This window comes from Hyperolius riggenbachi, chromosome 12, assembly GCF_040937935.1.
Source record: "Hyperolius riggenbachi isolate aHypRig1 chromosome 12, aHypRig1.pri, whole genome shotgun sequence".
Taxonomy (NCBI): Eukaryota; Metazoa; Chordata; class Amphibia; order Anura; family Hyperoliidae; genus Hyperolius; species Hyperolius riggenbachi.
The window spans coordinates 98,243,985-98,531,348 of NC_090657.1; the positions used below are offsets into that span (position 1 = coordinate 98,243,985).

At 44.7% G+C, this 287,364-nt stretch overlaps 3 protein-coding genes, 2 long non-coding RNA genes and 4 other non-coding genes across 11 annotated transcripts in view; 7 read left to right on the plus strand and 2 right to left on the minus strand.

The window, feature by feature from the left end:
• Positions 1–6,871, plus strand: part of FBXO47 (F-box protein 47) — a 274,591-nt gene extending 267,720 nt beyond the window's left edge. For all 3 annotated transcript variants that reach the window (XM_068262737.1, XM_068262736.1, XM_068262738.1), the window contains one exon: positions 6,137–6,871. In XM_068262737.1, coding sequence (XP_068118838.1) covers positions 6,137–6,249 — 113 coding nt within the window. In that variant the 3' untranslated portion in view covers positions 6,250–6,871. The remainder of the gene's footprint in view (positions 1–6,136) is intronic.
• A 16,797-nt stretch (positions 6,872–23,668) lies between these two features.
• On the minus strand, positions 23,669–47,144 carry LOC137541688 (uncharacterized). The gene is made up of 2 exons (XR_011025254.1): positions 46,955–47,144; positions 23,669–23,917 (listed from the first exon to the last, which is right to left on the minus strand). It is a non-coding gene; the product is annotated as an uncharacterized lncRNA (long non-coding RNA).
• Positions 47,145–78,506: 31,362 nt separating this feature from the next.
• Positions 78,507–113,916, plus strand: LOC137541869 (uncharacterized). The gene is made up of 3 exons (XR_011025293.1): positions 78,507–78,638; positions 111,613–111,871; positions 113,682–113,916. It is a non-coding gene; the product is annotated as an uncharacterized lncRNA (long non-coding RNA).
• On the minus strand, positions 97,532–215,033 carry LASP1 (LIM and SH3 protein 1). Its single transcript, XM_068263416.1, has 7 exons — positions 214,817–215,033; positions 177,272–177,366; positions 126,540–126,624; positions 112,270–112,377; positions 111,699–111,855; positions 106,613–106,716; positions 97,532–100,671 (listed from the first exon to the last, which is right to left on the minus strand). Exons 1-7 carry the CDS (start codon positions 214,883–214,885, stop codon positions 100,498–100,500), a joined length of 792 nt encoding a protein of 263 aa, XP_068119517.1. The 5' UTR covers positions 214,886–215,033; the 3' UTR covers positions 97,532–100,497.
• Positions 215,034–215,169: 136 nt separating this feature from the next.
• Positions 215,170–215,241, plus strand: TRNAC-GCA (transfer RNA cysteine (anticodon GCA)). Its single transcript has one exon. It is a non-coding gene; the product is annotated as a tRNA-Cys (tRNA).
• A 273-nt stretch (positions 215,242–215,514) lies between these two features.
• TRNAC-GCA (transfer RNA cysteine (anticodon GCA)) lies at positions 215,515–215,586 on the plus strand. Its single transcript has one exon. It is a non-coding gene; the product is annotated as a tRNA-Cys (tRNA).
• Positions 215,587–246,900: 31,314 nt separating this feature from the next.
• RPL23 (ribosomal protein L23) lies at positions 246,901–263,549 on the plus strand. The gene is made up of 5 exons (XM_068263417.1): positions 246,901–247,002; positions 248,567–248,650; positions 251,822–251,950; positions 253,151–253,264; positions 263,429–263,549. The coding sequence occupies exons 1-5, from the start codon at positions 246,990–246,992 to the stop codon at positions 263,509–263,511; spliced, it is 423 nt and encodes a 140-aa protein (XP_068119518.1). The 5' UTR covers positions 246,901–246,989; the 3' UTR covers positions 263,512–263,549.
• LOC137542617 (small nucleolar RNA SNORA21) lies at positions 251,593–251,725 on the plus strand. The gene has a single exon (XR_011025496.1). It is a non-coding gene; the product is annotated as a small nucleolar RNA SNORA21 (small nucleolar RNA).
• Positions 261,605–261,737, plus strand: LOC137542618 (small nucleolar RNA SNORA21). Its single transcript, XR_011025497.1, has one exon. It is a non-coding gene; the product is annotated as a small nucleolar RNA SNORA21 (small nucleolar RNA).
• Positions 263,550–287,364: the final 23,815 nt, after the last annotated feature.

Genomic DNA, 287,364 nt, shown 5'->3' on the forward strand with positions numbered 1-287,364 from the left:
TATTTGGGCTCCAAGGTAAGTATTAATGGTTAATTAAGAATATTAAAGGACTTTTTTCGTGGTTATGTTTTTTGTTCAATTAAAATACTTTTTCTAAGTGTCTGTGTGTTTATTTACTTTTAACTCTTAAAGGAAATGGGTAAGGGGTACAAGTACCTCTATACTCATTTCTCCTGGGAGGGGGGGTGGGCAAACTTTAACATCGATTTTCTCAAAAACTATAAGGTCTTTTTGAAAAAAAAAAATTTCCTCTTATTCCTCCTGATCTCCTTAATATATTCTCCAAATTTGAGGCTCTTAGCATTTAAGGGGACTTTGCTATTAACCCTTAAAGTCGGCGGCTTTTTTATATTATACGGAGCGTTACGGTTTAACGCGAAATTACGGTAGCGTTTAATGCGAAATTACGGCATGAACCCACTGTAATGCGAAAATTACGCGAAAATTACGCTTACGCGAAATTTCGCGAAATCCTTCTTCATTACGAATATGTACTTACGGCCATAATCGTAATTACACTAATTACGCGAAATTTCGCGAAATCGTAATTAGGTCATTACGCTCATCTCTAGTGAGGGGGCTGTGTAGTCCCTCACCTGAGCATATACAGTGGAATGCGAAAGTTTGGGCAACGTTGTCTATCGTCATGATTTTCTTGTATAAATCGTTGGTTGTTACGGTAAAAAATGTCAGTTAAATATATCATATAGGAGACACACACAGTGATATTTGAGAAGTGAAATGAAGTTTATTGCATTTACAGAAAGTGTGCAATAATTGTTTAAATAAAGTTAGGCAGGTGCATAAATTTGGGCTGTGCTGTCATTTTATTGATTCCAAAACCTTTAGAACTAATTATTGGAGCTCAAATTGGCTTGGTAAGCTCAGTGACCCCTGACCTACATACACAGATGAATCCAATTATAAGAAAGAGAATTTAAGGGGGTAAGTTGTACGTTTCCCTCCTCTTTTAAATTTATCTGAAGAGTAGCAACATAGGGTTCTCAAAACAATTCTCAAATGACCTCAAGACAAAGAGTGTTCACCATCATAGTTTAGGAAAAGGATACAGAAAGCTGTCTCAGAGATTTCAGCTGTCTGTTTTTCACAGTTAGGAACATATTGAGGAAATAGAAGACCACAGGTTCACTTCAAGTTAAGGCTCGAAGTGGCAGACCAAGAAAAATCTCGGATAAACAGAAGCGACAAATAGTGAGAACAGTCAGAGTCATCCCACAGACCAGCACCAAAGATCTACAACATCATCTAGCTGCAGATGGAGTCCCTGTGCATCGTTCAACCATTTGGCGCACTTTACACAAGGAGATGCTGTATGCAGAGGAAGCCTTTTTGCTGCCCACAGCACAAACAGAGCTGCTTGAGGTATGCTAAAGCACATTTGGACAAGCCAGCTTCATTTTGGAATAAGGTGCTGTGGACTGATGAAACTAAAATTGAGTTATTTGGGCATAACAAGAGGCTTATGCATGGAGGAAAAACAACACAGCATATAAAAAAAAAACACCTGCTACCTACAGTAAAATATGGTGGTGGTTCCATCATACTGTGGGGCTGTGTGGCTAGTGCAGGGACTGGGAATCTTGTCAAAGTTGAGGGATGCATGGATTCCACTCAGTATCAGCAGATTCTGGAGACGAATGTCCAGGAATCAGTGATGACCCTAAACACTGCTCAAAATCCACTAAAGCAATCATGCAGAGGAACAAGTACAACATTCTGGAATGGCCATCTCAGTCCCCAGACCTGAATATAATTGAAAATCTGTGGTGTGAGTGAAGGTGCGTACACACATGCGACTATAGTCGTTTGTAACGATCGTTCCCCGATCTTTACCAACGACGATCGTTACAAAAAATGAACCACCGACTATTAAGGCAAATGACGAACGAGCCAAATCGCTACAAAAGAAAGTTCTGTCTCGGCGGATTCTAACCAACGACGATCGTTTGCAAAAGTAGTACATCATTGGAAACGGTCGTTCGTACTAGGCTTGACATGCGCATTTCACTATTTCTCTGTGAAACTTCTCATTTTTATGCGCAGGCGCAATAGTTGCTTTACGTGATGTAACGTTCATTCTAACGATCAGATCGTTACACACCTTTTAAAACTATCTTTACATAGGTCGTTCTTTCATCAATTAAAAGTTCGTTCGTCGTTCTCAATGAACGATCGTTGTCGCATGTGTGTACGTAGCATTAAAGAGAGCTGTCCATGCTCGGAAGTCATCAAACCTGAATGAACTAGAGATATTTTGTAAAGAGGAATGGTCCAAAATACCTTCAACCAGAATCCAGACTCTCATTAGAACCTACAGGAAGTGTTTAGAGGCTGTAATTTCTGCAAAAGGAGGATCTACTAAATATTGATTTCATTTCTTTTTTGTGGTGCCCAAATTTTTATGCACCTGCCTAATTTTGTTTAAACAATTATTGTGCACTCTCTGTAAATCCAATAAACTTCATTTCACTTCTCAAATATCACTGTGTGTGTCTCCTATATGATATATTTAACTGACATTTTTTACTGTAACAACCAGCGATTTATTCAGGAAAATCATGACAATTAACAATGTTGCCCAAACTTTCGCATTCCTCTGTGTATGTTTTACATCTTCCTTAGTGCCAAAAATTAATCACCCTAGGTTTTGCATCAAGTTGTTACCCGTTAAGAAAATCTTTGTCCAGACCAGGACTAAATTCCGGATTTCCCAAGATTAAACCCTCCTGAGATTAGATCATTTTTGCAGCAGTGGTAAAATGCTTTTGCTTTTAAAGTAGTGCTAATGAGTGGATACATTTCTATACGTCTGCTAGCTTTTGAAGGCTTTATCCACGGTAGTGTTTCTATGGGGTATGAACAAAAGGCCTGCTCTATTTTTACCTATTCTTTATTTTTGTATGATTAGCCTAGCCCGGTCCATCAGTCAAACTAAATGGGAGGCTAGCCAGTATTTATGAAAGTTAGGGAGGTCTACTCCACCTCTTGATTTGTGCAGTGTCAGGTTGTTTCATTTAATTTTAGGTAACTTTTGATCAGTGGCGTAGCTAAGGCGCTGTGGGCCCCAATGCAAGTTTTACAGTGGGGCCCCCCAAACACTCTATACATGACAATTGATATGGCGCACCAAAACCTTCCAATGGCAACTACAGTGTCAGAGGTGCAAGAAGGGGATGGGGAACAGTTTGCTAATGATTACCACTATTCAAAGCATCTATAGAAGTGATTATTATGAGTACAGGACCAATAGAGAGCTAATACTGTAGTTGAGGAAGGGCCCTATAGGGCCCCTCTGGCCCAAGGGCCCCGATGCGGTCGCTACCTCTGCACCCCCTATTGCTACGCCCCTGCTTTTGATTCCAAATGAATCTGGATATTTAAGTTTGGAGATTCACTAAGCATGGGGAAGGGATGCTTCCAATTCTACCAGAACAAAGGGTTAACTGGGTAGGAAATGCATGGCTGAAATGTATTACACTGATTGGGTAGGTGGCATCCTATGTCAGCCAAGTTGAAAGCAACTAAAGTCCTCAGGATGATTCTGCTACAGTAATTTTTACATTGCATAATCAACCCTCTCTGTTTCATAATGATGTTCATATGATCTTGAACAATGCCTTTACTTCCCAGTAGAGGGCTCCCTAGTCTTGTTTACATTTCTTAGAGAGATGATAATTTGATGTTTTAGCATAAAATAAAGTTATTAAAAGAAAAGTTCAGTAATCTCAGTCTGCTGCGAGGTATTGTAGCATAATTTATGGATTGGTTTTTATGCCATTAAATCTGCCTACAGATTTTCAGAATATTAAACATCTCCCCGGTTTCTTCGTTCCAAAATGTTTGGCTAGTAGTACTTGAGGGGCTCCCTGTAATACAAAAATGTTAACCAACCTTAACTTTACTCTACATAAAATATTCAGAGAAAGCTTGTTTTGCTGACTGTGGCAGAAAAAAAGAAGAAACCGCATAATTTGCCAAATAGTTCTAATGAGATTATCATGCAATGTCACAGCACCAGGAATTATGTTGTCATAAGCATAAAAGGAATCCCGTCCACTTCCAGAGATTGCACCTTCAGTCTGCGTTCCTATAGTGCAGCCTAATGCACCCAAACAGAGAAGCAGAGAGGGGATTCTTTCAGTGGATATAAAGTCAACTTTTATTCAAACAAGGCACATCCTTTACAGAAAAAGATCACTCACATAACAAGGGTCCTATGCCTGTATAGGACCCTCTCCGGAAATTTTGCTTCCCACCCTTGTGGTACTTTTACACATGAAAAGTGATCAGTGGTGTTCAGCCCGCTCTCGTCCCGACTAGATTTGTATCCCTCGAGAGCCTACGAGGGATACGAGAGCGAGCAGCGAGCTCTCGTATCCCGATGACAGCGAAAAGCCGAAACTAGTCGGGACGAGAGCGGGCTGGACACCACTGATCGCTTTTCATGTGTAAGAGTACCACAAGGGTGGGAAGCAAAATTTCCGGAGAGGGTCCTATACAGGCATAGGACCCTCGTTATGTGAGTGATCTTATTCTGTACCTGATGTGCCTTGTTTGAATAAAAGTTGACTTTATATCCACTGAGAGAATCCCCTCTCTGCTTCTCTGTTTGGGTGCATTAAGCTGCACTATAGGAACGCAGACTGAAGGTGCAATCTCTGGAAGTGGATGAAATTCCTTTTATGCTTATGACAACATAATTCCTGGCGCTGTGACTTTGCATGATTACTTATGTGAAGGTGAAGAGGATCTATCCTGGTCATCATAGCAGCAGAGGTGGTTGCTGAGCAGCATAATTTTTGTCATCATCTTGTATGGAGCGCCTCTAACCACATACCTACAAAATCTAATGAGGTTATATTAGGATAGCCATACATTATAACTAAACCTGTTTTCAGACATGGCAAACTATTACGTTCCCTAGGGCACCACCTATTGGAGCGAGGCCAAAAGAAACAGGACAGACACACAGATTTGTATGAAAATAACAGTTGGGGGGATGGGTGGGAAGTAGTGTAAATCTGGCTACCTATATTTGGGGGTGTGGGGATGAATCTGGGTACTTATACCAAGGGGGAGAAGGCATTAGGCTGCCTATACTGGGAAGGATATTTGGCTAACAATATGGGGGAATCTGTCTACCTACACTGCAGCGCATTAGGCTTCCTATACTGGGAAGGGGGGAATCTGGCTATCTATACTGGGGGAGCATCAAGCTACCCACACTGGGGAGGTGAATCGGACTTTCTATGAAAATGATAGGATGTAACCAGGCGAAGCTACATAGGATGTGCTAAAAACCCAGGAAAACCTAAATCTTAATTTCTTATTAGTATATCACTGGTGCGGCCGGTGCAGAGGTGTACCAATCATGAATTACGACCCCCCCCCCCCCCTCCCTTCCTCCCGAAGAACTTAAAAATGACAAATGCAAATGCTCAGCACTTTTTGAAGTGATTTTTTTAGGCGATTTTAGGCATATGCCTAGCGATTTTTGGAGCGTTTTGGTGTAGCGTTTTTTATTTTTTGTTACAGTAGAGCTGTAACTGAACAGCTTCTGTAACAAAAATGCTTGGAAAATTGCTCTGATCTAGCGCTTTTCAGAGCGATTCTCCACTTTCCTTTACATAACATTGAGGCTGAATCACCTCAGAAAGCAGCAGAAATGCTGCAGGACCCGTGCTTGGTTTGGAAGAAAATAAAATCGCTTTTTTGTTGTTGTTTTGTTTTTTTGCATTGTTTCTTTAGATGTTTGGATGTCTGATGGAAAATGAACAGTTTGTAATTTTCCTTCTGTTCACCAGAAATCTCCTTTAGAAAACCTGCTCCAATTACTTACAGGCTTTAAACTGAAAAAATTTAATTAGTGTCTCTCATTTATTCTTTTGGAAACCATGCCTTCTAGTGGGATAAAGTGAGCACTACATGTCTTTATTTTTTTGTGACTACTGAGTGTACATGTTCAGACATGTGTGTCACTGTACTGCCACCTGATCTTCTATTGTACCTGTGCAGAATACATGAACCACAAATGCTTTCTGCCATAATTCATTACGCTGAAAAGATAGAATGGTCCATCTGCCCTTCTCCTGAGTTTTGTGTTGTTGTTTTTCAGTGGGCCGCAATGAGGACGACAGCACCTTCCTGGACCTTTTCCATCTGGTCAATGCTCAGGCAAATTTACACAAGGAGATCCTATATCTAACTCTCACTTCATCTTCTGCCTGAAGTAGAAAATATCTCCTGGTCTCTGCATAAGGTTTGGAGGCATCAGGTGGCATATTTGATTTTGTGTACATGGTGAAATTTAGGCTCTAATTGTGCCTTGATGTTGTAGCAATTACCGCACCCTAATTTTTGTGTATAAAAATGTTATAGGTGTATAAAAACTATTGCATTTTTCATTGTTTTCCATGCAATGAGCACGGATATCAGTACTTTAAATCGGTGTTCCCCAACCCTGTCCCCTCAAGGCCCACCAACAGTGCAAATTCTGTAGAGTTCTTCAGAGCAGCACCTGTAAATGCTTGTGGTTATCTGCAAGACGTACTGCTGATGGGCCTTGAGGACAGGTTTGGGGAACACGACTTTAAATTACATCTGATAATTAAATTAATTAAATCTTACATCAGTTTTAGTCATTGAAACAGCTGATCTATTTCCTAGTGTATAGTAGCTGGCACAGTGGGCCCTGACCATTGTTTTAGAGATACCAATATATCCTGCTGAATTTCCGACTGCCTTAATTCTGTGTAGACTATAGGAACACGTTAAAGATAAAGACATCTAATGGCTTATTTGTTGTTTGTGTCTATTTTAGAAATATTATAAAGGTTTTCCTTCCATAAAAGCTGCAGAGTCTTCATTTTAATAAATGCAGTTTCTTATTTGCTACAGGAGCTTTATGTCAGTTCTGATGCAAAGGGAAAATGCCATCATCAGACAGTTTGGCATTCTTGCTGTAATCACAAACAGAATTCGAAGGGTCCCACTTCTAATTAACCAAAAAGTTGCCACAGCATCAATAGAAGCTTTTACTGTTTATAGGCATCTTTAACCCTTTGGGGACCGCCTGCCTAACCTCCCTTAAGGATCATGCCATTTTACACGGGGGAGGGGGGGCGCATTTGGGGGTCAGGCAGCCGGATCCCCAGTATAGCTAGCCATTGGTGCCCCCCTTGTAGCCAGGCGTCCACTCTGTAGCCAGCAGCCTTTACTCACCTCCCAGGCTCCAGCGATGAGCAGCTTTAGACCGCCCCACTCTGGCCGGTGTCCCTGCTCGCACTGGTGTTAAGTCCCGGGTCCCGGCTTGATGACGTCCTCAAGCCGGGACCCGACACTTATGTCAGAGCGAGCGGGGTGCCGGCCAGAGGGGAGGGGAACCGTTAAGAAGGTGAGTGGATCTTCTTCTTCCTCTCCTACCACTGCTGCTGTAAATGTGATCACTACAATCCTCCGGCGATCGTAGTGATCACGTGATCAGGAGCCATACGTGATGGCTGCTGATCACTGAGGGGAAATGTCAGCTGTCATATGCCAGCTTAATCTTCCCTCTCGGGTGTGCAAGATCACGGCGGGATGCTTCGTTAACGACAACGTTGAATCTACGTCCGGTCGGGGAGACAACACCACCTGCTGGACGTAGATTTGTACTGCGTCTGTCCCCATTTGGTTAATGGCTGAATAGCAACTGAATGTCAAAATGTACACAGTTGTTTACTGTAATGGATTGCAGAGATTCCGCCGCACGGTCTGACAGCGAGGCGGTTAAGACCGGCGGTTTCTCCGCAGCAACATGCGCTTGGGTTGTCTGAGCCTAGTAGTGCACACAGATGGAGAGCTACGCGCACGCGCACTAACAGGCAAGCCCTTTATGCCAATAGGAGAAGGATCAGCTTATCTGGACGATCAGCTGATCCCAGAACAGCGGGTGATTGGCTGACTGGGACTGGGTGGTGCTGAGGAGCACCTTGCTATATATACTTCCTCCCAGTCAGTTGCCAGTTGTCTGCCGTTGTGAATGCTTATTCATGCCAAAGGGGAGGGATAGTAATGGAGTCCAGAGACACCGCCGCGCGGTCTGACAATGAGGCGGCTGGTGCCGCGTTCAGACCGGCGGTTTCTCCGCAACAACATGCGCCTGGTTTGTCTGAACCTAGTAGTGCACACAGATGGAGAGCTACGCGCGCGCGCACTAACAGGCAAGCCCTTTATGCCAATAGGAGAAGGATCAGCTGATCTGGACGATCAGCTGATCCCAGAACAGCGGGTGATTGGCTGACTGGGACTGGGTGGTGCTGAGGAGCACCTTGCTATATATACTTCCTCCCAGTCAGTTGCCAGTTGTCTGCCGTTGCGAATGCTTATGTGTTAGCACTCAGACCTTAGTCAGATCCTCCAGTGTGGTGGAACCAGGTGGACCTGGGAATCCACACTTAGCCAGAATTCTGTGTTATTATTGTGTTATACTTAATACTAGTTCCAGGGTGTTACGACCACGGACCTCACACCCAAGACTAGGGATACTGTATCATCATTGTGTATATCTTAGACCAGTCCCTGGGTGTTGAGACCACGGACCTCACACTCTAGACTAGGCATCTGTTTGATATCTGTTATGACCTATTGCTCTCTTGACTCTGCTCCTGCTCTCTGATTCGGTACCTTTGCACATCTGATTTCCTGTTGCCAACTGTGCCTGTCCCTCGTTACCGAATCAGCCTTCTGTCTTTGTACTTTATCTGCTCGTGTGTTGCCGACCCGGCCTGACCGACCCTTCTACCTGTGACACCCCCCAGTGGGGTGCCCAGTAGCTGCAGGGACTCCCTGTCTCTCAGAGGGACCTCTCTGCAATCCAGTCAGGGACTCAATCTCACAGGAGTCCTTTGACTGCAGTAGAGTCTGTTTCCCAACAGTTCAGGGAAACATTGACACTCTGTGTACTCCAAGACCATCAGGAGATACTCATTATACAGTCTGGGGTCACTTGCTCCTCAGGTGGTCCAGACTCACTTACTGTTGCACCAAACATTTACATTATCAGGTGTCCAGAGGTTAGTTATATATCTGTATTATTGGTGATTCTGCAGATCATCAATAATCAGGTATATATCTGTATTGTTGGTAATACTGCAGATCACCAATAATCAGATGCTCTCTGTGGGCTGACACCGTTCGTTACAGAGCGGCAGACCCGAAAAACAAAATGGACGCACTTAACAGCCGTCTTGATACACTCACCACCTTGGTGGAGAATTTCATCAGAGTGCTGGATGGTCAGCAGGCCCAGATCTCTGCTTTATCTGGGTCTCTGCAGGTCCTTCAGACGGCTGTAAATTCAGTGCGATCTCCTCCAGTTACAGACTTACGTATGTCTGTACCAGAAAGGTTTTCTGGCCATAGATCTGACTTTCAGAATTTCAAGAATCGTATAATGTCGTATTTTGAACTAAGACCTAACTTGTCAGGAACAGAGGCACAGAGAATTACCTTTATTAAGACCCTGCTGTCAGGGGATGCTCAAACTTGGGCCTATAGCCTGCAGACAGGGCACGAGGCACTGACATCAGTAGAGGAGTTTTTTAAGTCTATGGCCATAATTTATGACGATCCGGACATTGCCTCTACTGCTGAGCGGAAGCTAAAGACCTTGCGTCAAGGCAGGGATCCTGTAGAAGTTTATGCAGCTGAATTCAGGAAGTGGTCTGTTTCAGCTAGGTGGGGCCCTTTTGCACTGTTAGATTGTTTTCTATCAGGGTTGTCAGACGCAGTTTCTGAATTGATGTTGGGACACCCTGAACCTAAAACTATCGATGAGGCAATCTCCTTAGCAGTACGGGTTGATTGCCGTTTACGGTATCAGAAGCAAACCCGTAGTAGGAACACGATCAGATATGTCTCTTACGCCTCTCCTCCACCCGTCTCACCTCCGCCAGAACCAATGCAAATTGGTCATTCCCGGTTGACACGGACAGAGAGGAGTCGCAGGAAAGCAGAACAGCTCTGTTTGTACTGTGCAGAGGAGAGCCATAGAGTGCAAAATTGTCCCAAGAAGTCGGGAAACGCCGCCGCCTAGGTGTAATCAGGGGTAAAACCCTAGGCCCGCAGTCTTTACCCCTAGACAACAATCATTTGCTCCTTCCTTGTTCTGTCACATGGAAGGGTCAGACTGTTAACGCTGAGGCTTTTGTTGACTCTGGTTCAGCGGCTAACTTTATAGATTACGAGTTTGCAAAGAAATTGGGTATTCCGATACTTCCATTGGACCAACCAATATTGGTCACTGCTGTAGATGACTCTCCTCTGCAGAGTAAACATCCTCTGTCTCGGAGTACTGCATGAGGAGAATCTGCAATTTCTGGTCTTGCGTATGGCAACCTCCACCGTCATTCTTGGCATGCCCTGGTTACAACTTCACTCCCCTCAGATAGACTGGGTTTCAGGTCAGCTAACGAGCTGGTCGACCCATTGTTATCATCATTGTTTAGCGAAAGTAACCATGGGTAATACCAGCATTCAGGTTGCAGGTGTGCCAAGACAATACGCAGAATTTGCGGACGTTTTCTGTCCCAAGTCGGCAGATAAACTTCCTCCCCATCGTACCTTTGATTGTCCCATTGATTTGAGATCTGGTTGTATGCCACCCAGGGGCCACTTCTATAATCTGTCTGGGCCTGAGAAACTAGCTATGCAGGAATACATCAGAGAAAACTTGGCTAAAGGGTTCATCCGTCCCTCCTGTTCACCAGCAGGGGCAGAATTCTTTTTTGTAAAAAAAAAAGATGGAGGCCTTCGTCCTTGCATTGATTATAGAGGCCTGAATAAGATCACGGTAATAAATCGCTACCCTCTACCTTTAATTGATGATTTATTCACTCAGGTGACCAACGCCAAGATTTTCTCAAAGCTAGATCTGAGAGGTGCATACAACCTGGTGCGTATCAGAGATGGTGACGAATGGAAGACGGCCTTTAACACGCCCGACAGGTATTACGAGTACCTAGTGATGCCCTTCGGGTTGTGTAACGCTCCGGCTGTCTTCCAGGAGTTAAGTAACGAGGTGTTCAGGAAGGTGTTGGGGAAGTTCGTCTTAGTCTATCTGGATGATATACTGATCTTTTCATCCAATCTTTCTGAACATCGCAGACACGTTAAGTTTGTGCTAGAGAAATTAAGACAGAATCAACTTTACTCCAAACTGGAGAAATGCCTCTTTGAAGTAACCTCAGTTGCCTTCTTGGGGTACATTATCTCCACCTCTGGTCTCTCAATGGATCCAGGGAAGGTTTCTGCTGTCCTGGAGTGGCCTCAGCCTGTGGGACTGAAGGCACTCCAGATATTTCTGGGTTTCGCTAACTACTACAGAAGGTTCATAAAGGGGTACTGTGAAGAAACTTGGAAAAGCCGCCATCTCTCAGGGTGAGGCGGCTGTCTCCGCGTCCAGCATGGCGTCACAACGCGGAAAAACCGCCGCATAGGCAGAGCGGCGGAATCCGCATTGGGAACAGCGGAATCCGCATTGGAAACGGCGGAATCCGCATTGGAACTGGATACATTGCAAGACAGTTCTAGTGTGGCTGGGACTGATAGTCCACCAGGATTCAGAGTAACGCGCGCGCACAGAGACAGAGCTTATATAACAGCCAGAAGTGAGTCAGTTGACCAGGCTGGTCAGCTGACATTTTCCACAACTCTCATTGGTCCAGCAATTAGGGAGGTCCTGGAAAGGTCCTTGGGTATATATACTGCTGGCTGTTCACTTGTTCCTTGTCTGGCGTTGCGATCACATACGTGGGAGCACCCAGATCCGTAGTCAGATCCGCAAGTGTGCCGGGACCAGCTGGAGCTGTAATCCTACACTTAGCTAGATTCTGTTGATAGCTAAAGTACTAGTTTGATTGTGATTATCTGTTATGACGCTTTGCCTGCCTGACTATCCTCCTGAACTCTGATCTTGCACCTCGATATTTCTGATACTCTGTTGCCGAACCCCGGCTCGTTCCTAGACTCTGCTTCTGCCTCCTGATTTTGTACCTCGATATTTCTTATACCCCGTTGCCGATACCCTGCCTGTACTTAGACTCCGCCTTTGCCTCCTGATCTTGTACTTTATCTGTCCGTGTGTGTACGACCTGGCTTGTCCGACCTCGAGAACCGACCTTACTATTGGAGGCGGTTCCCCGTCCTGTCAGTGACACCTCCTCCTGAGTGTCACTTTCAGACCATCCTTCTTACTGTCAGTCTGACTCCTCCCGTCTTGGAGAGCTCAGGTCTGCGGAAGGAATCTGTGCAGTACTCCTTGCTGCACTGAGGCCTAGTCCTCTAAGTGTTACCGTTACACCAAACACTACACTCTATTCAGGTGAACAGAGGTTAGCGAGTATATCGGATTATCGGTGATACTGCAGATCACTTATAATCTGGTATACATCTGTATTCCCAGTGATACTGCAGATCACCGGTAATCAGATCCTCTCTGTGCTTCACCGATCGTTACAGAACGCCAGACCAATAAACAGATGGACGCACGCGCTGACCCTCTGACTGTGCTCGCCACTTCGGTGGATACTATCCATCAAGCACTGGGCCAGCACAAAGCTTTAATTGATGCCCTAACAGGCTCTGTGCAAACCCTTCAGACGTCAGTTGATTCGGTGCGATCCCCTCCTAGTGATGACATACGTATGCCCGTACCAGACAAATTTTCCGGCCACAAGTCTGACTTCCGGAATTTTAAGAGTAGAGTGTTATCATATTTCGAGTTGAGACCCCGATCCTCGGGGACTGAGACCCAACGGGTCATTTTTATTAAAACCTTGTTAACTGGTGATTCCCAGTCCTGGGCATACAACCTGCCTCCCACAGATACAGCTCTGACCTCGGTAGAGGAATTTTTTAAGGCCATAGCAGTGATATACGACGACCCTGACCTTGCGGCAACCTCTGAGCGGAAGCTCAAACTTTTGCGGCAAGGCAGAGGCTCGGTCGAGGATTACGCGGCAGAATTTCGTAGGTGGTCAGTTACCGCCAGATTTGACACCTATGCCCTGTTAGATTACTTCCTGTCTGGGTTGTCGGATGAGGTCTCTGACCTAATGTTAAGCCAACCTGAACCCAAAACAGTCGACGAGGCCATTTCATCGGCCATTCGAATCGACCGTAGGCTACGCCATCAGAGACAGACTAGGGGCAGTCATCGGGTTAGGTCGACCTCTTACGCAGTGCCTCCCGCTGCACCCCTAGTAACTCCGTCTCCTTCTGTCTCATCGCCTCCGGTCTTGCCTCCACCTGAGCCGATGCAGATCGGTCGGTCTAAGTTGACCCAAGTGGAGAGAAGACGGAGATTGTCGGAACAACTATGTTTATACTGTGGTGAAGGGGGGCATAGGGTACGAGACTGTCCCATTAAGCCTAATAGGGATAAGCCGGGAAACGCTACCGCCTAGGAGTGATAAGGGGTGACACCCTAGGCGCCCAGCTCACACCCCTGAAAGAAAGACGATTGCTCCTCCCCTGTACGATTACATGGGGGGACAAATCTGAAGCCACGGAGGCCTTTATTGATTCAGGCTCCGCGGCTAATTTCATGAGTTCCGAATTTGCAGAGAAGTTGGACATTCCTCTCACCCCAGTAATACCACCTATCCAGGTTACTGCCGTGGACGACTCCCCGTTACAAAGGGACCGTCCGCTGTCCCAGACACCAGAGGTGGAAGTCATTACTGGGGTACTGCATAGGGAGAGTTTACGTTTTTTTGTGTTACATATGACCACCTCCACCATTGTCCTAGGTATGCCCTGGCTGCAGCTTCATTCGCCACAGATTAATTGGGCGACAGGACAACTAACCAGTTGGTCAGACTTCTGTTCCCAACAGTGTCTAGGGAAAGTGATATTAGGTCAGACCAAGGTTCATGTGGAGGGTATTCCCGAGCAATACTCAGAATTCTCGGATGTATTCTGCCCCAAGGCTGCTGATAGGTTACCTCCTCATCGCCCTTTCGATTGCCCCATCGATCTCCGTGCCGGTTGTATGCCCCCTAGGGGTCACCTGTATAATTTGTCTGGACCAGAGAAAGTGGCTATGCAGGAGTACATCCGTGACAATCTGGCCAAGGGGTTCATTCGCCCCTCCCGCTCGCCTGCGGGGGCCGGTTTCTTTTTTGTTAAGAAAAAAGACGGAGGTCTTCGACCTTGCATCGATTATCGGGGCCTAAATAAAATCACGGTGAAGAATCGTTATCCGTTGCCATTAATAGACGATTTATTCACGCAGGTCACAGACGCTAACATCTTTTCAAAATTGGATCTGAGGGGTGCATACAACCTGATCCGCATTAGAAAGGGCGATGAATGGAAGACGGCCTTCAACACACCCGACGGGCATTACGAGTACTTAGTGATGCCCTTCGGGTTGTGCAATGCACCAGCCATCTTCCAGGAATTAATTAACGAGGTATTCAGGGAGGTGTTGGGTAGATTTGTGCTTGTATACCTTGACGATATACTAATCTACTCCAACAACCTCTCCAAGCACAGGGTCCATGTCAGATTTGTGCTAAACAAGCTGAGACAAAATCTGCTGTACGCCAAGTTGGAAAAATGTATTTTTGAAGTTACATCTGTCGCCTTTCTGGGGTACATAGTCTCCACCTCGGGCCTGTCTATGGACCCTGCCAAGGTATCCGCTGTTCTGGAGTGGCCTCAGCCGGTGGGGTTAAAGTCGTTGCAACGTTTTCTGGGCTTTGCAAACTATTATAGAAGGTTCATAAAGGGGTACTCCACAGTTATTGCACCTCTCACCAGTCTCACTAGGAAAGCGGCAGATACTACTCACTGGTCGCCTGAGGCCCTACAGGCATTTTCGACCTTGAAGGAGCTGTTCTGCACGGCACCCATACTAAGACACGTAGACACTTCCTTCCCTTTTATTGTTGAGGTAGACGCCTCAGAAGTCGGGGTGGGGGCTGTGCTGTCTCAACGTTCAGGTTTACAGGGTAGATTGCACCCGTGTGCCTATTTTTCTCGGAGATTCTCTCCAGCAGAGAGAAACTACGATATAGGCAACAGGGAGCTCTTAGCCATTAAACTAGCCTTTGAAGAATGGCGTCATTGGTTAGAAGGAGCAGAGCATACTATCACGGTTTTTACCGACCACAAGAATCTACAATACATCGAGGGGGCTAAGAGGTTAAGCCCTCGTCAGGCTCGATGGTCCCTGTTTTTTTCAAGGTTCACATTTGTGATTACGTACACCCCGGGCAGTAAGAATACTAAGGCAGATGCGCTATCCAGGTGCTTTGAGCCAGAGACAGCACATTCCTCCGTCCCTGAGACAATTGTTCCGCGAAAATTGGTGCTGGCTGCAATGGATACTTGGGAAGACTGGAAGGAGAAGTTGAGCCCCTTCCAGCAGGACATCCCAGAAGGGAAGCCTGAAGGGGTCATGTTCATTCCCTTGCCCTTTTGTCTTCAGATCCTTGAAATGTTCCACGCACATAAAAATGCTGGACATCCCGGAGTCACCAGAACACAGGATCTTGTAGCCAGGTGTGCCTGGTGGCCCTCCCTGTCTGTTGATTGCAGGGAATTTGTTAGGGAATGTGCAATATGTGCTAAGAGTAAACCCTCCCGACTGGCACCTGTCGGTACCTTACAGCCTTTGCCCGCCCCGAGTGAGCCATGGACCCACTTGTCCATGGATTTCGTGGGTGAGCTCCCCAGGTCTGAGGGCATGTCGGTCATTTGGGTGGTAGTCGACCGCTTCAGCAAGATGGCCCATTTCGTGCCCTTGAAAGGACTCCCCTCGGCCCAGGAATTGGCCGACCTATTCATCATCCACATTTTCCGGCTGCATGGCATTCCGGAAAACATAGTGTCGGATAGGGGAGTCCAATTCATTTCTAGATTCTGGAGGGCATTTTGCAACCAAATGGGCATGAAGCTGTCTTTCTCGTCCGGCTACCACCCACAGACCAATGGGCAGACTGAACGGATTAATCAGTCTTTGGAGCAGTTCTTAAGATGTTATGTTGCGGAGGCGCAGAATGACTGGGTAAAATTTCTGGCCTTTGCAGAGTTCGCTCAGAACAATTTGAAAAATTCGTCGTCTGGTTTTTCTCCGTTCCAGATTGTAACTGGGAGATCGCCCAAATTTTCCCCCTTGCCAGTTGCCTCTTCTCCGTTTCCAACCCTGGAAGTCTGGCAGAGGGCATTGAAAGGCATCTGGGGGACGGTGAAGAGTAATCTGGAAAAAGCATTCCAGAGTCAAAAGGGTCAGGCTGACAAAAGACGCTCGTTGGAGTGGAAGTTCCAGCCAGGAGACTTGGTCTGGGTGTCCACACGTCACTTGACCCTGAGACAGCCTTCAGATAAATTGGGCCCCAGGTTTGTGGGTCCATTTGCGGTGGCTAAGAAGATCAATAACGTTACTTATTCCATTGATCTTCCCGCCAGCATGCGTGGGGTAAGGTCCTTCCATGTGTCCCTCCTTAAGCCAGCGGTCCCATGGGTCCCACTCCTCCTCCTCCTGTGTTGGTAGATGATCAGCCTGAGTACGAGGTAGAAAGGATTTTAGATTCACGCATTGTACAAAACTCGGTACAATATCTCGTACATTGGAAAGGGTACGGCATTGAGGAGAGACAATGGGTACCGGGGAATCGCATGCATGCGGACGAATTAAGGAGGGAGTTTCACGCCTTACATCCCGAGAAACCTGGTAGGAGTTGTCCGGAGTCCACTCCTCGGGAGGGGGGTACTGTGAAGAAACGCGGAAAAGCCGCCATCTCTCAGGGTGAGGCGGCTGTCTCCGCGTCCAGCATGGCGTCACAACGCGGAAAAACCGCCGCATGCCGCATAGGCAGAGCGGCGGAATCCGCATTGGGAACAGCGGAATCCGCATTGGAAACGGCGGAATCCGCATTGGAACTGGATACATTGCAAGACAGTTCTAGTGTGGCTGGGACTGATAGTCCACCAGGATTCAGAGTAACATGCGCGCGCGCACAGAGACAGAGCTTATATAACAGCCAGAAGTGAGTCAGCTGACCAGGCTGGTCAGCTGACATTTTCCACAACTCTCATTGGTCCAGCAATTAGAGAGGTCCTGGAAAGGTCCTTGGGTATATATACTGCTGGCTGTTCACTTGTTCCTTGTCTGGCGTTGCGATCACATACGTGGGAGCACCCAGATCCGTAGTCAGATCCGCAAGTGTGCTGGGACCAGCTGGAGCTGTAATCCTACACTTAGCTAGATTCTGTTGATAGCTAAAGTACTAGTTTGATTGTGATTATCTGTTATGACCCTTTGCCTGCCTGACTATCCTCCTGAACTCTGATCTTGCACCTCGATATTTCTGATACTCTGTTGCCGAACCCCGGCTCGTTCCTAGACTCTGCTTCTGCCTCCTGATTTTGTACCTCGATATTTCTGATACCCCGTTGCCAATACCCTGCCTGTACTTAGACTCCGCCTTTGCCTCCTGATCTTATACTTTATCTGTCCGTGTGTGTACGACCTGGCTTGTCCGACCTCGAGAACCGACCTTACTATTGGAGGCGGTTCCCCGTCCTGTCAGTGACACCTCCTCCTGAGTGTCACTTTCAGACCATCCTTCTTACTGTCAGTCTGACTCCTCCCGTCTTGGAGAGCTCAGGTCTGCGGAAGGAATCTGTGCAGTACTCCTTGCTGCACTGAGGCCTAGTCCTCTAAGTGTTACCGTTACACCAAACACTACACTCTATTCAGGTAAACAGAGGTTAGCGAGTATATCGGATTATCGGTGATACTGCAGATCACTTATAATCTGGTATACATCTGTATTCCCAGTGATACTGCAGATCACCGGTAATCAGATCCTCTCTGTGCTTCACCGATCGTTACAGAACGCCAGACCAATAAACAGATGGACGCACGCGCTGACCCTCTGACTGTGCTCGCCACTTCGGTGGATACTATCCATCAAGCACTGGGCCAGCACAAAGCTTTAATTGATGCCCTAACAGGCTCTGTGCAAACCCTTCAGACGTCAGTTGATTCGGTGCGATCCCCTCCTAGTGATGACATACGTATGCCCGTACCAGACAAATTTTCCGGCCACAAGTCTGACTTCCGGAATTTTAAGAGTAGAGTGTTATCATATTTCGAGTTGAGACCCCGATCCTCGGGGACTGAGACCCAACGGGTCATTTTTATTAAAACCTTGTTAACTGGTGATTCCCAGTCCTGGGCATACAACCTGCCTCCCACAGATACAGCTCTGACCTCGGTAGAGGAATTTTTTAAGGCCATAGCAGTGATATACGACGACCCTGACCTTGCGGCAACCTCTGAGCGGAAGCTCAAACTTTTGCGGCAAGGCAGAGGCTCGGTCGAGGATTACGCGGCAGAATTTCGTAGGTGGTCAGTTACCGCCAGATTTGACACCTATGCCCTGTTAGATTACTTCCTGTCTGGGTTGTCGGATGAGGTCTCTGACCTAATGTTAAGCCAACCTGAACCCAAAACAGTCGACGAGGCCATTTCATCGGCCATTCGAATCGACCGTAGGCTACGCCATCAGAGACAGACGAGTATATTAGCGAGTATATCGGATTATCGGTGATACTGCAGATCACTTATAATCTGGTATACATCTCTATTCCCAGTGATACTGCAGATCACCGGTAATCAGATCCTCTCTGTGCTTCACCAATCGTTACAGGTACTCCACCATTATCTCGCCCCTTACCAATCTCACCAAAAAAGGGGCTGATACTCATCACTGGTCAACAGAGGCTCAGGCAGCCTTTTCCACACTGAAAAAACTGTTCTGTTCCACACCTATTTTGAGACATGTCGATACCACCTTTCCATTCATTGTAGAGGTTGATGCTTCAGAAGTGGGGGTGGGAACTGTATTGTCTCAGAGATCGGGCTTGCAGGGCAAACTCCACCCATGCGCCTACTTTTCCCGTAGATTTTCACCTGCAGAGAAAAACTACGACCGGGAGCTTTTGGCCATCAAGTTAGCCTTTGAGGAATGGCGACACTGGCTAGATGGTGCAGAACACACTATCACAGTTTACACAGATCATAAGAATCTGGAGTACATAGAGGGGGCTAAGAGACTTAGTCCTCGCCAGGCCCGCTGGTCACTCTTTTTCGCAAGATTCAGATTTGTAATTACGTATACCCCTGGTAGTAAAAACATCAAAGCTGATGCTTTATCCAGATGTTTTGAACCTGAGACAGTACAGCCCTCAGCCCCAGAGACCATTCTACCTAAGAAGGTAGTCCTGGCAGCTACTGAGACCTGGAGGGATTGGTCAGTCACCCTAAGTCCTTACCAACAGGACGTTCCAGAGGGGAAGCCTGATGGGGTCATGTTTGTACCACTACCCTTCCGTTTACAACTCTTACAACTATTCCATTCTCACAAGAATGCTGGTCATCCCGGGGCCACCAGAACTCAGGAGTTACTAGCTAGATGTGCATGGTGGCCTACATTAGCAACAGATTGTAAGGAATTTGTAAGAGAGTGTGCGGTGTGTGCAAGGAGTAAACCCTCTCATCTGGCCCCTGTTGGCACTTTACAACCTTTGCCAGTTCCAAGTGAACCATGGACCCATGTCTCCATGGATTTTGTAGGTGAGCTCCCTCGGTCTGAGGGCAAGACGGTCATTTGGGTGGTAGTGGACAGATTCAGTAAGATGGCTCATTTTGTTCCTTTGAAAGGACTCCCCTCGGCCCAGGAATTGGCTGATCTCTTCATCCAGCACATTTTCCGGCTGCATGGCATTCCGGAACGTAAATGTGAAGGAAAAAGGGGGGGCTGGGGAGCATATGTCACAAATCACAAAATCAAAAAATAAGTGAAAAATTACAAAATTTATTAATGTTATAATTAAACATATTAAAAAGCACCAATGTAACCTGCCAAGAGACCACGCTCAGCAACCAATCACACCTCAAACACACCACTACCTAGGACCACCTAATGTGATCAGGGATCCCAAATGTCATGTAAAAAGTAGGCCTAGACAAATATATTGCATCAAAAATAGAGACAATGGGAAAATGGTAGTTGGAGCAGGCCGGTACAAATGACAGAGGCAGAGTGAGTCAATGCATCCAGCAAAGGCCAGGGAGCCAATGTAGCATCTGCAGAGAAACAGTTCAATGAAACAGCACAGCCAGCATGGACAGATGGAATGCAAGTTGCAACAAGCACAGATCAGAAGAATGGCATAAAGCATAAGCCATACTATGCCCAATCCTGGTACAGCAATGCGGAGTCCAGTTAGCTCCTGAAGGCTGTCTGGTCTTTCAACCAGCATGGCATTCCGGAAAATGTAGTGTCAGATCGGGGAGTCCAATTTGTTTCAAAGTTTTGGAAAGCTTTCTGCCATCAGTTAGACATGGATCTCGCATTTTCATCAGGCTACCACCCACAGACCAACGGCCAGACCGAGAGAGTTAACCAATCCCTGGAACAATTTCTCAGGTGCTATGTTGCAGATGCGCAATCCGAGTGGGTAAAATTCTTGCCATTTGCGGAATTTGCGCACAACAACCTGAAAAGCTCCTCTTCTGGGTTTTCCCCATTTCAGGTAGTGTCAGGAAGGTCACCTAAGTTTGCTCCTTTGCCGGTCGCATCTACACCGTTCCCAGCTCTGGAAGATTGGCACACGGCTCTAAAGGAGATCTGGGGAATGGTTAAGAGGAATATGGAGAAAGCCGTCCAATCGGAGAAAAGACAGTCAGATAAAAGACGGTCCGTAGAGTGGAAGTTCTCTCCAGGAGATTTGGTGTGGGTATCCACTCGACATCTGGCCTTGAAACAACTGTCACCTAAATTGGGTCCTAGATTTGCAGGACCATTTCCAATGCCCAAGAAAATCAATAATGTCACTTACGCGATTGATCTCCCAGCCGGTATGAGAGGTGTGAGATCGTTCCATGTGTCTCTTTTAAAGCAAGCAGTACACGTGGATTCCTCTCCCCCCCGTGTTGGTGGATGACCAACCAGAGTATGAAATTGAAAAGATTATGGACTCTCACTTAGTGCAGAACTCCATGCAGTATCTAGTCCACTGGAAGGGATATGGCATAGAGGAAATATCTTGTGTGCCAGATTCCCACATGCATGCGGAGGAGTTAAAGAAGGAGTTTCATGACTTACATCCTGGGAAGCCTGGTGGCAAGTGTCGGGGGGGGGGGGGGGGGGATGGGGTACTGTAATGGATTGCGGAGATTCCGCCGCACGGTCTGACAGCGAGGCGGCAGGTGCCACGTTCAGACCGACGGTTTCTCCGCAGCAACATGCGCTTGGGTTGTCTGAGCCTAGTAGTGCATACAGATGGAGAGCTACGCGCGCACGCACTAACAGGCAAGCCCTTCATGCCAATAGGGGAGGGATTGTAATGGAGTCCAGAGACACCGCCGCGCGGTCTGACAATGAGGCGGCTGGTGCCGCGTTCAGACCGGCGGTTTCTCCGCAACAACATGCGCCTGGTTTGTCTGAACCTAGTAGTGCACACAGATGGAGAGCTACGCGCGCGCGCGCTAACAGGCAAGCCCTTTATGCCAATAGGAGAAGGATCAGCTGATCTGGACGATCAGCTGATCCCAGAACAGTGGGTGATTGGCTGACTGGGACTGGGTGGTGCTGAGGAGCATCTTGCTATATATACTTCCTCCCTGTCAGTTGCCAGTTGTCTGCCGTTGCGAATGCTTATGTGTTAGCACTCAGACCTTAGTCAGATCCTCCAGTGTGGTGGAACCAGGGGGACCTGGGAATCCACACTTAGCCAGAATTCTGTGTTATTATTGTGTTATACTTAAGACTAGTTCCAGGGTGTTGAGACCACGGACCTCACACCCAAGACTAGGGATACTGTATCATCATTGTGTATATCTTAGACCAGTCCCTGGGTGTGGAGACCACGGACCTCAGACTCTAGACTAGGCATCTTTTTGAAAGCAGTCGCCAACCAGCTAGAAGCCAGGCTTACAGATAACAACATCTTTGATACTTTTCAGTCAGGATTCAGGAAAAGGCACAGCACTGAAACAGCATTAGTCCGAGTAAAGAATGATCTACTTACTGCAAGGGACAAGGGTGATTGCTCAATTCTGATTCTTCTTGACTTGTCAGCAGCATTTGATACTGTGGACCATGAAATACTAATCCAGCGACTGAAGAATTACTGTGGCCTAAGGGGTACTGTTCTTAGCTGGTTTCAGACCTTCCTATCTGGCAGGACACAGCAAGTATGTCTGGGCACACACTACTCTAATCCAGTGCCACTTGCCTATGGAGTTCCACAGGGTTCTGTACTATCACCATTACCCTTTGCAGTCTACATGCTCCCACTGGGCAAAATAATCCAGAACTATGGTTTAGGATACCATTGTTATGCAGATGACACACAACTGTATCTGTCCTTCAAGCCTGGCACCCAAGACCCATCAGCATCCATAAATGCGTGTCTAGTGGATTTACAAAATTGGATGAACACCAGCTGGCTGAGGCTGAACTCTGACAAAACAGAGGTGTTGGTGGTAGGTGGTCCACACATGATGGATAAAGTTCAAAACGCTCACCACCTCAAACTAGCAATTGGGGGAGATACTGTACAGTATAAAGACTCTGTGCGAAACCTTGGGGTGATCCTGGATGGAAATCTAAAACTCAGACAGCAGGTATCAGCTGTCGTCAAGTCTTCCTTCTTCCATCTAAGAAATATAGCGAAAATAAAACACCTAATCCCAGCTGAAGACCTACCTGCCCTGGTTCACGCATTTGTATCCTCCCGCCTAGACTACTGCAACGCCCTGTTAATCGGATCTACAGATAAGGTTCTGCGCCCCTTACAGCTAGTAAAGAATGCTGCAGCCAGACTCCTAGCCAATGCCCCCCGCAGCTCACACATCACCCCAGTACTGCAAACTCTTCACTGGTTGCCAGTAAAATGGAGAATCAATTTTAAGATCTGCCTGCTGACATTCAAGGCTCTACACCACATGGGACCCAAATACATAGCGGATCTATTGGAACTTTATGCCCCTCCACGCACCCTCCGCTCTGCCAACAAGATGAAGCTGATTATTCCCAGGATACACTTAACATTTGGTGCTCGGGCCTTTTCCTATGCAGCCCCTACTCTATGGAACTCACTTCCACAATCAGTACGAGAGGCTCCTTCTCTGGACAGCTTTAAAAAAAGGCTAAAAACTCACCTCTTTTCCCTAGCCTTTGAGACTGCATAATGCAGGGTCACAGCGCTTTGAGTCCCCAGGGAGAAAAGCGCTATATAAATATTATTGTTATTGTTATTGTTGTTATCTGTTATGACCTATTGCTCTCTTGACTCTGCTCCTGCTCTCTGGATCGGTACCTTTGCACATCTGATTTATTGTTGCCAACCCTGCCTGTCCCTGGTTACTGAATCAGCCTTCTGTCTCTGTACTTTATCTGCTCATGTGTTGCCGACCCGGCCTGACTGACCCTTCTACCTGTGACACCCCCCAGTGGGGTGCCCAGTAGTAGATAGTACTATCTTCTTGGGACATCCTCTATTATTTATATTGCACTACAAAATGTTTTGTCATCTGCAAACATAGAAGGTTTAATCTTCTCCAAAGCGAGAACTAATATTGACATTTATTTGCAAACACATTTATTTTGCATAATTGAGTCAGTGTACTTAACGAATATACATTTTAATTGTAATATCTTTTACAAAGGTGTTTCTGCCTTCTCCTGGAGGTTTCTCCTGAACAGCTCCTTGATAACATTCTTCAGTATCCCATAGTTGTTTTTGCCTGCAAAGGCACTCCTCTGGTATACCATAGGTTAAAGAGCTTCCTGTTCCAGAACCTTGGCTTAGTGGTGTCAGCACATCCATTCACCTGAACAAATAAGATAAACAGAAGCCAGTCAGTCAGACAGAAGCTAAATATGCAACTCAGTCAATAGTCAATCACAGTTCTGCATGTTTACATACTTACAGCAAATACCATAATCAAAAAATTGGTGCTACAGTTATTGACTTATTTTGCAAGATGCCATTTTCCAGGTTTTTTTTTGCTCATGTTGTGGATTTATTCTTCATGTGAGTGACTATGTATTTGCTGCAGTTAGTTTAATGACTCACTGAGCAATTAAAGCAAATAACTGGTAAAACAGGCAGGGACCTACCAACTTTGCTCAAAGAGTAACTGTTAGCAGTAAATACACAATTAGTTCTACACTGCAGGCTGATATATTAGTAAAAAGGATGTTAATCAGGCAATTGAAAAGTTTAAAATCATTCTTAATTTTTTTTATGTGCAGTTTCTCTATCTATGCCCCCAGGCTCTAAGAGCGTCCGCACGTCCGCAGAAGAGAAGTGACAGGCATGCTGAATCAGTCTGATTGGCTGATGCCCCTGTCACTCACACCTCTGCTCTTTGATTGGCCGCCTTGGTCTCCCCTTCTCTCCGTGGTCCAGCCGCGGTAAGAGAGCAGGGAGGGGGGCCAGAGGCAATCTACTGTCACTGTCCTCTGCCCCCCTCCTCCAGTAGCATGTCCGCGACCCCCCTCAGCCCTTCTGCTGCCCACAGCTGCCGGATTCTCTCTCTTCCCTGCACTGAACATCGGGGAAGGATAAAGGCGGCACACACAGAGTCCCTGAATAATGGTTCCAGGCACTGCAGTATCCTTTTATACTCTCTGCACTGCCTCCGGTGGTAGTGCAAACAATAGATGGGAATGGCAGAGCTTGGATAGCAGGTGAGTCTGTGGTTGCTGCATTTATTCCTCCCCGCTGTGCACAGAAACAGTGCGGGGAGGAGGGGGATGCAGGGGGGGGGGGGGAGGATCCAGCCAGAGCACACAAGATGGCCCCTGCCAGCAACAGGAGTCATCTAATTTTACATGACAGAAATCACAGAAATCAAAACGTGGTCACTACAACAACATCTGTTATGTAAGTAGAGCAAGTATTTATCTAATTACATATGTGTTTTGGGCGGGGGCATTTTTTAGCTAATAGTTCCTCTTTAATATGCGATGCCATGGCAGTACTCAAATTTCTGTCAAGGCTGGTGCACTTTAATAATCCACATGTATGTGCACCATTAGTGTTAGCTGTCCAAATTAAGCTTGATACTGTGGAGAACAAACTGTAGATTGTAAGCCTTTGGCAGGGTCCTTCCTTCCCTAGTGTATTCTACATGATTGTATGCCCATCATCATTGTGCCCCTTTCCTATGATCGCCTTGTACTTTTATTACTGGGCCTACCTAACCAGCCCAAAATCGCGGAGTGGCTTCCGATGGTCCGGCTTCCAGCAGGCACAGTATGAAGGAAACTACACTTGGCTGTTGGTGTGGCTTAGTGATCCAGTATACCAGTGACAAGTGGTTATTGGAGAAGATTGTGCTTATCCCCTAAATACATTATATAGGCTGGAGGGAGGGAAGTGCTAAAAATGATGCAATCAAGCACAGCAGATATCCATATTAACCAGCTCCCAACCGCCTAACTAAAAGGGATGCAATCAAACACAGCAGATATCCACAGAGGCGTAGCAATAGGGGTTGCAGAGGTTGTAACCGCATCGGGGCCTTTGGGCCAGAGGGGCCCCTAAAGGGCCCTGCCTCAATTGCAGTATTAGCTCTCTATTGGTCCTGTGTTCATAATAATCACTTTTTATAGATACTTTGAATAGTAGTAATCATTAACAAGCTGTTCCCCATCCCCTTCTTGCACCTCTGACACTGTAGTTGCCATTGGCAGGTTTTGGTGTGCCGTATCAATTGTTATGTATAGAGTGCTTAGGGGGGCCCAATGTAAAACTTGCATCGGGGTCCACAGCTCCTTAGCTACGCCACTGGATATCCATATTAACCTGCTAACAACGATCGGTGATGGGGCGTTGCTCTCTGGGGACCACCTAATGCCAATTGGCGTCAAAGAGCGGAGTCACGTGTTCCTTGCTAGTAAACAAAGCAGGGATCCGTCATCAGCCTGCCAGCCGTGATTGGAGCTGGCAGGCTTAAATAAGGAAAAGAAAGGCAATAAACATGTGTACATCGCTGCAATCTAGCGCAGCGCTGTACAGGGGACAGCTCTGTCACTTAACTGTCCCTCCTAACGGCTCCCAATCTAATCACATACATAGGCTGATGCTTATATGTATGTGTACTGTATGGATCACAGTCTAGGGCCAATTTAGGGGGAAGGGTAAATTAAAAGAAATGGAGATTTTTATTTAAAAAAAAATATTCAATTTTAATTAATTTAAAAAAAAAATCGCAGCAGCAATCAGAGTTCATCAAAAGAATGCTCTATTAGTGGCAAGAAAAGGAGGTAAAATTCATTGTATGACCGAGCAATAGATTGTTATAGTGGCGAAGTGCTGAACTGTAAAAAATGGCCTGGTCACTAGGGGGTATAAACCACTGGTCCTCAAGAGGTTAACCCTTTGTACATGGAAACTCATGCAATATTCTTTCTTATAAACATCCTTTACATAAACAGCTAGTAGTATTGTATAAAACAGAGAATCTTTACAAAAGACTGCAGGAATTTTCTTGTCCCAATATCGCACGCTGTTACTGCTGCACACTCCATTGACCACGTTGGCCCAAGATTTCCCAGCATGTTTCATCAATATATTTGGCCGATTTCGGTCCAAAAACGGTTGAATCGTTGATGGGGAAAGCCTGTTGCCCGGTTTAATAATAATTACCGAAGCGGATGGTCGATCGGCCGCAAAATTGACAGATGTATTGCCCCCATAATTGTGTTAATGAGTAATATTCCTCTTACCCAGAGAGTGATAGAGAGCAAAAGGTTAGCTATGAGATAACAAGGAGGTCCCATAGAACAAAAGTACATCTGTCAGTACAGTATACATTCTTGCCATGGGGCAGTCCCATCTATCTGAACAATTATGCATATTTAAAGAGGACATTTATGGTATTTAGAAAAGAAGACAAGAACTACAACATAATAATCCTGTGAAAATGGTTAGTTTTATACAATTCAGATCTGTTTGCTTTTAAATCGGTTAATTATATGGAACAAATCTTCCTGGGTTATTATTTGTGTAATTATTACTATAATATCCTTTCTCCTTGTTCTGAGTAAGTGCTGGAGTGTATTTAGTTTTCTCCCATGAATTAACCCCCTGCTGCTAGAAGAATTCAATTACAGTCATTTCTCTACAACTCATCGCTTGTATTGTGTTAATCCTATAATCTATCATTTTACATAAGTAAAATTACACTTCACGGCATGCTGTGAAATTTACACATAAATAATGGCATATTGGCAGAGATATATATAAAACATATGTACCGCACCCTTAAAACTCACATTTACTGACAAGCGCACGCTCTAACTTAGGCCACTCCCCTTCAACCTTTGATTAAGTTGTGCTCCCTACTAGATATAATATATAACCTAAAAACACACTGGGCCTGATCTAATTCATTTTTTACTCCTAAGTTTTCTCCTCCTATTTTCAAATCTCATCAATAAAATGCCTTTTAAGCCAACATCAAACAAGAAAATGCTCAAAATAATGTACAGTAATGACAGTACACTTTCATCTACTTTTTGGTACTTTTCAGTTGCAGGGTCCTGAAAAGTTAACTTAATCAGAAGATGAACATTATTTCCTATCAGAAAACTTGGAAGAAAGAGCGCATTGGATCAGGCCCACTGTCTGTATACTACTCCCACCTCGTTTCCTCCCTATTCCTTTAGATTGTAAGATCGCAAGGGCTGTGCTCTCTCCGTCTTGTGTCTTTGAATTTACTGTACATTTGTTCAATTTTACATCTATCACCGTAATAACTTAAGTCTACCAAATCTGTACTGTATTATGTACCTATGTCTATATTTGGTGTACACCATTGTCTGTATTATTATGTACCCCATGTTTATTACTTAGTTTGCACAGCACAACGGAATATGTTGGTGCTTTATAAATTGATAATTATAATAAATACCGGTTAGTTATATAAGGCATGTAGGTCATATGAGAGCTGTGAAGCCCCATTCACACTGGAAGCACTAAAAAATGCTATTGATTAGTGCGTTTACAGGAGTAAGGGCCTATTTCCACTCGGAGCCATGTCAGTTTCCGAATTGGACATGACACCCAAGCTGCTGCAAAGCCACAGTGGAATCGCAATAGCCATGCACGGCTAAAGGGAAGTGGATGCGTGCTATGGAAAACTGTTGCCTTCCATCCAGAATCGCACCGCTTGTGAATGGGATGGCAAGTTATTGTCTGAATAGGTATCATTACCCTGTCCAACTTGCATGAGGAGAAACGCTACGTATTCAGACTTAGTGGAAATCCTTAGAGCTAGTTCACGCAACAAGTGAGTCATGGCAGTAACGCTAGGACATCATAACCTTCATTGTTCTTTTGGAGGCTAGTTGCACTACAAATCTGGTACCGGCTGGCTTATCCAAAGACATCTGCAGCAGGACTTTTACAAAAGCCAGCTAAGCTTGTGGCATAAATTAACCTCTCAAGGTGGCCATACATTTATTGAGTTGGCGGCTTATTGACCATCCGATTAGATAATTATTAAAATGTTCAATAACTGGGGGACAGCGTCAGGCAAGCAAAAGATCAGATTCGATCAGAGAGAGATCTTTCTCTTGGTCGATCTGCCCATACATTGCTTGATGTATGGGCACCTTAAGAGAACAATGGAGTTTACAGTGCTGTAGCATTTTGATAAAGCAGTTAAATGCCACAGAATTGCCAGAAATATCTTGCAGTATGACCTAAAGTTGTGTACACACACTAGATTAATGAACTGTGAGGCATAGAAAAAAGAAGTCTGGCACTATAGTATTTATTGTGCAGTATGTGACACAGAGATGCAAATTCAGGGCATCAGCAGGATATGGTAGTATACAAAAAGTCATGTGACAGTTCAAAAAATCATACCGATGGCATCTTTGGTGGCGTCTGGGTGCGGATGGAGACAGCAGCGGTGGGTGCCAGAGGGTTCAATCCCTTGTAAACATAACCTAACCGTAAGAAGTGTGATACAGATACAGTGTTGTGCACAATTGTCATTTACCAAAAATAGCTACTTTCAGAGAGTACCCAGTGTCACGGAACAGCCGTGAGAAACGTGGGTGAATTGGAAGGATCCGCGCAGTCCAATTTCTGATCGTTTTCTGGCTAAATTTGTGCAGCCATTACAAGAATCAGAACTGGGTTTTTTGGTTTTTTTTTTTCTCTTTCCCTCCTTCCACCAAAAGGGCACTAGCCTGCTGCAGAGTGTCCCTGGCTTCAAGCTGTGCTGATGGTCCATCCATCAGGTATAGTTGATAAGCACGATGCCAGAAGCAATCTAGTTGGGGGAAAAGTCAGACACTCTGGCTCCCTCCCAGCAGGGGAGCTGACACGTAGCTGGCTGCCCCCAAACTTCAAAGAGCCTTTGCCTGGGAATGACCTGCTATAAATCCCAGAGGTATCTCATATTCCATAAACTGCTATATGTGTCATATTTTCTGTGTTGCCAGGCTGGCAGACCCTCCAAACTAACAGAGCATGCTTGGCCCTATCTGGCGCTGGTTCTGAAGAAGTTTCAGAACATTCTGAGGTAAAGACTGCCAGTTAGGCAGTTCGAAAGTGCCCTGATGATACCACAGGGGTCCCACCCCTCATGTTTGGTATCAGGCTGCTGGGTAAATCGAGACAGACCTGAAAATGTTAGTAAATCTGCCCTGACCTGTACGGTTCTGTGAGATAGAGCCCATATATGGTTAGATATGATTTCTGGTCCCCAGGACAAGGGGAGGACTCATCTCATATTCTAAGGGGGTGTGTGGCCCCCGCCCTCAATCCCTCCTACTGGATCAGCGGCATAAGAATGGCAGAGGAGACAAACTCAGTGTCCTCCATCCTGAAACATCATCCTGATTTCATCTGTGCCAGCTTGAGGATATGCTGGCATCCACCTGGTCTGAACTCTGAACTTTGATTGAAACCAAGAACTTTACACGTTTTCCCACAAAAGGACATCTTTCCAAGAACTAAGTATTTTTTCCTCCCCTTTATTTTCATACTGTGTTATCTCATGTCTCAATAATTGTTGATTTTAATAATTTTCTGTATATATTAATTATTTATATTGCCGTGAATAAAGACTTTACCAAAGTCATTCACTGTCCCGCTACCCTATTATTCAGCATACACAGGAACTGAACTCAGATCTCTGAAGAGACGCTACTATTGTTGATATCTAGACAGAATAGAGTGTGTAATTAGTGTGGCTACTCCCAACCTAGTAACTGCATCAGAGGCTGGCAGAAGGGGCCTGGAGCTCCGGGTCTAGCTTGGGAGTCAGTCCTTGGTTCCGCCACAACTGGGGAGAGTTGCGGGAGTGATAGTCACACCCCTGGCTGTTGCTGTGATATGGTAAGATGATACAGAAGGGAGCATACCGTAGTCATATGAGCAATATAAAAATAAAATGTATCATACTCCTCCACCGTGAAGCTCTGAAAATTAGGTTGTTTTACCATGTAGTAAACTGTAAACATATAGTATGTTCCCCTGGTTTACGCGGGGGGAAACCACAAATAAAATACATAATTAACTTAATTGGTCCCCACACAAGTTGGCTGTAGAATGTATATGACTGCAGAAGAGACCTAAGATTGTGAATGTCTGTGGAAGAGGGAACTGAATCCCCCATTCAATGTTCTGTGCAAAGTCTTCTGGAATATATCAGCTCTGTAGAAATGAAATAGTATAATTTAAAAAGAAAAAACTTTGCACACTGTGAAATCTGGAATTCATTACACACTATGGCTTTCCACAAAGCGTTTTGTGAGGCTTCCATGGTTGTCCTTGGGGAATGGCTGATAACGAGGCAGATAATCCTAGGGCATTTTGCCATATTGTACATATTGGATTAATCAGATATTGCACAATCTCATTGCATATCCTCTACATAACTATTTCATTATTTGACTTTGGCTCACATTATATTGTTTCCACTAGTGTTCAGGAAGTAGAAAATGTGACTGCACTGCATGACACTGCTGAATCCGTTTTTATGTATGCTGTTTTTTCCCAAATGCCCTGGTTCAGTGCACACATAGCCGGCCTTTGACCTGAGCGACCGGAGCGGTCGCTCAGAGCGCCGGCTTCCAAGGGGGCGCCTATAGCTGATTGCCTATACTGAGGGCACCTACACCTTATTTCCTATACTGGTGGCACATATAGCTGGCTACCTTTACTGAGGGCACCAACACCTGGCTACCTATACTGAAGGCACCTACGCCCGGCTACCTAGGGAGGGGATGGAGACCTTCAACTGACTTCCTATACTGGTGGTACCTGTGCTTGGCAACCTATATTGAGGGCACCTACACATGAGATCCTATACTGGGGGCACCTATACCTAGCTACCTACCTATACCGAGTCTGATGGCGTTTTTTGGGGGGGCGCACTGCGGCTAGAACGTGTGGTGCAAATTTCGGTGCTGTGCTATCATTCTAAAAGGGGGGGGCTAACTGTTCCTCTGATTGTTTTTATTAATATTTCCGAAAGGTTGTAGCCTTCATTTTTAAGTGCATTAAGGATAATGCACTCTTTCCATCTATTCGTGGTTTTTAATAGTATTTTTTCTATTATACATATGAGATGTGTCACGGAGATCTGAGCATTTGGCGTGATGTGTCACAACGTCAAAAAGTTTGAGAACCACTGTCCTAGGAGATATCTCAGGAGAAAAGGTGAATTGCATATGTGCCTGTGTGTGTGCGTGCGTGCTTGCGTGTGTGCGCATGTGGGAAGAGGATGAAGGGGGGGGGGGGGGGGACAAAAATCAGGTTTCGCTCAGGGCACCTAAGGCCGGCCCTGCATGCAAATGCCACAGTACTGACTTGCTTGTTGTGCCAGAAGTACCCAGCCCTACAGTTCCTGACTGCATTACAAGTGCCAATTATGAGGTAGCTTCTGTCCTCTTTATATATGCACCATACTTACTTCTATGTCAAACCTGGCTCAACCAGTAATACGTTCACTATCACTTTCTGTATATTTGCTTCTCAGTTGAGTTGCTAATACCTAAATGTCCTTGAAAACAGGTATATCCTGTTTATGTTTTCCCACTACCTAGCTTATAATATAACTACTCTACTTGTCATATTTTCATATAAAAAATAACAGAACAATAGTAATACTAAGCGGCCAGGTGCAGGCTGCAACAACATTCTATACGGTCTTAATATACAGCAATGTTGCCATTCTTTGGTACAATATGGAATGACTGCCACTGAATACAACTAAAAACACTTATCAGCTAAGAACCGCACTTGGTCTGCTATCTCCCCCAGAAACCTCTCCGTGATGTAATAGCAATTCTTGAGTCCAGTACAGAAATAGAGATGGCTCGAACCTCCGATTTTAGGTTCGCGAACCTTGAATGCGAACCTCCGCAAAAAGTTTGGTTCGCGCAAACTTTTTGAACCGCAATAGACTTCAATGGGGAGACGAACTTTGAAAACTAGAGACAATTTTTGCTGGCCACAAAAGTGATGGAAAAGATGTTTTAAGGGATCTAACATCTGAGTTTTTGCATGGAGGAGTGGGATACACACCAAAAGTCCCCGGGAAAAATCTGGATTTGACGCACAGCAGCGTTTTAAGGGCAGAAATCACATTGCATGCTAAATTGGAGGCCTAAAGTGCTTTAAAACATCTTGCATGTGTATACATCAATCAGGTATTGTAATTGTAGTAGTGTACTGCTTCACACTGAAAGACCAAACTCACTGTGTAATGCACCGCACACAGCTGTTTGTGTAGTAAAGGCCGTGCTGGACTGGTACGTACCATGACGAGAGTGCAGGTGATGGCGGCTTTCCAGCCCATATGGTCGCCGGGCTGAGGTAGCTCAATGACAGAACAGTGACTGTCCAGCTGATCGAATTTGGTCTGTCCACAATGAAGCAACAACCTTATTATCTTGGGTGTGCCCCCCCCCCCCCTCCCCCCGAGACACTCATATAGCCGTCGGTCATTGCTTCATTGTGATACGCAAGCCCCTTCACCGCGGCAGAAAAATTATTCTAGCAGCGGCTTTAAAAATTCAGGAATCCGCCTGGAGTCCTGGACCCTGTTGGTGGTGGCGGAGAAGGAAGTCAAGCGGCCTGCAGGCAGAGATGCTGTGTGGGGAGCGACTTAGTCTTGGGGCAGGCAATCACACGGCGTGCAGGCAGAGATGCTGTGCGTGAGGACTGACTTAGTCTTTCGGTTGGCCTGACTGTGCTTTGCAGACCATGTGGTCAGATGGACCCTTGACTTAATGCTGTGTGCCAGAGATGACACAACTTGCCTTTCAACATCACGGTACAGTTTGAGTATCGCCTTTTTTGAGAAATAATTGCGGCCTGGTATCTTCCACTGCGGTGTGTGGCTTTGCTTTTGTGTGCGCTTTTCCTCAGGTGGTCATCCCATTGCAGTTTGTGCTTTGTCATCATGTGCCTCCATAAGGAAGTTTTCCCTACGCAGGTCTTGGTCTTTCCACGGCTCAGTTTTTGGTGGCAGAGAGTAAAGATGGCATTGCTCTCATCTGAGGCAGGCACAGAAAAAAATTTCCACACCGCTGAGCCCTGGGTGATGGCACTTTGGTGGTGGCGGCCGACTGAGTGTTAAGTGGGGTGCCAGAATCAGAGCAGGAGGAGGAAGATATGTCACGCTTCCGTGCAGAAGCTGAAGAAGATGAGGTGTTCTGTGTTAAATAGTCAACTACTTCCTGACAATCTTGGGGGTTGATGGCACACGCCTTCTGAACACTGTACTTTGGTCCGGGGCCGCACAAAATCACGACAGCGCGACCTCGAACAGACCTGCCGGGTGGCCTGCCTCTGCCTGTTTTGCCCATATTGAGGGGGATAAAGCGAAAGGTATGCACTTACTTGACTAATACAATGTGCAGTCACACAGGTGCAGTGAACAGATATGCAGTGACTGGTATCTATACAATGTGTAGCTGTCACACACACAGGTACCGTGAACAGGTGCAGCGACTGGTGGTATATAACACTGCGTGCGCGCACGTACGTAGGTAGGTGCACTGAACAGGTGGGTATGCAGTGATTGGTATTATAAATGTGCAGCTGTTACACACACAGGTAGTCAGTGAATGTGCTGGGCCTGGCAGTGGCATAGTAGGAATTACCAAGGGGCCAAGGTCCGACAGGGCTGTATATGCAACACAAGTGTCCACACACACAAAAAAAAAATAGATCACAAGAACAACATTAGCTCTCAAAAGAGCTGAGGAATGCTTTTTAGCAATAAGTATCAGCAAGAAGGAGCCGCCTAACAAGCTTAACACAAGAGCCTAACTAAGCTTTCCCTATGTCAGCAGGTTCTCTCCCTTCTCTAATTACTGCAGCCACACAAGTGAGTGAAAAGGCTGACGCTGCCTGCGTTTTATAAGGGGGGGGGGGGGGGGGGCTCCAGGAGGGAGTGTAGCCTGATTGGCTACCCTGTGTCTGCTGACTGTGATGTATAGGGTCAAAGTTGACCCTAACGATGTAGTATAGGAGGCGAGTCGAACTCGCATATAGTTTGTGGTTCACCGCGAACGCGAACCACCGAAGTTCGCGCGAATAAGTTCGCGGTCGAACCGTTCGGGCCATCTCTATACAGAAATCACTTAATTTCAGAATAATGAATGCAATCCAACAGCCTCACGTTTTGAAACTTTTTGTGGCACTTTCTTTTGTTATAAATATGCTTCAGCCAAATCAACTCTTTATGTACATATGGCACACAGTCCCCTTTTGCTAGTTGAATATATTTCACAGTTTAATTCAGAAAGTTTGATCTGACTTCCTTTACATGGGCCACATTGGTACTTTGTTTTCAGTTCCACCTAAAATAAAGCTGACTAGTCTTTATAATAAATCCCATAAAAATGAACAAAAAAGAATTGATTGCAAGAAAATGAAAAATGCCCATGTTTATCTTCGTTAATATAGATCTGACCAAAGTGTGTAAAATATCGGATCAGACAGGTGTCTAAACCGGCCACCCAGCATTTCACTCAAATGCTTTTTCTGCAAGCATGCAGAAAAGCATTTTGTAGCTTTCGGTGACTTCTGGCAGCGTCACACAGGGGACATGGAAAAGCGATCCTGGAAGCAACATATCGCCAAAGTGCTGTGAAGATGATCCATAAAATAAGGATAAAAACGCAGCATTTGCGTAAAGGCACTGCCCATTCATTTGATTCAGAGGACAGGAATACCGACAGCTCTGTACTGGAGATATTTTGCTTGGGAGACAGTATGCAAACGTGCATATTTTGATACTTTTAACGCACACTTAATAATCCATTACCTCAAACTGAACATTCGATATCGATTAACTTCAGTGAATGAAGAAATGAGAGATGTGTCTCCTCGGCTATCCCCCTTGAGTCCTATAGCAACACATCCGGGCTTTAAACAAGATCACATGGGTGCTCTTGGTAGGATAAGGGGTAACCTAGTGGATCTTTTTTTTTTTTTTGCTAAAATGTGTGATTGGGGAAATTGGTTACCGATAGAGGAGTTAAGGGTAGACCAGATCTTTACTGGTGGACGTATTGCTAGCTATGTTACTTCCTGGTAGATTTGAGGGCACGTCCATCACAGTTATGGACACCATCTAATTTTTATGTAAAGGGGAAAAGCCACTTAAGGAGACCTATCCATCATTTATGTGCTACTCAACTCCCAGGTTGACCCAACCTTGTCATATTTTACTCACTGGGTAGCAGAATTGGGACACAATCTCTCCAGTGTTGAGCAACATAGAATATGCATATTTCTGCATAAATCTTCCTTATCTTTCAGAGTACATGAGATTAACTATAAAGTAAGCTAGAAACTTTTTCATTTTCGATAATTTATTACGTTTCATAACACGTTTATAACACGTTTCGACAATCTCTTGCATGCTTAATCCTCTCTCTCCCAGCTGACTTTTGCCTGTGTGTATGTGCTGAACTTTTAATCAAATCTTCAATTAGGGCTGGAACCCACAGGAGCGCTTTTGGCAGCGTTTTGGCAGCACTGCGATACGCTAGCAGTTTGCCAAAACGCTGGGCTAATGTTAATGGATGGGGCAACTTCCACAGGAGCGTTTGCGTTTCTCAGAAACGCAAACGCAGGACATGCAGCATTTTGGGAGCGTTAGCGCTTCAATGCAAAGTATTGAAACGCTAGCAGAAACGCTCAGCAAAACCTAAACTGAGCGGTTCTGCTAGCGTTTTGCGGTTCAGCACACTGTAACAAAATTAAAAATTATTCACAGGACCAATCAGGATAAAAACGCGAAACGCAAAACGCTACACAACCGCTGAGGAAAAAAATACACTGTTGCAAAACGCGACCGAAAACTCGCATGAATCAGCTTGCAAACCGCTCAGGCAAAACGCTAGCGGTTGCGTTTAGCGTTTGCGGTTTGCAGTGGGTTCCAGGCCTAAAGGTCTGTTTTACTGGATGTGCCCAGCCGCTCCTATCTCTTCAGCAACAAGCCGTGTGATATTGCTTTTTGGGCTTTGAGCACTCTGGAGTGACCTGGTTGGCGGTCCTGTGCACCTCCTTTCTACTTATTTGCTGGCATAACACGTTTATTGTCTGATATGCTTGCTACCCTTGTAGTTGTCATGGCGAATATATGGTTATATTGGTCTCTTGTGGCTCAGGGGGATGGCCAGATCTGTGACCATGCCACTTGCTTGTGCCCGGCTCAGTTCCGTGGCTGTGTCTGTATAGCCCCTCCATTCGCCATTTTCTTTGCCATCATTAGAGCAGAAAAGAGGTGTGGTAATCAACCCCTGTCCTACGCATTTGCATGTTAACAGTTCAGTTTCCTATCCCGGTCTAATAACGGAGGCTGGTGGAGAGATACACCTCCTGGCTTCTTTGCCATTATTGGAGCAGGATGGAGGTGTGGTGATCATTGCCCACCCTCCGCATTTGCATGTTAATAGTTCAGTTTCCCATCACAGAGCCGGCCTTTGGGGGGGGGGGGGGCAACTGGGGCAAACGCCCCAGGCCCCGCGCTTGAAGAGGCCCCGCGCCACCTGACCGCCCGCTGCCCCCCCCCCTTCCCGGCCGCGTGCTCGTGCGGCCAGCAGGAGGAGAGCAGCACAGTGGAAGGAGAGCTGTGGGCAGCGGCAGAGAAGGGGGGCCATCTCCCCCCCCTTCCCTCACCTTAGTGCTTTCCCTCCCTCGCTCTCTCCTCCAGAAGTAATGTGCGGGTGGCTGGCAGTGGGCGGAACTTACCTTCCGTCTCACTCCAGCGCCATAAGTTCTGGTGCCGCTTCTCTGGTCTGGACCAGACCAGAGTAGCGGCAAATCCATCCCGCCCGGCCCTGCATCGAGACGGAGGTAAGTTCTGCCCGCTGCCTGCCAGCCACCGCACATTAGTTCTGGAGGGGAGAGCGAGGGAGGGAGAGCACTAAGGTGAAGGAAGGGGAGGAGACGTCCGCCCTTCCCCGCTGTCCCCACAGCTCTCCCTCTTCTCTGCGCTGCTCTCCTCCTGCTGGGGGCACACCTGGCTACCTATTCTGGGACATATACCCCCGACTACATATACTTGGGACATATACCCCTGCCTACATATACTGGGTACATATACCCCTGGCTACATATACTGGGCACATATACCCCTGCCTACATATACTGGGCACATATACCCCTGCCTATACTGGGCACATATACCCCTGGCAACATATACTGGGGACATATACTCCTGACTACATATACTGGGCACATATACCTCTGGCTATATATACTGGGGACATATACCCCTGACTACATATACTGGGCACATATACTCCTGGCTACCTGTTCTCGGGACATCTCTACCCCTGGCTACCTGTTCTGGGGACATCTATACAGCTGGCCACCTATTCTGGGGACATCTATACCGCTGGCCACCTATTCTGGGGATACCTATAGACCTGGGGCTACCTATTTTTGGGGAACCACTGCTGTCAGATTGAGTTTGGGGAACTGCTGCCAGGTGAGAGGTGAATACCATATTAAGGGGGCATTCTGCCTATTTATGTGAAATGCTGTCTATTTATGTGCCTCATGACTGCTGAATTTGTCTTGTTGGGGGCCTCATGGTTACTGAATTTGTCTTGTTGGGGGCCTCATGATTTGTTGGGGGCCTCAAGATCACTGAATTTGTCTTGTTGGGGGCCTCATGATTGCTGAATTTGTCTTGTTGGGGGCCTCATGATTGCTGAATTTGTCTTGTTGGGGGCCTCATGATTGCTGAGTTGGTCATGTTGGGGGCCTCATGATTGCTGAATTTTGCAAGACAAAAGTTACTACAACAATGTGAATTTTGTGAAACATGAACCATCGAATTTCCAAATTAATTAAAGCATGAGCTCCCCCACCCCCACACTTAAAACCACCATGCAAATGTTTGTTTTTATATTGGTTGGCTTAGTGGCCTTTACATGACATAACTGTTTTCAAACAATAATAATAAGGAATACTGCATTAAAGGCGGACAAGCCCATGAACGTGGCGATACGGTATATGGCCTACACTTATGGCTCTAGGCCCCGCATGTGACACTCGCCCCAGGCCCCGCATACTCTAAGGCAGCCTCTGCCCATCAGGTCCGCAAATGGAGAGGTCAAGTGGGATGCAGCAGCTTGGATTCCGCTGCTGTGATTTTTTTGTATTTACATTCAATTATCATGATAAATAGCTGCAAGTGGTAGCGTTACATTGTACATGTCAAAAGCACTGCAACTTAAGAAAAAGATGGTTATCTCGAAACGTCATAGTACAAGCTTCATGCAACTTGAAAATAAAAGAGTGAGGCATGGCTTGGTTCTGCAAGGAGATGGCCTCCTGAACCTCAGCTCCCGCACTTAGTCCACTCAAAGTTTCAAGTTTAGCAACCATCAGCTGACCCTTCCCTGTTATGAGGAGTTCCAGCAGACAGCAGACCACCCCAGCTGATCCTGGACCCTCACAGACCCAGCTCCAGAAGACTGTGCCGGAAATATTCCGTACACAGCGAACAACCTACAGGCCTCAAAGATGGCGCTGCCAAAAGACACGCAAGCATCCCAGATTCCCAGTCCTCCCCGCAAACATCGGCGAGGGCAAATTCCCAGATCAGTGATAAACACTGCAAACCACCCACACTTACGGAAAAAAAAAGCTATGGCAGAAAACATAAAATCCCCCCTACACCAGCGATAGCAGAGGTTCGCAACCATGTGGTAGCAATTGGTAGCAGAGTGCTTACCTTGGAGGTTGCAGGTTCTAAGCAAGACTCTAGGATTTCTGCACTCCATCAGATGGCAGATCGGCACAGCGAGAGGCTGGCAGAGCACTCGTTACTTAGAGGACCTTGACAATCACAAGTGGAAATGCAGCATTCGAGTTAACAGTATCCCACAGTTGGTGGCCCCAGACCAAATACAACAGGCTTTAACCGCCATCTTTGATGACCTTTTGGAGCACCCCTCTGATTCCACAATTTGGTTTGATCGAGCACACAGGGCTTTGAGACCACGTACAGTGGATGGTTATCAACCAAGAGACATGGGGCTTGATTCATCAAGCTGCGGAGCTAAAGCAGCGCAGCTTAATGAGAGAAGTGCAAGTTCAGTGCATGCTATGCTGCGGTGGTGCAGTGTAGCGAATGCTGGTAACTTACGCGCACTCCTTGTAACTAATGGTCACTCCACTCATCCTGCGGGTTCAGTGGTTTTCTAGGACGTGATCCCCGATTGTTGATTGGCCCAATAGGCTGCCTGTCACTTGCTTTAGCAGCGCAGCTTGATGAATCAAGCCCTTTATTAGCTGTCTTTCATCTTTTCCCTTAAAGGAGGATATGCGGGCTACAAGGGGACAGGAGGAGATACTATTTAATGAAAGTCCAGTGCATCTGCTTTGAGATCTTTCTGCATTTACACTGTCTGAATGGAGGCTACTGAAACCCTTGCTACAGGCTCTGAGAGAGAATTGCTTGGTCTATTGATGGAAGTTGCATTTGCATTAACTGTGCACACTGGAGGCAAAATGTATACGCTTCCCACTGCTGCTGGATTCCCTGACCTTTGTATGGATCTGGGTCTGCCTCTGATAGACATTCCTAATAGGTTCCTGAGTTGGAGGGAATTGTGTTACCCATTGGACTCACCATTGTCATTTTCAGTTATAGTATGGATTTGGACTTAGATTGTTAACATTTCCTGATACACTGCTCTTGATTAATGTAGCCTGAATATATTTGTTTTCTGTTATCAGTGATTCTACTGCTGCCTCTGCATAGGCTGTTTGATAACGTCATCTATTGTTCTACATTGTCTTTCATGTGTTTTCAATAAATCTTTAATAGTGAAAAAAAGCTTTACTGAAATTCATTATGGTCCTATATCTGAAAACTCACACTGTGAAAAATGTTTTTTTTTTTTTTTAAACTTTTGCAAAGGCAAAAACGACATTTTCACATCAAAGATTTGTGATCATCTTAACAAAATGTAGTACCCTTATGCAAGTTTCTAAACTGCATGGATAGCATGTGCAGTGGGTTACAAAACATGCGGGCCTACTACACTCATAATTAAAATGGACCTGAATTCAGAACGTCCTCTCTGCGCTAAAATATACGCAACAGCATAATAACCTTTAAACAAAAAACATTTCTTTGTTACAGCTAAATCTCCAGTGTTTTTACTTCCTTATTCGTGGAAGCAGACATATTGTTAACATCCTGTGCTTTCTGGTAAGCTTAACTGCCATCTCTGCTGTGGCAGTCATGTGACACAGGGGAAAGTTAAAATTAAAATAACTTGTAATTAGACACAAATGAGGGGGAATTGAACAGGGTAAACTTTCTAAATACATACAGGGTACATTTCACTATATTTTCCTTCTGTCCTGAGCAAGAGTTCAGGTCCACTTTAAGTTAATCAGTGAGTTAATCCTGCCCATAGACACTAGATGGCAGTCCAGTGTAAGAAATAAACTGAGCTTTTGTACCATATTTCTACAAACACATTAAAGAGAATCTGTATTGTTAAAATCGCACAAAAGTAAACACACCAGTGCGTTAGGGGACATCTCCTATTACCCTCTGTCACAATTTCGCCGCTCCTCGCCGCATTAAAAGTGGTTAAAAACAGTTTTAAAAAGTTTGTTTATAAACAAACAAAATGGCCACCAAAACAGGAAGTAGGTTGATGTAAAGTATGTCCACACATAGAAAATACATTCATACACAAGCAGGCTGTATACACCCTTCCTTTTGACTCTCAAGAGATCATTTGTGTGTTTCTTTCCCCCTGCAGCTATCTTCTACTGAAGTGTCAGGCTGTTTCTTCCTGCAGAGTGCAGACAGCTCTGCCTGTATGTAATTCCTCAGTATGTGAAAGCCCAGCCAGCTCAGAGGAGGATTTATCCAGCTTGTAAAAGATAAGAGAGCAGAGAGAAGCTGCTCTAATCTAAATAACACACAGGCAGTGTGCAGAGAGGGGCCTGGAGGGGGGAGCTGCATCACAGAACCACAACACTGAAGAACTTGGCAGCCTTCCAGACACAGGCTGACAAGTCTGACAAGAGAGAGATAAGTTGATTTATTACAGAGATGGTGATAGTAGAACGCGCTGCAGTAAGCCAGAACACATTAGAATAGCTTTTGGAACTTTTAGGATGATAAAAAACAGGATGCAATTTTTGTTACGGAGTCTCTTTAAGTATGCATTCCATATTCCAGCACCCAGTGTATTAGGTACAGCATGTTGTTAAAGTTTCTGCTTTGTATTTCCTGTTGACGCTTCTTCATACTAACTCTGTGACCTGACACAAACCTGGTACAGTCCCTTAAACTAAGGTCAAATACTCCCTTTCATTTGCCTAGTGCTGCATACAGATGATAGTCACCCGAAACAATCCTTTTTAGTGACAGTTTATAATTACTAGGGATGGGACAGATCACATATTGTTGTGATCCTAGTTATGCCCCTGAAGGAAAGGGTCTGGAAATATTTTACCGTGTGCAAACACTGACTAAATATTGTAAAAACTAAGCAATTTTATTTATGACATTATTCTTAGTACAGATCCTCTTTAGTAGCCCGATCAATGCTCTTTATAACCCTAACCAAATGCAATAAACTATCTCTAAGCTTTTCATTCTTTCCCCTGAATACTATCAATAGCAGAACTGATAATTACTATGGATGCATCTCATGCCCAGGCCAGCAGGTGCCAAAAATAACTCAAATATTATTATTTCACATCCATGTGTGGAACCCCAGGTGAGAGACATAAGGAGGCTGACATATTTATTTCCTTTTAAACAATACATATTGCATGGCTGTCCTGCTGATCTACTGCCTCTAATACTTTAGCCATATACCCTGAACAAGCATGCAAATCAGATGTTACTGACAAAAATCTGACAAGTTTAGCTGCATACTTGTTTAGGGTGTGTGATTCAGACACCATCATAGCTAGAGATCAGCAGGACTGATTAAAAGGAAACAATTATGGCAGCCTCCATATCCCTGTCACCTCGGGTTCCTTTTATGCATGGTTATCCTGTGTCATCTATTCACTACAATATAATCTGTTTTTTTTTAAGCATTATTTTCCCTGAACTCATCCTTGTATTGTAGAGAGAACAGAGGCGCCAAAAGAATGAAAGCATATATCTAAAAGTTATACAATTCTTAGGGAGGCGGTGGTGGATGCACCTCCCCAAAGTAGACAGGATACTGTAGATTTAGATACAAGAAATTTTATTTATATACTCCAACAAACAGTGCAATGCGTTTCGCGGGTATATTCCCACTTCTTCAGGCAATAACAAACAGGAGTACACACAGTGCAGTCTTAAGGTTACGATAAGCGCCTCTTATCGTGACCTTAAAACTGCACCGTGTGTACTCCTGTTCGTTATTGCACCGTTTGTTGGAGTATATAAATAAATTTTCTTGGGCTCTCTGTGTCCCTTTTTTCCCTTTTTCATCCTTGTATTAATTACCTCACTTATTTAGCAGTGATCCATGAAATAACATAAGGTATTTCATGAAAGCACCTGTGTCTACCTCTACAAAGGCAGATGCTCTCAGAATGTTGTCATTATTTGGTTCCAAAAGCTTTAATACCTCAATTCACTGGTACAAGCATTCAAATTAGTCTCTTTCTACCACCATGGTTGTTCAAGACCAGTGGACACAAAGTTCTGAATCCACAGACTGGCCAGGAAATTACTGTATTCAGGAGATCAGAGTTAAAATAACTATTTATTTTCTATTAAAAGGAACCCGAGGTGTGCGACCTATGAAGGCTGCCATATTTATTTACTTTTAATCAATACCAGTAGCCTGGCAGCCCTGCTGATCTTTCTGGTCAGTAGTATCTGAATCACACACCTGCAACAAGCATGCAGCTAATTTTGTCATTGACATCTGATCTGCATGCTTGTTCAGGGTCTTTGGCTTAAAGTATTAGAGGCAAAGGATCAGCAGGACAGCCAGGCAATGTGCATTGTTTAAAATTAAACAAACATGTCAGCCTCCATATCCCTCTCGCCTTGGGTTCCCTTTAAACAATACCAGTTGCCTAGTGTCCAGCTGATCTCTTTGGCTTCAGTAGGTTCTGAAGCTCACACCGGTAACAAGCATGCGGCTAATCCAGTTTAACTTCAGTGAGAGTGTAACGATTGCGGAACTTTCTCCGTGATCAGCGCACAACGCGTGCGCTGACACGGCGGAAATCCTCCACAAGCGTATATTTGCAGGCACCCAGTAAAAGGTGCTACGCACCCGTAGAGGGAAAATTCCTGTCGGCAGATGGCGCTGGGGAGTGCAGAGGAACCAATCCTCTGTACCTCCACAAATGCCAGACAGGAATTGTACGAAGCACAGAACGCAATCGCAAGAGAGGCGATTGCGAATGAGACGAGCTAAGGGACAGGTTGTATGTGTGTGCGCCAACCTAGTCGCCACCCCGCGACAGTGCACACACAACAGCAGATATGAAACAGGAACGCGATCGCGAGAGGTGCGATCGCCAGACGTGACACAAGGCTACAGCAAGGCGGAGCACGAGAGTAGCAAAGGCACAGCAAATCATACAATGAGGAGATACGGAAAATAACAAACGCTAGCTAACCGCGAACACCGCACTCATTCGCAACAGTGTACGCGGTTATGCGCGCTCTCCACGTGATAAGCACAATAGAGACAAGCATGCCTAACTAACCATCGACAGACAAACATGAAACAGAGGACGCGAACGCTTGCTTAACGGTTACCTCACCGAGCCTCCAGCAAGCGTCCGTAGCAGACAAGACAGACACACGAAAACAGGGACAAGCGAGAGATAGGATCCACAGCACTAGCAAAAGTGGCTAGCGCGATCCAGGTACAGAGTAGCAGAACAGAAGGATCCACAGCACTAGCGAAAAGTGGCTAGCGCGATCCCAGAAGACAGAACAGAAGGATCCACAGCGCTAGCAAAAAGTGGCTAGCGCGATCCCAGGAGACAGAACAGAAGGATCCACAGCGCTAGCAAAAAGTGGCTAGCGCGATCCCAGGAGACAGAACAGAAGGATCCACAGCGCTAGCGAAAAGTGGCTAGCGCGATCCAAGGAGACAGAACAGAAGAGATAGCTGGTAGCAACCGCTGCACCAGCTATACTCCAAGAACAGAGATCAGAACCATTTCCTGTCGACCACCGCTGGGACAGGACAACAGCAACAGAACAAACAAACGGATAAACAATCCTAACTGCATTAGGGAATCTGCATAGCACAGTTTCCAGGAATTACTCTAAGCTGATCTTCAAACAAAGAGCATGGCTGACACTCTCCAGAGTGTTTCACAGGAAGACTCCTTATCACCAGCCAAGCATTGTGGGAAAGACATAGTATTTATAGTACACGCCTCCAATGAATGTGGCCAGGCCATTTGCATGACAACGTATGCAAATTCCTCTGCAAGCACAAGCTGCAAAACTGACAGAAGCTCTTCTTTCCAGAGTCCTGCAGCATGCAAACCTACACAATGGTCAAAAAGCTGCCTGCCTGCACAGGCAGCTGAGCAAATCATCACAGAGAGCACCTGATCTGCATGCTAAGGCCAGGGTCAAACTTAGCAGAATCGCATGAGCTTTTCACTATGTGCTATGGGGAGAACTGATGCGATTCTGCTAAGTGTAACCCTGGCCTAAAATTATGGAACAGCAGGACTGCCAGGAAATGTCATTGTTTAAATTGTACCTAAGATGTGTTAATATAAGAAATGTATACATACCTGGGTCTTCCAGCCCCCTTCAGGCTGATTGGTCCCTCTCGGTCCTCCTGCGCCACCTGGTCCCTCCGCTATGGGTCCCAGTAATTCCATCAGTCGGTACAGGCGCAGTCAGACCACGCACCCTCCCTTGTCACTCTCCCATGGCCGGGAGCGTTCTATGCCTGTGCAGTAGTAAGCAAGCGTACAGAACTCTCTCAGTGATGGGAACGCGATGTGGGGCATGCGGAGGACCACACATGCACATTACCCCCCCCCCCCCCCCGACTGACTGAATTACCGGGACCCATAGCAAAAGATCCAGGAGGTGGAGGGCAAGGGACCGATAAGCCTGAAGGAGGCTGAGGAAGACTGAGGTGTGTATACATTTCTTATTTTAACTCATCTCAGGTACACTTTAAAGGGAAATAAATATGTCAGGCACTATATGCCTTTCACCTTAGTTTCCCCTTAATTGGCTTAAAGAAATAGGGAAAGTCCGCACTTCCAGCTAATAATAACAGTGGGATGTGCCTGGATCTGGAGTTGTCAGCAAGCAATTCCAATCTTGTATAAATAAAGATGAGTCCGGCACCATCCACTTAATGCTCTTTTTTCTTTATTGTCAGATCACCGACATCTCCAACAGATGGAGATGTCGGTGATCTGACAATAAAGAAAAAAGAGCATTAAGTGGATGGTGCCGGACTCATCTTTATTTAATTGGCTTAAAGAGGAACGCCAGTGAAGATAATGTAATAAAAAAAAGTGCTTAATTTTTACAATAATTATGTATAAATGATTTAGTCAATGTTTTCCTTGTTGTAAAATCTTTCCTCTCCTGACTTACATTGACATTTATCACATGGTGACATCTTTACTACTGGCAGGTGATGTCACTGGAAGGAGATGCTGCTTGCTTTTTTGGCAGTTGGAAACAGCTGTAAACAGCTGTTATTTCCCACAATGCAACAAGGCTCCCACAGTGTGATGTCAGGACCTCAGAGCTGTGAGGTGCTGACATCACATGTGGGAGGGGTTTCACCACAAAACCAGCCATACAGAGCCCCCTGATGATCCGTTTGAGAAAAGAAATAGATTTCTCATGGTAAAGGGGGTATCAGCTACTGATTGGGATGAAGCTCAATTATTGGTTACGGTTTCTCTTTAAATTCTTTCTGTTAACCTGCATGCACAGCCTTAGATTGAGAATGTGCTCCCAGCATGCACCACTCCTACAAGGTTGTGTGAATGGTAACACTAATAAGCACCAGGCTCTGCCTTGTCTCATCTTGTACTGAAGAGAAAAGAACAACCTGTACATTTCTGGAGAATTTTATAGAAAACCGAACAAAATTTGTAAAATAAAGACTAATTAAAATATTATGGTCATTTTATTGTGACAAAGGAATTAGAAGTTTGTTTGAAGGGACTGTGACAGCTAATAACACATTGGGCAATGTCACTATTCAGCTCTAGATGCTTTGTACCTATGATGAATGTGCATCTAAAAGAGTCGCATGTAGCAACAGGAACACAGCAAATACAGAGACATGAGAGTAAGGGGGAGGCTGTAGCCTGAAATGACTGGAGATGGAAGGGGAAATAGGAGGAATGACGACAGACTTACCTGCAAGCAAAGAGTTAACAGCGTCCCTTGCCCCAGCATGGTTCCTCACAGTATATAGATAATATAGGACAGGAGGACTAGACCAATAATGGCAAAAAACATCAGGATGAAAATGTCCAGCATCTTGGAGGCCGTGGATGCAGGAAGGTAGTCTGGGAGAGGGGGGCTGGGAGAGATGTGAAGGGAGGGCTCCAGCTGCTCATCCTGCTACTCTCTCCTCCTCTCACATTCATGCTGTACTGTCACCAATTGCTGAGCACTGCTGTGACATCAGCTCTGTGACCACACACAAAACAGGTCAATTCTTCTAGGATTCCTGACATTCAACAACAAATGGAAACCAAGAGAGGTTGTCACAGTTCAACCAGTATGATCAAAAAGAGCATCATTATCGATTGCACGTGTGTACACAAAAGGAAGCAACCGTTTGAATGAGTCTGCATTTTCCAACTCTAAATTGATGCATTATTTTTCAGAAAACCGGTCAGAAAAAAAACATACCTGAATTGAAAAATTAAATAAAAATGAGATCCTGCTTGATCCATTCCATTCCAGCAATGGGTCTCTATGAACATATTCAACAAGAGCTTGTGGAAGATGCTCTTGTTACCATACAGTTTGTGTATGAGCGCATTTGTACTGCATCCTTACACTGTTCATGTATGAGCGTATTTGTGCTGGATCCATACACTGTTCATATATCCATATACTGTTTATGTATGAGCGCATTTGTGCTGCATCCTTACACTGTTCATGTATGAGCGCATTTGTGCTGGATCCATACACTGTTTGTGTAGGATTATTTGTGCTGGATCCATACACTGTGTATGATTGCATTCGTGCTGGATCCATACACTGTTAGTGTATGAGCGCATTCGTGCTGGATCCATACACTGTTCCTATATGAGTGAATTCCTGCTGGATCCATACACTGTGTATGAGCGCATTCCTGCTGGATCCATATACTGTTTATATATGAGCGCATTCCTGCTGGATCCATACACTGTTTGTGTATGAGCGCATTTGTGCTGGATCCATACACTGTTTATATATGAGCGCATTCGTGCTGGATCCATACACTGTTTATATATGAGCGCATTTGTGCTGGATCCATACACTGTTTGTGTAGGATTATTTGTGCTGGATCCATACACTGTGTATGATTGCATTCGTGCTGGATCCATACACTGTTTGTGTATAAGCGCATTTGTGCTGGATCCATACACTGTTCCTATATGAGTGAATTCCTGCTGGATCCATACACTGTGTATGAGCGCATTCCTGCTGGATCCATATACTGTTTATATATGAGCGCATTCCTGCTGGATCCATACACTGTTTGTGTATGAGCGCATTTGTGCTGGATCCATACACTGTTTATATATGAGCGCATTCGTGCTGGATCCATACACTGTTTATATATGAGCGCATTTGTGCTGGATCCATACACTGTTTGCGTATGAGCGCATTCGTGCTGGATCCATACACTGTTTGTGTATGAGCGCATTCGTGCTGGATTCATACACTGTTTGTGTATGAGCGCATTCGTGCTGGATCCATACACTGTTTGTGTATGAGCGCATTCCTGCTGGATCCATACACTGTTTGTGTATGAGCGCATTTGTGCTGGATCCATACACTGTTTGTGTATGAGCGCATTCCTGCTGGATCCATACACTGTTTGTGTATGAGCGCATTCGTGCTGGATCCATACACTGTGTATGAGCGCATTCCTGCTGGATCCATACACTGTTTGTGTATGAGCGCATTTGTGCTGAATCCATACACTGTTTGTGTATGAGCGCATTCGTGCTGGATCCATACACTGTTTGTGTATGATTGCATTCGTGCTGGATCCATACACTGTTTGTGTATGAGGGCATTCCTGCTGGATCCATACACTGTTTGTGTATGATCGCATTCCTGCTGGATCCATACACTGTTTGCGTATGAGCGCATTTGTGCTGGATTCATACACTGTTTGTGTATGAGCGCATTGGTGCTGGATCCATACACTGTTTGTGTATGAGCGCATTCCTGCTGGATTCATACACTGTTTGCGTATGAGCGCATTCCTGCTGGACCCATACACTGTTTGTGTATGAGCGCATTCCTGCTGGATCCATACACTGTTTGTGTATGAGCGCATTCCTGCTGGATCCATACACTGTTTGCGTATGAGCGCATTCATGCTGCATCCATACACTGTTTGTGTATGATTGCATTCGTGCCGGATCCATACACTGTTAGTGTATGGATCCAGCAGGAATGCGCTCATACACAAACAGTGTATGGATCCGGCACGAATGCAATCATACACAAACAGTGTATGGATGCAGCATGAATGCGCTCATACGCAAACAGTGTATGGATCCAGCAGGAATGCGCTCATACACAGTTTGCGTATGAGCGTATTCCTGCTGAACCCATACACTGTTTGTGTATGAGCGCATTCCTGCTGGATCCATACACTGTTTGTGTATGAGCGCATTCCTGCTGGATCCATACACTGTTTGCGTATGAGCGCATTTGTGCTGGATCCATACACTGTTTGCGTATGAGCGCATTCGTGCTGGATCCATACACTGTTTGTGTATGAGCGCATTCGTGCTGGATCCATACACTGTTTGTGTATGAGCGCATTCCTGCTGGATTCATACACTGTTTGCGTATGAGCGCATTCCTGCTGGACCCATACACTGTTTGTGTATGAGCGCATTCCTGCTGGATCCATACACTGTTTGTGTATGAGCGCATTCCTGCTAGATCCATACACTGTTTGTGTATGAGCGCATTCCTGCTGGATCCATACACTGTTGGCGTATGAGCGCATTCATGCTGCATCCATACACTGTTTGTGTATGATTGCATTCGTGCCGGATCCATACACTGTTTGTGTATGAGCGCATTTGTGCTGGATCCATACACTGTTTGCGTATGAGCGCATTCGTGCTGGATCCATGCACTGTTTGTGTATGAGCGCATTCGTGCTGGATCCATACACTGTTTGTGTATGATTGCATTCGTGCCGGATCCATACACTGTTTGTGTATGCGCGCATTCCTGCTGGATCCATACACTGTTTGTGTATGAGCGCATTCCTGCTGGATCCATACACTGTTTGCGTATGAGCGCATTCCTGCTGGATTCATACACTGTTTGCGTATGAGCGCATTTGTGCTGGATCCATACACTGTTTGCGTATGAGCGCATTCGTGCTGGATCCACACTGTTTGCGTATGAGCGCATTTGTGCTGGATCCATGCACTGTTTGCGTATGAGCGCATTCCTGCTGGACCCATACACTGTTTGTGTATGAGCGCATTCCTGCTGGATCCATACACTGTTTGTGTATGAGCGCATTCCTGCTGGATCCATACACTGTTTGTGTATGAGCGCATTCCTGCTGGATCCATACACTGTTTGTGTATGAGCGCATTTGTGCTGGATCCATGCACTGTTTGCGTATGAGCGCATTCGTGCTGGATCCATGCACTGTTTGTGTATGAGCGCATTCGTGCTGGATCCATACACTGTTTGTGTATGAGCGCATTTGTGCTGGATCCATACACTGTTTGTGTATGAGCGCATTCGTGCTAGATCCATACACTGTTTGTGTATGAGCGCATTCGTGCTGGATCCATACACTGTTTGTGTATGAGCGCATTCCTGCTGGATCCATACACTGTTTGCGTATGAGCGCATTCCTGCTGGACCCATACACTGTTTGTGTATGAGCGCATTCCTGCTGGATCCATACACTGTTTGTGTATGAGCGCATTCCTGCTGGATCCATACACTGTTTGCGTATGAGCGCATTCATGCTGCATCCATACACTGTTTGTGTATGATTGCATTCGTGCCGGATCCATACACTGTTTGTGTATGAGCGCATTCCTGCTGGATCCATACACTGTTTGTGTATGAGCGCATTCCTGCTGGATCCATACACTGTTTGCGTATGAGCGCATTTGTGCTGGATCCATACACTGTTTGCGTATGAGCGCATTCGTGCTGGATCCATACACTGTTTGCGTATGAGCGCATTCGTGCTGGATCCATACACTGTTTGTGTATGAGCGCATTTGTGCTGGATCCATACACTGTTTGTGTATGAGCGCATTCCTGCTGGATCCATACACTGTTTGCGTATGAGCGCATTCCTGCTGGACCCATACACTGTTTGTGTATGAGCGCATTCCTGCTGGATCCATACACTGTTTGTGTATGAGCGCATTCCTGCTGGATCCATACACTGTTTGCGTATGAGCGCATTCATGCTGCATCCATACACTGTTTGTGTATGATTGCATTCGTGCCGGATCCATACACTGTTTGTGTATGAGCGCATTCCTGCTGGATCCATACACTGTTTGTGTATGAGCGCATTCCTGCTGGATCCATACACTGTTTGCGTATGAGCGCATTTGTGCTGGATCCATACACTGTTTGCGTATGAGCGCATTCGTGCTGGATCCATACACTGTTTGCGTATGAGCGCATTCGTGCTGGATCCATACACTGTTTGTGTATGAGCGCATTTGTGCTGGATCCATACACTGTTTGTGTATGAGCGCATTCCTGCTGGATCCATACACTGTTTGTGTATGAGCGCATTCCTGCTGGATCCATACACTGTTGGCGTATGAGCGCATTCATGCTGCATCCATACACTGTTTGTGTATGATTGCATTCGTGCCGGATCCATACACTGTTTGTGTATGAGCGCATTCCTGCTGGATCCATACACTGTTTGCGTATGAGCGCATTCCTGCTGGACCCATACACTGTTTGTGTATGAGCGCATTCCTGCTGGATCCATACACTGTTTATGTATGAGCGCATTCCTGCTGGATCCATACACTGTTTGTGTATGAGCGCATTTGTGCTGGATCCATACACTGTTTGCATATGAGCGCATTCGTGCTGGATCCATGCACTGTTTGTGTATGAGCGCATTCGTGCTGGATCCATACACTGTTTGTGTATGAGCGCATTCGTGCTGGATCCATACACTGTTTGTGTATGAGCGCATTCCTGCTGGATCCATACACTGTTTGTGTATGAGCGCATTCCTGCTGGATCCATACACTGTTTGTGTATGAGCGCATTCCTGCTGGATCCATACACTGTTGGCGTATGAGCGCATTCATGCTGCATCCATACACTGTTTGTGTATGATTGCATTCGTGCCGGATCCATACACTGTTTGTGTATGAGCGCATTCCTGCTGGATCCATACACTGTTTGCGTATGAGCGCATTCCTGCTGGACCCATACACTGTTTGTGTATGAGCGCATTCCTGCTGGATCCATACACTGTTTGTGTATGAGCGCATTCCTGCTGGATCCATACACTGTTTGTGTATGAGCGCATTTGTGCTGGATCCATACACTGTTTGCATATGAGCGCATTCGTGCTGGATCCATGCACTGTTTGTGTATGAGCGCATTCGTGCTGGATCCATACACTGTTTGTGTATGAGCGCATTCGTGCTGGATCCATACACTGTTTGTGTATGAGCACATTCGTGCTGGATCCATACACTGTTTGTGTATGAGCGCATTCGTGCTGGATCCATACACTGTTTGTGTATGAGCGCATTCCTGCTGGATCCATACACTGTTTGCGTATGAGCGCATTCCTGCTGGACCCATACACTGTTTGCGTATGAGCGCATTCCTGCTGGATCCATACACTGTTTGTGTATGAGCGCATTCCTGCTGGATCCATACACTGTTTGCGTATGAGCGCATTCATGCTGCATCCATACACTGTTTGTGTATGATTGCATTCGTGCCGGATCCATACACTGTTTGCATATGAGCGCATTTGTGCTGGATCCATACACTGTTTGCGTATGAGCGCATTCGTGCTGGATCCATACACTGTTTGTGTATGAGCGCATTCGTGCTGGATCCATACACTGTTTGTGTATGAGCGCATTCGTGCTGGATCCATACACTGTTTGTGTATGAGCGCATTCCTGCTGGATCCATACACTGTTTGTGTATGAGCGCATTCGTGCTGGATCCATACACTGTTTGCGTATGAGCGCATTCATGCTGGATCCATACACTGTTTGCGTATGAGCGCATTCCTGCTGGATCCATACACTGTTTGTGTATGAGCGTATTTGTGCTGGATCCATACACTGTTTGCGTATGAGCGCATTCGTGCTGGATCCATACACTGTTTGCGTATGAGCGCATTCGTGCTGGATCCATACACTGTTTGCGCATGAGCGCATTCGTGCTGGATCCATACACTGTTTGCGTATGAGCGCATTTGTGCTGGATCCATACACTGTTTGCGTATGAGCGCATTCGTGCTGGATCCATACACTGTTTGCGTATGAGCGCATTCCTGCTGGATCCATACACTGTTTGCGTATGAGCGCATTCCTGCTGGATCCATACACTGTTTGCCTATGAGCGCATTCCTGCTGGATCCATACACTGTTTGTGTATGAGCGCATTCGTGCTGGATCCATACACTGTTTGTGTATGAGCGCATTCGTGCTGGACCCATACACTGTTTGCGTATGAGCGCATTCGTGCTGGATCCATACACTGTTTGCGTATGAGCGCATTCGTGCTGGATCCATACACTGTTTGCGTATGAGCGCATTCGTGCTGGATCCATACACTGTTTGCGTATGAGCGCATTCGTGCTGGATCCATACACTGTTTGTGTATGAGCGCATTCGTGCTGGATCCATACACTGTTTGTGTATGAGCGCATTCGTGCTGGATCCATACACTGTTTGTGTATGAGCGCATTCGTGCTGGATCCATACACTGTTTGTGTATGAGCGCATTCCTGCTGGATCCGTACACTGTTAGTGTATGAGCGCATTCGTGCTGGATCCATACACTGTTTGCGTATGAGCGCATTCCTGCTGGATCCATACACTGTTTGCGTATGAGCGCATTCCTGCTGGACCCATACACTGTTTGTGTATGAGCGCATTCCTGCTGGATCCATACACTGTTTGCGTATGAGCGCATTCCTGCTGGATCCATACACTGTTTGCGTATGAGCGCATTCATGCTGCATCCATACACTGTTTGTGTATGATTGCATTCGTGCCGGATCCATACACTGTTTGTGTATGAGCGCATTCCTGCTGGATCCATACACTGTTTGTGTATGAGCGCATTCCTGCTGGATCCATACACTGTTTGTGTATGAGCGCATTCCTGCTGGATTCATACACTGTTTGCGTATGAGCGCATTTGTGCTGGATCCATACACTGTTTGCGTATGAGCGCATTCGTGCTGGATCCATACACTGTTTGTGTATGAGCGCATTCGTGCTGGATCCATACAGGGTTTGTGTATGAGCGCATTCGTGCTGGATCCATACACTGTTTGCGTATGAGCGCATTCGTGCTGGATCCATACACTGTTTGCGTATGAGCGCATTCGTGCTGGATCCATACACTGTTTGCGTATGAGCGCATTCGTGCTGGATCCATACACTGTTTGCGTATGAGCGCATTCGTGCTGGATCCATACACTGTTTGCGTATGAGCGCATTCGTGCTGGATCCATACACTGTTTGCGTATGAGCGCATTCGTGCGGGATCCATACACTGTTTGCGTATGAGCGCATTCGTGCTGGATCCATACACTGTTTGCGTATGAGCGCATTCATGCTGGATCCATACACTGTTTGCGTATGAGCGCATTCCTGCTTTATCCATACACTGTTTGCGTATGAGCGCATTCCTGCTGGATCCATACACTGTTTGTGTATGAGCGCATTTGTGCTGGATCCATACACTGTTTGCGTATGAGCGCATTCGTGCTGGATCCATACACTGTTTGTGTATGAGCGCATTCGTGCTGGATCCATACACTGTTTGTGTATGAGCGCATTCGTGCTGGATCCATACACTGTTTGTGTATGAGCGCATTTGTGCTGGATCCATACACTGTTTGTGTATGAGCGCATTCGTGCTGGATCCATACACTGTTTGTGTATGAGCGCATTTGTGCTGGATCCATACACTGTTTGCGTATGAGCGCATTCGTGCTGGATCCATACACTGTTTGTGTATGAGCGCATTTGTGCTGGATCCATACACTGTTTGCGTATGAGCGTATTCGTGCTGGATCCATACACTGTTTGTGTATGAGCGCATTTGACTTCCAAAACCCAAAAACATACAGTTTTTCCTGGGACATCCAATAATACCAAATTGAAAGTAAATACAAAAAATTGGTCTGGATACACTATAAAAATAGTTATAGGTAAAAAAAATACATGTTGCCTCCCCTTTTAAAACATTTTTTGTTGCATCAAAGTAAAAAAGTAGTTTTTTTTTTTTTCAAAATTGTACCTAGTTTTCTGATACTTATATTCAGCTAGCTAGCCAGTGAGTGATTACTTAGTTGTAGTCAGTGTAGTTGTCAGTGAGAGAGTGTACTGATTGCTGTGCTTACTGCACTGCTCTATTACTGACTGTATACTTGTATTTAGCTAGCCAGTGAGTGATTAACTTAAGTTCGCTGTAGTCAGTGTAGTAGTCAGGGACAGTGTACTGATTTGCTGTGCTTCGTGCAGGCAGGTTCAACTTCACACTGATTCTACTGCTCTATTACTGTATACTTGTTAGCTAGCTAAGACAGCCAGCCAGTGATCAACTCCAGTCAGTTGCAGTCACTGCCACTGATCCATCACTAAGTTTAGTTAGTAGTGTTGTACTTTGCTACTAGCGTGCAGTCGGTTAGTTTGCTGTGCGCATAGTGCAGGCAGACTGTAGTGCTGTCCACTGATTTTCGTGTTCTATTACTGTATTCAGTGTTTGTTTGTTTTTCTTTTCTGAAAAAGCAATAAAAGTCCCCTGTTATATTCCATCCGTCTGTCCCCAGGCCCACACACACGTATTGACTGTAAAAATCAGCACTCTTTCTCCACCTTGAAATCTTGTGCATACAACATGTCTGGCAGGGGTCGTGGTAGGAGAGGGAGTGCCATTGCCTCCACTACTTCTGGGACTGGTCCATGGCCAGAGAGAGGGCGCTCAGCTGTAGGGGGTGCAGCAGAAAGGCGTCTATCAGCAGCACAGCCTGGGCCGTGTCAGCCAACGCAGGTAGCACCCATTTTCAGCACCTTGGGTCGCCATGTGGTCATTGAGGAGAGTCACTCACAAGCATTGATGGAAATGATGACGGAGGTGCAGCCATGACTTTATCCCAGACCTCCACTATGAGCAGCACTCCCAAGCAGCAGCAGCACATGACTCCTCCTGCTGTGGTGCCTTGGTCTTTCTTTGCTGCCGCTGAGTTTTACCGCCAGGGGCCATTGATGCATGTAATTTTCTGGGCAGCATTATCATGCTGTGGTACCACCAGTGAGGTGCCATGGTCGTTCTATGCTGCTGCACTGACCAGTGGCGGACATACGGCCGTGCAGGCCGTGCCGCCGCACGAGGGCCCCTGAAGTTCTGCTGCTTCAGGGGCCCATTAAGTATTGCAGGTTTTTTTTTTTTTTTATTTTTTTTTTATTTTTATTTTTTTTAACCTGGGGGGCCCAACTTCTGTCCTCCCCCCTCACCTCGCCCCCCCCCCCCCCCATGCGGCGGGAGAGCGGAAAATACAAGAAGTCTCCGGCCGGGGCGGCAGCTGCCGCTTGGTCTCCAACTTTGGAGACATATCGGAAACTAAGCAGCAGCTGCCTCTAGCGTCTGCTGCAGCCCCGGCCGGAGACTTCCTGTATTTTCTGCTCTCCCGCCGGCTGCAGCGCATACCGGGAGGGGGGCCCCGAGGTGAGTGAGGGAGGATAGGAGTCGGGCCCCCCACCCGGATAGCTACCCACCCGGCTACCTTACCCACCCACCCGGCTACCTACCCCGCTACCTAACCATCCACCCGGCTACCTACCCGGCTACCTAACCAGGCTACCTACCCACCCACCCGGCTACCTAACCACCCTGCCGGCTATCTACCTGGCTACCTACCCACCCGGCTACCTAACCACCCGGCTACCTAGCTACCCACCCGGCTACCTAACCACCCTGCCGGCTATCTACCTGGCTACCTACCCACCCGGCTACCTACCCACCCGGCTACCTAGCTACCCACCCGGCTACCTAACCACCCTGCCGGCTACCTACCTGGCTACCTACCCACCCGGCTACCTAGCTACCCACCCGGCTACCTGACCACCCTGCCGGCTATCTACCTGGCTACCTACCCACCCGGCTACCTACCCACCCGGCTACCTAGCTACCCACCCGGCTACCTAACCACCCTGCCGGCTACCTACCTGGCTACCTACCCACCCGGCTACCTAGCTACCCACCTGGCTACCTAACCACCCTGCCGGCTATCTACCTGGCTACCTACCCACCCGGCTACCTAGCTACCCACCCGGCTACCTAACCACCCTGCCGGCTATCTACCTGGCTACCTACCCACCCGGCTACCTACCCACCCTGCTGGCTACCTACCCACCCGGCTACCTACCCACCCACCCGGCTACCTACCCACCCACCCGGCTACCTACCCACCCGGATACCTACCTACCCACCCGGCTACCTACCCACCCACCCGGCTACCTACCCACCCGGCTACCTAACCACCCTGCCGGCTATCTACCTGGCTACCTACCCACCCGGCTACCTACCCACCCGGCTACCTACCCACCCACCCGGATACCTACCTACCCACCCGGCTACCTACCCACCCGGCTACCTAACCACCCACCCGGCTACCTACACACCCACCCGGCTACCTACCTACCCACCAGGCTACCTACCTACCTACCCACCCGGCTACCTACCAACCCACCAGGCTACCTACCCACCCACCCAGCTACCTAACCACCCACCTACCCACCCACCAGGCTACCTACCCACCCGCCTACCCAGCCACCCACCAGGCTACCCACCCAGCTACCCAGCCACCCACCAGGCTACTTACCCACCCGGCTAAGGGCTACCTACCTACCCACCCGGCTGCCTACCTACCCACCAGGCTACCTATCCACCCAACCACCCATGGGAGCTGCGCGCCGGATGGAGGCTGGGACAGGAGGTCTGCTGCTGCAGGTGAGTAAATGTTTTTTTTTTATTATTTATTTTAGCAGGTGTATGTTCTGGGCAGGTCTGCCACATGATTGCGTGTATGTTCTGGGCAGGTCTGCCACATGATTGCGTGTATGTTCTGGGCAGGTCTGCCACATGATTGCATGTATGTTCTGGGCAAATTTGCTACATGATTGCATGTGTTTTCTGGGCAAATCTGCCGACATGATTGCACGTATTTTCTGGGCATATCTGCCGACATGATTGCAGGTATTTTCTGGGCATATCTGCCGACATGATTGCAGGTATTTTCTGGGCATATCTGCCGACATGATTGCAGGTATTTTCTGGGCATATCTGCCGACATGATTGCAGGTATTTTCTGGGCATATCTGCCGACATGATTGCACGTATTTTCTGGGCATATCTGCCGACATGATTGCACGTATTTTCTGGGCATATCTGCCGACATGATTGCACGTATTTTCTGGGCATATCTGCCGACATGATTGCACGTATTTTCTGGGCATATCTGCCGACATGATTGCACGTATTTTCTGGGCATATCTGCCGACATGATTGCACGTATTTTCTGGGCATATCTGCCGACATGATTGCACGTATTTTCTGGGCATATCTGCCGACATGATTGCACGTATTTTCTGGGCATATCTGCCGACATGATTGCACGTATTTTCTGGGCATATCTGCCGACATGATTGCACGTATTTTCTGGGCATATCTGCCGACATGATTGCACGTATTTTCTGGGCATATCTGCCGACATGATTGCACGTATTTTCTGGGCATATCTGCCGACATCATTGCACGTATTTTCTGGGCATATCTGCCGACATCATTGCACGTATTTTCTGGGCATATCTGCCGACATGATTGAATGTATTTTCTGGGCAAATCTGCTCACATTATGTGTATTTTCTTGAGAAAACCTGCACAATTATGTGAATTTTCTGGGGAAAGGGTCACCAAAACTTGGGCCCACTGTCTTTGCGTTGCACTTTTCAAGGGAACCTGAGGTGAGAATAATATTGAGGCTGCCATATTTCTCTCCTTTTAAGCAATACCAGTTGCCTGGTTGCCGTTCTGGTCCTCTGCCTCTTATTCTTTCAACCATAGACCCTGAACAAGCATGCAGCAGGTCAGGGGTTTCTGACAATATTGTCAGAACTGAGAAGATTAAGCTGCATGCTTGTTGCTGGTGTAATTCAGTTTATTACTGCAGCCAAATAGATCAGCAGGGCCGCCAGGCAACTAGTATTGTTTAAAAGGAAATAAATATGGCAGCCTCCATATCACTCTCACCCCGGGATCACTTTAAATTAGTTAGCTCCGCCCTTATCCGGTCATTGCCACGCCCATTTTTTGCCGCGGCGCGCTTCGCGCGCCGCAGGTTATAGCTGCACCCATTTTTTGACGCGGCGCGCTTTGCGCGCCGCAGGTGGCGCGCTTTGCGCGCCGCAGGTCAGGGGGGCCCACAATTGATATTTTGCACAGGGGCCCACTGCTGCCTGTGTCCGCCACTGGCACTGACCGCTTAGTCCTCCTCCTGCTGCCACTAATGTTCTATTTCACTACTTAAGTCTGCGTTCCTATCCCCAGCGGCCACGGACAACTCTGCTGCCATGTCATTGCTATCGTTACAAGGAAAAAAAAAAAATTACAAAAGCCTCTCTGGTTGTTTTTGTGGTGTCGGCCATGCATCCTCCTCCAGTGGTACCATCACCGCCAGGTGCCATTGGGACTCACCATCACCTCTGTGATTGCTTAAAGTGTATTTCCCTGTTTAAAACCAATTAATTGCCGCATTTAAAGTGTAGATTTAACTTTAAAAATCCATTTTCTCAAAAAGTTAAAGTTATTTTTCGAATTTCTTTGTTTAAGTTGTAGCCCCGTATCACCTTTATAATCCATGCAATTTGTGGAATTGTAGCATGTATGGGGGCCTTGCTATTGGCTAAAACAATTTTCTGTGATCATGGCCGTGAATTTCCGTGATTGCCTTATTCACAGGAATTATCTGGGTCGATTTCGTGAGTCCGTTTCAAAATTTTTTTCCACTACGGCCGAATAGGTCGAATCCGTGATTGGGGGTATCCGAGCATCAGTACTTAAAGGACACCTGAAGTGAGGGATATGGAGGCTAACATATTTATTTCCTTTTAATACCAGTTGCCTGGCAGTCCTGCTGATCATTCTGGCAGGAGTAGTGTCTGAATCACACACCTGAAACAAGCATGCAGCTAATCTTGTCAGACTTCAGTCAGAATCACCTGTAAGGCCTTGTTCACATTGCGTTCGGCTCACGTGTCTGTCCGCAGGGGGCTTTTTTTTGTGTTTTCTGGCAATTTTCTGAGCGTTCGCTCGTTTTTGTGGGCATTTTTGTAAGTGCTTTGCAGAGCGTTTTTAATCTGGAAAAAATAAATGCGATTTTGTGAGCATTTTGCGTTTTTGCTATACCTTCCATTGAGGCAAATAGCCTCAAAAATGGCCCAAGCACCACTTTTCTAAGCAGATCGCAAACGAACCGCTCAGATATAAACTCTCTCATAGAGAATCATTGCACAAGTGCTTTCAGGGTGATTTTGAAAATCGCCCGCGCTTAAAATTTTACAAAAACGCCTATAATGTGAACAAGGCCTCGTGCATGGTTGTTTAGGGTCTGTGACTAAAGGTATTAGAGGCTGGGGATCAGCAGGACTGCCAGGCAGCAATATGCATTGTTTAAAAGGAAATAAATATGGCAACCTCCTTATCCCTCTCAATTCAAGTCTTTTAAAAGTGAAGCTAAGGGGGGATTCAGGTATTTTAAATATAGTGTCTGTAATTTGGTTGCCAAGGTATTTATTTGCTGTTATCACAAATGCAGTGCAGTGTGATCCCTGGAACTGTCTCAGCTGAGAATTTCCCAAGTCAGATGACATGTAATACTGTGAGTCTGTGGCGGCTGCTGCCTCTGCCAGGTCAGAAATTCAGGACCAGACAGTGCTTTGAGCTGATGGATGCAGGAAGCTGGAACCACAATGACAGCCATATGAAAGTTATCAACAACCCATAAAGGCAAGCTTAGGGCTCCCAAATTATGCATGCTCTCTCCGCTTCCAATTGCAAAACCATTGCCGGATGCGTTTTAGTTACCACAAGTGCTTTTCTTTAAGTGTGATAGCATTCATAACATACACAGTGTTTAAAAAAATCAATGCTCTGCACTTATTACCTCATATACCTCTCACCTTTTCCAGCATTGTCTTTCCTTTCCTCTTTGCTAAGCCTTGCTATGTATGGATGGGATGTCTCTTTAATCATGAGTATCAGGAAATAAGGTAAGTTGGAGCTAGCCACTCAGTGGCGTAGCAATAGGGGGTGCAGAAGTTGCGACTACAATGGGGGCCTTGGGCCAGAGGGGCCTCAAGGAGCCCTCCCTCAATTGAAGTATTAATCTTTATTGGTCCTGTGGTGGTAATAATCACTTCTATAGATGCTTTGAATAATGGGAATCATTAACAAAGTGTTCCCCATCCTATGCTTGCACCTCTGACGCTACAGCTGTTCTTGGCAGGTTTGGTGCTCCATATTGATTGTTATATAGAGAGTCCATTGGGGGGGGGGGGGGGGGGAGGAAGGTCAATGTAAAACTTACACCGGGGCCTTAGCCACTGCTATTAGAACTGCCTGTACCTAGAAATTCAGATCAGTGAGACTTTCTGCAAGATATGTACAGGCAGGTTCTTGTGGATAATGCAGGCAAGTCTTGTTTACTTGATTGCCAGAGATGGATTAAGATGTAGGGCCCCCTTTCAGTCCTTTTGGTAAGCTGAAGTAGAGAGAGGTCAAAGAAAGGTGGCAGGTAGGCCCCTTGTCACCCACTAGGCCCCAAGCACCTGCCTAGGTTGCCTGGTGGATGATCCTGCTCTGCTGATCGCAACACAGCTGTGGTCAAAAGTCGCTTCACGTGTTAGGACTACGATCTGAAACATGTAGTACATTGAATGTATGCTTCACTACCACTGTAAACACACATCCTGAAATGCAAAGCATGCTGCGCATTATTCAGATGGAACCTGCCGCACCACACCACCAATGTTTACAAACCATTCAAGTATAATTGCATTGTGTTGAGATGAGATTATATCGTCTATAGCAATGGAAGCAGCGTGGAAGGAGCCTTACATCAAAACCATAGTCACCATGTATACTGTGCCTATTCATATTTATTTTGAACCTTAAAGAACTTACAGTAATTTTCTCCTGAGCTGGTTTTCACATGAAGACACAATGGGGCTCATTATGGCCATTGCCTGATGCTAAATTGCAGGTTACTGTAGGCATGACCACATCCCTGGGAAAATCAAAGTAATGGGATCCATTGGGACATTTTTTTTTCCTCAGAATTCCACACACAGACACACACAGACACACACACACACAACACCCCATAATGGCAAGGTGCAGAAAGTTTACTTGAGGTTTATGAAAATGTATTTAAAATAAGGATTCACAGCCTTTGCCATGAAGCTCAAAATCACGCTCAGGCGCAATCTTGTGTCCCCTTACCATCCTTGAGATGTTTCTGCAGTTTAGTTGAGTCCACTTGTGGTAAATTCAGTTGAGTGGACAGGACACACCTGTCTATACAAGGTTACTCAGTTGTCAGTCAGATGTCAGTGCACAAACAAAGCATGAAGTCAAAAGAATTGTCTGTAGACCTCCGAGACAGGATTGTTTTGAGGCACAAATCTGGGGAAGGTTACAGGAACATTTCTGCTGCTTTGAAAGTCCCAATGAGCACAGTAGTTTCCATCATCAGTGAGGTGAAGAAGTTCAAAACCAGGGTCAAAGTTTAGCACAATGATGTAGTATAGGTGCGGGTCGAACTCGCCATAAAGTTCACGTTTCGACTCGAACGTGAACCACCTATGTTCGTGTGAATATGTTCGCGGCTGAACCGTTCGGGACAACTCTATACTTATGTACATGTAATTTTTTTTTCATTTTTAATAAATTTGCCAAACCTCAGGCTGTTAGACGGAGAAACCACCATCTATTTACAGCCCCTGCGATCTAATGCAGCAATGTCCTGGAGACCACCTGCTCACTTGGCTCAGGAGCGATCGTCTGTCATAGGCTGATGCCTATGACAGCCAATTGCTGTCATTGGCAGGCGGGGGGAGAAAGGGAGGGTGGGAAAAAATTAGATAAATTAATTAAAAAATATATATATATAAACAAATAAAAAATAAATAAACATGCCAGCAGCGATAAGAACCCACCAACAGAAAAGGGTGGTGGGGGGGGGGGGGGGGGATCACTGTGCTGAGTTGTACAGCCCTGCAGCGAGCAGTGGCCCGAAGTGTCAAAAATTCAAAAATGGCCTGGTCACTTTTTTAAGCTTACGGTCCTGAAGTGGTTAAATGACAGATAATGTATCTACCCATCCATATTGAAAATATACATATATCCCCCAAAAGCAGCAGTGAATTTCCTGCCGGGGTACGCGGGGCAAGTTGCAAAGCCTTTGCCAGGGATCGCTGTACAGCTGCAATTACTATTGTATAAGGATCCCTTGCAAATATACCTAATTTCTGCATTACAAAACTATTAAAAGAAAACATGAGGTCCCTCCCCCAGCTCCTTTAACCCCTTGTCACCCATGCAGGCTCGTATATCCAAAATTCACTACATGAGATCAATTTTGTGGCTTTTCTCTGCACCTGCTCCAAAACTGCAATGTCTCCCCCCCCCCCCCCCCCCCCCCATAATGCGATGCTCATAACTGTATTCACTATTTCAGATGTAGCTTACAAGAGAGCTAAACAGGGTTATGCTGGCATCCTGAGCTTTTATTTCCCTTTTAATGCATACTAAAATTTTATTAGCTTTAGCTGCAGCTGCTTGCCATTGAATATGATTATTTAACTTGTCAACCAGTACTCCTAAGTCCCTCTCCAAGTTTTGTATTCTGTTTATTTTGTATGGTGCTAGACCATTGGTATGACCAAGATGCATGACATTTTTCAACATTGAATTTCCATTTACTTGTCCATATAGCCATTCTCTCCAGATCCTTCTGTAATATGTAACTGCGTTAGTGAAAACAAGGAAACCAATAACTAGAGCAGAACACAACTCTATGCACAATCAATGCCCCAAATAACCAAGGTGATATAGACTAAGGGTGGTGTGCTTTTGTGTGTGTATATAAAAACAAACAAAAAAAGCCTTTCCAGTAGGTCCAAGGGAAAGGCGATATAGCAACACCATCACACTGCTTAGCTAACTATCGCAACGATTCGTAAAGCTTTTACACCAGTTTTCTCTGTTTTCACCTAATCGATGTTACTTTTTTAAGCTCCCAAAGAGCAAAAGTATATTTAAACCATTTCTGCCACCTGGACGTGATCCTCACGTCCAGGTGGCTGCTCTGCTGCGGTGCCATGCTTCAGCGTGCTACCGCGCGCGATCGCGCCCCCCCTGTGCTGTCCCCCCGGTAGCCCTGGGATCAGTGAACGGGAAACATGGTTCCCAATCACCGATCCGTGTCCCCAGCAGAAAAACCGAAGCGCTCTTACTAGAGGCTTCAGTCCCTTCTGCAAAAAAAAATTTCCCCGTCCCCCCTGTGCTTTTGGTGATCGAGAAGCACAAGGAGAAAAAAATAAACTCATCTTGTGGCCAAATAGTAAAACTACTTCTACATATTTTTTTTACATTACAATTTACACATATAGTAACATTAAAAATTAACTGTTTATTTCCCACACCAAAATATTACCCCAAATAAAATTTTTAATGGAAAAAAAAATTACAATAAAAAAAACAAAACATAAATAGTTACCTAAGGGTCTGAACTTTTTAAATATGCATTTGAAGGGGGTATACTACGACTATTTTTAAATTATACGCTTGTAAATAGTGATGGACGCAAAACGGAAAAAATGCACCTTTATTTCCAAATAAAATATTGGCGCCATACATTGTGATAGGGACAACATTTAAATGGTGTCATAACCGAGATAAATAGATAGGTTTTAATTATGGTAGCGTGGATTATTTTAAAGCTATAAGGTGGCCATCTTGTGGCCAAATAGTAAAACTACATCTACATACTGAGAAAACTGAGAAATAATGAATTTTTTCCATTTTTTTTTATTAATCCTGTTAAAATGCATTTATAAAAAATAATTCTTAGCAAAATGTACCACCCAAAGAAAGTCTAATTAGTGGCGGAAAAATCAAGATATAGATCAATAAATTGTGTTAAGTAGTGATAAAGTTATTAGCGAATGAATGGGAGGTGAAAATTGCTCTGATGCACAAGGTGAAAAATCCCTGCGGGCTGAAATGGTTAAAGAAAACCTGTAACAAAAAAAAGAGCCCCTGGGGGATAGTTACCACGGGACGGGGAAGCCTCTGGATCCTATTCTATTCCCCCGTCCTCCTTCGTTCCACGATGGTCTCGCTGTGCCCCTCCAAACAGCGAGCATGTAAATATCTATCTTCCACACAGTAGCAGCTCTCTGCTTGGGATAAGGCGGAAATAGCCGATCCCAGTCGGGTCCGCTCTACTGCACAGAGCAGCGCCGACTGGGATCGGCTATTTCCACCTTATCCCAAGCCTAGAGCTGCTACTGCGCCTGCACTGGAGAAAGTAAATACTGCGGGCACGCCTGCGCCACAGCCTGACAAATTATCGGCTGTGGCTTTGGAGGGGCCCAGCGAGACCACCGTTGGACGGAGGAGGATGGGGGAAGCCTCGATAGGATCCAGAGGCTTCCCCCTCCCTAGGTAAGTACCCCCCCCCCCCGGGGCACTTTTTTTTGTTACAGGGTCTCTTTATGGTAAGAAGAGTAATATTGAAATTAAGTTAAGGAACAACTCACTTTTAATGATTATTTTGTTTGTAAATGTGCAGAAATTTTTTTTATTTTTTTTTTTTATCAAGGAGTGACATTTATGAGAAGTTTTGTGAATAGAGCCCAATGTGCATAGTGTGTCAGCTGCTTTGCAGTGTAATGCCAGAATATGAAGTGACAGAAATTGTTGAAGATGGGGACACCAAAGAACAATAAAACTTGAAGAAAAGTTCAAGCTCCCAACACATCACACTCTACAAACTGAAATATTTTTCGTTCAGAACTCAGCAGAATGCAGGATCGTATGAATTAAGAAAAACAACTGACTACAGATGTCTTCATTTACTAACCTTTCAGCGACTCTTACACAAATGCCCATGGTTGCTGCATAACTTGTATTCTCTAACCTTACTAAATCAAGTCCATTGTTTTCTGTCACAGTTTCTGAAGTGCTTTCTAATGATTCATTTTTATTTATTTATTTTTTTGCTTTATGATAATTTATCACTAACCATTCAGATAAAGATTGACAAAAGTGCTAACATCTGCCGATGCATGTGGCCATCAGGCAATTACTGCTATTGTGTTGCAGCAGAAGTGTAGTGCGCACAGCTAGCTAGACCTCTTTCAGAAATGCTCCTAGCTTCAGCATCCATGCTGGATATGTTTCATCCAGTGAGAACAAGGAACCTCCATCTACTGCAAGTTCAGATCATTTGAAGCCTTATGATGGGGAAAAATTGGGAACATTGGGTTGGAACTGTGTTCAACTTAAAGGGAATCTGAAGTGAAAATAAGCTTATGAGGTAATAATTTGTATGTGTAGCTAATATTTGCAAATATGACGCGAGGGGCGGGGTCCAACAGTGTGCGGAAGTTTGCATACGTAGTGGCATTCCCATAGGTTCTCACCCCTCTGCCAATGTGAAGTGAGGGGCGGGACTGAACAGTGCGGTGAGCGGCGGAACGGCCAATTACAGTTGCAGACAACGGGCTGTCTGTCGCCGCGAGCATTCAAATCGCTGGGGCAATTATCCACATTTTTAGCACAGGATGTGAACCGCGGATCCTCTGACAGGCATGAAAGTGCAGGTACAGTAGCGCTGCGCGCACTGAGTAGCATTACCATTTTGATAGGCACCTTGATTGTAAGACAGGATTAATATTAGAGCATATTTGATATGTAAACAATGGAGATGACATCACTGTTTGGTCTCACTGTGGGTGGGGAAATAAGGGATTATGTTACTATATAATGTTTGTTGAATTCTCATGCAGTTGTAACCACACGCCTTGAAGAAGGGGGACCCTGTGTGGCCCCCGAAACACTTGTCAGTCTTTACCTTTGTGGTAACGCATGGCTCAATAAAAGAGCGCGAACTATTGATACATCGGTGTGCCGATACATTTGTCTACTGTCTTTCTGGAGATACAGCCTATATCTCAGTGTCAAGCACCCGACCGATTTCTTGATGGTGTGCCCTTCATGATCCTTCAAATACTTCTTTAGCAGGAAGACACAATTTACATTTCTGAAATGTTAATGTCTGGAAACTGAACAACCTGTTTTCCAGGAGTGAGGTTATGGCTAAGTGAGTGACAGATCTTAATGGACCTTCTTGGGGGATATAAGGAAGGCAACTCAGAACTGTAGCTCCTTCCCGATTACCTGGACAATAAATGACAGTTGGATATGACATACCGTTGGTGGTAATATTGAGACAGCCTCCTGCTGTCACTGGAGACATCCTATTATTTATTTTTTGTGGATTCCATTAAAGGCCACATTCACAGTGGTGCATTGTGGTGTAACTGGCGCTTTTTATAACGCAGCATGCCGCACCGCAATGCATGACCTATTTGTGGTGACTGTAGTGGCGTGTGGCACGCCAACGCAATGCATGCAGTGCATTACCGCAAAACCCATGCATGACCAGTTAAAGAGAAACTCCGACCAAGAATTGAACTTTATCCCAATCAGTAGCTGATACCCCCTTTTACATGAGAAATCTATTCCTTTTCACAAACAGACCATCAGGGGGCGCTGTATGACTGATATTGTGGCGAAACCCTTCCCACAAGAAACTCTTGAGTACGTACTCCTGGCAGTTTCCTGTCTGGGAACCTTGCTGCATTGTGGGCAATAGTTGTTTACAGCTGTTTTCAACTGCCAAAAAACCAAGCAGCAGCTACATCACCTGCCAACAGTAAAAATGTCGCCATGTAATAAATGTCAGAATGTAAATCAGGGATTTAAAAGATTGTACAATGAGCAAACTAACTAAATCATTTATACATAATTATTGTAAAAATGAAGCACTTTTTTTTATTACATTATTTTCACTGGAGTTCCTCTTTAAGCATACTTTTCATCTACTGTAAGCTTCACTGCATCTAACGCAACGAGTGGTTAACATGCGGGCACCGGTATCCCATTCTGTTGTGTTTGTGCTGTTACAGGAAACACAATGCCCACTGTGAACCTAGGCTAAGACTGGGTAGGAATGGGGGGTGGGGTGTGAACAGACAAATGGGTGTTGCGGAGTAGCTTATAAGAATCTATGCATTGCTTCAGAACGTATTTTTCATTATCTTGTAAAAATGGCAACTTTGTTTTCATACACAACACTTTCTGCATACTGGTAATTCATTTTAAATAAGGCTCTATTACATGGATATAAAAATTGTGCCTGACCATTGGCTTTAAAGGCCCATACACACGCTCAACACAACTGTATGATTTTGGCAGGGCAGTTTGTAGGCAAAAATGCACCTAGGGTGAGGGTGTAAAAATCCCCCCCCCCCCCCCCCTCGGAGACAGGTATAGGTGCCCGCAGTATAGGTTAGCCAGGTCTAGTTACGCTCAGTATAGGTAGCCAGCTATAGTTCCCCCCCAGTATAGGTAGCCCCAGTATAGGTAGCCAGCTACAGGTCCCCCCAGTATAGGTAGCCAGGCATAGGTGCCCCAGTATAGGTTAGCCAGGTACAGGGGCGTAGCAATAGGGGGTGCAGAGGTAGCGACCGCATCGGGGCCCTTGGGCCCTCCCTCAATTACAGTATTAGCTCTGTATTGGTCATGTGCTCATAATAATCACTTCTATAGATACTTTGAATTGTGGTAATCGTTAAACTGCTCCCCATCCCCTTCTTGCACCTCAGACACTGTAGTTGCCATTGGCAGGTTTTGGTGCGCCGTATCAATTATGTATAGAGTGCTTGGGGGGCCCCATTGTAAAACTTGCATCAGGGCCCACAGCTCCTTAGCTACGCCACTGGCCAGGTAGGTGCCTGCAGTATAGGTGGCAGTATAGTTGCCACCAGTATAGGTTAAATAGGCAGGTGTCCCGCTGTAGGTTAGATAGGTAGGTGCCCCCAGTACAGGTTAGCTAGGTGGGTGCCTCCGATATAGGTAGCCAGAATAGTTGCCCCCAGTATAGGCTAGCTAGGTAGGCGCCCCCAGTATAGGTTAGCTAAGTAGGTGCCCGCAGTATAGGCTAGATAGGTAGCTGCCCCCATATAGGTTAGATAGGTAGGTGCCCCCAGTACAGGTTAGATAGGTAGGTGCCCCAAGTATAAATTGGATAGGTAGGTGCCCCCAGTATAGGCTAGATAGGTAGGAGCCCTCAGTATAGGCTAGATAGGTAGCTGCCCCTAGTATAAGTTAGATAGGTAGGTGCCCTCCCCCCATAATGGAGGGGGGAGTCAGTCGTGGGAAGGGCGGACCGACTTCTCCCTCACTTCCTCTCCAAGGCCGCGCTCCATGCTCCCACCTCCACAGCAGAGTGAACGCAGCAGGAAGCGCTGTATACAGCACCTCACCTTCCTGCGTTCCAATCGCCGATCACTTGCCACTGGTCTCCTCTGCATAGCCGCTTATACACGCTCTACTTCCTGCTATGCAGATGAGGAGACCAGCAGCAAGTGATCGGAAATTGGAACGCAGGAAGGTGAGTTGCTGTATACAGCGCTTCCTGCTGCGCTCACTCTGTAGCGGACCGCCCTCCCCACTGCTGCAGCTCCCCCTCCATCATGGCACGGCCCTAGAAAAAGGACTGAATTTTGGTTCGGCTTTATTCCGTTTTAGACTGTTGGACGACAATCAGGCGTGTGTACGCAGGCAAACGACTTGACGAGCGACTGATAACAGGCGTTGCACCCGTTCCAACTGTCGGATATATGTTGGCCTAGAGGTGTCTGATATTGTGCAGTTGGTCTGTGTGTACAAGTCGTTTGAACAACTGTGATTTACTCGTCCAGACGTGTGGACATACAGGTCGTGCGGTACGTCAGGTCATGCAGTTCGTCGTGTCGTGCGGGTGGTCGTTTGCACGATGTGCACTTGTTGAACATGTGTATGTAGCTTAACCACTTCACGACCGCCCCCAGCCGATGGGCGGCGGCAAAGTCCGGGCCCAAACGACCGCAATACGCCCACCGGCGGGGGCGGCTGCGGGAGTGGCTATGCGGCGATCGCGTCATTCGTGACGCGATCAGCCGCCGAGGACTGGCTCCGCCCCCCGTTCGCTGTAACCCGCCGGCCGTTCGGAAGCGCCGGCAGGTTACTAGCACCCGGATCGCCGCGTGTACTGTGTATAATAGGCTTTGTAATGTATACAAAGCCTATTATACTGGCTGCCTCCTGCCCTGGTGGTCCCAGTGTCCGAGGGACCACCAGGGCAGGCTGCAGCCACCCTAGTCTGCACCCAAGCACACTGATTTCCCCCCCCCCCCTGCCCCCTGATCGCCCACAGCACCCCTCAGACCCCCCCCTGCCCACCCCCCAGACCACTGTTTGCACCCAGTCACCCCCCTAATCACCTATCAATCACTCCCTGTCACTATCTGTCAACGCTATTTTTTTTTTTAGTCCCTAATCTGCCCCCTACTCCCTCCTGATCACCCCCCCACCCCTCAGATTCTCCCCAGACCCCCCCCCCCCCCGTGTACTGTATGCATCTATCCCCCCTGATCACCTGTCAATCACCTGTCAATCACCCGTCAATCACCCGTCAATCACCCCCTGTCACTGCCACCCATCAATCAGCCCCTAACCTGCCCCTTGCGGGCAATCTGATCACCCACCCACTCCAATAGATCGCCCGCAGATCCGACATCAGATCACCTCCCAAATCCATTGTTTACATCTATTCTCTCCTCTAAACACCCACTAATTACCCATCAATCACCCCCTATCACCACCTGTCACTGTTACCCATCAGATTAGACCCTAATCTGCCCCTTGCGGGCACCCAATCACCTGCCCACACGCTCAGATTGCCCTCAGACCCCCCCCACCTTATCAATTCGCCCGTGCAATATTTACATCTGTTATTCCCTGTAATAACCCACTTATCACCTGTCAATCACCCATCAATCACCCCCTGTCACTGCCACCCATCAATCACCCCCTGTTACTGCCACCCATCAATCAGCCCCTAACCTGACCCTTGCGGGCAATCTGATCACCCACCCACACCAATAGATCGCCCGCAGATCCGACATTAGATCACCCCCCAAGTGCAGTGTTTACATCTCTTCTCTCTTTTAAACACCCACTAATTACCCATCAATCACCCCCTATCACCACCTGTCACTGTTACCCATCAGATTAGACCCTAATCTGGCCCTTGCGGGCACCCAATCACCCACCCACACGCTCAGATTGCCCTCAGACCCCCCCTTATCAATTCGCCAGTGCAATATTTACATCTGTTATTCCCTGTAATAAGCCACTGATCACCTGTCAATCACCCATCAATCACCCCCTGTCACTGCCACCCACCAATCACCCCCTGTTACTGCCACCCATCAATCAGCCCCTAACCTGACCCTTGCGGGCAATCTGATCACCCACCCACACCAATACATCGCCTGCAGATCCGACATTAGATCACCTCCCAAGTGCAGTGTTTACATCTCTTCTCTCTTTTAAACACCCACTAATTACCCATCAATCACCCCCTATCACCACCTGTCACTGTTACCCATCAGATTAGACCCTAATCTGGCCCTTGCGGGCACCCAATCACCCGCCCACACGCTCAGATTGCCCTCAGACCCCCCCTTATCAATTCGCCAGTGCAATATTTACATCTGTTATTCCCTGTAATAAGCCACTGATCACCTGTCAATCACCCATCAATCACCCCCTGTCACTGCCACCCACCAATCACCCCCTGTCACTGCCACCCATCAAACAGCCCCTAACCTGCCCCTTGCGGGCAGTCTGATCACCCACCCACACCAATAGATCGCCCGCAGATCCGACATCAGATCACCTCCCAAGTGCAGTGTTTACATCTCTTCTCTCCTCTAAACACCCACTAATTACCCATCAATCACCCATCAATCACCCCCTATCACCACCTGTCACTGTTACCCATCAGATTAGACCCTAATCTGCCCCTTGCGGGCACCCAATCACCCGCCCACACCTCAGAACGCCCTCAGACCCCAGCCCCGATCACCTCGCCAGTGCATTGCTTGCATCTATTTCCCCCCTCTAATCACACCTTGAGACACCCATCAATCACCTCCTGTCACCCCCTAGCACACTTACCCATCAGATCAGGCCCTAATTTGCCCCGTGTGGGCTCCTGATCACTCGGCCAAACCCTCAGATCCCCCTCAGACCCCCTTCCGATCACCTCCCCAGTGCATTGATTGCATCTATTTTCCCCTCTAACCGCCCCCTAAAACACACATCAATCACCTCCTGTCACCCCCCCTAGCACTCCTATCCATCAGATCAGGCCCAATACATCCTGTCATCTAAGAGGCCACCCTGCTTATGACCGATTCCACAAAATTTGCCCCCTCATAGACCACCTGTCATCAAAATTTGCAGATGCTTATACCCCTGAACAGTCATTTTGAGAAATTTGGTTTCCAGACTACTCACAGTTTTGGGCCCGTAAAATGCCAGGGCAGTATAGGAACCCCACAAGTGACCCCATTTTAGAAAGAAGACACCCCAAGGTATTCTGTTAGGTGTATGATGAGTTCATATAATATTTTATTTTTTGTCAAAAGTTAGCGGAAATTGGATTTTTATTGTTTTTTTCACAAAGTGTCATTTTTCACTAACTTGTGACAAAAAATAAAATCTTCTATGAACTCACCATAGCCCTAACAGAATACCTTGGGGTGTCTTCTTTCTAAAATGGGGTCACTTGTGGGGTTCCTATACTGCCCTGGCATTTTAGGGGCCCTAAACCGTGAGGAGTAGTCTAGAAAACAAATGCCTCAAAATGACCTGTGAATAGGACGTTGGGCCCCTTAGCGCACCTAGGCTGCAAAAAAGTGTCACACGTGGTATCGCCATACTCAGGAGAAGTAGTATAATGTGTTTTGTGGTGTATTTTTACACATACCCATGCTGGGTGGGAGAAATCTCTCTGTAAATGGACAATTGTGTGTAAAAAAAATCAAATAATTGTCATTTACAGAGATATTTCTCCCACCCAGCATGGGTATGTGTAAAAATACACCCCAAAACACATTATACTACTTCTCCTGAGTACGGCGGTACCACATGTGTGGCACTTTTTTGCACCCTAAGTGCGCTAAGGGGCCCAAAGTCCAATGAGTACCTTTAGGATTTCACAGGTCATTTTGCGACATTTGGTTTCAAGACTACTCCTCACAGTTTAGGGCCCCTAAAATGCCAGGGCAGTATAGGAACCCCACAAATGACCCCATTTTAGAAAGAAGACACCCCAAGGTATTCCGTTAGGAGTATGGTGAGTTCATAGAAGATTTTATTTTTTGTCACAAGTTAGCGGAAAATGACACTTTGTGAAAAAAAACAATTAAAATCAATTTCCGCTAACTTGTGACAAAAAAAAAAAATCTTCTATGAACTCACCATACATCTAACGGAATACCTTGGGGTGTCTTCTTTCTAAAATGGGGTAATTTGTGGGGTTCCTATACTGTCCTGGCATTTTAGGGGCCCTAAACCGTGAGGAGTAGTCTTGAAACGAAATTTCTCAAAATGACCTGTGAAATCCTAAAGGTACTCATTGGACTTTGGGCCCCTTAGCGCAGTTAGGGTGCAAAAAAGTGCCACACATGTGGTATCGCCGTACTCAGGAGAAGTAGTATAATGTGTTTTGGGGTGTATTTTTCCACATACCCATGCTGAGTGGGAGAAATATCTCTATAAATAGACAATTGTGTGTAAACAAAATAAAAAAATTGTCATTTACGGAGATATTTCTCCCACCCAGCATGGGTATGTGTAAAAATACACCCCAAAACACATTATACTACTTTTCCTGAGTACGGCAATACCACATGTGTGGCACTTTTTTGCAGCCTAACTGCGCTAAGGGGCCCAAAGTCCAATGAGCATCTTTAGGTTTACAGGGGTGCTTACAATTAGGCACCCCCCAAAATGCCAGGACAGTGAACACACCCCACAAATGACCCCATTTTGGAAAGTAGACACTTCAAGGTATTCAGAGAGGAGCATAGTGAGTCCGTGGCAGATTTCATTTTTTTTTGTCGCAAGTTAGAAGAAATGGAAACTTTTTTTTTTTTTTTTCACAAAGTGTCATTTTCCGCTAACTTGTGACAAAAAATAAAATCTTCTATGAACTCACCATGCCTCTCACTGAATACTTTGGGATGTCTTCTTTCCAAAATGGGGTCATTTGGCGGGTATTTGTACTATCCTGGAATTTTAGCCCCTCATGAAACCTGACAGGTGCGCAGAAAAGTCAGAGATGCTTGAAAATGGGAAAATTCACTTTTGGCACCATAGTTTGTAAACGCTATAACTTTTACCCAATCCAATAAATATACACTGAATGGTTTTTTTTTTATCAAAGACATGTAGCAGAATAACTTTCGCGCTCAAGTGTATAGGAAATTTTACTTTATTTGAAAAATGTCAGCACAGAAAGTTAAAAAAGTCATTTTTTTGACAAAATTCATGTCTTTTTTGATGAATATAATAAAAAGTAAAACTCGCAGCAGCAATCAAATATCATCAAAAGAAAGCTGTATTAGTGACAAGAAAAGGAGGTAAAATTCATTTAGGTGGTAGGTTGTATGACCGAGCATTAAACCGTGAAAGCTGCAGTGGTCTGAATGGAGAAAAAGGCTCTGGTCCTTAAAGAGAATCTGTACTCTGAAATTCTTACAATAAAAAGCATACCATTCTATTCATTATGTGCTCCTGGTCCCCTCTGTGCTGTTTCTGCCATTCTCTGCTGCAAACCTGGCTTGTAATTGCCAGTTTTAGGCAGTGTTTACAAACAAACTAACCAGCTTCTAATAGGCTCAGCTAAGCAGAGTGTGTTAGTCACACAGAGCCTGCAGGGGGTGTGTACAGCTTCTAGCTAATCACAAGCAGCCCTGCACATTCCAGTCTGACTGCCTCAGCCTGACTGTGCCGACTATAGAGAGAAGATTAGATCATATAACAGAGATAACACAGCTACTGTGCAATTAGGAAAAGCTGCAGTAAGCCAGACCACATTAGAAAAGGCATAGGAACTTATAGCATAGAAGAAATAAAGATAAACAATTTGTTACAGAGTCTCTTTAAGGGGCGAAAAGACTGTGGTCCTCAAGTGGTTAAGAAGCGCAGTGATAATAGTGGAGTACAACCTGGCTATTCGCTTTATTCTGTGGAGCTGCCCCATTATACCTTCTGGCTGTGCTAAGCCAAGCTGCATCTATTGCACTAACAGTGGAGCAAGGCACTTATCACCCGATTCAGGGATTCATACAGAAGTATCACAGACATTTTATGTAGTTGATTGCTATGCCCCTAAGCAGAGTTGGGGGCAGAAGGCTGAGGATGGCTGTATGCACACTAAGCTATCACCTGGTACAATATGGGCAACAGGAGTCTAACATCTGTGTAATGTCTATAGGGAAAACTTGTGCAGCTTCTGAGAAGTAAAGGTATTTAACATTACGGACACACACACACCTCTATTAGGAAGAAGGATTTGACGAGCTCCAAACTTTAATAGCAGAGAGAAATTACGTGAACCACTTCAGATAAATGCTTTAACCTCTAACTGTTCCAATAATAATCTACTACCACTTATAATAAAATTATTATCAATATTATGCGGAACATGGAAAATTTACTGGAGGGTATTAAACACACTCTGGACCAGGGCTGCAAAGATATGAAATATTCACAGTATGATAACGTATATGGTACTACCCCCTTACATTAATGTGCTCCCCCCCCCCTCCACCAGTATGGTAGCTAGATGTGCCCCACTCCCTCAGTATACATTAAGCCGCCGGGAGATGGCGCACAGGGTAAATCCATAAAACGGTTCACCCTGCTACGGCAAAAGTCCTGGCGGCAGTTAATACTATTCCCACTCCAGGCCATCATGGATACTGGGGAAAGATGTAATTCGGCTTCCAGCTATTGCTGGCGGCCAAATTACAGTGTTCTTATAGTAATTTGTGCGCTGTCTTTTGAGGACACCCAAAGTACTCACTGAGCGCCGCTATAGCCTTAATTCCTATTACAGCCAAATCTCCAGCACTGTTTGTGCAGCGCTCCACTCTCTTACCCTCCCCCGTATAGTAGCAAGGAATAGGTGCCCCTAGTATAGGTAGCCAGTAATAGGAGCCCTTAGTATAGGTAGCCAGGAATGGGTGCCTGGAGTGTAGGTAGCCAGGAATAGGTGCTCCCAGTATAGGTAGCCTGGAATAGGTGCCCCCAGTATAAGTAGCCAGGAATAGGTGCTCCCAGTATAGGTAGCCAAGAATAGGTGCTCCTAGTATAGGTAGCCAGGAATAGGTGCTCCCAGTATAGGTAGCCAAGAATAGGTGCTCCTAGTATAGGTAGCCAGGAATGGCTGCCTGGAGTGTGGGTAGCCAGCTATGGGTGCCCCCAGTATAGGTGGCCAAGAATAGGTGCCCCCGGTATAGGTGGCCAAGAATAGGTGCCCCCAGTATAGGTAGCCAGGAATAGGTGTCCCCAGTATAGATAGCCAGTAATAAGTGTCCCCAGTATAGATAGCCAGGAATAAGTGTCCCCAGTATAGATAGCCAGGAATAAGTGTCCCCAGTATAGATGGCCAGGAATAGGTGCTCCAGTATAGGTAGCCAATAATAGGTACCCCTAGTATAGATAGCTAGGGATAGGTGCTCCCAGGCTAGATAGCAAGGTGGAGGATAGGGGGGACGCAGCGGCTGGCACACAAATAGCGGCGGGGGTAATCGGATCCTCACATTGCCGGGATCCATTGCAGTATGTACAGTTTACTTCTTCCTGCTCTTGCGTTCCATTTCACTGTAACAGCGTCCCCTAGAGACACCAACAATAAATGAAAAAGTTCCTACGGGGTCAGGAAGACTACAAACTAGTCCAAAATCTATCTGGCAGGTAAATGTAACAGAAAATTGTATGGTGTGTACCTAGCATAAGACACTCCTGACCATAAGACGCACCTAGGTTTAGAGGACAAAAACCAGGGGGCAAAATTACCAGTATATATACTAAACCTGGTGCATCCATGGTGAAGGGGCATCTGGTGGATTATGCTGCCTTTGTACCTCATGCCCCTTTGTACCTCTTGTGTCTCCGGCCTACTGCACACCAAAAACCGCTAGCAGATCCGCAAAACACTAGAGATTTTTGAAGCATTTTTTTTCTTATTATGAAGCGTTTTGCGGTTTTGTGTAGCGTTTTTTGTGTAGCAGATTACAGATATTGTTACAGTAAAGCTGTTACTGAACAGCTACTGTAACAAAAACGCCTGGAAAACCGCTCTGATCTGGCGTTTTATCAAGCGTTTTGCGTATACTTAACATTGAAGGCAGAAATGCCTCCGAAATCCAAAAAATGCTGCAGCCCGGGAGTTTGCTTTTCAGCTAAAACCGACCCGCTCTGGTGTGCACCAGCCCATTGAAATAATTACCCAAGCGTTTCCTCAGCCACAAGCGTCCCTAAAAACGCGACCGAACCGCTCTGGTGTGCACTAGGCCTCCATGTGTCCTCCTCTATGCCCCTTTTTGTCCCCCTCTCTGTTCATTTGTGTCCTACATTTGTCCTCGTGTGCTCCTCTGCATGGGCAAAGTACAGGGAGTCCCTAACATTGCAGCGGGTTGGAGGTTCTTATTGGCAGGCGTTCACAAGTCAGGAACTTCCTGCATTTGGACTATAAGACCAGTGACTTTTTCCCCCACTTTTGGGGGAGAAAAAGTGAGTCTTATAGTCCAAAAAATACAGTATATGTGTATGCGTTTATCAGTACACCTAGATCTATTTTCATGTTTTTGCAATGTTATGTCTGTTTTAATGAATTCATTATGTTCCTTTAATATGCACCGAAGGACTATGGGTAACTTTTCATTTGCATAGACTTGAGTTTGGGTCACCCACAATGGGCTGATACCCAACATGAATGTAAGATTTTCTAACAAAATGTTTGCCTGATGAAGCAAGGGCACTATACCCTTGGAAAACGTGTTGTGAAATAAACCCTAAATGTATCCATTGATACACTAGTTGCTTTCTTCAAGATTGACAGGTTCTTGTCCTGCCTCCACTTGCACACAGACTGCATACAACCACATTCACCGCCACATGCTCTCCCCCACTCTGAGACAGCTGCAGCTGTTCACCCTACTCGCTGCACAGCAGAGCACGCCGTTGCACACAGCATATCAGCTAATCCACCCTGCAGACGGACACAGGCTGGAAGGAGGACCTCGCCCAGTTCCCAGCTTAGTGGGACAAAGCGAGCTTGCTGGGTAACCCATATGGGTTTTATCAGCTTACCACCACACAGGTGAGAGCATTCCACCAGTGGTTGTATTCAACGTTTGTGGTTCTTCTGTTTTACAGGGAACCTTTAGGGCCCATTTACACTTACTCAGTTGGTATGCGTTAGGGCCTGTACACACTGCTGCGCTTTTAAAATCGCATGAGAGAGGGCTAGGGGAAAACCCAGGTAAGTGAAACTATTTTTTTTGAGCAGTTAAGGTTCCCTTTAACCATTTCAGGACCATAGGCTTACACTATCCTAGTGACCAGGCTATTTTTCACTAATTAGGCCACTACAGCTTTAAGGGCTCGCTGCAGGGCCGCACAACTCAGCACACAAGTGACCCCCCCCCCCCCCCCTTTTCTGCCCACCAACAGAGCTTTCTGTTGGTCGGCTGTGACTGCTCCTGTTATATTTATTTTTGTATAAATATTTCTTTGTTTATTCGTTAAATAAATGTTGCTATTTTATGTATTCATTTTTGTAATGCCTGCCCTCCCTCACCCTGCTACCCAATGACAGCGAACGGCTGACATAGGCTTCAGCCTATGAGAGCTGATCTCTTTTGTGCTGCCAGAGGGGATAGCCGCTGCCTTAGATCGCAGTGCTGTACATTGTAAATAGATGGCGGTTTAGCCGTCTAAGTCTCCTAGCGGCGATCACCACTAGGAGACTGATGTGGAAATGCATGCGCATGGGCGCACACAATCTCCTGCAAAACCCCACCCCAGGACTTGACGCCTAATGGCATTAGGCGGTCCTGGGGCTGCTGCCACGTTCACGCCCATTGGCGTTACGTGGACGTTGAGTGGTTAAAGGACAACTTAACCACTTGAGGACCTAGGGCTTTCTACCCCTTAAGGACCGGCCACTTTTTTTCCATTCAGACCACTGCAGCTTTCACGGTTTATTGCTCGCTCATACAACCTACCACCTAAATGAATTTTGGCTCCTTTTCTTGTCACTAATAAAGCTTTCTTTTGGTGCTATTTGATTGCTCCTGCGATTTTTACTTTTTATTATATTCATCAAAAAAGACATGAATTTTGGCAAAAAAATGATTTTTTTAACTTTCTGTGCCGACATTTTTCAAATAAAGTAAAATTTCTGTATACATGCAGCGTGAAAAATGTGGATAAACATGTTTTTTATTAAAAAAACCCCATTCAGTGTATATTGGTTTGGGTAAAAGTTATAGCGTTTACAAACTATGGTGCAAAAAGTGAATTTTCTCATTTTCAAGCATCTATGACTTTTCTGACCCCCTGTCATGTTTCATGAGGGGCTAGAATTCCAAGATAGTATAAATACCCCCCAAATTACCCCATTTTGGAAAGAAGACATCCCAAAGTATTCACTGAGAGGCATAGTGAGTTCATAGAAGATATTTTTTGTCACAAGTAAGCGGAAAATGACACTTTGTGAGAAAAAAAAAAAAAAAAAAGTTTCCATTTCTTCTAACTTGCGACAAAAAAAAAATGAAATCTGCCAGGGACTCACCATCCCCCTCTCTGAATACCTTGAAGGGTCTACTTTCCAAAATGGGGTCATTTGTGGGGTGTGTTTACTGTCCTGACATTTTGGGGGGTGCTAAATTGTAAGCACCCCTGTAAAGCCTAAAGGTGCTCATTGGACTTTGGACCCCTTAGCGCAGTTAGGCTGCAAAAAAGTGCCACACATGTGGTATTGCCGTACTCGGGAGAAGTAGTATAATGTGTTTTGGGGTGTATTTTTACACATACCCATGCTGGGTGGGAGAAATATCTCTGTAAATGACAATTTGTTAATTTTTTTTACACACAATTGTCCATTTACAGAGATCTTTCTCCCACTCAGCATGGGTATGTGTAAAAATACACCACAAAACACATTATACTACTTCTCCTGAGTACGGCGATACCACATGTGTGGCACTTTTTTGCACCCTAACTGCGCTAAAGGGCCCAAAGTCCACTGAGTACCTTTAGGATTTCATAGGTCATTTTGAGAAATTTCGTTTCAAGACTACTCCTCACGTTTTAGGGCCCCTAAAATGCCAGGGCAGTATAGAAACCCCACAAATGACCCCATTTTAGAAAGAAGACACCCCAAGGTATTCCGTTAGTAGTATGGTGAGTTCATAGAAGATTTTATTTTTTGTCAAAAGTTAGCGGAAAATGACACTTTGTGAAAAAACACAATTAAAATCAATTTCCGCTAACTTGTGACAAAAAATAAAATCTTCTATGAACTCGCCATACTACTAACGGAATACCTTGGGGTGTCTTCTTTCTAAAATGGGGTCATTTGTGGGGTTCCTATACTGCCCTGGCATTTTAGGGGCCCTAAACCGTGAGGAGTAGTCTTGAAACGAAATTTCGCAAAATGACCTGTGAAATCCTAAAGGTACTCATTGGACTTTGGGCCCTTTAGCGCAGTTAGGGTGCAAAAAAGTGCCACACATGTGGTATCGCCATACTCGGGAGAAGTAGTACAATGTGTTTTGGGGTGTATTTTTACACATACCCATGCTGGGGGGGAGAAATACCTCTGTAAATGGACAATTGTGTGTAAAAAAATCAAAAGATTGTCATTTACAGAAGTATTTCTCCCACTCAGCATCGGTATGTGTAAAAATACACCCCAAAACACATTATACTACTTCTCCCGAGTACGGCGATACCACATGTGTGGCACTTTTTTGCACCCTAACTGCACTAAGGGGCCCAAAGTCCAATGAGTACCTTTAGGATTTCACAGGTCATTTTTGTTTCAAGACTACTCCTCACGGTTTAGGGCCCCTAAAATGCCAGGGCAGTATTGGAACCCCACTAATGACCCCATTTTAGAAAGAAGACACCCCAAGGTATTCCGTTAGGAGTATGGTGAGTTCATAGAAGTTTTTATTTTTTTGTCACAAGTTAGCGGAAATTGATTTTAATTGTTTTTTTTCACAAAGTGTCATTTTCTGCTAACTTGTGACAAAAATTAAAATCTTCTATGACCTCACCATACTCCGTACGGAATACCTTTGGGTGTCTTCTTTCTAGAATGGGGTCATTTGTGGGGTTCCTATACTGCCCTGGCATTTTAGGGGCCCTAAACCGTGAGGAGTAGTCTTGAAACCAAATGTCGCAAAATGACCTGCGAAATCCTAAAGGTACTCATTGGACTTTGGGCCCCTTAGCGTACTTAGGGTGTAAAAAAAAGTGCCACACATGTGGTACCGCCGTACTCAGGAGAAGTAGTATAATGCGTTTTGAGGTGTATTTTTACACATACCCATGCTAAGTGGGAGAAATATCTCTGTAAATGACAATTGTTTGATTTTTTTTACACACAATTGGCCATTTACATAGAAATTTCTCCCACCCAGCATGGGTATGTGTAAAAATACACCCCAAAACACATTATACTACTTTTCCTGAGTACGGCGGTACCACGTGTGACACTTTTTTGCAGCCTAGGTGCGCTAAGGGGCCCAACGTCCTATTCACAGGTCATTTTGAGGCATTTGTTTTCTAGACTACTCCTCGCAGTTTAGGGCCCCTAAAATGCAAGGGCAGTATAGGAACCCCACAAGTGACCCCATTTTAGAAAGAAGACACCCCAAGGTATTCCGTTAGATGTATGGCGAGTTCATAGAAGATTTTATTTTTTGTCACAAGTTAGTGAAAAATGACACTTTGTGAAAAAAAACCAATAAAAATCAATTTCCGCTAACTTTTGACAAAAAATAAAATCTTCTATGAACTCGTCATACACCTAACAGAATACCTTGGGGTGTCTTTTTTTCTAAAATGGGGTCACTTGTGGGGTTCCTATACCGCCCTGGCATTTTACAGGCCCAAAACCGTGAGTAGTCTGGAAACCAAATGTCTCAAAATGACTGTTCAGGGGTATAAGCATCTGCAAATTTTGATGACAGGTGGTCTATGAGGGGGTGAATTTTGTGGAACCGGTCATAAGCAGGGTGGCCTTTTAGATGACAGGTTGTATTGGGCCTGATCTGATGGATAGGAGTGCTAGGGGGGTGACAGGAGGTGATTGATGGGTGTCTCGGGGTGGTTAGAGGGGAAAATAGATGCAATCAATGCACTGGGGAGGTGATCGGAAGGTGGTCTGAGGGGGATCTGAGGGTTTGGCCGAGTGATCAGGAGCCCACACGGGGCAAATTGGGGCCTGATCTGATGGGTAGGTGTGCTAGGGGGTGACAGGAGGTGATTGATGGGTGTCTCAAGGTGTGATTAGAGGGGGGAATAGATGCAAGCAATGCACTGGCGAGGTGATCAGGGCTGGGGTCTGAGGGCATTCTGAGGGTGTGGGCGGGTGATTGAGTGCCCTAGGGGCAGATAGGGGTCTAATCTGATAGGTAGCAGTGACAGGGGGTGATTGATGGGTAATTAGTGGGTGTTTAGGGTAGAGAACAGATGTAAACACTGCACTTGGGAGGTGATCGGACGTCGGATCTGCGGGCGATCTATTGGTATGGGTGGGTGATCAGATTGCCCGCAAGGGGCAGGTAAGGGGCTGATTGATGGGTGGCAGTGACAGCGGGTGATTGATGGGCGGCAGTGACAGGGGGTGATTGATGGGTGGCAGTGACAGGGGGTGATTGATGGGTGATTGATAGGTGATTGACAGGTAATCAGTGGGTTATTACAGGGGAGAACAGATGTAAATATTGCACTGGCGAATTGATAAGGGGGGGTCTGAGGGCAATCTGAGCGTGTAGGCGGGCGATTGGGTGCCCGCAAGGGGCAGATTAGGGTCTGATCTGATGGGTAACAGTGACAGGTGGTGATAGGGGGTGATTGATGGGTGATTGATGGGTAATTAGTGGGTGTTTAGAGGAGAGAATAGATGGAAACACTGCGCTTGGGTGGTGATCTGATGTCGGATCTGCGGGCGATCTATTGGTGTGGGTGGGTGATCAGTTTGCCCGCAAGGGGCAGGTTAGGGGCTGATTGTTGGGTGGCAGTGACAGGGGGTGATTGATGGGTGATAGGTGATTGGCAGGTGATTGACAGGTGATCAGTGGGTTATTACAGGGAAGGCCAGATGTAATTAATGCACTGGCGAATTTATAAGGGGGGGTCTGAGGGCAATCTGAGCGTGTGGGCGGGTGATTGGGTGCCCGCAAGGGGCAGATTAGGGTCTGATCTGATAGGTAAAAGTGACAGGTGGTGATAGGGGGTGATTGATGGGTAATTAGTGGGTGTTTAGAGGAGAGAATAGATGTAAACAATGGATTTGGGAGGTGATCTGATGTCGGATCTGCGGGCGATCTATTGGTGTGGGGGGGTGATCAGATTGCCCGCAAGGGGCAGGTTAGGGGCTGATCTGATAGGTAACAGTGACGGTTGGTGATAGGGGGTGATTGATGGGTAATTAGTGGGTGTTTAGAGAAGATAACAGATGTAAACAATACATTTGGGAGGTAATCTGACGGCGGGTTTGCGGGCGATCTAATGGTGTGGGTGGGTGATCAGATTGCCCGCAAGGGGCAGGTTAGGGGCTGATTGATGGGTGGCAGTGACAGGGGGTGATTGATGGGTGATAGGTGATTGGCAGGTGATTGACAGGTGATCAGTGGGTTATTACAGGGAAGAACAGATGTAATTAATTCACTGGTGAATTGATAAGGGGGGGTCAGAGGGCAATCTGAGCGTGTGGGCGGGTGATTGGGTGCCCGCAAGGGGCAGATTAGGGTCTGATCTGATAGGTAAAAGTGACAGGTGGTGATAGGGGGTGATTGATGGGTGATTGATGGGTAATTAGTGGGTGTTTAGAGGAGAGAATAGATGTAAACAATGGATTTGGGAGGTGATCTGATGTCGGATCTGCGGGCGATCTATTGGTGTGGGGGGGTGATCAGATTGCCCGCAAGGGGCAGGTTAGGGGCTGATTGATGGGTGGCAGTGACAGGGGGTGATTGACGGGTGATTGACAGGTGATCAGGGGGGATAGATGCATACAGTACATGGGGGGGGGGGGGGGTCTGGGGAGAATCTGAGGGGTGGGGGGGGTGATCAGGAGGGAGCGGGGGGCAGGGGGGGGAATAAAAAAAAAAATAGTGTTGACAGATAGTGACAGGGAGTGATTGATGGGTGATTAGGGGGGTGATTGGGTGCAAACAGGGGTCTGGGGGGTGGGCAGGGGGGGGTCTGATGGGTGCTGTGGGTGATCTGGGGCAGGGGGGAAATCAGTGTGCTTGGTGCAGACTAGGGTGGCTGCAGCCTGCCCTGGTGGTCCCTCGGACATTGGGACCACCAGGGCAGGAGGCAGCCTGTATAATACACTTTGTAAAAATTACAAAGTGTACTATACACTTTGTATGCGGCGATCGTCGGGTTAACATCCCGCCGGCGCTTCCGTATGGCCGGCGGGATGTTGCGGCGGGTGAGCGGCGCCAGGCGGAGGATCGCGTCACGGATGACGCGATCGCTCCGCCCATGCCCATACAAGGACCGCCGCGAATTGTCAATACGGCGGTCCTTGCGGCGTCCACTTCCCGGCCGCCAATCGTATACACGGCGGTCGGGAAGTGGTTAAGCAAGAGGAATATGGATTAGCTGCATGCTTGTTTCTGGTGTTAACCACTTAACGACCGCCCCCAGCCGATGGGCGGCGGCAAAGTCCGGGCCCAAACGACCGCAATACGCCCATCGGCGGGGGCGGCATCAGCGGTGGCTGTGCGGCGATCGCGTCATCAATGACGCGATCGCCGCCGGCAATAGGCTCCGCCCACTCTGCACGGAAACCCGCCGGCCAATTAGCAGCGCCGGCGGGTTTCAAATGCGGCGATCCGGCCAATCAGAGGAGTATAATACACTTTGTTATTGTAACAAAGTGTATTATACTGGCTGCCTCCTCCGCTGATGGTCACTCGTCGTGCGACCATCAGAGAGGACGGCAGCCATTAGCTAGGTGAAAGCAAAACACACTTTGCCCCACACAGACCCCCCGATCGCCCACCCCAGCCCTCAGAACCCCCCCTGACCACCCCAGCACACCAGCATCTGCACCCCACCACCCACCTAAAAACCCATCAATCACTCCCTGTCACTATCTAGGGACGCTATCCCCTAGGTTAGGTCCCTAACTGCCTCCTAGGGTCCCCTGATCACCCCCCCTACCCTCAGATCCCCCCCAGACCCCCCCTCCCAGACCACCCCCCTGTATGCTGTATACAGCTATATAGCTGTCTTACCCACTGATCACCTGTCTATCACCCATCTATCACCTGTCTATCACCCCTTGTCACCACCACCCATCAGCGCAGACCCTAAACTGTCCCTTGGGGGCACCTGATCACCCACCCAGACCCTCAGATTGCCCTCAGACCCCCCCCTCCTGATAACCTCCCCAGTGCATTGTTTACATCTATTCTCCCCTGTAATCCCTCACTGATCTCCTATCGTCACCCCCTGTGTCTGCCACCCACCAGATCAGGACCCAGTCTGCCCCGTGCGGGCACCTAATCAACCCCCCACACCCTTAGATCGCCCTCAGCCCCCCCCCCCCCCCCCAATCACCTTCCCAGTGCATTGTATTTGATTGTGCTGCAATTGTATTTGATTGTGCTGACATTCAATTTCATTGTGCTGACATTCAATTTCATTGTGCTGTAATTGTATTTGATTGTCCCGTGATTTTTTTGATTGTCCCGTGATTGCCCTTTGATTGGCCTGTGATCGTCTTTGATTGTCCCGTGATCGGCTTTGATTGTCCCGTGATCGGCTTTGATTGTCCCGTGATCGGCTTTGATTGCCCTGTGATTGCCCTGTGATTGGCCTGTGATCGGCTTTGATTGTGTCGTGATTGGTTTGATTGCCCTGTGATTGGCCTGTGATTGGCCTGTGATTTGCTTTGATTGGCCTGTGATCGGCTTTGATTGTGTCGTGATTGGTTTGATTGCCCTGTGATTGACTTTGATTGTCCCGGGAATTGAGTGCCCTGTGATTGGCCTGCGATTGCCCTGTGATTGCCTTTGATTGTCCTGTGATTGTTTCTGATTGCCTCCGATTCCCCACTCGCCACCACCCCCCTGTCACTATCCAAGTGATCTAAAAACAGTGAAAACTGTCACTTTTTTAGTATCACTAGTGTTAGCAGTTAGGCCAGTTAGCTAGGCCCCTTTGTAAGTGTCAGTTAGTGCTCAGCCCACTGCACCACAGTCACTAATTAGCGTCATCACTGTCGCTAATCAACATTGGTACTATATAGTATCTGTAAGTGATCATTACTGATCGCAGTCAGATCTATTAGGGTCACTAGGATCCACAAAAAAAAAACGCAGTGTTTGCCCGATCAGGCCTGATCGTTCGCCTGCACTTGCGTTCAGCCCGCCCCACCGCAGTGACAGAATTTTTTTTCTGATCACTGCAAAAAACACTGTACAATAGCTGTGGCACTGTAAACCTCAGTTTTGATTTATTTTTTTTATCAAAACTCAGTGAGCACAGCTTTCTACCTCTCAAATACTCCCTTTTGCTAGGTAGGTGCTCTTTTTTCTGCGTAGTCTCAGAGGAATACCCCCTAAATTTAGCAGCCCACCATGGCAAGAAAGGGGTATTCCGATGATGAGGTTCTCAGGTACATGGCCCAGTCGGATGAGGACGATTGGGACGCCTCATTCGACGAATCTTCCGGGTCAGAGTTTGAACCTGAATTGAGCAGTGGCTCACTGACCGATAGTGATGACGAGGTTGAGGTCCCGGCTAAAGCCAGGCGTACCACACCCCATGTTGTTGGACCGCAGGTGGCGCAGGATCAGCCTCAAGGGCAGCAGAGTGGTGTTCGTGCTGGTCTGAGATTTCATAGTGGGGCAGGCACCAGCAGCACAACATCTCCTGGACCTAGCACCAGTACTGTGGACCCTGGTGAAGTGGCGAGCACCAGCATGGAAGTTGAAACTGGTTCGGTGGCACGTGCAGTAAGATCCCAGTCGCAGCCACCAAGAAGATGGGCCCGTACTACCCCTAATTTACCAGAGGTGCTGGCAAACCCAAATTGGCAATCCCCTGATTCCGCCGCACCCGTACTTCCCCCTTTCACCGCCCAGTCTGGAGTCCAGGTGGAGACAGATAATCTAGGATCGGCCCTAGACTTTTTCTATCTGTTCTTCACCCAGGATCTCTTGGACTTAATTGTGGCAGAGACCAACCGTAAGGCCACACAATATATAACCGCCAATCCAGAAAAGTACCTTGCCCAGCCTTTTCGGTGGAAACCAGTCCAAGTTTCCGAAATGAAAATTTTTTTGGGCCTTCTCCTTCACACGGGACTAGTAAAGCAGAATGTGTTGCGGTCTTATTGGTCTACGGACCCAGCACATCATGTTCCCCTGTACTCTGCTGCCATGTCCAGGACACGATTTGAGAACATCCTGAGCTTCCTGCACTTCAATGACAACGAAACCTGTCATCGAAGTGACCACCCTGCTTTTGACCGGCTCCACAAAATTCGACCCCTCATAGACCACCCGTCATCCAGATTTGCAGATGCTTATACCCCTGACCAGGACATCTGCGTAGACGAGTCCCTCATACGCTTTACCGGGCGACTTCGCATCAAACAGTACATCCCAAACAAGCGCGCCCGGTATGGGGTGAAACTGTATAAGCTCTGTGAAAGGGCCACAGGCTATACATCTTATTTTAGGGTCTATGAGGGAAAAGACTCAAAATTGGAGCCGGTCGGATGCCCTGACTACCTGGGGAGCAGTGGAAAGGTTGTGTGGGACTTGGTGTCACCCTTGTTCCAGAAGGGGTACCATCTTTTTGTGGACAATTATTACACAAGTGTGGCCCTCTTTCAGCACTTAAAAATAGAAAAAATCCGATGCTGTGGCACCGTGCGGCCTAGTCGCCGGGGCTTCCCCCAACGGCTCATTACCACCAAACTTCAACGGGGGCAGAGGGCCGCCTTGTGTGCTGACGACCTGCTCGCGGTGAAATGGAAGGACAAGAGGGAGGTTTACTTCCTGTCCACCATTCACGCAGACACGACAGTTGAAATTCAACGGCGAACTAAGGTCATTGAAAAACCCCTTGTCGTCCACGAGTATAATACTAACATGGGAGGGGTGGACTTCAATGACCAGAGGTTAGCGCCCTATTTAGTTGCCCGAAAAACAAGACGCTGGTATAAAAAAGTGTCTTTTTACCTCATTCAATTGGCAATTTACAACAGCTTTGTTCTCTACAGTAAGGCCACATACAGACATCAGACCATAGTCTTTGGAAAATGAAAGATCACAAACCAATCTTACCACCCTTCCTGTAGTATAAGAGCCATACTCTACACAGTCTTTTCTATGGAGCTGAACTCCACATCAGAAAAAAATCATTGCAAGATGCTGCACACACAGATGCTGTACAGACACAAAAGATCAGTATCTGCAAAAGATCTGTTCCTGCCAAAAATCCATTCCTGCAAATTGCAATGATAGTCTATGAGATCTGCAGATCATCATACACACATGATTTAACTGACATTCATCTGCAGATCAGATCCACCAGGATGGATTTTCAGATCTGCAGATCTGCAGATGAATGTCAGTTAAATCATGTGTGTATGATGATCTGCAGATCTCATAGACTATCATTGCAATTTGCAGAAATGGATTTTTGGCAGGAACAGATCTTTTGCAGATACTGATCTTTTGTGTCTGCAAGATGCTGCACACACAGATTCTGTACAATGATTTTTTTCTGATGTGGAGTTCAGCTCCATAGAAAAGACTGTGTAGAGAATGGCTCTTATACTACAGGAAGGGTGGTAAGATTGGTCTGTGATCTTTCATTTTCCAAAGACTATGGTCTGATGTCTGTATGTGGCCTTAGGCTGGGAGAACTGGCTCGTTTATTCAATTTAATAAACAGATCGTGATGGAACTCCTGTATCCAGGAGGTGCCGTGGCCCAACCCCAAGATGCAACTAGCCGGCTACATGGAAGGCATTACGCCTATCCAATTCCGACTACCCCAGGTCAACGAATCCGAAGAAAACGCTGTCGTGTCTGCAGCAGGGCTGGAATAAGGCGTGACACCACTGTTTATTGTCCCACCTGTCCTGACCAGCCTGGCCTATGCCTAGGGGAGTGTTTTGAGAGGTACCACGAGCAGGTACACTATTAGAGAATAGGGAACTCCACACACAGCGGTAGGCACACAAGGGTCTCTCAGTGCTATTTCACACTGCTGCGATGCGTTAGGGCAAAATGCCTAGCAAAAGTCACACTTTGCGGTCCCCCCCCTACGCCGGAAGTGCTTGACTTAACGCTAGTGCATGCCTACGTTACTGCGTGGCTTCTGTGGCAATATCGATCGGCGCGGAAGTCATGTTAGTCTATGGCGACGCAGTTCATTACTAGGCCGAATGCTACTCTTGTGGTATTGCCTGAAGGTCTGTTTTGGACGATACGGTGCGGCGGGCTCGACCCACCGGATATGTCAATATGCAGTGTGAAACCAAACATCAGGTTTCCAGAGACCCTAATACACAGGGCTGCCAGAAACCTCTCCTTTCACTTGGGACAAATTGCGTAATGTATTTCGCCACAACTCTGTGCGATTTGCACTTCGCACATTGTTCCATGGGGGAGGAGAGGTTTGTCCTCGGGAGGTAAGTTAAAAAAAAACAAAAAACAGGTAAGCAAAGAAGTTAATGTTTGGTTTGCAATGTTAAGTTTTTTATTAAAAAAGTTCAAAGGTTATTAATGTTAATGAAGTAATTGCTTTGCTGCTTGCTTGTTTTTTGGGGGTTTTTTTCTCTTTTTCCATCCAATAACCTTCCAGGTGGACCGAGCGAACGACTAACCAGCTGCAGTACTGATGGTGCATCCTGACAGAACGTTGCGCGTCTGTCAGCTTACACACAAGTCGGTGCATGCAGCGCTGCAGGACGAGATTTCTCCTCCGCAGTCAAAAAGATACGTTTGCCGAGGCATATGGGCCGAGGCGTGGTGTTGGGGATTCATATGCTTTGGCAAACACTTTGTATCAAAAAAGAACTCTGGCAATGATTTGTTCATCCACATCGATCGGTGTGAATGGATAAATCAGGTTTGCCAGGGCATACGAGCTGGTGGGTTTGGATTTTTGGGGCGGCAGCTCCTATGTCCTGGCAGACGCCTTCCCCTCCTTTTTGTATTGTTTTGTCTTTTTTTCTATCCAGACCGACCAATCAGCTGCAGCACTGATGGTGCATCCTGACAGAACATTGCGCGCCTGTCAGCTTACACACAAGTCGGTGCATGCAGCGCTGCAGGACGAGATTTCTCCTCCGCAGTCAAAAAGATACGTTTGCCGAGGCATATGGGCCGAGGAGTGGTGTTGGGGATTCATATGCTTTGGCAAACACTTTGTATCAAAAAAGAACTCTGGCAATGATTTGTTCATCCACATCGATCAGTGTGAATGGATAAATCAGGTTTGCCAGGGCATACGAGCTGGTGGGTTTGGATTTTTGGGGCGGCAGCTCCTATGTCCTGGCAGACGCCTTCCTCCTCTTTTTTTTTTTCAAAATTTTTTGGCATCCACATTGATTGATTGTTTGACGTTCATTTTTCCTTTCAGCCCACAGTGCATTACCCTTATGCCCAATATAAGGAGTATAGCAGAAACTCCTAATACTGGCCATACATGTAATGATTGCAGAGACCCTAAAATGCCAGGACAGACCCCACGAATGATGCCATTTTGGAAAGAGGACACCCCAAAGTATTCCGTGAGGTGCATGGTGAGTTCATAGAATGTTTTATTTTTTGTCACAAGTTAGCAGAAATTGTGGTTTTGTGTTTTTGTTTTTTTTTTCACAAAATGTCATTTTCCGCTAACTTGTGACAAAAATTAAAATTTTCTATGAACTCACCATGGCCCTCATGGAATACCTTAGCGTGTATTCTTTCCAAAATGGGGTCATTTGTGGGGTTTTTTAACTGTCCTGGCAAGTGGGCGGGGTGCTAAATTTTGAGCACCCCTGTAAAGCCTAAAGGTACTCATTGGACTCTGGGCCCCTTAGCGCAGTTAGGGTGCAAAAAAGTGCCACACATGTGGTATCGCCGTACTCGGGAGAAGTAGTATAATGTGTTTTGGGGTGTATTTTTACACATACCTATGCTGGGTGGGAGAAATACCTCTGTAAATGACAATCTTTTGATTTTTTTTACACACAATTGTCCATTTACAGAGTTATTTCTCCCACCCAGCATGGGTATGTGTAAAAATACACCCCAAAACACATTGTACTACTTCTCGCGAGTACGGCGATACCACATGTGTGGCACTTTTTTGCACCCTAACTGCGCTAAAGGGCCCAAAGTCCAATGAGTACCTTTAGGATTTCACAGGTCATTTTGCGGAATTTGATTTCCAGACTACTCCTCACGGTTTAGGGCCCCTAAAATGCCAGGGCAGTATAGGAACCCCACAAATGACCCCATTTTAGAAAGAAGACACCCCAAGGTATTCAGTTAGGAGTATGGGGAATTCATAGAAGATTTTATTTTTTTGTCACAAGTTAGCAGAAATTGATTTTAATTGTTTTTTTCCACAAAGTGTCATGTTCCGCTAACTTGTGACAAAAAATAAAATCTTCTATGAACTCACCATACTCCTAACGGAATACCTTGGGGTGTCTTCTTTCTAAAATGGGGTCATTTGTGGGGTTCCTATACTGCCCTGGCATTCTAGGGGCCCTAAACCGTGAGGAGTAGTCTTGAAACCAAATGTCGCAAAATGACCTGTGAAATCCTAAAGGTACTCATTGGACTTTGGGCCCTTTAGCGCAGTTAGGGTGCAAAAAAGTGCCACACATGTGGTATTGCCGTACTCGGGAGAAGTAGTATAATGTGTTTTGTGGTGTATTTTTACACATACCCATGCTGGGTGGGAGAAATACCTCTGTAAATGACAATCTTTTGATTTTTTTACACACGATTGTCCATTTACAGAGTTATTTCTCCCACCCAGCATGGGTATGTGTAAAAATACACCCCAAAACACATTATACTACTTCTCCCGAGTACGGCAATACCACATGTGTGGCACTTTTTTGCACCCTAATTGCGCTAAAGGGCCCAAAGTCCAATGAGTACCTTTAGGATTTCACAGGTCATTTTGCGGAATTTGATTTCCAGACTACTCCTCACGGTTTAGGGCCCCTAAAATGCCAGGGCAGTATAGGAACCCCACAAATGACCCCATTTTAGAAAGAAGACACCCCAAGGTATTCAGTTAGGAGTATGGGGAATTCATAGAAGATTTTATTTTTTTGTCACAAGTTAGCAGAAATTGATTTTAATTGTTTTTTTCCACAAAGTGTCATGTTCCGCTAACTTGTGACAAAAAATAAAATCTTCTATGAACTCACCATACTCCTAACGGAATACCTTGGGGTGTCTTCTTTCTAAAATGGGGTCATTTGTGGGGTTCCTATACTGCCCTGGCATTCTAGGGGCCCTAAACCGTGAGGAGTAGTCTTGAAACCAAATGTCGCAAAATGACCTGTGAAATCCTAAAGGTACTCATTGGACTTTGGGCCCTTTAGCGCAGTTAGGGTGCAAAAAAGTGCCACACATGTGGTATTGCCGTACTCGGGAGAAGTAGTATAATGTGTTTTGTGGTGTATTTTTACACATACCCATGCTGGGTGGGAGAAATACCTCTGTAAATGACAATCTTTTGATTTTTTTACACACGATTGTCCATTTACAGAGTTATTTCTCCCACCCAGCATGGGTATGTGTAAAAATACACCCCAAAACACATTATACTACTTCTCCCGAGTACGGCAATACCACATGTGTGGCACTTTTTTGCACCCTAACTGCGCTAAAGGGCCCAAAGTCCAATGAGTACCTTTAGGATTTCACAGGTCATTTTGCGGAATTTGATTTCCAGACTACTCCTCGCGGTTTAGGGCCCCTAAAATGCCAGGGCAGTATAGGAACCCCACAAATGACCCCATTTTAGAAAGAAGACACCCCAAGGTATTCAGTTAGGAGTATGGGAAGTTCATAGAAGATTTTATTTTTTTGTCACAAGTTAGCGGAAATTGATTTTAATTGTTTTTTCCCACAAAGTGTCATGTTCCGCTAACTTGTGACAAAAAATAAAATCTTCTATGAACTCACCATACTCCTAACGGAATACCTTGGGGTGTCTTCTTTCTAAAATGGGGTCATTTGTGGGGTTCCTATACTGCCCTGGCATTTTAGGGGCCCTAAACCGTGAGGAGTAGTCTGAAAATCAAATTCCGCAAAATGACCTGTGAAATCCTAAAGGTACTCATTGGACTTTGGGCCCTTTACCGCAGTTAGGGTGCAAAAAAGTGCCACACATGTGGTATTGCCGTACTCGGGAGAAGTAGTATAATGTGTTTTGGGGTGTATTTTTACACATACCCATGCTGGGTGGGAGAAATACCTCTGTAAATGACAATCTTTTGATTTTTTTACACGCGATTGTCCATTTACAGAGTTATTTCTCCCACCCAGCATGGGTATGTGTAAAAATACACCCCAAAACACATTATACTACATGAAACATGACAGGGGGTCAGAAAAGTCATAGATGCTTGAAAATGGGAAAATTCACTTTTTGCACCATAGTTTGTAAACGCTATAACTTTTACCCAAACCAATAAATATACACTGAATGGGTTTTTTTTTATCCAAAACATGTTTGTCCACATTTTTCGCGCTGTATGTATACAGAAATTTTACTTTATTTGAAAAATGTCAGCACAGAAAGTGAAAAAAATCATTTTTTTGCCAAAATTCATGTCTTTTTTGATGAATATAATAAAAAGTAAAAATCGCAGGAGCAATCAAATAGCAGCAAAAGAAAGCTTTATTAGTGACAAGAAAAGGAGGTAAAATTCATTTAGGTGGTAGGTTGTATGAGCGAGCAATAAACCGTGAAAGCTGCAGTGGTCTGAATGGAGAAAAAGGCTCTGGTCCTTAAGGGGCGAAAAGACTGTGGTCCTGAAGTGGTTAAGACACTACTGCTGCCAAATAGATCAGCAGCGCTGCCAGGCAACTGGTATGGTTTAAAAGGAAATAAAAATTGGTAGCCTCCATATTCTTCTCACTACAGTTGTCCTTTAACCTCTTAAGGACTACGGGGGCTTAAACCCCCTAAAGATCAGGCCAAGAAAATAGGCCTTTAAGACCAAACTGCAGTGCCACACAGCACACCCCTTTCTCCGCACTAACAAAGCTCTCTGTTGGTGGGGTCTGATCGCCCCCGTAGTTTTTTAATAAATATTTATGTCTTTATTTTTTTACTATTTCTTTCTTTATTTTTCCCCCAAACTCCTTTCTCCCCCCCAGCCAGCCAATCCTGGCGATCAGCTGTCATAAGCTTCTGCCTATGAGAGCCGATTGCTCTCTAGTGTCCCAGGCCAGTACAGTGCTGCTGCAGGTCGCAGCGCTGTACACAGTTATTAGACGGTGGTTTCGCCATCTAACAGTCTCCAGAGCGGCGATCGCCGCTTGGATACTGAAGGCGGAGCTCTGCTACCAACAGGAGATGCGTACGCAGCCTGCGCGCGATCTCCTGCACTGCGAGCCCCAAGGGCCTTAGAGCGTTAGGCGGTCCTGGGGCTGCCGCCACGGTCACGCCCTTCAGCGTTCCGCGGTCAGCAAGCAGTTATATGTGAACCTAAGGTGAAAAACTGATGAGATAAACAATTGTATTTATACTCCTACTCAATATCGGCGGGTCGGGAGCGCGCCGTTAACGGCGTTTGATTCTGCGGCCTTCAAACTGGTAGCAATCGACCAGTGTATGGCAGCCTTTACATTCTGACATTTATCACATGGTGACATATTTACTGCTGGCAGGTGATGTCTGTGGAAGGAGATGCTGTTTTTTTGGCAGTTGTAAACCGCTATTTCCCACAATGCAACAAGGCTCCCACAGTGTGATGTCAGCACCCTGGTGCTTACATCACACACTGTGGGAGGGGTTTCACCACTATCAGCCATACGGAGCCCCTGATGATCAGTTTGAGAAAAGGAAAAGATTTTTCTTGGAATAGGAGGTATCAGCTACTAATTGTGATGAAGTTCAATTATTGGTTAGGGTTCCTCTTTAACATGTTTTGCACTGTATATTCACGTTTATCTCATCATGTTGCTTCAGGTATACGTCAACCACTTCAGGACCATAGGCTTACACCCCCCTAATGACCAGGCTATGTTTTTTACAATTTAGGGCTCTGTAGCTTTAAGAGCTCACTGCAGAGCCATACAACCGTGCACACACGAATCCCTTCCCCTTTTCTGCCCACCAACAGAGCTGTCTGTTGGTGTTGGCTCTGATCGCTGCTTGGTTATTTTTTTAAATATTTTTTTTATATTTTATTTCCTGCCCCTCCCTCCCCAGCGAATGACAGCGATCGGCTGTCATAGGCATCAGCCTATGAGAGCCGATCACTCCTAAGCCTCCCAAGGGGACAGCCAGGTGACATGGCTGTCCCTAGTATAGCGCTGCCTTAGATCGCAGTGCTGTACATTGTAAATAGATGGCGGTTTAGCCATCTAACAGTCTCCTAGCGGCGATCACCCCAGGACTTCACGCCAATTGGCGTTGAGGCGGCCGTCAAGTAGTTAAAGAGACACAAACCTCCTAAAAATCACGTTAATTAAAAAGTGTTTAACATCTTTGCCCTACCTAAACCGCTGCTGAAATCTATCTAAACCCCCCCCAATTCCCCCGCAAAATCCACGACTTTCTTGGTCGTGGATTTTGCTGCTGTTGGAGGCAGAGCTATGAGCCGCAGCTCTGCCTGCATGCCCGTCTATCAGCGGTGGATCTCCGCCTCTCCCCCACCCCTCAGTGAAGAAAGACTGAGAGGGGCGGGGGAGAGGCGGCGATCCGGGCTGACAGACGCGCTGAGAGGCAGAGCTACGCCTCATAGCTCTGCCTCTCACGGAAGCGCTGCCCAGATTGCCCCCTGGGTAGTTTGGGGGGATTTAGTTATAGAGTACAGCGGCGGGGATGTGGCGGTTTAGGTAGGGCAAAGATGTTAAACACATGTTTTAATTAAAAACAATTTTTACGAGACTTCAGAGTCTCTTTAAGAAGCAAATTTCTGTTTTTGGTTAGCATTATAGTAAGGAGGATTTTTGGCCCATTTCAGCCCCCTTACACACTCCTAGGAGTTGTGGATCACCATGAGCTTGCTGGGCGATCTGTAACTCTGGGTGTTTCAAGTCCTACTCCATAGAGCCACATTAATCTGATGAAGCACTGATGAAGATCAACCAGTGTGAGGCCCCGTTCACATCACAAACGCGGACGGCCACGCGTGCGGACCGCAACGCGTACGAACGCACGCCATCCGCGTTTGTGTGCGTTGCGTGGCTGATCCCATCACTGAAAAGTGAATAGGACAGCCACGCGTTTTTACAAAAAATGCGTGCAGCATGCGTTCCCGGACCGCACAGGTCCGGAACGCATGCAGTGTGAACATCAGACAGTGCACTCTATGCACTGTCTGATGTCGTGCGTGTCTGTCTCCTGCACGCGTTTCCAAATGCGTCTGGAAACGCGTGCAGTGTGAACGGGGCCTGAAACAGCCTGTATGTATGTTGTATTATTGTGGCTCTGTACAATTACCAAGAAGACACATCATGGCATTCAAGCAGTTTTTTTTTGGGGGGGGGGGGGGGGGTTTAGCTTTCTTGGACAACAAAGGGACAAGATCCATATTCATCAGTGATGCACTGTGGGACACCTCATGTGCTCACTCCAACCTAAATAACAAATACCTTATGTTTTAAGAGGACAAATTTCTGTTCTTCCGAAGTGACATGACACAAATCATACACCCAGGCCTTGTATACCGGCGGCAAGTGCACACAAACTCAACCACGCAATACACACCAGCTGCAACCAAATGAATGCAAAGTGACATCATGGTTAAAAATGATACCTTTATTTTTAAATTTAAACTGAGAAAGCTTTTCTTGGTAGCTGCATGATTGATTTCTTTCTTTAAATGATTATAGGCCCAAGCAATCTGATACAAAGGCTTTTCCAGCTGGGGGAAGGGGGCTATAATAAGAAAACAAAAAAAAAAATAAAACAAACAATGTAAAAAGTGAGGGTAAGGAATGGTTGACACATACACAAGACAGTAAGGCTGCAGAATGACGGAGATGGCAAGTTTTGGGGACTTCGTTTCTGCTATCCCCATACCTATGCTGGAGCAAAAGTGAAAGTGCATCCAATGTGGGGGGAGGAGGGGACAGAGGAGTTTGGTCCAGTTTGAACAAAAATGATTGGTCCTAGGAGGAGATAAAGAATGCAGAAAAAATAGTCTTCATCCCACCATTTCCAATATGCTCTTCACATAGTGCCACCGTGTCCTTGCAGTGCTATAGATCCTCTATAGTATACTCATAAGCCTGTGCCGCACTTTGTACCTCTCACAATAGGACTACAGTATAAGGAATGTACAAAGTATCTTAAGAGTTCTGTGGAATTTCCCATCCCTCCCCAGGTATTCACATTGAGTTCCAGTTACTTCTGCTCTAATTGTGCTTTATTTATGAAATCAGGAGTCCTGGAATGATTTGTGCTTGGTCCCCAATATTAGTCTGCCTCTCCTACGTCCTGCTTCCCACCTTTCATGTGTGAGCACTGCTGTAATACAAGGCACAGGACACGGCCTACAGAGCACGGCTTGTCTGTGCCTGGGGGGAGAGGAATGAGCTAGAGCGCGTAAGGCAGATAAAGTAAAAGGCAGCGGAGATTTGGCCCAAGGTGCATTTGGTAAGATAAATGTGTGTGGTGGGTTGGCACCAGGAGATTGCTCCCTCCTCCTGAGGAAATGATTGCACCAAGTAACTCTTCGACAGAAATGAATCAGCAGCTTTGTGTGGAGAGGAAATGTAGCAGACAGCACTGGCTCAGATTAGGCTCTGCGTCACAACAAGTCAATGCAACTCGGACACAAGACAACCTAAACACATATTCAGCTCTTCCACTACAAGACTTACAGAGCACTGAGAGCCGCCACTATGGAAAAGGCTGATATGTTAATGAATATGCAAGGATAGAAAGAGAGGAGATGCTGCTATGGAACTCTTCATACAGGCATAAGATCTACGGCGGACCAATCTGATGCTGGCTTTGCTACCTTGTTCCTTCCTGACCTAAAACTGGGAGGCGAGCAGTATTGTTTGTTCCACAATTAGGATGGCAGCCACAGAGCTTGTACCTTACAAAAAATTGCAGCAACTGCTCTCACATTTCTGTCCTTACAAATTCTCTTTAGAGCATAACTTTACTTATGAAGAGAAATACAGTTGTCCATTTGTCCTTCAAATGACTTAAAAAAAACAACTATTCAGGACTTACAGTACAAAGGACATCTGAAGCAACAGCATGGTAGAGCCACTCCCACTCCAGCCATAAGGGCACAGTCTCCCCTCTACCCAAAGAATGTGGTGGCAGGGCTATGGCTGGACTGTCAGAAGCCCCACCACGATTAACAGAAGCTCTGCCTCAATGTTTCTCCCACCTCCTAGCTTCTTTGGAGTAGACTGCAGATTATGCTATTATTGTGTAAACTGTCAGAATGAAGGGATGGCAGTAGGAGCTCTTACTTAGTCCTCTCATGCAATTTGGGAGTAAACTGACAACTGTACTTGTGTTAAAATACAGTTAAAGGTAAAATAGTCTCAAGCAAAACAAAAAGAAAAACAAAAAAAAAAAACTTTCAATATTTATCAAACACTGCCATCTTACTATGGCAACCATAATGAAATGTCCCCTCTTGTTATCACTTCCTAATTCTACGATGGCCTTTCCAGTACACAAAATGGGGGAAAAATGTATATATATATTAATAAAATATATTGAGAAGGAAGGAAAAAAATGAAAAAAATTAAGTCTTCAATGTAAAAATATTATAATTAAATCTTTTCGCCTTACTAATTCACTAAGCTAAATATATATTTAAAATATCTGGATTTCATGAGCGTGTATGGCACGTTTCGGACAGGGCAGGAATGAACTGCAGCAGATGTTACTGGGGACCGTTTGGGGTGGATGGAGAGAATGGCGGGTGCAGACACCCACTTTTCACACACACAAGAAATCCCAGTCAGTAATTCTGCAGCAGCCGAGCACCATAACTTCAGCCCTCATAAATGGTTCTGTGCCAACGAAACTGGTTGGGAGACTGATTATCTCGGATACAAAACACGAAGGCCGATTGACCCTATTTAGGTTATGCTAAACCCGGATATGGAATCTTTTGCAGATGGATATGACGTTATCAAATTGCCGAAAGGCTGTCTGAGGAGATGATATGAAAGGTGGAGTCAATAAACATCACATGACCCTGCAGAATTTCCACACTCTACATCTCAATTTAGTTGATGTAAACTGAGCACTGCTAACCATTTACCTAAAAAAACCAACAGAGAAACCATTTAATGGAAAGGAGCGGAAAGATTTCTCTCAAATGAATGGCCAGAAAGTCCTGCAATAAGTAAGGTTAACAGAGGAGGGGAAAGCACGGAAATATTAGGGAGAAAATTATCACTGTTGCCTGGCTCGCTCCTTCTAGCTTGTAAAAATGTATATATACCAGTGCAAAGCGCATAGACAAGTCAATCAGACATAAAAGGAAGGGGAGAAAAACGGGGCGGGTGGGGGGCAGTTGAAAGAGGGAGACCTCTCCCCAAAGTGGTCCCTCCAGTGACTAAAGATGAAGCAAGAGGTAATTTTCCCTTCTGCCACCAGAGGGCAGCAGAGAGGCATTTGAGAGAGAATGCTGTAGAGGGAGAGTTGGAGCCCACCCTTCCCAAAGTTGGGAGAGGGCTGCACTGGAATGATTCATGATTGTGTGAGAAACATGAAGTGAGTTCCTCTGTTCAGATGGCTTCCACGTAATTGGCAGGAAGCATGCCTGTGTCTCCTGTGCGCTCCACAGTTCCGTACATCCAGCCTTCATCAATCTGCTGCACGTTGATAATAGTGTCACCGTCCTGGAAGGATACCTCATCTTCATCCGCTGCATTATAATCATAGACTGCTCGGAAGCGCTTCTGTGGAGAAGGAGGAGAAGACATCACATAGTGGGGTGCCTTCGCACAGCACTGTATTACAGTAAGCAGCCTACATCAACAGGCTAGATCAGGGATCACTGCATAGTGAAAAGCTAGGTGCACACCCTGAATCACTGCCAGAGATTTTAGTTCAGTTTAGACACAATTGCTATAGACATGCTTGCTTGGCTCCTGGCTGGACACTGTTCAGTTCTATGGAATGGAGAGGGACAATAATAGTCCTGGCCAGGGATTTTACAGCCTGGCTGATATCAGATATACGAACATGGTTCATCAACACACTGGCCGTAGTTAGATGCAAAGCACTTTTATTTGTGCAATAAGCCACATAAAGTCCCGACAATTGTTGTTTCGGGGGGCCTCGCAGAGTTACCGTATCTAAATGCGTGTGGTATGCACAATAGAAGTGTGTTGCGTCTAACTACGGCTGGTGTGCAGATGAACCATATACGTATGTTGTATGGAGTGACACTGCCTATGTCACCATTGAGCACCCAGAACCTGATGGTGTGCCTGCTTCACTCTATGTACTGACTGATATCAGGGACACCTCTACTCATTTAAAATTTTCACTGGAAAGGATCATAAACAAGCGTGTCAGATGACAAAAATTTAGGGTGTGTACATAGCTGAAGCGTACTGTATATACACATAAAGTGACCCAGGACCCGTAGCATAAGATCCAAGAGGCAGGAGGATGGCGAGGGACCCATTAGCCTGAAGGGGGCTGGAGAAAGCCCCAGGTATAATTTTTTTTTTTCATTTTTCCCATCTCTGAAACACTAACTATATTTCATTGCCGCGATAGCCACCAATAGCCGGTGTTTCGTGGCAGTCGCTAACCAGGCTACATGCAGCATTTTCCCGCGATTCTAGAGTGATCGCGATTAGAATGCTAAAAAGCACTAATTGCGGTTGCTCAAAAATCGCCACAGTGTACAGTGATTTTACTGCATTAATTGTGGTAAAAATCACCAGCGCAAAACGCTATTGCTAATCACTAGCGTTTTGCGATTCCAAGTGAGAACAGGCCCTAATGGTTGATCAAGTGAAGTGGGGGAACTATGTTACCCATCACAAGCTCTACTTAGACAACAAAAAGTTGTCAAATATTGAAAAGTTGCTTTTAAAAAAATCTTTATTTTATTGTACTTTCCAATGTTGTATCCAAGTAAAAGAATAAGTACAGCATTTTCATACCAATATTTGCGCAACGATACTTTCAACCAGTTTACATTTAGTGGTACATATGCCTAAGAAACAAATTGGTTCCAATTTAAATAGGAACACCCCAACCCACCCCACCGCTCCCCATGTTGTTAGACATCCTTTAGTGGCTTGTTCCTCTATGCATCCATCAAATTTCTAAGCGGCCTAGCGTGCCTCTAAGTTGCTCGTAGGCATACCACGAGGAGTATTTAAAGTGAACCAGAGACGAAGTACCCTCATGTATTTTACTATATATATATCAGTGGGAACATTAGAGAAAACACCTACCCTGCTCTGTTTCAATTTTCACTGCACAGTCTGCCTGTTATCAGCTCTGATAACATCCCCGACTGAGCATTCAGTCTGTCTTTGCCCCTTAATGATTATAGCTGAGTCAGTCTTCTGTGATGTCTTTTCAAGCCCAAGCCTGCCCCCTTGTGGCTCTGATTTCCTGCTATGTATCCTCATAGCAGGAAAGCACAGCCAGGAGGGGGCGGGTGTGGGCTTGAAAAGACATCAGAGAAGACTGACCCAGCTATGATTCCTGAGCAAAGCCAGACTGAATGCTCAGTCGGGATTCTTATCAGAGCAGATTCTTAACAGGCAGACTGTGCAGTGAAAAATGAAACAGAGCAGAGTAGGTGTTTACGGTCATGTTCTCATTGATATATATGGTAATATACATGAGGGTGCTTCGTGTCTGGTTCTCTTTAAATGGCTCCATGTAGTCTTTTAGATCATCCTGTGACAACATGAGTATAATATATGGCTTCCATCTTCAGAACAGTATTCTGGTTTATTTTTCAATATTTAGGGTTGCATCAAGCTTGTCAAGATGTAATATAGGACAGTTCATAAAAGGCGTGATCATCTCCCTTAAAATTAGCCTGTGCTTTTGTCTTTAACCATTTACCGCCATCCTAACGTATTAAAACGTCATGCTTACCGCTATTAACAGCAACATGACGTTTTAATACGTCGCGCATTCCCGCCGCTGCTACCGCCGTGTGTCCGCCGCTACCGCCGCCATTACCGTCGGGATCCCGTGCTGGGCGATTGGGGAAGAGGACTGAACAGTCCTCTACCCAATCGCAGTGCCTGGAGTGAATGGACGTGACCGCGAACAGCGGCTACGTCCATTCACATAAACAGGAAATGTAACAGTTTAATAAAGTGTGTAAAAAAAAAAAAAAAAAAAAAAAAGTGAACACGTCCTATGAGTGTTCACCAGCACCATCTTGTGGCCAAAAAGTATATTACACTTACAAAATACATACATTTTCAAGTATATACACATCATTAATAAAATTACACTTCCAACCCTCCCCCCCAAAAAAAACACTTGTAAAAAAAAAAAAATCAGCTTAAAAAAAATAAATAAATAGTTGCCTTAGGGACTCAGCTTTTTTTATTCTATATTTTATGGGGGAAAATTAATTTTAATTTATTACATAGGGGCTTGTAATTATGGCCAGAACAAACAGAAAAATAACCACTTATATTTCAAAATAATATACTGTCGCCATACATTGTGGTAGGGACATAATCTAAACGGTTTAATTATCGGGACCACTGGGCAAATACAACGTGTTTGTTTTATCCACAGGAGAATGTTTAATTTTAAAACTATAAAGGCTGAACACAGAGAAATAATGATTTTTTTTCTTTTTTTTTCTGTTTTTCTCATTAAAATGCATTTAGAATAAAAAAATTCTTAGCAAAATGTACTATCCACAGAAAGCCTAATTGGTGGCGAAAAAAACGAGGTATAGATCATTTTCTTGTGATAAGTAGTAATAAAGTTATTAGGGAATAAAAGGGAGGAGCGCTGACAACTGAAAATTGCTCTGGTCCGTTAGGATAAAAACCCTTGGGGGTGAACTGGTTAAGCTGTGCTTCCATTATTGTTTTCTGAAGTTATGAGAGTGGGTCTCCTCCTTCCTGGTCTCAAAATATAATCAAAACAGCATCAGTTGAGCATTCTCTCAAATGCGTGTTTATAAATTATTTGACTTCAGAAACTGCTGCATTGGTAGGCCATATTCCTGTTGTAATTCCCTAAAGGATATCCAATTGTGGTCATGAAGGTTTAGTAAATTGCTCAGTTTGCTCACCCCCTATCCTCCCACTGTATGAAAACCTTGTGCATCATCCCAGGAACAAAGCCCTGGGGGAATATACTTTGACACTCCAGGGTAATGAAAATGTCTGCAGCTCCTTCCATGCTACTATGGTATCCCTGAGTAACTGACTCCGCCGTCAACATAAGGGTTGTGTAGCCCAGGGGGCATGGAGTACACCCTTCAGGGACCAGGGTTCCACCAGTGCTTTCTTTTACACTACATTTGAAAAGTAAATAGTGTCCGACACCCATTCCTTTAAATGTTTAGCCAGACATGCCATATTTGTTTTTCTAATTTCCGGCATCCCCAGCCCACCCAAGTCGTTGGGTACCTGCAACATTTTTAGCTGTATTCTTTCTCTATTCCCTCTCCACAAAAAGTGGGTAAAGACCTTATTAAGTTTGATAATGTCTGCATGTTTTATCAAAAGGGGTAGAGTCTGCATGGCATATAAGAGTTTGCTAAAGCTAATCATTTTTATGATGGCTGCCACACCTGTCAATCTTACTGTGATTTTATCCCAGGCATCTAGTTTTTGAATAATTATATTTATAAGTGGAGTGAAGTTTAGCCACTTTACCCCCGCCCGTACGGATTTCTCCGTCCCTTTTTCCATCCTTTAACCCCCAGGGACGGAGAAATCCGTACTTTGCGCACTCCCACCGCTGCCCGTGCTCCCGCTCGTAAACACGCCGCCCGCCGCTAGTAAACACGCCGCCGCCCGCTCGGAGATCAATGAACGGGAAAATCCATTCCCGTTCGTTGATCTAAGCCCCACAATGATCCGCTGCTCTCCTATGGGCAGCGCGATCATTGTGAGAAAAAACAAACACTCACAGCCTCCTTGTACTTCCTGCGAGCGTCCGGAAGGTCGCAATAAACAAAAAGTTACTGTTGCCATCTTGTGGCCAAACAGTAAAACTACACCCTTAGCATTTTTTACATAGAAATAAATTAGTTTTACACTAAAAATTAACTCATTACCTCCCACACTCCCCATTTTTTTTTTTTTTTTGTAATTAAAAAAAAAATTAAAAAATTTACAATTAAAAAAATACATAAATAGTTACCTTAGGGACTGAACTTTTTAAATATTTACGTCAAGAGGGTATAACACTGTTACTTTATAAACTATGGGCTTGTAATTAGGGATGGACGCAAAACTGAAAAAAATGCACCTTTATTTCCAAATAAAATATTGGCGACAAACATTGTGATAGGGACATAATTTAAACGGTTTTATAACCGGGACAAAAGGGCACATACATTTCATGGGTTTTAATTACAGTAGCATGCATTATTTAAAAACTATAATGGCCGGAAACTGAAAAATAATTAATTTTTTTCCCACATTTTTCCTATTTTCCCATTAAAACACATTTAGAATAAAATAATTCTTGGCATAATGTCCCTCCTAAAGAAAGCCTAATTGGTGGCGGAAAAAACAAGATATAGTTCATTTCATTGTGATAAGTTATGATAAAGTTATAGACGAATGAATGGAAGGAGCGCTGAAAGGTGAAAATTGCTCTGGTGGTCAGGGGGTAAAACCCCTCAGTGGTGACGTGGTTAGCTCATATTAGAGTTAGGGGTCTCGATTCATTTTTTGGCCCAGGTATGTAATCTCCTTTGGGAGTTGCCTTAACTCCAAGTGGTTATGGGTTTCCATTTTCTTGCAGAGGTAATGGATCTCTCTCCTCTGTGCATTTATCCTAAAGCCCGATGCCTTTCCCATCTCCTGTATAGCTGGAGGTACCTGCTCACTCAACTGCTGACTTATTCATGAAAAGCAGAATGTCATCTGTGAAAAGAGCAGATACCACCATCTGCCCACCTATAACTTTACCTTATACAGCACATATCTGGCTAGTGGTTCTTAGGCTAAGTTGAAGAGCAGCGGAGACATGAAGGTCTTGATTTGAGGGAAATTGGTCTGTTATGCTAGGCATACATGGTGAGTATTTGCCTCATCAATCGAGCCGCTGATGGCTCGATTGATAATATCCAACAGGTCCGATGACCTGCCGGATAGATTCCCTGCTCGATCCCCGCGGGCGGACAATAGCGGGGAATCGAGCGGCTGATAAGGAGCGCCGGCGGGGACGAGCGGGGATCGATCCGCGCGGACGAGCGTCGACGCGCTGGCTCGATACCGGCGCATAAACTCACCGTGTATGCCCAGCATAAGATGCTAGGTCCAGGGGATCTTTCCCCTCTTTATAAATCAGTACTATATAGGCATCATGCCAGATGGTAGAAATCCTTTTCCATGGAGGTAAAAGATTGTTAGTCGCTCAATCAGTCTGATAACCATCATATGAGGAACTCACAAGGCTGGGCAAATACACAGAACAAAGATTAAAGGGTCCTGGGCTCAAAACTCCCAGATAGCCAATCTCCTAGGAGAGGGGCTTGCAGGGGGCCCAGGGATTTCTAGTTACGCTCCTGGCAAGGGCCTTATAGTATTCCCTATGAACTCGCGGGACTAAAGACAGACTGAGACCAAAGTTCCCATGAATCTCATTAAAGCGCAAAGAACAAATGCATCTACGTGTAATCATTGGGTACAGCTGAAAAGCTCTACTTACTCCGCCACCTGCAGGTGCTGTGTGCTGGGTAGTGACAGGGGTCACTGGCTCTGGGTAACCGTATTTGGGCTGCTGCTGTTGTGGCTGTCGCTGATGTTGATAAGCTGCAAAAACAAGAGAAACAAAGTCAGCAACTATATATTTGGATAATTGCTTTAACCGCCTCACCATTCGAGGGTTTTTTCCCCTTACGGACCAGAGCAATTTTCACCTTTCAACGCTCCTCCCATTCATTTGCCAATCATTTTATCACTACTTATAACAAAATGATCTATAGTTTGTTTTTTTGCCACCAATTAGGCTTCCTTTGGGTTTTGTTATGATTTTTTTCCTTCTAAATGCATACTAACAGGAAGAAAAAATGGAGAAAATGTATTACTGTATTTCTCGGCCATTATATTTTTAAAATAAAACATGCTACTGTGTATAAAACCCACACATTTTACTTGCCCATTTTGTCCCTGTTATTACATTTAAAATATGCCCCTAGTACAATGTATGCTGACAATATTTTATTTGGAAATAAAGGTGGATTTTTTTTAGATTTGTATTCAACATTAATTACAAGCCCTTATTTGCAAAAATAACAGTAATATACCCTCATGACATACATATAAACACCCCCCCCCCCCCGTGGTTCCTAAGGTAACTATATATATATATATATATATATATATATATATATATATATATATATATATATATATATATATATACACATACACACACACATATATATATATATATATATATATATATATATATATACATACATACACATACACAGTGTGTGTGTGTGTGTGTGTGTGTGTGTGTGTGTGTGTGTGTGTGTGTGTGTGTGTGTGTGTGTGTGTGTGTGTGTGTGTGTGTGTGTGTGTGTGTGTGTGTGTGTGTGTGTGTGTGTGTGTGTGTGTGTGTGTGTGTGTGTGTGTATACATATACACACACACACATATATATATATATACATATATACACACACACACATACATACATACATACATACATACATACATACATATATATATATATATATATATAGTCCAGGGGGGGTCAGCAGCTGTCACAGGCTGGAGGTTGAGGGTGCTCGCAACTGGGGATGCCCAGGCCCCCTTGAAGTATACAAAAAAAGCACAAGGAGTTGCAGCACACAGCTCTTTATTTAGAGCAAACAAAATTTCAATCAGCAAACAGTTTCGGTCGTCCCCGACCTTTGTCAATGCCAAACAACAAATGAATGCATGGTCATATATATACCCGCCCCACAGGATATGACATCATGACAAACTGGGGTCCACCCCTTAGTTACATCACCAAGTGGTGGTAAACACATAATATAAATAGTGTCAATCATATACACTTATCTCATTTATCATAAATCAGTCCATGATCCAAATCACGTAGTAATATTCTCTCTACCAGTGTAACAGTCAGTTTCTTTATATAACCCTAAGAGAGGAGAGATTATAAAAACAGATGTAAGTCAAAATCTTTATTTAGGCCACCTGGGCTTAAGCTGCCTAATTTGTGAATCCACATAACTTCCCGGCGTTTTAACATCAAGATCATGTCACCCCCACGTCTAGGTTTTGGAATGTGGTCTATAACCATATATCTCAGGTCCACGTCTCTATGTCCAGCCTCCCTCCAATGTTTGGCAACCGGAAGGTCAGAGCTCACTGACCTGACAGAGCTCCTATGTTGTGAGATACGATCCCGTACCTTTTGTGTGGTTTCACCCACATAAAGCAGCTCTGACCTTCCGGTTGCCAAACATTGGAGGGAGGCTGGACATAGAGACGTGGACCTGAGATATATGGTTATAGACCACATTCCAAAACCTAGACGTGGGGGTGACAGGATCTTGATGTTAAAACGCCGGGAAGTTCTGTGGATTCACAAATTAGGCAGCTTAAGCCCAGGTGGCCTAAATAAAGATTTTGACTTACATCTGTTTTTATAATCTCTCCTCTCTTAGGGTTATATAAAGAAACTGACTGTTACACTGGTAGAGAGAATATTACTACGTGATTTGGATCATGGACTGATTTATGATAAATGAGATAAGTGTATATGATTGACACTATGTATATTATGTGTTTACCACCACTTGGTGATGTAACTAAGGGGTGGACCCCAGTTTGTCATGATGTCATATCCTGTGGGGCGGGTATATATATGACCATGCATTCATTTGTTGTTTGGCATTGACAAAGGTCGGGGACGACCGAAACTGTTTGCTGATTGAAATTTTGTTTGCTCTAAATAAAGAGCTGTGTGCTGCAACTCCTTGTGCTTTATATATATATATATATATATATATATTATATATATATGTACTGTACATACACACAATTTTTTTTATTTTTTTTTCGGGGGGGGGGGGGGGGGGGGGGTGTAACTATGGGAGAGTGGGGGAGGTAACGAGCAGCTACGAGATGAAGGAGAAGACTGGCAGCAGTGGAACAATCATGCCTGTTTGGCCCCTTTTAGAGTTAGGGGACAGCAGCAGTTATGTTACACAGGCTGAGCAACAGATGAAAACTTTGGAAATAAGTTTGAAGTTGCTTTGGTGGTTTCCACCTTGATGAATAAGCACGTAATCATCAGTATGAATCAGCTTTATCTACTATTACTGTCAGTGTTCTCCCCAGGGCTGTGGAGTCGGTCCAAAAATCCACCGACTCCTCAGTTTAGGATTCCACCGACTCAGACTCCTATAATTTGCATATTACAATTTTGTTGATTAAAAGTATGTAACATGAAATTCGTCTCTTAACTGCCAACACTTAGGAATTTTACAAGACAACTGAAGTGAGAAGGATATGTAGACTACTATATTTATTCCCTTTAGACTAAAACTAGTCCTTGGTAAGAGTACTTGTAAAAGGTACAAACCGGAACAAAGAACATCTATCAGGCCCTAGGCAATGTAAGTGTGGGTACATGTAAGAATGATGTGCAGGTACTCTGCAGGGGAATGAGGAGATTCTTCCTCTATTACACATTCTTCATGCACAATCTGAACAAGGTCTATGGGTGACAGACAACACCTCTGTGTTCAATGTGCACAGCATTCTCAGTGGATTCCCTGCAGCTCTGTGGGGAGTGCATATGTAGAGTATAGTACTACTGTGTAACAAAGTAAACCTGAGACAGATGAAATTAAAGTTTTATACATAACTGGGGCTTCCTCCAGCCGCCTTCAGGATAATCAGTCCCTCGTTGTCCTTCTCCACCACCTGGATCTTCTGCTATGAGTCCAGGTACTTGAGCCAGTCGGGCGTAGTGCACATGCACACACTCCGCCGCCAGGAGCATACTACACCTGTGCAGCACTATTGCGCAGGTGCAGAATGCTCCTGGCTGTGGGAGCGGCATGCGGCCGGACAGCGCTGACTGGCTGAATTACCAGGACTCATATCAGAAGATCCGGGTGGTGGAGGACAGCGAAGGACTGATCAGCCTGAAGGGGGCTGGAGGAAGCCCCAGGTATGTATAAAACTTCACTTTTCATCCGTCTCAGGTACCCTTTAATTTGTAGTCACCAAACCAAATTTTAACAACATATCAAATTATTTGATTTTATCAGCAAAGAGAGTGCGTACATTTGCATAAATCAGCATCAGTGCAGAATTATTTCCATCTCATTGCCCATCTCTATTAGTGACACAGCTACACATCAGGCTTTATTCTTACAGCATAGATGTTATTTAGTATATATAAGAGATTCCTGTGTACACATCATATATACAGTCACAATCAGATATGTATATTTGACCTTAAAAATACGGGGACTGCTTTATTGAAGCAGCACAAGTAACTAATTTTGATTGGTTTATTTCATTTTTGTGGACTAAGCACAGCTTTTACTGTATATATACTGTATATATACATTATTTTTAATGACTATTATCTAAGAAATAGAACATTTTATCATATTCTATTTTAATTACAGTTACAAATTCATTAGGAGTCGGTGCATTTTTTCCCGACTCCGACTCCAGGCACCCAAAATTGCCCGACTCCACAGCCCTGGTTTTCCCCAGGCTCTTTTAGCCAGGTGCTCCACCCGGCTAGTTTTGTAGAACACCCGGCTGTCATCGGCTCATCACCTCGTCCTCCTCCTATGCTGTAAGCAGGGAAGCAACGGCCCTGCATTCTGTCATCTCGCCCCAGCCGGCTACTTTTTCACGCCACCCGGCTGTAAAAAAAATTCTGGGGAGAACACTGACTGTTGTTGAGGTATAAATGAGCTATTCATATCTCACGCAAATAGCTCTGCTTTCCATCTCCGCATTAGGGCTTGTTGTAGGGGCGCTGCTGGATTTGTGGATGAAAGTGTCAGAAAAAGTCAGACGCTCTGATCCCCTCCCAGAACACTGTGCATTAATATTATGCTGGCGCTCGTGCAAGGGGAATCTGTACTGTGCTAGAATAAATCTGTTTAACAGACTGAGGCGAGTATCAATTTAATTTTTTTAACGTGCAGTAATGTTAATCAGTATAACCGCTGCTAAAACGCCGCTATCCCGCGGCAAAACGAGGGGTCTTTACTCCCCAAATCCCCTCTGTAAGCTTGGGGGGAGCGCTTCCTGAAGAGGCAGAGCTAAGCCCTGTAGCTCTGCCTCTCAGCGCGTCAATCCCCGCTGGTCGCTGCCTCTCCCCGCCCCTCTCAATCTGCCTTCACAGAGGGGCGGGGGAGAGGCGGAGATCCGTGCGGCGATTAACGCGCATGGAGGCAGAGCTGCAGCTCATAGCTCTGCCTCCATGAGCAGCAAAATCCACGACCAAGAAAGTCGTGGATTTTGCAGGGGGGATTTGGGGGGTAAAGACCCCTTGTTTTGCACGCGGGGTAGCGGCATTTTAGCAGCGGTTATACTGATTAACATAACTACATGTTAAAAAAGTAAATTGATACTCGCCTCAGAGTCTCTTTAAAAGGTATACAACAGAGGAACAAGTTAATTTAAGGATCTTATTTCAATTTTTATAACTAGGTCTTGCCCTCTGAAAGGACAACCGGAATATGCATCATTGCTGTGGGTATCTCAGATGTTTTCCTTTCGCAGATTATTCCTCTTACCTGAGCTACCAACAGGGGGCAAATGGGGCGGCCCACTTTCCGAGGGGGTTCTGCGGAAAACGGCACCATCTTCAGAGCCTCTGCGTCCTCCCTCGTCACCTGCATCCATGGATACACTTCCCATCCGGCTCTTTTCGAAGTCTTCATGATATTTAATCTAACAAACAAACAAGGTATTTACAAACTCCGACCTGCCTGGTGCAGAAAGTACCTGTCAATAATTTAATTTACAAAAACTACAGTAATGATCATGTTCTAAAAGCTGCAGCACCTGTCTGGATAGGAACAAATTGGCCAAAAAGGTCAGCTGCTACTTGCCTGGTTTTAAAACATGGGGGGGTAATTATGTTAACCTCTATTCATATATTTAGCTGTCTATATATAAAGGCACACAAGGCCCCTAGATAATCTGAAGCCCCAGGACTTTTGCAGGCCCATTTTGCCAGGTAGTCCTTAATGGTTGGTTCTCATGCCTGTCTTTGGCAAATTAACTGCTAAAGGAGAGGACTCAGACATGATTTGCAAAGGCTCCAGAAACCGGTCTAAAAATCAGCTGTCTCAGAGCACTCACATTACTGATTTGATCCTGTGTCTTCTTAATTCTCTGCAGTTCGGGTGTATCGGCCACCACGCTGAATCCTTTGCCCTTGTTCTTTTCAAAGTCTTCCTTGTAACGAATCTGAGGAGAAGTAAATAGAAGCACATAAAAATATTGGTAAACAAATAACCTCTTCTGGCTGTTGGAAATGATGTGGCACTTCTCTGATCTTACAGGGAACTTTTATTGACCTTCCACTGCATAAGCAAATAAGGCCGTAGCAGACACACACCCCTCATATGTTTCTAGTTCACTCTAGGGGCTGATTCATAGCCAAGTAATAACTATATATAATCTGATAGGCCTGGCTATGCTACACTGTGGGCCAAGTACTTCTCTAGCAGTATACCACAAAGGCTCCATGATAGTAGAAGAGACTGGAATGTTGTGCTTTTCTATAGAAACAAACACATATACTGGGTTTGGCTAATACAGCATAATTTCAATTGTTTTTCACAGACATTTTTTAAAAACTATGATCTGACTGGACGTTGATTGTGTCTGTAGCCTTGTAGTGCAATGCTGTAGTTCAATAGATTTTCAACAGGTTTCATGCTGAGGTCTATTGAACATCTGTCTGCAGTGTGTGGAAGGAGTAGGTCCCTCTCTGATCAGATTTGGAACAGAGCCCTCTCTATCTTATTGCCACATTAAGTGGCAATCTATAAATGTGTGGCTACCTTTACAACCAGGCTAAAGACAGAAAGCATAAATGAAGAAATGGAACTTCAGAGATAAATTAAGTACAAAAGCCCCCCCCCCAAAAAAAAAAACATCTAGAATTTAGGTGCAGGTATTAGGAGGTAAGGTCACAGACTGTCAGACTGTCTGGCTTAACAGTCAGCATGATAACCCTGGAAACAGAAACTATAATATGATTTGGTTTCATTTATGAAGCACCAGCCTAGAGGGCAACTGCTGAAATGCTGTTTCCTTAGATACTGTGTCCATGACAACCCCAAACGCTTTTAACCACCTCATGGCTGAAGGTATTCTGAAACCAAGAAATTGCAGAATGATGATCGGTTTCCACAAAATAAAATAATACATTGAGATGTCTGCTTGAAACCAGCTCCCCTGATAAGTGTAGCAAATTTAAATTGATTATCAGGAGTCTCAATGACTGTTAAAGGAATGTCATCTCTAAAAATAAAGTCTCCAGACTTGATGATTGTTCCCTCCACAGAGTAAATAGTACAGTAGGTTTGGTTATATTTTTATTCAGGAATATATGACTGACTCGGTCAAACCAGCAGATGGAGCCCCTCAAATACCAGATTTTCATTTGTGTATTGAACATTTTCTGATTAAAAAATAAGCAACAATCCAAACTCTTCCCTCCAATTCTGATCATAACTTACTCAATTCTCTCTTCTTCCATCCAGCCTCTACTCACACCACCTACAGACCTCAATACAGGTTTAAAGAGGAACGCCAGTGAAAATAATGTAGTAAAAAAGTGCTTCATTTTTACAATAATTATGTATAAATGATTCAGTCAGTGTTTGCACATTGTAAAATCTTTGAAAGAGAATCTGTACTCTAAAATTCTTACAATAAAAAGCATACCATTCTATTCATTATGTTCTCCTGGGCCCCACTGTGCTGTTTCTGCCACTCCCTGCTGCGATCCTGGTATGCAAAACCAAGAGTCAGCAACAGATCTGCCCACAGAGCCTGCTGTTACTTCTTCCTGCTGGCCTGCTTCAAGTCAACCCGTATTTAAGAAAGATTTTTATATTCAGACTCTTGCATTGTGCTTAGTAAGTTATTAAAGGTTGTATATGCATATATGAGCATGAATTTGGGCTTTAAAGGGAACCAGAACTAGGTGAATGTGCAAGGAGCTATTTATGAAAACATTACTTGCTTTTAAAAACTTCAATAGTCAATACACTAAAATACACGGACCCAAAAGAGGTATGCAACTATGCAAATCCTGAAAACCGATTCCAGGGGCTGCATGATTTTTCCAGGTGTGTAACCCACACATTGCTTCAACAAAATATTAAAATATAAGCCCAAAAACCCAGTGGCTGCATTTATTTAAAAAAAGATATATAAAAGAAATGGCAGCCCCAAGATTTCCCTTACTTGAGAATGGAGAAACTGACGGAGCACTGAGTCCAGGGAAGGTCCAGACTCTCGGCAGGGGAAAGATTACAGAATGCTTTTACACTCTGCACAGCTGAGTGGGCAATGCAGATTATATGGTACGAACATCTTTTGCATGCAAGGTCCACTTCAGCACTCAAGAGTGAATTATGAGTCATCAAAAAGATTTGTGAAAAAAACGCAGGAATTTGGACCTGCCTGGTGACAGGAGGGTTAGAGCACAGCTATCGCCATGGCAACATAAAGCTTCTAGTAGAATGACATTTAGAAGGCTGCAGTCACAACGGCTGGGACTAGGTGGCCTGAAACAGGTAATATTCATGAAAGGCAAGGGCCATGATCTGAAATAACTCCAAAAGGAAAAAGATTCAATTTAATGCCTGTTCTTAAAGTATAACGGAAAATTTGTATTAATTTATAATCAAAACCTATAACATCCCAAGCATGTTGCAGGATTGTGTAGCAAGCTGCTGTGAGTTACTGTACTCTATTACCATGTGATATACACTGGTAATGACAATCTTCTACCAACATAACATTTCCATTATACAGCTTACGCAACAAACTCTGCTTTCCATTATCCTACAGCTGAACTGCAGCCATGATACAAACAAACTGCAGGCCACAGCATCTCTATGCAGAGAAAGGAACACATTTATCAAGCAGTTGTCATACGCTGACAGATCTTCACTTCTTTGCTCTCCACTGTTAAAAGTCAGATAGTCACTTTTGTAACAATATTTACCGAAGGGTGTTAACAGTGGTTATGGGTGCTTTCATGTTCTACTGTAATTACCCTAAAGTAGTGATGTCAAGCAGTTTTGGAATGTGAGAGCTTAACACTGGTGCTTAACATTGCAAAAACTGTTGAGCTAATCATTGACTTCAGGAAGTCTGCCCCGCCCCTGCCCCCTATTTATATTGACGGCACCGAGGTAGCCAGGGTGCCTTGTGCCCGGCTTCTGGGTACTATAATTTCCAGTGATCTCAGGTGGAAGCCCAACATCACTGCCACCCAACGGAAAGCCCAGCAGAGACTCTTCTTCCTCCGCCAGCTGAGAAAGTTTGGCATGACTCAAAAAATCCTAACCAGCTTCTACACAGCCACCATTGAGTCAATCCTCTGCTCCTCCATCTTGGTCTGGTATGCTGGGGCCACCGCCAATGACAAACTTCAGAGGGTCATTAGGTCAGTGGAGAGGATCGTTGGCTGCCCCCTCCCCTCTCTTGCCCTGCTACACAACAGACTGAAATCCAGGGCTCTGAGGATTGCCAATGATCCTTCTAACCCAGGCCACCGCTACTTCAGCCTGCTGCCATTGGGCCGGAGGCTTCGGGTCATCTCCACAAAGACCACGAGACACAGGAACTCGTTCTTCCCCTCGGCGGTCAACCTCCTCAACTCCCTCCACATACTACCATCAATGCAAGCCCCGACGAGCTGCAGGGCGGCCTGTGCCATGGCGGATCGTTCAACCAACCAACGCACCAGACTAACCATCTCGGTGTCACACTAGGGACTGTGATGCTTTAAGGATGTATAGGGAAATGCAATACTACGTATAGTGAAATTCAATTGTATAGAGCAATGCAATGTGTAGTGGAATGCAATGAAATGTAACGCTAACCGATGCCTCTACGGTTCGCTGCTATCTATCTATGTCTCTACCTAGGTCTTTCTCTCCGAGCCGAATGTATTGTGCCAAAAACAATTCCGGGCATGACCCAGTCATGCTTGGCGAAATAAAGTTTTCTGATTTCTGAATCGGCTGAGCATCCAAGAAACAAAGTGGCAACTCGCTGCCCACTGACTGACAGTGTGGCTACAGATTGCTAACAGGTTGACTGCCATATATGGCGTTCATTACTGCTTATACCTGGAGATCCCACAGAATTTGTTAGTCCCTTATAAAAGTGGAAATCATTTAAAGGGAACTTGAGATGAGAGAGATATCGAGGCTGCCAATTTTATTTCCTTGTAAACAATGCCAGTTGCCTGGCAGCCCTGTTGATCTTCTGGCATACGTAGTGTCCGAGTCAAAACCCTGGAACAAGCATATGGCTAATCCAGTAAAACATCTGAGTCAGATTACCTGATATGCAGATGCTTGTTCAGAATCTATGGCTAAAAGTATTATGCTGGGAATACGCGGTTCGTTTCTGGCACTCGATTCTCCTCTCGATAATTTTTGCCACTCAATTCTGCAGTCGATTCTCTTATTTTTCCATTCACTTTATCAGACATTGAGCGGCGAAAGAGTCAAAAGGGAGATCGACATGTCGGAAATTATCGAACCATCTAATCACCTAAAAAACGAACCGTGTATTCCCAGCATTAGAGAGACAGGATCAGGAGGACTGCCAGGCAGATAAATAAGGCAGCCTATGTATCCCTCTCACCTGAGGTTCCCTTTAACCACTTGAGGACCTAGGGCTTTCTACCCCTTAAGGACCGGCCACTTTTTTTCCATTCAGACCACTGCAGCTTTCACGGTTTATTGCTCGCTCATACAACCTACCACGTAAATGAATTTTGGCTCCTTTTCTTGTCACTAATAAAGCTTTCTTTTGATGCTATTTGATTGCTCCTGCGATTTTTACTTTTTATTATATTCATCAAAAAAGACATGAATTTTGGCAAAAAAATGATTTTTTTAACTTTCTGTGCTGACATTTTTCAAATAAAGTAAAATTTCTGTATACATGCAGCGCGAAAAATGTGGACAAACATGTTTTTGATAAAAAAAAACCCATTCAGTGTATATTTATTGGTTTGGGTAAAAGTTATAGCGTTTACAAACTATGGTGCAAAAAGTGAATTTTCCCATTTTCAAGCATCTCTGACTTTTCTGACCCCCTGTCATGTTTCATGAGGGGCTAGAATTCCAGGATAGTATAAATACCCCCCAAATGACCCCATTTTGGAAAGAAGACATCCCAAAGTATTCACTGAGAGGCATAGTGAGTTCATAGAAGATATTATTTTTTGTCACAAGTAAGCGGAAAAAGACACTTTGTGAGAAAAAAAAAAAAAAAAAAAGTTTCCATTTCTTCTAACTTGCGACAAAAAAAAATGAAATCTGCCACGGACTCACCATGCCCCTCTCTGAATACCTTGAAGGGTCTACTTTCCAAAATGGGTCATTTGTGGGGTGTGTTTACTGTCCTGACATTTTGGGGGGTGCTAAATTGTAAGCACCCCTGTAAAGCCTAAAGGTGCTCATTGGACTTTGGACCCCTTAGCGCAGTTAGGCTGCAAAAAAGTGCCACACATGTGGTATTGCCGTACTCAGGAGAAGTAGTATAATGTGTTTTGGGGTGTATTTTTACACATACCCATGCTGGGTGGGAGAAATATCTCTGTAAATGACAATTTGTTAATTTTTTTTACACACAATTGTCCATTTACAGAGATCTTTCTCCCACTCAGCATGGGTATGTGTAAAAATACACCACAAAACACATTATACTACTTCTCCTGAGTACGGCGATACCACATGTGTGGCACTTTTTTGCACCCTAACTGCGCTAAAGGGTCCAAAGTCCAATGAGTACCTTTAGGATTTCACAGGTCATTTTGAGAAATTTTGTTTCAAGACTACTCCTCACGGTTTAGGGCCCCTAAAATGCCAGGGCAGTATAGGAACCCCACAAATGACCCTATTTTAGAAAGAAGACACCCCAAGGTATTCCGTTAGGAGTATGGTGAGTTCATAGAAGATTTTATTTTTTGTCAAAAGTTAGCGGAAAATGACACTTTGTGAAAAAACACAATTAAAATCAATTTCCGCTAACTTGTGACAAAAAATAAAATCTTCTATGAACTCGCCATACTACTAACGGAATACCTTGGGGTGTCTTCTTTCTAAAATGGGGTCATTTGTGGGGTTCCTATACTGCCCTGGCATTTTAGGGGCCCTAAACCGTGAGGAGTAGTCTTGAAACGAAATTTCTCAAAATGACCTGTAAAATCCTAAAGGTACTCATTGGACTTTGGGCCCTTTAGCGCAGTTAGGGTGCAAAAAAGTGCCACACATGTGGTATCGCCATACTCGGGAGAAGTAGTACAATGTGTTTTGGGGTGTATTTTTACACATACCCATGCTGGGTGGGAGAAATACCTCTGTAAATGGACAATTGTGTGTAAAAAAATCAAAAGATTGTCATTTACAGAGGTATTTCTCCCACCCAGCATGGGTATGTGTAAAAATACACCCCAAAACACATTATACTACTTCTCCCGAGTACGGCGATACCACATGTGTGGCACTTTTTTGCACCCTAACTGCACTAAGGGGCCCAAAGTCCAATGAGTACCTTTAGGATTTCACAGGTCATTTTTGTTTCAAGACTACTCCTCGCGGTTTAGGGCCCCTAAAATGCCAGGGCAGTATAGGAACCCCACTAATGACCCCATTTTAGAAAGAAGACACCCCAAGGTATTCCGTTAGGAGTATGGTGAGTTCATAGAAGTTTTTATTTTTTTGTCACAAGTTAGCGGAAATTGATTTTAATAGTTTTTTTTCACAAAGTGTCTTTTTCCGCTAACTTGTGACAAAAAATAAAATCTTCTATGAACTCACCATACCCCTAACGGAATACCTTGGGGTGTCTTCTTTCTAGAATGGGGTCATTTGTGGGGTTCCTATACTGCCCTGGCATTTTAGGGGCCCTAAACCGTGAGGAGTAGTCTTGAAACCAAATGTCGCAAAATGACCTGTGAAATCCTAAAGGTACTCATTGGACTTTGGGCCCCTTAGCGTACTTAGGGTGTAAAAAAGTGCCACACATGTGGTACCGCCGTACTCAGGAGAAGTAGTATAATGCGTTTTGGGGTGTATTTTTACACATACCCATGCTAAGTGGGAGAAATATCTCTGTAAATGACAATTGTTTGATTTTTTTACACACAATTGTCCATTTACATAGAAATTTCTCCCACCCAGCATGGGTATGTGTAAAAATACACCCCAAAACACATTATACTACTTTTCCTGAGTACGGCGGTACCACATGTGACACTTTTTTGCAGCCTAGGTGCGCTAAGGGGCCCAACGTCCTATTCACAGGTCATTTTGAGGCATTTGTTTTCTAGACTACTCCTCGCGGTTTAGGGCCCCTAAAATGCCAGGGCAGTATAGGAACCCCACAAGTGACCCCATTTTAGAAAGAAGACACCCCAAGGTATTCTGTTAGGAGTATGGTGAGTTCATAGAAGATTTTATTTTTTGTCAAAAGTTAGCGGAAAGTGACACTTTGTGGAAAAAAACCAATAAAAATCAATTTCCGCTAACTTTTGACAAAAAATAAAATCTTCTATGAACTCGTCATACACCTAACAGAATACCTTGGGGTGTCTTTTTTTCTAAAATGGGGTCACTTGTGGGGTTCCTATACCGCCCTGGCATTTTACGGGCCCAAAACCGTGAGTAGTCTGGAAACCAAATGTCTCAAAATGACTGTTCAGGGGTATAAGCATCTGCAAATTTTGATGACAGGTGGTCTATGAGGGGGCGAATTTTGTGGAACCGGTCATAAGCAGGGTGGCCTTTTAGATGACAGGTTGTATTGGGCCTGATCTGATGGATAGGAGTGCTAGGGGGGTGACAGGAGGTGATTGATGGGTGTCTCAGGGGGTGGTTAGAGGGGAAAATAGATGCAATCAATGCACTGGGGAGGTGATCGGAAGGGGGTCTGAGGGGGATCTGAGGGTTTGGCCGAGTGATCAGGAGCTCACACGGGGCAAATTAGGGCCTGATCTGATGGGTAGGTGTGCTAGGGGGTGACAGGAGGTGATTGATGGGTGTCTCAAGGTGTGATTAGAGGGGGGAATAGATGCAAGCAATGCACTGGCGAGGTGATCAGGGCTGGGGTCTGAGGGCATTCTGAGGGTGTGGGCGGGTGATTGAGTGCCCTAGGGGCAGATAGGGGTCTAATCTGATAGGTAGCAGTGACAGGGGGTGATTGATGGGTAATTAGTGGGTGTTTATTGTAGAGAACAGATGTAAACACTGCACTTGGGAGGTGATCGGACGTCGGATCTGCGGGCGATCTATTGGTGTGGGTGGGTGATCAGATTGCCCGCAAGGGGCAGGTTAGGGGCTGATTGATGGGTGGCAGTGACAGCGGGTGATTGATGGGTGGCAGTGACAGGGGGTGATTGATGGGTGGCAGTGACAGGGGGTGATTGATGGGTGATTGATAGGTGATTGACAGGTAATCAGTGGGTTATTACAGGGGAGAACAGATGTAAATATTGCACTGGCGAATTGATAAGGGGGGGTCTGAGGGTAATCTGAGCGAGTAGGCGGGTGATTGGGTGCCCGCAAGGGGCAGATTAGGGTCTGATCTGATGGGTAACAGTGACAGGTGGTGATAGGGGGTGATTTATGGGTGATTGATGGGTAATTAGTGGGTGTTTAGAGGAGAGTAAACGCTGCGCTTGGGTGGTGATCTGATGTCGCATCTGCGGGCGATCTATTGGTGTGGGTGGGTAATCAGATTGCCCGCAAGGGGCAGGTTAGGGGCTGATTGTTGGGTGGCAGTGACAGGGGGTGACAGGGGGTGATTGATGGGTGATAGGTGATTGGCAGGTGATTGACAGGTGATCAGTGGGTTATTACAGGGAAGGATAGATGTAAATAATGCCCTGGCGAATTGATAAGGGGGGGTCTGAGGGTAATCTGAGCGTGTAGGCGGGTGATTGGGTGCCCGCAAGGGGCAGATTAGGGTCTGATCTGATAGGTAACAGTGATAGGGGGTGATTGATGGGTAATTAGTGGGTGTTTAGAGAAGATAACAGATGTAAACAATACATTTGGGAGGTAATCTGACGGCGGGTTTGCGGGCGATCTAATGGTGTGGGTGGGTGATCAGATTGCCCGCAAGGGGCAGGTTAGGGGCTGATTGATGGGTGGCAGTGACAGGGGGTGACAGGGGGTGATTGATGGGTGATAGGTGATTGGCAGGTGATTGACAGGTGATCAGTGGGTTATTACAGGGAAGAACAGATGTAATGAATGCACTGGTGAATTGATAAGGGGGGGTCTGAGGGCAATCTGAGCGTGTGGGCGGGTGATTGGGTGCCCGCAAGGGGCAGATTAGGGTCTGATCTGATAGGTAAAAGTGACAGGTGGTGATAGGGGGTGATTGATGGGTGATTGATGGGTAATTAGTGTGTGTTTAGAGGAGAGAATAGATGTAAACAATGGATTTGGGAGGTGATCTGATGTCGGATCTGCGGGCGATCTATTGGTGTGGGGGGGTGATCAGATTGCCCGCAAGGGGCAGGTTAGGGGCTGATTGATGGGTGGCAGTGACAGGGGGTGATTGATGGGTGATTGACGGGTGATTGACAGGTGATCAGGGGGGATAGATGCATACAGTACATTGGGGGGGGTGGTCTGGGGGGGGTCTGGGGAGAATCTGGGGGGTTGGGGGGTGATCAGGAGGGAGCAGGGGGCAGGGGGGGGGGGGGGGTATTAAAAAAAATAGCATTGACAGATAGTGACAGGGAGTGATTGATGGGTGATTAGGGGGGTGATTGGGTGCAAACAGGGGTCTGGGGGGTGGGCAGGGGGGGGGTCTGATGGGTGCTGTGGGCGATCTGGGGCGGGGGGGGGAGAAAATCAGTGTGCTTGGTGCAGACTAGGGTGGCTGCAGCCTGCCCTGGTGGTCCCTCGGACACTGGGACCACCAGGGCAGGAGGCAGCCTGTATAATACACTTTGTAAACATTACAAAGTGTATTATACACTTTGTATGCGGCGATCGTCGGGTTAACATCCCGCCGGCGCTTCCGTATGGCCGGCGGGATGTTGCGGCGAGTGAGCGGCGACAGGCGGAGGCGGAGGATCGCGTCACGGATGACGCGATCGCTCCGCCCATGCCCAAACAAGGACCGCCGCATTTTGTCAATACGGCGGTCCTTGCGGCGTCTGCTTCCCGGCCGCCATTTGTCTATACGGCGGTCGGGAAGTAGTTAAGCTGATCATCATTTTAATAGAGTCAGGCCATCTGAAAAGTGCTAGAATCTCTGCAAAAGTAATGGCACTTTATGTTAAGTGGGAAATACAGCTGCTGTTGGGAGAAATCATGCAGGTCGGATTTGAACTGACAAGTGTGAACAGATGCCATTAACATAGGATCTGTCGACTGTCCGTTTTTTGGGTTGCGATCCGGCAAAAAGGATTAAAGAAGGTCCGTTTTGCATTGTAATATGAACCAAGCCTAATGTTGGGAATACACGATGAGATTTGTCAGTAAATTTATTGTCCGATCTTATTTTCAATCAATTTTGTTATCTTTTCTTATCAATTTCCATTCACTTTTATGAGAAATCGATCCGAAACACGATCGAAAATGAGATCAGACATGTCGGAAATTATCTATCGAACCATCTATCTGCTGAAAAACAATGATGGTGTATTCCCAGCATAACAGAGGAAAGGTTTTCCTTTGTATGGCTGCCTTCCTGTTAGTGATTCCATACAATAAAACTGCCCTTGTTAAGGTACTTTTGATGGCAGAATTTGCTCTATTCATATTTAAACCTATAGTTGCCACAACATATCTGGGCAGTACAAACTCAGCACGATGAGAATACGCAAAAGGATTGGCAGTTCAGGGATACAGGTTCCAGAAGCAACCCCCCCCCCCCCCCCCAAATCCTCTGAAGCCTCCCTATTGGTTTCTAAAGTAATAGGTCAATTCACTATCCAATAAGAGATCTCAAGAGCTCAACTTCACCTTGCTATCAGCAGCCAGTCTCCCCTGAACTACTGATTATTACTACTATTTTACATACAGCTTTCACTGAAAGTGTTTTTAGGAAGATATCAATCTTTAATTTTAAGAGCTTTAATAAGCTTGCCATAACAGTACTTGCCATAACAATACGCCAGCCAGCTGAAGCAGAGAAGCCTCCAGCATACTTAAGCCCACAAAACATGCACAGGAATGTAGGCAGGAGTTTTTTTTGTAGCATTGTAGACATAGCTGTAGGTAAATTGTGAAAGCCCTCACTAGTCACATTGTAAGAACCCCCTGGGGGGCATTCAGTGCATACCTTCACACTACTCAGGTGAATAGGCTGCGACTAGTCTATAACAAAAACACAACCTCAGTCTGCAACTGTACTAACATAAATCCAGAAATTGTTAGCCTAAACCCTATTCACAATTTTATTTAATTACGTTATTTCTCCCTTCAGCCCCATTAAGTATGGTTTCAGCTAACTCAACTCATTCTGGGGCTTACAGGCCTGACCACCATCTTCTGAAGGATTATCATAGCAGCCTGGCCACCAGTCACTTCTTGGAGGGGAGGCATGTTATGCTGGGTACACGATGCAATTTCATGCCCGGTCGACAGGTGAATGGATGGGAATCTGCATCGTGTGTACATGTCCAAAGTGCACCCAATCGTTAAAACTATCAATTTTCCAATTAAAAGTGCGCAAAATTGATCACTTTATCGTTCTGGAGCCGAGGGGGGACAGGTGCCGGATTAGCAAGTGACAAAAAAAAGTATTATCCAAAAAACAGTGTGACTGGTCCGTAGGCCATACCTTCTCCTAGAAGTAATAGTAGGAGGCAAGGCCACTCCAAAAAGGACTACTGACTTTGCTATTAACCACTTAAGCCCTCAGTCGTTTTCACTTTATGCATCCGAGCAATGTTCACCTCCCATTCATTAGCCTATAACTTTATCACTACTTATCACAATGAACTGATCTATATCTTGTTCTTTCCACCACCAATTAGGCTTTCTTTGGGTGGTACATTTTGCTAAGAGCTACCTTACTGTAAATGCATTTTAACAGTAAGAATAAGAAAAAAAACGGAAAAATTATTTCTCAGTTTTTGGCCATTATAGTTTTAAAATAATACATGCCTCCATAATTAAAACCCACGTATTGTATTGGCCCATTTTTCCCGGTTATTTCACCGTTTAAATTATGTCCCTATCACAATGTATGGCGACAATATTTTATTTGTAAATAAAAGAGCATTTTTTCCGTTTTGCATCCGTCACTATTTACAAGCTTATAAAAAAAATATATATATATAGAAATATTTCATCTTTACATAGATATTTAAAAAGTTTAGACCCTTAGGTAAATATTTATGTGTTTGTTTTTTTATTGTAATGTTTTTTGTCTTTTTTTATTAAACAGTTTATGTGGGTATTTTTGGGAGGGTGGGATGTAAATCGTGTTTTATTTGGGGAAATATATGTGCATTTTAATTGTTTTTTACTTTTAGATGTAGTTTTACTTTTTGGCCACAAGATGGCAACCGTGAGTTTGTTTACATGACGTCACTAAGCATACAATGTACGCTTAGAGCAGGGGTCTCAAACTCGCGGCCCTTGATACAATATTTTGTGGCCCTCGCCGGCAAAAGCTTCCTTATAGTTCGCTTCAGTGCTCCCAAGTAATCCGCCGCATCCCCGCCGCTAAACGAGGGCTGCAGAGCCCCCAAATCGCCCGGGGGGCAATCTGCCAGCATTTCCTGGAAGGGGCAGAGCTCTTTCAGCTTCAGCTCTGCCCCTCCTGACGTCAATCGCCGCCTCTCCCCGCCCCTCTCTGAAGGAAAAGTGAGAGGGGCGGGCAGAGGCTGCAATGCGCCGCGATTGTGAAATTCCTTATGCGGCCCAGCCTCATCCTGACTTTGCCTCCTGCGGCCCCCCAGGTAAATTGAGTTTGAGACCCCTGGCTTAGAGGGACATAGGAGTCAGAAAAACCAAAGCTGTCGCTTTTTCTGCGGGGGAGAGGAATCAGTGATCGGGCACCATAGCCCGATTCATTGATTCCTGATCTAACGATTCCGCGGCCAGGAGCACGCGTACACTCGTGCAAACGGCCGCAGAGCGCGCATGTCCTTCCTTGACGTATAACTACCTTAAGGAGGACAAAGTGGTTAAAGTGTATATTGCAACCTACAGAACAATACTCTACATGTTTACAACACAAGGACGAGGAGGCGCACATGCATACGGGCGGGGAAAGGCTTGGGTAGATCAGTCCGGCGGACCGCTCGCGAATTGGCCATCGGGTGCCGTACACACGATTGGCTGCTGAAAAGGAAAGCCTCTGCTGACTTAAAGTGTACCAGAGCTGAGTTTTACAAAGTTTTATACATACCTGGGTGCTTCCCCCAGCCCCATGCGCTCAGATCGCTCCCATGTCGCTGTCCTCAGTCTTCTCTGCCAGTCTGCGCAAAATAAGCTGCTGAAGAGATGCAGAGGGTGCACTTCTTTTAGCGCAGACTGCTCGCGACTGGCTGAAGTTAGGGAGCCCGGTACCGAAGAGGGAGAAGAATGAGGACGGTGGCGTGGAAGCGATCTATGCACATGGGGCTGGAGGAAGCCCCCAGGTATGTATAAAACGTTTAGTTAAACTCGGCTCTGGTTTCCTTTTAGTTAAGCATGTAGAAGGCTTAAAGGAGTCATCAGGCGAAAATGGATAAAATAAGTGGTACTTACCGGGGGCTTCCTCCAGCCCCAAGCTCCCACCATGTCCCTCGCCGTAGCTCTCCCCACAGCCATTTGTCGCAGCTCCGTCTTGGTCCCCGGTGATGACATCAGAGCGACTTCCAGGTCGGCCTGTACTGCGCCTGCGCGAGCGGCACTGTCAATCACCGCCACATGGGCCGGAGCGGACTGCGCAGTCCGCTCCGGCCCACGTGGCGGTGATTGACAGCGCCGCTCGCGCAGGCGCAGTACAGGCCGACCTGGAGGTTGCTCTGTCATCGCCGGGGACCGGGACGGAGCTGCGGCGAACGGCTGAAGGCAGAGCTGCGTCGAGTGACATGCTGGGAGCTTGGGGCTGGAGGAAGCCCCCGGTAAGTACCACTTATTTTATCCATTTTCGCCTGTTGACTCCTTTAAGTGTTAGCTGAGAGGGGAGATAAGAAAAATATAAAGTTAATGTGAACCCAAGGTGAAAATAAACTGATGAGATAAAAAATTGTATTTATACTCCTAAAATTACTTTTAGGGCAACCAGAGCAACACATTTTTTAGTTGTTGAAATAGTTCACAATTATGTACATAAACTGCGCATTTCTTTGACATTGCTGTTACTTTTTGTAGAAGAAAGTTTTAGTGCTACATTGTAAACATTACCTGGCTTTGGAGCTCACTCTGCTGCTTCAAGCGGAGGTTTTCTGGAGTGTCTGCCACCGTGGTGAAGGACTGTTTGGGATAATGCCTGCAACAAGACCAGGAAAAAACAATTCATTATGATAAATCCAGTATTGTTTTTCAGAACAGCTAGAGGCTATTCCTTGTACACTCTGAGGAAAGCAGACAGTCATCATATCACAAGGAAACTGCTATAAATCTCAGTGAGCCAAAACACCAGGTCCGCTACACCCAGGTATCTGTAGATACTGGATAAAGTGGTCTGTATTTTATTCATTTATATGTATCATGCGCAGTGTTCTCCCCAGATTTTTATTGCAGCCAGGTGGCATGAAAAAGTAGCCGGGTGGGGCGCGATGAGAGAATGCAGGGCTGGCGCTTTTCTGTGTAACTTTGCGTACAGCATAGGTTGAAGTAAGCTGATAGCTGGGTGCTCACCAAAACTAGCCGGGTGAGATTACTGATGTGTATTTTTATAACACTCATACATAAAACAGACACCTCACCTCAACTGAGCAACCGCACTTATAAACAGTATTATCCAGTGGAGAGAGAGCTGTTTGCCCTTTATTAATGCCAAATAATTCCTTTGCTTGATCTCATCTCTTCCAAGTTCTTGATGCCAACATTGTTTCACTAAGGCCATTTGTATCCAACTCTGATGGCCAGAGCTTCAGGTTGTGCTGTCTCTGTGCCATTAGGGCTGCCAACTTGCTCTCTGCCAACTGGAAAGGACACCTGCATCTGACACGCTTTCTAAAAGGGAGTACACACATATATATATACACACACACACTGTTGCCCGTAGGCCTCCCTGATGAGTCATCAGTGCATGGCGAAACATGTAGGGTGGAGCTAGGTGGTTATGAGGAAGCTGAAGAATACAAGTGGTTTGTGAAAGACAGGGGACATAGCGACATGTCCATGAGGCACATGAGGGACAGCCTGTTCAGCAACCTGTAATGATTTTATTGCGAGAACAGTATTTTATTCAGGGGACTAGTGGATCCGAGACAGGTCTAAGACCCTGCCTCCATACACAGGAAGTCGTTCTTATTGTCCTCAGAGTAAAGTACCGCCCTCCCAGGCCTGAGATGAACACTTCCCCATGTAGGTATAGTGCACGGATCCCGTCAGCATTAATGCACAACAAAAAGCCACTATGTTTCTTTCACACTGCGTTTGCACTTTTGTTTTCATGTCCACATGTAATTTTAATTTTTCAGACCAATGCTTTGCGTTTTTTTGTACTGCATTGAATTTAAAGTGGCATATGCTGCATTTTAATCTTCTGGACGCAAGGGAAAAACACAAATGGGTATGACAAAGGCGCACACAGCAAACACAGGAAAACCCGCATGTGTCAATGCAATTTTTTTTTTTTTAAATCACACTGTTATGCCTCACTTGCACTAAATGGCGGCATGTCAAGTTGCAATGCAATCTACTTACATAAAAAAAATCCCTAGCCTGATTTCTGTGCACATTGAGAGTCTTCTCATAGACATGTTATACAGGACAGCCTCCGCTTTACTATCTAGCAGCCCCCTCCAGCACTAAAGCCCCACAGATGACAGCTCATCACCTCGGCCTCTTACACTGAACTGTTACATGCTTGCACATTAAAATCGGTCAATTCTTAGCAGCAAGTCAGGAAATTTGAGGCCTCCTTGCATCCAGTGATCTGGGAGCTCTACAAGTGCAGAGAAATCTGGGTTGATCACCGCCAGCTGCGAGTTTTCCACAGTAAGTGAACTCTCATATCACTTCTAGTTTTGCAATATGAGATAATGCTTTAATCAGTGAGCCAAACGTGTCCAGATACAGGCAGAGTTGATTCAGCAGATCCCTTAACACTGCTAATGAACAGGGTTGCTTTACTGTTGGAAAGATTTGATTTTGATTGATACTCAATATAGTTAATCACAATTATAATGCCAAGTCAATAATGACAGTGAAATGTGCTGCCGACAGCTTTAAAAAAAGGACCTCTGTCACAAAAATCTTAAAATTTAAAATATATGTAAAATTATACAATTAAGAAGTAGGTCTGTCCACTTTTCAGCAACATCACTCTGTGACATTGATGAGTTGCAGAAAAGCAGACAGAAGCGCGCTTGTGTGTTCATACGAAAGAGATATGTGTTACACACAAGCCCATTGGATGACAATGGCTCCTCATCTAACTGGCCAACAGCAAGCACCAATATTTAACAGCAAGGGATTATTCAGTACTGGGACATTACAGTTAGAGATGACGCGAATCTCCGATTTTCGGTTCGCAAACACCGCTCGCAAACTTTCGGTTCACGCAAACTTTCGCGAACCGCAATAGACTTCAATGGGGAGGCGAACTTAAAAAAATTTGAAAAATTTCTGCTGACTGCAAAAATGATAGAAAAGATGTTTCAAGGGGTCTAATACCTGGAGGAAGACATGGCTGAGTGAAATACACATCAAAAGTCCCAGAAAAAAAATCTGTATTTACTACAAAGCAGTGTTTTAAGGTCAGAAATCTCATTGAATGTTCAATTGCAGGCCTACACTGCTTTATTACATCAGGAATCCCTCTTCCCTCTCTCCCTCCTCCAGGGAATTGTAGTATTTCAAAAGCCAGCTTACATGCCGTGGCTGGGAATTGAACCCAGGCTGGGCTGGGAATTGAACCCAGGTCTCAATGTGTGGTAGGTAACTCACTTAACCACTATACCACCACCAACACTACATGCTGAAGCCAGCCTAGCATGTACCATTATGATCAATCAAAGAGAAAAATTAGGTTGCTTAAGGATGTGTAGCATGTCAAAAGCCAACTCACATTGGTTGGGAATTGAACAGAGGTCTCAGTGTGTGGTACTTAACCACTACACCAACAACAACACTACATGCTGAAGCCAGCCTAGCATGTACCATTATGATCAATCCAAGAGAAAAATTAGCTTGCTTAATCCACAGAATTGTACTATTTCAAAAGCCAGCTTACATACCGTGGCTGGGAATTGAACCCAGATCTCAATGTGTGGTAGGTAACTCAGTTAACCACTATACCACCAACAACACTACATGCTGAAGCCAGCCTAGCATGTACCATTGTGATATACCCAAGAGAAAAATTAGCTCTCTCTCTCTAGGACTTGATGCCATTGAAGTGAATTTTCAGCTTAAACCCATCAACGGATATTGGCAGAATTTTACAGGCAATTTCGGAATTCCGCCAGATTGAAAAAGCAATTCCGTTCCGACCAAACGAAACGGAATGACCAATTTCCGCCTTAAATTGCGGAAAATACAATTCCGCGGAAAGCGGTGACCATCCGTGAGAGAGAGAGAGAGAGAGAGAGAGAGAGAGAGAGAGAGAGAGAGAGAGAGAGAGAGAGATATGAATCTACCTGGCTATCTGGGGATTTCTTCAGACAACTGTTGAACACAAAAGGCAAGGCCAGGCCATGCCCGGGTGGGCTTGAACCACCAACCTTGCAGTTAACAGCCAAACGCACTAACCAATTGTGCCACACAGACTGTTGTTGAATGATTTTATGGGGATGTATGTGTGTCTTTTGGAGGGAGGAAGTAAGTCTGCTCCAAGAAGTTTCAGCATGTAGTGTTGGTGGTATAATAGTTAGGATAGCAGCCTACAGAGCGGTAGGCCTGGGTTCTATTCCCAGCCAATGTGAGTTGGCTTTTGACATGCTACAAATTGTTAAGCAAGCTAATTTTTCTCTTGGATTGATCATAATGGTACATGCTAGACTGGCTTCAGCATGCAGTGTTGATGGTATAGTGGTTAAGTCAGTTAGCTACCACACACTGAGTCCTGGGTTCAATTCCCAGCCCAGCCTGGGTTCAATTCCCAGCCAATGTGAGTTGGCTTTTGACATGCTACAAATCATTAAGCTAATTTTTCTCTTGGATTGATCATAATGGTACATGCTAGGCTGGCTTCAGCATGTAGTGTTGGTGGTATAGTGGTTAAGTGAGTAACCTACCACACGCTGCGACCTGGGTTCAATTCCCAGCCACGGTATGTAAGCTGGCTTTTGAAATACTATAATTCCCTGGAAGATGATACCCTCCTCCCTCCGGGAGGAGGGAGTGAGTGAAGGAGGGAGAAGGAAGGACGGGAGAGAGGGAGGAGGGGTAATATAAGGAATAACAATCAGCTAGGAACAAGCCTACAAGAGCCTAACTAAACTCTCTCTAAGAGAGTCTGTCAGCAGCTGTCCTTTAATTAATTACTGTAGGCAGACGAGTGAGTAAGACGACAGGAGAACCTTGCCTTTTATAAGGGGGGGTGGGGCTCCAAGAGTAAGTGTAGTCTGATTGGTGACAATGTGCCTGCTGACTGTGATGTAGAGGGTCAAAGTTCTGCTCAATGGAGCATTATGGGGCGAATCGAACTTCCGCAAAAGTTCGCCTTCACCGGCGAACGCGAACCACTTAAAGTTCGCCGCAAAACGCTCTGGACATCTCTAATTACAGTAACGACCAAATCTCACACACTGCTAGAGACAATGGCGAGCATATGTGATCCAGAAAACCTGGACTGGATCATTTTTTATTATTATTTTTAAAGTGTATGATATTAAGTGCAGCCATCTTCTGGGTCATATCAGAATGTAGCTGCGAAAGGTTACAGAAGTAGAGTTTGTGCTATTACAGTGACATACAGCATCCACAGCAAGGACTTAATAAAAAATAATCCTGGATTTATTTATAAAAACTCTTTGTGTGGGTGCTGATCATGACTGCAGTCACTCACTGCCTAATCGTTAGGTCTGTAAACACAAATGAGTGATGTCGCTCAAATGACATTACTCTGCAAATAAATAAATAAGTACAATTTTGTACACACACACACACAATATTTCAAATGATTATGACAAGTAAACAGTGCGTGTGCAAGCAAGATTTCACATGACATATGCACACGTCCCGTAACAATGTGGTATGAATGACACTGAACACAATAGTTGTCTGAACTGATCCGCCAGTTGGATCTGGCAGAATATGCGATATCGGTCACTTGTCCTCCACATTTAACGTCTTTTGGCTACATTTTGAATACTAATTGTTGTTCAATATGGAGATATCTGTCGTTCATCGGACGTTTTAAATGACTTTTAACCAATGTATGTAAAAGTCTTTTCAAGAACCCGGTTGCATTTATCAGTACTGAAATGTTATATGCATTTAAAAAAATAAAAGGATGAGCCAAGAACAAACTCCTATATATTCCAGATTCCATTTAAAAGGCAGGACTAGAGGTAAGGTAATCTGCTTGTAGTCACTTGAACGATTTGCAGCAATCCTGTTAGACCAGGAAAAAAACCAGCTCATTTGAAATACTGGATACTTTCAAATATAGACTACAGTAAGCTGTCTTTGGCTAAGCAAATTGCCTTTAAAAATGTAGTTATCCTTTAAAATTAAATGTTCCCTATAAATTTGTGTTCTGAATTGCTACAGTAAGCGGATTGTATTATTGCATGGGCTGTTATACAGGGGCGCGGGTATTTTGTTTGTGCAGTTTGACAGGACATCAACATGGAGATTCATTCACAAGGGAGGAAGAAGAAACCTATAAACAAGGAAATGATGCTGTAGTACGTACAAGAAGAGTTCACAATGGATGGCTCAGTCCACTTATTTGTTTATATGGAATAAATTTTCTATTCTGGTATAGGAGAGAGTTGCATGTTGTCTCTGTATAAAGTGTATAGAAAGAAATCAATATAGTAATGCCAGTGAATGTTTCCACGTGGGTAATGAGGGATATGTGCTGCAGCCACATCGCCTAGGACTTCATTACAGTATGAAGTCCTGGGAACCATTGCCTGAAAAAGTTTATGAACCACTGCTGTATGCTATAGTGTATTATACACTTGCATGAAGATATCCATGTTACCCTATTCAGGCCTTTTTTCCCCCAGCCAACCAGAAGCAACGTAAGCTATGGATGCAGACATCGAGTTCCAGAACCACACTTGCCCAGTAAAAAGAGGCACTTGTGCACAAGTGATTTATTTTTCTGGTATTGAGTGGTTTGGTCATTTGAGCATGTAAAGTTCAAATGCGCTCTTCCACATCTATGGGTACTTTTGGTGGATTGGGATTAAAAACTATCTGTAATATAAAAAAGAAAAGTTGCCCTTGTGGGTACTTACCTTGGGAGAGGAAGCCTCTGGATCCTAATGAGTCTTCCCCCTTCTTCCTGTGCAGCACAGGGCTCCATAGGAAGCAATGTTAAAAGCTGTGACAGGTGACTATAAACAGTAATTTGGGAGCGTGGAAGCGCCTGAGGTCTATAGCTGCTATTTACCATTTTATAGCTGCTAATTGCGGCAACATTTCAAAATTGTCACAAGAATATCAGAGGTTAGGAGGCGGGGTCTTTAGTGTGAGGACTGTGAGAGGGGAGCCACCCTGGGGGGGGGGGGGGGGGGGGGGGGGAGTTAAAGAGACTCAGATGAGTCTTCCTGCTGTTTTTTTGTACTTACCCGGGGCTTCCTCCAGCCCCATTAGCATGGATGTGTCCCTCGCCATCCTCCTGAGTGCCTCCGTTCAGGCGCAATCTTCACCGGTAAGTGGCTCAGTGACATCAGCGGCTGACCTTCTGCGCAGAAGGCCCTGGCTGAGCCGTGTACCGGGAATTGACTACGCCTGAAGGGAGGACTGCGGGAGGTTGGCGAGGGACACATCCATGCTTACAGGGCTGGAGGAAGCCCCGGGTAAGTAAAGAACAGCAGGAAGACTCATCTCTGAGACTCTTTAAGGTTATGCCCCACCAGGGGCTGGGTCTAAGGCATTGGTAGAAAGAGGGTTCTCTATGAGGTTAAGCAATAGTAAAATATAAAAAGATTAAAAATAAGAGATTACCAATATAATATAATTATAATAAAGCAGTAAAATATAGGTCATTTTACCGTTATTTTAGCAGCATATTATCACTAAACACAGAAGTAAAACTTAAACAGTAGCGACAACAACAGATGAATATTTATTTTTTGTTTTTGCCTGGACTTGGCCTTTGAAGCCTGAGCTATGCATAGGAAGGCTGCATAAACAACCACCTCCTTCTTTATCAAACATTAAGTGAAGAGGCCCCAGAATGCACCTACTACAAAGTATTCTATTATTTATGGGCTCTTGCAACCACACAGTAATGGAACACCTGGCAGGCTGCAGATAAGGCAGAACCCTCACCAATAAACAGAAATAAAAGAGGAGTTCAGCAAACAGGCAACATTATATGTGCAGCAGATGTTCTGTAAGGGCCTCTGACAGACACAAATTCAGGGGGTGGTCACTTGTGGCGAGTGAAATGAATATAAATAAGGGCCCCACGGCCATGAAATAAAAGTCTTTGGAAACAAGCTATTTGGCATGTTCATTCAACCAGCAGGGATTTTTTTTTCTTTACCACAAAACAAGTTTTTCAGTTGCTGCGAGATGACCAGTGCCTGAGAAAAATTAGATTGGCTGCCCTGAATTTAAGTCTGAGTGTTGGGTGCCTATGGAAACGCCAGCTGAGACAAACTATTCTGTACATTTCAAACTATGGATCGGTTTCAATTAAGTTACCTACAAAAATGTCTTGCTTAAAGCAAACCTGAAGTTGGGAGTCCTTTTTGAAATAAACATACACCATGATCAGTTTACATACCCCTCCCTTACATGTACCTATTTGAAGAGAAGCTTGAACAGAGTTGTCAGGACAGAGTAAAAACTTAAAAAAAAAAAAAAAACAGGGCAGTGGTGGGCTTACCTCCCCAACAAGTAAAACAGAGACTGTGTCGATCAAAGTTCAACAAAGGTACCGTTTATGTAAGTACTCCACCATGCAACGTGTTTTGCAGGTTATATCCAGCTTCATCAGGCAATCAAAACAGTAAAAACTAGTACAAGTCTGGGTCCAAGTCAAATAGAATGCCTCTGTGTTGTATGTATTTATCTCCCTTATATATACAACTGTCAGTACTGCTGCTATACCTAGGTCCTCCGTTTTTAATATGGTGCCGATGTAGCTTCCAGGTCGAGTACATTTGAAATCGGCGCCGGTAGACTTGGGCGCAGGATACAGCGGTATATGGCTGATCCTGCTTCTGCACAAGTCCGGGCCGATTTAATTACTATTCCCCCTCCAGGCCGCCATGGATAGTGGGGGAATGAAATAATTCGGCTTTCAGCGATTTCTGGAGGCCGAATTATTATGTTTTAAGCAACCTCGGCTCCGTCTCCTGACAGAGCCGACGTTACTCACTAAGCGCTGCAATAGGAATGATTCCTATTGTAGTCTATGGAGGCGCTGGCTGCACCCAAATCTAGCAGCGCTAAAAAGCACTGCTCCGTCCAGGTCAGCTTATTGTGACTGTTTCCATGCATACCTCTGCCATCTCCATGCACAAGCTAGCCTGATAATGGGCATGCACAGTTTGGCTATTCATGCATGTGCATTAGTTTCATTTGTGCAAAAAAGCTGCATGCTCAAACCTAAAGCTGCCGTGCATCCCAGCTCCTTCTATGCATTCTGAGCTGGCATGCACATTTAAAAGGAAAGAGGGATGGGAGTGCACCTGAAATGGGCAGGAAAAGGGTGGCAAGAAGGCGGAGATTGGGTGGAAATGGCAGTGACAGTGGTCAGACTCTTTCTCGTCCTTTATATGTGACTTGCTTATCAAATACCATTACCAAGAAATAAAGGGACTGGGCAGCAGAAACAGCAAAGGGACTGACCAGAAAGGTATGTCAGCCATAAAGGCACATACCTATACAAAAGTTTATAGTGGTAAAACGGACTTCAGATACGCTTTAAATGAAAAGAAAGAAAGGGGCTTATTGAACAAGCTGAATACTTCAAGAACAACTGTAATGAGAGAGATAAGTAGGCTGCCATATTTATTTCCTTTTAAACAATACAAGTTGCCTGGCTATCTTGCTGATCCTCTGCCTTTAATACTTTTAGCCATAGACCTTGAACATGCATCCAGCAGATCAGGTGTAATGACATTATTGTCAGATCTGACTAGATTAGCTGTATGCTTGTTTCTGGTGTAATTCAGACACTACTGCAGCCAAATAGATCAGCAGGACTGCCAAGAAACAAATTGTTTAGAAGGAAATAAATAGGTCAGCCTCCATATTCCTCTCATGTCAGTTGTCCTTTAAAGCCTTAGTAAAAGTTTAAGTTTTGTTTTTTGCTGCTTTTTTAATGCATGTTGTGCTGAATATATTGTAATTGGCAATAATCAAAGTTTTTCCCATTGGACACAAACCAATTCTGCATTTTAAACTAGCTACTTAACCACTTCCCGACCGCCGTATGTACAATTGGCGGCCGGGAAGTGCACCCCGCAAAGACCGCCGTATTGACAATTGGCGGCGGTCCTTGAAGGGGCATGGGCGGAGCGATCGCGTCATCAGTGACGCGATCCTCCGCCTCCGCCGCTCACCCGCCGGCCATACGGAAGCGCCGGCGGGATGTTAACCCGACGATCGCCGCATACAAAGTGTATAATACACTTTGTAATGTTTACAAAGTGTATTATACAAGCTGCCTCCTGCCCTGGTGGTCCCAATGTCCGAGGGACCACCAGGGCAGGCTGCAGCCACCCTAGACTGCACCAAGCACACTGATTTCCCCCCCCCCCTGCCCCAGATCGCCCACAGCACCCATCAGACCCCCCCCTGCCCACCCCCCAGACCCCTGTTTGCACCCTATCACCCCCCTAATCACCCATCAATCACTCCCTGTCACTATCTGTCAACGCTATTTTTTTTTTATCCCCCCCCTGCCCCCCGCTCCCTCCTGATCATCCCCCACCCCTCAGATTCTCCCCAGACCCCCCCCCCCATGTACTGTATGCATCTATCCCCCCTGATCACCTGTCAATCACCCGTCAATCACCCGTCAATCACCCCCTGTCACTGCCACCCATCAATCAGCCCCTAACCTGCCCCTTGCGGGCAATCTGATCACCCCCCCACACCAATAGATCGCCCGCAGATCCGACATCAGATCACCTCCAAAATCCATTGTTTACATCTATTCTCTCCTCTAAACACCCACTAATTACCCATCAATCACCCATCAATCACCCCCTATCACCACCTGTTACTTTTACCTATCAGATCAGACCCTAATCTGCCCCTTGCGGGCACCCAATCACCCGCCCACACGCTCAGATTGCCCTCTGACACCCCCTTATCAATTCACCAGTGCATTAATTACATCTGTTCTTCCCTGTAATAACCCACTGATCACCTGTCAATCACCTGCCAATCACCTATCACCCATCAATCACCCCCTGTCACTGCCACCCATCAATCAGCCCTTAACCTGCCCCTTGCGGGCAATCTGATCACCCACCCACACCATTAGATCGCCCGCAAACCCGCCGTCAGATTACCTCCCAAATGTATTGTTTACATCTGTTATCTTCTCTAAACACCCACTAATTACCCATCAATCACCCCCTATCACCAACCGTCACTGTTACCTATCAGATCAGACCCTAATCTGCCCCTTGCGGGCACCCAATCACCCGCCCACACGCTCAGATTGCCCTCAGACCCCCCCCCCCCCCCCTTATAAATTCGCCAGTGCATTAATTACATCTGGCCTTCCCTGTAATAACCCACTGATCACCTGTCAATCACCTGCCAATCACCTATCACCCATCAATCACCCCCTGTCACTGCCACCCAACAATCAGCCCCTAACCTGCCCCTTGCGGGCAAACTGATCACCCACCCACACCAATAGATCGCCCGCAGATCCGACATCAGATCACCACCCAAGCGCAGTGTTTCCATCTATTCTCTCCTCTAAACACCCACTAATTACCCATCAATCACCCCCTATCACCACCTGTCACTGTTACCCATCAGATCAGACCCTAATCTGCCCCTTGCGGGCACCCAATCGCCCGCCTACACGCTCAGATTGCCCTCAGACCCCCCCTTATCAATTCGCCAGTGCAATATTTACATCTGTTCTCCCCTGTAATAACCCACTGATTACCTGTCAATCACCTATCAATCACCCATCAATCACCCCCTGTCACTGCCACCCATCAATCACCCCCTGTCACTGCCGCCCATCAATCACCCGCTGTCACTGCCACCCATCAATAAGCCCCTAACCTGCCCCTTGCGGGCAATCTGATCACCCACCCACACCAATAGATCGCCCGCAGATCCGACGTCCGATCACCTCCCAAGTGCAGTGTTTACATCTGTTCTCTACCCTAAACACCCACTAATTACCCATCAATCACCCCCTGTCACTGCTACCTATCAGATTAGACCCCTATCTGCCCCTAGGGCACTCAATCACCCGCCCACACCCTCAGAATGCCCTCAGACCCCAGCCCTGATCACCTCGCCAGTGCATTGCTTGCATCTATTCCCCCCTCTAATCACACCTTGAGACACCCATCAATCACCTCCTGTCACCCCCTAGCACACCTACCCATCAGATCAGGCCCCAATTTGCCCCGTGTGGGCTCCTGATCACTCAGCCAAACCCTCAGACCCCCTTCCGATCACCTCCCCAGTGCATTGATTGCATCTATTTTCCCCTCTAACCACCCCCTGAGACACCCATCAATCACCTCCTGTCACCCCCCTAGCACTCCTATCCATCAGATCAGGCCCAATACAACCTGTCATCTAAAAGGCCACCCTGCTTATGACCGGTTCCACAAAATTCGCCCCCTCATAGACCACCTGTCATCAAAATTTGCAGATGCTTATACCCCTGAATAGTCATTTTGAGACATTTGGTTTCCAGACTACTCACGGTTTTGGGCCTGTAAAATGCCAGGGCGGTATAGGAACCCCACAAGTGACCCCATTTTAGAAAAAAAGACACCCCAAGGTATTCTGTTAGGTGTATGACGAGTTCATAGAAGATTTTATTTTTTGTCAAAAGTTAGCGGAAATTGATTTTTATTGGTTTTTTTTCACAAAGTGTCATTTTTCACTAACTTGTAACAAAAAATAAAATCTTCTATGAACTCGCCATACACCTAACGGAATACCTTGGGGTGTCTTCTTTCTAAAATGGGGTCACTTGTGGGGTTCCTATACTGCCCTTGCATTTTAGGGGCCCTAAACCGCGAGGAGTAGTCTAGAAAACAAATGCCTCAAAATGACCTGTGAATAGGACGTTGGGCCCCTTAGCGCACCTAGGCTGCAAAAAAGTGTCACACATGTGGTACCGCCGTACTCAGGAAAAGTAGTATAATGTGTTTTGGGGTGTATTTTTACACATACCCATGCTGGGTGGGAGAAATTTCTATGTAAATGGACAATTGTGTGTAAAAAAATCAAACAATTGTCGTTTACAGAGATATTTCTCCCACTTAGCATGGGTATGTGTAAAAATACACCCCAAAACGCATTATACTACTTCTCCTGAGTACGGCGGTACCACATGTGTGGCACTTTTTTTTACACCCTAAGTACGCTAAGGGGCCCAAAGTCCAATGAGTACCTTTAGGATTTCGCAGGTCATTTTGCGACATTTGGTTTCAAGACTACTCCTCGCGGTTTAGGGCCCCTAAAATGCCAGGGCAGTATAGGAACCCCACAAATGACCCCATTCTAGAAAGAAGACACCCAAAGGTATTCCGTACGGAGTATGGTGAGTTCATAGAAGATTTTATTTTTTGTCACAAGTTAGCGGAAAATGACACTTTGTGAAAAAAAACAATTAAAATCAATTTCCGCTAACTTGTGACAAAAAAATAAAAACTTCTATGAACTCACCATACTCCTAACGGAATACCTTGGGGTGTCTTCTTTCTAAAATGGGGTCATTAGTGGGGTTCCTATACTGCCCTGGCATTTTAGGGGCCCTAAACCGTGAGGAGTAGTCTTGAAACAAAAATGACCTGTGAAATCCTAAAGGTACTCATTGGACTTTGGGCCCCTTAGTGCAGTTAGGGTGCAAAAAAGTGCCACACATGTGGTATCGCCGTACTCGGGAGAAGTAGTATAATGTGTTTTGGGGTGTATTTTTACACATACCCATGCTGGGTGGGAGAAATACTTCTGTAAATGACAATCTTTTGATTTTTTTACACACAATTGTCCATTTACAGAGGTATTTCTCCCCCCCAGCATGGGTATGTGTAAAAATACACCCCAAAACACATTGTACTACTTCTCCCGAGTATGGCGATACCACATGTGTGGCACTTTTTTGCACCCTAACTGCGCTAAAGGGCCCAAAGTCCAATGAGTACCTTTAGGATTTCACAGGTCATTTTGAGAAATTTCGTTTCAAGACTACTCCTCACGGTTTAGGGCCCCTAAAATGCCAGGGCAGTATAGGAACCCCACAAATGACCCCATTTTAGAAAGAAGACACCCCAAGGTATTCCGTTAGGAGTATGGTGAGTTCATAGAAGATTTTATTTTTTGTCACAAGTTAGCGGAAATTGATTTTAATTGTGTTTTTTCACAAAGTGTCATTTTCCGCTAACTTTTGACAAAAAATTAAATCTTCTATGAACTCACCATACTCCTAACGGAATACCTTGGGGTGTCTTCTTTCTAAAATGCACTGTCATCTTCACACCGAGAAACAATTGTTAATTTGTAGATAACCAAACGAAGCCCATTTTCCCAGTTTCAAATGATACAGCAAAGCATTGGATACCAAAGTCCAGACACTCAAGTATTCCATTACTAGGTGCTAACAGGAAACAAAAAATAATGAAACACCTAGTACATCTTACATGAGGAAAAAACACCCGTCCGTAAGCAGACAATATTGTCATAGAAGGGGTTTTTGTGTGTGTGTGGTTTTTTTTTTTTTAAGTTTTCAATTTGTTAAAGTGATTACCTTAAAGCTTAAATTCTGGGCAGAAAGTTTGCAAAACATTTAACAGACATATATTGCTGAAATACCAGGTATCCTTCCCATCTTATCACCCACTGCATGCAAAGGTCAGAGATCACAAGGGAGGCAGGAATTGAGTAGGAGGCAGTGACACACTATCAATGTCTATTATGAGGGTGCCCAGTAGCTACCAGAGTGTGGAAAGATATGAGCACCTGCGCCCTACTTCCTGTTCACTGCCATGGTGCGTCAGTTCGTTCACCTGTTCTGGGCAGTGGGAGGGTTTGCAAAGCGAGGCACAGATGCTTGTGTGAATTGGAGTACATGGACAGGAGCACAGTGGCATTAACATGTGTTGAATATGTTCAGAGGGTCACAGAGCTGGAGGGTGGGGGCCAGGGGGACGCCTATGAATTATGGAGAGGTTTCCCTCTACTAAGTTTATTGTTTGCTTTTTCTTTCCTTACAGGTACACTTTAAATACCGTAGATGTAATTTTCTGCATCTCAAAGTCCCATAGTATTTTTTCACGGTTTCTCTTCCACAGCTGTTAGAACAGTGTGAATGTACAACTTCGGTCTGCTGTGCTTTGTGTCACCTCAGTCTGTCACAGAAAGGATTAAAGCCTGGTACACACCCTCAACTTTAGTTAGCCAATCACTGACTAATTTTATTACCTTCATGTATTATGAGAGCTTACCTACACAATCTGCTCATAGTATTCAAAATCTGGTGACCTTCATATTACTCAGAGGTGGTAACACTGGCCAATTAAAATTGAAGTTGTGTACCAGGCTTTACTGTCAAAGAGAATCCATTCTAACCACGGTTTTATTTGCACAATTTTAGGGCCCATTCACACTAGGGCAATTAGCGGGTGATTCCCGCTAATCACCCAAGCAAGCGCTAGAACAATATTAACCCTATGGCAGTAATCTCACTGCCATGATTGCCGCCAATCCAGGGTGTTTTGCGGTTAACGGCAATCGCAAAAACTTGTTGCCTGCAGCATTTACAATGCACAGTGGTTTTACCACGCTAATCGCAGTAATATCATCCATGCAAAACAGTAGCGCTACCGTTTTGCACTATTAAGTGTGAATGGGCCCCTTAGGCTCTAATCTGTTAGTTCTAGCTCAAAAGGTGCATACACACATCCAATTTTGATTGGCCACTTCCAGGCACTATGTGGAGCAACAGATTTTGAATACTTTGCACAGATTGTGTAGGTAAGCTCTCATACTACACGGAAGTAGCAAAATTGTGTGTACTTGACTAATTAAGAAGTGGCTCCTACCTACAAAACAAGAGCTGCACTGATGAGATAACCAGTTTGTTTGTTTAGTCTGCTCTCTTATTTAAAGAGAATATGTACTGTCCGATTTGTACAATAAAAAACATACCAATCAAGTCACTGTGATCTCCTGGATCCCTCTTTGCCGTTTCCGCCACTCCCTGCTGCAATCCTGGCTTTTAATCGCCAGTTTTAGGCAGTGTTTACAAACAAAAACATGGCCGCTAACCAGGAAGTGATGTGTATATGTTTACGTACGTGTATATATATACATACATACATACATATATATATCTATCTCATGTTACAGTATACTACAAGTTTTTATTACATTGTAAATTATCTGCACTCCTGTCAGGGATTCTCACAGTTTCTCAGCATGACACGGAAAGCAGAGACCTGTCTGTGACTAAAAAACAAAGCACACACTCAGAGCCTGCAGGGGGCGTGCAGAGGGCATGCATAACTTCTCCCTATCAGGGCTGTGGAGCCGGTACAAAAATCTTCCGACTTCAACTCCGACTCCTCAGTTTATGAAACCACGACTCAGCCTCCGGGTACCCAAAATTGATCCGACTCGGACTCCTCAGTTTATGAAACCAAGACTCCGACTCCAAATCCGGGTACCCAAAGTTGCTCCGACTCCTTAGTCTAATACTTAACAGGGCTGTGGATTTTGTACAAAACTCATCCGACTCCCGACTCAGAGTGCTTAAAATTGCCTCGACTCCAACTCCTCGCTTCCGACTCCAACTCCGACTCCACAGCCCTGCTCCCTATCACAGCAGAGGCAGTAAATTCCTCTCTGTGTCGACAAAGCCTGACAAAGGAAAGAAGATTAGATATATTACAGAGACAGTTCAGCTACAAAAGGCTGCAGTAATCCAGACCACATTAGAACAGGTATAGGAACTTATAGGATAGAAGAAATGAGGCTGAACATTTTGTTTAGAGTCTTTTTAAAAGGACAACTGTAATGCTGGGTACACGAGATACGTTTTTCCGCTCGATTTTCCACCTGATCGTTTTTTTCCACCAGATTCTCTTATCTTCCGCTCGTTTTTCTTATCTTTTTCCATTCACTTCTATGAGAAATAGAGCCAAAATCCGATCGGAAAGAATATCGGACATGTCGGAAACTATCTATTCAACCCATCTATTGGGGGTAATAACGCATGTATTCCCAGCATTACAGGAGGGATATAGAGCCTGCTATATTTATTTGCTTTTAAACAATGTCAGTTGCCTGGCTATCCTGCTTATCCTTTGCCTCTAATACTTTTAGCAATAAGCCCTGAATAAGCATGCAGTAGATCAGGTGCTTCTGACATTGTCAGATCGGACAAGATTAGCCGCATGCTTGTTTCAGTTTTAAGAGCGCGTACACACGTCCAACATGTGCATGACCACACAACCAGCACGACAAACCCCATGACCTGTATGTCCACATGTCTAGACGGCTAAATGACCAACTCATTTACATACTACTCAGTCTGCAAGTTGGTCAGTGTGTACTTGGCTTTATTCAAACACTACTGCAGCCACATAGATCCGCAGGGCTGCCATTGTTTAAAAGGAAATAAATATGGCATCTTCCATATTCTTCTCACTTTAATTGTCCTTTAACCTCCTTGGCGGTAATCCGGGCTATGCCACGCAGGAGGATTGCTCAGGCCCCGCTGGGCCGATTTACATAATTTTTTTTTGTTGCATGCAGCTAGCACTTTGCTAGCTGCGTGAACTCACCAATCGCCGCAGCGTTAGAGGGTGCCCCCCCCCCCCCGAGACCCCTGCGCAGCCTGGCCAATCAGTGCCAGGCAGTGCTGAGGGGTGGATCGGGACTCCCTCGGTGACGCCATGGCAACAGGGGAAGCCCTAATGGAAATCCCGTTCAGAATGGGATTTCCCGATGGGCCTGATCGACAAAGGCGACGGAGGGGGTGGGGGGATGCCGCTGCTCAGCGGCTATCATGTATCTAGCGCTGGGCTAGCTACAGGATTTAAAAAAAAAACAAAAACAAAAAAAAAAACTGCTGCGCTGCCTCCCTGGCGGTTTTAATTGACCGTCAGAGAGGTTAAAGAGAACCCGAGGTGGGGATATGGGGGACAGATGGGACACAGAGCCATGTTCTCTGCCTAATAACATGGCTCTGTGTCCTCTAACCGCCGCACTCTGCCCCCCCACTGCCTCGCTATAGTGCCCCCCCCTCCCGAGTTTAGCGACAAGATTTGTCACCAACTCGGAGGTAAACAGAGGGGTGAGGAATTCTTGGTTTAAACCGCCCGCCAGGGGCGTTCCTACAGGGTTTCCTGAGCTGCCATTGGGCAGCTCTCTCCCCCTGGCCGCGCCTCCTGCCGCTCCCCCGCCTCCCTACATGCTATGAGAGACAACACAGTCTCTCAGTGCTGCGATGTGACCCAGGGGCCATGCAAGTGAAAGTGGGCTATTGCAGCCCACTCAGCCCTGTGGATCAGGTAGCCTACTACTAGAACAATTCAATTACTAAAATATTTAGGCCCCTATTCACACTATACAGCACAGGTGGCTGTGTGTCACACTATGACGTAAAACCACCTGTGTTGCAGTGCTCATACCACTCATACAATGCATCAGCGGTATGCTGTTATCTTACATATAAAAGTGCCCCTATGCTGCCAATAAAGATGATGTCTGCTCTCATGTGATGTCGCTCATTCAAAACATCTTTATTGAAATATCAGCATGAAGCAACCTGTAATGAGTTTCACCGCAATTAGCACTTGCTCATGGCGATAACCTGATTGGATTGCTCACCTGTGCTATACCATATGGCTGCCTATGACAGTCTTTATAACAATATAACGCTATTATCACTCATGTGAAAGCAACAAGTGGCATGAAAAGCATTAGAGGCAGCTTCATGCTGTGCTGTACAGCAATATCATCAACGTTTCCAATGCGGAAGAGAATGCAAGTGCAGACATCAGTGACAGTGTTCTCCCCAGAATTGTTTTTTTTCAGCCGGGTGGCATGAAAAAGTAGCCGGGTGGGGCAATATGAGAGAATGCTGGGCTGGTGCTTCTGTGCGCAACTCTGCTTATAGAATAGGATGAGGTGAGCCGATGACAGCCGGGTGCTCATAAAAAAAACTAGCTGGGTGGACTCCTGTGATTTGCATATTACAATCTTGTTGACTGAAAGTATATAACATAAAAGGCATTTCATCACTGCCAAAGCTTAGGGATTTTAAAGCTATATTAAGATGGCATCTGCTTTTGGGAACAAAACACCGGTGGCCAGGAAGCTGACACTCTAGCCTCCCGGCCTATCTTTGCCAACGTGTATACATGTTTTCAGTATAATAAGATTCACCAGAGCCCCATATCAGCTGGGTTCCAGTGTGTAGCCCTGCCACTTTGCAGAAAAAGGCCTCTGCCATTACAATATCTGATATAGAAAAGGCCATGGCCATTTTCTGCAAGGGAGCAGATCGAGGTACCGGAACGCAGCTGATATGGGGTTCCAGAGAATCTGTTCTGGAACATTTTAACTTTTAAGCATTAATGTACACCAGAGATGCATTTTAACTTAGGATATAGCTGTAGAGTAACCGTTAACTAGAAATCAAAACTAGCGCTTGGTAAGAGTACTTGTAGAGAGTGCAGACGGGAACAAAGAACCTAGATTGTCCCTAGGCAATCTAACTGTACAAATATGTAAGAGTGAGCACCCGGCTTTCATCAGCTCACCTCCTCCTATGCTGTAACAGAGTTGCGCCAACCCTGCATTCACCTGTCATGCCCCACCCGGCTACTTTTTCATGCCACCTGGCTGGAAAAAAATTCTGGGGAGAACACTGTATAGTACTACTGTGTAACTTAAAGGGATACTTAAGCCATGGATAAAAAGAAAAAATTTTGCCGACAGGCTTACTGCGCCTGCGCAGGCCTGGCCACACGTCTCCTTCGCATTCCCGTCTGCAATAGCGCCCTGCGCAGGACGCTATTGCGGACGGGAATACGAAGAAGGCTACGCGTGGCCAGGCATGTCGGCAAAACTAAACTAGCTGGCAGCAGGGCACCGGAGGATCCATGAGTGACTGCGAGGGGACAGGATGGCTGTAGGGGGCTGGTAGAAGCCCCAGGTGAGTAAAACTGTTCTTTATATATATGGCTTAAGTATCATTAAAATAAAGTAACATATCAAAAGTAATTGATTTAATGAGCAAAGGGAGTGCACACATACAAAATGTGCATAAACTTGCATCAATGCAAAATTATTTGCATCTCATTGACCATCACTACTAGTGAAAAAACTACACATCAGGCTCTATTCTTACAGCAGAGATTTTTTTTTAATTATATATAAGTCTTCGTTTCCACTTTAGTGGGAAATTTGTGTCCACATTTAACATAATCTGCCTAGTAACAGCTTAGTTATGAGTGCTGACAACTTCCTGTAACCATGTATTTAATGGGAGTTTTCGTGCAAATAACAAAAATTCACGATGCCATTGCAAAACATTATGGCCGATGCATGTAAAATATCCGAAAAATGAAGCAGGACCTCAGATTTTTTTTTCCCCCACATACGAACGCTTATGAAAATTCACGTTAAATGGAAACAGCCCCATTCACTACCATTTGTTGCTAAACTAATGCACATTTTCTATGCGAAAAATCTAATGCAAAACGCACAAGTGGAAACCTAGCCTAAAAGATTCCTGTGTACACATCAGATATACAGTCACAATCAGATATGTATATCCAATTTTAGAAATATAGTGACTGCTTTATTGCAGAAGCACTAATAACTTGTTTTTTTGATAGGTTTATTGCATTTTTGAGGACTAGGCACTGCTATTACTGTATATACAAGTTATTTATGATAACTATTACTATAGACCATTTTATATTTTGTCTTAATTACAGTCTTGATTTATTAGGAGTCCGTGCATTTTTTTCTGACTCCAGGTACTCAAAAATTGCTCCGACTCCTTAGGTCTGCCAATGACTACATTGTTCTGGGCTGGACTCATTCAACCACATGCATCAGTATTCTTTCCACTGTTGTATGTATGTGTATAGCATATTTTTTAGACTATGAGACGCTCCTAACCATAAGACACACCTTAAGTTTAGAGGAAAAGAACAAGGGGAAACAAAAATATATACTAAACCAGGTGCATCCATGGCAAAGGGGCATCTTGTAGGTTATGCCCCCTTGTACCTCTTGTGTCTCCTTGTGTCCTTCCTCTGGCTCCCTTGTGTCCTCCCATGTGTCTGCCTCTATGTCCCTTTGTGTTCCCCTGCGTCCTCCATTTCTCCCCTTGTGTCCTCCTCTGCATGGGCACAGTACAGTGAGGGGGGGTAAGAGAGAAAGTGAGTCTTATAGTCCAAAAATATAAAGAGTGTGTGTGTGTGTGTGTGTGTGTATGTATGTGTGTGTGTGTGTGAGTGTGTGAGTGTGTGAGTGAGTGAGTGAGTGAGTGAGTGAGTGTGTGTGTGTGTGACGTACGCGTAGTCCATTGGCCAAGATGCATGTTGATGCGGATTGGTCGCCGTCCCGGGCTATGGGGCCTTTCATTGGCCGACATCTGCCACAGCGGATTGGCTAAAACTGGCGAGAACGGCGTTTTGATACTTTAGTCAACGCGGCTGGCTGGAGGCTCTTCCCCGTGTTTAGTTGTGAAATCAGGGAGACAGGAGAACAGTTTGTCTCCAGTAGATTAGATTTTAAGCACTTTTAATCTCTTATATTCATATACAGTGGGAGTGGTTTGACCTAAAGTGGTGTGCTTTTTGGAGTATCACACAGTTCCCCATCAGGTCTTCCATGCGGTTTATGCACTGTGATTGGTTGATTCGAACACTGACCACTGATTGGTGCTGCTTTTGTATATAAGGAGGGGTGGAAGGTGAATGTTTGTATTGCAGTTTTGACAACTTGATAAAGAGCACGATGGCTCGAAACAGCGGTCTGTCGTTGTTGCATCACTGCTGATTTTAACTGATGTGATCAATAAAGAGACGATTACTTTCATTGCTGGTGCCTGCTCCATGTGGATCTACTGAATTAACGGCTCCAGTGGTGTGGAACGCCATAAGCTTGGGCACACGCTTCTCTCTATTTGATGGGTGCTGATCCAAACCTTCTCTGTGTTTACTGCGTGAGTGAGTGTGTGTGTATGAGTGTGTGTGTATGAGTGTGTGAGTGTGAGTGCGTGTGTGTGCGTGCGCGCGCGTGTGTGTGCGTATATGTATGTATATAGTTAGTTGCAGGCTTTGCGTACAAGGCAGCCTTTTGTCATCACTGCGCTGTTTATTGTGAAGCAGCAGGGCACACAGAGTAGGGTCAGAAAATTGCAGCTGCAGCTCTGGGCAGTCTGAGTTGTAGGAAGTGGCAGATGAAGGGGGTTCTGGATAAGTAATTGAAAAGTAATTTGACATCAAAATGATCAAGTAACTTATGGTAGCTTATAGTAATACGCGCTGTATCTTTGAGTTCCTACACAGAACTACAAATGCATTTGTGCCAGAATTTAGGGTTTGACGCTCTGTTTTACAACATGTGCATTCATGTAATGCAAACTACTAAGTTTCTTGCATTTAAAAAAAAAAAAAACATTTCACAATATTTGCATACTGGAAAACATCCTCTATAACAAACCGAACAGTTTGGTCGGCACGGTGGGTAAAGCCGCGCACACACTAACAACTGCTCCCTTAGAGCTCTTTTCCACTTGCTGCGATCTGCTAAACAAAAAAATGGGGATAGCAGCCATTTCATCAATCACAACAGCTCAGTTGCTCCTTTGTCATCACCGTGATTCCTTTTTGCTTGAATTGCAAAAGGCAGCCTGCACAATTTGTGGTGCAATTGCGTTTCATTCCCGGCGGCTGCATGGTGCAATTGCAGTGAGTGGAAATAGCAGGTTGTGCTTGTAATCATGCTTCCAAGTGGAAAACCACCCTTAGGGCCCTTTTTCCACTAGCAATCGCGATTTTTCATTAATTTTGGTATGCGATTGCGATTTTTCATTTTAGGGCCCTTTTCCACTGCACTGTTGAATCACAAGGGTTGCTGCTTTATCATAGAAATCATCAATCAGTATTTTCCACTATAGTGATTCGATTTGAAAATCGCAAATCACAATCGCTTTCTGGAGCAACTTTATGAGGGATAATACAATGCTTAAAAACACACGATTGGTTCACACGATGGCCAGGGGCCCCGGACCCCTCTCACTGGCCGGGGCCCCAAGGCCAACACGTGATACCTGGAGGGGAGTGCAGGTGGGCCTGGACCTCTCACACCCAGGCTCTGGACCTCTCACATCCAGAAAACCCACCAACACTGCCTCCATACTGAATGCTAAATTCAACACACACAAGCAATAGAACACAGCAGTACATGCATCCAGCTACATTTGAAATTGGTCAGCAGGTGCTCGTCAGCCAATCAGGATGCACTGTCATACACCCTTTACCTGCCATACCACATCTAGCAGCCATTAGCATTCAGGTGGGAGGCTTCAGTTGGACGCCATCGCAAGATTGCGTCGCTAGCAGGACCGCCCCGTGCAGGCGTCCAACTGATGCACTCCCCTCCAGGTATCACGTGTTGGCCTTGGGGCCCCGGCCAGTGAGAGGGGTCCGGGGCCCCTGGCCATCGTGTGAACCAATCGTGTGTTTTTAAACGTTTTCTTTCAGCTCTAGGACATGGCGGACAGGTGAGCGGTTAGGGAGGGACCCCTGTGGGAGGGATGCCTGCACGGGGCGGTCCTGCTAGCGACGCAATCTTGCGATGGCGTCCAACTGAAGCCTCCCACCTGAATGCTAATGGCTGCTAGATGTGGTATGGCAGGTAAAGGTTGTATGACAGTGCATCCTGATTGGCTGACGAGCACCTGCTGACCAATTTCAAATGTAGCTGGATGCTTGTACTGCTGTGTTCTATTGCTTGTGTGTGTTGAAAAAATAATCGCAAAACAAAATTAATGAAAAATCGCAATGGCTGGCGTTTGTAATTGCTAGTGGAAAAGGGCCCTGAGTGACATTTAGGGTCACGATTTTAAGAACAAGCACTGTACAGACACACCCTTTGGCTATAGCCAAGCAGAATGTGCTATTCTATGGAGATCGGGGGAGGGACAATGGGCAGCGAACAAGCAAGTGGCATTGGTGACACAAGAGCACAATGTGGTCATCTGTCATTTAGCCATCCAACAAGGCAGAACATTTGAGGAGCAACTACACACTAAATTCTCGGTCAAAACAACCCAAAGCACTTGTCTCTGCCAAGGATTATCCGGTGTGTTTATGAGGTGTTTGTGTACAGCGTCTGTACTGGTCAGCCCAGCGATGTCACCCAAGGAGATGGGCGACACACATCACAGGTGTGTACGCACCTTTAGCCCCACCAAGGGAAAGTGGGAGATATGAATTGTTCAACTGACCACAGAAACCCTGCAGAATATGGGCCCTATGTAAGGAGAAGAAGAACAAACAGGTAATGATTAACTATGATAAAAGATAAAAGGGTTGAGTCAAGCCTGTATGACTCCACAGCCTGCAGCATGAGGTAATCTGATCTCACTACAAGGTGAAAAACTGTTTCAGACTAATGCCTGGCACACCATGCAATTCCCCATGAGATAAATTGAAATCAATTATTTCCGACAGGTCCAACCTGATCTCCGATCATTTTTCTGACTGATTTTTATAGAAGTGATTGGAAAATCGATCAGAAAAACGGTTGGAAATCAGATCGGACCTGTTGGAAATAATCAATTTGACACATCTATCTGACGGGAAATTGGATGGTGTGTACCAGGCATAAAGCTGGGTACACACCATGCAATTTTTACTTCAGATTGTAAGAGCGATCGATCAGATCGCTATTCACATCTGACATCGATCGGTTTTAGCAGAAAGCTACCATACACATGCCATTTCCAAATTCCTTTCAGAATTTTTTTTTTAATTTTTCTAATTAAATACTGATAGAAAATGGATGGAAAGCACATACACAATGAATGATAGCAAGTATTTCGATCAATATGTTCCTGCATGTCTTATCTGCTTTCAGTTGATTTCAAGCTGGCTATTCAACAATTTTACAATTTTTTCCCGATCCAATCTTTCTCTCCATCGGAAATAGAAGCTGAAGTAGAAAAAATTGCATGGTGTGTACCCAGCTTAAAGTTCCTGAAGCCTTATCTTGTGATTGCAGACAGTATACATATTTAGATAATGATAATATATATACGCATGTATATATTTTATATGCAGACATTCCCTTTCTTACAAACAACCTTAGTTTCATACATACAACTCTGTGCAAAAAATTTACTGTACTGTTTTTGTTATTACATATTGCTTGTTTCACTACGTATAACGTCTTACGTAGTACGTCTTCAACAAGTGAAATGCATGCTCAATTGGGTTAAGGTCAGGTGACTGACTTGGCCATTCAAGAAATTTCCACTCAATTTTTATGCAATCATTTTGTTCATGCCACTGAATTAAAGCTGAAAGTTGTTTCATTTTAAATTCAATGTGGTAGTGTACAGAGCTAAAATTAGAAAAAACTGTTCAAATATTTATGGATCTAACTGTATAGATAGATAGATAGATAGATAGATAGAAGATAGATAGATAGATAGATAGATAGATAGGCGCCTTGTGCCTCAACTGAACACGTTTCCTGTGTTACAGGATCTGCTGTATCGTCTACATTTCAGTCTCACAAACATGCAGCTAGACTTTAAAACTATGACAGCAAATATACAAGTAAGAGAGTTAGGCTGAGAACCACATGAGTGTGCAGGTGTGATGCGGACAACATGAATGTGCACATTAAAACTCCTGGTATTTTTGCTGCCAAATGTTCATGGTAAACGGAACTTGGTGAAACATTATGAGACAATGACTAGAGAGAGGTGAAAGAGAAACATGGTATCTGCAAGGAGCTTGTATCTTCTCCCCGTGTCTGTGTGGGTTTCCTCTGGATGCTCTGGTTTCCTCCCATACCCCAAAATCATACAGATTAATTGGCTTCCCTGTAACTGGGCCATAGGCTACGATGAACATGACATATGACTATATTAAGGGTTAGATTGTGAGCTCCTCTAATGGGACAGTTAGTGACAAGACTACATACTCTAAAGTGGTGCGTAAGATGTCAGCACTGTAAAAATACTAAATAATAATAATAAAGTTCCCGAACGTGAAGCTTGCTGTAGAGCAGAATCTCTTCATGCGTTGAGCACACACTTGAATCACATGTGGTTTGCCGAAAGCGGACAATGCGTGCGAAATCAGATACAAGTTGTGAAATTACCAATGAGATTTTATGCGCTTTTAAAATCGCACAGCAAGTTCTTTCCTCCCTCATACTGTACACTAATCACATGCTATTTGCGTACACATTCCCATCCGTTTTTGTAAAAAAAAAAAAAATTTAAATTCAAATCTGATGCTGTATTTTTGAGAAGGCTGGGGCGACACTTGCTCCCGTGTTTTTCCATGCAATTTTCAGTTTTCCAATGCTCTGCAATCTTGTTTTTCTGTCTGTGATTTTCCGAATTGCTCCAAAATAAATTGTGATCACTTTTTGTTATGTGCAAAAAGCAGTAGGTCTTTTGATCACAGAACATGGGAAAAAACAAGGCAGCACAAACGGACGCAAAAAACGTGCGATTCTATCAGGTGTGACCCCTGCCTAAAAAGGGTGTTTATTAAAAAAACTTGAATCCAAAATCGCAAACTGAGAAAAACGCAGAAATGCACATGCCTTAAATGCATGCTTTTCTGCACAGACAAGTGTGCGTCCAGCCTGAAAGATATACAGCAACTCCCACATTCACACTCCATGAGTTTAGAGCAATGCACTAAGCTAGGTCTACTTATAATTTGCAGAAATACTTAAAATTATGCAAAACATTTTCACTCAATTCCCTCCAAACTTCCAGAAGGGTAGTGACAGTAGGAGTGTGAAAACGTATGTGCAGAATTGCAGCTGAAGCTCTTGGGGCTCTTTTCCACTATTTCGATCGCGATCGCCTTTCAATTTCCACCATGCGATTGCGATTGAGCTACTATACTCATAGTACAGCTCAATCGCATACAAAACGCGGCAGGACGACGATTGCGCTTTGACCAAAATCACATCGCAATCGGATCGCACTAATGGAAATTGCTGCTGCAGTTTCCATTCGTTTAATGTATCTTGCGATTTGCGATCAGAATCAAATCGCAAATCGCAGGCTAGTGGAAAAAGGCCCTTATTCCTTCCACTGTTGCTAGAACTCCTTGTTGTATACTAACCGCACCACAGCTCTGTCTTGCATGCTACAACCTGCCTTGTACTGCATGCTGCCTCACTGCCTCCTGTGTATAGCACAGCACAGGCATGTCCATTGCTATGCATACTGTACCGCACAATCCCAGCCCAGAAGGCTACTTCAACTATTGTGGGTGCCATGCAGCAGGTACACTTCAAAGAACTTTTCTCATTGCAGTTTTTCTTGCTTGAGTTACTGTAGACATTTTTAAATACCAGTGCTGAATTACGTGCCTCTGACAACAACGGCAGAAATGGAGACATTTTTTTAGGTGCAGCCTTCCTCTGCTTACACGAGAGGAGGCTCTCTGCAGCACAGAAAACCCCGCTATTCACATGCAGTCAGCTCAGTGGGTGGTTTGCAGAGTGGCTACAGTGCTTATTTGTATCCTGTCCACAGGATGACAGGAAGTGGCCGAGCCTACGCTCAGGTGACCATTGACAGCAAAAGAGGCGGTCTTCTCTCAGACCGCAGCTACATCCTCTTCAAAACTTCATGACTATTTATAGATGACATAGTGGATGCTTAGTCAGTAGAGAGAAGTCACTGCCCACAAAAGAAAAGCACATCCTGTGTGAGGCAGAACGAAGGTAGGGAGTGAAGGGAGGAGATGACAGGCAGCTATTGGAAAGGTAGCAAGTTCCTTCAACTACAGCCTACGCCTACCATACAGGGGGAAAAAAAGACCAGCTTTTTTTTTCCTGCAGCTGAAAAACACATTGCTTCCACTGTACTGCGATTGTGCATTGGAAAGCATTATGTGCGTCTTTGCGTTACGGAAAATGAACAAGATTTATCAAGTGTGACCAATGCCTCAAAGTAATACCGATAACGTTATCAAGTTAATGTGATACCACGCAAGGAGGACTGGGAAACTGGTACAAAAATCATCTGACTCAGACTCCTCAGTTTATAAAACCACAGACTCCAGGTACCCAAAATTGCTCCCAGTCCTTAACTTAATACTTACCAGGGCTGTGGATTTGGTACAAAAATCATCCGACTCCCGTCTCAGACTCCTCAGGTTATGAAACCACTGACTCCAACCAGGGCTGTGGAGTCGGTACAAAAATCCACCAAATTTTGTTGATTGAAAGTATGCAACATACACTGCATCTCTTAACTGCCAACGCTTAGGAATTTTAAAATACAACTGAAGTGAGAGGGATATGGAGGCTGCCATGTTTATTCCCTTTTAAACAATACCAGTTACCTGGCTAGCCGGTTGATCTTCTGCCTCTAATACTTTTAGTCATAGACAAAAACTAGTCCTTGGTAAGAGTACTTGTAGAAGGTACAGACAGGAACAAAGAACATCTATCAGGCCCTAGGCAATGTAACTGTGGGTACATGTAAGAGTGATGTGCAGGTACTCTGCAGGGGAATAAGGAGTTATTACACATTCTTCATGCACAATCTGAACTAGGTTTATGGGTGATAGACAACATCTCTGTGTTCAATGTGCACAACATTCTCAGTGGATTCCCTGCATCTCTGTGGAGAGTGCATATGTAGAGTATAGTACTACTGTGTAACAAAGTAAACCTGAGACAGACGAAATTAAAGTTTTATACATACCTGGGGCTTCCTCCAGCCCCCTTCAGGCTAATCAGTCCCTCGCTGTCCTCCTCCGCCACCTGGATCTTCTGCTACGGGGTCCAGGTACTTGAGCCAGTCGTGCGTAGTGCGCATGCACACACTCTGCTGCCGGGAGCGTACTACACCTGCACAGCACTATTGCGTAGGTGCAGAACGATCCTGGCTGTGGGAGCGGCACGCGGTCGGACTGCGCTGACTGGCTGAATTACCGGGACTCATAGCAGAAGAACCAGGTGGTGGAGGACAGCGAGGGACTAATTAGCCTGAAGGGGGCTGGAGGAAGCCCCAGGTATGTATAAACCATTTCTTTTCATCCGTCTCAGGTACCCTTTAATTCATAGTCACCAAACCAAATTTTAACAGCATATCAAATTATTTGATTTCATGAGCAAACTGAGCACATACAGATGCATAAACCAGCATCAACGCAGAATTATTCCCATCTCATTGGTGACACAGCTACACATCAGGCTTTATTCTTACAGCATAGATGTTATTTAGTATATATAAAAGTTTCCTGTGTACACATCATATATACTATACAGTCACAATCAGATATCAGTGTTCTCACCAGGCTCTTTTAGCCGGGTGCTTCACTCGGCTAGATTTGGTGACCACCCGGCTCTCACCTCTTCCTATGCTGTAAGCAGAGTTACCCTGCATTTTCATCTCGACCCACCCGGCTACTTTTTCATGCCACCCGGCTGGAAAAAAATTCTGGGGTGAACACTGAGATATATGTATCTGACTTTAAAAGTATGGGGACTGCTTTATTGAGGCAGCACAAGTAACTATTTTTTGATTGGTTTATTTCATTTTTGTGGACTAAGCACAGCTATTACTGAATATATAAATTATTTATGATGACTATTATCTGAGAAATAGAACATTTTATCATATTTTCTATTTTAATTGCAGTTTAAAGTCATTTTTTCCCCGATTCAGATTCGAGGTACCCAAAAATTGCTCTGACTCCACAGCCCTGACTCCAACTCCGGGTACCCAGAATTGCTCTGACTCAGACTCCTCAACTCCAACTCCACAGCCCTGCTAGCGATGATGGGCAGATTCGATCAAAAGACAAAAACTCTCTAATTGAATCTGATTGTTGGCTGTCCATACACCGCAGGGTGATATTTGATCAATTTCATGCTATAATCGATCAGAAATCGCTTTGTGACGCCGCATTCAACCACCTCGCCGCCTGACGCTTTCCCCTAATGTTAAATTGCCAAAAAAACATGCAGCAGCTACATCACCTGCCAACAGTAAAACTGTCACCATGTAATAAATGTCAGAATGTAAATCAGGGATTTAAAAGATTTTGCAATGGGCAAACACCAACTAAATCATTTATAAATTATTGTAAAAATGAAGCACTTTTTTTATTACATTGTTTTCACTGGAGTTCCTCTTTAAGACAGTAAAGGTGGTTATACATCACTTGATGTATGGGCAGATCAGCCATTACATAGATCCCGCTCTGATCACAGACGGATCTATTGCCTGGCCACACACACTACTATAATTCACAGTTCACAGTGGAGCATTATCTACTCTGTCCCACTGTCTGAAAGCATCATGAGATGGGGTGGGTCATTTCACACCCCTCATGTCTGAGGTTACCACCAGCCCACCAAAGTCATCACTGGTTAAACAGTCTGTAGTTTTATATTTTTTCAGCTTATAGCCATTTTCTGTAGAATAGGCTGGCATATGACCTTCGGCTGATCTCTCCCCAATACAGCCATAAGCACTGCTGATACAACCACCTATGCTAAGAGTAGGTTTACACTTGTTATAAAAACGTATCCATGGCTCCGGTTTTTAGCCCGGATCAAAACCGCAGCCACGGATACCAATGTTAACAATAGCAACCGTCTTGACTAAAAAAAAAATAAAAAAAATGGACCTGTCTGCGTTCAGGGGGATCTGGTTTAAAAACCTGAATAGAAGGTCCGGATTTGCAACATTTTCACGGACCCCGGATACACAGAGGGGTAGTGAAAATCAATAAGAGAACAGAGCCCCCTCTACACAGGCAGTTTTGGACACAGAAACAGATCAGTTTCTGTGCCCCAGCCTGTGGGTGAGGAGAGGGCGGTATGGCAATAAGTCAAGCGGCAAGCGGTGGAACGCAAAGGGCGGTAAGCGTCCCCGCTCGCTGTCTTAACATTTTAATAACTTTTTACGCAAATAGCTGGAGGGGCGCGGGGGGCCTCCCCACCGACCGCTGTCACCCCCGTCCTGCCTGCCCCCCGCATATGTTTCTGGAAACGTGTGCTATAAATAGATTTTAAAATAAAAATGGAGGTGGAAAAAATAAAATTACCAAACTGATTCGATCTGTGACGGACAAGTGTGGACCTAGTCTAATGGAAGAATATTTCACAGTGAAGATGTGCAATGCTTAGGGGTTGACTTCACTACATGACCAGAGGGGAAGAGTGTGGTTTGCATCCCTGGAATCCAGCATGACATAGCAGAGACAAGGGTGAGGTTGTAAAGTCTGTGGTATGACTGGAATCTAACCCCCCCCCCCAACCATACAATGGAAATGCTATGGCGTAACCCTTACAGTGCCAAAGAAATCCAACACCATTCCAGGTTGTGGCACACCCAGATCATATATCCTGCTGTCAGGAGTCCTGGGAGCTAGGTACTCACAGTTACAGATTACCCAGCAAGCTCATAGTGAACCAGATCTCTTTTAGGAGTGTGGAAAGGGCATAAGGGGATCAAAAAGCCTCCTTACTAAAATGCTGTGTAAAGCAGAATTTTACCGTTGGAAAACAGAAGGTATTTGCATTTATTCAGGTTGGAGTGAGAATTTGAGGTTTTCCTCAGTGCCTCACTACTGAATATACAAATCATCCCTTTGTTGTCCCTGACAGCTAAACACACCTTCAGAGTTGCTAAAACATTGCTCTGCAACCAGGGCTGTGGAGTCGGTAAACAAAAATCTTTCAACTCAGACTCCTCAGTTTATGAAACCACCGACTTCAACTGCAGGTACCCAAAGTGGCTCAGACTCCTCGACTCTGACTCATTATTCTAATACTTACCAGGGCTGTGGATTTTGTACAGAAATCATCCGACTCAGACTCCTTAGTTTATGAAATCACCGACTCCAACTCAGATTCTGGGTACTTAAAATTGCTCAGACTCCACAGCCCTGTCTACCAGGGCTGTGGAGTCGGTCCAAAAATCCACCGACTCCGACTACTCAGTTTAGGATTCCACCAACTCCGACGACTCCTCCTCTAATTTGCATATTACAATTTTGTTGATTAACAGTATGTAACGTGAAATTCATCTCTTAACTGCCAACGTTTAGGAATTTTACAAGACAACTGAAGTGAGAAGGATATGTAGACTACTATATTTATTCCCTTTAGACTAAAACTAGTCCTTGGTTAGAGTATTTGTAAAAGATACAAACCGGAACAAAGAACATCTATCAGGCCCTAGGCAATGTAAGTGTGGGTACATGTAAGAGTGATGTGCAGGTACTCTGCAGGGGAATGAGGAGATTCTTTCTCTATTACACATTCTTCATGCACAATCTGAACCAGGTTTATGGGTGATAGACAACACCTCTGTGTTCAATGTGCACAACATTCTCAGTGGATTCCCTGCAGCTCTGTGGGGAGAGCATATGTAGAGTATAGTACACTACTGTGTAACAAAGTAAACCTGAGACAGATGAAATTAAAGTTTTATACATACCTGGGGCTTCCTCCAGCCCCCTTCAGGCTAATCAGTCCCTCGCTGTCCTCCTCCGCCACCTGGATCTTCTGCTATGAGTCCAGGTACTTGAGCCAGTGTGGCATAGTGCGCATGCACACATTCCGCCGCCGGGAGCGTACTACCCCTGCGCAGCACTATTGTGCAGGTGCAGAACACTCCTGGCTGTGGAAGCGGCACGTAGCCAGACTGCTCTGACTGGCTGAATTACCTGGACTCATAGCAGAAGATCCAGGTGTCGGAGGAGGACAGCGAGGGACCGAATGGCCTGAAGGGGGCTGGAGGAAGCCGCAGGCATGTATAAAGCTTCTTTTAATTCGCCTCCGGTACCCTTTAATTGATAGTCACCAAACCAAATTTTAACAACATATCAAATTATTTGATTTCATGAGCAAAGAGAGTGCATACATTTGCATAAACCAGCATCAATGCAGAATTATTTCCATCTCATTGACCATCTCTATTAGTGACACAGCTACACATCAGGCTTTATACTTACAGCATAGATGTTATTTCGTATATATATATATATATATATATATATATATATAAGAGATTCCTGTGTACACATCATATATACTGTACAGTCACAATAAGATATGTATATCTGACTTTAAAAAATACGGGGACTGCTTTATTGAAGCAGCACAAGTAACTCATTTTGATTGGTTGATTTCATTTTTGTGGACTGAACACAGCTATTACTGTATGTATACATTATTTTTAATAATTATCTGAGAAATAAAACATTTTATCATATTTTCTATTTTAATTACAGTAACAAATTCATTAGGAGTCGGAGCATTTTTTCCCGACTCCGACTCCAGGCACCCAAAATTGCTCCGACTCCAACTCCGACTCCACAGCCCTGCTGTCTACAACCACATTCGCAGTGGCAAAGACATACAAACCTCATCAGTGTGTTCCATGTGACAACAGGAATGCAACAAAAGAGATTGCAGTGGCGCTGCACGTTATGCTCGCGTTGCGTCGGGTACAATGAGGCATACAGTCAATGAAAGTTATGCTTCACGTATACTGTTAGCGTGTGCGCATTTACATGTAAGGCACTGCATGCAGTAACACCACAACGTGGCATGTGGCATCTTTTCCAACTTAATGCACACCACTCTATACCATCCCACACGACTTCTCATCACCACAGTCTGAGGTACCCTTTAATTTGCCCAGCGCCAGTCACACAGATGACAGTGAAGTGTGGCACCACGAGAAAGGAAAAATGCATCTGGCAGCTTTTTGAGGTAGCTCTCCATTCAACATCATGGCCAACAGTGGCGCTGAGTGATATCCATTGCCTAGCAGGACTGGATATACATTAACAGGAACTACAATAAATAGCCAATAAACTATTAGTCTATAAAATATTTACAATCTACTTTCTAACTGTGCCATACTAATCTTATCACACCACAAGTCTGATCCGCCTGCAGTCTTCAATGTCATGAAATAAGAAACCAAGGGGATGATTTACAAATTCTGGAGAGCACAGGAGAACCTGAGTGATCCAGCAATTCTAGACTGGATTGTTTCTAGTGTCAGAAATGTTTAGCCCTCGTCTCAGTCACATGAGAATTTCCAAAAATTTAGTAAATTAATGACTGTACTAGTGCACCTCTTGGTGCTGCTATATTTACTGACTGACTCATTTATGTTACTTAGCACAAAATGTGCTATACAACAGCTTTGATCCATAATGGTCTTGTTTGTACAGTATATGTAATTTGTCTGCAAAATAGTTATCTGTACAGCATTACAGAAAGAGTCAGCACTACATAAATCAATAATAGTACTGCAGTCACATGCAGCACCCACAGCAAGAACCGATCTGATATGCTGTATTAAAACTAGATCTCTCCATGGGTGCTGCACTGCTAAATCACTAGCTTTTCAGCACCACAATAAGTGTCATGTGATGGTTACAGACTGTTGCTACGAAACATCCCACAGTCCAGTCTAGGTTCGCTGAATTACTTGTCAATGAGGCTGGGAGCTCACTAGGCCGTGCAGAAAACCATGTATTTTCTGCAATTTGCAATTTTTAATTTTTCAGTGCGTTTTTGTATGCGCTTGCGTTTCTTCAATATTTTCCCATTATCAAAGGAGTAAAATACAGTATCATTAAAAAAAAACACATGTAAAAATGCAGTCCTCTGCACCTCCACTGAGATAGATTATGTGTCTTTTACATGCGTTTTTGAAAATTGTGCAGCAAGTTAGTTTTCAAAAACACACATGTATGCAGTTTTTTTTTTTTTACATGTGACCCATAGACTTTCATTATCAGCAAAAATGCTAGCGTGCTGCTGACTGATGCATGCTGGGTGAAAAATTCAGTAGGTCCCTGTAGGCATAACCATGTGACCACAGCCTGGTGAAAACAGAGATTTATTTGTTATATTTATAATAATATGTATTTATTATATTTGCAATGATCACTTAGTCATTAGTTATGATAACTGGTAGTGTAGGGCATTCAGTTGAAACACAATTTAAAAAAGTAGTGACTGTAGTTTTGCCTCTCATTCCCCCCCCCTCCCCAAGCCTCATGACTGGTCAGAGACACAGTCCATCACAGTTATGGCCAACAATAAAGGTTTGGAGGTAGAGAGGGAATGATGAACCTGGAAGAGGGGGTAATGATCACAATCAGAGAGCTTTTGATATTTGACTGATCTAGGATTAAAGTGGATTAAAGCGCCAACATATTACGCAGCGCGTACATGTTTATGTACAATACAAAACATTAATAACCAGGCTGTTTTACTAGTTTTATTTTGCTGCCAGAAAGTTAATTTCTAGGCATGTAAGTGACAGCTTCTGTCTTGTTATTAACTTGTCGGGAATATAGTAAACATCACTGATAAGCAAATTACAGCCATAAAAAGTTTCCTGGCAAAATACAACTGAGGGCAGGGAGAGGAAAAAAAATACATGAACTATTGACCTTTTTCTAACTCTGGGACACTTAATAGGTTGCCACTGATTAGAGACTGTAAAACATTCAACCTACTTTATAAATGTATAAATATAAAAGAAAACCATGGATTAAAGTCATTTTTAGTGTAGAAGGATAAATATAACTGTTTATCTCATCAGTTTATTTTCACCAACGGTTCACTTTAAAGGGTACCTAAATTGGCATGCTGAAATAAACATGGGTACACATAGTACTAAGCCTACTTAGAACTTGCCTGTTTTCACTATTTTTTTCTTGATGCATGGCAACGGTTGATAGACCAGTGTTTTATGTATGCAAATGAGGCAGTTGGGCTACAGTCGAAGCCAGCCACAGCTGTTCTGAAAAGTAAATTGTATGGCCACCTTTAGGGCCCTTTCACACTATGTAAGTAACTGAGCCAAAACGTTGCACTACTTGGTAATGTTGCGGTGCAGCCATAAAGTGAGGCATGCAGTGCAATGAAAGTATGCCTCACTGCCAATGTATACATACACTTTACCAGGTTAACGAATACCATGCTGTGCGTTACCGCATCAGAACCTGCAACACTTAATCTGAAACCACATACTACCATTGCATTGTGTTGCAATGGTATTGTCCGTTGCGCCGCAATGCAACAGACTAAAGGTAGCCATGCATTTAGCGATGATGGGCAGATTCCCCCAAGAGACAGATCTCTTTCTGATTGAATCTGACTAAAGAGGGATCTGTCTGATGCCCACACACCGCAGGCCGATTCCCGATCAATTTCATGCTAGTCTCTCGAGAATTGGCCAAATCCGCTGCGTCCACCACTGTTCCCTAATGTATAAATGTGTGTATACGCATGTGCAATTATACATTACCTGTCCTGTGTCGAGGTGTCCGTCCTCTTTCAAATCCACTGCTTTTCCCTATAACGCCAGCCGGCGTGTGTTAGCATGAAATTGACCGGGAATTGGCCTGTGTCGAATGCGCCCATCATCCCTAGGTGTATGGATACCTTTAGTCGTCCTGAAATTGGTTGCATTATCAATCGGGCATCCATTTGGCGGCACCAATTTTCATCCCATCCGATTACCATAATCGGAAATGGATGGCCAACCACAAAATCACCTGACGTATGGCCGCCTTAAAGGGATACTGTAGGGGCGGTCAGGGGAAAATGAGTTGAACTTACCCGGGGCTTCTAATGGTCCCCCGCAGGCATCCTGTGCCTGTGCAGCCACTCACTGATGCTCCGGCCCCGCCTCCGGTTCACTTCTGGAATTTCAGACTTTAAAGTCTGAAAACCACTTTTGATTGGGGGGGATGGGATGGGATGTTGGCGGCCATGGCCTAGCGCCCGTTTTTTAACAGACCGGCATTTTTACTAGTAGTATATAAGAGATCCTTAAATAAGAATAGACGTACGGTAACCTTATTAGCTGATGTGTCTTCCAGTTAATTATATTTTAAGTCAATGGGTGCACCATGAAACATCTGAAAAGCATCAATTAGTCATTCTGTGGATGTTCATGTTTTTCTGGTATTTCTGGAAACAGCAAGTTCAATTTCAGTCAGCCACGGAGGCAACCGCAATTTCCCACAGTGCAAAACCATATTTACAGCAGTGCCAATAGAACTGGCTACAACAAATAAACCCACACTCCCATAATGCACTGGGACACAGCACTCTACTTTTTTTTAAAAATGGACATGAGAGCATCCAGGAAATGAAAGGAACAATTTCGAACAATCAACAAAAGGCATAATGAAGATTGCAACATGGACATTTGATGTTTTATTACTTGTCATCTGAACAAGTGCACTTACAGTATATATAAATAGAACATACAGTATATACTGTACATGCTGAGTTTAGACATTATAGTGAATGAATGCCTTACACTGATGCACATTAGTCATTGTCTGCTGCAGTGCCAACCCTGGGAAGTTAAATATGCATCACACAACGGATTGTGCAACTGTACTAGATAGAAACTTCAGGAAAACTGCTACCCAAGGATGCTTTACAAGTAAATGGAGCACTGTTTTACTTCGCACCCACACCTCAAGGCAGCAGAATAATTTGCTACATCTGCCAGTAGTGACAGCACTCTCTTCTACAGGTGCTGTGTGAAGGGGGAGGGAGCAGTTGAGAAGCAGACGGCTGGCACATACATGTCATCATGTAGGAACCAGTGTGTGAGTGGGAGGCTGCTGATCCTCTACCTGTTATGAGCAAATTCACACAATACCGTACACAAGTGGGAGGCAGCTACAGCTGTCACAGGGCTGTGTATTGTACGCCACATTGTTAAAGACAAATATAGACATTCAGACATACCGGTATATGCAACTGATCTATTGTGCAGGAACAGCTCCATTGCTTAAAATATCTAATTCTGTGCAGTGGCCAGCCTAACCAGCTACAAACCCCCGCCACAGGGTACTGAAGAGAAGGGAGCACCATTATTATCCAAAGTGTGCAGCGTTGTGTGTTGTCTCTCCACCCTCAGCTAGCTCTGTACATAAACAAGCAAGACCACACTGCTAATATGTGGTGAAGTTGTCACACTCCCCTCCAGAAGATCGCTGAACTCAGCTGGGTTGAGGGATTCTGCGCATGCATGGGTGCGCCTCATGAACATGCTCCCATGGCTGGGAGAGTTCTACAATTGTGCATTTCAAGTCTTTGTGAACTGAGCAAGCACAGAATGCTTTCAGCCACTGGAGCGTGATCGCGAGAAGACACACCCTCGCATGCGCACAAACCTACCACCCAGCTGGGGTTGGCGATCTTACAGAGAAGTACAGCGAAACTGCAGCAGATGTATGCAACTCTGTACTATTCTGTCAGGAGCAGGGCAGTACGTTTCACAGACCTTACACCGCAAAAGGGTTAAAAGCACAGCGGCATTGCTAGTCTGTGTGCAGGTTGTGTTTCCGCTATAAAACAAGTGGTGGCAGATATCTGTAGGTGTTTGGGTAAAGGTGCCCACACATCTAGCAATATATGGGCAGAGTGACTAAGAGATAGATCTCTCTCTGTCCATCTCCTTCCCTCTTGTTACAAACTTTTAACAAGAGGGAAGGAGATGGGTGGATTGGCTGCACCAGATGTGAATAATTACTATATGAGCGTGCATTTAACCAGAGTCCTGGACTGGAAAGCTGAAACTTTTAAAGAACACGCAGGGAAAATATGGCCCCTGATAGAGAAGGAGGAGTGTAGTCTTCATTCGATCTTTACATGGATTCCTTGCAATATTTATAAACAATATATTATGTGCTCACACCCCCTAGTTAAACCAACCTTAAAAACATTTCATTGGATTATCATGAAATGGCATAGATCAGGGGTGCCCAATGCGTCGATCGCGATCTACCGATAGATCGCGAAGGACTGCTGGGTAGATCGCGGCTGGGTATTTTAAAATAGTGCGCTGGGCTAATATCTAATTGTGCTGCTCTGCTACGCTATGCAGAGCAGCACGTGACAGCCAGAGGAGGAGAAGAAGGGAGAGGAACAGCCAGTGAGAGTCTGACCCCTCCCCTCCAGGATGCACAGCGAGAGGAATCAGCGGGGAAGATGCTGGAGACAGCGGTGTGCACGGGACTCCAGAAGGGGATGAAGGGAGACTAGGCAGGTTTTTAGAAGAAGCCGAGAGGCGAGAGCTGCCTGCATTGGAGGGTGAGAGAATCCACACACCGAAGTCTCCAGAAGGGGATGAAGGGAGACTAGGCAGGTTTTTAGAAGAAGCCGAGAGGCGAGAGCTGCCTGCATTGGAGGGTGAGAGAATCCACACACCGAAGTCTCACCCTGGTTGATACAGGTCTGCAGCTACTGGCTGATCTCACTGTAATTAGTTACCAGCCAGCAGCACACTGAGATGTTTGCACAAATGTGCTGTTTGTAGGACTGCTTTGATGTGTGAAGAGATAATAATGGATCCTATTTGATAAGGATCTCGGATAACATATTGTAAACAAGTTCAAAGGAATGCTAATACAGCATGCCAGTTAGCATGTACATTGATCCTTTGGCTGTATTGATTTGATTTGAATTATTGGACATATAAGTACAGTTTCAATCCCATGTAGACTTGATGCTTGCTAACTTTAGAAATCAGGATTGGGGGAGGGGGGAATTCTACAGCTGCCCAGTTATGCTGCAATTGGGGGGGGTTAGGAAATATGTTGGTAGATCTCCGTGGCTCGATAATTTTCAAAGTAGCTCGCGAGCCGAAAAAGTGTGGGCACCCCTGGCATAGATTGACTGGCACCTCCCCTTTGACCTCGCTGGCTGACAACCCTGGATTCCCTCCTGGTAAACATATTGGCTGGTTTATTAAAAACCAGTTAAATAGTGACCTACGTATTATAAATCTTAAAGGTGACCATACGTTAGGGATTCCCGGTCTAATCACTCATGCAAAGGGTAAAAGGACATGGGCTATGATACAAGCACAAAGCTACCTGCATAAATTACACTCTAAAGATGTACTGTTAAGAGATAGTTTAAACATTTTTGAAAACCTTTTTTTACTAAATAGAATAATTCCTAAAGCATTATCAAAACTCTACGAATTTATAAGATCTACAATATACCATGCCCCCCTCCCTTTATACTGTGCGAAATGGGAAGCAGATCTGAATCAAGCTCATAAAATAAATTGGCCAACTATATGGTTAAATAACTGGAAGGTCCAGGACTCCGGACTGCAATTGACCCAATTCAAAACAATTACCAGGTGGTACTTAACACCAGAAACGCTATACAAAATCTACCATCAGGGAAAGACATGTTGGAGGTGCGGTGTAGAAGGAGGAAGTGAAATACACATGTGGTGGACATGCCCTATAGTAAAACAATTTTGGGATATGTTTTAGGGGAGGAATTTAGCCTCACAGCCACAGAAGCTATTCTTAGTTATTCAGACAAATATCATAGCCCAGGCTGCAACCTCATTAAAGAAATAGGGACCATCATTGCCAAAAATCTGATTGTAATAAACTGGAAAAATTCTACTCCCCCTACATTGGAAGAATGGGTCAGTAAGATGGCGATGTATTGTGAAGATAGATGGCATGACAGTGAGGGAAATATATGGAATAATCTAGCAGAGAACTGCATCAATAGATCACACAACATTTAAACAACCACCAGAGGGGGGCGAGGGGGGAGCAGGACATACGCAGGGGGACTGACTGAAGTTTGGGTAAGAGTGTCTACATGTTATAGGGGGAAAAAAAAAAAAAAGGAAAAAAACTAGATCACAGTGGGCTGTTGGTGGTTTGGCCCCTTTTCTGTGTTTGGGCCCCGGTCGCCCGGTGGCCGACTGTTTCGGGTTTGGGGCGTCTGCTGTTGACAGTTTAGGAATGCCAAACTATGATGCCAACCTTAGACCCACCGCCAACCAACATGGTGATGCCGTCTGTACAGCTGGGGTCAATTTTATGCTGAGTTTGAAAAAAAAAATTTAAAAAAAAAAAGCACAGCGGCATTGCTAGTCTGTGTGCAGGTTGTGTTTCCGCTATAAAACAAGTGGTGGCAGATATCTGTAGGTAAAAAAAGGTGGTACGAGCGCTCCTCAAAGTCTCACAATGTCCACTCCCTGAGTTTTGTAGATTATCACCAAACTGCTGGGTGGATCGCTATACAGTGGGGATAGCAATTCCCCTCATCCTAATGTTACACGTAATATCTGTACAGCGCTCACTCCCCACAGTCATATATCAACAGGTTGATCACACAAAGTTCCACATTTTGCCGCTTTTCCCAATCTCTGCCAGAAATAAATACTCTCACCGATGTATAGAGGCCGATTTGCCACAGATCAGCTAAATACGCATTTCCGATGAACTCCCAGTCTGTCCTCCTCACACCGGCACCTCAGCTTTAGTTGCACTTGTTCCTCAGAAAGAAAAGAAGGCCAATGTACATAGCGTGAATCTGTTATAATCCACAGTGCTTCTAAAGTCTATGTGGTGCAAAGTGAATACACCTCTTCACAGTGAACGACCTCCACCCTTAGTGCCCGTGCTGACAACTGCCACCAGACCAAACAGATACCCCTAACCGCTCACCAGATATCTTGCTGACCTCACAAGGACCAGCAATCAGCACTTTTTGGTGTCAGTATAGGGGCTCTCATCCAGATGTGAAATGTAATATCTGCAGGGCTGATATATAACTCACATAGCGTAATACCGTCTTTATTCCATCATAAAAGATTAAAAGTTACACTCACATTTGATAAAATAGTATGCGCATATCATAAAACCATTTGGACGTCCTCACCGCCGCTCAGCAAGCGTCTTCCTGTCTGCCGCTTGAAGCCACGCCCTACCGGTTTCGTCAGAGTGACTCATCAGGGGCTTGCTGGTCAGCGGCAGATTGAGACGCTATACGCTTTCCTCTATGCAAATTATCTCTGAGCGGTCCCTAGTCTCACGGTGTTTCCTCTGGGGGTTGCGTGGCAACCTCCAGCGTACGCTACGCATCCCACCCACCTCATAGCGGGTATCCGATGACTGAATCTTCTCTAAAATTAACCCTATGTTTCCCCTAAAACACTACTCCGTGCTAAAGTGCATTGGAACTGCGTAACCCACCTTTAATTCCATCCCATACTAATCTACTCCAAACACTGCTCTATGCGCAGTCTCCCTTGTACTCCATTCTCCTCTTGCTATAAGGTGCATCTTATATGTGACCAATATCTACTATATTATGTGAATATATGAATCCCATAATCCCAATATTATACTATTATACGTAATCATGTAAATTTCATATGATCCCAATATTGGGTGGGTTACGCAGTTCCAATGCACTTTAGTAACTTTTAATCTTTTATGATGGAATAAAGACGGTATTACGCTATGTGAGTTATATATCAGCCCTGCAGATATTACATTTCACATCTGGATGAGAGCCCCTATACTGACACCAAAAAGCGCTGATTGCTGGTCCTTGTGAGGTCAGCAAGATATCTGGTGAGCGGTTAGGGGTATCTGTTTGGTCTGGTGGCAGTTGTCAGCACAGGCACTAAGGGTGGAGGTCGTTCACTGTGAAGAGGTGTATTCACTTTGCACCACATAGACTTTAGAAGCACTGTGGATTATAACAGATTCACGCTATGTACATTGGCCTTCTTTTCTTTCTGAGGAACAAGTGCAACTAAAGCTGAGGTGCCGGTGTGAGGAGGACAGACTGGGAGTTCATCGGAAATGCGTATTTAGGTGATCTGTGGCAAATCGGCCTCTATACATCGGTGAGAGTATTTATTTCTGGCAGAGATTGGGAAAAGCGGCAAAATGTGGAACTTTGTGTGATCAACCTGTTGATATATGACTGTGGGGAGTGAGCGCTGTACAGATATTACGTGTAAGATATCTGTAGGTGTTTGGGTAAAGGTGCCCATACATCTAGCAATATATGGGCAGAGTGACTAAGAGATAGATCTCTCTCTGATCAGAGAGAGATCTGTGGGCTGCCCGATCACTGCAGGCTGAGTCCTGATCGATGGTAGCATGAAATATTTCAGGAATCGGCCCCGTAATGCTGCCTCGCCACTGTGCACAAATGGTATATGTGCCCCCCCCCCCCCCATGCATTAAAACATATCACCTGCCCGCTGCCTCTAATGTCCACCTGATCATCCCCCCCCCCCCCCCGGCATATAACACATGGTGCGGAAGTCACGTCACACGTGCCACACGCTATACACAGTCAGCGAGTGGTGGGAGCAAATGCGGAGGCAGGTGGACAGTAGCAGCAGCGCATAGGTGAGAGATTTTAATTCGCGAGCACCGGACAGCACATAACATTTTGGGGGGCAGCGGGCAAAGGGGTTCTGACACATTCATCCCGATATTGCATACCGTTCCTGCCCCGCACTTAACACATCGGCCTGATAATTCCCAGCATGTGCAATCAATACATTCAATCAGTTTCGGGCATACTTGTCGCGGCTCTGATTTTTATCTGATTTGATAATTATCTAATTGAATGGTTGATTGGCCACAAAATCGGTAGCTCTATAGCCACCATAAGGGTTCTACACATATTTACACTACAATGTTGCAATTTGTATATCACAGACACACTGCATGCAACAATGGTGGAGTGATTGCCCCGTGTTCCTCACTGTTTAAAAGGAATCGTAAAGCACAAAGGCAACAAAAAAAACCATTTGCATTGTAAAATTGTTTGGCAATTTAAGTGTGAACCAGCCTTTAAACGGTTATCAACAGTGGAAAATCTATGCTCCGGGTGGGCTGAGAAAGACAAATGTCACATCTCCCACTTAGGGGACGTTACATAAACTTCTGGCCTCTACTAGCTGCACTTTCTTTTTTTTTTTTAAATTGGGGTGAAATATTTCCCTGCTCATTTAGCCAATTAAGGGCAAATAACTGTAGAAACAACGCACTGAAGAAATGTTTTAATTAAAAAAAATCATAACAGCCATGCAGTCTTCCATACATACAGTAGGCCAACGTCACTATTAACAAGTCTTTAAAATAGGCAGTTTAGCTCTATATGTACTTCATACGGAGGATTCACACTTTTCAGGCTGTGTTTTTATTCTGTACCTGTAAGTAAAACCCCTTTCCTTCTACTTGCAAGCAGACATACAAAAATCCATTAGTGAAACAATCATTAAATTAATTAGAGGAAGTCAGTAAAAATAACTCAGTGGTTCAGAATGAACAACGCTGCTGTACTATCTTGTTCTATTTTCCATTTACAATGATTCTCAACTTCCTTTAAAATGGATAAAAAAAGAAACAGGTAGTCCATACGCAGCTTGTGAAACAGTCATTAAGTAGTGACTAGTGAGTGTGGAATGCTGTGACACTTTGCAAACCATTTCCTTATTTGGTCTGCATTTACATTGTCTGTTATTTCACTTATTGAGGTGGCTGCATCAACCTAAATAAACATTATTGAAACAGACTCAGCAAAAAGGTTTATCACCTGCATGTTCTCAATACAGGTTTACAAATAGGGAGCGTGGAATACCTGAGTGCCAAAATAGCTGCCAGTAGTATATAAGTAAAATGACTGATTTTCTACTATTAGGTGGTTGTAATTCTGATCATAAAATATCAGTAAAATGTATGCTGAACCTAACCCCATTCTCACACGAGCCTTAACCCTACCAATGCCTCTAACACTACCCCTCCCCCCACCACACAATAAACATCTTCTCCACCAATGCCTAACCCTAACCTCCCCCCCCCCCCCCCCCCCCCCCATGCCTAAAGGTGGCCACATACCATACAATTAAAGGATCCAATTTTAATCTAATTCGACAAATATGATGAGCTGTCCCAAAAATCAAAAGCTTTTATTTGTTTTTGATCGAGAGATCCAACTGAGATACAAGTTTTTCGAGATTGGACATGTTAGAAACTTCAGACCAATTTTATCAAAAAAAAAAATGGTATATAACAATTTAGTACACACTAAACTTTATTCATTCACTTTTTCTCTTGATTTTTCAAGCCAACCATTTTTTTCAGAGTTTATGATCTTTTTATCCCGAAATTGTGGCAATCTTGAATATACGCATGTGGTACCTCAAAGATTCTGATCAAAACTTCCGATCAATTGGAAAATTGGATTGAAATGATCAAATTGAATCAAAATTTAAAAAAAAAAAAATGTATGGTGTGTGGTCACCTTAACCCTAACCAGACAACCTTTCCCTGTCATATGCCTAACCAAACCTGCATGCATGTGTAACCATAACCGACCCCTTACCCATGCCTAACCGCCTCGCCACAAACCCACCGCTATCTGCGTCACCTCCACCTCAGTAATGATGTGCATGAAATATCAGATGCCACAGAGGTTTGGCCACACCACAGGCGTGCATGTTAATTGCTGCTATGAAGGGAAATTTGGTCCAATACATATGGATAAAATAGCGGGCCGCAAACTGCAGCTACAAATTTGCACCCGCTTTTTGTAGCCACAGTTAGGCTGCCCAACAGTTTATCGTGGGCCTCCGGTGCCCAAAGTTCCCCTAATAGCCCCAAGTTAACAGGGGACCCAAACTTGTACCTATGGCAACCAGACTATCAGTTTCACTACTTGGAAACTGTTAAAAATGTACATTCAACTTTATAAGCTGCACAGCTATGTAAAATCCGCCTCATATAATACTGGCTGTCAATTACTACAAAGGGAAAGAAAAAGTCTATAAGTCTATGATGAGAGTCAGAGTTCAGTTAGTATGCTTGAATGGATAGAAGCCTCTATCTTCCTACAGTTTGTGTTACATGGTGCAGTTAGTGGCCAATATGTAGCTTGTTTCAGGGGATGGCAGTTGAGCATGTTTATACAGCAGAGAGGGGAGTGGAAACTTCCTTCTATACAAACGACCTCATAATATTGTGGTATCACCAGCAACCATACTTTTCCATAGAAAAGACTACTGCTTTCAACAAAGGTTGAGAACAAAAAAGCAGGTGATGTATAACAGGTGATATTTAAATCAACACTGCTGTAACACACCTTTTCCAGCCCTCTGCACAGTCAATGTGCGCTTGAGTAATATTTTGTGTATATACTGTAGTAATGCAGAAACACCCATCTTGATCTCTACTCCAATTTTCTAGAACTAAATTACATGGCTAAACACTGTCTGTGGTTTTGTTTTGTTACAATATACATTCTCTATCTATCTTCCTCCTTGGTTTTGGCCAGCCATGATGCTGCAGAAATACAACTACACAAGAAAGGGTCACTCACACACACACACACACACCTGACCTGGTCACAGGCAGGGCAGAACACTGCAAGAAGTGACTCGCCTTCCTGTCCTGGGTGTGGACATGTTACAGGACTTAACTCATCACTGCAAAAAATGCAGCCCCCTATGTTGTAACTATTCAAAGACAGTATGTATAAAAATCACAAGGAAGTGTGAGTATTAGGGAACAGAGTGTGCACTGCTATCACTGTGCTGAAAGTTACAAATCTGCTGTGTGTTTAAAGAAAGCATGTGGTGGCTGCAGGAATGCTTGTCACATTTTTTAGTGAATTTAAGGTTAGTATGCATCTGTAAGTCTGCTAGAATCCATGCAAAATTAATTACACAGCTTTCTTTTCTAGGAAGACTATAATCAATTCATCACAGTACACAATCTGCCTGAAGGATATGCTGCAAGGGTAAAGTTCTATACACATGCTCAATCCTTCAGATTGTAAGCCTGTAAGGGCAGGGCTCTCACCGATTTGTGTCTTGGAATTTGTTACACATTTATTCATTTTGTCACTGTAATTACCAATTCTGTATGTGCTGATGCTTGTTTCTTACTTTGTACAGCGCCACAGGATATGTTGGCGCTTTATAAAAACAATAATAACCGCCATTCCCCGAAACAAACAACAGGTCAGATGAGAATAGTTTAAAATAAAGTGTCCCAACAAAGGTAAAAAGCAGTGATTCTCATCTACGTTGATGGAGGAACAGTTCAGAAGATAATTGGTGTTAGAGCTGGTCCACACTAGGTCCGGAAACGTATCCGTGGCTGCGTTTTTCAAACCTGATGAAAAACGGAGTCCCGGATACTAATGTTTAAAATAGCAGCCAGCCTCACCCAAGTAAAAACGGATCCGTCTGCGTTTGCGGGGACCCGTTTTCAAAACCTGAACGGTAGGTCCGGACCAGCTGCATTTTCACGCAACGGATCAGGACCACAGATACACGCAGAGGTAGTGAAAGCAATGAGAAAACGCATTTCCAGCTCCACAGGCAAAAAACGGATGTGAAAACGGATAGCCTGAGCTTTATGATTGGCCCAAAAAAATCCTCCCACTCCTTCCTAACGATGGAGACGTTTTCTGTCAGGGAAAAACCTGAACGGAAACTGATGCAAAACTGATGCACTTTCATCAGTTTGCAGTACGGTGGGTACTTCCCCTAATCTTCCCCGGATCCGGACTGCAGTGTCCGTCCTGCAACTGTGTCTAGTGTGGACCCAGCCTTAGTCAGTGGTAATTTTCCCACCTCCATGTAGTATGAGAGCTTGCCTACACAATCTGTTCATGGTGTTCAAAATAAAAGCTAAAAGTATCAGGCCTGGAACCCACTGAAAACAGCAAACGCAAAACGCTACCGCTAGAGTTTTGTCTGAGCGGTTTGCAAGCGGATTCATGCGCGTTTGCGGTCGCGTTTTGCAACATTGTATTTTTTTGCTCAGCGGTTGTGTAGCGTTTTGCGTTTTTATCCTGATTGGTCCTGTGAATTATTTTTAATTTTGTTACAGTGTGCTGAACCGCAAAACGCTAGCAAAACCGCTCAGTTTAAGTTTTGCTGAGCGTTTCTGCTAGCGTTTCAATACTTTACATTGAAGCGCTAACGCTCCCAAAATGCTGCATGTCCTGCGTTTGCGTTTCTGGGAAACGCAAACGCTCCTGTGGAAGTTGCCCCATCCATTAAAGCGGATCCGAGATGAAAAACTAACTATAACAAGTAACTTGTCTATATATCTTATCTAAAGTTTAGATAGTTTACACAGCATATCTAGCTGCAAAAGTTTAAAAAGTGTATGATTATTTATTCCTGTGATACAATGTGGGCAGCCATGTTCTTTTTGTCATATTGTCACAGGCTAAGAGCTGGAGATGCTATCAGCTTTCTTGTGTGTAAATTCAGTCCCCACTCCTTCTCCCTCCTCCGCTCTGCCTTTGAAATCAATGGCTAGTAACACCTCCCCCTCCTCCTGCCCAGACTGAGCTCCTGTAAGCCCTTGCTATTGTCTGAAAGTGCCTTGGCACTCTGAGGGCTGTGGGCGTGGCTTGTTTAGTTTATAGGGAATTAAGGTATTAAAACAAAAACAAAAAAGTATTTGGCTTGAGGAATGCCATATAAACTATAGGAAAGGGACACAATTATGCAATGAGTGAAAGTTCGTCTCGGATCCACTTTAACATCAGCTGAGCGTTTTGGCAAAACGCTAGCGTATCGCAGCGCTGCCAAAATGCTCAAAAAAACGCTCTTGTGGGTTCCAGCCCTTAGAGGCTCAGCAAAACAGCCAGGCAATTTGTACTGTTTGCCACTACACTGGCCCAACTAAACTCTGTAGCCCTGTATCAGCACTTTTTCTAGCAAGCAGCAACAGTTGCAGCTGAATCTATCTTTCCATTCAAAGGAATAAAAAATGTGGACTGCAAATGTTCGGTAACTACAGTGCAGAGATCAAAGCAGTGATCCACATCGCAATAAATCTAATCACTCTCTTATAAAAACCTCAGTTCCCTGTGAATTCACAAAACCAGTTAGGGTAACAAGAGAAATAAAGGTTAGGTTGCATGACCTTAAAGGACAACTGTAGTGAGAAGAATATGGAGGCTGCCACATCCATTTCCTCTTAAAGCGGAATATAACCCTGCATTTCATCTTTGCTCTAAAACATTATTTACAGCATATTATATGCAACCAGCATTTTTTTTTTTACTAGACCAGCATTGGAAGGGTTACACACAGAGCTTTAAAGTTCAGTGCAGTGAAATGCAGACGCATCCGAACTTTAGATAATGTTATCTTGTGTTTACTTAAATGTATCAAGCGAGGAATGTGACACATTCTCTGACTGTGCAGGAGCTGCTGGAGACAGAGAGACATTGAAAGCTTGTCTGCCTAAATGAATGAATGAATAAAACCAGTTATTAATAAAATGCAAAGTCAGCTCACAAAGCAAAAAAACTACTTTTGAGATCCTATAACTTCTAAATGAATAATACTTATGCACAAATGCAAATATGATAACCGTATGGCATATAAAAAGTAGGAAAACATGTTTTTATTGAATATTATGTCAGGGTTTTAAACCGCTTTAAACAATACTGGTTGCCTGGCAGCTCTGCTGATTTATTTGGCTGCAGCAGTGTCTGAAAAATCCCAGAAACAAGCATGCATATTGTCAGAAGCACCTGATCTGCTGCATGCTTTGTCAGGGTCTATGGCTAAAAGTATTACAGGCAGAGGTTCAGCAGGATAGCCAGGCAATGTGTATTGTTTAAAATGAAATAAATATGGCTGCCTCCATATCCCTCTCGCTTCAGTTGTCCTTTAAAATGTATACATGGCATTTCGCCGCCACGGTCCTTTTGGAGCAGGGTGAGCTGAATGACAGCGCAACCTGCTGCCACACTAATTCTGGACAGTTAATTACTATTCCCCCTCCAGGGGAAGAAGTAATTTGGGGTCTGACGGTCACCAGATCCCGAATTACCCTTGCGTGGTCATATGAAGACAATGTCTGACCGGCACCATCAAGTTAATGATCTTTTACTTCATGAATGCATAACAGTAAATACAGCGACATTTCGAAGCTCACACTTCTTTATCAAGCTTAGCTGAATGTCTAAACTTGTACTGACACAACAGCGGTTTATATAGCGAACATGGTTAGAACCCAGCCAATAGAGTGAGCAAAAAGCTTCTAAACCAATCACAGTGGTCTATGCCTAGCCAGACCTGATGGGGAACTGCTATGCAAGGTATCTATTGGACAGTGAACAAAGAAAAAACGCCCACCTCTGCTACAAACCTATTGGTTTCCGCGGAATACAGAAATCCTCCTATTGGGCGGATTTCCGCCAAAAGGGTGGAAATCCTCCTTTAAGGCAGCTCGTCATAGACATATGTCTAAGGAGGCACCCAGGTCAGGCACAGCGCACGTGCCAAAATGACCTGCTTAGCCTCTCTGTGAGGTGATTATTTGTGCTGCATTGTCCGATAGGGGAAAAGGCATACATCTGGCTCTTTTGCAGCCGACTGCCAATCCGATTCTCAAATCGGATGAAAAACCGTGCTGCAACAAGCATGCCTGATTGACAATGCAACCGAAATAAAAACTTGGTCGATTTGCCCACTTGGTCACCTTTAGGAGTTGCTAGTAACAAAAAATCAATTCTCTGTGGCATACTGAAGAACAATTTGAAATAACGTTATTTGTGTAGATGGCTTCCAGGCTCAGCTCAGTTATGCAGACTAGTCCACAAACGTTTGCCCACTTGCTCTAAAAGTGCCCATTAACCAAACAATTTTAGCAAATGATCCACCTCCCGATCCAGTAATTGCAATCAGGAGGAGTTGATAAGAATGGATCAATCGGGCCCATAAATGGAATAAAAAAATATAACCAATCAGATCATTTCAAATATAATCGATACATAAAACAGATTGACAAAACGATCGATGAATCGATCCTTTGTCATCGATTGGTAACATCAACAATATCCAATCTGATCGTTAATGGGCTCCATACGTGTGTACATAGCTTACAATTCAGTAAACAGCGGTGAGCGATTCAGACTGGCAAATCCCACCGCCACAAGAAGGTCGCAGACAGGGATGTCACACTGCACACTCCCCCATGACAGTTCGGTATTACTGTCCTTTCAACGTAAGCCCGTTTCCACTAGTGCAAAATCTGCAGCGTTTTCCCACATGGGATTCGAGTGGGGAAATGCTGCCTATTCAGTGAACAGGCTTGCTGTCCAAATCGCATGCCAGAGAGATTTGGACGGCATGTTGCAATTTGCCGCAGCATGCACTCCCTACAGCCGTGCATAGCATGAATATAACAATCCGGTTGCTGCTTCACAACAGTGCAAGTTCCGCGTGCGATTTGGAAACGGGTGCTGCGCCTCAGTGCAAATAGGTCCTTAAGCACACTGAATTATGGCCTTACAGCAAAGCCCCATTTAACTGACAAGCCATTTACACTGTCACATAAAAAAGCTGTAAGAAGGTAATAAACACTTGTGACTGTTCTGGCAGAGCCAATGATACCTCAGAATGTTTGCCATACAGTATTTATATTAATCTTATTAACTGGAGTGACTCTCTAAGCAAGTTAAACCTTTGCGAGTCCCCCAGTGTTAATGAGAGAGCTGTGAGACATAGTTGAAAGGTTCCCACTTACGCGCTACAGTAAGGCTTCTTGTCATATCCCTTGTAATTCTTCATGTTCAGGGTCATCTTGCATATCTCGCAGTGGAAGCATGCTTTATGCCAGAACTAAGGAAGGGAGGAAAAAAAAAGTGTCAAAACAGGTTATTAAACCTTTCTGCATATACCAAACAACATCAGCCTTATACATTTATATAAATGCACGTGGATAAATGCACAAGGGTATAAGCTAAAGCAAATGAAAGAAAACTTCTATTTTAGAATATAAAAAATACATGCATCAGATTACAAAGTAAAACAAACATGCAAATGTACCAAAGAGAACATTAACAACACTTCTATATCAGGGCTGTGGAGTCGGGACAAAAATCTTCCGACTCCGACTCCTTAGTTTATGAAACCACAACTCCGACTCCAACTCTGACTCCGGGTACCTAAAATGGCTCCGACTCCTTAGCCTAATACTTAACAGGGCTGTGGATTTTGTACAAAAATCATCAGACTCCGACGTTTATGAAATCAACGACTCCGACTCCAACTCCGTGTGCCCAAAATTGCCCCGACTCCGACTCCTCGACTCCGACTCCACAGCCCTGGATTATATATAGGGTGTCACATGAGTCTTAACTCAGAAATAGGGCATGAAAATTGTAGAAAGTAGGGACCGTGTGAATACAGACACAAGCAATGGGAGTGGGGCCATACTTTTTGGACGGCCTGCAAAGTCAACCCCCCATGTTGGTATCTGCCATTTTGAATTCAGGTCACATTTCTCAAATGGGCCGGATAAATGCTTTAAGAGGAACGGTCGCGAAAATCTTAAACTTTAAAAACACATACAAATAAAAAGTAAATTTCTCCCCGAGTAAAATGAGCAATAAATTACTTTTCTCTTATGTTGCTGTCACTTACAGTAAGTAGTAGAAACCTGACATTACCGACAGATTTTGGACTAGCCCATCTTCTCATAGGGGGGGGGGGATCTCAGGGTTTTGTTTATTTTTATTTTCAATCGTTTTTATTGAATTTTCAGTAAAGTAAATGTACAGCTCGTACTCAAATAGAAGGTTCTTAAGGGTACAGGTACATCTTTGGTCTTATAACAAATTATCAAAGGCATAAGATTAACATTCTAACAGATATGTTTTAACATTCAATGAGGAACATATTAAGAAATAGCAATGGTTAAAGTTGAAGCGAGTATATATTTCATTTAGTCACATCTATCTGGGGGGGTAGAAAGAGGAAACATTTGTAGGCGCAACCCGAAAAAAGGTGGAATAAGGGATAACTCAGAAAAGATAATGTTGTAGAACATGTCATCCATCCATACACTGAACCAAAAAATGGCTGGATGGAGACTGCTCTGAAAACTTTGGGTTCTCCGCCAAAAATGTGGCCCCTCTTCCAGTGAGGAGGGGCATGTTATTGACCATAAGTATCTTGGGAGGCCTATATAGCGTAGTGATATTGATTATAGTAAGATTAGGGATCTAGGATAAGCAGAGGAGGAGGGAATGAAATTGTTAATTGGATGCGGAGCATTGATGTAAGGGGATCCTGTATCTGTTCATCGGTTTTGTTTATTTTTAAAAGCACTTCGTGAATGGCAGTTGCTCCGTCCAACTGCCAAAATAGTGTGCCTCGAGCAGGGAGGCTGGCCAGCATCTTTGTATTAATCATTTTAGGGAATGTTTTTTTAAAGAATAAAGGCCATGCTGAGAATCGCCCATAAAGAGATGGTCTAGTTCAAAACCTGTCGGTAATGTCAGATTTCTACTACCTACTGTAAATGACAGCAACATAGGAGAAAAGTAATTTATAGCTCATTTTATTCAGGAAGAAATGTACTTATTTGTATGTGTTTTAAATTAAGATTTTCGCAACAGTTCCTCTTTAGCAATATAGTTTGAGAAGTGTAATTCAATGCAGGTAGATATAGCCCCGTGCACAGGATTGCTATGTGATTACTAAGGGAGTGCAGAATGCCAAATCGTGATGCAATAATTCCAGTAACATAGAAAAAGAGGCCTTGCACATCCCTAATAAAACTTCACTCTTAATTTGTATCAGGTAAAATGGCCTACATTACATCTCCATGAGCATGGAAAGAGAGGTACAGGCAAGTAGGGAGGTCGACAGCCGTTTCGCGCCAGTTAAATGCAGTGGCGCGTCATCAGGACGATGATGCGCCACTGCATTTAACTGGCGCGAAACGGCTGTTGACCTCCCTACCTGCCTGCACCTCTCTTTCCATGCTCATGGAGATGTAATGTAGGCCATTTTACCTGATACAAATTAAGAGTGAAGTTTTATTAGGGATGTGCAAGGCCTCTTTTTCTATGTTACTGTAGTTTGAGAAGTGTTGTTCCCTCTGCGATAGGCATTTCCTTTCCTTCCTTGTGCACACTTGGAATTTCCTTGCTTACTTTCATATTCAAATCAACCCCATCTCCAACCATTCTGATGATGTATTGCCCGGTCCTGGCTAGAGGGCACCATGAAAAATGCTATAAAGGCTCCACCACAGGTGATGATTCCTAGAACAGTGCAGGAGAAGCATTTTACAAACTACACATTTCATTGGACGAGCCAACATTCTTCTTTCCACTCTCAGCAACAGGAGCAGCTCCTACTATCACTTGCTTGCTTTATCTGATGCAGTAAACACTGACACACTAGTGAGTCTATGTGAATTTGCATGATGTGGAAATTCCAACATGGACCAAACAAAACGGATCCTTTTCCAATTAAAATGTACAATCTTGGCCAATGTCTAGCACAGCTGTGTAAACTTCCCCAGTGTGCTGCTACTAAGCACCACTCTGTCACTAGAGTGATTGTTATGTTCCCTTTCACTGCTGAAGATGAGCATTTACACAGGGGGCTGACCTCGGGGAAGACTGTTGTACAAACATGTCCCTTAGATAATCTGTTGACTAAAGAGAGAAAAACTGACATAATTTGCCAAAAGAAGGCAGCACAATGTACCTGCCAATAGTTGGTTAAAAAATGTATTTCAAATACTGAGAGCCCCCCTTTCCCCCGATAGGGGAATGTCACAAGCAAATGCTGACTGTAGCAGCAAAGCTCAATACACATCTTGTCTAGTACAGTAGATTTGAAAAGCACTATCCATCCGCCGTATCTTTCTCACAAGAGATCTATAGACCGATCAACCACAACATTAGAACCACTGCCCGGTAAAAGTGAACAACATGGATTATAGCATTACAATGGCACATGTCAAGAAGTAGAATATAAAGCCCCATCTAAACCATACAATTTTTTGTCCGATTCGATAGGTCCGATCAGGATTCAATTCGATTCAATTTGCCATTGTTTTGAAATGGCCAATTGAATCGAATCAAATCCCGATCGGACATGTCAGATTGAATCAAATCAATGAATCGAACAAAAAATTGTATGGTGTAGATGGGGCTTTAGGCAGCAAGTGAACAGCTAGTTCTCAAAAACTTGATGTGCTGAACCTGTCCCCTGTCACTGTTTTTTATTTTTGCACAGGGACACACTCATTCAGGGACGCAGAGCCTACCGCTTCCTCCTTGAACAGGGATAGCTCCACACGCAGTCCCGCCAGCTGAATCAAAGGGAGAGAGGCGAAAAAGAAAAGATTGGTGGAGACAGAAACCCACAGGTAACTCTGCCTCGCGACATGTTGTCTCCTTCAGGTGGGAAACACAACTAAACTGAGGAGGCTGGATGGGAAGAGGGCTATATAGGGGCCAATTGATTTAATTGTGATGTGTTTCCTTTGGGGGCGGAGCATACTTCCTCTCTAGTATACAGCCTTCCTGGAGGATGAGATGTTAAAGAAGCAATTTTGGCATGGATAGCGTTTTGCGAACTTCACTCGTTTGTGATATGTTCAAAGCAAGAAAAATTGGGTGAAGGATCGATGAGCAGGGATTGCATCCATGTTCACACCGGCTCCCGCTTCACTGGACTCTGCACGGCGTCTGGAGCCTGAACGGGGTCCTGTGAAGCTGAAGGCGGCGTGAACATGGACCGAATCTCTGCTCGTCGCGGGACTCCACAAATGCCGCATCCTTTACCCGACTGGTATCTCGCCTACTAGGGGGCAAAGGCTGATGGGGGTGAAAGGGACACAGGCCATCAGGGACAGAAGGGACACAGGCCACACCAGGACAGAAGGGGTAGATGGGGCAGGGAGACAGGCCAAACTGGGGACAGATGGGGCAGGGAGACAGGCCACACTGGGGACAGATGGGGCAGGGAGACAGGCCACACTGGGGACAGATGGGGCAGGGAGACAGGCCACACTGGGGACAGATGGGGCAGGGAGACAGGCCACACTGGGACAGATGGGGCAGGGAGACAGGCCACACTGGGACAGATGGGGCAGGGAGACAGGCCACACTGGGGACAGATGGGGCAGGGAGACAGGCCACACTGGGGACGGATGGGGCAGGGAGACAGGCCACACTGGGGACAGATGGGGCAGGGAGACAGGCCACACTGGGACAGATGGGGCAGAGAGACAGGCCACACTGGGACAGATGGGGCAGGGAGACAGGCCACACTGGGGACAGATGGGGCAGGGAGACAGGCCACACTGGGGACAGATGGGGCAGGGAGACAGGCCACACTGGGGACAGATGGGGCAGGGAGACAGGCCACACTGGGGACAGATGGGGCAGGGAGACAGGCCACACTGGGGACAGATGGGGCAGGGAGACAGGCCACACTGGGGACAGATGGGGCAGGGAGACAGGCCACACTGGGGACAGATGGGGCAGGGAGACAGGCCACACTGGGACAGATGGGGCAGGGAGACAGGCCACACTGGGACAGATGGGGCAGGGAGACAGGCCACACTGGGACAGATGGGGCAAGAAGACAGAGGCCGCACCGGGGACAGAAATGACATGGGGTAGGGGGAACACCATGGACAGAAGGGATATGGCGCAGAGGGACAGAGGCCACACTGAAACAGAAGAGATGGGGAGGGGGAAAAGGAGGACACGGGGACAGAAGAGACATGGGGACAGAATAGACAGGGACAGAGGATAGACAGGGGGACAGAAAAGACACAAGAGGGACAGAAAAGACACAAGAGGAAAATAGGAAAGGATTGAGGGGAGAAAATCCACAAGACCCACCCCCCCCCCCCCCCCTGCACCATGGACGCACCAAGTTTAGTTTAGTTTTTTTTTTATCCTGGTTTTTGTTCTCTAAACCTAGGTGCGTCTAATGCTTCATACACACTTGAGATAAAAGTCTTTGGAAAATGAAAGATCACAGACCAATTTTACCCCATTCCATGTAGTATGAGAGCCATACTCTGCACAGTCTATTCTATGGAGCCGCACTCCCCATCAGATAAAATCTTTGCAAGATGCTGCACACAAAGATGCTGTACACACTCAAAAGATCATTATCTGCAAAAGATCTGTTCCTGCAAAATGCATTCAGTCTATGAGATCTGCAGATCCTCATACACACCTTGTTTAACAGACGTTCATCTGCAGACCATCTGCAGATCAGATCCACCAGGATGGATTTTTAGATCTGCAGATGATTGTCAGATATGCAGATGAAGTCTGTTAAACAAGGTGTGTATGATGATCTGCAGATCTCACAGACTATGAATGCATTTTGCAGGAATGGATCTTTTGCAGGAACGGATCTTTGGCAGGAACAGATCTTTTGCAGATAATGATCTTTTGAGTGTGTACAGCATCTTTGTGTGCAGCATCTTGCAAAGATTTTATCTGATGGGGAGTGCGGCTCCATCGAATAGACTGTGTAGAGTATGGATCTCATAGTACATGGAAGGGGGTACAATTGGTCTGTGATCTTTCATTTTCCAAAGACTTATCTCAAGTGTGGTGTGTATGAAGCATTATAGTCCGGAGTGTCTTATGGTATGGAAAATACGGTATATAGCACCAACATCTTCTGCAACACTGTACAGAGCATATTGTCTAGTCACTTACATGTCACTTAGGTGCTCACAATCGAATCCTTAACAGTCGAATGTCTATATATGTGGAGTGTATGTGTAGTAGTGTAGGGCCAATTTTTTCTAGGGAAACCAATTATCTTGTTTGTATGTTTTTGGGATGTCGGAGGAAACCCACACAGACATTGGGACAACATAGAAACTACGTGCAGATGTTGCCCTGGCAGTAATTCAAACCAGGGCCCAGCGCTGCAAGGTGAGAGCGCTAAACACTATGCCCAATAATAGTGATGATCATATGCCCCACAGGAAAGTGCCGGCTGCTTACCTGGTAGCAGTGTTCCGGCGAGTCCTCCAGGACGGCCCCTCCTGAGATTGTGTAAGTCCCCCCTCCCAAATCGGAAACACCTTAAGAGAATTAAAATAATTAATTGATGCAGTATAAATCCCACCTCCTCACAATCTCCCACAGTTTATGCAAAGAGAAGAATAACGAACCACACTCCCCTTATAAAAGTTAAAAGTCAGGGTTGGGAACTAGGCGGCCGTCCTGGAGGACTCGCCGGAACACTGCTACCAGGTAAGCAGCCGGCACTTCCTCCCTTCGTCCTCCAGGACGGCCCCTCCTGAGATTTAGCGAGAAATTTACCCTAGGGTGGGATGACTGCTTGCAGAACTTTACGACCAAAAGATTGGTCTTGAATGGAGAGGAGTTTAACTCCGTAATGCTTAACGAATGTCGTATGCCTGGACCATGTCGCAGCCCGACAATCTGTTCCAAAGAGACTCCCGACCTTTCTGCCCATAACGTCGATAAAGATCTGGTCGAGTGTGCTGTAATATGAGCAGGTGCTATTACCTGAGCTTCTGAGTAAGCAAGAGTAATAACCTCCTTAATCCATCTAGACACCGTAGCTCTAGAAACCTGAACTCCTGTTCTAGAACCTCCGAAAGCTATCAGGAGGTTAGCTGAATTTCTCCAGTCCTTGGTTCTTCCCAATGGGACATGAAGTCTAAGATGCAATATAAGTACCACCTCATTCTACCTATCCTGAGTGCATTGAATATTACCTTGAATCAGTAGGAGATTTAGCAATGGATTTAGGTGGGTATATCCATTTGTTGTGGAGGCTACGTGGAAAACTAATTACCGGTAACCATACTTTTTGGCTTCTGCTTGCCTCCACCATAGGTGACCAATGAGAGTTAGAATAGAACCTCTTCTCAGGATAGGACCACTCCAAGGATTGATTTCTTGGTAGATCCAAAACGATAGAGCTTTATGAATGTGACATAAGAGGCCCATGCAGTAGCTTCACCCTCATATCCAGTGAGCTTAATTTACCTCTTTTTTAATTGAGAAATTAGCACATAAGGAAAAGATAAAGATTCTCTGATCCTTGTGGAAATCAGACCTAAGTTTCGTAGAAATAAGAGCGGTAACCTGAAATCAATTCTATTCTTCAGGACAGACATGGATGGTGGTTAAATGTATAGGGCCTGTATTTCTCCAATACACCTGGCCACCGCTGTCACCACCACCAACATCTAAGGACTAAGTCTGTATAGTGATAGTCTTACTAATTCAGACGAATGGCAGCCTCACTTTAGGATGAGCAGACTGTTGGAATGTAAGTATACTTGAATTCTAGTCTCAGGTACTGAAGTCTAGTACAGACTTGAGATACAGGGTCTCTTTAAGCAGAGTTTCTCGGAGAGAAATGATACAGTCATGTACCAGGAACATGTCCCTCTTGGAAGGCCACATAATGGGTTATCAGGTCTAACTGCCCCCGACAGTTAGACGACGGACACCCTAAACAAAGCCGATATTTACAAAACATTGCATTCTTTGTAACTAGGTTATAAAGCAATGGTTTATTAATTAATGAGGTGGGTCACATGCCCATGCCAACACAAGAATGCTTAATAAAGCCCTTTGAAAGGTGAAGAAGGCTGTCTCCGCTCTATCCCCTGTATGCTGATGAGTTTCTGGTGCCGGAGCAAAAGGTGTGTGGTGCTGTTGCCAATGGCAACCAGCATATAAATTCTTACACAGACAATGCCTTCAGATATCGAGAGGCCACTATAAAATGGCCTGACCATGCTCACAAAGATCATCCAAGATCTGCAAGAACAATGGCACCTTTACCAAAGGTAGAGCTACAGCAGATGCCAAACCTGTTTTGGTCAGTCTGACGCAAAAAGAATACCTGTGGTCTGATCCTACATCCCTTTTCGAAGTACCCTTCAAGGGGGAAAAAACAAACGTATGCTCCCCCCTGTGCCGCAACAAAAGTGTTCACATTCTCTGGAGAAAAAACGAACAACATTGTTCCAAGCAGAAACCAGGTAGCTGCAAATTGTCAAACATATTTGTTTGGACGCCAGTTCTGAGATGGTTGTTTGCAACTCAACCTACATGCTAGAATAATATCCCTTCCTTTGAGATAAGCTGATCTCAAGGAAGCACCTTGTTGCCCAGCAGAATGTCTGAGCATAGGAAGTTTAAGATTATGGGTGGACTATAAGTCCCACTTGTTAGTTTAAATTGAGTCACAAGTGTAATTCCCAGTGTGAAGATTCACGAATCTGTTTTCCAACCGATTCTCTCATTTCTGGAGAGTACTCCAGACTGCCAGTAGATTAAAGAGAATATTTTCTCCAGTGAAGCATACCTGTCATGCATTTAATTGAGATTCCGATGCCCTGTACAACTCCATAGTCTTGCATCTGTCGTAATAACGAATGGATTTATAATCCATTCGATTGCAGATTTGGTTGAGAAGTCAATTTTTAGGGAGAGTCACTGGATCTGACATCCAGATCGATTTCTCTATCCAAACACTGACATAGAATTGCTGTTTGAAATATTTTGTAGACAGTTTGTGCATAAGCAACAACTGGAATACAGGCAAAATGAAAGACATAGCTTGTCTGTGACCACCTTTGCTCTGAAAAACTATCAAGAGTGTTTTTGATCCAATCCTTTCTGCAGATCCATCCTAAATACTCTACAGTTGTAAAACAACCTGCATATTATCTTAGGTCTTCCTTCATTTTCACAGCTAGGTAAAGCTAGAAAATATCTTCTGTATACTCAGATTGCTGCTATTAAAATCATGTTCTTTCATAAAGATCCTGGGAACACTTGTAACCCATCAAGGAAGTACTCAGGACTGCAAATGAAAAAGACTTGGGATTGAATCCTGAATTGCTGCCTCAGCATTTATGTTGCGCTTCTGTCCCGACGGACGGAAGGCGTCTGAGCTGCAGCCATTAAGGTACGCTCAGTAGGCAGTAGCAGTTCCAAAGAGCCTCGCCCAAGGACTCCTTACCGAACAGGTGTAGGCTTTCTGAACAGGGAGAGCTAAGGTACTAATCCCAGTCCCCAGTGTCAGAGGTAGAGCCCTTAACCACCACACTAGCCACTGTCCCTTTAATTTTTTTTTTATTTATTTATTGATTTATTTTTTTTTTTTAAACAAACTTGCCATCAGAATAACTTATGCATCAACCTTGCATCTATTTATATGCAAAAAAAAAAAAAAAAAAAAACAGTGTTGCAATTCAAATGTCTATGTGCAGAATCCCTGCACATAAGTAAAAACACATCTGCTAATAGCTTGACTCCTGTGCATATTCCCTGCACAAAATTATCTTCTGAAAGCACACCTGCTACCAGCATCATTATCTGAAAAGAGCACTTGCTATTGCAAACAGAATGTCTGTGTATAATTATTACACACCATTGTTATCTGAAAATTAGCTTTGCAAACTGAAGGTTTCTGTGCATATTTTTTGCATGTAATTCTGCATTGCATTGAGAACATGTGCCAATCCCTGAACATAACTCCTATCTGAAATGCACCATTGCATTCAGAATATCCATGTGCTAAACCCTGCACATAATTCTTATCTGATAAGTAGCATTGTATTCAGGATCTGTAAAGCACACCTGCTGGCAGATAAACTAAGCATGCATATAATTGTCTGAAAATGTATGCACACAAATCATTAACAGAAAACCCAAACTTGTTATAACATTTGTGCACAAATCATTACATGAAAGTATAACTGCTTTCAGAATATTATGGCCAACCAAGATATGTATGCATGCATGCATTTGCATAATCCGCACCACACCATTCATTGTAATCAGCCATGCTTCAATCAAAATGCACAATCCCTGATTGTGGAAAAATCTACTTTGAGACCCAGATTTAAATGATTCCAACAATCAAGCAATTGATTATGTATATGGCTGCTTCCCTGTGGTATGAACGCTTGAATTCGAGGGAATTGCCAGAACAAAAAGGTGTAGCCTGCATAGGGCAAGAGGGTAAAGCTGCCCTGAAAGCTGAGAAAGTTGTAGCCATTTCCTGTTTCATGGGTTTCATCAGGTCAAATAAAGCTACTGTGGTACTTTCAGGTCTAGGAGCATAAGACTTAGACTTGATATAACAGACCAAACAAAGTCTTAGAGGTTCCTTCAGGCAACTTGCAACCACATTTAGTACATCAGCTAGACTTTGAAGTGCTTTTGAGTTTCTGTAGTACAAAACAACTCAAACACCAAGAGTCTTACTAACATGTACCCATTAACAATATGACAGGAGTTTGCAATAAACACTGCAATGTGTTTGCTTACTGGTGGATGTGACCTGACTGCTCAGTTTCACCAGTTGCAGCACTCTCCTGAGCTTCTGTGGTGGGCCCACTTGACTGCACCATGACCCCCTCAGAGCTGTAGCGTCTGCGTGTATAGCGTGGCCATGGCGGTTTACAAAACTCGCACTTTCAGCCGTCTAACACGATCAGTACGCATGACGTTTTATGCATGACGCAGTACACACCACGCGCTCACGCGTATCCAATGATGCATACATGCGACCTATCATGCAAACTTGCGTCATATTCGGGCATGCGGAAAGTCCGGCATCTCTGCTTACCGCCGCCATGCCCGCAGAAAGTATAATGAAGAGAGGGAACCTCTCCAGTCCCCTTCATTCAAAATAGGAAAAAAACAGGTAACCTCCTGCTTAGCTTCCTATTCTAGGCCGCACACCAGTAACAAGCCTAAATTATACTTTACAAAAAAATTAAAAAACAAAGAAAAAACAATAAAAATGGTGCAGCAGGTGCCAACAGGCTCCCCTACTGAAAGGAACAACCTTCCCTGGTGCTTCCGTGGTGAGGTCTGGGAAACAAACAAAAAACTGTGGGAGATTGTGAGGAGGTGGGATTTATACTGCATCAATTAATTATTTTAATTCTCTTAAGGTGTTTCCGATTTGGGAGGGGGGACTTACACAATCTCAGGAGGGGCCGTCCTGGAGGACGAAGGGAGGAATTAGCTTAAATCTACATTTACTTATAGCACTAGTTCACCCACTCAGATTTTTCATTAAGGGGAATAGGGAACTATGCCATTACTAGCTCAGTTGTAATAGATTAATTTCCTTTGCAAAAGTCAGTCACATGACTCAGAGATATGTACACAGAGAATGTATCTGCCAGAGGAGTGGCTTCCTCAGCACGGATGTATCACTGGACCTTATCACTCACTAATGCTGGTGTTCAAATTCAGGACCATGTGGTTCAGCATCTGAACAGACGCCTTCAGCACTGAAAAGCAGGACAGGGTGCTTTTCATTTAATGCTGATACTTCCACCTTCCAGCGTGGAAGGAGGAAGTATTTGAGATAAATAAAGCAGGCCCCGTCCTGCTATTCGGTGCTGTCTGTTTGGATGCTGAAGCACATGGTCCTAAATTCAACCACCAACAGTATCACTTACTCCCTTTGCTGCTTCCAGTGGAATACATGTAGTAGGTGGACAGGGTCTCAGAGAGAGACAGACTGGTGCCCAGCTCTTCCCCAACTCCCTCATGTGAGTGATGATTGCATAAGAAAATGGACAGCTAACAGACTTGCTGTTTTCTCAGGAAGTTACACAGGAAGGTTACATTAAAAACTCAGCCAGCCAGGTCCACTTCCAGTGTACTTGCAAGTTCCCTATTTTACACTATAAGTAGTTTTTAAAGTAAATCTTTAAACACTACTTATAGTGCGCTCCAAGCTTGACATGGGGAAAAAAATCTTCATACCTGGGGCTTCCTCCAGCTCCCTCCAGGCTGATCGTTCCCTCACTGTCCACCTCCACCACCTGGGTCGTCCGAAATTGGCCCAGAAAGTCCTTTGGTCTGGGCCGTTCTGCGCATGTGTAGCCTGCCTGTGTAATGATCCCCTCCACCCTTATGTCGCTGGGAGCGTACTGCGCAGGCACAGAACGTGATGGGGGGACCCCGCGCAGACCAGACTGCATCTGCGCAGACTGGCCCTGATTAAAGGACTTTCCCGGAGCCAATTGCGGATGATCACAAGAGAGATCAGCCCGGAGGTATGTATATATCCCCCCTCCCCCCCAGGTATTCTTTAATTAATAATGCAAAATAAGGGTTAATGCACAACATACGAAGCTTTGTCCACTGCAGATTATATGCTTCAGACAATATGCGGGGAATGGGGGGGGGTTACATGAGCTACAGGGGTTACAAGTGCTTTCAGGTGCTTTTCTGATTGCCGGCATTTTGATAGGTAGAGCAATTCTTGTTTTCTTAATATCACAAAAGTGGATTGTGTTAAAAGCGTGGTATGCAGTAAAAATCGAAGGAGCTGTGAAATCGCTTGTTAAAATAAAAGCACTTTGGTTTGGTGGATTTTCAATGTGAAACAGCCATCAAAGAAAATGAGCCCCTGTGCGCTCCAAGCTTCAGGCAGGTTTCACACTAGTAACCAGCATTTGGTTGAGGTGCGATCAGATGCAACATTAAAAAAAGGCTTTGTAATTACCTGTGGCAATGGGCGGTAATGAGCCTTCATTCAACTCCTGGGAGTGATTCAACGTTTAAAGAACCTCTGTCGCGAAAATCTTAAAATGTAAAAAATATGTAAGCTTATACAATTAAGAAGTACGTTTCTTCCAGAGTAAAATGTGACTAATTACTTTTCTCCTATGTTGCTGTCACTTACAGTAGGTAGTAGAAATCTGACAGAACCGACAGGTTTTGGACTAACCCATCTCCTCATGGGTGGTTTACAGGGATTTCTTTATTTTCAAATTGCACTTAGTGAATGGCAGTCGCTCTGTCCAACTGCCAAAAAAGTGTATGGTGAGCAGGGAGGCTGGTCAGCATCTCTCTTTAAATCTTTTCAGGGAGGGTCTTTATAAAGAATAAAGGCCATGTTGAGAATCCCCTATGGAGGGATGGACTAGTCCAAAACCTGTCGGTTATGTCAGATTTCTACTGCCTACTGTAAGTGACAGCAACATATGAGCCAGAAATTACTTCTCTCCTTTAACTCAGGAAAAAAAACATACTTCTTATTTGTATGCATTTTAAATTTTAAGGTTTTCGTAACAGTTCCTCTTTAACCACTTAAAGAGGAACTTCAGCCTAAACAAACATACTGTCATTAAGTTACATTAGTTATATTAATTAAAATAGATAGGTAATATAATCTCTTACCCACACTGTTTTAAAAGAACAGGCAAATGTTTGATTTAATGAGGGCAGCCATCTTTTTGGCTGAAAGGAGGTGACAGGGTGCATGAGAGACAGTTCCAACTGTCCTGTGCGCTGATCACCCCCTCCCAGTTGCTAGGCAACGTGAACAACAACATAGGAAATGCCATCATGCTTTGCACAGCATCAGGTAAAAAAAAGCCTGGGCAGTTTGCTTCGATGGGTGGAGCTTAGCTAAAAATGATGCTTTGGTAAGAAAAACAAAGTTCTGATGCTGTGAAACTGTTAAACACCAAGCCTTTTCAATTTTGCTGAGTAGATTTGTAGTCCGGAGGTTCACTTTAAAGGATACCCCAACTGAAATGTGACATAATGAGATAGACATGTGTATGTACAGTGCCTAGCACACAGATAACTGTTGTGTTCCTTTTTTTCTTTCTCTGCCTGAAAGAGTTAAATATCAGGTATGTAAGTGGCTGACTCAGTCCTGACTCAGACAGGAAGTGACTACAGTGTAACCCTCACTGATATGAAATTACCCTTTTTACCTCTTTCTTGCTCTCCGAAGCCATTTTCTGCTAGGAAAGTGTTTTATAGTTGGAATTTCTTATCAGTGAGGGTCACACTGTAGTCACTTCCTGTCTGAGTCAGGACTGAGTCAGCCACTTACATACCTTATATTTAACTCTTTCAGGCAGAGAAAGAAAAAAAAGGAACACAGCATAGTTATTTGTGTGCTAGGCACTGTACATACACATGTCTATCTCATTATGTCACATTTCAGTTGTGGTATCCTTTAAGGACTGCAGCCTTAAAACCCCTTAAGGTGGCCTTACACTGGTCGATTTGCCATCAGATTCACCCAACAGACAGATCCCTCTCTGATCGAATCTGATCAGAGAGGGATCGCAAGGCCACCTCTACTGCAAACAGATTGTGAATAGATTTCAGCCTGAAACCGATCACAATCTGAGGAGCTGCCGCATTTTTTTTTCCGGCCGGCGCGAGTCCCTGCTGTCTTCTTCTCCGCTCCGGCTACTGAACTTCCTGTCCAGGGGAAGTTTAAACAATAGAGGGCACTCTACTGTTTAAACTTCCTGCCGGGACAGGAAGTTCTGTGTAGCTCTGGAGCCCGAAGCGGAGAAGAAACGGCTGGAGCGTGAAGCGGAGAAGAAGACCAGCGGACTCGCGCCGGCCGGAGCAGGTAATGTATACCCGCTGTATTGCGTTGGTCGTCGGGCATTCGAACGCCACTAATGACGCACTCCCGACCCGCCGGCGATCGAGAAAAATCTTCCGCACGGATGGGTCGACAGGAATCGACGGGAACGATCGATTTCGGACGGAAATCGATCGTTCTGTCAGCGGTGTGCGCGGCGATTTCACAGCCGTTTCGATCACTGCAATCACTTTCGATCACTGTGCGTTTCGGCTGTATATCGGCGGGAAAATCGTTAGGTGTATGGGCTCCTTTAAGGACCAGACACTTTTTTTCCATTCAGACCACTGCAGCTTTAAAGGTTTATTGCTCAGTCATACAACCTACTATCCAAATGAATTTTACCTCCTTTTCTTGTCACTAATACAGCTTTCTTTTGGTGCTATTTGATTGCTGATATGATTTTTAGTTTTTATTATATTCATCAAAAAAGACATGAATTTTGTCAAAAAAAAAATGGTTTTAACTTTCTGTGCTGACATTTTTCAAATAAAGTAAAATTTCTATATACATTTTTGTCTACATTTATTGTGCTACATGTCTTTGATCAATAAATAGACACTTATTGGATTTTTTTTGTTTGGGTAACAGTTATAGAGTTTACAAACTATGGTGAAAAAAGTGAATTTTCCCAGTTTGAAGCATCTCTGACTTTTCTGAGAACATTTACATTTACATCTGTTCTCCCATCTAATCGCCCACTGATCACCCATCAATCACCCCCTGTCACCACCTATCACTGCTACCCATCAGAACAGACCCTCACCCGCCCCACCGCAATGACAATTTTTTTTTCTGATCACTGTTGGTCTCTACGACTTAATTGTGGCTGAGACCAACCGTTATGCCCCACAATACGCGACCGCCACCAAGCTACTATGCCCAGTCTTTTTGGTGGGAACCCCTCCAAGTTTCCGAATGTAACATTTTTTGGGGCCTTCTCCTTAACATGAAAAACGCAAAAATCTATTAACCCTTTGCACTCTCGCATGCAAATGTTCAAACAAATGCATTCACAGATTCACTCATCCAGGCACAACTGTTATCCCTACAGCTAAGTTAAAAACCAGGGTTTTAGTTCACAGAAGAATGCATTCTTATGCTTAGTCACCAATACTGCGCAGAAGTACCCAGGTAAACATAGGTGTCCTAACTCTGGCCCTGTAACATGCATAGTGCAGACATGCAAACACATTCATTGCATCAAACCTATCAATGGATTAGGAGCACACATCCTGACGTCCTCTCCTGGGACAGACAGTGCATCTTACCAATCGCACAAGGGAGCTAACGTTATGTGTCCATGTGCACCATGCACATACACCAGCATAAGCTGTGTGCATGCTGACAAACATATACAGGGGAAGGAAGGAGTGCACTGAATTAGACCCTTGCCACAGGGGTCAGTAACAAGAAAAAAATACATATATCCAGGCACATCGCCTCTAGTTAGGACATTAAATAAGTTATTAAGGAAAGGGAGGTGCTGAAGGGGGTGTGGCTAGAAAACAGCAAAAATCTATTAACCCTTTGCACTCTCGCATGCAAATGTTCAAACAAATGCATTCACAGATTCACTCATCCAGGCACAACCGTTATCCCTACGGCTAAGTTAAAAGCCGGGATTTTAGTTCACAGAAGAATACATTCTTATGCTTAGTCACCTATACTGCGCAGAAGTACCCAGGTAAACATAGGTGTCCTAACTCTGGCCCTGTAACATGCATAGTGCAGACATGCAAACACATTCATTGCATCAAACCTAGCTCCCTTGTGCGATTGGTAAGATGCACTGTCTGTCCCAGGAGAGGACGTCAGGATGTGTGCTCCTAATCCATTGATAGGTTTGATGCAATGAATGTGTTTGCATGTCTGCACTATGCATGTTACAGGGCTAGAGTTAGGACACCTATGTTTACCTGGGTACTTCTGCGCAGTATAGGTGACTAAGCATAAGAATGTATTCTTCTGTGAACTAAAACCCCGGCTTTTAACTTAGCTGTAGGGATAACGGTTGTGCCTGGATGAGTGAATCTGTGAATGCATTTGTTTGAACATTTGCATGCGAGAGTGCGAAGGGTTAATAGATTTTTGCTGTTTTCTAGCCACACCCCCTTCAGCACCTCCCTTTCCTTAATAACTTATTTAATGTCCTAACTAGAGGCGATGTGCCTGGATATATGTATTTTTTTTCTCCTTAACATGGGTCTAGTCAAAAAGAATGTATTGCGGTCTTGTTGGTCTAGGCACCCAATACATCACATGCCCATGTTCTCTGCTGCCATGTCCAGGTCACGATTTGAGAACATCCTGCGCTTCCTGCACTTCAGTGCCAATACAACCTGTCATCTAAGAGGCCACCCTGCTTATGACCGGTTCCACAAAATTCGGCCCCTCAGACCACCTGTCATCAAAAATTGCAGAGGCTTATACCCCTGAACAGTCATTTTGAGGCTTTTGGTTTCCAGACTACTCCTCAAGGTTTTGGGCCCCTAAATTGCCAGTGCAGTATAGGAACCTCATAAGTGACCCCATTTTAGAAAGAAGACACCCCAAGGTATTCTGTTAGGTGTATGATGAGTTCATAGAAGATTTTTTTTTTTTAGTCACAAGTTAGTGGAAAATTACACTGTGAAAAAAAAAAATCAATTTCCGCTAACTTGTGACAAAAAATAAAATCTTCTATGAACTCACCATACTCCTAACGGAATACTTTGGGGTGTTGTCTTTCTAAAATGGGGTCACTTGTGGGGTTCCTATACTGTCCTGGCATTTTAGGGGCCCTAAACCGTGAGTAGTCTGGAAAACAAATGCCTCAAAATGACCTGTGAAATCCTAAAGGTACTCATAGGACTTTGGGCCCCTTAGCGCACCTAGGCTGCAAAAAAGTGTCACATGTGGTATCGCCGTACTCAGGAGAAGTAGTATAATGTGTATTGGGGTGTATTTTTACACATACCCATGCTGGGAGGGAGAAATATCTCTGTAAATTGACAATTGTGTGTAAAAAAAAATATCAAAAAATTGTCATTTACAGTGATATTTCTCCCACCCAGCATGGGTATGTGTAAAAATACACCCCAAAACACATTATACTATTTCTCCTGAGTACGGCAATTCCCGCGTGACACTTTTTTGCAGCCTAGGTGCGCTAAGGGCCCAAAGTCTTATGAGCACCTTTAGGCTTTACAGGGGTGCTTACAATTTAGCACCCCCCAAAATGCCAGGACAGTAAACACACCCCACAAATGACCCCATTTTGGAAAGTAGACACCCCAAAGTATTCATAGAGCGCCATGGTGAGTCCGTGGCAGATTTCCTTTTTTTTTTGTCACAAGTTAGCAGAAATGGAAACTTTTATTTATTTATATTTTTTTTTGTCACAAAGTGTCATTCTCCGCTGACTTGTGACAAAAAATAAATTCTATGAACTCACCATGCCTCTTAGTGAATACTTTGGGATGTCTTCTTTCCAAAATGGGGTCATTTGGGGGAAGGGTGGGGGGGGGTAATTATACTATCCTGGAATTCTAGCACCTCATGAAACATGACAGGGGGTCAGAAAAGTCAGAGATGCTTCAAAATGGGAAAATTCACTTTTTGCACCATAGTTTGTAAACGCTATAACTTTTACCCAAACCAATATATATACACTAATTGGATTTTTTTTTTTATTAAAGACATGTAGCACAATAAATTGACAAAAATGTATATAGAAATTTTACTTTATTTGAAAAATGTCAGCACAGAAAGTTAAAAAAATAATTTTTTGACAAAATTCAAGTTTTAAAGGGATACTGTAGGGGGGGTCAGGGGAAAATGAGTTGAAGTTACCGGGGGCTTCTAATGGTCCCCCACAGACATCCTGCGCCCGCGCAGCCACTCCCCAATGCTCCGGCTCCGCCTCTGGTTCACTTCTGGAATTTCAGACTTTAAAGTCTGAAAACCACTGCGCCTGCGTTGCCATGTCCTCATTCCCGCTGATGGCACCAGGAGCGCACTGCGCAGGCCCAGTATGGTCTGTGCCTGCGCCGTGCGCTCCTGGTGACATCAGGGGAAGCGAGGACATGGCAACGCAGGCGCAGTGGTTTTCAGACTTTAAAGTCTGAAATTCCAGAAGTGAACCGGAGGCGGAGTATCGGCGAGTGGCTGCACGGGCACAGGATGCCTGCGGGGGACCGTTAGAAGCCCCGGTAACTTGAACTCATTTTCCCTTGACTCCCCTACAGTATCCCTTTAAGACTGCAGTCCTTAAGTGGTTAAAATAAAAACCTAATTTTCAGGAGACTTCAGAGTCTCTTTAATTGATGCTCTCTAGCACTCACTTCCTGTGGCGGAAATACGAACTGCACGGAAGTGTATTGACAAAATAAGCTTCCAGTCATGTACTACGCAAACGCAAAACAGTTTAAAATATCTGCGGCGCCGCTGACTTACATGACTTCCTGTTGCCGCAAGTCACCATGGATGCTTGTCGATAACACGCTTTTGCCGTTGCGTCAGATCGGATGCTTCCAGCACATTGCACCGCATCCGATCTGAAATGCCCCATAGATTTTCATTGCTTTAGTGTTACCCTGCAGTAAAAAAGGGTAACACAATGCAATGAAAACTTCCAGTGTGAAAAGGGCCTCAGAAAAATTGTTAAAAGAAGCTTCCCTAGCAGGCATTTACTTACCTATGAGGGGCTGCTCTGTAGCCCCCCTTGTCTATTTGGATGCCTCCATGTTCCCTCCACCATGCCCCAGAGCTGCAGGCCACCGCTGGTTATTTAAATGCCCCCGGCAACGCATGTAGTTTCCATTGATGTGGTTACATCTGATCCAGAGGCTTCCCTCTACTTAAGTATCCATAAGGGCCCATTCACACTTGAAAGGGCAAAACGCCGGCATTTTGCGGGTGTGATTTTTCCGAGTTTTCACGCGGAAAAAAAAAATCACTGGACAGTGCAGCAATTTCTCTGCGATCGCGTTTAGCGCTTCTATAGCACTAAAAGGCGATCGCCAGGAAATGGTTCAGGCTACGCGTTCACGATTTCCGCAAATCGCCCAAGTAAGAACGGGCCCATAGGGTTTTATTACACTAGCGCTTTCAAAAGCGCTAATGTTTGAGCGTTTTGCGTTTTGCTGAAATCACCGGCAAAAAGCTCAAGTGTGAATGGGCCCTTAGGGGCAGTTTTTTCCTTTCAGGTACACTTTAATATGCAGAAGTAAATGTTATAGTGCACCATTCTTGTGGAGATTCTTCAGCATAAGTTTTTATGAATGAACCGCTATGCAGAAGAAGTTTTATAGTGCAACTTTCTTGTGAAGATTCTTCAGCATAAAACATTAAGATTTTTTTTTATGAATGAAGCACTCCTGAGCCAGATCAAAGCATTCAAGATTTAGATAAAACTATTGAGCACATACAAACATCCTAAAGACAAATTTCAACAAGGTTAAATTAAGGAGAAGTAGCAGATGATAGGAATCTAGTCCCCTGCAGATATTTCTTCTTGCATGCTTGGACAGGGTGTGTCCCGGAGTAAGAAGTGAAGGACAGTGAAGTAATGTTTACTTGTTGCATGAACAGACAATATAATACCAAACTCAGGAGTTAAAGCAAACCCGTAAGGGTAAAAAATAAATAATTAAAAAAACTCACAAACTCATACTTGCCTAGTAAAAAAAAAAAACAAAAAAAAAAAAAACACACACAAAACACAGATACCGTACTTCCCTAAGTAGTGAGAAGCCTTCCCAGATCCTCCTCGACCCCTCCGCTGCTGCCCAGGACCCTCACAGCCACACTCCTTTTCATGCACAAGCGGGAGTAGCCCAAATCTTCATGCTACTGTGCAAGTGCGAACCCATCTTTTGCACAGTTGCGCTTGCACAAGGGAGCGGAGCCACAAGAACATATCTGACAAGCTCTTGTCCATGCATGGAAACAAGAAGTCTATCTGGAGGCTTATCTCTACTAAGGTTAAGTATCCGTTTTTTACTTTTTATTTTCCTTACAGGTTCACGTTAATCAGTGCAGCCTAATGCTCTTGTAAAGCAAGATTTTCAGCCATTTCCTTAGTATGCTTTTATCTCCATAACCAGTCTTTTATGCCTGATATATAGATTCATATGTCAGATTGCAGGTCAGATTGTACTGGATACCTGAAACATGCTGTCAGCAGAGATCTATCCTGCATACACACGCATAAACAGTATTGTCTGTAATGATCATGCTTCATCATTAGGACATCACTGCATGGAATAGGCCTGAAAGATAAACTGAATTTAAACCAAAATCGCGATCACCAAGATCACAATTTCGGAATCGTCAAAGCGGCATTTATCGCAATGACGTCATTTCCCGGGGGGGGGGGGGGGTTTGGGTTGAAGTTTAAGAAGTGTCTTCAAGCTTCCCCAAAGTCCCAGCGCGCGCGGCCCGCAGCGTTGGACATACCTTCCGCACGAGTCGAAACACTGTCCATCCTCTATGTCCGTCTGCCAGGTCTTGTGTTTGGCAAAACTCCAGGTTCCTGTATGTCACATGACACAGGAAGTATTCCGTTCATTAAAGCCTGCAGGAGGCGAAGTGGATAGACGGGCATCGCTGGACTCGTGCTGGAAGCTATGTCCAGAACTGATGCAGCTTGGGGGACAGAGGAGGCACATAGAGACACAGAGTGGGCACAGACAGAGCGGGCACAGAGAAACACAGCAGGCACAAAGAGGACAAGAAAAAGACCCAGAGGAGGCATAAAGAGGCAAAGGGGGCACAAAAAGACAAAGGGGGAACAAAGCTTGATTGGAAGGAAATCGTGAATGAAATCAAAATCACAATTTCAGACAGAAACCGCTCAATTCAATTTTTCCCTAAAATCGTTCAGGCCTAGCATGGAATAAGTGCTATACATAAAAGCAGCTCAGCTATAGCCACGTGGCGTGTATATAATGCTTGATAGATGAGGAGCGGCGCTAAAGCAGCGTGCACGAGGAAGCAACTTTCATGGTAAGTGATACAACAATGTGCCGTCTGTGGTTTTTAATAGATGCCTTTTTTATTGGTATTCGATCGCGCGCCCAAGCAGTGAGTTGGGCAAGCGATATGCAGTGTTCTCCCCAGGCTCTTTTAGTCGGGTGCTCCACCCGGCTGTTCTTGGCTCACCTTCTCACCTCCTCCTATGCTGTAAGCAGAGTTGCCCTGCATTTTCATCTCGCCCCACCCAGCTGCTTTTTCATGCCACCCGGCTACTATTTCATGCCACCCGGCTACTATTTCATGCCACCCGGCTGGAAAAAAATTCTGGGGAGAACACTGGATATGGATAGTAGCCCAATAGTTACTACCTATGGTAGGAAATAACGGTTGTAGTCAATCATACACGATTGGCTATAACTAGGAGTCATCTGGGGGCCAGGATACCTTTTAGGAATTAGGAGGGCGAGATTAGTTTTAGGCAACTGAAGTGGTGGTTAGTGTTAGGCATTAGGTTGGGGGGTTAGTTTTGGGAACTAGGAGGTGAGGGTTCAAGTGAGAATGGATGCCGGGTAAGTGCATAGTAAAATATAGGTAGTGTACATTACCAATATGTATGATCTAGAGGCCTGCGCGGGTCTTTTCTGACCTGGACCCCCACCCAACCAACAACCCGCTTTCTGTTGAATCTGGTACCCGCAGCCGAACCGCTACCAGATTAAAATCAAAATGGGTACCCGAACCTGACCCGCATTTCTGGTAACCAGCGGGTACCAGACCCGATGGATCTGTGACTTAAAGTATTCGGTAAAGTTCACACTACAGCGTTCTCCCGAGGCTCTTTTAGCTGGCTGCTCCACCCGGCTAATTTTGGTGAGCACCCAGCTGTTATCTCACCTCCTAATAAGCCGTAAGCAGAGTTGCGCAGAGAAGCGTTGGCCCTGCATTCTCTCATTTAAAAAAAAATTCTGGGGAGAACACTGCACTATGTATGTTGCACAAAGCACCAGTTATAACCAATGCATATTATGGCACACTTTATTTTCAGAGTATGAACAACGGACATGTAATGTGCTTTTTTTTTGCACACGTAATCTTAAAACACCCAATAGAAAGTGCATTCAATAGTGTAATCTGTTACAACGCAGAAAAGTGAACATGTCCATACAATTCTATGTGTGTTACTGAATTGTGTTATAATGCAGCATACATAGCGTGAACACACAAAGGAGCAGGAGGCATTCATCATTGCTTAAAGGTTAGAAATATCACGGCTTCCATATGACCCTTACTACAGGGTCAATTTAGCACTCAGAAGCTTGCAGGGCGCCATACCGCTGCCCTCAAAACTAAAGAACATGCGACTATGAAAACGATGTGCCCTGTTTTCTGGCAATGGTCAGATCATGTTCCTAGAAACAGCCCCTAGAGAATAAAAACTGGTTACAGAGGGCTTGCACTCATTGCTGGATCAGGAAAGTCAAGGTATCTTTTCTAGGTTTTCCCATGTGTGCAGCACAACCTGTAGATGAGGACTAAGCCTGATAGGTATATGGAGAAACCCAGGACATTATTGATTGATCCCTAAATTAAAACTAATATCTTCTTATGATGGTGTGAAAAGCTCCAGCAGGACAGTACCTATCCAGTCTTACCCCATAGTGAGTGGTCATCTAATAGTGTGTGATCTAAGCACAGACCTGCGTTGATTGCTCGGTCTGGCTGTAAATGACCTGATCTGGCAGGCTTCTGCCTTGATTATGGACAGTTTACATCATCTCAAAGTCCTAGCAGAAAATGCTGACATACAAACACCAACCTGTCATTAGTTCTGACAGGAGAATGACAATCTGTTTCTGCATACTGTGGTGAGAGGATCATCCAGGAAAAGGAACAATTTTCTGTCTGTCAACCACATATTCAAGCATGTTGAAAGATCACCAACAATGCACTTTTGTCACTTGCACACATTTGCTATTAATTAACGCATACAAAGACTAATTATATTGCTAGCCGGGCTAGGGCTTGTGGATATCTGCTCACATAGAATGCCTGAGCCAGAAGGATCATTATAACACAACTATCATGATCATGGTAATTGTAACAGTGTTGGATAGCCACAGAGTGGCGAATATTTAAATATACAACACATTATTAAACTAAAGGCTGGACTGAAATAAATGCAGTCGTCTGTAAGAAGTGCTCGGAATAAACAGTACCTATACTGACATTATGTCCCGTATGCCTTTGCATAGTAGCAGTTTTGAGGTCAGTGAAGTGCAAGGCTGTTATCAGCTGTCCGATCTGATTATACAGCATGCTGCAGAGCTGCATGACTTTTACAGTACCTGAAGGAAACAGGGAGGGGAGGAGGTGGGGAAGTGGTGGATTCACACCCCAATGCACAATTCAGTTAGAAGGTGTAGCAACAGAGCAAATTGAGGGGTTATGGGGGGGGGGGGGTTGCCTGCAGTGTATAGGACAATATATATGCAAGTATATCAAGCACCTAATACACAAATAAAAATTAATTTAAGGGTTAGTTCACAGTACTGCACTGTAACGAATCGCATTATTCTAACTCGCTGCGTGCAGGCTTTGTATTGGAGTTCACACTTACAACGGGTGCAACTGCCCACTGTGAATCCAGCCAAAAATTACAACGACAGGCTCTGTCTATATGATGGATGATGGGGAAGGTAGGGGGAGGGTTGCAGGTTGATCTATATTACAGATCAGGAAAACCACCTAGAACTAAAGTTTCGTACACGTTAGCACATACTCGTCCGATAACAACCACCTCTAACAATCTAGCAAGTTTTTGCCGTGTGCATTGCCAAAAATAAGAATATCGGTAACATAATAATGATATTCTTGTTTGGTTATTGATTGCTTATTTTGGGATGCGTTACAACACAATACATGGGAACTCATTCTGTACCGTGACTGGTAACATGAAAGTCCATTGACCATGCAGATCGCACACAGTGTGCGGAGCATCGTGACTGACAGCACAGCACATAGTGTGAATGAGCACTAAGGGTTGTGCAATGTACTCAAAGTGCTGTGTAAATGTGTCACCGCAATATAAAATGAATGATACTCTGACCTGTTTTTGTTCAGTGCAGTGGTTAATTTGCTTTCACTTAGAAAGTAAACATATAATTTGATGAGAAGTGCATGCCACAGCTAATGGCAAGGGACCAGATGCTATAAAAGAACAGCAGAGGTCAGAAATTTCAATCTAAACAGCTGTGATGACATGATTGAGGGCGGAACTAAAATCTATACAGAGAATATTTATTTACCTGGCTCGTTTCCACTATAGCGAATCCGCATGCGGGCACTGCATGCGGATTTGCATAGTCAATGTAAGTGGATGAGGCTGTTTCCATTTGTGCGGCGGCGGGAGCGTTTTTCGGTGCGGCATAAATCTGCACGGCAGAGCCGTCAGATTTCGCGTGCGGGAGGAATGTGGGCGAATCGCCGCTAATGCATTTAATAGGGAAATCGCATGCGGCTTTGTCATGCGGATTTCCCCGCGATTTCGCATGGTTTGCTATGGAGCTTTACTCAGGCAGTGACATGGTTAAATTCGCCTGGCTCCTTGCCATGCGAAATCGCATGCGAAATCGCGGCTAAATCCGCAGGCAGAAACGCAGCCGCATGCGATTTCTTCTGCGGTGGAATCCAGGCGATTCTGCACCGCAACAGTGGAAACGAGCCCTACTTTTCTTCTATGAGGAAAATCTCTTCTCATTGTCACAGGGAGTGACCGGATGACGCCCACAAACCGCACTTCCAAGATGGCGGCTACATCCCTCCCTGTCTGGTAAGAGGAAATGTGGGAAGTGAATGTCAATTTTTAGAAAAGAAGCAAGAACTGCCATGTATCCCACAGAAGGACACACATCTGTTCTCAAGTGCAGTGAACCCTGCCACCAATGTCCTAAGTAGTACTGAGTATCCGTACTATAGAGCCCGTTTCCACTAGGTGCAAATGTGTGCGGTTTTTAGCACACAAACTCACACAACAGTAAATTCCTATGTACCTGTGCGAGATTCGCATCCAGGGGAAAAAATGGAGAGCAAGATTACTATTTTTAAGACCCCGCTCGCTTTTTTGCACATGCGTTTTTGCGATGAATAAAGTCAATGGGACTTCCTTCCTGGATCTTCTTGAAGAAAAATAAATAACAACAACTTATGTGAATGAGAATGCGAAACGCATATATGCATAATTTTTCATGCAAAAAAGTAACATGCAAACCTGTTCATACTGAATCCTTTACATTCCATCACAAAGTACAATATCATCACATCCCAATGCAATGCAGTGATGTTTCTATCGTACGTTCAGGTCAGGTCAGGTGGGGTGTGGCAGGTCCCAGCTTTACTGGACATGATGCGCGTTTACAGTGGCAGTGACCCATACCTTCACTGTATTGTACGCTTCACAGTATGGTTGCATTGCACGTCTTAACCCGCCAAAGAACGTCTCCTGCAGGGATCATAATGCGATCCCCCAAATGACAGTCTAGGTCAAGTGCTGTACAGACTCCTCATAACTCAACCGCTATGAGTACAACAGGAGAAAAGCGCTATACAAATGTTGGAATTATTATTACAACACTATTGTTTACTATGAGGGAGAATTGGGACGCGGGGGCACAAAAGAGTAGTTTCCAGCTGTAGGAGTAACAATGCGCTAGGCTGAGGCGGTCCTTTATTCCAGATCTCTCAGCAACGCATCAGGGAGGCTGTACACACACTAGATTCTTGCCAGTCATGGCCCCCCGACAGGCCTCCTGGGCAGAAAACCCTCTAGCATGTTCTCAAGGCTTAACATTCCTATCTAAAATTTTCTGCTAGGAATTTTAGAATACAAAAAAAGTGCACAGCTGAAACAAGAGCAATCTTTGAATGTGGAAGATTACACTATTTGACTTGGATTTGATAAAAAGTAACACACCTTAACGGCTAATCAAACTTTTCACCAGGGCTGGAACACATTGCACAATACAACTCCTTAATGAAAAACTGTCAGCTCTCTGGTCATAAAAATTACTTTCAAAATGCATATGGTCATAGGAAAATAAAGACAGGAAGTAGCGGATGGGATAGAGTCTTCCCATGGACACCAGCAGTTATACCTAGCTACTGAGGAAACAGCTTTGTTTTGCATGGAGTTGTATATCCTTATACACCAGCTTGGCATATCGCAGCACTCTATGCTGTTTGTTAGCTGCTGAGTACTGGCCAAGAATTTCCCACAACAAACACTCCTATACATAGCCAGTCAGGGTTTAGCCAAGTGGAAATACTCTGCTGACATCTAAAGCAAAGTGCAAGACGAAGTTTCCACAATCTTTATACTAAAACATCTTTACCGATGGGATGTGGACAACAGCAATAGACTGCAAGAAGATTACCGTACTTGTCACACTGCAATGGATCTGTGGCTGTCTAGCCTATGGGGGATTGCATCTGCCCCAGGCTGCAGCTGGACCATCGGAGCGGACGTTACACTGTCCGCTGCCGCTGGCCCAGCAGAAGCGTTAACCGAGCCTAAGGCCCGGTTCACATTAGCGTTCCAGGTCCGGCTTCCCCGGACCCGGAACGCTCCGTACACAGCGGATGGTGAATGGATACATTGTTAATCAATGTATCCATTCACACTCGTGCGCCGTCCGGATCCGATCCGGGAACGCGGCTCCGGGACGGTCCGGCTTATTTTCCAACATGCGCTATTTTTCAGTCCATCCCGGTGCGGCTGCGGACCCGGGCCGGATCCTGACCCGAACATGAGGCCCATGCTGTGCAATGAGAAACGGATGTTTCTCATCACACTGGCAATAGGACCGGATGCTTCCAGCACCGGTCCTATGCCACTTGGGGGGCCCGGACTACACGCCGGTATCCCCCATGCTTGCGTTGCCTTTCTGGCACTGCAAAGTATCTAGTTCCGGCTACTTTATTGTAGCCGGAACTGATACATTCCGGATCCTCAACTTGTGCCGCCTTGTGGCCACCGCAGAGACCCGTACGGTCTCTTTGCGGCCCCCGGACACTTGCGGACTCGAACCACAAGTGTGAATGGGGCCTAAGGCCTATACACGCTAGATTAAAGTCAGCTGAGTTGGCTGCCTCTACCAATAATCTGGCGTGTGTACAGAAGCCCTGACCACTGCCTGGCCAGTGATCCTCCAACTGATACCTTTGATCTCCTTGATTACCCTGCACGCTGCATGAGGTCACATCTGCATCCACCTGTGCTCAGAGATGTTGGCCTAGGAATTGAGTCCCAGTCCCTGCAAGTTGCAGTTATAGTATATGTGCACAAACCAAAAATCCAGTTAGAGCAGAGGTGTCCCTCTGACACTGTTCAGATTGTCAGTAGGGATGAATTGTGTTGGATCACAAATGGTGACCATGTATCAAGTGATTTTGTGACCTTTCCGAGGAAAAATCAGTGCCGCAACATGTCAGTCCGATGGATGTTTCGGACTTGCTGGAAAATTTCGATTACAAGTCCTCAATCGGGTGCAAGGCAGTAATGACCTTTGATATCACAATGACCGACATACATGGCGGACCACTGGCCCCTCCAATGTAAAAGCACAGCACCACACACACACACCCACCCACACCTGTCCATCGCCATCACCTAATCTAATATGCACTTCAAGTCATGAGAAGAACAGAGGAGTGATGACGAGTACTTTCTTATTCTGAAGCTGTAATGCCTGGTACACACCATGCAATTTCCTGTCAGATAGACGGTATAATAGATTATTTCCAACAGATCCAATCTGATTTCCAATCAATTTTGTATCAAAGTAATCAGAAAATTAGAAAAAAAAATGAGATCGGTAATCAGACTGGACCTGTCTGCCTTCTGCCGGCATTTTATATCTGTAATGCAAGCATACAGCATTATTGATCAGATCCTCAGTTTAACCACATTTCATAAAGCGAACACTAAAGGATATAGAAAAAAAAAATGTGTTTTTCTTATTTAAGAAGGAAAACAAATGATTCAGTTCTCTTTTAAAACAGGAAGCGCTTAACAGCTGGAGGCAGAGGTGGCTACTATATGGAGGAATGTTAAGAACGTCTGCTTTCATTTAAAGGGATTCTCTACTTTAGATTGAGGTGGCTGCATGCAGGTGCGGTCATGAATAGCATCTGTATGAGGTCATCTCAGGCTGTGCAATCAAAGGAGTAGGATTCTCATCACAGGGGAGCGGAATATGCTCTAAAGGGTATGTGCAGCAGTCGGAGCGTAGTCTGCTCCCCAGGACAGTGCAAAGCCATGTTTGCAGAAAGCTAATTTACAGGCATATCTATAGTGGGTTCTATCATGTGATACATGCAACTTTTATTATTTAATAATAAAAAGGATTTCTTTTCACTGATTTAGCCCTGCAATCCAGTACTTGTTTGGTATCTGACTGCTGTCTACAATGAGCGCTGTAATAACAGCGCAGGAGATTTGGGTGCAGCCGGCGCCACCATCGACTGTAATAGGAATTGCGGCTATAGCGGCTCTAAGTGAATAACTTCGGCACCGTCAAAAGACGGAGCTGAAGTTACTTTAAAACACTGTAATTCGGCCTCCAGCAATAGCTGGAAGCGCATTACATCATTTCCCACCAACCATGTGGACCTAGAGGGTTGGTAATACCAACCATGTAATTAACGCCGCCAGGACTTGTGCAGCAGAAGGATAAGCCCTATACCGTCTGTATCCTGTGCCCAAGTCTCCCAGCGGTGATTTCAATGTATGCGTCTACAATGGCAGCCAAAAGCCAGTCCAGCCTCTAGAAGGGCTAAAAGGGTACCCGAAATGACAAGTGACATCAGGGTTAATGCACTAACCGTCAGTAATATTGCAAGACGCACACAGCAATATTACCTTGACTACCGCCAGCAGAGTACCGTGCGTTAGGTTATTAGCACGACCCGCAGTGCCCAATTGTGAGCACTGTTAGTGATCGAAACTCACACCTGAAACAAGCATGCGGCTAATCTTGTAAGTTTTTAATTGTCAAAAACTTCTGATCTTCATGCTTGTTCAGGTTTTATGATTAAAAGTATTTAAGGCAGTGAATCAGCTGGACAGCCAAGCAATGAGCATTGCTAAACCTCCCTGGCGGTAAGCCCGACACAGTGTCGGGCTAGCCGCCGCAGGGGATCACATCTCCCCGGGAGGATTATTTTAAATAAAATCTGTTGCCTATTGTTAAAGAGGAACTGTAACGACAAAACGGCCCCTGGGGGGTACTCACCTCGGGTGGGGGAAGCCTCAGGATCCTAATGAGGCTTCCCACGCCGTCCTGCGTCCCTCGGGGGTCTCGCTGTAGCCCTCCGTACAGCCGTGACGCAATATTTACCTTCCTGGCTCCTGCGCAGGCGCTCTGATGGCTGTCGGCGCCGAAGTAGGCGGAAATACCCGATCGCCGTCGGGTCTGCTCTACTGCGCAGGCGCAAGTTTCCGGCGCCTGCGCAGTAGAGCGGACCCGACGGAGATCGGGTATTTCCGTCTATTTCCGTGCCGAAAGTCGCCACAGCGCCCCCGCTGGAGCCAGCAAAGGTAAATATTGAAGCTACAGTCGGCTCTGTCGCCGGCTGTTCGGAGGGCTGCAGCGAGACCCCCGTGGGACAGAGGACGGCGTGGGAAGCCTTATTAGGATCCGGAGGCTTCCCCCACCCGAGGTGAGTACCCCCCAGGGGAGGTTTTTGTTGTTACAGAGTCTCTTTAAGCTAGCTCTAGGCTAGCTAACTATGTGGCCCAAGTCCCTCCAGTCCCCTCCGATCGCCACTGGTATACGCAGGGCTGTGGAGTCGGTACAAAAATCTTCCGACTCCAACTCCTCAGTATATGAAACCACGATTCCTCGACTCTGACTCCTAAGTCTAATATTTAACAGGGCTGAGGATTTTGCACACAAAAAAAAAACAAAGACCCGACTCCTCAGTTTATGAAACCACGACTCCGACTCCGGGTGCCCAAAATTGCCCCGATTCCAACTCCACAGCCCTGGGTATACGTACCCCACAGGGATCCCACAATGGCGCAGCCTCTCAATCAGCACCCGGCTTCGCTATGGGGAGGATCGGAACTGCGCATGACATGACACCATGTCCGATCGTCGCCACATCGACGAGTGAAGCTAATTGGGAAGCTGCGGCTCTCGCGGGATCGCGGACGGGTAAATATAGCCCAGTCTCCCAGTCTCCACCAATGGCACTTAGGTCTCCAGGGTACACAGCGTTCAGATTCTAGGTGCAACAATTACCAATGACTTAAGATGGGGCACAAACACACCACATAACCCAAAAGAAGGCTCAGCAGTGGTTATTCTTCCTGAGGTAACTGAGGAAGTTTGGAACACAGGGGCAAACACAAGCGACAGTCACAAACTCCAGAGAGTTATCACTGCCGCTGAGAAGATCAGGTCACCCCTGGCACCACTGGATCTCCATCACACATCTAGAATGAGGTCCAGGGCCAACAGGATAACGCATGTCCCATCCCACCCCGGCAGTCATCTTTTCAACATTCTTCCCTCAGGCCATCGCTACAGGACAATTCCCACCAAATCCTCCAGGCACAGGGACACCTTCTTCCCCCAAGCTATCCTACTGAACTCAAACCCCCTCAACAATGACACCTCCCAGATTCATCCTCCAGCCTCTCAGGAGTCCTAGGGCACTGCACATATGTCCTACGCCTGTCCTAGGTTTGTCCTTCACCTGTTGCACAATGCCATAAGTTGTCAATTTTTCTTCTGCACTATGCTTAACTTGCCGTGTGTACCACAAACAACTTAAGGTGCGACACCTGTTGCACTTGACAAAGTTGACTGATTCCGTATATCTCTGACCTTGGGTTCCCTTTAAGAATCTAGAGCTGTAAAGGTACCCATACACTCAGTTTTCTATGATGCCCATAGACAGGGCTGTGGAGTCGGAGTCGTGGAGTCGGGCAATTTTGGGTGCCTGGAGTCAGAGTCGGGGAAAAAATGCACCGACTCCTAATGAATTTGTAACTGTAATTAAAATAGAAAATATGATAAAATTTTCTATTTCTCAGATAATAATCATTAAAAATAATGTATATATACAGTATATATACACAGTAATAGCTGTGCTTAGTCCACAAAAATGAAAAACCAATCAAAATTAGTTACTTGTGCTGCTTCAATAAAGCAGTCCCCGTATTTTTAAGGTCAGATTGTGACTGTATATATGTGTACACAGGAATCTCTTATATATACTAAATAACATCTATGCTGTAAGAATAAAGCCTGATGTGTAGCTGTGTCACTAATAGAGATGGTCAACGAGATGGAAATAATTCTGCATTGATGCTGATTTATGCAAATGTATGCACTCCCTTTGCTGATGAAATCAAATAATTTGATATGTTATTAAAATTTGGTTTGGTGACTACAAATTAAAGGGTAACTGAGACGGATGAAAAGTAAAGTTTTATACATACCTGGGGCTTCCTCCAGCCCCCTTCAGGCTAATCAGTCCCTCACTGTCCACCACCACCCGGATCTTCTGCTATGAGTCCTGGTAATTCAGCCAGTCAGCGCTGTCCGGCCGCATGCCGCTCCCACAGCCAGGAACATTCTGCACCTGCGCAATAGTGCTGCACAGGTGTAGTATGCTCCTGGCGGCGGAGTGTGTGCAAGAGCACTACGCTTGACTGGCTCAAGTACCTGGACTCATAGCAGAAGATCCAGGTGGTGGAGGAGGACAACGAGGGACTGATTATCCTGAAGGCGGCTGGAGGAAGCCCCAGGTATGTATAAAACTTTAATTTCATCTGTCTCAGGTTTACTTTGTTACACAGTAGTACTATACTCTACATATGCACTCCCCACAGAGCTGCAGGGAATCCACTGAGAATGCTGTGCACATTGAACACAGAGGTGTTGTCTGTTTACAATCTCCTCACATTCTTACATGCACCCACACTTGATAGATGTTCTTTGTTCCGGTTGTACCTTTTACAAGTACTCTTACCAAGGACTAGTTTTAGTCTAAAGGGAATAAATATAGTAGTCTACATATCCTTCTCACTTCAGTTGTCTTGTAAAATTCCTAAGCGTTGGCAGTTAAGAGACGAATTTCATGCTACATACTTTTAATCAACAAAATTGTAATATGCAAATTAGAGGAGTCGGAGTCGTGGATTCGGTGGAATCCTAAACTGAGGAGTCGGTGGATTTTTGGACAGACTCCACAGCCCTGCCCATAGACAAGTTACTTACACATTCCTCTCACACAGCCCATGTGTTTTAAAAAAAAAAAGCAACTTCTAGAAACATACAGTCTTTAAAGTGGATCAGAGATAAACTTTTGCTCATTGCATAATTGTGTTCCTTACATATAGTTTATAGGGCATTCCTCAAGCTAAATACTTTTTTGTTTTCGTTTTAGTACTCTAATTCCCTATAAACTAAACAAGCCTAGCCCACAGCTCAAAGTGCCTTGGCACTCCATGTAGCAAGGGCTTATGGAGCTCAGTCTGGGCAGGAGGAGGAGGTTACTAGCCAGAGATTTCAGGGGCAGAGGGGAGGAGGAGAGGGGAGTGAGCTGAGGGCTGGAGAGGGAGATGGAGTTGCAGCTTGCCTGTGTGTAATGTGACAAACAAAACATGGCCGCTCTCATTGTATCACAGGAATAAATAAACATAAGACTGTTGAAGCTGTTTGCAGCTAGATTTGCTGTGTAAACTATTTAAACTTTAGATAAGATATGTAGACACATTACTTGTCATAGTTAGTTTTTCATCTTGGATCCGCTTTAAGGTTCAGCGTCCTTTCACACTAGGTGCGGTGCTACTGGTGTGTGTTAGAAGAAGCTACCACAGCGAATTGCACTGTACCATTGGCATAATTTTATTCCCTGCGCCAGACTGCGCTGACAGGGAAATCAGCATCACCCCGCCCCCTGAATGTGCAAACAAGTGATGTCAGAAAGTCCCACAATCACAAACACTTTCAGACAGGAAGTGCATCATGTGATTTTTGTGATATGCGCTCCGCACCTCACTGTGCTCTATAAAGATTGTTTGCTGTGCCACTGACTCCCATAGAGTTGTACGCCACTCAGTACTGCTTGTAAACACACTGCAGCTTCTGCATCAGATAAAGACCACTTCCGTTGCACCGCAAATACTATGACCAGTGTCATATATAGTAATAGTGACTGTGACAAGCTGTGGTGGGCAAAAGCGGCGGCGAACATAAAATGGGCCTAAAATAGACATTAAACATTTTGCACAATGTCTGTGGCCATTTCAACTGTCAGTTTGAGTTCTTTCAAGCGTCCCTCTTTCTCTGTGATGGTGAAGACAAAAACAGTCAGTCACAATGGAATTTGTCAGCCATTTGCACTTACCCCAGTTGCTGTGAGGGGGTGCAGGGTAGCTACAGGCTGTCGTCAAGAAGGTGGCCAGTAGTGATCTACTGCAACAGTACATTTACAGGCACCCTCTGCATTTCTATGCAGAGGGTGAGCTAAGTTTTTAAACTTTTGAGCAGCCAGTCAAGTGTCCAGGTGTGTAATTCGCATATATTTCAACGGGACAATTATTACTGGAATTCAGGAGTAACATTTGTGAGGGCTCCTGAGGCTTTTCTCACTGCGTTTGGTGACTGTTTGGGTTACAATAGGAGTATATGAGAAAGTATCTGAAGTTCATTTCCTGGATAGAGGTCTAGTTGCAAATCTACCTAAGCTTTCTATGTGCTTTGCATGAGAGGTTGAAGGAAGATCAGGCTGACATGACTCAGAAACTTATGGACGTTCATGGAGTTGACTGAAGACAGACACAAGTATAATTTCCATTCATTACTTGCCCTCATCCTGCTTGCTCCATCTTTCGGCTCAATGTATGAATATTGACAGGCCTACAACAATCCACTTCCCCAATTCAAGGCATTGCTAAAATGCATTCAAACCAGTCCGAATACAGCACACCAGTGTTAGGATAGACTGAAGTCCTTCACATCCCTTCCCAAAACAGAGACCCACAAGCACTGAGGGAAGAAACGCAGCATTATGTCCTCTTTCTCCAAGCTGCTTAAGTTCTCCCAAGAGACTATTGAAGAATCCAAAGTCCAGTAAGCATTTAACCAAAGCAAACTTATTGTGCAACAGGTCGGACACTGAAAAAAATACATTAAATATAGAAGCCCTTCCGAGAATGCGCAAATATGTAATCGCACCGACACACATTAATGCATTTAGACAAACACACACAAGACTCTATTCAGATGAACGGAAGCTAATCACAAAAGGAGACATTTAGCAGAGGGAGGGGGCTGGGCAGTATGCTGCAAGATTTTTTAGCCCTGGGAAAATGAACTCCAGGGGTCAAGCTCAGCAAGGGTGGGGTCCATGAGCCTACTTAACCCCTCTAACTTCATAAAAGCCCTGGCACTAGCAAACTGCTAGATACTGCAACTATTCCTTCCCAGAGGAGGCACAGAAGCTGCCAGCTTTAACCCACTGCTATACACTTATCAGTAAAGGCCCCAGGAAAGTTAAGAAAAAGAATACCGCAAGGCCAAGTAAACTTGGGATACATAAAGGGTTAATAACAAACCCAGCAGTTGCCTAGGTCAACAATCCCACAAAGGGTGCAGTGAGTGCTTTGCTTACCTATGGCTAGTGTCTAGGCCTAACATGTATGTATTTTGAGGAGGGGAATGCATTCCAGAGCAATGAGACACGGTGGTACAGATGCATAGGAAGTGGAGGGGTTAAAACTGAGAAAATTAGCGTTTGTGCAGATGATGCCAGGATGGTCAGACTTCCGCATACATGGCGGCTAGCAAGGGGAGGGAGGAAGCCATCATTCACACAAGGCTAGGGGGACCATACGTGGGGAAACAGAGGCAATCGAGCTAGGCACACAACAATTATAAAACAAATGCAAGCAAGGCGACTCAGGCCAGCCAACGGATTGAGAGAGCTGCAATAAAGCGCTCAGGATGTGTGCCACCCATCGCAAGCATGTACACAACCAGCACTACACTAACGGAATTGACAAATTAAAGGAGAAGGAGCATGCAATTAATGACTGACAGCACAATGTACCGATACTGAATACCATCATTTATCAAAGTTAATTGCTGCAGCTATTAACAAGTACACACATATACAACACAGGTATAAAGGGGGGGGGGGGGGGGGAGCTACTTCCAAATACGGAAATCAACCAGCTTGTAAAGGCCAAACACTTCACCTATCACACAGTGTATCTTAATGAAGGATCTATAGGAGTCTACATATTGTTGAGCATTCCATTGTGCACAATGCTTTATCTACACAGGCATCAGTGCATATACCAATAAGGACGGCATACAATTCCTAGTGAGGGGAACAGTCGCTGCATAGGCCAATACTCCATAGCTGGGCCTTCAGCGTGACATGTGCAGCATACACACACAGTGCATATGATCTGTCACGTCTGAACACTCCTTTTGTACTACTACAGTCATGCCTAATATGCATTGCATGATATAAACTAATGGCAGACAAAGAAAACTATTCATATATAAAGCAGACTGTGCTCTGGTCAGAGGCAAATACTATATACACCTGAACAATGTATAAGCAGGCCAGACAGAGAAGGTAACAGATCAATGGGGGATTTGAATAACAATGCAGCTGAAAATAACTACCTGGGCTAACTGTAAATATAACCCAGTATCACAATACAGGCAACCTGTGCCAGGGAGAGGTGCAGGAAAAGGGTGTGTATAGCAAGTATACAGTAAAGTAAGTATCAAGAGATATACAGGGTTATATGCACTGCAGCATTAATTACTATACCTGCTGTACCTTACCATATATTAACTTACATAGCCCAAAAGTGCTACATGAATTTATATAAAAAAAAAAAAAATGTAATGTACAGTACAATATATAATCTCAATGTGCCTATTTAAATCTGTATCATATATACTACGTATTTATTGTATTTATAAAGCACTAACATATTACGCAGTGCATATATTATACAATGGAAGAATACATTCCATAGTATTTACAATCTATAAAATACAGTGTGAATTAGCCATGATATACACATTGATGTTATCTTTTGACACGTTTTTTACAATCAAATCGTGCAGAAAACTGCAGCGTGTGGCGAAAATCAGAAAGCGATTCTATGATCGATTAGCACAGAAAATGTAATTGATCGGTAGGTTGGATTTTAATCGGAAGAGGAAAAAAAATGCCCTAATCAACCCGTTTATCGGAACAATCGATAATTACCTTTCAAACTCATCTGATGGAAAAATTGTACCGTTAATGGCCACCTTAAGGACTGGTTCACACGGACGGCATGCGGCGTTGGGGCAGCCAGTAGCCGCATCGTCCTGTGACATCTCGTTCATGGGGTGGCGTCGTCTTCCCATCGCTATCGGCGTTTCTCGTCCCCGATGAAGCCGCGGCTAGGCAACCCCGGACGTCGCATGCGACTTCTAGGGCCGGCTGAAACAGCGCGTTAAATCGGAGCCGACAAGTCCGGAACGCTTGGCGGCCAAATGTCCGTGTGAACCAGCCCTAAAGGTAATCTATACCAAACTATGCATCACGTCAAACTGACACTATATATATATATATATATATATATATATATATATATATATAGTGCAATGCTCTGTTGGGAAATATAAGTCTCTCCCCACAGTTCACATGTATTTCATACAGCAGACATTACCAAATGGACATATATTAGTGTGAGCTTCCATCAGTTGTATGTCTTACAGCAGCACTAGGACCAGGTGCCTGTGTACAGTGCTAGAGGTAGTAGATCACTGCCCCGTAAGAGATAAGCAGGAAGGCAGGCAGGCTGGGCGGTGAGGTATACCTTGTCCAGGCAGTTGACTTTCTCGGTCGGGTAGACGATTTTGCCGCAGCGGGCACAGCTCGGGTTCATGTTGCCAGATGAAAGGACTCTCTATAAGCGGCGGGTGACAGTGTCTCCTCCTCAGGCTGTCTATCCTCCGCAGCCTCTCACAGTCTCTCTCTCGCGCTGTCTCTTTGCCGCGCTGTCCGTGACAAAACACAGGAGGGGTGGGGGCCTCGGGGGCGCGCAGAGAAGGGGTGCGCGCGCGCGACATGGGGGGCGGGACGGTCAAAGGTGGGCGGGAGCGCGCACTATCTATGACGTTAAAGTGAAGACACGGCTTTTCCTGTGCACGTGCGCCGCATGAATGGCCAGGGGGTATAGCTCAGTGGTAGAGCATTCGACTGCAGATCGAGAGGTCCCTGGTTCAAATCCGGGTGCCCCCTCAAAACGTTTTGATTGCAGCTTTTTTTTTTATTATTATTATTATGATTATTATTATTAATCATCGTTCAAAGAGAATGCAAGCTATGTTTGTATCTCAAAACTATCCAAGAAACAGTTCTGATCTACTATACTTCTAGAGCTTTTCCAAGCTTACAGTTCAGTATGTTTGTTATAGGAATGCAAAATATGTGTACTGCTCAAGCTTATTAAACGTCTACGCTGGTAGCCTATGTACACTCGAATATATGACTGTGAAAACTTCTTTACAGGAAGGGGGTATAGCTCAGTGGTAGAGCATTCGACTGCAGATCGAGAGGTCCCTGGTTCAAATCCGGGTGCCCCCTCCATTTTCTTATTTATTTATTTTTTGTGTGTGTTTAATTTTACAATAGAGGTGCTAGTTTCGACAGACACTAGACAACATTAGGTATCAGGTGAATTTAGTTTGTGTGATTTTCACTTCCTTAGGAATTGCTGCATATATTTTGAGTAGAACCCACTTTTACCTGAACAACATCTGCCTACAATATACAGTACAGCTTTTTAAAGAGGCCCTGTGTGCCATATTCAGTGCCCCCTTCTGACCACCTTTGTGCCTCATGAAAGTGGAGCCATTGGGCCTGATTCACAAAGCGGTGCTAACAGTTAGCACGCTGGTGAAAAGCCCTTTATCATGCCTAAACTCAGTTTAGGCATGATAAGTTTAGGTGTGATAAGTTTAGGCATGATAAGTTTAGGCATGATAAGTTTAAGCGCCAACTGGGTTAGCACCGCAGTGCACAGCTGATCAAAAGTTTTGATTAGATCAAAATCATAGAGTTTAATGACGCTGTTTTGCGTGCAGGACTTTGCGCGCGATCTAAACTTATCTAAACATAGCTTGCCTAAACTTATCATGCCTAAACTTATCACGCCTAAACTGGCTTTTCACCAGTGTGGTGCAATGGTTATCACGCCTAAAGTCTCTAACTGGGTTAGCACCGCTTTGTGAATCGAGCCCTATGTGTATCTTCTGGTGAAACGCTGCCCGCATTGTGTAATTTCTGGTGAAACGCTGCCCGCATTTTGTAATTGCTAGTGAAACACTGCCGCATTATGATTATTTTCTGGTGAAACATTGCCGCATTACGATTATTTTCGGTGAAATGCTGCTGCAATACGTGTATTTTCTGGTGACACGCTGCCGCATTATGATTATTTTTTATTGAAACGCTGCTGCATTGCCATTATTTTCTAGTGAAACGCTGCCGCATTATGATTATTTTCGGAGGGGGGGAGGGGGGGATGGCTCCACAGGTTTTCTTGCCTGGAGTGACAAAATAGCTAGAGGCACCCCTGAGCTTCCCATGTTCTCCCCAACAACACTTCCGCCGGCCAAGATCCTTTGGCAGTTCACAGTCACAGCCATGCTCCTCTTCTTTAACGAGCACAGCCGTACTGCACCTTTACAAGAACCTGCACAGTAGCACAGAGCCACTTGTAGATGTTTAGTTAGGTCTTACTGCACAGGAGTGGCCGTACTCCCGCAAGCGCATTATGCCCCTGCTTGTAAACAGGTGGGAGTGTGGCCAGAAGAAGAACATACTGTATCTGACAAGCTCTTGCCAGATTTGTCCAAGTGCGGCAACGGCGGGGGGTCGATGCGGACATTGGAAGCCCCTGGACCAGCCAGAGGCTTCTCTATACCCAGGTAAGTAGCTAACTTTTTGTTCCCCTGCCTGTTCAGGTCCTGTTTCTACTTATAAACAGAATTTCCACTTATTGCCGTAAATATTGATTGGTGCTCCATCGGTGCAATTTAATCTTTTTTTTTTTTAATCTTCTTTGTGATAATGATATTTATGCTGCAATTTGTAGTGAGGTAAAAATGTATTTTCAAAACCACAACATTTGCAACCTTAGCAACAGTGGGCTTTATACTTTGGAGTACTGTTGCCATGAGAATTAGACTGTCAAAAATCATTCACATTTCTTCAAAAGTAATTTGCTGTACAGAGCAGGAGCTCTATTTATTTTCAACACGCACATGACAATTTTTGCAGAAAGGCCTGTGCAATCTGGAGTGGCTGGGTTGTATATGCACTTAAAATCTTTTACTACAAACAACCTCCACTTCTGAACAAGAGAAAAGGAGGAATAGAGGCAGTACTGTATGTTTTCACATGCTGCCAACAGGGGAATAGCTATGCCCCTCCACAAAAGTTACATGGGGTTCCTCAACAATGTTCTCCCCCCTCCCACTTACACACACACACCAGTAACACGTTCAACTAGTATCTGTTCCCCCAACATCCCCCCTACACACACACACACAGCTTAGTAAAAAGTGTGGCCAGAATCTGTCCTACTCTGTGCACCACTACTACCAGCGATAGTACTCAGAGGTGTACATCAAAGTCAGCCTCACTTTGCCTCGTGCCTGCTTTTTTGGAAGAATGGTATAGCTGGGAACGGTGTGGCATTGAGCCTTGCGTGCACATGCATGACATCTGTTGTTCATGTTTGCGTACGTGTTTGCATGCTGACCCAATCAGTCTCTGCCTATAAAAGGCAATCTGCCCTGAGCACTGGTGCCAATTCCTTTGTCGGCTTTGTTGCTTGTCCAGTACTGTTTTGACCATTCTCGATCTGCATTCCTTGGTATTAACCTGGCCTGATATTGTGCTCCTGTCTGCTGCCTGCCCGACCCGGATTGTTTCACGTTCAAGGCTTTGTGCTGTCTTGACCGAATTGTTACTCGTTTATGATTCTTGCAAACTGCCATCTGACCCGGACCATCCTCAACTACGATTGCTTTCCTCAACATGGTTTCATTGGTGGGTGGTGGAGAGAGGGAACATCTGCATCCTTAGTGCAGTGAGTCCATGCATAATATGGCTTGTTTAGTGTAATAGATTGCGGAAAAGCCGCCACGCGGACTGGCAGCGAGGCGGCTGGTTCCGCGTCCAACTCGGCGGTTTGCACGCAGTAGCGTGCGTCTGATGTGGCTGGGCCTGTTAGTGCACACAGATTGAGGTATACGCGCGCGCGCGCTGAGGGGCAGAACCTTTATGACAAACGAGGAGGGATCAGCTGACCAGGTTGGTCAGCTGATCTCAGAGCGAGTGGCTATTGGTTGATCAGCGATGGGTGGCGCCGGGGAGCGCCGCTCTATATATAGTTATTGCTGGTCAGTCTCAAGTTGTCTGCCGTTGCGAACACTTACGTGAAAGCACTCAGACCATAGTCAGATCCCACAGTGTGTTAGAACCAGGAGGTCCTGGGAATTCACACTGAGCCAGATTACTTCTGTGTTACTATTGTGTTATACTTCAGACTAGTTCCAGGGTGTTGAGACCACGGACCTCACATCCAAGACTAGGGATACTGTGTTACTATTGTGTTATACTTCAGACTAGTTCCAGGGTGTTGAGACCATGGACCTCACACCCAAGACTAGGGATACTGTGTTACCATTGTATTATACTTCAGACTAGTTCCAGGGTGTTGAGACCACGGACCTCACACTCAAGACTAGGGATACTGTGTATACTTCAGACTAGTTCCAGGGTGTTGAGACCACGGACCTCACACCCAAGACTAGGCATTGTTTGATATCTGTTATGACCTATTGCATTCCTGACTATCCTTCTGCTTTCTGATTCGGTACCTACGCATATCTGATTACCTGTTGCCAACCCTGCCTGTCCCTGGTTACCGAATCAGCCTTCTGTCTCTGAACCTTATCTGCCCGTGTGTTGCCGACCTAGCCTGCCCGACCTTGCGAGCTATCCCTCTCCATTGAGAGATTAGTCTCCAGTCCTGCTTGTGACGCCCACCTTCTAGGTGTCACTTAGCCACAGGGCCTTGCTGCTATTCAGCCTGGGGATCCACCCCTTTGGAAGTCTGAGGCTGTTGGAAGGTCTTCGCACTTCCCAGAGGGAGGTATTTCTCATACTGCCAAGGACCACCTGCTCCTCGGGTGGTCCCACTCAAAGTCATTACTGTTGCACCAAACACTCACACTATATAGGTGTCCAGAGGTTAGTTATACTTGTATTATTGGTGATTCTGCAGATCATCAATAATCGGGTATATATCTGTATTCTTGGTGATACTGCAGATCACCAATAATCAGATTCTCTCTGTGTGCTGACACCGATCGTTACATTTAGTCTGTTAACCAATAAGGTATTATGTTTGCTTACACTTATGTACATTAAGGTGTTTATGTGGGTAGACATCTGTTGTAGTGCCCAGCAAGATTGGACTTACCCTGAGGGGTTAATTGGACTCTGATATCACTATGGACTTACCCTAAAGGGTTAATGGATGTGTGATGTCATTTTGGTCAGCTGACCAAAGAGGGTGGGTCTTCCAATTTGGGTGTGGTGCATGATTTTTCATAAGTTTGCTGTGTTTGTCCTGGTTGCATATACACCTGAGGAAGGAGATTACCCCGAAACATGTCGTGTTTGCTACTATTTTGATAGACGCAAGTTTATACACCTTTTGAGTGCCTCCTTCATCATTTTTATTGTTGTACTCAACATGGTTTCGCCTGTTCTCTCCACCACTGTTAGGGTTCCCTTGAGTGCGACATGGTGGACACTAGGCAGCAAAGCCCATCGTTCCTTGCGGAGCGGTCTGGTGAAGACCCAAAGTCACTTAAAGGAACACTATCGATTTACATATTTTTTTCAATTGAGGTAGGAATTGTTTGGGAAGTGCTGCTAAGTACTGGTGTATACATTTCACTAGCAACCTCTTTGTTTACTGTTATCAAAATACTTTCAAACTTTACTGACGCCAAGATGGCAGAATGAACCATGAGAGGAGGGGAAATTCCCCTCACACTTGATCAGTTAACCCTGTGTGTAACTCTGTGTGTGATAGAGAGAAAGCTCCCAACCACTGCAGCTGCTGTGTCCTGTGTTTCTGACTGAAGTGTCTGAAGAGAGCAGAGAGAGCAGAGGAAACTTGTTATGAACATTTGTAATTGTCACAGCTTTTCATACTGTTTTTGCTTTCAGAGAAAAATACTCTGTAGTCTGATATGCAACACTGGCTGTGCATTAAAGCAGACACCCCTCCTTCCTCAATTGATTTGTCCCAATATAGCTAAATCCTACACTCAATAAATTACAGCTGTTGTGTAACGATTGTGGAATTCTCTCCGTGATCAGCGCACAAGACGTGCGCTGACACTGCAGAAATCCTCCACAAGCGTGTAATTTGAGGGAACCCAGCAAAAGGTGCAATGCACCTGTAGAGGGAAATTCCTGTCGGCAGGTGGAGCTGTGGAGTGTAGAGGAACAGCTCCTCTGCCCTACCACAGATGCAAGACAGGAATTGCATGAATGGAAGAAACGCAGGGCAAGATAGCCCTGAAGGAGAGAGAGCAAAGCGACAGAGGGGATGTGTGTGCACCAATCTAGTCGCCAACCCACGACAGTGCATACACAACCATGAAGAACAGGAGAGAAGGCAATCGCCAGAGATGGCGATTGCTAACAGCGACACAAGACTGAGTAAGCACAGATGAGGAATGTATGTATGTCCACCAATCTAGCCGCCACCCTGTGACGGCAGACACACAACAAAGGAAACCAAGTGAGAACGCAATCGCAAGAGAAGTGATTGCGAAAGAGAATGAGCACAGGGACAGATTGTATGTGTGTGCACCAAACTAGTCGCCAACCCGCAACGTCGCATACACAACAGCAGATATGAAATAGGAACGCAATCGCGAGAGAGGCGATTGCCAGAGGTGACACAAGGCTACAGCAAGGCAGGGCACGAGAGTAGCAAAGGCACAGCAAATCATACAATGAGAAGATAATGAAAATAACAAACGCTAGCTAAACGCAAACACCGCACTCATTCGCAACAGTGCACGCGTTTATGCGTGGTAAGCACAACAGAGACAAGCACGCCTAACTAACCACCGACAGACAAACATGAAACAGAGGACGCGAACGCTTGCTAAACGGTTACCTCACCGAGCCTCCAGCAAGCGTTCGTAGCAGACAAGACGAAAACAGGGATAAGTGAGAGATAGGATCCACAGCACTAGTGCTTGGCGAGTGCGGTCCAGGCAAGACAGATAGAGGAGATAGCTGGTAGCAACCGCTGCTCCAGCTAGACTCCAAGAACAAAGATCAGAACGGCTTCCTGTCGACCACCGCTGGGACAGAACAATCGCAACAGACAAACAAAACAGATATGCAATCCTAACTGCACTAGGGGAACTGCCTAGTGCAGTTCCAGGAATTACTCTAGGCTAATCTTCAACAAAGAGCAAGGCTGACACTCCAGGCGAGTGTTACACAAGAACTAACTCTTATGACCAGCAAAGGACTCTGGGAAACATAGCTCTTTATACTGCCAGTCATCAAAGGAGGCAGGTAGGAGATTTGCATAACGAGTGTATGCAAATTCCCCAGCAGCAGAACAGACCAGAAACTTGTAATGGAAAAACAGGTCTCTCTTGCAGAGACCTGCAGCCCACAGACTAGGGGAATGGTCAAACAGCTGTCTGCCAGTACATCCAGCTGGGTGGATCATTACATGTTGCCTCTGATATTTAACATGAAAAGTAGTAAAATGTTTACACAGCTACTTAGACATAATTTGTACATGGTCATTTTAGAACACTTGGGTATTGATAGTATTCCTTTAAGCTATGTACCCACGTCACAATTTTCCTGACGAATTTCCTGATGACCGATGATTTGTTTAGTGCCGAGCGGTCTTTCCGCGATATCGTGTCATGGGTACAGTCACACGACCAAGTGAACATCGTTTAGTGCCACAATAACAACCGTCACAGCAGATTGGATCGCTAAGATCCCTGACAATTTGCACAAAGTACTGCGATCGCTTGAAGTCTCGTTCACCCCCGTGTGGCGTCACATGATGTTGTGCATACCCGCCGACAGGAAGAAACGTCACTTGATAAGGGGACGTCGCAGGACCTGTCAGGCGGGGAGTACAAGGCTTTAGGCCCGCACTTTTAATCACTCTCACCTCAGTGGGACAGTAAACAGATGGATCACCAAGCATAACAATTAGGCAGCACCACTAGGCCTTTTCCCACTGTGTTTCAATGCAGCAGACAACTTATAAGCAACAGGCAAGCAGAATAATGTCCATGCTTTCCCATGAGCACTTTCACACGTTTGTTGCAGTGCACATTTCTTGCAGTTAGCAGAATACATTGCCATTCATCAAATGAATGGTATGCTTCTGTGGCAAACCTGCAATGGATCCAGAACAGATATATGAATATATGCTGCATTAGAGACACATGCATTGGAACAATGTTTATCTGTGAAGGGGTCTCACCTCTTTGTGGAAGCTAATTCAAAAAGACAAACATTGTAATGTAACTGCACTCTCTAGTGGTACAAATAAATCTTCAATTTGCTTGCTGTGAAAATGAATACTTAACCCAAAATTCTAGGAAAGTGGAATACCTGTTGATCTCCAAAATATACTTTAGTGGTAAGATTATATTTCGGCCTAAAAATTTATATATTTCAGCCATCTAGGAGGGCTTCTTTTTAAGTTGTACATTAATCTGAATTTTGTCCACATGATGATGAAGTAGTTTTGTCAGTCACATTAAAGCTTAAAGGGACACTATCGATTAACATGTGTTTTTTTAACCTGAGTTTGAGAGAGTTCCTGAAGTGCTGGTAAATAATGATGTATACATTTCATTTGCTTATCTCTTTTGTTTACTGTAACAAATTCCTTTCACTCTGAACTGACGGCAGTCTGCTCATTTTGTGACGGGAGAGTGAACAATGAGGGCCCGTTTCCACTTGCGAAGAAACCGGGCCGAATCCGCATAGTTTCCCCGTAGGCAAATCGCGCGGGGAAACTCTGCCATAGAGAACAATGGCACCTCTGGCCGAATCTATTGCGTTAGCGATTCGGCCGGCATTTCCATCCGAATCTGTGCCAATCCCATAGCCGTGCATGGCACGGCTCATGGGATTCGTCAGTGTAACCGTAGACCCGGAAGGAGCGTCTCGCAGACGTGTGCGGCTGCAGTGGAAACGGGCCCTGAGGGTAGGGGGATTCCCTCACTGTTATCTCTGTGTGTAACTGTGTGTGGTGAAAGAGCTCTCAGAACCTGCCTGTGTTTCTGAGCTGTCTGCAGAGAGCAGAGGAAATGTAACTTGTTTTAAACATCAATTGTCAGTGACTCAACAGCTTTTCATACATTTTTTGCTTTCAGGGAAAAAACAACACTGGCTATGCATTGAAGCAGACACCCCTTTGGAAATGATTTGTCTCAATAGAGCTGAATCCTATACACAATGAATTAAAGCTTTTGCCTCTGTATATGTTACGACCACTGCGAGAGAAGTGTCTTTCCTGCAGCACTATCAAAACCTGGATATCTTGTTTCAAAAGTAGGCATTTCACTGTTGAAGATGAGCTCCGCAGTGGGTGCCCCCCAATCTCAACTGACCGGCAATCTGTAATGCTGTCCCTGAATTGATTATTGAGAACTTGCGAATATCTTCAAAAAAAGATAGCCCAGGTACTGGACATCTCGTAAGAATGTGTTGGGTTTGTTAACACCACTATTGTAGCGCTGCGTAATATGTTGGCGCTTTATAAATACAATAAATAATAATGATAATAATAATATTGTAGACGTGCACAAGCTTTTAGTGAAGTGGGTGGCGAAAAGTTTGAACATTGATCAGAAAAGGGAACGAGCTGAAGCATCCAAAACTATTTTGGCCCATTTTAAAGCTGCACACAACTGTCTGGCTAAGTTAGTGACTGAGGATGAAACTTGGCTTCACATCTACGATCCTAAAACCAAGTAACAAAGAATTAGTGCCACAGTGGGTCCCTTTAGCCGAAGAAGTTCTGCATCCAGAAATCAGGCTAAAAAGTAATTCTGTTGGTTGACTGCCTTCCTCAGGTTTCTATTATCACCAGACAGTATTATGCTATCCTCCTGGACCAACTGAAAGCGACAATAAACACAAAATGCCATGTAAAGCTGACCAAAGGCATCCTTTTTTGCAGGACAATGCACCTGCCAAACTGAACACCTTGGGTTTCCATTTGGTCCACCATTCCCCCATTCACCTGCCCTGGCCCCTTTAAACTATTACCTGTTCCACAACTTAAAGAAACACCCAAAGGAGAAACATTTGAGGACATTTCTGACCTCAAACATGCTGTTGAGAGCTGGTTTGAGGCCCAACCAAAGGACTTTTATTTGAATGGTCTAAAAAAAGCTGCACCTTTGCTGTACCAAATGCATCAGTCTCAGGTGGAATATGTTAAATACATGTATTATTTGATATCTCTGGCTCTCTGGGGAGTAACTAGAAATCACTGCCCCCTACCCCCCCCCCCCCCCCAGGTATAGGTGCCAAAGCAGGTGGTTTTGGCGCACGGAGTCCACCGCTGGGTGTCCCCAGTACAAATAGCCAGGTATAGGTGCCCTCAGTATAGCTAGGTATAGGTGCCCCCAGTATAGCCATGTATAAGCGAGGTATAGGTGCCCTCATTATAGCCGCCCCAGTATAGCCAGGTATGTGCCCTCACTATAGCTAGGTTTAGGTGCCCCCAGTATTGCCAGGTATAGGTGCCCACAGTATAGCCAGGCATGGGTGCCCACAGTATAGCCAAGCATGTGTGCCCCCAGTATAGACAGGTATGGGTGCCCCCAGTATAGCCAGGTATAGGTGCCCCCAATATAGCCAGGTATGGGTGCCCTCAGTATAGCCAGGTATAGGTGCCCTCAGTATAGCTATGTATAGGTGCCCCTAGTATAGCCAGGTATAGGTAGCCACTAGCCACAGAGCATGAGGGGTGAGCATTGGCCCCCCATTGGCCTCCCTCACCTCAGGCTTTCCCCTCAGCACTCCCCCTCCAGCATTAATAGGTGGCAGCAGCAGTGGGCAGTAATATGGAATGCAGACATACCTCCATGCGTTCCACCGCCGGTCTCTGCAAGCACCTCACGCTACTTCCTGATAAACAGGAAGTAGCGTCAGATGAGCGGGGGCATGGCAGGGGAATCAGGAGACTGATAGAGGACCAAGAACGCTCTATAGGATCCAGAGCCTTTCCTCTTCTAAGGTGAGTATGTAACTAGTTTTCATCGTTGGCTACTAGTATCCTTTAAATATGCTTTGTGCTCTCTGACGAGTTACTGTGTCTGGCCTTATCGCAGTTTAAATGATGCTGCAGAAGCCATTTCTACCTCTTCCTGAGCTAAGGATGAGTGTGTGCTTGGGAGAAGCAAAAGTCTATGTGTCTGAGGATGGGGAGACAGCAGATAAGACTAATTTACTTTTATGACCACCTCTTGCCGCAACGCTCCACGCTGCAATCCAAACTCCCGACACTTCCTCCTTCACAGCCAGAAATTCTGCTGTGAAGGATAAAGTTTTCGGAGGACACAGCGGCGTGGCAAGTGGCAGTCAGGCCTCTTGCACACTGCATGCATTTCTGATACCGATTCCGCTTTTTAATTGTTTTTTTTACCTCCGATTCCGATTCAGATTATTAATCTTTACTGCATGCTGCATTTTTGATCCGTTTTTCTGTTGAATGTAATCAGAGAAAATCGGAATTGAAAATCGGAATCGGAAACGGAATCAGAATCAGAATTAGAATCAGAAAACAGCTTTTGCAGTGTGCAGGGAGCCTCATACAGTCTCTGCTGCTGCCCCCTCTTTGGACATGTGTGGATACTGTTTTGCTTTTCTCAAAACTGTGATTGCTCATCCCTACTAGAAAAGATAAGCACTTTTCACAGGCAGAGTGTATTGTTTCTTAGGGTGACATTCATAATATGAACAAAAACAATTACTACTGTAATGACACACAATGTGAAAAAAATACTAGTCAAACAATTATTACAGACCCTGAGATAACACAAAGGGTGGCTGTGGGTCACAAATATGAGATGTGCAATGCAAGATAAAAGCAATCACAGTACCTATTTTTACATTAATGCTGTAGTTCACTCTCATAGATTTGTCATGGTTTGTAAAGCTGAATAGGGGACTGTGCCCTTAAGGGGCCCATACACTGGTCAGTTTCAGCCATCATTAGATCGATTGATTCTATAGAAATCGATTTTTTTTAAATCCAGTTAAAAATGTATCGATTTGTGGCCGATTTCGATGGATTTGATCTAACTGACAGGATGGAAAATATAGGTCGATCTGATGCTGTTAGCAGATCCATGGCCCATAGAGTTGCTTTGGATCTAATGCTGGGAATACACAGCTCGATTCTGAGCCATTTAGATGGCTTGATAGATAATTTTCGACACAATCTCCAGCCCCATCGTTTCGCTGCTCGATTCTGCATTGAGGACAATACAAAAAGATTTTGAAAAAAAAAAGCAGAAGATAAGAGAATTGCCCGCGGAATCGAGCGGGGAAATGATCGAGCGGGAGAATTGAGCGGCGAAATCGAGACGTGTATGCCCAGCATAATGGTCCAATAATGCATTTAGATAGATTTCATTGTGAAATCTATTGGAAATCTGTTGCTAGTGTGTGGCACACATCAGATAGATTCTTGTCAGATTGGACTTGACAGGCATCTGACAGAAATCTATCTGATGTTCAAATCTGCTGCAAATCTATAAGTTTATGGCCACCTTCTAAGGGGCCCATACACCTAACGATTTTCCCGCCGATATACAGCAGATTCGATCACTGTGATCGAATCTGCTGTGAAATTGTCGCGCAAATGCTGACAGAACGATCGATTTCTGTCCAAAATCAATCGTTCCCATCGTTTCCCATCGATGCGTCCATGCGGAAGATTTTTCACGATCGCCGGCGGGTCGGGAGTGCTTTGATAGCGCCCTCTACTGTTTAAACTTGCCCTGGACAGGAAGTTCAGTGAAGCTAGCCAGCCGGACCGGAGACCAGCGCGGAGAAAAATACAGCGGAGACCGGGGGAGTTGCGCCGGCCGGATCACGTAATGCATAGCTGGCGGGCAGGCGGCGGCAGCAGCAGCAGCTCCACAGATTGTGATCGGTTTCAAGCTGAAATCGATTCACAATCTGTTTGCAGTAAAGGCAGCCATACGATCCCTCTCTGATCAGATTTGATCAGAGAGGGATCTATCTGTTGGTCGAATCTGATGGCAAATCGACCAGTGTATGGCTACCCTTAGATAGATTTCCAATAGATTGAATACTGAATCTACTGGAAAGCTGTTGCTAGTGTGTGGCACACATCAGATAGATTCCTGTCAGATTCGACTTGACAGGCATCTGACAGAAATCTATCTGATGGTCAAATCTGCTGCAAATCTTTAAGTGTATGGCCACCTTAAAACTGTAATGAGATTACTTGTATACACGGTGAGTACCGCTACACCCCACTCGGTTTCCGGAGGTGCTCGACCAGGTCAGTAAGACCTAATAAAAGCCCAAAAAAGAAAAAGGAAGGTCCGCACTTCTTCCAACGAAACCAATTTATTGCTGGGCGTATCCACAAAATCCATTTGGTCACATAGCTGGCATGTTTCAAACCTCTAGTTCTTAATCATAGCTAGTGTGTGATGGCATTACAGACAAATATATATGTCACAGAGGAAAGCACCACCCATTCCCCCGCCCTTTTTGGGGCCGGAACTATGGGCGGAGTGAGGAAATACATTCACATCAGATTTTCACACAATCCTTATGCAACCTCAAATGACACGATATAAAAAATGTATATAAAAGAACCTCCTTAAACAAACAGGAGTTAAATGTAACGATCGGTGTCAGCACACAGAGAGAATCTGATTATTGGTGATCTGCAGTATCACCAAGAATACAGATATATACCCGATTATTGATGATCTGCAGAATCACCAATAATACAGATATAGTACTAACCTCTGGACACCTGTATATATATCGTGAGTGTTTGGTGCAACAGTATACTTTGAATAATCCACCTGATGAGCAGGTGGTCCTTGGCAGTGTGGGCAACACTGCTATTTGAAAAGCACGAGAACACTCCAGCAGCCTGAGATCTTCCAAGGGGTGGAGTCTCAGGCTGAAGTAGGAAGGGTCAGAGATTGAGTGACACCTGAAGGTGGATGTCACTAACTGATCTGGAGACTATCTCCTAAAGAGGGGAGATAGCTCTCGAGGTCAGGCAAGCCGGGTAGGCAACACACGGGCAAATAAAGTCCAAAGACAGAAGGCTGGTTCGGTATCCAAGACAGGCAGGGTTGGCAACAGGTAATCAGATATGCGTGGTACCGAATCAGCGAGCGGAGGGATAGTCAGGAAAGCAATAGGTCATAACAGATATCAAACAATGCCTAGTCTTGGGTGTGAGGTCCGTGGTCTCTACACCCTGGAACTAGTCTGATGTATAACAGAATGATAACACAAGTTCCCTAGTCTTGGGTGTGAGGTCCGTGGTCTCTACACCCTGGAACTAGTCTGAAGTATAACAGAATGATAAACACAAGTTCCCTAGTCTTGGGTGTGAGGTCCGTGGTCTCTACATCCTGGAACTAGTCTGAAGTATAACACAATAATAATACAGAAGTAATCTAGCTCAGTGTGAATTCCCAGGTCCTCCTGGTTCAAACACACTGTTGGATCTGACTAAGGTCTGAGTGCTTCCACGTAGTGTTCGCAACGGCAGACAACTTGTGACTGTCCAGCCGTAACTATATATAGAGTAGCGCTCTCTGGCGCCACCCCTAAGTGATAGACCAATAGCCACTAGTTCTGAGGTCAGCTGACCAGCCTGGTCAGCTGATCCCCCCTTGGCTGATCCCCCCTTGGCTGTTCTTACTACCAGGGGTGTACGTGATTACAAATCTGAATCTTGAGAAAAATAACAACCACCGGGCCTGTCGGGGGCTAAGTCTCTTAGCGCCCTCAATGTACTCTAAATTCTTGTGGTCAGTGTAAACAGTAATGGTATGTTCTGCCCCTTCCAGCCAATGCCGCCACTCCTCAAAGGCCAATTTGATAACTAGAAGTTCCCGGTTGCCGATATCGTAGTTTTTCTCTGCGGGTGAAAACCTACGGAAGAAATAGGCACAAGGATGCAGTTTTCCCTGCAAATTGGAACGCTGAGACAGCACAGCCCCCACCACTACCTCCGAGGCATCCACCTCCACAATAAAGGGGAAGGTGACGTCAACATGTCTCAGTATGGGTGCAGAACAGAACAATTTCTTCAGAGTGGAGAAAGCAGCATGGGCCTCTGGGGACCAGTGATGAGTATCTGCCCCTTTCTTGGTGAGACTGGTGAGAGTTGAAATCACCGTAGAGTACCCCTTTATGAACCTCCTGTAGTAGTTGGCAAACCCCAGGAATCTCTGAAGAGCTTTCAGTCCCACAGGTTGAGGCCACTCCAAGACAGCTGAAACCTTTCCAGGGTCCATAGAGACGCCAGAGGTCGAGATTATGTACCCCAGAAAGGCGACAGAGGTCACTTCAAAAATGCACTTTTCCAACTTAGCATACAGCATATTCTGTCTTAACTTCCGTAACACAAACCCCACGTTTCCTGTGTTCTGAGAGGTTGGATGAGAAAATTAGTATGTCGTCTAAGTACAGTAAGACGAATTTGCCCAAAACCTCTCTGAAGACCTCGTTAATCAGCTCTTGAAAGACGGCCGGAGCGTTACACAACCCGAAGGGGATCACCAGGTACTCGTAATGCCCGTCGGGTGTGTTAAAGGCCGTCTTCCATTCATCACCGTCCCTGATACGCACAAGGTTGTATGCACTCCTTAAATCCAGCTTCGAGAGAATCTTAGCATTGGTGACTTGGGTAAACAAATCGTCTATTAAGGGCAGAGGATAACGATTTTTTACTGTAATTTTATTTAAGCCCCGATAATCAATGCATGGACGGAGGCCTCCATCCTTCTTTTTCACAAAAAAGAATCCTGCCCCTGCTGGTGACCGAGAGGGACGAATAAAGCCTTTAGCTAAATTTTCTCTGATGTATTCTTGCATGGCTAATTTCTCGAGCCCAGATAAATTATAGAGATGACCTCTAGGGGGCAAACAACCAGACCTGAGATCAATGGGACAATCAAAAGGACGGTGTGGAGGAAGTTTATCTGCTGACTTGGGACAAAATACATCCGCAAATTCTGAATACTGGTCTGGCAACCCCTCCATGTGAATCTTGGTTTTACCCAATGTTACCCTCGCTAGACAATGATGATAACAATGGGTAGACCAGCTCGTTAGCTGACCTGAAGCTTAATTGATCTGAAGGAGAGTGAAGTTGTAACCATGGCATACCAAGAATGATCGTGGAGGTTGTCATCCGCAAGACCAGAAACTGTAGATTCTCTCTATGTAACACCCCCACCGTAACCCTTAACCTGCCTGGCGTTCTGATTCCCACGGCACTGCGGCCGCAGGAAGGGTTTTTGCATATATTTTTTTTTCTTTTTCATGTAGCTAGCCTAGCGCTAGCTACATGATTTCCCCCCTCCCTGCGGCATCCCTCCCACCCCTCCGATCGCCGCCGGCGTAATGACCCGTCCGGAAATCCCGTTCTAAACGGGATTTCCTGGAATGCTTCCCCCGTCGCCAGGGCGACCCACGTTGTGACGTCATCGACATCGGCGACGTCGTGATGTCACAGGGAGACCTGATCCACCCCTCAGCGCTGCCTGGCACTGATTGGCCAGGCAGCGCTCGGGGTCTCGCCTGGGGGGGCCCTGCATCGTGGCGGGAAGCGGCGGATTGGCGGCGGCGATCGGGTAAGGCACGCAGCAAGCAAAGTGCTTGCTGCGTGTTTTTTTTAAAAAATTATTCAAATCGGCCCAGCGGGGCCTGAGCGGTGACCTCCGGCGTCTCTGGACGAGCCTAGCTCGTCCAGAACACTAGGGAGGTTAACTCTGGGGTCTGAGATAGAGGGTGTTTACTCTGCAGAGGAGAGTCATCCACTGCAGTGACCAGAATCCGTTGTTTCAACGGGGAAATGGGAATTCCCAGTTTCTTAGCAAATCCGTAATCCATAAAATTGGCTGCTGAGCCAGAGTCAATGAAGGCCTCAGTAGTCTCTGTCTTATCCTTCCAAGATATAGTACAAGGGAGGAGCAAACGTTTATCATCTAGAGGTAACGACTGCGCGCCTAGGGTATTACCTCCGACTACACCTAGGCGGCAGCGTTTCCCGACTTCTTGGGACAATTCTGTACTCTATGACCCTCCTCTGCACAGTATAGACAGAGCTGCTCAGTCTTTCTGCGCCTCTGCTCTACCCGAGACAATTTCGACCGACCAATCTGCATTGGTTCTGGTGAAGGTGAAACGGGTGGGGATGAAACAGATGGAGGCGCGGCGTAGGAAACATATCTCACATTGTTCCTACCCCGAGTCTGTCTTTGATAACGTAGGCGACGATCAACCCTGACTTTTGATGAAATGGCCTCATCAACAGATTTCGGCTCAGGATGACCCAACATTAGCTCTGAGACCGCGTCTGATAGCCCTGACAAAAAACAGTCTAGAAGTGCGAATGAGCCCCATCTAGCCGAAACTGCCAATTTTCTGAACTCAGCTGCATAAACTTCAACCGGATCCCTGCCCTGCCGCAAAGTCTTGAGCTTCCGCTCTGCGGTAGAGGCAATGTCCGGATCATCATAAATTATAGCCAAAGTTTTAAAAAATTCCTCAACCGAGGCCAAAGCCTCATTCCCTGGCTGAAGATTATATGCCCAGGTCTGGGAATCCCCTGACAACAGAGTCTTAATGAACGTAATCCTCTGTGCCACGGTTCCCGAAGAATTAGGTCTCAACCCAAAGTACGATAACACTCGATTTCTAAAGTTCTGAAAGTCAGATCTGTGGCCAGAAAACCTTTCGGGCACAGGCATACGTAAGTCTGTCCCTGGAGGAGATCGCACTGTATCCACAGCCGTCTGTAGGACGCGTGCAGACCCAGACAAGGCATTGATCTGGGTCTGATGACTGTCCAGCACTTGGATGAAATTCTCCACCAAGGTGGTGAGTGCATTCAGACGGCTGTTGAGTGCGTCCATTTGGTTTTGGTCTGCCGTTCTGTAACGATCGGTGTCAGCACACAGAGAGAATCTGATTATTGGTGATCTGCAGTATCACCAAGAATACAGATATTATACCTGATTATTGATGATCTGCAGAATCACCAATAATACAGATATAGTACTAACCTCTGGACACCTGTATGTATCGTGAGTGTTTGGTGCAACAGTATACTTTGAGTAATCCACCTGATGAGCGGGTGGTCCTTGGCAGTGTGGGCAACACTGCTATTTGAAAAGCACGAGAACCCTCCAGCAGCCTGGGATCTTCCAAGGGGTGGAGTCTCAGGTTGAAGTAGGAAGGGTCAGAGAGTGAGTGACACCTGAAAGTGGATGTCACTAACTGATCTGGAGACTATCTCCTAAAGAGGGGAGATAGCTCTCGAGGTCGGGCAAGCCGGGTCGGCAACACACGGGCAAATAAAGTCCAAAGACAGAAGGCTGGTTCGGTATCCAAGACAGGCAGGGTTGGCAACAGGTAATCAGATATGCGTGGTACCGAATCAGCGAGCGGAGGGGGAGTCAGGAAAGCAATAGGTCATAACAGATATCAAACAATGCCTAGTCTTGGGTGTGAGGTTCGTGGTCTCTACACCCTGGAATTAGACTGATGTATAACAGAATGATAACACAAGTTCCCTAGTCTTGGGTGTGAGGTCCGTGGTCTCTACACCCTGGAACTAGTCTGAAGTATAACAGAATGATAACACAAGTTCACTAGTCTTGGGTGTGAGGTCCGTGGTCTCTACACCCTGGAACTAGTCTGAAGTATAACAGAATGATAACACAAGTTCCCTAGTCTTGGGTGTGAGGTCCGTGGTCTCTACACCCTGGAACTAGTCTGAAGTATAACACAATAATAATACAGTAGTAATCTGGCTCAGTGTGAATTCCTAGGTCCTCCTGGTTCAAACACACTGTTGGATCTGACTAAGGTCCGAGTGCTTCCACGTAGTGTTCGCAACGGCAGACAACTTGTGACTGTCCAGCCGTAACTATATATAGAGTAGCGCTCTCTGGCGCCACCCCTAAGTGATAGACCAATAGCCACTAGTTCTGAGGTCAGCTGACCAGCCTGGTCAGCTGATCCCCCCCTTGGCCGTCATAAAAGTTCTGCCTCTCAGCGCACGCGCGCGTATTCTTGAATCTGTGTGAACTACCAGACCCAGCCACACCAGCCGTATGCTGCTGCGGTCAAACCGCGGCACTGGACGCGGAACCAGCCGCCCCGCTATCAGTACATGCGGTGGCCCTTCCGCGTTTTCACTCCCAGTAGCAGACGCATGCCTCTGCGTGTAACCCGCCTCGCTGGACGCGGAATTAGCCGCCTTGCTGTCAGCACACGCGGCGGCTTTTCCGCGTTCTCTCACATTAAACAAATAAATTAAAATCACATGCCAAGGAGACAATATAAAAAAAGTATGAATAGTACAAACATAGAACTGGCAATACAAGTATATACAGTATAGATCCAATAAAAGGATCACCAATCCAAAAGAGGGGGTCCCATAGCAATTTAGGTCCTCAAAGCCAGATCCCATCTGGCATTGAGACCCTGTGGCCTCCTAGTTTCCAGATGGAAAATCCAAAGAGCCTCCTGTCTCAGCAGTTTTTTACATAGGTCACCTCGCCTAAATGTAGAGGTAAGCTTCTCAAGACCCTGGAACTGGAATCCCTCCATGTTACCCGCATGTGCCTCTCGGAAGTGTCTGGCAACATTAGATATATTAGTTGTCAGCCATCCCTGTCCCAAGTAGTGCTCGGCTATCCTCTGCCGCAAAGGCCTGGTAGTGCATCCGACATATTGCAGATTGCATAATTTGCAGGCAACGAGATACACCACGTATCTCGTACCGCAATTGATAAACTGTCAGATGCTAAAACTCTGGCCATTCACGACAATCCAAAATTCCACATCCAGATCCCCCTCCTCCGAACAATTGCGTCTGGCTCGTATAAATTCTCCCACCGGAATTGCTTGAATCGTGTGTACGGGATGGCAACTGTTGGCTTTAAGATTACTACTTTACTTGTTTACTCAGTGACAGTGTAATCATATAATTGTGGCTATAATCAATAAAACCCGAAATGATTAAAAAAAGTAATTTCGAAAAATAACAAACTATTTTCATTAAAGAGAATCTGTATTGTTAAAATCGCACAAAAGTAAACATACCAGTGCATTAGGGGACATCTCCTATTACCCTCTGTCACAATTTCGCCGCTCCTCGCCGCATTAAAAGTGGTTAAAAACAGTTTTAAAAAGTTTGTTTATAAACAAACAAAATGGCCACCAAAACAGGAAGTAGGTTGATGTACAGTATGTCCACACATAGAAAATACATCCATACACAAGCAGGCTGTATACAGCATTCCTTTTGAATCTCAAGAGATCATTTGTGTGTTTCTTTCCCCCTGCAGCTATCTTCCACTGAAGTGTCAGGCTGTTTCTTCCTGCAGAGTGCAGACAGCTCTGCCTGTATGTAATTCCTCAGTATGTGAAAGCCCAGCCAGCTCAGGGGAGGATTTATCCAGCTTGTAAAAGATAAGAGAGAAGCTGCCCTAATCTAAATAGTGCAGAGAGGGTCCTGGAGGGGGGAGATGCATCACAGAACCACAACACTGAAGAACTTGGCAGCCTTCCAGACACAGGCTGACAAGTCTGACAAGAGAGAGATAAGTTGATTTATTACAGAGATGGTGATAGTAGAACGTGCTGCAGTAAGCCAGAACACATTAGAATAGCTTTTGGAACTTGTAGGATGATAAAAAACAGGATGCAATTTTTGTTACGGAGTCTCTTTAAATAAACTGCATCTATTTGTATCCATTTTGTTTACTTTTTTCCTGCACTCAGGTGTTTGCACACCAAAGAACTTTGAAGAATTTCAGAGATTCAGCACCAATGGTATAGAAAATAAAATAGGATAAAAAATCATATCAAAATGACAAAACATATGGGTGCAAAACAAAAATCGCAATCGCTAGTTGCTTTTGCTAGCAATTTTTGTGCAAACACGAATGGAGGGCAGCACCGAAAAGCAACCAGCAGGAGCGTGCCCAAGCCTCAACCTCAGTGCCTCCTGGGGAGCACAAGCAATGGAGAACGCTAGCAATTTTTGTGGCTGTTATAAATGTTTCATTGCTTATGATTATACAGCAATTGCTACGTTCTTATTTTTGTTCTGAGTAGTAAAAGCGCTGCAAAATCGCTTTTGGAATTGCTGGTGATAATGCACTTTCTCTTCTCAGTATGGAGTCCAAACTGCATGATTGCATGATTCATAATTCCCAGTACAGACCAGAAATATTAGTTGCCCAAATGATGTAGAATGACCTTTAAGCTATGTACACACATCCGTTGCTGCCCATCGGGGATCGGGAAACAAACCCTTTGGGCGACAGTTCGGGGAACAATGCTGTACAGACACAGCCCGAGTCTTCAGGCTAGCGATGTGTTCTTTAGCTATAGCGGGGGGTCAAGGGGACAAGGATCTGCGTACCACAGAGCAGCTTCAATTGGTCACGAGGGGTGGAAATAGTATTCTGATGCTATTTTGGACATTGGGGGTCGTTAAAGACCTGACAGGACAGATCCTTAATGTCCCCCGATGCCCGAGCAATATCAATCGTCTGCAGCTGTACACACAACAATCATCAGCTGAAACGGTCATTATTAGCCATTTCAGCAGACAGTAATTGCATGTGTGTACATAACTTTAAGTTACATTAACACTAACACGTTGCGGTGTGTTGGAGAATATAATCGCATTGCTAATGTAATGCAATTATATTGTAATGGTACATTCACATCGGCACATTAGCAGTACGCTGTGGTGGAATTGATTGGAAAGGAATAACGCACGACATGCTGTGCTGTACTGGACAAAGTGCTCACAGTTGTAGTGAATCATACATTTCATGAACTTTATGCTTTACTAAATGCATGTAACGCATGATGCAACTTTTCCCATTGGGATCCCTTTTTATTTTCTACAGGGTATGCAAGAGACCAGGGTGAACCTAGCCTTACCTGTACAGATATGCTGCTTGGATTATTCTGCTACAAGGAGGTGGGAGGAGGAGTTGGATCAAGCTGCAGCAGGAAATAACAACAAGGATAGGGAACAGTTCTCCAATCACAGCACCCTCTACAACTTGAACTGTTGTAATTGGCAAAATAATAGTGTTGGAGTAGTTATTACTACAACCTATCTGACGCCTAGAATTTCTAGAGGGTGCAGCCACTCGAGAACTGTTAAAACAGTAACCAATCGTGTTACTGGAACTTCCCTATGGGTCACCTCAACAATAGTAGTGCCCACAAGATTACCACTTCCTGACATTCCCCTCCCCACATAAAATGCAGATGGGAGTATGACGGGGGAGCTGCCAGCTGGAGAAGTAGACCTGGGCCAGCTAACAGAGGGTTGGCGCGTCCCTGGAGAATGGCTTAAACGGGGCTGAAGGAAGCCCCAGGTAAGTAATAATGCTTTTACATTTTTCATCTCAGGGTTTCTTTAAAAGAGAATCTGAGGCATTAAAGGAAACCTGAGATGGGGGATTACCAATAAAATATACATACCTGGGGCTTCCTCCAGCCTGATCGCTCCCACAGGGTCCTTTTCTCCCTCTCCATTCGCCCGCAACTGGACCCGGAAAGTCTTCCGGTCCAGGGCCGACTGCGCATGTGCGCACGCTTCCACCGCGTTCACGTCACATGTATTGTTCTGCGCTACTGTGCAGGTGCAGAGACGGGAAGCATGTTTGGACGGTCTGTGCATGCGTCAACTGGCACCATCAGATGGATTTTCCAGGGGGCCAGTTGCGGGCGAATGGAGAGGGAGAAGAGGACGCTGTGGGAGCAAGCAGGCCGGAGGGGGCTGGAGGAAGACTCAGGTATATTTATTTTATTGCAGGGGGCCCCAACTCTTTTAAAATGGTAAAGGCAAATACTTACCTAAGGAGAGGAAAGCCTCTGGATCATTCAGAGGCTTCCCACGCTGTCCTCCAATTCTACGCCACTACCTGGGACTCTCCTTAACATCGGGCCGCGCTCCTCTTCTGGCACCAGCATGGCTGCACCAGCACAAGCATGACTGCACATGCGCGGTAGCTCACATGAAGAGGAGTTGTGAACTGATATTATTACCGGCAAGCCATTGTCAGTAATCTTCGGGGGGGTCTGTGCTTGGTAACGGGGGACCGAAGGATGCCGTGGGAAGCCTCTATAGGATCCAGGGTCTTCCCTCTTTTTGGGTAAGTATGTGTCTTCATGCCCAAGGTTTGCCTCGTGTACACTTTAAGGGTAGGTGCACACATAACATAACATGAAAGGCTGCGATTTATGTCACGTGCATATTTTTTGTGTGTGCATTTTTTCTGTGTTTTTGGTGCGTTTGCGTTAGCGGTTTTTTTTACCGCAGATGCGTTTCTCAAGCATCTTGCGTGTGGTTCGCATATACAAAACGTATATGCGTTTTGTATGTGTTTTTTATGCTTCTTACAATTGCGGTATATGCAAATTAATAGAAAGACAACAGTAAGCGGAAATACATCACAACATTTTTTTTTTTACAAAAACGCATGGAAAACGCATTAAAAACACATACCATTGCGTTTCGATTGACTTTCATTATGTGCATTTTTGATGCATTTTTGCATATTATCCGGTTCAGCGCCGCAGTGCCGAAAATCTCATGCATCCGAGCAATGTTCACCTCCCATTCATTCGCCTATAACTTTATTGCTACTTATCACAATAAATTGATCTATATCTTGTTTTTTCAGCCACTAATTAGGCTTTCTTTGGGTAGTACATTTTGCTAAGAATAATTTTTTTCTAAATCTATTTTAACAGAAAGATTAAGAAAGAAATGAAAAAAATTCATTATTTCTCAGTTTTTGGCCATTATAGTTTGAAATTAATATACGCTACCGTAATTAAAACTCATGTATTTTATTTGCCCATCTGTCCCGGTTATTACACCGTTTAAACGATGTCCCTATCACAATTTATGGCGCCGATATTTTATTTAGAAATAAAGGTGCATTTTTTCAATTTGCGTCCATCACTATTTATAAGCTTATAATTTTAAATAATATAATAACATATTCTCTTGACATGCATATTTAAAAAGTTCAGACCCTTGGGTAACTATTTATGTTGTTTTTTTTTTTTTTTTATTGTATTTTTTTTTTTTTTATTAAAAAAATGTAATGTGGGTAATTTTTGGTGTGGGAGGGAAATTGCTAATTGTAAATGTAAAATAATATTTTTTTTTATTAAAACGATCTCGCATCCAGGAACTAAAATGCTGGGGAGAAGTTTCCTGGGGGCAGAAATACAGCGCTCTCTGGATAGAAAGCGTCGGTATTTCTGCGAGGAAGTTAGATCGGTGAATGGGAATTATATTCCCATTCACTAATCGGGGGGCTAGCGGCGGGCGGCGGGAGCACGCGCGGGGGCGCACCCGATCGCGCGCACCAGCCGGCGGCAGCAGCAGTGCCTATCTGGACGAGGAAGCTCGTCCAGATAGGCCGAACTGGTTAAGCAACAAAACCAGTGTTTTTGAAAACGCATGCATAAAAAACACATATGCGTTTTTTCCTGCGACCCATAGATTTCCATTAGCTGCAAAAATGCAGTGTTTTCCTCAACGCTTGCGTTTCTGCTAAGTGTGCACCTAGCCTGAAGCTAAGTGGTCAGTTATGATAATAGCAACTGCCAGCCAGCTCAGTGTCAGTCCTGCTTTTCTTTCACAATCAAGCCAGTCAGAAGCCAATGCCACTGTACATGACCAGAATATTTTACTGTGCCCTCTCATGTACACCTGCAGTAGTACAATCCAAGCATGCACTACTGCACAGCAAATACAGGGGTGTGAAAAACTATTTGCCCCCTTCCTGATTTCTTATTCTTTTGCATGTTTGTCACACTTAAATGTTTCTGCTCATCAAAAACCGTTAACTATTAGTCAAAGATAACCTAATTGAACACAAAATGCAGTTTTAAATGATGGTTTTTATTATTTAGTGAGAAAAAAAACCTCCAAATCTACATGGCCCTGTGTGAAAAAGTGATTGCCCCCCTTGTTAAAAAATAACTTAAAGGTGGTTTATTACACCTGAGTTCAATTTCTGTAGTCACCCCCAGGCCTGATTACTGCCACACCTGTTTCAATCAAGAAATCACTTAAATAGGAGCTATCTGACACAGAGAAGTAGACCAAAAGCACCTCAAAAGCTAGACATCATGCCAAGATCCAAAAAAATTCAGGAACAAATGAGAACAAAAGTACTGTAATTGAAATCTATCAGTCTGGTAAAGGTTATAAAGCCATTTCTAAAGCTTTGGGACTCCAGCAAACCACAGTGAGAGCCATAATCCACAAATGGCAAACACATGGAACAGTGATGAACCTTCCCAGGAGTGGCCGGCCGACCAAAACTACCCCAAGAGCGCAGAGAAAACTCATCCGAGAGGCCACAAAAGACCCCAGGACAACATCTAAAGAATTGCAGGCCTCACTTGCCTCAATTAAGGTCAGTGTTCACGACTCCATCATAAGAAAGAGACTGGGCAAAAACGGCATGCATGGAAGATATCTAAGGCGCAAACCACTTTTAAGCAAAAAGAACATTAAGGCTCATCTCAATTTTGCTAAAAAAACATCTCAATGATTGCCAAGACTTTTGGGAAAATACCTTGTGGACCGACGAGACAAAAGTTGAACTTTTTGGAAGGTGCGTGTCCCGTTACATCCGGCGTAGAAGTAACACAGCATTTCAGCAGAAGAACATCATACCAACAGTAAAATTTGGTGGTGGTAGTGTGATGGTCTGGGGTTGTTTTGCTGCTTCAGGACCTGGAAGGCATGCTGTGATAGATGGAACCATGAATTCTACTGTCTGCCAAAAAATCCTGAAGAAGAATGTCTGGCCATCTGTTCATCAACTCAAGCTGAAGCGATCTTGGGTGCTGCAGCAGGACAATGACCCAAAACACACCAGCAAATTCACCTCTGAATGGCTGAAGAAAAACAAAATGAAGACTTTGGAGAGGCCTAGTCAAAGTCCTGACCTGAATCCTGTTGAGATGTTGTGGCATGACCTTAAAAAGGCGGTTCATGCTAGAAAACCCTCAAATAAAGCTGAATTACAACAATTCTGCAAAGATGAGTGGGCCAAAATTCCTCCAGAGCGCTGTAAAAGACTCGTTGCAAGTTATCGCAAATGCTTGATTGCAGTTATTGCTGCTAAGGGTGGCCCAACCAGTTATTAGGTTCAGGGGGCAATTTCTTTTTCACACAGGGCCATGTAGGTTTTGAGGTTTTTTTCTCACTAAATAATAAAAAAAACATCATTTAAAACTGCATTTTGTGTTCAATTATGTTATCTTTGACTAATAGTTAACGGTTTTTGATGAGCAGAAAAATTTAAGTGTGACAAACATGCAAAAGAATAACAAATCAGGAAGGGGACAAATAGTTTTTCACACCACTGTATGTAGGAAGTAGGGATGGCTAATGAGATGCAAAAAAAAATGGTGCAGGATTGTGCAAATGTATGCAGCTTGAAAATGGACCCTTGCCTCAGCTTCATCTGATTGATCCATTTTCATGCTGACGAAATTTGCATAATCTTGCATCAACGTGAATTTGTTTGCATGACATTGACCATCCCTACAACATACTGTAGGAACATTACAGTACAGTCTCTGGACTGAGGGTCTTAGGCAGGGGTCACACTTGTCTTTCAGTTTTTTGCAAACCCCGTAAGAAACAACCATTCTCTCTGGTGTGCACCATCCCATTCACTTTCATTAGCCAAGTGGTTTTCCCCTGCAAGCGTTTTAAAAAACGCTCCAGAACCGCTCTGGTGTGCACCAGCCCTCACTGCACCACCGGGACTCTGTGTTTGCTTTTTGCCTCCAGGGGGTCATTTGACCGCGTACACTGCAAAAAGGGTGTCGGGAAAAAAGGGTGTCTGGTGTAAACGTTATTCTGAAATATCGTTTATAAAACAATTGTATTTTAATATTTCGTTTAGAATAATGTTTTACAAATACAAATCACGTTTGTATATTCACAATGATGATTATAATTATTATGATTTAAAACGGATTTTACGTAAACAATGTTTAAGTACTGTTTGTTATTTTTTTTTTTATGATTTAACCAGATCAGGATCCAAAAACATATCTTTACATTTTATACTACTTTAATGTTTCTAAACGATATTTTGTAACAATTTTTATTATATAATTGATAAACCTTTAAAAAGTCATTTAGTACAGATTGAAACTTAATTCACATATCTCAAAAAATCAAATCAGAAAAAAATATAAGTACGTTCGTAATAACTGTAGTAAAACATTAGTAAATGCAGTGGCTTGCAAAAGTATTCGGCCCCCTTGAAGTTTTCCACATTTTGTCACATTACTGCCACAAACATGAATCAATTTTATTGGAATTCCACGTGAAAGACCAACACAAAGTGGTGTACACATGAGAAGTGGACCGAAAATCATACATGATTCCAAACATTTTTTTACAAATCAATAACTGCAAAGTGGGGTGTGCGTAATTATTCAGCCCCCCTGAGTCAATACTTTGTAGAACCACATTTTGCTGCAATTACAGCTGGCGGTCTTTTAGGGTATGTCTCTACCAGCTTTGCACATCTAGAGACTAAAATCCTTGCCTTTTCTTCTTTGCAAAACAGCTCCAGCTCAGTCAGATTAGATGGACAGCGTTTGTAAACAGCAGTTTTCACATCTTGCCACAGATATTCAATTGGTTTTAGATCTGGACTTTGACTGGGCCATTCTAACACATGGATATGTTTTGTTTTAAACCATTCCATTGTTGCCCTGGCTCTATGTTTAGGGTTGTTGTCCTGCTGGAAGGTGAACCTCTGCCCCAGTCTCAAGTCTTTTGCAGACTCCAAGAGGCTTTCTTCCAAGATTGCCCTGTATTTGGCTCCATCCATCTTCCCATCAACTCTGACCAGCTTCCCTGTCCCTGCTGAAGAGAAGCACCCCCAGAGCATGATACTGCCAGCACCATATTTGACAGTGGGGATGGTGTGTTCAGAGTGATGTGCAGTGTTAGTTTTCTGCCACACATAGCATTTTGCATTTTGGCCAAAAAGTTCCATTTTGGTCTCATCTGACCAAAGCATCTTCTTCCACATGTTTGCTGTGTCCCCCACATGGCTTGTGGCAATCTGCAAATGGGACTTCTTATGCTTTTCTGTTAACAATGGCTTTCTTCTTGCCACTCTTCCATAAAGGCCAATTTTGTGCAGTGCATGACTAATAGTTGTCCTATGGACAGATTCCCCCACCTGAACTGTAGATCTCTGCAGTTCGTCCAGAGTCACCATGGGCCTCTTGACTGCATTTCTGATCAGCACTCTCCTTGTTCGGCCTGTGAGTTTAGGTGGACGGCCTTGTCTTGGTAGGTGTACAGTTGTGCCATACTCCTTCCATTTCTGAATGATCGTTTGAACAGTGCTCCGTGGGATGTTCAAGGCTTTGGAAATCTTTTTCTAGCCTAAGCCTGCTTTAAATTTCTCAATAACTTTATCCCTGACCTGTCTGGTGTGTTCTTTGGACTTCGTGGTGTTGTTGCTCCCAATATTTTCTTAGACAACCTCTCAGGCCGACACAGAGCAGCTGTATTTGTACTGACATTAGATTACACACAGGTGCACTCTATTTAGTCATTAGCACTCATCAGGCAATGTCTATGGGCAACTGACTGCACTCAGACCAAAGGGGGCTGAATAATTACGCACACCCCACTTTGCAGTTATTTATTTGTAAAAAAAATGTTTGGAATCATGTATGATTTTCGATCCACTTCTCACGTGTACACCACTATGTATTGGGCTTTCATGTGGAATTCCAATAAAATTGATTCATGTTTATTGAAGTAATGTGACAAAATGTGGAAAACTTCAAGGGGGCCGAATACTTTTGCAAGCCACAGTATTACTAACATTTAACTACAACTAAACCTAACCCTATTCTCACACAGAACCCTCCCTCTACCTATCCCTAACCTTTAGACCAACCTGGTGGTCCCTAACCCTAAGACCCCCCCTGGTGGTACCTAACCCTAAGATCCCCCTGGTGGTGCCTAACCCTAAGACCCCTCCTAGTGGTGCCTTACCCTAAGACCCCCTGGTGGTGCCTAACCCTAAGACCCCCCTGGTGGTGCCTAACGCTAAAACCCCCCTGGTGGTGCCTAACCCTATGACCCCCTTGGTGGTGCCTAACCCTAAGATCCTACTGGTGGTGCCTAACCCTAAATCCTAACCCTAAAGAGAAGCCTCTGGATCCTTCAGAGGCTTCCCATGTCTTCCTCAAGACCACCACAGCTGCCCAAGACTCTCCTGGAAATTATGACTGCGCTCCTCTTCGTGCACTAGTGGGGTTGTGCTGCACCCACACAAGCACGGCCACGCCTACGTAGTTGCCCCTCATGCTCAAGTGGATGCGGCTTACTGTGCAGGCACAGTACAGAAACACTCATGAATGAAGAGGAACACAGCCATGATCAGAAACCTGACAAGCTCTTGGCAGATTTCATTTCAGGAGGTCAGCGCAAGGCAATGGTAGGGAGGATGTGGGAAGCCTCTGCAGGGTCCAGAGGATCCCCGCTTCTTAGGTAAGTATCTAGTTTTTTTTTTCATTATGTTTGCCTCAGTTACACTTTTTTTACTGTATTCAACTAGCCACAATACTTGTATAATTAATTTGTGTCCGTATTTAAAGTGATTAGGTGGCAACACTTTGGGATCTTGGTAACTCCCTAGTTTCTGGATAGTCTTGGTAAGCTGGAGAAAACCCTGTGACATATATAATTAGGCCTGTACATGTTTAGTAAGGTTACTGATGTGGTGTGTCATTACTGATATTATCATTATTCCAGATCACTATCCAATTACCAAGCTATTTTAACACACAAGGATAAGTTTCCATATTGATCCATGGACCAATTGGGGTATGTTAGCATTCTATGTTGAATTTGCACTTTGGTATGTGGTTTTGAACCGTACACCTGGTGGAGGTAGGGATTGCTTGTTTTTCTGATGTTCCAGTACAAGAATACACACACTGTGGCTGTCAGGATGTTTTCCTGGTTTCTTCTTTTTGAGTGCCACTAGATAACCATTAATACACTTTAGATACTCACTGCTATGTCACTACAAAAGGTGATGGGATCCCTGTGTGACTTATCTTTATATCTCCCACCCCCCATTCCTCCTCCTCTCTCCTTCCCTCTCTGCTCCATTTTCCCTCCCCTCCCTACTCTCATGCCCTGTGGTTCAATATGGGTATGCAATTTCTGATGTTTTACTTAATTAGGTTTAAAGGACCACTATCGCGAAAAAAGTAGGCAGTTAAAATCTGACAGAACTGACAGGTTTTGGGCCAGTCCGTCTCTTCATGGGGAGTTTTCTTTGTTTTCCACAGCATTTTCTGAACAGCAGATGCAAATCACCGCAGGCAAATCGCATGCGGGTGCGATTCCGCATGCGTTTTTGCCGCAATTTCGCATGCGATTTCGCATAGGTTAGGGTGATGCAATTTTAACCTTGTCACTGCCTGTGTGAATTAACATGCGCATGCGAATTCGCGGCAAAAAACGCATGGGGAAAACGCATGCGATTTCCCTATTAAATACATTGCGTGCGATTCGCCTGCATTCCACACGCAGGCGAATTCTGAGGGCTGTACCATGCAGAAAAATCCTGCACAGAAAAACGCACAGCAAAACTGACAAGTGGAAACAGGCCCATCCACTTGTATTGGCTGTGCGAATCTGCATGCGGGCAACGCATGCGGATTCGCGATAGTGGAAACGGGCCCTAACTGACAAAATAATGTGCAAATGAGTAGGGAGGCAGGCTAATCTTACTATTTTGGCAGTTAAACTGCTGTTCATGAAATGCTGTTGAAAACAAAGAAAACCCTGAGAATCCCTCATGAGTAGATGGACTGGCCCAAAACCTGTCGGTTTGGTCAGATTTTTAACTGCCTACTTTTTCTGCAATAGTGGTCCTTTAATTGATCACACATTTACAGATCAACACCTCTTCAGGAAGTGGAGTCTTCCTTCGTGAAGTGTGTTGAGCCATGTTACTCAGCACTGTCATTGATATAGTTTGAGATTAACAATATATAACATCCTGATAACCATTGGCTTGAGACATATCATTCCCAGGCCATAAAAAAGTGTTATTTGTCTTACCATCATGTGGCTCTATTCATCTTACCATCATGTGGCTCTATTCACAGTCGTTTTCTGCATGCGGTAAACTACTTGCGGGAAATTTGCAACCAAAAAGAGACCATGTTGTCAGTCACAAACTTTTCCGCATGTTTTTTTTTGCATGCGGAAAATGTGCGGTAAAAGTGCGCAAAGGATGCTGAAAATTACAGCAAAAGTCAATAATTTCCGCAAAAGATCCAAATTCACAATGAAAACTGGGCTCATTATTTCTTTTTTTTACCGATTTTTTTATAACCTACAAGTAGCAGGTGATATATTTTGCTTCCCATTGACTTAAATGGAGTCTGGAGGCTTTAGGCCCCATTCACACTTTAAAGCGCAAAACGCCAGCGATTGCGGGAGTGATTTTTCGGCTGAAAAATCACTGGACACTGAAACGCGATCACCGTAAAAATCGCCTGAAAATGGTGTAGGCTACGTGTTTGCGTTGGGCGATTTGCGTTATCGCCCGCCGCCGGTGATTAACGCAAATCGCCCAAGTAAGAATAGCCCATAGGGTTTTAAAGCACTATCGCTTTAAAAAGCGCTAGCGCTTAAGCGTTTTGCCAAAATCGCCGGCAAAACACTCTAGTGTGAATGGGGCCTAAGTGCTGTGTTTGCTGGACTTATAAAAAAAAATTTCGGGGGGACAATTTTTTAATGCTACTTTTTTCCCGCATGTTTAATGCCAGTTTACACCTATTACCGCACTTTTTTCCACAATGTACATGCGGAAAACTTTAGTGAATGTGGAAAAAATGCGGAGATTACCGCTGGCGGTAATTTAGTGGTAAAAAAAATCGGTACTTATCCGTTAGCCGGGCGCATCCGGCAGGTGGCGACAAAACTCCACCAGAGTTACATCTTTCCCTACTATCCATGGCGGCCTGGAAGGGGAATAGTAATTAGCGCCACCTGCCAGATGCGCCCGGCTAACGGATAAGTACCAAAAAATCCTTTACCGCATGCCTAGAATAGAGTGAATAGAGCCCAATAACTGATGTATAAATTGATTGCAACTCAGTAGGACCAGAATTGTCTGGTTCCATTTGAGCATATCATGTATTTATTTCTGTTAATATGTTTAAATAAAAATAAGGTTTTACTGATGAATTGCATATGACTGGTGGCTTTAATTAAAATATACAATTATTCTCGTCAATCTCCCACAAGACCCACCAATTCGCATCTAGTTGGCAACACCGCTATATAAAAGTCTAATATGGTTTTACTTCTCTCTCTCCGAATCTAGTTCCACCTCATTCAGGCACTAAAGCCAGAGTGGAAGGAAGCGGTGGCAAGGCAGGAAGATTGGCAATAGAACGCCAACCATGTGACACGTGACGGGCCCGCCCCTTTACGCCACAGCCAATGTGATATCCCAGCATCCTTTGCGATCTGCTCTCTCTTTCCGGGAACCAAAATGTCTAAGAGAGGTGAGGGCTGATAGCGGGGTTGCCGAATCCAGTGTCATCCAGCGTGTGCGATGCTTGTTTCTTCCCGTGGCTCGGCCTGTCCGGCCATCCACATGTATTTCTCACTTCCACTGTGTGCATTGCCGGTTATGTAGACTAGGTTGCGGAACTATTACTGACCGGGCGGGAGCCTATGGTAAACCGGATGGCCTATCTAGCCATGTTTGATTTCTCAGAGTAGGTGTTAGCGCCGCTAATGCTTGTTGGTGGTGCTTGTGATGCTGTTTTAGTTAGATATTAGGTTTGTGATGCTGTTTTAGATATTATTATATTAATGTGTGTATGTGTAATTAGAGCACAATCCCATTGCATTAACTGTTTGTACTTTATGAAGAACACACTTTAGACCTCCAACTAAAACAGTGTAATTTTAGTTAAGAAGAGTGCATCTCTTACTTCATCTTGGCATTGGAAAATGCTCCAAATAAAGTACTAGGATGGCTTGCAACTTGGGCCAACTCTTCAGAGTATAGATGAGAGCATATTATCAGTTGTTAGTTTTTTGTTTATGCCACAATCACAGTGGTGCAACAGCCGTTTTATAACCTGGCTTCCTGCATTGTAGTGCACCTATACAACGTTCAGTGCGGTGGGTGCATTGCTGTATAATGGTTTGTGGCATCACAATACACTTAATGTAGTGTTACTGCTAGTCGTGTGTGTGTGTGTTGTCAGTGAAAGTGAAAATTGCATTGACTGTATGCTTCACTGTACCCAATGCATGCACAATGTGTGGCGTTGCTATCGTGATCTGTTGCTGTCACGAGGCATGCAATGACCACCGTGAACATAGCCTTAGGCCTGGAACCCACTGAAAACAGCAAACTCGAAACGCTGCCGCTAGAGTTTTGTCTGAGCGGATTCATGCGCGTTTGCGGTCGCGTTTTGCAACATTGTATTTTTTGCTCAGCGGTTGCGTAGCGGTTTTATCCTGATTGGTCCTGTGAATAATTTTTCATTTGGTTAGTGTGCTGAATCGCAAAACGCTAGCAAAACTGCTCAGTTTAGGTTTTGCTGAGCGTTTCCGCTAGCGTTTCAATACTTTACATTGAAGCGCTAACGCTCCCAAAATGCTGCACGTCCTGCGTTTGCGTTTCTGGGAAACGCAAACGCTCCTGTGGAAGTTGCCCCATTCATTAACATTGGCCCAGCGTTTTGGCAAAGTGCTAGCGTATCGCAACGCTGCCAAAAGCGCTCCTGTGGGTTCCAGCCCTTTGGGTTTGTTTCCATTAAGCAGTGAAGAGCCATGCCCCCAGCGCTTGCGATCCCATTCATTATAATTAATGAAATCATGGGTGCAATTGCCCCAAAATGCATGCAACTATGCACTGCGATTTGGTGGTGAATGCAGCGCATGTATGGAAATGTCAGTGCATTCTATGCATTCTCTGATGTCCCTGCGATCTTGCTTTCAAAAGCGTGGCTGAAAGAGCACATATGGAAACGAGCCCTTAAGAGACAAAATCTGTTTTGAAAATTGCTGTTTGTTACATTGTCTTATAAAGAGTATTCAATCTGTTTACAGGACGCGGAGGTTCTTCCGGTGCGAAATTTCGCATCTCCCTTGGTCTCCCAGTGGGAGCCGTCATCAACTGCGCAGACAACACTGGTATGTTAAGTTCTATGATTTTATTTTGTTCCTGTTTTGCTAGAGAATTTCAACTTAACTCTTTTTCTTTGCAACACTTAGTAAAACTGTAGTTTAAAGTGTTACTCCAGGAAAAAAAACTTTTCAGTTCTAGACTGAAGTATTAATACTACTGTCTGGCTTCAGTTGCCCCTGTTACTATTGCGTAAGGGAAAATTGCAAGTTGTAATGTTAACACTATTTGTTGAAGGTAAAAAAAGCTATTGCAATTTGTTGCCCATTAAAGAGATTTTGATGCTAGTCTACTTTAAGGGTAGTAGCAGGAAACCTCATAGGGAAGTTAAGCTACCGTGAATAGGTGGACAGCACCCTCTCAAACTTTTTAAAGTGAACCTAAAGTCAAAGGAAAAAAAAAAGAGATTTACTCACCTGGGGCTTCCCTCAGCCCCCTGCAGCCGATCGGTGCCCTCGCAGCCCCGCTCTGACGCTCCAGGACCTGCCGGCGAACACTTCCGGTTTGGCCGTCACCGGCCGACAGGCATGGGAACGCGAGTGATTCTTCGCGTTCCCAGCCTGTATATCGCCACCTATGCTGCTATTGCGGCCAGGAGGTCGTTTTTTTTTTTTTTTTTTCCTTTGACTTTAGGTTCACTTTAAGTTTCCAAGAGGTTGTAGTAAGCTACACCCACTTTATTTGCCCAATCGCAACACTTTGGGTATCATTCATAAAGAGGCTGTCGGTAAGGGGAATCAATGCGGAAAAACACCGCTGGCGGTGTTTTAGACTTCTGGGTGGGCATTCATAAAGAAGTATCCAGGTGCGTTAGCAGTGCGGAGATTCCCCAAACTAGGCAGGCGGAGACACTGTAGCTGCCGAGTTGATACATTTCTCCGTGTTCCGCTCTGCTGCAGCTGCCTGGGAGGTCTGTGTGTCTCCATTCACTTACATTGGTATCGCCACATCAGAGGGAGTGGGACTTTCCGACGTTGCACCGCTGGCGGTATTCTTTATGAATTAACATTTTTGCTACATTTGTTCCGATAATCACCGCACAAGGCGGTGATTTATCACTCTGCTCGGTAGTGTCATTTTTTCATGCGGAAGGAGCCTTTATGAATGCTGACTTTGCCGAGTGGTCGGTAAAGTCAGCTGTTTTTAGCATTTCCGCATGCGGAAATGCTTTATGAATGATAGCCTTTGTGCTGTAAGAGGGTACTGTGATTGAACTGTTGAGGTTTCCTTCTGGGTCTCCTAAAGTAGACTAGTGCTAAGAGTTCATCTCAAGTTCTGTTCTTCAGACCACTTTGGGAGAGGAAGTGAGGGAAAATTTCTCTTAAAGTACTCGCGCCGAAGCTCGGGTACAAAATTAGATACTTAGAGAAGGAAGCCTCAGAATCCTATTGAGTCTTTCCTCACAGCAGCATTGTGGTTTGGATAAAATCGCAAATGTGCTGCATGCAACATTTTTGGAGAGGTCTTTATGTGATTTTTGTTTTCTGAACGTTCTCACTAAGTGCAAAATTGTGCCAATTGATGGATGGGTTCTGTTAAATTGGCCCTCAAAAGCACACTGCATCTTGTGATAAACCATTGATGTTAAAATAGGGGAGTTTCCCCCTGCAAAAAGTGTTTTTGCATTATACTACGTTACCTCAACACTGTTACACTTCCTCAGACCTGGTCCTTGTTTTTAAAGGACAACTGAAGTTATATAAAGGCTACCATATTTACTTTTAAATAATACCAGTTGCCTGGCAGCCCTGCTGATCTATTTGGCTGCAGTACTATCTGAATAACACCAGAAACAACCATGCTGCTCAGTCTTCTCCCCAGAATTTTTTTCCAGCCGGGTGGCATGACAAAATAGCCGGGTGGGGCGAGATGAGAGAATGCAGGGCTGGTGCTTCTCTGCACACCTCTGCTTACAGGATAGGAGGTGAGCCGATGACAGTCGAGTGCTCACCAAAACTGGCCGGGTGGAGCACCCAGCTAAAAGAGCCTGGGGAGAACACTGCTGCTAATCTTGTCAGATCTGACAATAATGGCAAATATCTGATCTGTATATGCTTGTTTATGGTCTATGGCTTAAAGTATTAGAGGCAGAGCATCACGCTTGATAGCCAGGCAACTGGAATTGCTTGAAAGGAAAGAAATATGGCAGCCTCATATACCTCTTACTTCAGTTCTCCCTTAACCCACTTAAAGAGAAACTGTGACCAAGAATTGAACGTCATCCCAATCAGTAGCGGATACCCCTTTACATGAGAAATCTATTCCTTTTCACAAACTGATCATCAGGGGGCTCTGTATGGCTGATATTGTGGTGTAACCCTTCCCACAAGAAACTCTGAGGACCATGGTACTCCTGGCAGTTTCCTGTCTGTGAGCCTTGTTGCATTGTGGGAAATAGCTGTTTACAGCTGTTTCCAACTGCCAGAAAAATCAAGCAGCAGCTACATTACCTGCCAGCAGTAAAATGTCGTCATGTGATAAATGTCAGAATGTAAATCAGGGTTTTAAAAGATTACAATTGGCAAACGCTGACTAAATCATTTATACATAATTATTGTAAAAATAAAGCACTTTTTTATTATATTTTCACTGGAGTTCCTCTAAGTCCAGTATGCAAGCAGATAATTCATTATTTTATTTTTTTTATTTATATAGCGCCAACATATTCCGCAGCGCTTTACAAAGCACAATAAGATGACAAGGGGAACATGGATACACTAACAAAATGTACAACAGAGTTCCAAACAGCACAACTATTGTGACAAAAACAGTAAACATTAGGAGGATGACCCTGCCCTTGCGAGCTTGCAATCTAATTCATGCATACAAACTGCAACAAGCACTGAACTACTACTAGTTGAATTGGTTGAAATTTTCATGCCTGCCCCTGATCACACATACACCACTCTCCCGGGAAACTAAAAAGTTTCACATGCAATTTGTTTATGCACCTCTTCTAAAAGCACTTGTTGTGTCTGTTTAGTGGCACAATGAGTTGTCGTGGAAGAGGAGATAAATACATTACTCTTGGGTGAAGAGGCAGCCACATGTGCTGTACTGCTTCAATCAGTGATGTTACACTGTTGTCCACTAAACTTGCACATTGTTCTATTTGTACTCTATTTGATATATTCTTATTGCTCATAGACATTCTATAACCTCTTTCTGTTTTTTACTAGGCGCCAAGAACTTGTACATCATTTCTGTAAAAGGAATCAAAGGTCGTCTGAACAGGCTGCCAGCTGCGGGTGTTGGTGATATGGTGATGGCCACAGTTAAAAAAGGAAAGCCTGAGCTTAGGAAAAAGGGTAAGCAGTTTAGCATTCTTGAACATATTCACTGGCTTATCTTGGTTAGCCAATGCTAATCAGAGGTTATGGTTTGGCACTTGCGATCTATTGATGAATCTGTGAGGAAACGCAGAAAAGCCGCCGCTAGTACTTTAAAGTAAGGCGGCTGATTCCGCGTTCAACATGGCAGCTAGCGCGCAGTCGGAGCGCGGAGAAACCGCCGCATGCCCAGACAACAGGGCGGCGGATTCCGCGTCCGACGTGGCAGGTAGCACGCATAGGCCTACTCTTGTCAGTAATGCTGAATGCGGAGAAAACGCATTCAACACAGCAGGAACATTGCAACACATGTCTAGTGTGGCTGGGACTGATAGTCCACACTGGTTCAGGAGGACGCGCGCAGAGAGGCAGGGCCTTTATGACAGTCAGAAGGGAGTCAGCTGACCAAGCCGGTCAGCTGACAATTTCAGCAACTTCCATTGGTCCAGCACTTAGTGGAGGCGCTAGAGAGCGCTGGTGTATATATACTGGGTGCTGGTCATTTCTCTGGTGTCTGGCGTTGCGATCACTACGTGGTAGCACTCCAGACCTTGTCAGTATCTGTGTTTACTAGACAGTTTCGTAGGTGTTGATGATCACGGAGCTCACACCTTAGCCTACGAATTGTATTATCTGTGTATCTAGACCAGTTTCCAAGGTGTTGATGGCCAAGGAACTCACACCTTAGTCTAGGAATTCTGTACCATCTGTATTATTATTATTGTCTAGTCTAGTTCCAGGAGTGTTGAGAATCTAGGAGCTCACACTCAAGCCTAGGCAAAAAAAGGGAAATCTAATTTTTCAGCCGCATGAAAAAAGCTTTCGATTTTTTTTTTTTTTTTTTTTTTTTTTTTTTTGATCCAAACGTTTTATTGAATTGCCGTAAAATTGGATCATTTTAGTGTGTGGCCACGTTTAGTGTGATTCATTGATGTTGGATTAATTCTTCTTAAAGCACTTGTTGTGTCTGCTTAGTGGCATAGTGAGTTGTCGTGGAAGAAGACATAAATGCATCACTTTTGGGTGAAGAGGCAGCTGCATGTGCTGTACAGCTTCAATCGGTGATGGTACATTGTTGCCCAGCCATTTGTACTGCTTTGGTCATCTCCATGTTGCACCCAGAAGTGTCTTATGAAGATTTGTAATAACTTGTGTGGCTTTCAATTTCTCTTTTGACAGTGCATCCGGCAGTGGTGATACGGCAACGAAAATCGTACCGGAGAAAAGATGGGGTGTTTCTGTATTTTGAAGACAATGCAGGGGTGATAGTGAACAATAAAGGGGAGATGAAAGGTATGAAAAATATCCCTCCAGCATGTTCCCAGTGTGGGCTAATTTTATAGCTTATTTTGAGGTTGTTGCTTTTTAGAGAATACCCTGTGGTTCTGACCTGCTTTGTTCCTTGGAGACCAATAGCTGACTGGTTTGCAGTATAGCATGAGCAATGTGAATTAAATGACCATTGAAGTGAGAGGGATATGGAGACTGCCATATTTATTTCCTTTTAAAGCACATTGGCTGTGTTGCTGATCCTCTGCCTCTAATATATTTAGCAATAGACCTTGAACAAGCATGCAGATCAGGAGCTTGACTGCATTTGCCACATGCCTGTTTCATGTGTGTAATTAGGACAATGGTGGGTGATTGAACAGGATTCCAGGCAACCGGTATTACTTAACAGATTATGGATCACGCCGCTCTGGTCTAACTGTAGAGAGAGGGCTATGGAGGCTGCCATATTTTATCTCCTTTAAGCAATACCAGTTTCTCGCGCCACATCTGAGTTAGAGATGCAGATGCGATGTATATTCTAACAACCGTGGTCCCGAGACGGTTAAAGGTAGGTAAATATGGCAGCCTCCATATCCCTCTCACTTCAGTTCTTTAAAGGACAACTGTAATGAGGGATATGGAGGCTACCATATTTACTCCTTTTATGCTAGGTACACACCATACATAAAAAATGGGTAGGGACAAACTCAATCCAACATACGTCATTTTCAAAATTCTGTTCCAACTTGGGAAAGTCTTAGCAAAACTACAAGACATGTGGTAACATTCTTAACCCTGATAAGTTGTAGAATAGTTTAAAAAGAATACACAAGACATGGGCCTCAACTTAAAACTTTCTAGTCACAAACTGAATCAAAAGCAATTACATTTTCGCATATTCTGTACCAAAATAAAAGACTTGTAAAATGTAAACAGTAACAGAATAGAACATAAAAAAAATGTATTGTTACCTTAGGAACTTGGCTTTTTAAATATGTATGCCATGAGGGTATATTACTATGTTTGCAAATAAGGTCTCATGATCAATAGTGTACAATGAGAAAGCAAATACAGAACAGAAAGACACCTTTATTTCCAAATACAATATTGTCACCATACATTGTGCTAGGAACATAATGTAAATGTTGTAGTAATCAGGATGGATAAGCAGATAGAATGTGTGGGTTTAACTTATAGTTAGCACTGTTTATTGTAAAGCTATAATGGATATTAACCACTTTTGCCTCCTGGACGTAGTACCTACGTCCAGGAGGCCATGTGCGTTCCCGCGGCCGATCGCATATGCGCGCTCTCGGACCGCGGTTCGTTAGCTAACCAATCAGTGAATCGGCTATGGTGCCCGATCACTGATTCCTCTCCCCCGCAGAAAAAGCGACAGCTTCTCTCGGAAGCTTCGCTTTCTCTGGCTTCTTGCGTCCCTCTAAGCGTATGTTACGCTCAGTGACGTCATGTAAACAAACTCATGGCTGCCATCTTGTGGCCAAAAAGTTAAACTACAACTAAATGTAAAAAAAAAAAATGCACATATATTTACCTCCAAAAAATACTATTTACATCCCACCCTCCCAAAAAACCCAAATAAAATGTTTAATATAAAAAAAATGATACAATAAAAAAAGTAAATATTTACCTAAGGGTCTAAACTTTTTTTAAATATCAATGTAAAGATGGAATATTTTTTTTTTTTTTAAACTTGTAAATAGTGATGGATGCAGAATGGAAAAAATGCACCTTTATTTCCAAATAAAATATTGTCGCATACATTGTGATACGGACATAATTCAACCGGGACAGATGGGCAAATACAATACATAAGTTTTTGTTTTTTAATTATGGAGGCATGTATTTTAAAACTAATGGCTGAAGACTGAGAAATGATTTTTTTTTTTTCCTTCTTCCTGTTAACATGCATTTACAGTAAAGTGGCTCTTAGCAAAATGTACCACCCAAAGAAAGCCTAATTGGTGGCGGAAAAACAAGACATAGATCAGTTCATTGTGATAAGTAGTGATAAAGTCATAGGCTAATGAATGGGAGGTGAAAATTGCTCGGATGCATAAAGTGAAAACGACTGAAGGCTGAACTGGTTAATGAAGAAAGTGTTCTCTCGTAGCCTCCCTGGCATCCAATTTCCCCAGGATTTCTGTGCAAAAAGTGCTTCAATTAATTTTCATAACCTTTTGTTCCTGTAACTTACTAAAATGTGTCACGCAAGGGTCTAGTACACATTTTGAGTATAATGAAAGTTTAAAACGGAAAATGAAATCACAACTAAATTTTAAAATTACTCCCCAAAAGCTAGCAATGATGCGCAGATTCGACCAAGAGACAGATCTCTGTGTAATCGAATTAGAGAGAGATCTGTCAGCTGCCCATACACCGCAGGGCGATTTGTGATAAATTTCAGGTTGACGACTCTTAGGAATCGGCTGCTTGCACTGCAGCCCCCCATGTATAAATGTACCCCCTGTGTGTGCATTTATGCATTACCTGTCCTGTTTCGCCCACTTCATGGTGCCCATCCGTTTTCAGAATCCCCCCGCAGGTTATTGTATTGAATTCAATGAGAAAAAAAAAATTGCTGCTAGGTGTTGACACCACGTGCCCCTGGCGACATCAACTCTGATCGCCAGGGAACAGGTCACTATTACAGGTACGCAACAAGGGATCAGCATGCCAATGGTGAGTATAAGACATCCCCCCTCCCCCCTCCCATGTCTCCCCCATGTATGTGATGCACATGATTAGCCCCACAGTATAGATCAGGCAGATATGTCCCCAATAAATATTAGACAGGTATGTGTCCCCAGAATAGTTTAGGCAGGTAGCAGAGATGGATGTGTGGGGGGGGGGGGGGGGGCAGGCGGGTCTCTTGCCCCAGACGCAGCTTGTTGAATTCTTAAAAAGGCGGTAAAATTTGTATGGGGAATGGCAGGTTAGGCACCAAAACCTGACCTTGCCCCAGGCGCAACTTGGTCTAGATCTGTCCCTGGCAGGTAGGCATGTGTCACCCAGCATAGTTTAGGCAGGTATGTGTCCCCAGTTTAGTTTAGGCGCAGTGTGCATACCTCCTCCCTTTTCCCTTGTCTGTGTATTGAATCCCCCCTACCTTTTCACCCTGTCTGTGTGGCATTCTCCTCCCTTCTTCCCCTTGTCTGCAGCCAGAGTGTTCTCTTTTGTGTAGCGATCCCTGGCACATTGAATCCCCACTGCCCTCTCACCCAGTCTGTGGCATTCTCCTTCCTTCTTTCTCATCTGCCTTCTGCAGCCAGAGTGTTTCCTTTTGTGCAGCGATCCCTGGCACTTTGTCCCCCGCCCTTCTCCCCTTCCATCTGTGCAGCGATCCCTGGCCCTGCACTGTAAATACTTAGAGCCTCTGAGCGCCTCTGCCCCACGATTGCACCTCATCTCTGCTGCTGCAGGGCCAGTCTTCTCTGTTCGGGACACAGTGATTCGGCTTGATGACGTCACCAAGCCGTGTCACTGTGTCCCGAACAGAGAAGACTGGCCCTGCAGCTGCAGAGATGAGGTGTGATCGTGGGACAAACCTGCTCCAGAGTAAAAAAGTATTTACAGTGCAGGACCAGGGATCGCTACACAGAGGAGGGGGGGGGCATGGGACAAAGTGTCAGGAATCGTTGCACAAAAAAAGGCAACACACTGGCTGCAGACAGGGGGAAGAAGGGAGGAGAATGCCACAGACAGGGTGAGAGCGCAGGGGAGATTCGATGCATAGACGGGGGAGAAGGGAGGGGGTATACATCTGCAGCTTCTCTTTTCTGCTGGCTCCCAATCACACAAGGGTTTCCCCAGGATGGCTGAATGTCTGTTTTCACACTTTGGGTAGCGTAGATCGCTGCCCACAGTGTGCTGGCAGGCATCCAGCAGTCTTAGGGAATCCCTTGTAAGTAAAAAAAAAAAAGTGGAGGAGATGAGCTAGAAATCTCCCTGGCTGCAAGGACGAGTATGGCATGTCCTTACCACTTTCAGCTTTTTTTTTTTTTTTTTTTTTTTTTTTTTTTTTTTTTTACACTGGACGAGTTACACCTGTGCTTACCGCTAGGGAGGTTAATAGATCATAGATCATTTAAGTGTTATAAATGGTAATTAAGTTGGCAAATGAATGGGAGCAGCTCTCATATGTGAAAAGTGCTCTCGTCCTGAAGTGGTTAATTTCGATTCCCCCCCCCCCCCCCCCCCAAATCCATTTCTATTCACTTCTACAAATACAAGCACTATTTTTTTTTTTTTCTTTAAAGGGATACTGCAGCGGGGTCGGGGGAAAATGAGTTCAGTGTTCTCCCCGGGATCTATTAGCCGGGTGCTGCACCCGGCTAGTTTTGGTGAGCACCCGGCTGTCATCGGCTCACTTCCTCCTCTGCTGTAGGCAGGCTTGTGCAGAGAAGTGCCAGCCCTGCATTCTTTCATCTCGCTCCACCCAGCTACTTTTCCATGACACCCAGGTGGAGAAAAATTCTGGGGAGAACACTGGAGTTGAACTTACCCGGGGCTTCTAATGGTCCCCCGCAGACGTCCTGTGCCCACGCAGTCACTCACCGGTGCTCCGGCCCCGCCTCTGGTTCACCTCTGGAATTTCAGACTTTAAAGTCTGAAAACCACTGCGCCTGCGTTGCCGTGTCCTCGCTCCTGCTGATGTCACCAGGAGCATACTGTGCAGGCACCGACCATACTGGGCTTGTGCTATACACTCCTGGTGATATCAGCGGGAGCGAGGACACGGCAACGCAGGCGCAGTGGTTTTCAGACTTTAAAGTCTGAAATTCCAGAGGTGAGGCGGGGCTGGAGCATCGGCGAGTGGCTGCACGGGCACAGGATGTCTGTGGGGGACCATTAGAAGCCCCGGGTAAGTTCAACTCATTTTCCCCTAACCCCCCTACAGTAGCCCTTTAAATATCTGTAGCCATTAAAAAAAATTACATATTCTCAGGAGGAAAGGCACTGGATCCTTTAGAGCTTTCCCAGTTCAGTCTGCTCTCCCTGTTTCACTGCCGGGCCCCCGTTGCAACGATCCTTTAATGTTGTCGAGGCCTTCAAGTCTTCTCTGTAAGCTTCGGAAAAACTCAGGTCTCCACAGTACTTTTGAAGTTTGCCTAATGAGGGCAGAAGATGCAGCCTATGGGAGATTTGTATGGGGACAGCAGGTGAAAGAGAAGACAGAGGATGGGGAAGGCTCTATAGCAGCCTTTCTCAAACTTTTTACTCTAGGGGAACCCCTTCAAATAATTTTTGGATCTCTGGGAACCCCTGCATTAACGAAGTTGGGAAGGTGATTTAAACAGTCCATGTTTCCACTAAGGACATTAAAAAGGTTTCAAATGATGTCCAAAGCTTTTCAACCAGCCAGCTGAGGCAGCTCACCTCGAAGAGGAAAAGTAATCTGAATCCGAACATGTAAGGAACCCCTGCAAAGTCCTCAAGGAAACCTGGGGTTCCAGGGAACGCGAAAGGCTGCTCTATAGGATCCAGAGGTTGCCTTCTTTCAGTTATTAATTTATAACATTTGTGTGTCTACAGTTATCCTTTAGCTTCTCATCTGTGAATAAGGCCCAGTGCACACCAAAACCGCTAGCAGATCCTCAAAATGCTAGTGGTTTTGGAGCAGATTTCAGAGCGATTCTAGGCATGTTTAGAGACTTTTTCGAAACATGCCTAGCGTTTTTGGAGCGTTTTTGTGTAGCAGATTACAAATATTGTTACAGTAAAAGCTGTTACTGAACAGCTTCTGTAACAAAAACGCCTGGAAAACTGCTCTGATCTAGCGTTTTACAGAGCGGTTTGAGATTTTGCTATACTTTACATTGAGGTACGAACGCTTCTGCAAACCGGTTTGCAGAAGTGCTGTAGGACCAACGTTTGTGGTTTGCTAAAAACCTCAAACTGCCGGTGTGCACCATCCCATTGAAATACATTAGCCAAGCGATTTGGAAAACGCTACAAAAACCGCTCGGTATGCACCAGGCCTAAGAACTTTAATTAGCTTACATCAAAGTAATGTCTTTTTGGGAGACCCTACCCAAGATGCTTCCCGCAGCACATACTGAAATTAGTGCAGACTGCAAAATTATAACTGATTAGTGCCAAGCAGAATCTCATGGATCCTGTTCTGCTTGGTTGCGTCACATCAAGTAACCATATAAATATTTTTTTTAAACAGAATTTCTAGCTGTGTAAATAGCTTAAGATATAAAAATTGTATACTGTATGTGACACTGTGCCCAGTGTGGGCACAGATGTGCAAGATGGAGGCTGAGATCCTTAAAGCGGAGCAGAAATGGTCTTCCCACTCCTTAAAGCGGATCCTTAAAGCGCTCTTCCCACTCATTTGCCCAAAAAAAAGTTATCGCTACGTATCACACTGAAATGATGGACAAATGAGGCTTTCTCTGGGCAGTACATTTGCTAAGAATTGTAATTTTATATGCAATTCACAGGGAAGAAAAAATTTACCATTTCTCAGCTTTCAGCCATTGCAGTTTAAAAATTATGCTATTGTAGAGAAGACATAAACGTATTTGTCCCGTTTATTACAATGTTTAAAGAGACACTGAAGCAAAAAAAATAATTGATATTATGATTTGTATGTGTAGTACAGCTAAGAAATAAGATCAGATACATCAGTCTAATTGTTTCCAGTACAGGAAGAGTTAAGAAACTCCAGTTATCTCTATACAAAAAAAAGCCATTAAGCTCTACGACTTTCAAAGTCGTGAAGAGGGCTGTTTTCTGACTTTTATTATCTCAACTGTTAGTTAACTATTTACTTTTTCTCTGCCGGAGGAGAGGTCATTAGCTCAGACTGCTCTGAAAGAATCATTTTGAATGCTGAGTGTTGTGTAATCTGCACATATTTGAGAATGATGCAATGTTAAAAAAAAACACTAACTTAAAATAAAAATATGAGAATATTTTCTTTGCTGCTAATCTTCTAGTCATTATTCATAGTACACAACCAATTCATTATATCATAATTTTTTTTTTTTTCGCTTCAGTGTCTCTTTAAATCGCGTCCCTAGTACAATGTATGACTATTTTATTTTTGGGGTAGGGATGGAAGGAGTTAGAAAAATTAAATTTTCATTATTTTTTATGGGAAAGTGTATAATGGTGCATTTGGGTGTAGTTTTACTTTTTGGCCACAAGATGGTGTTCTACTAACTCATTGTCCTAAAAATTGAAAACAGAACCAGGTGTTTATATGCAGGGATGTAGTGGCAAGAGTAGAGACGTGCTTAAAGTGAACCCGAGGTCAGTGATATGGAGGCTGCAATATTTCCTTTTAAACAATACTAGTTGCTTAGCAGCCCTGATGATTTTGTTACTGTAGTTTCTGAATTGCGGAGTTACTAAGAAAGTAGGCAGGCACACAGAACTAGCTGCAGGAAGTGTGACACAAGTTGAAATGAGCCTTTCTTACCACCAGTGTCTGAATAACACGAGAAACAAGCATGCAGCTAATCTTGTCAGTTCTGACAATATTGTTAAGCGCCTGATCTGCTTATGCTTGTTTAGGGTATATGGATAAAAGAATTAGAGGCATAGGATCAGCAGGATAGCCAGGCAATTGGTATTGCTTAAAAGGAAATGGATGTGGCAGCCTCCATATCACTCACCTCAAGTTCACTTTAAGGAGAAAAATGAACTTTAAGTTGCATTGAAGCCTAGTTAAGGGCTCATTTCCATGTAAAACTCAGGAGTGGTGTCATTGCGGCTCTGCGTTGCACGTGATTCCCCTGGGGGTGGCGCTTGCGATCCCATTCATTGTAATTGTCCCAAAATCCATGCAATGCAGCGCATGTATGGAAGCATCAGACACTGAAGTCTGCATTCTGATGTCCTTGTGATCGTATTTGCATAAGCGCAGCTAAAAGCAGGCATATGGAAAGCAGCCCTAAGGGTTTGTGCATACTTGTGCACACTACTGTGGTTTTCTGTAACGCAGGTAGCCGTTCTTTAGAGAAATGCATAGGACCTGTGTTGCTATTGGTTGCAGTTCTGGCTTTCAATAAAACTGAATGGAACAGCTCTGCACTGTTCTTATTGACAATCACTATTACCAAGAATGATTTTTGATTTTGCATGTACAACTGTCAATGTTTTAAAGCTTCTGACTAGTGAAGATATTAGATTGCCCACCCCTTCTCCCTCCCTACAGTACTACAACTAAGATGCCTTGTGATGAGGAAAAGTGTTTTCTTAAAAGTACAGTACATGGAGCTGTGTCAGTTTTCAGAAAAAGAGCTTTATTGAATAATTTGGTTATTCTTTCCCCTTTTGGAATGTGTGTGGATTGAAGTTTTTATTTTGTTTTTGTTTTTTGCACCTCTTCTTAAAGCACTTGTTGTGTCTGTTAAGTGGCACAGTGAGTTGTCGTGGAAGAGGAGATAAATACATTGCTCTTGGGTGAAGAGGCAGCTACATGTGCTGTACTGCTTCAATCAGTGATGTTACACTGTTGTCCACTGACCTTACATGTATCCTTTAAGTACAAGCATGTAGGTTGGGTATGTTTGTGGGTCCCCCCCCCTTTCCTATTATGTCGTAAGGCAGTGGCCTATGCAATACTTGCGCTAAAAAGCGCTAGGCTAGTGACAATCTCCTTGTCACTAGCCATGTATTTACCTCCATCCTGTCATTCTAGCTGAGTTCCCCCTCCGTGAGCTTCCTCCAATCAGAAGTTAAACCGTGACCTGGGAGGTACTTCCTGGGTCACAGCTTAGAGAACAAAATCTGAACTTTCCTGGGGCTTTCTCCAGCCCATCGTAGGTCCCTCCGCAGACTCACGACCAGCGACACTGGGGCCGAGTGTCGGGTTGACACTTCCTGAACGCTCGTAGTCCTCACGGAGGCCGCTACGCATCATCACGGCTGGCCTGACAGTACTGCGCATGCACTGTTTACAGTTGGAAAAACTCACATGTGCAGTACTGTCACGCCGGCTGCTGTGATGATGCATAGCTTCTGGCCTGATGACTACAAGCGTTCAGGAAGTCAGTCCGACACTTGGTGTTGACGGTCGTGATTTCTGTGGAGGGCCTGGGAGAGGAGCCAGTGAATGTTTGCAGCCAGTGAATGTTAACGGTAACAGCAGCCTAAAGCCTGGTACACTCTTTCAATTTTGATCAATCAGTGACCAATTTTATCACAACATAGTATGAGGGTCAACAGATATTGAATACTATGAGCAGATTGTGTAGTTAAAGCCTTCTACTGCATGGATGTGGTAAAATTAGTTGGTGATTGGCCAATCCTAATTGAAAGTGTGTACCAGGCTTTATTAACTTCCTTAGCGGAAATCCCAAGCCAGGCTTGGGACAGAAATCTGCATCTCAGAGTGGTAATCCTGTGCCTGAGTGAGTTATATGCAGGAGCAGCTGCAGTTCTCTCTGTATGGTTTCTTGTTTTTGGGGTCTAAAAGCTTGTGAATAAATTGCATGGCTCTTGGACCCTTAAATCTGGAAATAATCATGCCAGGGAGGTTGTTTGGCACCTAAGTAGTAAACCTGTGCTGTAGTATTAAAAATCTGAATTCGTCATATTAGACTCTATGTCCCAAGTTGGTACTTACTGGCAGACCTTATGATATCTGTGTACTGGTTCCCAGATTAGCTGGTTCTCAGCAGCCAATCAAGACTTCCATATCTGCAGGGTGAAAACCTGCCAGCAATTGCTACACTCCACTGCAGCTTGACAATGCTGAGGTATTAGATTTTATAGTTAGACTGTAGCAAGGAGATGGCTGTAACACCCTTCAACCCTTGTATTGTACTTTTTGCGTAGGGTTTTGATCAGGGCTGTGGAGTCGGTACAAAAATCTTCCGACTTCAACTCCGACTCCTCAGTTTCTGAAACCACAACTCCAACTTCGGGTACCCAAAATTGCTCCGACTCCTCGACTCTGACTCCTTACTGTAATACTTAACAGGGCTGTGGATTTTGTACAAAAATCATGTGACTCCGACTCCTCAGTTTCTGAAACCACGACTCTGACTCCAACTCCCACTCCGGGTGCCTAAAATTGCTCCGTCTCCACAGCCCTGGTTTTGATGTCCATTAAGGATAATAGTGGCAGCACTGGTACATCATAAAGTGTGATGCTGACATAAGGAGAGAGATTTATTTATTGACTTTTTGTTTACATTCCAGGTTCAGCTATCACCGGTCCAGTGGCAAAAGAATGTGCAGACCTATGGCCCAGGATTGCCTCCAATGCAGGAAGCATCGCCTGAAAATACCACCCATTTGTACAATAAATATATGGTTGTAACACTGTTGTCTTGTGTGTTTTTGAGATCGCATAAATGAGATTCAGGAAAGTGTGCACCACTACAGGACATCTATCCTGATAAAAATGTAAACACTGCTGTTGCAGATTTCTGACCTTGCCTGTAGTCAAGTTGATCTGCCGATATAAGGACTGCAGTATACTTGACTCTGGCCAGAGCAAGTATGTGGGCAATAACTGGCTATTGATGCATGACACCAGCATACATTTATTGGGGGCAGGGCTATTGGTTAATAATAATCGGTTAGAATAATGGGCTATTGGTGAATTTTTAAAACCCGATGCTGTCCTGGCTTTAAAGTGGATCTGAGATTAAAAAAGTAACTAACAAGTAACTTGTCTATATATCATATTTAAAGTTTAGATAGTTTACACAGCATATCTACAGTGGAGGAAATAATTATTTGACCCCTCACTGATTTTGTAAGTTTGTCCAATGACAAAGAAATGAAGTCTCAGAACAGTATCATTTCAATGGTAGGTTTATTTCTCTAATTGTCATCCGGGACAACCTGAGATCCGGTCCCGCCCAGGATCTGGGGAAACACACCAACAAGAAGTTTAAAAGCCCCCGCCCACCCTCCATCCTCAGTTCATCTGTGTTTCCGTGACGGAAACACCTAAAGGAAGCAAGCTCCCATTTGTTATTTTTCTTGTACTCACCAGAGGGTGAGTCTTTTTCCCAGAGGAGGCAGAGGACGGTGGCGAGGCGTACAGGAGGTAACGTTAGCCGCGGACCTCCTCAGATACATTTCAGCCAGGTATTTGGTCTCCGTGCGGAGTGTGGCCAGAATACCCTCCCTTCCTCCGTCAGACGCCGGCCCTGCAAGGCGCATCCAGTCTGACAGCCGATCCAGCCAATCCAGAGAGGCGTAAGTGACGCGGTGGAAGTAGTCACGCGGCTAGGGGAGGAGGCGGAATTCGGAGAGCCAGGAAGTTGAGTCAGCGTGTTCCTGGCGTCTCCACGAGTGCACCGCTAGCCAGAGAGGATGTCGCAACCGCAGCAGCAGACGACACAGCGGGAGGCAGATGCGGCGGCCAAATCCTCTTCCCAGGTGCAGCCATCCGGGTCTGGGGTGGCAAAGACTGAGCCCAAAGTTACTAAACCACCAAAATATAAAAGATGTGGTTTATGTAACACAAAAATTGCCCTAGAGACCCCTAGGAATATATGTCAGGCCTGCACTGACGCTATTGTGGTTTCAGAGACTTCTAATATTTTGAAGGGAGTAATGAAATCAGTAAATAAAAACATGCAGGAAACTTTGGACAAATTTAAAGAAAGTTTTGTGCCACCTGCTATGGATCCTCTTCCAGGTCCTTCCAATATTGCTCCCTCTCAACCTTCCATTATTCCCGACATTTTAGGGGTTGAAGAGGAAGATAGAGAGGAGGGGGAGGATTTATCAGAGAATATGTCACAGGAGGAAGGAGAGCAGCCTAGATCAGAGGGAGAGGAAACAGTTAAAACTCCCAGATTTTTTATTTTCTCCTGATGAGTCTTCTGAATTGCTTAAAGCTGTGTTACAGAGCAAATTAAGGAGGCAGTTCCTGAACTTACCCCTCAGGATCAGGTGTATTCAGGTCTGGGTCCGGCCACGGGCAGGGTATTTCCTATCCATAAAACTCTGCAGGAAATTATTACATCCCAGTGGCAAAATCCAGAGAGACCCTTGTTTATCCCAAAATCGGCAAAAAGAAAGTTCCCTTTTTCACAGTCAGAAATTGATAAATGGACTAAATGTCCTAAATTAGATGCGTCCCTATCCAAATATTCGGACTTATCCTTTGAGGATGCTGGAGTCCTTAAGGATGTGATGGATAAGAAAGTAGATTCACTTCTCAGGAAAGCATGGGAATCTGCTGCGTTTGGCTTCATCCCAGGTATTTCGGCCACCTGCATTTCCCGTAATCTTAGAATATGGATGGACAATTTGATTGAACAAATTTCTAAAGGAGTTCCACAAAAAAATTATGCAGCCTCTCTTCCAGTAGTTCTTAAGGCGGTAGCCTTTTTAGCCGACGCAGTTACAGAACTTATTCGTCTATCAGCCCGTACGACAGTACTTATTAATTCGCCTAGGAGAGCAGTGTGGTTGAAAACCTGGGAAGGACACCAGACATCCAAAAACAAATTATGTGCCATTCCATTCGAAGGTAATCTTTTTGGCACAGGTTTAGAGGAAGTACTTTCCCGGTCAGCCGAAAAGGGGAAACAATTCCCAAATAAGAAGAAAAGCTTTAAGGGTAAAAGGCCTTTTGTCCCTAAAAGACAAGAGCCAGAGCTAACCAAAAACAGGAATGTGCAGAGGAAATGGTTCTTTCCGAAGGGGAAAGGTAGAGGGGGATTCACTCTCGGGAGGACTGATTCCCCCCCCCCCCCCCCAAACCAGGTAAATGACTCTCTTCCAGTAGGGGGCAGACTTCTTTATTTTCGGTTAGAATGGGAGAAATTGAATCCCAATCCGTTTGTTTTTCAGATTATAAGTCAGGGTTATCGCCTGCAGTTTTCTGTCAAGCCCCCTCAGAGGAGATTTGTGAATCCAATTCCGAAAGATCTGGCGAAAGCCAGGGGTTTGGAATTGGAAATTCAGAGACTTCTAGAGAAAAGAGTGATTATTCATGTTCCCCAGGAAGAAGTATTCCAGGGATACTACTACCACGTATTTCTGGTAAAGAAAGCCAACGGGGAGTTCAGGTTTATTTTAAACCTGAAGTCTCTCAATCCATTTCTGACGTACAAGAAATTCAGGATGGAGAGTATATATTCAGTAAGGTCCCTATTGCAAGGCAAGGAATTTTTTGTCTCAATAGACCTTCAAGGCGCCTACCTGCACATTCCGATTTTTGCGGCACATCAAAAATTTGAGATTTGCAATCAGAGCTCCCTCCCACATTCGTCACTTTCAATTTCAGGCTCTTCCATTTGGAATAGCGTCAGCTTCGCGAGTATTCACCAAGGTGCTAGCAGAGGTGATGAAGGGATTAAGGCTTCAGGGAATTTCGATTGTCCCTTACCTGGACGATCTTTTGATATTTGCGGAGACAGAGGATCTAGTCAAATCCCACAGGGATATTGTGATCCACACACTGGGTCAGGTGGGCTGGATTGTGAATTACGCCAAGTCGTCTCTAAATCCGACCCAGGAAATTACTTTTCTAGGCTACAGAATAAATTCTTTAGAAAAGATCTTCCTGCCGACAGAAAAGATTGTAAAGATACAGTCAGAGATAAACATTTTGATCAGCCAAGAGACTTCGTCTCTCAGGCAGATTATGAGAGTGTTGGGTCTATTTTCAACAGCAATCCCGGCAGTCACTTGGGCCCAATCGCACGGGAGAGAGCTTCAGTCTCTCCTTCTTTCAAATTGGGACAGATGCAGGGAGTCCTTGGATCTACGAATTCTGATCCCAGACTCAGTCAAAATTGACTTAAGATGGTGGCTGAGCCGACAGAACTTGGAGAGGGGGAGATTCTGGAGGCAAAACGATCCAGTGAAGATTTTTACGGACGCAAGTTCTTGGGGCTGGGGAGCAACGGCATTGGGCAATCATGCCCAAGGAAGTTGGTCCCAGGCTATCAGCAGGAAGTCATCCAACTTCAGAGAGCTTCTGGCAGTTCAGAGAGCTCTTCTATTTTTTTCAGTCCCTAATAGAAGGGAATCACGTTCAGATCTCTTCGGACAATATCACGACGGTGGCGTATCTCTCAAAGCAGGGGGGTACGAGATCAAGCGAGCTCGTCTCTCTGCGCGAAGATTCTCGTATGGATAGAACCTCGGGTTCTATCGCTGTCGGCAGTCCACATAAGGGGGATCCTCAATGTGGAAGCGGACTTCTTGAGGAGTCAGGAGGTGAATCAGTCAGAATGGGAACGTCATCCAGAAGTTTTTCAACTGATAACAGAAAGATTCGGGATCCCGGAGATAGACCTCTTCGCATCCCCAAAGAACGCAAAAGTAGCAAATTTCTTCTCGCTACACAGATGCCAGAAGTCTCTGGGGTTGGATGTACTCAGTCTCCCATGGAAGTTCAAGCTTTGCTATGCTTTCCCTCCAACTCTGCTTCTTCCTCAGGTACTGGGAAAGCTTCAAAAAGAAAAAGTGAAATTGATTCTAATAGCTCCCCAATGGCCAAAAAGACCATGGTATGCAACAATGTTGAAGATGTCAGTGGAACCTCAATTTCCTCTGCCACTTCGTCCAGATCTTTTGATTCAGGGGCCGCTCTCGCACCCCAAGCCACAATTATTCAATCTGGCAGCCTGGATCCTGAAAGGGTAATTCTTAGGCAAAAAGGTCTTTCAGAGAAAGTGATCGAGACATTGATGAAATGCAGAAAGCCGATAACTCAGATTTACCGTAAGGTTTGGAAAGTTTATTTATCATGGTGTGATGCTCATAACAAGAACCATACGCTATCGAGCTCAGTTCTGGATTTCCTCCAGGACGGGTTTGACATGAAGCTGGCACCAAGTACTCTCAAGGTACAGTGTTCAGCTCTATCCATTCTGCTAGACAGGCATTTAGCTCAGGAAGAATTGTTTAGAAATTTCTTTAAAGCTTTACAGAGATCAACTCCGGTGAAGCAAAAGATTTTTCCACAATGGGATTTATCTCTAGTCCTGAATAGTCTTATGAAAAGCCCTTTTGAGCCCATTGAAGATATTGATATTACATTTTTGACGCTTAAAATAACTTTTCTCATTGCAATCACATCAGCTAGGCGCTTAGGTGACTTACAAGCTCTTTACATTAAAGATCCTTTCCTAATTATCTGTCCTGACAGTATTAGACTCAGGTTAGACCCGGCCTATCTGCCAAAAATGTCTTCAGAGTTCCATAGGTCTCAAGAAATTGTCCTTCCCTCTTTTCGTGCTAAACCTGCGGGGTCCAGAGAGGAGGGGTTCCATTGTTTAGACGTCAGATGTTCCTTACTAACCTATCTTGCCAGATCAAGAGAATTTAGGAAGTCTAGCAACCTGTTGGTTTTATTTGCAGGGAAGAATAGGGGCCAGCAGGCATCCAGACAAACCATCGCAAGATGGATTAGACAGATGATAGCTTTGGCCTATGAGGGTAGTGATTGTCCCTTACCTCCTAACATTAAAGCCCACTCAACCCGATCTTTATCCACATCATGGGCAGAAAGGGCAGGAGCTACCATTCAACAGATTTGTCAAGCGGCAACTTGGTCGAGTGCATCTACTTTCATCAAACACTACAGAGTGGATGTGTTACCTCAGCAGGATCAGTCGTTTGGCAGAAAGGTGCTCCAGGCAGTGGTCCCTCCCTAGGTGAGATGTTTGTCTTGTTAAGACTTCTTGCCTATCTCTCAGGTTGTCCCGGATGACAATTAGAGAAAGACTCCTATTAGACCTACCGGTAATGGAGTTTCTGATTGTCATCCGGGACAAACATCTATAACCCTTCCCTTCTCCTGTCTCGCACCTTTCTCTGTTAATTTCGGGAGCACAGGGTATTATCCTAATAGTCACCTTTTGGTGTCTAGTTTTTTTCCTTCATCTTGGTGTTTCTAGTCTATGTTTACTTTCAGACGCACTGAGGATGGAGGGTGGGTGGGGGCTTTTAAACTTCTTGTTGGTGTGTTTCCCCAGATCCTGGGCGGGACCGGATCTCAGGTTGTCCCGGATGACAATCAGAAACTCCATTACTGGTAGGTCTAATAGGAGTCTTTTAACAGTGGCAGATAGCACATCAAAAGGAAAATCGAAAAAAATAACCTTAAATAAAAGATAGCAACTGATTTGCATTTCATTGAGTGAAATAAGTTTTTGAACCCTCTAACAATAAAAGACTTAATACTTAGTGGAAAAACCCTTGTTTGCAAGCACAGAGGTCAAACATTTCTTGTAATTGATGACCAAGTTTGCACACATTTTAGGAGGAATGTTGGTCCACTCCTCCTTTGCAGATCATCTCTAAATCCCTAATGTTTCGAGGCTGTCTCTGTGCAACTCTGAGCTTGAGCTTCCTCCATAGGTTTTCTATTGGATTAAGGTCCGGAGACTGACTAGGCCACTCCATGACCTTAATGTGCTTCTTCTTGAGCCACTCCTTTGTTGCCTTTGCTGTATGTTTTGGGTCATTGTCGTGCTGGAACACCCATCCACGACCCATTTTCAGTTTCCTGGCAGAGGGAAGGAGGTTGTCGTTCAGGATTTCACGATACATGGCTCCGTCCATTTTCCCGTTAATGCGATTAAGTTGTCCTGTGTCCTTAGCAGAAAAACACCCCCAAAGCAAAATGTTTCCACCCCCATGCTTGACGGTGGGGACGGTGTTTTGGGGGTCATAGGCAGCATTTTTCTTCCTCCAAACACAGCGAGTTGAGTTAATGCCAAAGAGCTCTATTTTGGTCTCATCAGACCACAGCACCTTCTCCCAGTCACTCACAGAATAATTCAGGTGTTCATTGGCAAATTTCAGACGGGCCTGCACATGTGCCTTCTTGAGCAGGGGGACCTTGCGAGCCCTGCAGGATTTTAATCCATTGCGGTGTAATGTGTTTCCAATGGTTTTATTGGTGACTGTGGTCCCTGCTAATTTGAGGTCATTCACTAACTCCTCCCGTGTAGTTCTAGGATGCTTTTTCACCTTTCTCAGAACCATTGACACCCCACGAGGTGAGATCTTGCGTGGAGCCCCAGAGCGAGGTCAATTGATGGTCATTTTGTGCTCCTTCCATTTTCGAACAATCGCACCAACAGTTGTCACCTTCTCTCCCAGCTTCTTGCTAATGGTTTTGTAGCCCATTCCAGCCTTGTGCAGGTCTACAATTTTGTCTCTGACATCCTTGGACAGCTCTTTGGTCTTTCCCATGTTGGAGAGTTTGGAGTCTGCTTGATTGATTCTGTGGACAGGTGTCTTTTATACAGGTGACTAGTTAAGACAGGTGTCCTTAATGAGGGTGACTAATTGAGTAGAAGTGTCTAACCACTTTGTGGGAGCCATAACTCTTAATGGTTGGTAGGGGTTCAAAAACTTATTTCACTCAATAAAATGCATATCCGTTGCTATCTTTTATTTAAGGTTATTTTTTACGATTTTCCTTTAGATGTGCTATCTGCCACTGTTAAAATAAACCTACCATTGAAATGAAACTGCTCTGAGACTTTTCATTTCTTTGTCCTTGGACAAACTTACAAATTCAGTGAGGGGGTCAAATAATTATTTCCTCCACTGTAGCTGCAAACAGCTTCAACAGTTTGATTATTTATTTCTGTGATACAATGAGGACCAAATAGAGTAGTAGTGGAGCATGTCCTCAGCTATCGGTGATGTGCCTCGGTTGAACCAGCTGCACCAGGGTTCTCTTGTAGGTTAGTAGAGAAGGAACCGGCACCATCAATGTATTATATATGCTCTTTTATTAGCCGACAGCTATCATAACGACGTTTCAGGGCAACCGCCCCTTTATCAAGTTAAGCTGTTTGCCATCAAATGATCATAAAACACCTTTAATACAAAACATGGCTGCAACGCAACCAATCACAACACTTCTAACATCACCCAATCCTGCAGCCCGTCCTCAGAGCGGACCTAATGGGAAACTATGTTGGTTGCATTCAATTGGACCATTCAAATGTAGATCCTCCCCTTCATCTCACACTCACCCATTGCTGGGGGGCTATCGGGCACTGCCTTACCAGGAAGAGTATGGCCTCTCCCCCCGCGAGCTGCCAGTCCGGCGGACCTGATGGGGAACCGACCAGCATCACATGGGATAGGAGGAGCCACAGCTCCGCCTCTCATGTTGTCCTGGCAACGTCCAAGCGAGCGGCGACGTATCGCCGCACGCCATGACGGATGGAATGGGCGGTGCACGTAAGCCCCATCAGCCAATGACATGCGGATAGACATACTAGATGTATGCGACAAAACCTACGCTTAACATGCGTAGAACTCTACGTGTGGCTGGCATGGTTTGAAGACTTAGAAAAAACACGAGGAAGGAAGGGAGGGGAAAAAGGGAGAAGAAAGACAAGGGAAGGAGGGGAAAATATACATTAAATATTGGTTATCATAACATCTCCTAGGAGGAAACTCGCAGTAGAGGGGTTACTATTAAGGTCCCACTGTACAAAGATGGGGACATATTGCATAGCATCATGGTGACACAATAAGTGTACAGGAGGGTGTCAAACAGAGTGGCATATGGACCAACAACAAACAATAAGACAAATCAAATGAAAGGTAAGAGATCAAGTTTGCGGTTTAACCCACGAGGTTCCATAGTATCAAGTTTTTTAATCCAAAATGCCTCCCTGTATAACAGCCTCCTGACCCTATCTCCACCTCTCCTCAGGGGCGGGACAGTCTCAATGACCATGAATCTCAACTGGCTGACCTGATGGCCTGCCTGTTGAAAGTGAAAGGCTACAGCCTGGTCCGTCAAAGCTTCTCTAATTGCATGTTTATGTGAAGAAAGTCTTTTCTTAAGTTTTTGTGTAGTTTGGCCAATATATAAAAGGCCACAAGGGCATTTCAATGCATAAACAACAAACGATGAATCGCATGTAAAGCAATCCTTTATCTTAAATTTAGCCCCTGAATGTGGGTGCTGAATATATTGGCCCTTGATAACAGAGCTGCAATGTACGCAGTTCATACAAGGAAACGTACCTATACGATTAGACTTGTATCGGTGCGGACCAACTGGTCTCTCAAATTAGGCGCCCTTTTATACGAGATGATAGGTGGATGACAAAACTGTTGGATAGCAGGAAAACTTACTGTGAGTAAGTGCCAATGGCGTTTTATGATTCTAGCAGCATTTTCACTTTCGGTGTTATACATAGTAACAAAAGGTAACCTCTGACTGTTGTCCCTCTGTCTAACCTGGCCTTCACCACCCTCAACAACCCTATTGCGTGCTGTATGTACAACATCGGCTGGATAACCCCTATACAAAAATTTATCTCGCATTTCATCAAATCTCTGAGGTCTGACCTCATCCAACCCAACTATCCTATGTATTCTCTGAAATTGACCAATCGGCACAGACCTCCTGGTGGCCCACGGATGGAAACTCCCGAAATGTAGAAGGGAGTTTGCATCCGTGGGCTTAACATAGAGGTCGGTGACGAGTCTACCATCACGGACACTGACTAGTGTGTCCAAAAAACTAACCTGTTCAACAGAGGTGTGTAAAGTCAATTTGATCTCCCTACACCTATGTCTATCAACTCATCAACAAACTCAATAAGGGTTGAATGTGGCCCCGCCCAAATGCAAAATATATCATCAATGTATCGAAACCACCGCATATTGACTAAAAAGTGGATTAGGATAAACAAACATCTCATATACAGCCATATAGATATTTGCGTAGGACGGGGCCACATTCGACCCCATTGCTGTACCCCTAATTTGCATATAGAATTGGTCCTCAAATCTGAAGTAATTACATTTCAATACTAGCTCTAACAACTTCCCCATGAACTCAATGAGGGTAACCATGTTCGGTTTGTCACACTAAACTGAGGCAAGCTGATAGCATCTCCAGCGCTCAACCAGTGAAAAATGTCACTCCCTCTCCTCTGCCTCGGAAATCTCTGGCTAGTAACCTGTTCCTGCCCAGACTGAGCTCCCATAAGCCCTTGCTACCTGGGAGTGAGTGCCAAGGCTCTCTGAAAAGCTGTGGGCGGGGCTTGTTTAGTTTATAGGGGATTGGAGTATTAAAACCAAAAAAGTATTTGGCTTGAGTAATGCTCTATAAACAATATGAAAGGAACACAATTATGCAATGTGTAAAAGATTATCTCGGATCCACTTTAAAGGGATCCTGAAATAAGGAAGCTTCCATCTTTATTTCCTTATAAACAATGCCAGTTGCCTGGCTGCGGTGGAGCTTTTTTTTTTATTCCACACCTGCAGCAAGCATGTAGTCTGAGTCAAAGCATCTGATCTACATGCTAATTCTGGGCCAGTGACTTAAGCCTGGTATGCATATTCAATTACGATTTGACCATCACTGACCGTTTACCACCTCCATGTAGTATGCGGGTCAATAGATATTGAATACGATGAGCAGATTATGAAGGTAAACCCTCCTACTATTGAGGTGGTAAAATGTCAGTGAGTTGCCCATTATACTTTTGTGTAACCAGGCTTTAGTCTTTTCAGCACAAAAGTCAGGCAACTGGCAGGGTATTCTTAGGAAAAGAACAGGGCAGTCTAATTTATTGTCACTTTAGGTTACCTTTAATTTTTTTTTTTTTAGTATGTTTACCATCAGAATATACTGTAGTCAAATACCTGCTTTCATGATTAAAATTATACGTAGTGCTAGTAACTACAAAGGGCTTATTTTAGGGGATAATTGAAGTGGCTAACTGCAGTTGTGTAAATTGGCTTTACGGAAATGTCTAACCCCAGTTTTTTTTTAACAAATCAAGTGATTCTAATGGAGTATCCTCATAACAGATTAAAAAATGGCCAGAATGATGTCTAGGAGATGCATTGGACTGCAAAAAAGCAACAAAATGATTTTAACAAGGATAGTGTAATGAAAAGAAATGGCTGCTCAAGGAATACATTGTTCCTACAATAAGTTTCTATTGGTACAATAAAATATGAAATATTTCCCAGTGTGATACGTGTGTGTATATAATAGCCATTAGTTATTATTCTGATTGGTCAGGAAAAAATTCAGAATACCCAAGCAGCTCAGAGTGACCCAAAACCACTAGGAAAGTGTATGGGACTAAAAGACATTGAAAAGCCCTCCTACTGCAATGTTGAGAGTAAAGGTATTTGTGATAATTCACCTCCAAGGTGATTGCTCCATTATCTTCCGCCTGGCTTGTCTGCAACGGGCCCTGGAAAACCTCCAGTCGCAACAGTCTGGCCGTGCATGCGCAGTTGGCCCTGGACTGGAGCAGGGGCACCACCAGCATACAAGCAAGCCGGGGCCTCGCTCTGGTGCTTGCGGTTGGCGTGTGGGCACCAGGTAGAGCGGCGGGGGGAGAAGTTTCAACTTGCCTTCCACGAGCCTGCTAGCTTCTATCTCGATGCGATGTGCGCTGGGAGAGGCTGAAGATAGAAGCTGCGTGCAGGATGAAGGCAGGTGAGTGGAAACTGATCTCTACCTGCCACTCCGCACACCCTCCTGGCTATGGGGGGGGGGGGGGGAATCTACCTATCTAACCTATACTTGGGGCATCTACCTATCTAACCTATACTGGGGCAAATATACTAGCTACCTATATTGGGGGGCACTAACCTATATGGGGGCACCTACCTATCTTGCCTATACTGGGGGCAACTATATGGGCTACCTATACTGGGGGGGGGGGGGGGGAGCTCAAGTTATGGACTGCTTGGGGCCACCAAAACCTTAGCTGCACCCCTGGACCGGAGGACTTTCTGGGACCAATTGCAGAAGAGCCAGGAGGTCTGCAAGGGAACGATCTCAGGTTTATTTTGTGAGCAACTGAGGCTTCCCACAATGTATTACCACTGAATATGCAAATTATCTTTATGCCCTTGAAGCCAGGCTTGCAACCAGATTGTCTGGTGTATAGCAAGCTTATAAAGCTATAGGCATGCTATACACTGGCAGTTCTGGATATGTCCAGCTTCAGGGCCTTATAATTTGCATGTTCAGTAGTGATGCATTGTGGGCAGTTACTCAAAGAGAAATTGTAACCAAGAAATAAACTGTGTCCCAATCAGTAGCTGATGCCCCCTTTTTCATGAGAGACCTTATCGAATTATCAGGGGGCTCTTTATGGCTGATATTGTGGTGAAAGCCCCCCCACAGTGTGATGTCAGCACTGAGCCTTGTTGCATTGTGGGAAGTAACCGCTGTTTCCAACTGCCAAAAAAGCAAGCAGCAGCTACTTCCACTGACATCACCTACCAGCAGTAAAAATGTCACCATATGATAAATTTCAGAATGTAAATCGGAAAGAGAAAAGATTTTACAATGGGCAAACATTGACTAAATCATTCATACATAATTATTGTAAAAATGAAGCTTTTTTTTTATTTTTTTTATTTTCACTGGAGTTCTTTAATGGGAACCTGAAGTGAGAGGCATGGAGGCTGCCATATTTCCTATTGAGCAATACCAGTTGCCTTTCTGCCCTGCTTATCCTCTGACTATAATGCTAGGTACACATCATACAATTTTCTGTTAGATTTTCCTGCCAGATAGATTTTTTTTTTTTTTACATACATGTTGTAAAAAATATATCTGGCAGGTAAATCTAATGCCAGGTACACACCATACAATTTTCTGGCAGATTTATGCATCAGATCGATTTCCAACATGACTGATCTGAGTTTCAGTCGATTCTTTTGATTTTCAGATTTTTTTGATTTTTTTTTCATAGAACTGAAAAAAAATTGAACTGATTTAAAAAAAACATCGGACGAAAAATTGATTGACATTCAGATCGGACATGTTGGAAATAATTGATCTGGCAGGTAAATTGTATGTTGCGTACCTAGCATAATACTTTTAGCAATAGACCCTATACTGAGGTGTTTTTGCCATTGTTGTCAGATCTGACAGGATTAGCTGCATGCTTGTTGGTTCAAGTGTGATTCAGACACTATTGCATCCAAATAAACCAGCAGAGCTGCCAGGCAACTGTTTTTGTTTAAAAAGAAATGTCAGCCTCCATATTGTTTTTACTTCAGATTCCCTTTAAAAATGACTAGTAAATAAATGTCCACAGCGCTAAAATTAAAAGTAATACCACTTTTATTGCTTGCAATCTATAGCAAAAATCACAGACCTTAAACTGATAATAACAGCACCAGTCCCCTTTAAAACTACAAATTACCTCCATGCATACATACACATGCAACCACACATGCAATCTCGCTGCAGTGAGTTGATAGGGTTAAAATGTATGGGATCCCAGAAAAAGATCAAGTAAACTTCACTGTGAAAAATATTGCTGAGAAAAAAATGAAATGAATCTCCTGATTATAAGGAGTCATGTGTCCACGAGATATATGCAAATCTGTAACTTGCAAATGCAATGCACAATGGATGTATTCCAATGTCCATTTCCTTGAATATAAATGTGATGCCAATAATTGGATGCGCTGGAGCATAGATATTGGTACACTGGTATAATCACAGAGGCGTTTACATTACCCTCTGCTGTCTGGTGATAGTGTCTGCAGCCACCGCCGCCTCAATCCATCACTAGTGTGCCCAGTGACAAAGCGGGGAGAGGCTGTAAGCCACAAGCAGTGTGGGATGCTGGAATAGCAGGTCGGATCCTTAACAGGCTCTTCCGCCCCCGTGGCTGTCAGACAGGAGTTCTGTGCTGCAAGCTGGTTCAGGATATCCTGCAGTGACGTCACTATTTGAGCGAAGACGCTTACGTTTTGAGGGGTACGCCCCTCTTCTTCAGAGCGGTCAATCACCTCACTGAACTCCGCTTTTAAGTGCTTCCTCTCTGCTTGGTTCCTCCCTGTTCTGTTGTTATAGCAATACTTGCCACTTTACTCTCCCTCATGGAGTCAGCTGATTAGATGCATGGATTGTTGTGCATTTCCTACCTAAGGCCACATACACACATCAGACCATAGTCTTTTGAAAATGAAAGATCACAGACCAATCTTACCACCCTTCATGTAGTATGAGAGCCATACTCTACACAGTCTATTCTATGGAGCTGAACTCCCCATCAGATAAAAATCTTTGCAAGATGCTGCACACACAGATGCTGTACAGACACAAAAGATCAGTATCTGCAAAAGATCTGTTCCTGCCAAGAATCCTTTCCTGCAAATTGCAATGATAGTCTATGAGATCTGCAGATCATCATACACACATGATTTAACTGACATTCATCCGCAGATCTGAAAATCCATCCTGGTGGATCTGATCTGCAGATGAATGTCAGTTAAATCGTGTGTATGATGATCTGCAGATCTCATAGACTATCATTGCAATTTGCAGGAAAGGATTCTTGGCAGGAACAGATCTTTTGCAGATACTGATCTTTTGTGTCTGTACAGCATCTGTGTGTGCAGCATCTTGCAAAGATTTTTATCTGATGGGGAGTTCAGCTCCATAGAATAGACTGTGTAGAGTATGGCTCTCATACTACATGAAGGGTGGTAAGATTGGTCTGTGGCCTTTCATTTTCAAAAGACTATGGTCTGATGTGTGTATGTGGCCTGAGTTGCAATGAAGTTGTCTCCATAGAAAAGGGCAGATGCTGCCTCATGATTTTAAAACTCTATCAAGTCCATATTGTTCAATTTATATAAAAACTTGATTTGTTATGCATCTATATTTTTACATGCAAAAATTGCAAGGACTTTTATGAAATGAATAAAAATAATAAATACAGAGAAAAAAAATTGAAAATTAAATGATGATGATAAATAAATAAATGCAAAATTATGCAAATATATGAAAAATATGCAAACATATGCCAAATATGTAAATGGAGATCTTATTATAAAATATGTATGCAAAAATACTCCTCTGCAATACATGTGTTAAAAAATGCCTGCAGCTAGTCAATAAATTTGCATCCTCAAATTGGACGTGTCATCTCAAAGTGGTCCGCCTGGAACTGTTGCTCTTGATCAGACTGCCAGTGTCCAACAAGTAGATATTGTCATCCTGCCTATCACTGAGTCTTCTAACACCACCACAATCAGTAGTAATTTAGACAAAAGTCATACAACATTGAGACAACAGGATTCCAATATACAGAAAATAGGGGAGATAGGCCATCCAAGAAAGCAACATCTGGAAGGAGCAATTCCGAAAAATATAGTATCCACATCAGAATCAGAATCAATTTTATTTCGCCAAGTAAGTTTGCACCTACAAGGAATTTGTGTTGGCAGTTGCTTAACAAACACAAACAAAAACAATACAAGGGCAGACAGTGTGTATATTACAAGTCAAGGACATTATAAGTATAGTGGCAGTAAGCAATGTGAGAATTGTTCATTTACAGTTCTGTGCTGATTACTATCAAGTCCTAGCAGCTCTAACGTGGTTCAGCATTAAGTATGGCTACCGCTTGGGGAAAAAAGCTGTTCCTGTGTCTGGAGGTTTTGGTAGCGATTGACCGGAATCTTACTCCTGAAGGCATGCGCTGGAAGATGGAGTGAGCTGGGTGAGAGGGGTCAGAGGCAATTTTAGGTGCTCTTTTTCTGCACCTGCTAGCGTAAAGATCCTGCAGGGAAGGTAAGCTACAGCCTATTATCCTTTCCGCTGTTCGGATGATGCGCTGCAGCCTCCCCTTTTCTACTGCTGAGCAGGAGCCGAACCATACAGTCATAGAAGATGTTATGGTGGATTCGATGATTGCAGTGTAGAACTGCACCATTAGTTTTTGAGGTAGGCCAAAATTTTTCAGCTGCCGTAGATGGTACATCCTCTGTTGCGCTTTCTTGACAATAGTGGCCGTATTGTTATCCCATTTTAGGTTGTGTGAGATTGTGGACCCAAGAAACTTGAATGACTCTACCTGGGTTATTGTGGGTCCACTTATGGTTAAGGGGAGGTGCTGGGGGGGGGGGGGAAGATCTCCTAACATCTATTATCATCTCCATGGTTTTGAGAGCGTTTAGTTCCAAGTTGTTGCTGCTGCACCAGGAGGACAGCTGTCCCACCACATGCCTGTATGCAGATTCATCCCCGTTTTGTATGAGACCAACTACTGTTGTGTCATCTGCAAACTTCAGAACCTTAACCACCTTAGCGGTATGGACGAGCTCAGCTCGTCCATTACCGCCGGTGGCTGCCGCTCAGGCCCTGCTGGGCCGATTTGCTCCCTGTAAAAAGCAGCACACGCAGCCGGCACTTTGCCAGCCGCGTGTGCTACCTGATCGCCGCTGCAGCGCGGCGATCCGCCGCATGCAGCGGCGAAAGAGGGTCCCCCCAGCCGCCCGAGCCCTGTGCAGCCGGGAACAAACAGTTCCGGCCAGCGCTGAGGGCTGGATCGGAGGCGGCTGACGTCAGGACATCGGCAAACGTCCATGACGTCACTCCGCTCGTCGCCATGGCGACGAGCAAAATGAAAAGAGGAAGGCCGCTCATTGCGGCCTTCCTTGTTACTGCGGATCGCCGGAGGCGATCAGAAATACGGGATAGGAGCGCCCTCTAGTGGGCTTTCATGCAGCCAACTTTTAGTTGGCTGCATGAAATAGTTTTTTTTTAATTTAAAAAAAAAACCTCCCGCAGCTGCCCTGGCGATCTTAATAGAACGCCAGAGTGGTTGCAGATGGATCTGTGAAGATGCAGTCATTGGTGTACAGTGAGTAGAGCAGTGGGGAAAGCACACAGCCCTGGGGTGCACCATTACTGACGGTCAGAGAGCTTGATGTGTGTTTACCAAGTCTAACACGCTGTCTCCTATCGGTTAGGAAATCGGTTATCCATTTGCAGATGGATTCAGGTATGTGTAGCTGGGAGAGCTTGATGTGTAGCAGAGATGGCATTATGGTATTAAATGCAGAGCTGTAATCTATAAATAAAATCCTGGTGTAGGCAGAGCCGGATTAAGGCTAAATGGGGCCCTAAGCAAAGTAACTGATTTGGGCCCCCCATCATGTCATAATAGAATCAGAAGATGTAGTTGCACAGCAACATGCCGCACACACCGGGGCAGCCGAGCTACTGGTTGCTATGGGCAACAGCCCGCTTTCCTCTGTGGGTGCACAATGCAGGGAATAGCAGCGGCAAAATGCAGAGTGAGAGATGAATGGCTGGGACATTTGCACTCAGGGGCTGGGGCACCCCTGTGAAGAGGGCGCCAGATATCACAGCAGCAGCACTTTCCCCCTGCATCTCCAGCCTGGCAATAGCAGAAAGCTCTGGACACCGCCAAACCGGAAGCCGTTACACAGACAGAATTACATAACCACCCCCACCACTGAACAACCGATTTCCTCCCAAACTAGACAGCCACCATGCAGCCTCCATCCCAGTGAATACGATAGTCCAGCAGAGAAGGCAGCCGCAGCGGGGGAGAATGACAGCACCAGATGACTCACATTCACCTATTGCGATCCAAGCAATAGAGGTCCCGTCATCTGGAGCCCATCTGTCTCCTCTAGAGTGCTGCCGCTCTGTTACTACTACTATTACTACTTCCTACTTCCTGTCTGATCTGAGAATCAGGAAGTTCAGAGCGAGCGGCTGCACTGTAGAAGAGACAGATGGGTTTCAGATGACGGGATCTCTATCGCTTGGATCATGGAGAGGTGAGTGAGCGTTTGCATCTGCTGCTATCATTCTTGCTGCAGCTGTGGTTCTCTGTGGGAAGGGAGGGCAGAGTGGGCAGCGGCAGAGCGCACAGTAGCAGGAGGGGGACCTAGGAGGAGAGCCTGGCTCTGAAGACAATCAGCAGCGCACGGCATCATTTGACAAGACAAGACAAATAACATTTATATCTCACTTTTCTCCTGGTGGACTCAAAGCGCCAGAGCTGCAGCCACTAGGACGTGCGCTATAGGCAGTAGCAGTGTTAGAGAGACTTGCCTAAGGTCTCCTACTGAATAGGTGCTGGCTTACTGAACAGGCAGAGATTCGAACCCTGGTCTCCTGTGTCAGAGGCAGAGCCCTTAAAGGGACTCTGAGCAGTGCCTGTGGGTATGCCTTTAAGCATACCCACAACTAATTAATTACATCCTACCAGCATGATGTTTGTAATTATATCCCCCTGGGTTCCTTATATTTCATTGCATTGTGCTGAATCGAGCAGCCGACTTTGGAGAAAAGCCGTCCTGTGGCTGCGATTTCGATCGCGAAAATAGCGAAAACTAAAAGGCATAGGGTGGCCGTTTATATATATCATTGGAAAGAGGAGAAAGAGAGCTTTAAAATGATATGCATCTTTCCATAGTTACTGCACTGCTCAGAGTCCCTTTAACCATTATACCATCCAGCCACTGCTGACAGGATGGCGAGGGCTGGTTTATGTGCTGATGGGGCCCCTTTGACTCTGAATGGGGCCCCAAGCGACTGCTTTTGTTGCCTGGTCGGTAATCCGGCCCTGGGTGTAGGTTCCTGGGGTGTCTAGATGCTGTAGTATATAATGCATACACATGTTCACGGCATCATCTGCGGATCTATTAGGCCTGTAGGCAAATTGCAGAGAGTCCAGCAAGGGATCTGTGATAGATTTCAGATAAGCCATTAACAGTTTTTCAAATGCTTTCATGACCAATGATGTCAGGGCAACAGGCCTGTAATCATTTAAACATGTAGGTTTTGAATTTTTTGGGATTGGTACAATAGTTGAGCTTTTAAAACAGGCCGGAACAATTGAGAGTTCGAGAGATGCTTTGAATATGTCTGTGAATACAGGAGCTAATTGATCGGCACAGAGTTTCAGGCATTTCGCAGAGATAGAGTCTGGCCCCATTGCTTTCCTAGTGTTTTGTCATACAACCAGGGCCGGCCCGCTCATGAGGCGGGGTGAAACATTTGCCTCAGGCGGCAAACTTCAAAGGGCGGCACCCGCCCGGGGGGGGCGGCCGCCGAGCCGGAGGGGTAGCGGGCAGGTCGGGGGTATTGTGCCTAGCGGTGGGGAGGGGGGTCGGACCCCCACCTCCCTCGCCTGGGTCCCCCGATCTGCGCTCCCCTCCAGCCTGTAATTAGTAAGCTGCTGCCAGATCGTAAGAGGCACGGGCGGGGAGGACTCACCTTTTCCGCGTTCCAGCGAGCGCTCCACTGACGTCACTGCCTGCATCGCCGCCCACTGTATTGTAAGTGGACGGCGATGCAGGAAGTGACGTCAATGGAGCGCACGATGGAACGCGGAAAAAGTGAGTCCTCCCCGCCCGTGCCTCTTACGATCTGGCAGCAGCTTACTAATTACAGGCTGGAGGGGAGCGCAGATCGGGGGACCCAGGCGAGGGAGGGGGGGTCCGACCCCCCTCCCCACCGCTAGGCACAATACCCCCGACCTGCCCGCTACCCCTCCGGCTCGGCGGCCAGCCCCCCCCGGACGGGGGGGGGGGGGCACGGGGCGGCGGCAGCAGCTCTGCCAAATTTGCCTCAGGCAGCAAAAAGTGACGGGCCGGCCCTGCATACAACAGGTACTCAGCACTGTCAGTTGAGAGTCCAAAAATTCAAAAAAGTTCCAAAGTGGACACGCTCAACTATAGTCCAAGAACTTTACGAAGTTCGAAACCACAATTTTTGGACTATAGGACAGCGCTGTCATTAGGTTCCCATAAAGAGAATAGAAGCACCAAAAAGGATAAAACGCCCCGAGAAAGGAGGGAGCCTTTGGAGATTGAACAATCTCACCAACCCATTATTCCTTTTTTAGGGAAGGGAGTAAGAAGTCGAAACACGTTAGAGAGGGTGGAGAGGAGGGAAGCACTCCCAAAAAATCAAAAGATCCATCCCAAAAATTGTAATCCCAGAGGTAGCATCTAAGGGGATATACAATCTCAGTCAACGTACACTATCAGAACCAGAAATTTCCATATTAGGCCTCTTGCACTCTGCAACTGATTCAGATTCAGATTCCGCTTTTTAATCTGTTTTTACATCCGATTCAGATTCCGATTTTCAGTTTGCTCCCTGCACACTGCAAATCGGAATCTGAATCGGATGTAAAAACTGATTAAAAAGCAGAATCGGAATCTGAATCGCTTGCAGTGTGCAAGAGGCCTACAACAAAGGATTGAAATTTGCGCCCACTAAAAATGTGAATAAGTTTGGTGCTTATATAGATGTTAAAAGGTTTATGAGGAAATTATGCCTCAAACATACTTTTCAAAGGCTACATCTTACAGAAAAGAAGTAGAGACAAACACTCAATTTTGCCACACTGACCTTAAACCCAAATCACATTTTTTTCCAAGCTATGAATATAGTCCATGACTAATCCATGACAACTTTTGAGACGATGGTCATAAGAGATCTAAAAAAGATTAATCCAAAATCTAAAGATAATCTAACTAAGTCAGAATGTAGAGCAATGAGCTCCCTTATGATGGGCATACACGGATGCAATTATGCGCCGGATCGAGCCGCTGGCTCAATCCCGGCACATCCCCGCTTGTCCCTGCCGGCGCCTGTATCGATCCCCGCTTGTCCTTGTGGGCGCTCCTTATCTTCTGCTCGATTCCCCACTATTGTCCGCCCGCGGGAATCTATCTGGCGGGTCATCGGACCTGTCGCATATTATCAAACGAGCCATCAGCGGCTCGATTGATAAGCAACAAACTTACTGTGTATGCCCAGCATTAGGGAGGATACCACCATTGTTATCCGCCCAGCTGACAAGGGGGGGTGGAGTGGTACTATGAAGCACAGAACAATATATGGAAGAAGCAAATGGACAGCTAAAAGACAACTATTGTATATAAACAAAAATTGTAAAAACTGCTAGAAGCTGGTAAAGAGTCTCTGATTATCACCAACAATGAATACAACTTTTTGATGAATGATAAACCAAGACTTCCGGTTTATTACCATCTGCCGAAAGTCCATAAAAGTACAACAAATTCCCCGGGCTGCCCGATAATATCGGGCATAGGATCATTAAGTGCAAATTTATCTAAATATGTGGATGTTTTTCTCCAAAAGCAAGTTATTGAAACTCCAGTGTATCTTAAGGATACAGGACATTTTTTGAGGGAATTGAGAGAAATTACATGGAAAGAGGGTGACATTTTGTGTACAATTGATGTTAGTTAATTATACACAGTTATTGAACATAAGAAAGGTTTGAAAGCTGCTGAATATTTTCTGCCGCAGGATTAAACACTAAAAGAAGAACAGATTAAGTTTATTTTGGACAGTATGCAATATATACTGGAGCATAATTATTTTTATTTCAATTACAGGTATTTTCTACAGCGTACTGGGACAGCTATGGGTACGAGGTTCGCGCCGGCCTTTGCGAATCTGTACATGGCTCCCTGGGAGGAGAACACCTTTCTTGATCTAACTGTGTTTAATGAGTGTAATGAGATACATACCAAAACGTATTTTAAACCAGTAGATTGTAACAGTTTTATTGATATCAACAGCTGCCATTTATCTAGATGGCTCACCAATATTCCCAAAAGGCAGTATTATCGCTTGAAACTTAACTGTTCTAAACCTGAGGAATTAAATGCAGCCATTGAAATATTAAATGATCGCTTTGAAGATAAAGGTTATGATCAAGAAATTCTGGAGAAGGCCTTAATGGCAACAAATGAGGTCAATAGAGAAGAGCTAATAATAGGCAAAATGTCTGAGGCAATTGATTTTCAGGATCTTCCAGCTCTTCTCTCTGGAATATTCTGAGAGAGGATGCCACATTGAATGGTTTTATTGAAAATAATCCAAAAATTATTTTCAGGAAGGCATCAAATATGGGGCAAATAATAGCACCAACTGTGAGGGAACTGCTGTTTACTAATAGAGGTGGTCAATTCAAATTTAGGAGGTGTGGTGACTGTGGTATGTGTGAGGCTATAAGTGGCCCAAGACTAATACATGAGGTTACATCATTCTCCAATGGCAACAACTTCCCTGTAAAAGGAAATTTGACTTGCTCTACCAAAGGAGTAGTCTATATGATCAGCTACCCCTGCGGAAAACAATATATAGGGAGAATGAAAAGAGCCTTAAGGGGAACTGACGAGAGAGGTATATGGAGGCTGTCATGTTTATTTCCTTTTAATCAATACCAGTTGCCTGGCAGCCCTGCTGGTCTATTTCTCTGCAGTAGTATCTGATTAAAACCAGAAACAAGCATGCAGCTAGTCTTGTCAGATCAGACTTATAAGTCTGAACCACTGAAACACCTGATCTGCTGCATGCTTGTTCAGGGGCTATGGTTAATAGTATTAGAGGCAGAGGATCAGCAGGGCTGCCAGGCAACTGGTATTGTCTAAAAGGAAATAAACATGACAGCCTCCATATACCTCTCTCTTCAGTTCCCCTTTAAAGAAGAGACTGGGAGAGCATTTATATAACATCAATAGAGAATATGAGAAACATCCGTTGTCTGCACATTATAAGCAATTTCATCAATGCTCAATACAGGGTTCTTCCTTTTGTGGTCTACAGAAAGTGGAAAAAGATTGGAGAGGTGGGGACCACATTAAAAGGTTATCTTAAACAGAATCACAGTGGATTTACCAGATGGACACAATGACTCCCAATGGCCTGAACTGTGAGTTTGAATTATATGTCTTTTTAATTTAAATTAATTATAATAGTTCAGAGTATACTTGCAGAAGATTTGCATAAAACAAGTTGCTCCACAGTGTAGCATAGAAGGAGGACTGCATTTGCCACTGCAATTTGAGGATGCAAATTTATTGACTAGCTGCAGGCATTTTTTAACACATGTATTGCAGAGGAGTCTTTTTGCATACATATTTTATAATAAGATCTCCATTTGCATATGTTTGCATATTTTTCATATCTTTGCATAATTTTGCATTTATTTATTTATTATCATCATTTTTTAACTGTCAATTTTTTTTTCTCTATATTTAATAATTTTATTTATTTCATAGTTCATTTTTGCATGTAAAATATGGATGCATAACAAATCAAGTTTTTATATAAATTGAACAATATGGACTTAATAGAGTTTTAAAATCATGAGGCAGCATCTGCCCTTTTCTATGGAGACAACTTTATTGCAACTTAGGTATGAAATGCACAACAATCCATGCATCTAATCAGCTGACTCCATGAAGGAGAGTAAAGTGGCAAGTATTGCTATAACAACAGAACAGGGAGGAACCAAGCAGAGAGGAAGCACTTAAAAGCTGAGTTCAGTGGGGTGATTGACAGCTCTGAAGAAGAGGGGCGTACCCCTCGAAATGTAAGCGTCTTCGCTCAAACAGTGATGTCACTGCAGGATATCCTGAACCAGCTTGCAGCGCAGAACTCCTGTCTGACAGCCACGGGGGCGGAAGAGTCTGTTAAGGATCCGACCTGCTATTCCAGCATCCCACACTGCTTGTGGCTTACAGCCTCTCCCTGCTTTGTCACTGGGCACACTAGCGGTGGATTGAGGCGGCGGTGGCTGCAGACACTATCACCGGACAGCAGAGGGTAATGTAAACGCCTCTGTGATTATACCAGTGTACCAATATCTATGCTCCAGCACATCCAATTATTGGCATCACATTTATATTCAAGGAATTGGACATTAGAATACAGATTTGAATATATCTCATGGACATGTGACTCCTTATAATCAGGAGATTCATTTCATTTTTTTCTCAGCAATATTTTTCACAGTGAATTTTACTTGATCTTTTTCTGGGATCCCATACATTTTAACCATTTTCTGCCTTATCAACTCACTGCAGTGCGATTGCATGTGGTGTTGCATGTGTATGTATGCATGGAGGTAATTTGTGGTTTTAAAAGGAACTGGTGCTAATATCATTATTAGTTTAAGGTCTGTGATTTTTGCTATAGATTGCATGCAATAAAAGTGATATTACATTTAATTTTAGCGCTGTGGACATTTATTTATTTTCTTTTTAAGGTATTGGAGGATTGCCTAGTCCACATAGCTGCTGACCAAGACAATTCAGGCGCAGTGTCTTATTTTATATACGTATCCCTTTAAAAATGAATTATCGCCAATACCTTCTGTTTTTAAGAAAGTAAATTACACTGAGAATTATCTTACTGATGGCGTGCTAAGAACTAGCGCACAGGGCCTAATTTACAAAGCTTTGTTAACCCCCTTGCCGTTACAATTCTGGCGGCAAGGGGGCAGCGCAGCACTTTTAAAAAAAAAAAAAATTTAAATCGTGTAGCGAGCCGATAGATATGTAGATAGCCGCTGACAAGC

What these genes read in the sequence shown, in the direction of transcription:
- LASP1 (XM_068263416.1), bottom strand. Translation starts at nt 214,885, where the DNA reads ATGAACCCGAGCTGTGCCCGCTGCGGCAAAATCGTCTACCCGACCGAG. An exon ending in AAGAAGCCTTACTGTAGCGC is followed by an intron (nt 126,625 to 177,271) that starts GTAAGTGGGAAC and finishes GTCTTGTTGCAG; the next exon opens with GCATTATCCCAAACAGTCCT. An exon ending in CAGCACCTGCAGGTGGCGGA is followed by an intron (nt 100,672 to 106,612) that starts GTAAGTAGAGCT and finishes CCTTCTCCACAG; the next exon opens with AAGCGCTTCCGAGCAGTCTA.
- RPL23 (XM_068263417.1), top strand. An exon ending in CAACTGCGCAGACAACACTG is followed by an intron (nt 248,651 to 251,821) that starts GTATGTTAAGTT and finishes GTTTTTTACTAG; the next exon opens with GCGCCAAGAACTTGTACATC. An exon ending in CAATAAAGGGGAGATGAAAG is followed by an intron (nt 253,265 to 263,428) that starts GTATGAAAAATA and finishes TTTACATTCCAG; the next exon opens with GTTCAGCTATCACCGGTCCA.